This window comes from Vipera berus (assembly GCF_964194415.1).
Source record: "Vipera berus genome assembly, chromosome: 1".
Taxonomy (NCBI): domain Eukaryota; kingdom Metazoa; phylum Chordata; class Lepidosauria; order Squamata; family Viperidae; genus Vipera; species Vipera berus.
In genome coordinates this window covers 109,145,588-109,433,945 of record NC_138202.1, presented here as the reverse complement: position 1 = coordinate 109,433,945, position 288,358 = coordinate 109,145,588, and the positions used below count along the sequence as shown (strand labels likewise).

The 288,358-nt window shown below is 39.0% G+C and overlaps 4 protein-coding genes across 5 annotated transcripts; 3 read left to right on the top strand and 1 right to left on the bottom strand.

Annotated features, from left to right (window-relative positions):
• Window positions 1-58,803: 58,803 nt before the first annotated feature.
• On the top strand, window positions 58,804-71,387 carry LOC308669960 (mucin-5AC-like; the record flags this gene model as incomplete). Its single annotated transcript, XM_081331029.1, has 7 exons — window positions 58,804-58,898; window positions 60,800-60,952; window positions 65,076-65,147; window positions 65,662-65,923; window positions 66,110-66,224; window positions 70,263-70,353; window positions 71,245-71,387. Exons 1-7 carry the CDS (start codon window positions 58,823-58,825, stop codon window positions 71,385-71,387), a joined length of 912 nt encoding a protein of 303 aa, XP_081187155.1. The 5' UTR covers window positions 58,804-58,822.
• Window positions 71,388-71,674: 287 nt separating this feature from the next.
• On the top strand, window positions 71,675-133,749 carry LOC308669900 (mucin-5AC-like). The gene is made up of 42 exons (XM_081330898.1): window positions 71,675-71,786; window positions 73,032-73,157; window positions 74,747-74,864; window positions 76,670-76,808; window positions 77,842-77,952; window positions 78,891-78,960; window positions 79,621-79,758; window positions 79,851-80,015; window positions 81,231-81,325; window positions 82,777-82,903; window positions 84,409-84,661; window positions 85,312-85,364; window positions 86,055-86,155; window positions 86,821-86,972; window positions 87,066-87,204; window positions 87,307-87,420; window positions 87,972-88,157; window positions 90,436-90,675; window positions 92,211-92,367; window positions 93,292-93,417; window positions 93,895-94,045; window positions 95,370-95,416; window positions 95,525-95,737; window positions 96,960-108,314; window positions 111,974-112,179; window positions 115,358-115,529; window positions 115,682-115,932; window positions 117,759-117,942; window positions 119,539-119,743; window positions 121,851-122,029; window positions 122,797-122,866; window positions 124,255-124,349; window positions 125,403-125,434; window positions 125,648-125,828; window positions 127,020-127,124; window positions 128,484-128,524; window positions 129,222-129,335; window positions 129,466-129,564; window positions 130,338-130,466; window positions 130,987-131,038; window positions 132,053-132,167; window positions 133,114-133,749. Exons 1-42 carry the CDS (start codon window positions 71,687-71,689, stop codon window positions 133,379-133,381), a joined length of 16,974 nt encoding a protein of 5,657 aa, XP_081187024.1. The 5' UTR covers window positions 71,675-71,686; the 3' UTR covers window positions 133,382-133,749.
• Window positions 133,750-167,503: 33,754 nt separating this feature from the next.
• LOC308669854 (mucin-5AC-like) lies at window positions 167,504-230,941 on the top strand. The gene is made up of 49 exons (XM_081330767.1): window positions 167,504-167,581; window positions 169,432-169,503; window positions 172,283-172,544; window positions 175,465-175,579; window positions 176,862-176,952; window positions 178,338-178,447; window positions 179,003-179,216; window positions 180,804-180,929; window positions 181,163-181,280; window positions 182,240-182,378; window positions 183,088-183,198; window positions 184,421-184,490; window positions 185,158-185,295; window positions 185,380-185,544; window positions 186,066-186,160; window positions 186,778-186,904; window positions 188,776-189,031; window positions 189,376-189,428; window positions 190,395-190,495; window positions 191,053-191,204; window positions 193,201-193,339; window positions 193,439-193,552; window positions 194,480-194,659; window positions 194,786-195,025; window positions 195,799-195,955; window positions 196,408-196,536; window positions 197,616-197,760; window positions 202,676-202,722; window positions 202,806-202,991; window positions 204,599-208,921; window positions 209,428-209,511; window positions 210,984-211,246; window positions 212,424-212,592; window positions 212,966-213,216; window positions 214,981-215,164; window positions 215,839-216,076; window positions 217,607-217,785; window positions 219,224-219,293; window positions 220,935-221,035; window positions 221,670-221,701; window positions 222,513-222,687; window positions 224,027-224,128; window positions 225,667-225,710; window positions 226,275-226,397; window positions 226,510-226,605; window positions 228,072-228,188; window positions 229,119-229,167; window positions 229,796-229,907; window positions 230,228-230,941. Exons 1-49 carry the CDS (start codon window positions 167,509-167,511, stop codon window positions 230,406-230,408), a joined length of 10,818 nt encoding a protein of 3,605 aa, XP_081186893.1. The 5' UTR covers window positions 167,504-167,508; the 3' UTR covers window positions 230,409-230,941.
• A 16,847-nt stretch (window positions 230,942-247,788) lies between these two features.
• Window positions 247,789-286,574, bottom strand: TOLLIP (toll interacting protein). Of its 2 annotated transcripts, XM_081314784.1 has the most exons (7): window positions 286,451-286,574; window positions 273,463-273,612; window positions 271,098-271,280; window positions 263,793-263,945; window positions 262,424-262,514; window positions 257,817-257,837; window positions 247,789-251,750 (listed from the first exon to the last, which is right to left on the bottom strand). In XM_081314784.1, the coding sequence occupies exons 1-7, from the start codon at window positions 286,481-286,483 to the stop codon at window positions 251,536-251,538; spliced, it is 846 nt and encodes a 281-aa protein (XP_081170910.1). In that variant the 5' UTR covers window positions 286,484-286,574; the 3' UTR covers window positions 247,789-251,535. The 2 variants fall into 2 exon arrangements, with proteins under 2 accessions (XP_081170910.1, XP_081170911.1); XM_081314785.1 differs by lacking the exon at window positions 257,817-257,837 and having other exon boundaries at window positions 247,790-251,750.
• Window positions 286,575-288,358: the final 1,784 nt, after the last annotated feature.

The window sequence follows — 288,358 nt, the reverse complement described above, 5'->3', positions numbered from 1 at the left end:
AAGGAAATATAAATATCAGTATAACTATACATGGGCATTCCATTGAGGTAGAACACTACCTGGGTCACATTTATAGCATTTTTTTTATTTCTTTGCCATAGAATTTATGGTGAGATCCATCAGTAGGTCTATTTTTCCTTTAAGCTCCTATATAATATGTATTATTTTCAGTCATACATGCAACATCTGAGCAAGAAGTCATTTATGTGCTTAACCTATTTCCATTCTCTCCTTCTTGTTCATTTCTGACTTTGCTTAAATAATCTTGTGTACATTCTTAATAAACCACCTGTTTACCTGTGGACATGGAATTATTTTTCATGACGATGATGATAATGATGCTATCCACTCAGTCCTGTTCAACTATTGGCAATTCTATCGGCCATGTCTCTCCATATCTTCCACTCTTCCACTACTTCTCTGAGTTTTTCTGTGCTCTGACTGGTGTCAGCTTTGATGGTATCCAGCCACTGTGTTCTTTGGTGGCTTGGTTTCATTTTTCCGCTAACTCTTCTAAACATAATTGCTTTCTCCAGTAAATTCCCCCACATGACATGGCCAACAGTATGACAAATGTTCAGTATAGCAAATGTCCAGGAAACCACAGACCAACCTGAATAGCAGAATAACAGAGTTGGAAGGGACCCTGGAGGTCTTCTAGTCCAACCCACTGCTCAAGCAGGAGACTCTATACTATCCCAGACAAGTGACTATCCAGTCTCTTCTAAAAAAGCCTCTAGTGATGGAGTACCCACAACTTCTGAAGGCAAGCTGTTCCATTGATTAATTGTTCTCACTGTTAGGAAATATCTCCTTCATTCTAGGTTGCTTCTCTCCTTAATTAGTTTCCATTGTTTCTTGTCTTGTCTTCTAGTGCTTTGGAAAATAGGTTGGTCCCCTCTTCTTTGTGACAGCCCCTCAAATACTGGAACAATATTATCATGTCACCCTTAGTTCTTTTTTTTTACCAGACTGACAAACCTAATCCCTGCAGCCATTCTTCATATGTTTTGGCCTCCAGCTACCTAATCATCTTTGTTGCTCTTTTTTGCACTCTTTCCAGATTCTCTACATCTTTTTTATAATATGGGGACCAAAACTGGATGCAGTATTCTAAGGGTAGCCTTACTAAGGCTTTATAAAGCAATACTAATACTTCACGGGATTTTGATTCTATCCCTCTGTTAATGAAACCTAGGATTGTGTTGGCTTTTTTGGATGCTGCTGCACACTGCTGGCTCATATTTAAGTGATTGTCCATTAGGACTCTAAATATAGGTTGACTAAATAAAGTGAGAGCATAAAGTCTTGTTTTACTGTTTGCTGACTTGGCAAGTCATCATGTTCTACTTGGACTATGGCTTCTTTTTCCCATCTGAAAATTTCACATTAGGACAATGAGATGTTCTGGGATTTCTGTTTTCTTAAGGATTGTTGAGATGACAACAATCAAAAGGCTTTCTATAATCAATGAAGCACATTTTGACTTCCTCTTGTTTTATTTTTCTTTCTCAATTATCCAGTGTGCATCAGCAATAATCTTTTTTCCCCTTGGCCTTTTTAAATTTTCAACATTTGCTGTCTCCCTTTCAATGCATAAATTGAATGATCCTAGCAGTTCAAATTGGGTTGAAACTTAACATTAAGAAAACCAAGATCATGGCATCTGGCCCTCTCAATTCCTGGCAAATAGATGGGGAAGAAATGGAGGTAGTGACAGATTTTATTTTCCTGGGCTCCAAGATCACTGCAGATGGGGACTGTAGCCAAGAAATTAAAAGACACTTGCTCCTTGGGAGGAAAGCCATGGCAAATCTAGACAGCACACTAAAAAGCAGAGACATCACCCTGTCAACAAAAGTGCGTATAGTCAAGGCTATGGTCTTCCCAGTTGCAATGTATGGCTGTGAAAGTTGGACCATAAGAAAGGCTGAGCGCCAAAGAATTGAGGCCTTTGAACTATGGTGCTGGAGAAGACTCCTGCGTGTCCCTTGGACTGCAAGGCGATCAAACCGGTCAGTCCTAGAGGAGATCAATCCTGACTGCTGTTTAGAAGGCCAGATCCTGAAGCTAAAACTCAAATACTTTGGCCACCTAATGAGAAGGAAGGACTCACTGGAGAAGAGCCTAATGCTGGGAAAGATCGAGGGCAATAGAAGAAGGGGACGACAGAGAATGAGGTGGCTGGATGGAGTCACTGAAGCAGTAGGCGTGAGCTTAAATGGACTCCAGAAGATGGTAGAGAACAGGAAGGCCTGGAGGAATGTTGTCCATAGGGTCGTGATGGGTCGGACACGACTTCGCAGCTAACAACAACAAAGCAGTTCAAAAGCATGTAAAAATGCAAGTAGAAAAATAGGAACCACTACAGTGGGAAGGTAACAGCGTTCCGTGCACCTTTGGCGTCTAGTCATGCTGGCCACATGACCACAGAGACGTCCTTGGATAAGCGCTGGCTCTTCGGCTTTGAAATGGAGATGAGCACCAGCCCCTAGAGTTGGAAACGACTAGCACGCATGTGTGGGGGAACCTTTACCTTTACCTTAAGCATTATTTTACTAGCATGAGAAATGCAAAATCCAAAGGCTGAGGGTATTCCAATCCACACATTAGCTCCAGAAATTGTGGCCAATTGTTTTGCAAATTAGACAGGACAAAATTCTTGTGTAGCCCTACTTGTTGAAAAAAAAAGACAAAGTCAATGGCCATTGGTTTCGACATGTTCCTAATGCGTATTGTTGTGCTCCTTTAATCTCTTTTTAAGATGATTTAATTTAATTACATATAATTTATCTAGATCATTTCCTCATAATGCTAATTACTTAACTGGAAATTACATACCATTATAAAAGCAGATGCAGACTGCAGATTGCCACCAGAGGGAGAAAGATGTGACAGAAGGTACTTCCCTGTTGAAAATGGAACTTGACAAGTTTTAAATAAAGTAAATTATCTTGACACCAATCTAGAAGCAGTTAGGCAGGTATAGGCCTGCAAGGCTAAAAGCAGGCTGTTCATTCTGTCTGAAGAGCCAAAATCGAAATTATAGACAGAGTTAATTAAAATACAATAGGGTTACTTCTAACTAGTTTCTTTTATTTACCAGTTTGTAACCAATTTCCACGGGCTCCTAGAAATTTAGGACCACTCATATTAAAGTGTTTCCATGGATCCCTGTATTGGCATTGGTTCTTCTTGATTTCTACAAGGGAGATGGGGAGGTTTTGCTAGTAATAAATATATACTGTATATTTTTCCTAATTGTTTAGATTTGTTGTTGATAGTTGCGAAGTCATGTCTGACCCATTGTGACCCCATGGACAACATTCCTCCAGGCCTTCCTGTCCTGATGGGGGTCTCCCGATACTCCCATGTAACACCTCTACTCCGCAAGCTGCATTGGCTTCCAGTTGCCCTCTGGGTGAGATTCAAGGTGCTGGTGATTACCTATAAAGCCCTAAATGGCATGGGTCCAGATTACTTACAGGAGCACCTGCTGCCGGCGTCAACTTCCCTTTGTCCTGTGCGCTCCCACAGAGAGGGCCTCCTCAGGGTGCTGCCGGTCAGAGAGTGCCAGCTGGCGGCCCCCAGGGGGAGAGCATTCTCTGCGGGCACGCCAGCCCTTTGGAATCAATTACCGGTTGAGCTCCGGATGGCTCCTGACCTTCGCTCTTTACGCCGTGATCTGAAAACTTACCTATTTGAACAAGCCGGCCTGGTCTAATGGGTTTTGGGTATTTTATTTAGTAATTTTTAATTATTTATTGTAATGGGCTAGTTCTATTTAATCTCATTTTTAACTTTTGTATATTGTATTTTTATTGTATTTTTATTGCCCTGTACACTGCCCTGAGTCCTTCGGGAGAAGGGCGGTATAGAAAATAAATAAATAAATAAATAAATAAATAAATAAATAAATAAATAAATAAATAAATAAATAAATAAATAAATAAATAAAATCTTCTGGAGTCCATTTAGGCTCACGCCTACTGCTTCAGTGACTCCATCCAGCCACCTCATTCTCTGTCGTCTCCTTCTTCTCTTGCCCTCAACCTTTCCTAGCATTAAGCAATTCTGCAGTGAGTCCAGTGAGTGAATTGTTTAGATTGCGTAACAAATTTTCCAGGATATTTGCAATTTTATTCCTCTTGTTTAACTTTTTGTTTCATCTGCTAGTCAATGAGTCAAAGAGGTTAGAGACAAGCACACTACACTGTCATTAGTTCTGAGTGTTCTTTCCACAGCTTTCATTGCCCAGAATCAAAATCATGGGAAATGAAGTAACAATTCTAGGTTTCCGTCAGTGTCTTGTATATATATTTTTTTGCTTCTTGTTCTCTTCAAAGTTGTTCAGGAAAACATGGGATGGGGCAGAGGAAAAGATGTTGGCAGTACTGGAGAATGTTAGCAAGTGGTTGTGGATTGAATCGGAATGACTCAAGGATGTCCAAGTGCTAAATCTCAGGTCTCCAAACTTATCATCTTTCAGACTTGTGGAATTCTGGGAGTTGAAGGCCACAAGTCTGAAAGTTGACAAGTTTGGAGATGCCTGGGCTAGACCATTGTATCCAGCACCCTGACACCTTCCTAAGAAGATTTACAGGCAAGTACATTACAGTGCAATGCTTCTAATTGAGAGAACTGATTTTCCAAAAGGTGCTTTTAAAATTGGCCTTTTATGTCTGTAACAGAGTTTCTGTGGGGCTATCGCATGCCTGATACACATGAACAATTTGACCCAGCAATTGTTTTAAAAGTGTTAAAGTTTATTCCAGTCTTCTCCAATCTGGGTATGCCCCAGATCTCTTGGCTTTAAATCAAGAATTTTGTGCGATAGTTGTAATAGTTGAACATTCTCAAAGTTGAGGCTATAAAACTGGATGGAAGGAACTGATTGGAGGAAGATGGAATTAAACTGTAATGACCCAGATTTTTTTTAGCTCATCCACATACAAATGAGGAAGGAAAAGAAAAAGGTCCAACCTGCACTTTAATTCATAAATTAAATTCTAAATAAAAAACTTGTGACTACTTTGGCATTTGTAGCATCACAAACATATTGTCATCCAGACCAAATTGTGATAAACAAGTATCAACACTATTATCCATCTCAATAACAATATCCATCTTCCTTCTATCTGTCCAGTTGTATAGCCATCCTAATCTATCTAGCTGTTGCAGAAGGAACAAAGGGCTACATTCTATACTCAGCACTCTTTGCTGCATCCAAAGAATAAAGTATGGTCTTTCTCTTCACGGATTAGAAACATTTATCCTGCTAAGAACAAAATTATGGGCAAAGCAGGATGAGTAGAAAAAAAATCCCTTTTGATTCAGGATGGAAAGTCCACATGTTTTATCACTAAGGAAAGACTGCTGTACCTAAAGCAAATCTAACCAGAAACTGCTGCATTTTAATCTTGATCACTCAGCACTGGCACAAACTGTTCAGTGCAGGAAAACACAATTGAAATGTCTCATAAACTGTAAGATTATATCAATTTTGCCACATTTTTAATAACATATTTTGCTTAGACATGTCTTTTTTATTATATTATATTATTATTTTTTAATTTTTTCTTCTTTTTTATTTTTTTTATATATCCCCAAATCCCTCCCACCCCAAACCCACCCACTTCCCCCCCACTTCCCAGAGCTAAATACAGGATTATAGTTACAATAATCATATTCTAAATAAAAATTATGCATAATATACAATTAACCAAATTCATAATGTGCTTTAACTCCCCTTTAACATAACTACAAACAAAGTACCAATAACAATATCCCACTAAAATCTACTCATAAGCTAAATGGAACTTTTTAGTCCCATATTTGTTCTGAATATAATTTATCCATCTCCTCCAAACTGAAATATATCTTTCCTGTGAATGATCTTTCAAATAAGCAGAAACCTTCGACATTTCTGCAAGATTCGAAACTTTAAACACCCATTCTTCTATAGTGGGCAAACTATCCTTCTTCCAATATTGTCCCACCAGTAACCGTGCTGCTGTTATCATGTTCAACATCAAGTTAGTTTCTTTAACATCACAATCTACAACAATACACAATAAAAACAATTGCGGAGAAAACTTTATCTTTCTCTTAAAAATCTTTTGAATGTTCCACCAAATTTTAATCCAAAAAGCTTTTATATTTCTACAAGTCCACCAGACATGTCACATGGTTGGCCAAATGGCTGTATTTTCAATGTACTGTAAGATATTTTCCGGTATGGATCTAATAGGATCCTCACATGACAAATCTATTATAATTATTTATTATAGTTGGTCACATGGCCAAGCAGATGTCTAGACTGGGTTTGGCATTTTCATCCACCTATCAAGTCTTTCTCTTTGGTTCTTCTGCTTAGCTTTATTCAGTGGTGGGATTCAGCCAGTTCACACCACGTCAGCAGTACCAGTAGCTAATTTTTTGTTGCCCAGGTCCAGAATGGACTTCCGGAAGCAGCAATCACACAGAGAACCAATGGTTCACACATTTGAATCCCACCACTGGTTTTATTCATTTATAACATAAAATGTGAAAATAAAAAAGCACATAGTAGAGTACAACAGTAGAGAAAAGGAAAAGAAACAAAAGGAAAACAAAAAAAGGTGTGAAGAAGGGGAGGGAAGAAACAAAAGGCATTGACTACTGACTCTCTCTGTTGTGGTAAAATCAGACATTAAAATCAAATTTCAACTTTTTACATTTCTATAGTAGTAGGCACTAGCCATTTCTAATTGGTAAAACCCAAAATCATAATATCACTTTTTTCCACCACAAGCACAAAGTCCAGAAGAGGTTTCCAAGTAGAAACAAAAGTACTTATGTTCTTTTCTTTGATCAGCACAGTCAATTTGGCCATCTGCCAGTTGCCCTCCAGGTGATATTCAAGGTGCTGGTTATGACCTACAAAGCCCTACATGGCATGGGTCCGGATTACCTATGGCAGCACCTGCTGACAGCATCAACTTCCCTCCGCCCAGTGCACTCCCACAGAGTGGGCCTCCTCAGGGTGCCTCCGATCAGAGAATGTTGATTGGTGGCCCCCAGGGGGAGGGCGTTCTCTGTGGGTGCGCCAGACCTGTGGAACCACTTGCCGGTTGAGCTCAGGACGGCCCCCGACCTTCGCTCCTTCCGGCGTGATTTAAAAACCTATCTATTTGAACAATCCAGCCTGGTCTGATGGGTTTGGGGTTGGATTTAGTTTTAACACACTTTTATTATTGTATTATATTGGGCATAATTATTTAATTCTTTTTAACTCTTTTTTAACTTTTGTATTTACATTTTGATATTTATTGCCCTGTACACCGCCCTGAGTGCTTCGGGAGAAGGGCGGTATAGAAATATAATAAATAATAAATAAAATAATAATAAATCTCTGCTAATTCCATCAGCTTTTCTAACCCTTCGTCCATGGTAGGATCAAGGCATCCTTCCACTTTTGTGCGTAGAGCAATCTTGCTGCCATCACCATATATAAAATCAGAGTTCCAAATTATTTTTTCCCAGTTCTCTTTCCATTAGACCCAGAAGGAAAGTTTCTGATTTAATCTTTATGTTCACTTTAGGAATTTTCTGTATTAATATATGAATCTTACTCCAATATTTCTTTGCCTTATCACATGTTCACCATAAATGATAAAAAGTACTTTCTTTACATTTACATTTCCAAGATTCACTTCAAATATCTTTATACATTCTAGATAATGTATATGGTGTTAAATACCAGTGCTGCATCAATTTGTATTGAAATTGTTATAATTTCATGTGAATTTTAAACCTTTTATCCACATATTTTCCCATTGTTCAAGCATCACATTATATCAAAATTCCTTGCCCACTGGATCATACAATGTTTTACATGTTCATTTTCCAGATTGTGTATGTATGTGTGTGTGTCTCTCTGTGTATGTATGTGTATATATGTATATGTGTATATATGTATATATGGCTTCCAATCTTTTTTACAGAAGTTATACCGTACTTTCTGGCGTATAAGACTACTTTTTAACCCATGAAAATCTTCTCAAAAGTCAGGGGTCATCTTATACGCTGGGTGCTGAAAATTTAGGGACAGGGCTGGCTGGAAAACCTGGAGCGGATCTCCCATTTAGTCTGCGCAGGGAAGGCGGGACCAATTGGAGAAGAAGCTGCAGTCTGTGATTTTTTACAGGCTGGGGTCTGGGCGTCTTTCCTTCTAAAGTTGAAGAGCAGCTGTAGTATATCCCAACTTGAAAGGCAGGTGGGGAAGGCAGCAGCCAGAGCAGCGGCTTAGCTCTAAGGACACATTTGACTCAGGAACTGGGTGGGCTGGCTGGAAAACCTGGAGCGGATCTCCCATTTGGTCTTTTTTTAAAAAAATCCCATTTATATCCTGCCCTTCTCCAAAGACTCAGGGTGGTTTACAATTTAAAGCACAAATCAATGTGCTTAGCAATAGACTTCAGTCTGTGTATATGCCTGTTTATTAGGGCTTTCAACCCCCCCCCCCCAAGCAGCATTATTGCAAAGTCAGCTTATTGCCCCCAACAATCTGGGTCCTCATTTTACCTACGTTGGAAGGATGGAAAGCTGAGTCAACCTTGAGCCTGGTGGGATGCGAACCTGCACTAATTGCAGGCAGCTGGTGTTATTTAAGGCTCTGCGCAGGGAAAGCTTTAGAGTGAATTAGGAAAAGTGAAAAAGTGAATTAGGAAAATAGGGAACGGTTGCTGGAATTGGGTATGTGTAGTTTAACAAAGAGAAGGGTGAGGGGTGACATGATAGCAGTGACCCAATATCTCAGGGGCTGCCACAAAGCAGAGGGAGCCAAGCTATTCTCCAAAGCACCTGAAAGCAGGACAAGAAGCAATGGATGGAAACTATTCAAGGAGAGAAGCAACCTAGAACTAAGGAGAAACTTCCTGACAGTTAGAACAATTAACCAGTGGAACAACCTGCCTCCAGAAGTGGTGAATGCTCCAACACTGGAAGTTTTTAAGAAGAGACTGGACAGCCATTTGTCTGAAATGGTATAGGGTTTCCTGCCTTAGCAGGGGGTTGGACTAGATGACCTCCAAGGTCCCCTCCAACTTCTTCTTCTTCTTCTTCTTCTTCTTCTTCTTCTTCTTCTTCTTCTTCTTCTTCTTCTTCTTCTTCTTCTTCTTCTTCTTCTTCTTCTTATTATTATTATTATTATTATTATTATTATTATTATTATTATTATTATTATTATTATTATTATTATTATAGTTTAATCCACTTGCACTGTTTTATGTTTACATGTTTGATGACAAACAGCCTTATGTTTATAAGTGACAGTTTTCCTACTAAGCACCTGCATGTCATAAACATTTGAATTAAAATTACCATATTAAAATCAAATGTGATGTTTTTTAATTTTTATTTGGTGTGCGTTGGAAGAGGGGTAGTCTTATACGGCGAGTATAGCCCAAACCCTATAATTTAACAGGAAATGTAGGGGGTCGTCTTATACGCCCAGTCGTCTTATACGCCGGAAAATACGGTAAATGTATTTATTGTATTTATACTTTAACCTGTTTCTCTATACTTATATTATTGCTTTCCAGTCACTAACAAAAGTAGTTGTACTGAAACATGCACATGATGAATCCAACTGATGTCATTCAGATTCCAACAACAACTTCAAGTTTCTGTGGGGAATGGATAGATAGCAAACTGGTGGGTAAAAGAACATCTATCTATCTATCTATCATCTCTCTCTCTCTCTCTCTCTCTCTCTCTCTCTCTCTCTCTCTCTCTCTCTCTCTCTCTCTCTTTCTCTCTTTCGTTCTTTCATCATCTATCAATCTGTCATCTATCATCTATCAACCAACTATCTTATCTATCTCTATCTCCATATCCATCCATTCATCCATCCATCCATCATATTTAAATAATAAGCTGACATTGAGCAATTTATTATTTAAAAAACCTATACAATAGCAATATGAAAAGAAAGTCAACAATTAATAATATATGATTAAAAAGGAAAGAGCATCAGATCTTACAGATAATCAAGTCATCTGATTAACTCACCATTCCCTTGGGATTCCCAAGCCTGATGACAAAACCAAGACTTGAAGGACACAATCAAGACTTAAAGAAAAGTTAACAAAGATGGGGCCAACTTTACCTCAGGAAGATGATGTTTCTGTCATGACAGAAAAGGCCCAGTAATGGGGTTCTGCCAAATATAATTCCTTAGCAGATGGGACCTGTAAAATACCTCTCCTGTCAGACCTGATGGTTGCAGGTGATACTTCCATGCCAATATTGGTTGTCTGAGTATGTATAAATGTGTATATGAATGTATGGATATATTTGATTTTGAGACCATCTGTCTATTAAAAAGATCACACATAATTAATAATGGCTACATTGACTTGGAGCTAGGTTATTTGATAGACTATCTTTTCCCAGTTACATCTACCTAACCCCCCAGTATCAGTATGTTATTGGTCCCTTCTCTTAAGGAAAGCCAGCTATTGAGACCAAGAAAAAGGGCCTTCTCTATGGTGCCTCCCTCCCTGTGAAACATCATCCATGCAGAGTTAAGGTTGGTCCCCACTTTGATACTCTTTCAAAAGGCCCTAAAGACATGGATTTGCTAGCAGGACCCCAAAATGATACAGAACCCATCAAGTGATCTGTTTGATTGTTGTCACCAGAGGTGTGGGGGTTTATTGTGTTTTGTACATAGGGTTTTACTTCTATAAGCCACCCAGAGTCACCATACTTTGGGCCGCTATACAAGTGTTCTTAACAAATAAAATATAAATTACAATAAATCCGTTTCTTTTCCAACTGAACAAAACACTCCTCTTCTCCTTCCATAGCCCAGTTTTATTATAGCCTTTATTTTTTTAAAAAAAAACCTTCTAGTGACTCCACACCCCCATGTGCTAGCAATTAGATGGACCTTTCCCAAACCTGGAATAAACTTCATTTTCTGGAGTGGGGAGAAGAATTTCAAGTAAGTCATTGAACAACATGAACTGTTGTATGCTTTACAGCTTGCTGTTCTCTCTCTCTCTCTCTCTCTCTCTCTCTCTCTCTCTCTCTCTCTCTCTCTCTCTCTCTCTCTCTCTCTCTCTCTCTCTCTCTCTCTCTCTCTCTCTCTCTCTCTCTCTCTCCCCCAAGAACACGGGTTTTTTTCCACTCCCGAGATTTTCATACAGGGTTTTCCCCTCTTTCTTTGTGTGGCTAAGTGGAAGCATCTCCTCTTGTTTTTCCAGTTCGCTGATAATAAACAGAAGAGGAATGGGAAGAACATTTCTTCAGAGATCTAATCTAAAGGTGAGCATTCTTCACTCTTTAAACAAAACCGCTGATGCTTTGTAGGTCTGAGATCACAGTTCTGATCCATGTAACTGGAATTCTGCTTTGTACTAGAGGACATAGCAGATTTATCATTAAGAATTTTGTGTGGAAGTGAAGTATTCTAGAGCAGACATATCAAACACAAGGCCCGGGGGCCAGATCCGGCCCACGAAGTGGTTACATGTGGCCTGCGAAGCCATCCTGGAAACAGTGAGGGAACGGCCCCCACTGCCTTGGCCCTGGCCCAGAGACCCTCCTTCTGCCAGAGACCCTCAAATCTGTCCCACTCCTGCCCAGGCCCCCATAGGTACCCTTGATGCGAACGATGTAGAGCTGGCCACGCCCACCCAGTAGGCCATATGCACTCTAGCCACACCCACCCAATAGGCCACACCCACCCTGGCCATACCCACCTGGCCCCCTGAGGGCAACTGCAGTGCTGATGGGACCCTCAATGAAATTGAGTTTGACACCCCTGTTCTAGAGGCAAACATAAATAAATATTTTTATTAGCAAGAAAACAAACTGAAGGATCATGGTACAAATCAGCCCAGAGGTACAAATGACCAGGTCCAAATTATCTTACTGTTCAAAGAGAAAATCTTCATCAGGGCCCAGTTCAAGCTGGGAATAAACAAAATGGAGACTGCTTTAGAAAGAAGGTTGTAGTTTATTGAAGAGCAGAACCACAAGACATGAGGCTCTAGAGCAGCTGACCACATGTTGCTGGGAATGATGGGTTTTTATATCTTCTTGGGCTTTTGTGTTTAGAGTTGTTCTTCCTGTTCCTGTGGCATGAACTTTGACCTGAGCTTTTGAGCATGTTCTTTTGGTATTTTGATGGTGGTGGGTTAATCCTATTAAGTCCTAAAAGTCATGTCTTTAGAGTTTGGGTGGGGTATGTAGATTTTAGGGGTCTTTGTCTTTCTAATCTCATCAGCTCCAAGCTTCCTGGCTCCAACCTTTCTGAATAGGATTATCAAATCTGCATTTCTACAGACCTGGCCTCTGTCTAGTTTCTGCCTGAGGCTATTAAGAAAAATGGCCCTGCTTTTCTGCCTTTAAGATCCTTTGGGGAAATATACTATTCTTCCTTTTAATATTCCCAAAATATTTCTTTCTCTGAGGGTTGGGGTACTGTCCTCCTACATTACTTTGGACACATTATGTGAAAATATGGCTTCCTAGCGAAAGGTCTATTGTTAGGAAAGGTGGAAGGAAAGAAAGATGAGAAAAACTGGGAGCAAAGTGGATGGACTCAGTACCAATATTGCTAATCCACATTCATTCAGTCAGCCAATTTATATGAACTCCAGCTAGCCAAGTACCTCTGAATGTCCAACAGGACTTAAAAACATCAAATAGAGGAAAATGGTTACAGATAATAGAAAAATAGATACCAAACCCATATCTCACATAGTTCCAAAAGACTCATAATATCCTAGCCAAGCACCAGGTCTGTTTCATTGATGGGACCCAGAGTATGCCAAAAGATTGGCTTTTATATGACAGGCAAAAATAACTGGAGGCAGCTATTTGCCCAAAGAGTAGATATCCTTTTGGAGTCACACAGAATACTAGGAAATCTCAACATATTTGAATTCTTTCTTGTCAATGGAAGATAGAGAGCATCTTCTCTATTGATGTTTAAGCAGAGATTTTATAGCCAATTATCAGGATGGCGTATTGAAATAGACTTCATTTAAGGGTGCCAGGCAGGTTACTTGTGGCTTGTGAAGTCAAGATAGTCCTGTGATTTTAGCATAGTAATGAATACCTGCGATTGCAGAGATGAGACATTACAAAAATTCTTCTATGGAAATACAGCACTTTGTTTTTCTATTCTATGATTACAACTGATTGCCAAGTATTAATTTGTTCTCATGCCTTTGAGACCTATTATTTTTCCAGAGACAAGAAGATTCATGTAAAAGTGTCATGAGTCAGAAGTCAATCACTTTAGGATGTAACAACATCCAGACAGAGCTGAAGGAATTTGAAGTAGCTCAGCAGGTTTTAAGTTGTGGCTGGTCTCTTGCAGGTTAAATGTCATGATTTATGGTAAAACAAACTGTTTCTCTTTGCAGTTCTAACCAGTTTTCACCCAAGAAGAAAGCACAAACATATATTTTTTTTTCAGAAACATTTGGTGGGGAAATGTTTAGTGAGGAAATCTGGTAGGGAACTTTAAGGGAAACACCTCTGGGGGAAGTGCTTGTGGGGGCTTCTTAGGCCATGACAACCCAGGTTACTTCTACGATTACTTCCCCTCTACACTACAGGTAGTTCTACAACCATTGATTTAGCAACTGTTCAAAAATAAAACTATACTTTAAAAAAGTGATTTACAACTGTTCCTCATACTTATGACTTTGCAGGATCACCATGGTCGCGTGATCAACATTTGGAAAGCTGGCAAACCAGTGTATATTTATGATGGTTGCAATGTGTCAGGGTCATATGATCGTTATTTGCAGCCTTCCTCGTGGGTTTCTGACAAACTAAGTAAATGGGGGAAGACAGATTCGCTTAATGACTGCATGACTCAAATTAACAACTACAATGATTTGCTAAGCAACCATGGTAAAAAGGTCATAAATTTGGGGGCAACTCACTTAATAACTGACTTGCTCAGCAAAGGAAATTCTAATCCCAATTGTGTTCATAAATTGAGGATTACCTGTACCTGCAAACACTTTAGACTTGTAGTGGGCAGGGGTAGATAAGATGAGATTTTAGCAGCCAGAGATGGCAGTAGATTAAAAGTTTGAAAAATAATACCATTTTTCTATTCACACAGGGTATAAATTGTTATGCCTGAAATAGAACTTACTTATGACTACCTTTCATTGGATTCTAAAATATAAATGCAGGCATGCTTACTAGGGTGAGAGATCAGAGTTGTTGTTTTTTTAATATTTGTTTTAGGGTAATCAGGGTGACTGTTCTGGAGTATAGTTTTATTTATTTTAAACTGGGTAGCAACCTTAATGATGCTATACCAGGGATTAAAAATGGTTATTTTTACTGTTAATTTCCTCTTTTCTTAGCAATGGTCTTAATGCTTACTGAGATAGCAGCAGCTGATATCTCCGGACTAGTTTACACAAGCAAAAACATGAAGGTAAGTAAACTGGGATAAAGGCTCCTCAGATTTTTCCTCAGTTAAATGTAAATTTTATTTTGATAGCTCTCTGCCCAGAGTTCCAGATCAGTGTGTGTAACTTTATCTAGTCCTCTTATGTTTGAAAACTCAAACATTTTCCAGGTAACACACTGTACCAGTTATTTCATACATACCACTCCACCATAACACTTAACATCTTAAAGATGCATAACTTTGAAAATCCACATGTACATCCCAGTGTAATATCTTTTAAAATATAAAATGAATAGCTGAAAGCCTTAGGAGAGCCTGGAAAGTGACAAAATGCTGATGATATCATATATGTATAACCTCAGCCTTTTACAACATTGTTGAAATCCTCAGATTGCTGCATCAAATGGGTGCAATCACCATCTATCGAAATACTATTGTTGGCAGCACTGTGGGTGGATCAGTTAGGTTGAAGGGAAGAGAGATGGAACATGCACAGATGTAAGGAACTGGTTTGGATCATAGAAGGAATCCGTTAAAGATGAAGCATAATTGGAAGAGAGGATGGCATTTGAACATTGCACAGTATTGAAGAAGCAAACATTATAGTCTATTGTATTGTTCATGTATTTAGTTTATATCCTTCCTTTTTATTGAAACAATTAAAGTAAGAGGCCAGCAAGCTTCAGTACAACTTTAAAAATAACAGGTAAGATTTGGAGGGTGAAGTTATAAGAAGGACAAAGGAGTTGGTTTAGGATCTGAAGAAGGATGTTCTCAAGATTTCCACCTGGTGAAGATCATGACATTCTCCACTTGATGTGTCCTGCAAATATATTGAGTACAACTTTCACAATTCCTCACCTAGCAGAATTGTCTAAAGGACAGCCAGATAGTTTGAATGACAAACTGAATGACAAATTAATCATTTTGACAACAGTTCTGATGAGACTGATGGGAAAAACATTTTGAGATGAGTAGAACAGAACTAATAAGTAGCTTTGGCTGATTAAGTCAAATATTATGAGAAGTGGAGGCTATGCCCTAACTCAAAGTATGTGCCTTCCATCTAAACAATTGTACCACATCCAAGGAATGCAGTTGCCCCCCCAAAAAATATAGAGCCATTTGAATAGAGTCAGGACAGGCCATGCCAGAACTAAGGCAAAGCTCTTTAAGTGGGGAACAGCCAAGAGTGCACAATGCAACAGTGGTGCATTGGAACAAAATATAACACATATAGTTCAAGAATGTCCATTCAGGAAATTTCAAGACACTTGGGATGATCTCATGGCAACTATACCATGAGCAGTTAGATGGTTAGCTTTCTTAGATATCAAGTTATAACATATATCCAATTGCAATTCTATGGCTCCATATTATGGTGATTTTATTATAGTTCTATCCTGATTTAATATATTATGTCTTAGATTGCATTATCCACAAATATATATCCATACACACACACACACAAATACACACACAAACACACACACACTCTCTCACACACACTACTTTATTTAAATTAAATCTGTATATCAGTGATTGCATGACCTCTTAGATGTCATACACAAAATAAATAAATAAAGTAGCTTTGGCTGTAATAGCCCAAACATGTCAATTAATGTTTAAATCTCACATTTCTCATGCCTTATTTGATTAAACCACAATATGAAAACATTCATATGGATTAAAGGGCCTGCCAGTCAAGATTGAAAGTATATTGAAATACCAATGAGTCATACTTTCCATACAACAAGCAAAAATCATGCTTGCTTGTGAAATTGACTGACCCCATAGTTGACTTGGTTATAGAATTTCAACCTTCTTGTAAATTTAAATGAACATTTCTTCCTGCTTGAAGACTATGTGAATTGACTATTTAAGTTTATTATTGCACCAATCTTGTGATGGACAATATGTTTGGCTGTGATCTGTCCAATTAAAAGAAAAACAAAACACTTTGAAATCAAATTTCCTAACCCTCTAATATGGCATATTATATCAGAAACAAGGGTTTATTTTTCAAAAAATTGTGTGCTACATATACAAAATAATAATAATAATAATAATCCCCAATCTATCTACAACTGTATGAAATCTTATATTTATTGAGGGATGGAAAGAACACAGGATTTCTTACTGGATAAAATAAAGATTGTTCCCCAAGAAACACATTTGAATTAAAGGAAAGCTCTTACAAAAATTAAATTGAGTTGATGTTTATCTATATAGCAACTGACAAAACAGTCCACAACTAGCTCAGACCAGTACCAGAAGTATCCTTCCAACAAATCATAGCTCAGAAAGATATCAAATTGGTCTCAGTTCCCCTAATTTAGCATTCAACTGGACATGAATGACTGGATAGGAAATGAACAAGGTTGCTAAGAGGCTTATAATGATAATTTTATGGATGTATCAATTATGTGGACTGAAAGTCTTTGGCTGAGTTTGAACATCATTTCTTAAATATCTAGTACCTGTAGTTTTCAACTTGAGGCTTTGCATACACAAACATAGCTGGATTAATTCATGATAGTGTATAAAACTAGGAATTTGATTAATGGAGTATCTAAGTTCAACATGTAGCACAAACATCAGCTCATAATGTGAATCTAGTATATAAGTTTCTTTGTTTATTGCTGGCAATATGCAAACTTCAATTGCCTTTTTTCAAACAGGTCTAGGATGAGACTGTGCATGAAGTATGAGCCCACATCCACTTTCACATGCTCCAATGGAGAATGATAATATAGAAGATTCAAAATATATTAACCTGCCATCTTGTGGGCTACATCATGCTGTTGTTATTCTAATTCATGGCTTCATACATCCATGGTTGAGTAAATCTACTTTATTGTTACTGCTGACATCAAGGAAAAAATTCTTCTATTAGTCAGTGAAAATGGAAATGATATGAACTTTCTTAAATGATTCTAGTGGCTGACCAATTTTAAAATACCAGGAAGCAATCTCGATGTCACAGAAGTCATAAGTGACAAAAATGTTCCTGTTGGTCCAATGGTTTCAATCAGATTGAAATCCAATTTAACAATTTCTAAGATGATCTGCAAACATTGAAATAATATCTAGATGAGTCATTTTCTGGTTAGAATTTCCCTTACCTTGAGTTGAGCATTAGGAACAATTTGCTTAAAGAACCTGTTTATGACTGTGTTGCTGAATTTTCGTAACAATGTCGTAGTTGAAAAATAAAAATCAAACCTCATGAACATAATTTCACAACTCTGCGTACTGTGAATTATTTTGGGCATTTCTCCCTTGGTTTCTGGAAGAAGAATGAAAGCTTTATTGTACAAGGAAGAGAAAGGATTATAAAAAGCTATGTGAAATTTTAAAAAGTAAAAGTTTATTTTAGTGTTGAACTCAGTGCATACTGTTTTGCTGGACATGTCCTTAAAATTATCCTTGCGATAGAATGGAAGTGATTTGCCATTGTCTTCTTCTGGTATCTTTTTGGACTTCCTAGTCTATAACCTTGGTATTATAGACAAGTTTTGAATGGAGAGTTTTCCATTCAACTGCTAATCATCTCTGATCCTGATTGGATCTTTCAGATCAACCAGAATTGGCCAGTTGCTGCAACCTCGTTGGGGAATGGCAAATAAAGGAAGTTATACTTCTGGAGATTTCCTATATGTTCCTGAACTAAGGAAGGCCCTAGTGATAAAACTCAAAATGGATTCTTATTTTTCCTTCATCATTGAAAGTTCACTTCACCCAATATACATTATTCAGCCTGTTTATATCCCCTAGATCAGAGGTGGGGAATGTTGGCCCCTTTATAGTCATGGACTTCAGCTCCCAGAATTTCTGAACCAGCATGGTTGGCTCAGGAATTTTGGGAATTGAAGTCCACTAGCCATAAAAGGGCCATCATTCCCCACCCCTGCCCTAGATAAATAAGTTGCTGATGATCCAGCAGCAAATGATCAATAGACTGCATAGCTATCCCAGTTATATTGAGAACAGCGATCTTGGATGCTGTAGGGTCACTTGTATGTCTGTTATTTCCTTTTGAATAATTGATAAAAATAAAATAAAATTTGTTATGATCCAGTCTGGAAGTCACCAAAATTGGCTTGGCCTGGCTTACCCTGACCACTTTCAGTACCTATTTTACCCCACCCTGAATCCAGGGGATGAAATACATTTATTAAGAAATGGAACTACTTGAGACTTCTGCTTGTTTGGATAAGAGTGAGACAGATGGGTAACCTTATATTGATGTTTTATTGATAAGGATTTTCTTGTTTAAAGTACATTCTGCTCCAATCCTTAATCCCTTCATACCATACTGTCAAAGTGACCAGGTTTAGAAAATAAACATTGGTTTAGCAGTCAGATGGAACATCACAGAAATTTCACAAAGTTTCACCAAGTACAATAGATACCCTTTAACTTCTTTTCAATGAACACCCACATCTAGAAGCAAAACAATGCCTTGGGATTAAAATGAAATATAAGATTAAACATAGGGCTTCATATCGTCTTGGTTTCCATTTTTTCCTCCTAAATATAATGAAAATTTCAGCATCATTACAGAAAAAAAGAAAAAAACCTATTACTTGGCTCCCCATTGCTTTGCAACGCATATAAATAATTGCTAGTGTCATCACATTTTTGCCTTTTAAAGGCTTTTGGGAATAACATCACAATTTTGATCTTTTAAAGCCTTCTTTCAAATATTCGCTCCAGTAAGGTAAGGATTCTGCATGTCTGAAATTCCAAATATGTGAAATTGTTAATTTCTAATACTGGGTTTAGTTGTAGGGGGTTAATTGTTATGGTCTTGCATTATCTTAAGTTAATTTCAGTTTGTCTTTTGCAGTCTAACTTAAATTGCTTAAATTTAAATCCTAGCTATTGATTCCAGTAACAAGGGTTCCCTTTGCAAGGGTGGCTGATTGTCAATGTTTGCTCAGAAAATTCCTGTATGCTGAGAGCAAAGAGCTCTTATAAATATTTGAAAAGCAAGGATAAATATCTTCTTCTTTATATCAGAGGGGAAAAAACCCATGATAAACATAAAGACAAGGTCAAAGTCAATATAATCTAGACTGTTGAATAAATGAAATTGAATTTTAAGAACATTAGAAACATGTAGTGGACACATTTGCATCTTTAGAAGCTTGGGTGGAAAAAAATGTTAATTTTATATAGTAGATAGATTATTCTTGCTGATCTGTCTGAAGAAAAAAATCTCTAAGGAGACATTCCAGAAAAACTACATCTGATGTGATTACTCTCTCATGTCCTATGACTACCTGAAAAAGTGAATGATAGTGCAGGTAATCCTCACGTTACGACAGTAACTGAGCATAACAATTAAGATAGTAAGTAATGACAGTCATAACATGGATCATCATGTGATCAGACCCAATTCTACTACCTTTTTTGCAGTGGTCATTAAGCAAATGCTATAATTGTTAAGAAAAACCATTGTTCGCTATTGGGTGATTCTTTGCAGAAACCAAAAGTAAACAATAGCTTCCAGAAAAATCATTGTAAATCATGATCACAGGGTGCTGAAAATGGCCATAAATGTAGACTGGTTGCAAAGTGACCAAAATGCAGTCATATGACTGGGTAGCGGCTGGATGTAGTAACTTCAGAACTGGATCATAAATAGCTTTGGGAGTAGGATCCATGAAATTTCAATCATGGTCAAGAGCCCTAGTGGCGCAGTGGTTAGAATGCAGTACTGCAGGCTAACTCCACCCACAGCCTGGAGTTCAGTCTTCCATCTTTCCAAGGTCAGTAAAATGAGGACCTAGATTATTGGGGACAATATAATGACATTTGTAAACCATTCAAAGAATGCTGTAAAGCATTGTGAAGCACATTTCACAAAGATATATAATATGTTTTAATTTGCATTGGGTGGTGTTTGTTTGTTTGTTGTTTGAGAACATGGATCCCATTTCCTCCCATCCTAGGACGGCACATCTACTTAATTTCATAACTAAAATCAGCAGGATTCCAAACAAAACCTTAATTTTGACAACATCAGCTCTTGATGTTGGAAATTGAGTGATATTAGAGAAGGTCTGATTGGGTTTGATTCTCTTGATTTTCTGAACTGTGTTCTATTATTTAACATTACTATGATTTTTATATATAAATAAATAAATTAGTGGATAAATGTCCAAAATTATGAATTTTCTTTTTTTTGCTTGATCACTAAATGTTTCATTATCTTCTAGATACACCCACCTGAAGAAGATACCTTCTGTTTAAGGAATATACTATATATATGGGAAAACAATGATACAACTTTTTAGCAATCCAAATCCTTCAAACAGGAGCCCCACCCAGTGGTATGAACAAATAGGTATTATGTAATAAGAGATAAAATTAGGACAAGAATGGAACAGAAATATCTATCAGCTTGTAAAAACTATATATCAAATCTTCCAATGTTGGCTTTGGCTTGAAAAAAAAATCTTTATAGAAATCTACATAGAGTAGATTTAATGAGGGGACTGGAGGGCAAAACATATGATGAACAGTTGCAGGAAATACAGGTATCTCTGTACCAAAGAAAAGGATTAAGAGTAACATGATACCAGTTTTATAATATTTGAGGAGCTGTCACAGAGGAGAGAGGGTCAACTTATTTTCCGAATCACCTGAGGTCAGGACAAGAAGTAATGGATGGAGGCTTATCAAAGAGAGATACAACCCAGAATTAGGGGAAAAATTCCTGTCAATGAGAACAATTAATCAGTAGGACGGCTTGCCTCCAGAAGTTGTGAGTGCTATATCACTGGAGGTTTTTAAGAAGAGATTGGACAGCCATTTGTCCGGAATCATATAGAGCCTCTTACTTAAGTAGCAGCTTGGACGAGAAGACCTCCAAGGTCCCTTCCAACTCTGTTGTTCTGTAATTCTGAAATACTAGTTTCTTAAAAAAAAATCTAGGTGTTTTTTTTTAAATCAAAATTTAAAATGCTCCCCATCCAGCAAGAATCCCCCCAAAATAATTTCCTCAATAAAACCAAGTTTGTGATAGGAAGCTCTTACAGTCCTCTTAGCATTCTATCCCTCCTTCTAAGTCTCTTTTTCTAATTTGTATAAACTGTTGGGTCTCTGGAAATAGTGGTGGTAATAGTACATGTCAGTTCACTTCTTCCACATGGGCATCCATAATTTGTTAAAATCAACAATGACAATCCTGGAATTGTCATACTAAGGAGACATTTTCAGGAAAAAAACCCTCTAAACTTTTAACACTAAAAGGGGCTTAGGATAGGTTGATAGTGTTGTTTTCATTTAAAACTTATGGTAATTAATGGCTACTAATATTTTGCAATAATGTAATTAACTCACTCCTTTTGCAGTAAAAACTATTCGGAAAGAACAGCCCTTTCAAAGTCTTCATTGTATCTTACTTTCACTCAAGAAGAAGGAGAAAAATTACTCCCGAGACCTTCTGAAGGCAATTGGGGAAAGAATGAAATTGTTGGGTGCTCCAAATTCAGATTAAAGATTTATTTTTATGCTCAACAACCAGTGAATGGAGAATAATGATCAAAAGAGATAATTTGCAATAAGAATGGAAATATATAAATCAGATAATATAAAAGTAACTAATCTTTAAAGTCAAGCTGATTTAATTCCAGTGATCATGCTGGAATGGAATCCCAATCATACTTTTTTAGAGCAGGGTTCTTTGTCGAAAGTGTAGGGAATTAATGTAGCAAATCAAGATCAAGGAAATAAATATTTTATTCAAAGGAAATACTAAGTTCTTAGTAGGAAAGCCTGCTGTCTCGGAGTGGTCATTTAGCTTGCAATACATTGCAGAAAGTGTTAAAGTCGCCCATAATAGATGCCTTCCTAATTCACTGGAACATAAGAAGGAAGAGGAAATATAGTACAATTAGACATGCACAATTCTATTATTATAGCCAATGTCAACAAAAATAGTTTTAGCCTTCCTTATCTGCCTTTCTAGTGGGGCTAGGTAGCAAATATTTGCTTGCCTTGGATCCAGTGTGGCTTCAAATTTGAGAAATATGAACTTCTCTCATCTTTCCTTAGCATAGAACACAGAATCATAGGGCTGGAATGAACTTCTAGTCCAACCCCCTGCTGAAAGCAGGAGATTTTATATTATCGCAGTCAAATGGTTGTCCTGTCTATTTTTGAAAACCACCAATGATGGAGCACCCACGACTATGGGAGGCAAGCTATTCCATTGATTAACTGTTCTAACTGTCAGAAAAGTTATCCTTACTTAGATTGGATCTCTCTTTAAGAAGCTTCCACCCATGATTTCTTGTCCTGCCTTTTGGTGTTTTGGAAAATAAATCTCTTTTTCTTTGTGACAGCCATCAAGTACTGGAAGACAGTTATCATGTCTCCTCAATCCTAGTCTTCAATAGGCTAGATTTCTAGCTCCCTCAACCGTTCATCATATGATTTAGCCTCCATACCAGTTATCATCTTTGTTGCTCTTCTCTGAACACTTCCTACATCTTTTTTGTATCATGGTGACCACAACTGTACATAGTATTCCAAGTGTGGCCTCACTAGTGCAGCATAAACTGGTATTACCACTTCTTGTGATCTTCATGCCTTACCTCTGTTGTGATGCAGCCCAGGACTGCATTGACATTTTTGGTAGCTGCAGCACATTGCTGGCTCATAATTAAGTTGTGGTTCAATAGGACTCATAGCTCTCCTCTCGTTTGGATCATTTATGAAAATGTTGAAGAGTACTGTGCCTATGACACAATCTTGAGGTACTCCAGTGCATGCTTCCCTTCATTTAAAGGTAGATCCACTGAGGACTACATGCTTGGTGCAGTTTGTCAGCCAATTGCAAATCCTTCTGGTGGGGGTAGTGTCTATCCCACATTGTTTTCACCATACTAAGAAGTAGGCTGTGGTTTACTTTGTCAAATGCCCTACTGAAGTCTAAGTAATGTCCATAGCATTTTACTGGTCCACTAATATAGTTACTTTATTAAAAGTGGCAATAAAGTTTGTCTGTGAAGAGCCGTTTTTAATGAACACATGCTACTTCTAGTAATTACCCTGTTCATTTCTAGGTGCTCACAAATCCTCTGTTTGATTATCTTTTCCATAAATATAAATATATACAGAGAGCAAAATGGTCATGCCCTTGAGTATGATACTTCATTTATCTGGAAAAAATTTTTTTATTAAAAAAGAGACCAATTCTATAAAATCTAGATCTCATTTTTATATTAGTGATGTGGACCCATGTGTATTTTTATATACTTTTGAGATATAAATAAGCAAACAAAGGTTGAAAAATAGAATGGTACTAGTACTATTCTTAGTAAGAATACTAGTGGTACTGAATTATATACTATTATTAATTATGAACATCGCCTTCAAGTGCACTATTTTTCTTTGTTTAGTTTAAAAATCTAATCAAAATATACCAACTAGGATCTTATTAACAAATTGGCAAAATATATGGGAAAGTAATAATTACAGGGGAAGGAAGGAAGGAAGGCTGGGAGGGAAGAAGGATCAAAATCAAAATGAAATCAATACAGATTTGATGTTGCAGGTATTAGAAATACATAATTTGTCTTCTTCTGATATGTCTGCTTTATTGCATGCATTACTTTTCAAGCCAGATATTGCCATAAAACTAAACTGATTGCTTATATGGATTCTAAATGTTCTGTTCCAGCCAATTTTCTTCCCCCTCCTCTTCCTCTTCCTCCTTCATTCATCTTATAGCATATTTACAATTCACTAGGTATGCAGAAAATGTTCATAAACCTGACCATATCACCACTTCTACTAAAATAAAATTATATTATGTGTATATTATTATTTTGTGTATATAAAAATACACATTTGGACAATCTTAGAAATATGATTATTCTTTTCAGTTTGGGGCATGTGGGGTGTGCAAATGTTCATCCTGAAGAGTTGCTACAGATAGTTATTCCTTTATTCTTCTGATCTATCACCACAATGTTAAAACCAAAACATATAGCTGAATTCTTTTGTGCACCAGCTTGTTTGTAGAAATGCATAAATCGGTCTAAATCTATCTCAGGATACTATGTAAAACTAGTATAAATCAATTCCATCAAATTTGTTAAACCAATGTTACTGTTGTCATATATAACTTGCCCTAATGTATGCATTTTGTCTATATCTTTCATAATATAAACAAGTTTATGCTAACTTTTCCTACTATATCATTTTTAGAATTAACACATTGATCCTTTGAATTACATTCCCTTTCACGTTGCAACAGATGCTGTTTGGGCAAAATGTATTCATTCATTCATTTGTTTGTTTGTTTATTTATGTTATTTAAAGCATTTATATAGCCACCTCAACCAACTCTGAGTGGCTCCCAGTCAAAAAATATAAAATATAACCAGTTAAAACATAAAACATTAAAACTAAGAAAAACCTTGGGGCAATCCATGTTTACATGCCATCATCTAATCTTCTCCTAACTACTGGAGGGAAAGCCAGTTCTTCAAAGCTTTATGAAAGGCTAAAAGAGTGGAAGCCTGCTGAACATCAGGAGGCAAAATGTTGCATAGGATAGGGGCTGGCACAGAAAAGAGACACTTACTAGCTTCTATCAAATGATAATATTTGGGGGAAGGACTAGGAACATCGCTACCCTGTATGACCTGGTAGAGCTGGTAAATATTCTAAGGGAAAGATGGTCCCACAGATAGCCTGGCCCTGAGCCATATAGGGCTTTAAAGGATAACCATCAGCTTGAATTGCACCCAGAAACTGGAAGCCAATTTAACTCATGCATCATACGTGTTACGTAGGAAAATCTAGCAGCCCCTATTACTATGCACACTGCTGCATTGTGAACCAGTTGAAATCTCTGGCTGGTTTTCAAGGCAGCCCCATTGCAGCAATCAATATGCCATTTTACTGATAAAACAAACAGCCATATTGGACTTTTCTGTGTAATCCAAACTGACCCAATCTTATTCATCTCTGTTAACAAAGAGATTTACATACTTTTTCACATTACCAGTGTTAGAGATGATGAAGTTATTGACTCTGCAGCATGACAATGCTTCTATATATCTTCCCAAAAACTTCCTTTCATGATGCCTTTCTTATTATTTCAGTGTTTTAGCTAAATAATTGTGAAAATATGGAATGTCAAGTACAGTAAAGAAGAAAAAGAACTCACCCTTTAAAAAAATAAGTAAACAAAGACATGTTCGTCATTTTATTAGAGTTGTTCTACTCAGGTAGCAACATCCAAACAAAACTTTAAGATTAAATAAATAGAAGGATGGGAGGATCCTATTTTCTTATTGTTTGAAAGCTAGCCAAAGAAAGTTTAAGACTGTGACAGAGTGTTAACTTGAGAGGTCCTTGGTGCTCTCTGAACTTGGCTATTTTCTTGCAGATGTTTCATTACCCACACTAAATAACATCATCAGTACTCGAGTGTTAACATATTATCATAGAACAGTCTGTAATAAATTGCAATGCAATATCCAATCCTTGGCTCCTAAAGCTTCAGTTATCGGCACATAACAGGCTAGCTGATATCATCTTAATTTACATCTACCCAGATGAGAAACATAAATTGGGAAATGTGATCTCCTGAAGCAGAAATGTGAAAAATTGCATGCATTTAACAGAAAAGTATCCTGCAGAGACAGCTATTATAAAGATAAATGTAAGAAAAAGTATGATCTGTACATTATATTGCTTTTTTACCTGTGTAATACAATTTGGTCTTTGTATTATTATTATTATTATTATTATTATTATTATTATTATTATTATTATTATTATTATTATTATTATTATTATTATTATTATTTAGAAGGGACAAGGCCTACCAATATACTCATACTTTCAGTGCTATCTGGATGAGCTGATTTCCAGATCTGTGACATTTTTCTGTGTTTTATTAACTCAAACAAGATAAGAATGAAGATTGACATGGTGGGACTGCTGTGATGAAAAGCATGTCTGATTTCTGAGGATTGTGTTATGGTGTCAGCAATGTTTATGAAACAGGACAAGGAGAAAAACATGTACAGCACAGATGTTCTGATGTCTAGAATATGCCAGCTGTAACCAGTATAGATCCAAAATTGAGAAGAAATACTTCATTTATGAATCATAGAGATACATTTGATTTATATACTTTGTCGAACACCCATTCAGCATTCCATGCTTCATTAGTTCAGCAAATATTTCAAATATCTGAAGAGTAATCAGACTTCAATAATAGATTTATCTAGCAGTTAGCTAAATCCACTCAAAGGCCAGGATCCAAAACTTGGGATGTAGGAGACAACGAGGTTCGGTTCAGATGATTTTTTTTCCAGTTTACAGCAAGAAAAATAAGAAGCTGTCCACCTCAGCATGGGGAAGCCTTCTCCAAGTTGATGTCTTTCACATGTTTGTTGGAATGCTATAGCTCCCAGAATTCCCAAACAGCATGAATAATAGTGATTAAGAAACGTGGAAGCTACAATCCCAGCATACGTATTTTGAGGGCACTGAATAATGGAAAAAAGCATTAACCCCCACAATTAAGGGATGGATTGAAAAGATGTTAGAAGTGGCGAAAAGATGGTGAAGCTGACTGCATTAGTTAAGAATAAGAATGTAAATAGTTTTGTGGTTATTTGGAAACTACTTCTAGACTTCCTGTATGAAAGAGAAAAAATGAAATTTTGACTTGGGTTTTGACATGTGAATTATTGTTATAGAAATGGCAAGTTGTTATTATTTGACATAACTAAAAAGTTGATACTATAAACATATAATATATCTTTCTGCACAAAAAAAGTTGAAAGTCACTGCTTTTTGTTTCTTTTTTATTTCTTTCCCCCCCCTTCCCTTACTTTATCTCCTCCATTCCCTTTCCTTTCCCATTTTTCCATTGTCTTTATTTCTATTTCTATTTTATATTAAGAAAAAAAGAGAACAGAGAAGAGCAACCAAGATGATTAGGGGGCGGGAGGCTAAAACATATAGGGAACGGTTGCTGGAATTGGGTATGTGTAGTTTAATGAAGAGAAGGGTGAGGGGTGACATGATAGCAGTGTTCCAATATCTCAGGGGCTGCCACAAAGAAGAGGGAGCCAAGCTATTCTCCAAAGCACCTGAAAGCAGGACAAGAAGCAACGGATGGAAACTATTCAAGGAGAGAAGCAACCTAGAACTAAGGAGAAACTTCCTGACAGTTAGAACAATTAACCAGTGGAACAACCTGCCTCCAGAGGTGGTGAATGCTCCAACACTGGAGGTTTTTAAGAAGAGACTGGACAGCCATTTGTCTGAAATGGTATAAGGTTTCCTGCCTGAGCAGGGGGTTGGACTAGATGACCTCCAAGGTCCCTTCCAACTTTATTATTATTATTATTGTTATTAAAGAAGCCTTTAATACACACACAGAGAGAGAGAGAGAGATCTCTATACTTTCTATCTATATATGACATGATTAATTCATAAAAGCAATCATAGATGTTTTGATTTATGGACTCAAAATCCATGCTAAACCAGGGTCTTTATCAGAGCTTAGTCTGATATCAATTCTCCATCATTCTTTACCAGATAGCAAAATATAGAAGTGGAGATTTTCTTGGATTTTTCTGCCAAATTGATATTAGTGGATTCTACAAACACTGTACCAATATGGCTCCAAGTAAAAAGGAAGGTGGAGTAAATGGAGGCCATATTAATCTCTACACATTTTACAAGTCAATATTAACCACACACACGCACGCACACACACACCTACCTTCTTTGCCCATTGGGTGACACCATCCTTTCCACAATTTTTTTTAATCCCATTTATATCCCGCCCTTCTCCGAAGACTCAGGGCGGCTTACAATTTAAAGCACAAATCAATGTGCTTAGCAATTTAATCACATTCATATTCTTTAATATTTATTTAACTCCACTTTACTCTCAAAAGCAGATTAAACAAACTTGGGATTCAGTTGCATTGATATCCATCTCATAGCTCATATTTTAATTGGAGACAATTTCAATGGACAAATGACTACAGACAATCAAACTCTACATGCCTATTTTCAAGACTACAATTTAGTGGAAGTTGAGGGTTTCCCCTCTCCCTACATGCTTGGCACAACTTATAATTATGAGACACAACTTATAATTTTACAGGTTATTTACCTGTCTAAATTAACCAAACCATTTGATATTCACATTCTAAATAATCTCTAAAAATAAACCATCAAAATTTATTTATTGTCAAGATCTTGAATATGGGTGATTGGCTTGTTTCTCATGACTTACTGGCAGATGCTGTTCAAATGACATAGTGGGCAATTCTCACTAACTCTTTACATTACATTATTAATTAGTCCACCATTTTAAGGCAGAGAAGGCTCCCCTCATGGCAACTGTGGCAGGGTCTGTCCATAACAGATGGAACCAAAACAAACTTCTCTGATATGTAATCTGTTGCATCCTTCTAAATCACGGGTGTCAAACTCGCCATGTCATGTGACATGTCACAATGTATTGCAACTCTTTTTGCATTGCTGGCAATGGGGTGGGTGTGGCTTCAGTATGATGAAACCGGCCCACCGGCTGGCAGTTTGACACCCCTGTTCTAGACTGCTGGAAATTCAAGCAGAGATAGCCACAGCTGGGTTGAACAAATGAGTAATTAATCAATATACTTTTCACAAGAACAGCTTTGTTCCATCCAGAGTAATCACACCACTGATTTTAATGTCAATTTAACAGCTAGTTCAATCAGAACTGTGTGGTAGCAAAGAGTGAATTGTTGGCACATATTTCTTTCTTTTTTTTAAAAAAAATAAATTTTTATTGAATAAACATCTAAAAACAGGTTGAACACAGTGTGACTTTTCTGGCTGTTATTTTACCATACATACTATAGCATATACCATATACCATATATCTCCCTAGTGATTAATCTTTTATACCATTTACATATTGCATTTTATGCTATTTACATATTTATATATTTATGTACATATTTACATCTATTTACAATATAACTTTCATTTCCATTCTTATTTCATATTCTTTCTGATCTCTATCTTACGCTCACTTTGGGGTTGAAGATTTACACTTTCTCTCTTCTAGACGAGCTTTCTTTCTTAAAAGGTGTGGACTTCAATGCATGAGTGGCTGGGGAACTCCAGGAGCTGAAATCCATACCTCTTAAAATGGCTAAGTTTGGGGGGGCAAAAACCCTGATCTTTATGCATATCTAATATGATTCTTAAAATGGAAACATGACAACGAACGTGGAGGTGAGACCTGATTACTAATGCTAATTGTCATCAGACAATATTGATGAAACTTCCTCAATATGTTACTTACTCAGCCATTCAAGCAATTGTTCTTTTTGGGATATTCTAAGCTAGGATAATTGTTAGAGAAAAGATTTTAAATATTGAATATCAAAATTAGATTAGCCATATTACAACTCAGATATCTTATCCCACATAACAATCAACATTCAATATATTTGCTGATCCCCCATCTCCTTATTATTGACTACATTTGTGAATTACATGGCCGATATCCATTACAGAAGTCTGACTAATGACTCGATTTATAACCAGGCAAATATTAATCAGTCTGATGTAATATGCAAGCTTTCCTGCATTCTAACAACAAAATGAGTCACTCAGGTTATTCATACTTAAGGTTTGTTCAATCTACTCAATCATTTCCCCTGCAAAAATATCTTAATAAAATCGGATTAGGTTCCCAAATCTGATAGAAAGAACCCCTATTTATGTGACTTCAGTAAGTAAAAAAATTCTGTACTAATTCATTCTGGGCATGTTATTTTACTTTATGGGGGGAGGGCATTCACACAAGCAATAAGTCACATTCATAATTTGTGGCAGAGAAAGAGGGAAAGCAAGGCAAACTCTTTCATGGCTTAAGTCATTCTCAAAGTGGTTGTGTGACTTACCTATTTCTGAACATTAGTAGCATTTTCTGAATTACCTCATACAAGTTCGGGGAAGAGGATTACAAATAATTATCTAATTATAAAAGTGTCACTTTATTCTTCTCCCCCCCCCTTTTTTGTTATGTTTATTTTAAGTACAACCAATATATGTACTTTTTTCTCATGGTAAAATTACTGTTCTATTTTTAAAAAAACTTTCACTATTATTAGTAAACTATAATGGGTGCTAGAGCTCTGAAGACAGTGTGTTGTATCTTTCAGACCAGAACAAACAGAATTCTATCCCAAAGAAAGCAGACAAAGTCTTACTGAGGGTCATATCATAGACTGGGTCAAATCTTTCTTCTCTTCCTGTTTAGAAGAGTCACAAAACCCTCTGGTAGGAAGTTTAGTGGTAGCTAAACTTTAGATTGTCTGATCCATCCATCAGTTAAATTACATAATAGAGTAACTCAAAAAAAAAAAAAAACACCAACCATCCCAATTTCATGGATTAAATGAATCTCGAGTGGCTGGCTCAGACTTTTTTTTTTGCTTGCTTGACTCCTTCCCATTTAGTAATGTTTCCTCTGCATTCCAGTGTAAACTTATTTTCAAATTGCCTTGCATGAAATGTAGGTTGTTCCACTTTACAGTTACAGGTATAAAAACAGAGCAGCTGGGGAACACATCACATAAGGAGATCTTTATCTTGACCTATTTTGGCCCACAGAAGTTTCTTTCACAGGTTGCACAAGTACAAAGTACAAGTTGATGCCAACTTATAGGAACATTGTCTCAAATGCCCAATATTTCATTAAGAACTGCTTACCTACCAGGGAACACAGTGAACAACTTCAATACCATGTTCTGAGGATAGAGCAAGAACAAAAAGTTGCTAAAATAGGCTGCTGTGAAAATAATCATCTTGGTGCAAGGTCCAAACCTCTATTGAAGTTCACCCTACAGCCATTATATTATGTCACAGACTGCTTAGATCCTGAGAGGTGTTCTGAACATTCCCTCAAGTTGATTGTGTATTCAACACTTCTATTAAGGCTTGCTCTTCCTTACTTCCCGCTTCACAATCTGAATGGATCATTCAAGACCCATTTATTTGCTGAAAGCTTTGTAGTAGGTGGGCTTTCACTAGTTCTTTGGAGAATTAGTGCCAGTTTAGCTAAATTTGAATCATGGCCTCTATAAAACACAATATTTCCAAATTAATAAATAGTGCTGTGCATTGCAGGGGCCTAATACTGAAGGGGGGAAAAGTGCCTGAAAGACTTTTCTATGTTGGCATTAAACTGAAAAATGGTAAGGGGAGTGTGCACCATCTAACTTGTTTAATAGGACTTTAGTAATATTATCTTTCAGGGTAAATCAAGCTAAGGAAATAAGAAGAAGGATAAAAATACATCCTCTATCAAAGAGGCATCAATGGGAATCCCATCAACCAATTTCAGAAGTAATAAATAATCCTCTGCTTCCATCTGATATATTCCCATTTGTTTCTTGATATTTCAGTATCTCCAAAGTTTTAAAATCATAATTTATTATTATTCATGGTGAAAAGGTTTCTGACTTTATACTTGGGACTTCTAACATTTCAAAAGAGCGCTAAACAATTCATAAAGTAAAAAAGATTAGGATGTAAGAATAGTTCATTCTATTGATGTAAGTGATCCTAAGTCTGTAAAAATGCAGAGGTAATTTTTTTTAATAAGAGCGTATAATCACATTTCACAGTATTACAAAAGAGTAATGCAAGGAGTTTATGAAAGGAAAATCTTTGAGTACAATTTACCATTATCATGATAAATTCCTGTCACTGTTTTGCCAATACTGCCTCTCTGCCTCTGCTCAAGGCCAGTTATGTATAGATCATTATTTTTTTAGCCTTTATTAGCTATATTATCTAGCACAACTTTTCTCCCAGTACATTTTTGCCAAGGCATTCTGCTAGAGGTGATGGAACATGCCATAAAGAGAAATACCAAAATAGAAAGTAGACTATAAAGTCTTAATGCATGGGATAGTGTGTGATAGTTACAAGAGGCAATGCAAGCTATAAATCCTTACATTAGGTTTTGAAAAACCCTGATATTCCTCTGTTGAATTAAACATAAAATCCATTTTCAGATAAACAGCCCTCTTAGCCTGTCCGCTGAAAGAAGTTTATCAAGGGGTGTAGTAAATCTATTCCTGCATTCTTGCTAGGAAATTGTTGTGGATGTTAGAGTTTGTCCTGCTTAACTGTAAGGTCTACTTATTTAGATTGTGCTCATCTACTTCTTACAATGAAGCTTATCAATGCATGATCCCACAAGATTCTTTATTTTGTTTTTCACCCAGCTTGTTGTAAATCAGGGGTGTCAAACTGCCACCCCACAGCCCGGACACATCATCCAGAAACCATGCCCACCCCATTGTCGGCGATGGCAAAACCATCCCGATATGTTGCGTGACATCATGTGACATCGCGAGTGAGGACAATTTGGACTGAGAGGAAGTGACTAGTCGAAAATCCCCCAAATGGTTTCCGTGAAAAGGGCGGGAATAGAACCAAGGGAATATAGAAGCTAGTCTTACCACAGGGTAGGGTTCTTTAGTTGGGTAGACTTGCAATAAAGGTCTTTTTAAGTAAGCATAGAAATATAACCCTTATTTTCCAGCCAACAAGCCCTTCAGACTACAGGAATCATTCAGGCTCTAGCCTAGTAAAGTTCTGATACCTGATCATTGCTTAGTGCACTGAAATGAACTCTGGGACAAAAACAGATCCTAGGCCAGCCTGATATGATCTATGCAGACATGTTATGTATGCAGTCAATAACATTCTGTGTACACTTCAACCAAGAATGAGGCTGTGGCATGGAATGCTTTCATTCTTTTTGTTAACCATGGTTCTTATTTGGGTTGGCAACTTTGTTTCCTTCCCAGAGATACTGATAAAAGCCTTTCTCCCAATACAAGTAGCAAAGGTTGAGGGAAGAAGGAGACAGAAGGGAACTCAGATGAGGGCTCTACAGGAGCAAAAAGTTAAATTCTCCACCCATCATTCTTCTTTAATCTTAAAGCACACATACCAATGACCCATATCTATCTTTCAAAGAGAGTGCATAATTACTCAATAATTCTCTTGCCAACATATTCATTTTAAATAGCAAGGCTACAATTTTTAACCAATATATTATCAAATTAATGAAGTAAAAGTTTAAAATGAATTGTAAAGGAGGTCTGTTTAATTACAACCACTCTCTTGTTTCCTTCTTTCTTACTCAGAAAAAAGCCCTGTTCTAACCCTACTGTCCTACCATCCTACTATCACACATGCATTTATTGTTCAATAACAAAAAAGGTATTTTGCTTAAGAGCTACAGTAGTTACACATGTAATATATACATGTTTTTGCGGCCCAGGAGGAGACACGAGGCTGGTTCCAGGCAGTAATAACTGCTTCCTTGAAGGAGGGTATCTTCCCCTCCGCCTTGAAGGCGGTGGTGAGACCCCTCCTCAAGAAGCCTGCCCTGGACCCGGCTGTTTTAAACAACTATCGTCCGGTCTCCAACCTTCATTTTCTGGCGAAGGTTGTTGAGAGTGTGGTGGCGCATCAGCTTCCCCTGTTCCTGGAGGAAACTGATTATATGGATCTGTACCAATCGGGTTTCAGGCCCGGGTACAGCACGGAGACGGCATTGGTCGCGCTGGTGAATGATCTCTGGTGGGCTCGGGGCAGGGGTTATTCCTCTGTCCTAGTCCTATTAGATCTCTCAGCGGCTTTTGATACCATCGACCATGGTATCAAAACTACTGCGGCGTCTCAGGGGGTTGGGAGTGGGAGGCACCGTTTTACGGTGGTTCTCCTCCTATCTCCTGGGCCGCTCACAGTCGGTGTTGACGGGATGGCAGAGATCCACCCTGAGGCCTCTTGTTTGTGGAGTCCCTCAAGGGTTGGTTCTCTCTCCCCTCCTGTTCAACATCTATATGAAGCCACTGGGTGAGATCATTCATGGTTTTGGGGTGGGGTATCATCAGTACGCTGATGATACCCAACTTTTTTTCTCCACCCTGAACCAACCCAGTGATGCCCTCACTGTGATGTCCTGCTGCCTGGAGGCGGTCCGGGTTTGGATGGGGAGAAACAGGCTTCGTCTCAATCCTGCCAAGACTGAGCGGCTGTGCATACCGGCATCTCGGGTTAACCAGACTATTCCATCATTAACGATGGGGGGGTGAGGTGTTACCCCCTGTTGATAGGGCTCGCAACTTGGGTGTCCTCCTGGATTCGCAGCTCAGTTTTGAAGACCATATAGGAGCCGTGACCAGGGGGCTTTTGCCCAGGTTCGCCTGGTGCGCCAGTTGCGACCCTACCTGGACCGAGATGCCCTACGCACAGTCACTCATGCTCTTGTGACCTCCCGTTTAGACTACTGCAACGCTCTCTACATGGGGCTGCCCTTGAGGACCACTCAGAGGCTTCAGCTGGTGCAAAATGCAGCCGCGCGAGTTGTGATGGGGTTTTCCCATTACTCCCATGTAACACCTCTGCTCCGTGAGCTGCATTGGCTTCCGGTTGCCCTCCGGGTGAGATTCAAGATGCTGGTGATGACTTATAAAGCCCTAAATGGCTTGGGTCCAGGATATCTGAGGGAACACCTGCTGCCGGCATCAAGTTCCCTTCGTCCTGTGCGCTCCCACAGGGAGGGCCTTCTCAGGGTGCCGCCGGTAAAAGAATGCCGGCAGATAACACCCAGGGGGAGGGCCTTCTCAGTGGGTGCACCTGCCCTTTGGAACCAGCTGCCCATGGAGCTTAGGACTGCCCCCAACCTTCGATCATTTCACTGAGACCTGAAGACCTGGCTCTTCGAGCTTTCTGGCCCAGGCTGAGTTTTAATTGGGGTTTTAACTGGGTTTTATATGTTTTATATTTTTTCAGGGATTTAGTTTAATCTGTTTAATTGTTCTTAATTTTTGTATTAACATTTTTTATGCCCTGTAAACCGCCCTGAGTCCTACGGGAAAGGGCGGTATACAAATTCAATAAAATAAAATAAATAAAATAAAACCAGAAGACAGTCTGAATAGTTTGATTTATCTGAATTTCTGATTACTTGATTTTTGCCATAGATTAGCTAGGTCCAGCAAGTTAATCTGTGCACATATTCAAAAAAATAAGCTTTAATTCAGATATTGGAGTTGACCCAGAAATTAAGAAGGAGAAACATTCGTTATACTGTATATGACATTGAATATTTTGTTACAATTTCTGTATGTACTTCAAAGCAGATTATCTCAAATCTACTCCAAAATGTATAAAGAAAGGAAGTTTGGGGACCCTGAAACAGGGGGAAAATGTAATGATAAGGGGCAACAAATGTTGCATATAGTGCCCTTGATGTCAGTAGAAATCAATGGAAATCCTCAGATTTATGTCATCTTACAACAGTCAATTTGTCAGATTAAGTGAAATGAAACCAGACATTTGCCAATGCTGAAAGACTTTCCCACCCATTTAGTTTAATGATTCAGAACAAATGCGTGAGCACACAAAGGTGTTCCAAGCCACTTAGATCCACACCATAAAAGCAAATTTACTTTTTCGTATTCACTTCCAGGTATTCCAGATGAGAAAAAGAGAGCTAAGGTGGGTAACCCACATTTATCTTAACCCCACTATTAATCTAAAGTCCAACTTTTGCATAAAATGCCTGATTTTTTCTTTCTTTCATTCCACAGCCTTTATAAAGTGCTGTGCCCGTGCCATTTCTGCAGCAGAAAATGAAATGCTTACAGTCATTTTGGGACTTTATCAATAAAGTTGTCATGTAGATAAAGTTAACATCTTAAACCAACCCTTTGGGTCAATATTAATATGAGATCAACTGAAAGGCTTTTGGCACATTGTACACTTTGTTGGTAATGGCAGAAAGTGAAGAGGAACTAAAGAGCCTCTTGTTGCAAGTGAAGAAGGAGAGTGCAAAAGTTGGGTTGAAACTTAATGTTAAGAAAATCAAGATCATGGCATCCGGCCCTCTCAATTCCTGGCAAATAGATGGGGAAGAAATGGAGATAGTGACATACTTTATTTTCCTGGGCTTCACCGCAGATGGGGACTGTAGCCAAGAATTTAAAAGATGCTTGCTCCTGGGGAGGAAAGCCATGGCAAATCTAGACAGCACACTAAAAAGCAGAGACATCACCCTGCCAACAAAAGTGCATATAGTCAAGGCTATGGTCTTCCCAGTTGCAATGTATGGCTGTGAAACTTGGACCATAAGAAAGGCTGAGCGCCAAAGAATTGAGGCCTTTGAACTGTGGTGCTGGAGAAGACTCCTGCAAGACCCTTCGACTGCAAGGCGTTCAAACAGGTCAGTCCTAAAAGAGATCAACCCTGACTGCTCTTTAGAAGGCCAGATCCTAAAGTTGAAGCTCAAATACTTTGGCCACCTAATGAGAAGGAAGGACTCACTGGAGAAGAGCCTAATGCTGGGAAAGGTTGAGGGCAAGAGAAGAAGGGGACGACAGAGAATGAGGTGGCTGGATGGAGTCACTGAAGCAGTAGGCATGAGCCTAAATGGACTCCAGAAGATGGTAGAGGACAGGAAGGCCTGGAGGAACGATGTCCATGGGGTCACGATGGGTTGGACATGACTTCGCAACTAACAACAACAACACACTGTGTTGGTAGTCAAAAAACTACACTCTCTCACATATTAATTTGGCTTTGAGACAAGGTTTGATATTTTTGAATGTTCATATTCTTTTGGACTATGTAATTATTACATCAAAACTAATTGTTGGACAACATAAATAGATTCTCTTCACTCTTCTTGTCACCAACAGATTAGTCCTTCAACAATGGAAATATCAATTTTTAGGCCCAATTATTCAGTGAATGGAAAATCTGATATTTGCAATTTATGAATGCTTTGCTTACAGGTGTATATTGTGTACATATTGTGCAACAAAAAATATGGTCATCTTTTACCGAAACTGTTATCTTAATGGTTTTCATTTTTCTTCTAATTATTAAAGAAAAGCAAGTCACAGAAGCAAATTCTATAATTTTATATTTTTGTTCCTAACTTACAGTGTTAGTTATAATAGGAAAAAAATGTTGATCCCACACACACACACAATCAACAGATCAGTGAAAGTTGCTTAACTCTTCTTCACTACCTCATGAAGTACTTGGTAAGATTATGGTCGACGGCTTTTGAATAATGCAACAATTGGCCTATTCATTAGCCTGTGAGCCCTGGTGACGCAGTGATTAGAATGCAATACTGCAGGCTACTTCTGCTGACTGCCGGCTGACAGCAGTTTGGCAGTACAAGTCTCACCAGGCTCAAGGTTGACTCAACCTTCCATCCTTCCAAGGTCAGTAAAATGGGGACCCAGATTGTTGATTTGCTGACTCTGTAAACCACTTAGAGAGGACTGTAAAGCACTGTGAAGTGGTATATAAATCTAAGTGCTATTGCTATTCTATAGAGACTCCATTAACATTTATGTATTTGCAGGATCTAATTTATGTATTTGCTAAATAATGTTTAACTTTGAAAAACAAAACAAATAAACAAAACCAATTTTCTATTATTCCAGAATGTAACAGAAGAATCAACAGACTCTATGTCAGGCCTAGCCCAAGAACGACATGACACAATCCAGCCAAAGTTAAATTCTTTATTTGCTTCTTCTCAACCTTTTGTTCACCATAGACCCCTTTTAAATACCTTTTGTGACCACAGACCATGGCCATGGACGCCCAAGACTTTACTCAAGATTTAAGCAACCAGTCATATTACATTACAGTCTGGTTTGGAAGCATTACTGCTTCAGACAGGAAGGCGATGCATAGAGTGGAGAGGATGGCAGAAAAGATTATTAGTAGTTCACTTCCTTCTATTCAGGACATAGCATATAAACGATACTTAAGCAAGGTTCACAGGATTGTCTGGGACACTACACATCTTCTTCATGACCTGTTCTCTTTGTGAACTTCCAGGAGGAGGCTTCGTGGTACTGGAAGCAGAACATTCAGATTCAGTCACAGTTTTGTTCCATGTCTATGGAGATTCATAGTCATCCAGATCATGGTTGTCCCAAAGGTGCTTTTTCACGAGGAACTGGACTTTCTTTTTTCTCCTTGAAACGTCGAAACGTCGCCACAACTTTCTGAAGATGAAAGGAACGCGGGAAGATACCCGAGACTCTAGATCTACATATATATATATATATATATATATATATATATATATATATATATATATATATATATATATATATATATATATATATATGTATGGGTGTAGGCAGTGGTGGGATTCAAATATGTAAACAACCCGTTCTCTATGAGGATGCCGCTTCCAGAAGTCCATTCTGTGCCTGGGCAACAAAAAATTAGCTACTGGTTCTGCTGAAGTGGTATGAACCAGCTGTGTGCTATGTATGTGTAAGGGTAGATCTATACTTTATTTTGAGAGCAGGCAACAGAATTTCATTTTTAATGTGTACCAGTGTGCCCACAGTAAAAAATGACAATAAAAGTTATCTTAGCTACGTCATTTAAATCATATCATTTCTTCAAGCCTTTGCAAACCCCCTGTGATGACATCATGGTCCCACGGGGTCCACGGACCACAGGTTGAGAACCATTGGCTTATGCAATATAGATAGAATTTTGCCAGACGAAACCTACAGTACTTTAACCCAATGGATATATCCTAGGAGATATCCTAAATCCCTTCCTCTTCCCATGATCCATACCTAGACTGTGCTATCTCTTGTCTCTCCCACACTTCCCTCCGACAGGAGAATGGAATCATTCTCCTTCCTGGGTACCTGCTGTGTTATTAAAGTCTATCACATAACCTCCCCCTTTGTAGACTCATTCCATCACATTCTAAAAGTGCCAAACTAGCACATAGCGGTTCAAGTAGTTAATTTTAGATTTTGGGTTAATAATCTCCTAGACTCCCCTATATATGGAATGATACACTACTTTATGTATTTTCAGACTTGTTATACCAGTTGCACTGGCTTGCTTATGAGTTTAAGTGCTCTCCTGATACCTGTAAGCTGAGGAATGTTTAAAGGACATCTCAACAGCTATGGCACAGGCTGGCAGAAAGGGGATATCTTAGATAAAGATGTGGCCATGGATGTATTTATAGTTGTTCTATAAATTCTAAAATGATGCTTTTGATCAATGAAATTACCTTGATTAGTAACACCAGCTGCCTGCAATTAGTGCAGGTTCGCATCCCACCAGGCTCAAGGTTGACTCAGCCTTCCATCCTTCCGAGGTAGGTAAAATGAGGACCCAGATTGAGGGCAATAAACTGACTTTGTAATAATGCCGCTTGGGGGGGGGGGCGAAAGCCCTAATAAGCAGGCATATACATAGAATGAAGGCTATTGCTAAGCACATTGATTTGTGCTTAGATTGTAAGCCACCCTGAGTCTTCGGAGAAGGGCGGGATATAAATGGGATTTTATATATATATAATTTTACAGCACATCTCTTATTAGGATTTCTTGTTGCAGTGGTCAGAGGCAGAGGAAAGCGGGTTGATGATGCTTAAACTCATTTCCTATGGAAATCTGAAATTTCTGAAAGTTTTGTTCTTTGCAAAAGATGTGCCTTTTTCTTATTTTCTTTAAATTTTACTTGAGCAAATTTGAATTTCAAAGTATCTAAAGTCCTCTAAACCAAAGTGCTGTAAAGTCCAGTCAAATGGAAAAATCAAAGTATAGCAAGTGAGTGTCACTATAGTTCAAAGCATCCTTTATACTTAAGGTAGCAACAGGAAGGGGGCTTTAGCAGGCACAAACGTAGGGGACTTTGAGGATTACAACATGAACTAATTTTACTTTGTTATAGGACTACATTAATAGAATCTTGTATGTGTGATAGTACAAACCTCCCACTATCTGTTTTTACCTTCTGATTAGTAAGGGCAATCCTTTCTAAATTTCTTTCTTTACCCATTATACAGTTAAGGACTGCTTCTCTTTTATTTGATCATTTCTTAGGCAGCAACTCTTCTCCACATCTTGTGAGGTCATTCTCACATTTTCAATCAGAACAGAGCTGGAAGGGACCTTGAAGATCTTCTAGTCCAACCCCCTGCTCAAGTAGGAGACCCTATATCATTTCACACATTGTCCAGTCTTTTTTAAAAAAAACCTCCAGTGATGAAGCACCTACAACTTCTGAAGGCAAGCTGTTCCACTGGTTAATTATCCTCACTGTTAGGAAGTTTCTCCTTAATTCTAGATTGCTTCTCTCCTTGATTAGTTTCCACCCATTTTTTTTCTTTTCTTGCCTTTTGGCGCTTTGGAAAATAAATTGCCCCCCCTTCTTTGTGGCAGCCCCTCAAATATGTGAATGCTGCTATCATGTCACCCCTATTTCTTCTTTTATCTAGACCAGGGCTTTTCAACTGGTGATACACGTACCACTGGTGGTATGTCAGCACCGGGTAGGTGGTACACTTATGATGGCTTGAAGAGCACTAGGAAACAAAATGTGTAAAAAAAATATAAAAGTACAGTGTGAGGATGAACTGAAGTGGCAGCAACACAGCACAGGCCTGTGGAGAGACAGCTGGAGCCACAGTGTTGCCGGGGCTCTACTGAGTGCCCAGGATCCAAGCTGGGCTCCAGCTGACTGGTGCTTCCAGAAGCTGTGCTGGGAAAGGAGTCAGTTGCAGCTACACCAAAGACAAAAGGAGGAGGAGGGGGAGACAGGAGAGGATATAAAGTAGACATGCCCACATACATTTGGCCCAGGACCACCTTGGAGACAGCGAGGGGCCAGCCCACCCCAGCCTGCAATCAAAGAAAAAAAACCAAATCCAGTGGGCCAGAAGGCACCCTAGCCACCACACACTTCTGGTTCCTTCTCCTCAGACGATGGGCACAGATGCAGTCACTGCTCTTCACCATAGCTGGGGCAGGACTTGCAAGTACATCTATCCACTTTGTCCTGCAAAGTGGTGCTCACCTGGTGCTCCCACCTGCCACTATTCCGTTACCCTGACTAAAGGCCAAGCGCTCCAGCCTCGCACTGCCAAACAAGGGGTCAGCAGCCAGTGCTGTGATTCAGGGTCAGCCTGTGGGTTTGGCAGTTGGGTCGGACGATTCAGAGGAGGAAGAGGAGGAGGGGTTTGGAGAGCCTGCAGAGGACATTTCTGAGGCATCGCAGAGCTCTCAGCCAGGCCCCTCCCATCTGGTTACTACTCAGACCCAGCTGTGTGAGCCTGACAGCGTGGATGAAGATGACCCACAGCTGGCCCTGTTCAAGGATGCCCGACGCAGGAGGCAGTCAATCAGGAGTAAACAGAGGAAGGCAATGGGGCACCTCGGCAGGAGGCAAAGAGGAGCCACGCCTTGAAACTGTTTAAAAGGGGAATGTGTGGGAAGGCTGGTTGCTGAAGGCAAACATATGAGCAGCTTCTGTTTTAGTGGTTCGTATTTTGTTTTGCTCAGTTTGCTCTGTTTTGGATCTGTTTTGTGTAAATAAATTTGGTGGGCGTACTTCCAGCCTGTTGCCTTTTGTGAAGGGGTTGTCCCTGGCTTTTCTGCAGGGCTGGTAGTAGGCTGGAACAGAACAGCCGAGGCTAAATCTGATTTGCAGCTTGTCGGGGCACTCAAAGGCTGTCCAACTTTACTCTGGAATTTCGGGGTTGGAAAGAAGAGGGGCAGCACCATATTTATAGGTCTGGCAGCATCTGCTGGAAAGCCTCCTGCCTCCTCCCCCTCAGCTACCTCCTTTGGAGCCTTCCTTATCCCAATGGGCCTGCGGGCATGGCAGCATGCGAGAGCACTGGGTGAAATGGGCGGACCTATGCCAGCAGGCCCATCAGGATCAGAAAGGCTCCGAGGGAGGTAGCAGTGGGGGTGGGGGAAAGCAGGAGGCTTCCCAGCAGGTGCCACCATGCCTACAAATGTGGCACTGCCCCTGCACTTTCCAACACCAGAGTAAAGTTGGGCAGCCTTTGAGCACCCCTGACAAGCTCCTTGGCTGGGTGAGGCTCAGCCTTTACTCAGGGCTGCCAGCATGGTGGCAAGCCAGAGCACCAGGGGAGCACCACTTTCCAGGACAAAGTGGGCGGAGGTTTTTGCAAGTCCCCGCCCCAGCTATGGCGAGGAGCAGTGACTGTGTCTGGGCCCAGAGGCTGAGGAGAAGGAACCAGAAGGGCACGTTGGCTGTGCTGCCTTCTGGCCCACAGGATTTGGGTTTTTCTTTTGATTGCAGGTGTATGGCCTGACCCTCACCGAAATGCAAATCCCTCTATGCAGTTCTAAAATCAATGGGCTGCTGCTGGGGAGGAGAATCAAAATAGGGCAAAACAAGCTTAGACTACCATGGTTTATTGATTATAAAATTTTCCTCGGGTTTTCCTATCCCTTCCTGGGCTATTAAAATCACATTGGCAAGGTCTGCACTGAACACCTGGCTGCAAACTATCAACCGGTTTTTAACCTAGCCCCTTGTGCAAACTCAGGCCACATTCTGGAGGTAAGAGGATGTAGTAACAGGAGATAGCTATAAAATTGATTAGTTATTTATTCTTGTCTTTAGCAGCAATAACTACTGTACATTCTATGATGACTATGCTAGCAACCTGCAGGCTATGAACTTTCCTTCCCCCTTGGGGAAAGAATTCAGGAGTGCTAGATTCATTTTTCCTGCTAATTACAGTATACCTTGTTGATTTTTTAAGGAGCTTATGAGAAAAAGATATGTCTCAAAATTAAAGGATGTATGGACTGAGTTGTGAGACAAGAAAGGGAAGTTCATGGACTTATGCACTTCCAGTTGCTGACAGGTGTGCCACTAATATTCTGACTTGACACCTGCATGCTCTCAGGGCCCAAAGGTTATCTTCATTCTTCATAGGGCGGTATTGTGGATTAACTGATTTTTTCTGAATTCTGATTTTAAGGAGAGTATTCTGAGCTACAGAGACCTTTGGTCTTCTTCTTAAAAAGGTAAAGGTTCCCACGCACATGCGTGCTAGTAGTTTCCAACACTAGGGGCCGGTGCTCATCTCCGTTTCAAAGCCGAAGAGCCAGCGTTTGTCCGAGGACGTCTCCATGGTCATGTGGCCGGCATGACTAGACACCAAAGGAACACGGAACGCTGTTACCTTCCCACCGTAGTGGTCCCTATTTTTCTACTTGCATTTTTACGTGCTTTCGAACTGCTAGGTTGGCAGAAGCTGGGACGAGTAACAAGCGCTCACTCTGTTTCGCGGCACTCGGGATTCGACCCGCCAAACTGCCGACCATCTGATCGACAAGCTCAGCGTCCTAACCCACTGAGCCACTGCATCCCTTGATCTTCTTCTTAAACACATAATAATAAAATAATGAGAAATAAAGGCTCAAAGGGAAGGCAGATTAGAAAGAACGAGACCTTTGGGAGTCTTCAATTTCCTTCCTGTTAAGAGTTCCTTAATAAGGCTTGCTCTTCCTTCCTAACATCAATAAAGATGGTTTTTCCAGAAAATTTGTGAAGAGCTGTAATTAGTGATTTCACTATGTTTTCTTTTTGTCTGTGTTTTAATTTATATATAATGTATGTTTAACTGAGGAGGGCTTGAAGAGGTAGAAGTGGCCAATATGAAGGCTGCACCTTGCCCTCCAGATCTCTGCCTCCCCTGCAGATCTCTGGAGAGGAGGAGGGGATGGCAGGGGAATTGTGTGAGGGAAGGCTGCCCCAACAAGCCAGCATCCTTACCACACATGATTGGAAATGGGAATTCCCTTTTGAGAAAGCCCAGCCTCTCTTGTGCAGGGCCCGGGAGCACTTCTCCCCTGTCACCTCCTCTTGCTCTCGAAAGATCTGTCAAGACAGAAGTTGGACTCGGAGGAAACGGCTTCCTGCAAATGTCCTCCACTTCCTGCTTTGCCAGGAGGGGGCAACGGACAGGGAAACACCAAAGATGTCTGGGTTTGGAAAAAGAACCTCTCTCTAGCGTGCTACACAGAGAGAGAGAGAGAGAGAGAGAGAGAGAGAGAGAGAGAGAGAGAGAGAGAGAGAGAGAGAGAGAGAGAGAGAGAGAGAGAGAGAGAGAGAGAGAGAGAGAGAGAGAAACATTCCAAGCTTGGAGACTTGTATTCACATCTGAGCTAGCAAATTGCCAATCATGCCTGGCCTTGGGGAGAAGGCTCTCTCCTTCCTCAGTGGATAAGTCTCCAAACCTGGAATGTGATGTGTGTTCATGTGTGTGCATGTGCACATGTGCTTGGCTTCCTAGCAGTTTGGGGGTGGTGGTGAGGAGTTTGTGGGGCACCAAATTGTCTCCACATTGAGTTAACCAATGTGACTTGTTCTGTTCCAACCTGGCTGTCTTGAGTCAGCTGTGTCCAGTGAATGGCATCGAGCAGGCCACGCCTGCTATTGGTGGTACTCGAATATTGCCATATCCTAAAAGTGGTAGAATCTCTGAAAAGGTTGAAAAGCCCTGCTCTAGACTAGCCAGACCCAAATCTTGCAACCGTTCTTCATTTTTTTTTGTTTCCAGATCTTTAATCATTTTAGTTGCTTTTTGAACTTTTTCCAAAGCCTCAAATTCTTTTTTCTAATGTGGTGACCAAAACTGGATGCAGTATTCCAAGTGTGGTCTTACTAAGGATTTATATAATGGTACTAATATTTCAAGTGTTTTTGATTCTATGCCTCTGTTTACACAATTTCTATCATATCCTGTCTGAACAGGCTAATTCAAAGTGTGGGAGAGATGAGACAGTATCCATCTATCCATCCATCCATTTCCTCCCTCCCTCCTTCCCTCCCTCTCTCCCTCCCTCCAACCATCATGTCTGGATCCATCTGCTGTGGATACACCTAGACTCTTGAGGTTAGAATGGTCCTAGATTCAGTTAAGAACAATTCTATAAATGGTTGTGAACCATTTGGGAACTAATTTTTGGCTGGCAAGCAAGATGAATGCATATATGTTCCTTTCAGTAAATGCAGATCATCTTGCGTGCTAAAATCCTTCTTTCAATTACTCTTAGACAATGGAAGCTGAATGACTCATTACGTATATCTGGAACTCTTACACAATAAATATGTCAGAGTTTTCCAGTAATTTAATCTTAATTATATGTGCTATCAGAAGAAATTGATAAGATGATCTGTGGGGATCTCCTTTAACGTTGCAAAAACACCTGTCCAGCAATACAAACACTTATCAAATAACGTTACTTTTACAATGTTGCATCACTTCTATGTTTTATCAATTGCTTTATTTTAGATTACACTTCCTGCTGATTTAAATGAGCAGCCTGAGAGTTTTGGGGGAAATAAATCAGGGAACAGCATTAAGCAAAAGAAAGATATCTCCAAAGTACCGTGTGTGGGAAAGGAAATCATCACACACCTTTTCCAAATAATGAAAATGATCCTGCCAGAGTTAAATTAAGACAGCTGAGCACATATTCAAGTCTCCAGTGAAATCAGTGTTAAAATTTGACTGTGTTTTGGACTGTGCAACAGGCATTTTGAAAAAAATGAACTGCATGTAATCTGTACTTCCATGCTGTGGTTACTCATGGAGAGACATCCTTATTTACCATAAATGGATGACAAAAGTAAAAGAGGCATTTTCATAGATTGAAGGAGGGAGTGGAAAACAAAAATGTGGCTGATCTCTGTACCTTGTTTGCCCCAGTTTACTTTCTTAGGTGGAGAGAGAGAGACAGGCATGAGACATGCCAATCATTCTGTCGCAAGTATTGCTATTAGCTATATTATTTCATTGCATCATAACATATTTTTCAGGTCATTCGATAATCTGGGTTTTTCCTCTTCTTTTTCATTTCTCAGATTCTCTCTAGTATGAAGATGCCAATCTATTCATATAAGCAGCCACTCAGTCTACAGATTACTGATAATAGGTCAAGCACAGCAAATCTATGAAAAGCTCATGTTGAAAACAGGAAGACCATGAGTTCTAGTCCTGCCTTAAGCACAAAGCCAGCTGGGTGTCTTTGGGCCAGTCATCTTCTCTCAGCCCTACGAAGGAGGCAACGGCAAACCACTTCTGAAAAATCTTGCCAAGAAAACTGCAGGGACTTGTCCAGGTAGTCTCCAAGAATCTGACATGATTGTATGGAAGAAAAAGAAATGTTTCAGGCAGACCATTCTTCAAAGTCAATGTGAACTGCTGCATAGTTTTATGTGGTTTCTTCCACCAGCTGGGAAGCTGGAAAAGGCTCATCCACCCTTCCAGGGATGTGCTGGAACAGTTGGAAAAGGGACATTAAGCACTTTGAAGAGGGATATTCTGTAACTTCTCCTTGACAAAGCAAAATCCTTAAAGGTAATGTTGAAGGAAAAATCTTCATCAGGGTCCAGTCCAAGCCAGGAATAAACAACATGGTGACTCCTTTAGGAAAGAAGGTTGTAGTTTATTGAAGAGGAGAGCCAGAGAGAAAGATGGCTCTGGGGAAAAAAACTGACCACATGTAATAGGGAGTGGGTTTTTATACCTTCTTGGGCTTTGGTTTGGAGTTGTTCCTGTGGCATGAACTTTGACCTGAGTCTGAGTGTGCCTTTCTGGTATTCTGATGGTAGTGGGTTAATCCTATTATGTCCCAAAGGTCATATTCTGCTTCCCTGGGGCTGGGGCTGATGACTGTTGGATTTTTTGGTGTGAGGGATTGTTGATTCTAGGGATCTTTCTTTCTAATCCCATCTTCCTGACTCCAATCTTTCTGACAAGATTATCACATCTGCATTTCTGCAGACCTGGTTTCTGTTTGGGGCAGAGAGACTTGGGGTGGGGGTTGTGTGTTCTGCCTTTAAGATCCTTTGGGGAAATATATTCTGCCTTTTTAATATTTCCCAAAATATTTCTTTCTCTGGATTCTTCCCACAGTAAACTACAACCAGCTTGTTCAAGCCTAAATCAAGTTCCCTGTTCTATAGATACATATGAAATATTATAGTGACAACATATGGTCGCATAGCTTGAATTTCTGTCTGCATTTTGCACTTTATGGAAATGCTAAAATGATTTTAGCAGAATCATTCCTTAAAGACATCGGTTGTGATGTTTCTGAAGTATGCTTTAAAAGGGGATAACTTTATTTATTTATCAAATTTAGAAACTGTCCATCTCTTCACAGAGGATTCTGGGTATTGTACAAGTAAAATATAAAAAACAAACTATATATAAATATTATATATTTATATTCTCTCTCTCTCTCTCTCCTGCTTAAGGGCAGAGTAACTTTAACTGAGATGGGTAAAGTGTGACATGGCAGATTAACCATCATTTCTGAAGCCCCAGTGATAATGGTGACAATCCATCATAGCTCCAATCTAAGTGAAGAGTGTGTTCCTGGACTTGCTAGAAATTTTCTGACATAAAAACCGGCATGGTTTTTTTTTGTTTGTTTGTTTGTTTTTGGCCACCTAAGTGAAAATTTGGAAAGTCATGGTCCCTGGATATCTGGAACACATGTGATGGGAAAGACAATCCCAGATGCCAAAGCTGTTCTACTCACACAACAATGAAATGATAAGTGAAACAGGACCACAAAAACCACCTTGTTGCCCATAATAAAGCAGCAGAGCACAGGAAGTAGAGGATATTTCTCCCATTGTTGTTGTTGTTGTTAGCTGTGAAGTCGTGTCCGACCCATCGCGACCCTATGGACAATGTTCCTCCAGGCTTTCCTGTCCTCTACCATCTTCTGGAGTCCATTTAAGCTCACGCCTACTGCTTCAGTGACTCCATCCAGCCACCTCATTTTCTGTCATCCCCTTCTTCTATTGCCCTCAATCTTTCCCAGCAATTAGGCTCTTCTCCAGTGAGTCCTTCCTTCTCATTAGGTGGCCAAAGTATTTGAGTTTTAGCTTCAGGATCTGGCCTTCTAAAGAGCAGTCAGAGTTGATCTCCTCTAGGACTGACCGGTTTGATCGCCTTGCAGTCCAAGGGACTCGCAGGAGTCTTCTCCAGCACCATAGTTCAAAGGCCTCAATTCTTTGGTGCTCAGCCTTTCTTATGGTCCAACTTTCACTGCCATACATTGCAACTGGGAAGACCATAGCCTTGACTATACGCACTTTTGTTGACAGGGTAATGTTCTCCCATTACCACCACCAAAAAAAGGTCTATACCTTTATGCAATGTTCGCAGAAGAACCCTATGTTCCTCTACTTCACAGCACACAATTGCTGGAATAATTCCCTCTTTTTTTTTTAAGCCTGATAGTAATGTGGAACTTTGTTGTATTTTCCTCTTCACACCTTTTTGTTCTCCGTTTCACCCACCTACTTATCTGATTAAGCCTTTTTACAGATATCAATGGGTTTAGTCAGTTCTTATAACAAATATGATAATGAGTCAGACCAATCATCCACCCTGTACTAAAGACTCGCAAAATGGCAATCTGCTTATAAATCGGGGAAGCCCAGTTATCATTTTGACAAGAATGTCAGGTTGTAGGAAAGAGTATAAATCTTGAGATTTGTACATACACAGCTATATTACGATAAATAAAAGAAGTTCTTTTAGTAAACAAGAAAATCTTTGACATAATCTAGGCATATCCTACTCAAAATTTGGTCAAAAGTGCCAGGTCAAACATGATTTTGCTATAAAACCCTAGAATAACTAATAGAAAAGTGCTATTTAGTATGAGACCAACACTGCACGTGGTTTCTTTTTTCAGATTCAGTCAATATGGTTCCATTTGCCTTTCTTTTCCTAGACTCTTTAGATAGAATGACTTGAAGTTATTCATTCTTAATGAGAAAGGAATGAAAATCTTTTTGCAACATTAGATTACTGCAGATTTCTACTCTGATTTTTTTTAATGCAAGTGTGCCTGAGTGCATTCCATGCTGAAATGAAATCTCACATTATGAGAATATCCCCATATTTAACCTGAACCTCCTCTGTGGAATCAGGTCTGAAATTTTAATTGCAAAGTATATTGAGTAGCATTCAACTTGAGAGGTTGTTGCAAGTACTAGCTCCTATTAGCATATGCGGTACCAGTAGGATGTTTGAGATTCAACTCTATGCTGAAATCATTAAAGTTATACACTAATGTTTATTTGGGATTCCTAAATCATTCTTCCATAAAAGTGCTGATAGAGATCTGGAAGCCCAATCCAACCTACCAGCTTTGAGCATTTTTATCATGGGTCTTCTTTCCAGAATATCCAAAGGCCTATTATGGATCCAAAGCCTCCCTGATCTGCGCCACTCCTATACCCCTTATTTTCTCTTTTTACCTCTTCCAGCAAGGGAACTCTAGCATTAAGGAGATAAGATTAGCTCCCACCTTGACACTCTTTGGCAAGGCCCTGAAGACCTGGTTTTGCCAATGAGTCTCAGGACCCCAGAGTGTGATGGAGCCCATCAAATGGCTTGTTTGATTGTTGTCACCAGAGGGATGGGTGGGTGTTACTGTCTTTTATTGTTTTTGTATTGGACTTTTATCCTTGTAGGCTTACCTGGAGTCACTGAGAATGAGTTGGACAGCTACATACATTTTCTTAAATAAATAAATGAAGGAGCAAAGAGTTGTACACATTTCTGCCATGTTCCTCAAGGGAATGGTGGTGGAATTTGAGATCAGAATTCTTTCTGTCAAGCACAGAGCTCTCTGTCTAATCTCAACATTCCGAGGGCCTCTGGGATATCAGTCCATGGATCATAGGATTCAATCTTTTGTCATCTATAAGAATATCGTTATTCTGGGATGGGTGTTTGCAACCCATTTAATTAAAAAATTATATATATATATATATATATATATATATATATATATATATATATATATATATATATATATATATATATATATAAATAAAGGGAACACTTAAACAACACAATGTACTGTATTTAATAGTAGGATGTCTTATCTTGTGTTCCCTTTATTTTTTTGAGCAGTGTATATATATGTGTGTGTGTGTGTGTGTGTGTGTGTGTGTGTGTGAAATGTTTGTTAAGTATTTAGATTACCTTGCTAGGCCCCAAACATGGGACAAATCTTATTTCCTGTTTCAGCCTAACCCAAGGGCATCAACAGGCAGTAGTCACAGCAGTGACAGCTCATATTTGTGTAAATTTGTTGGATTGCTAACAAATTTAATTCTTTGTTAGCAATCTTTTAATTCTTTGTTAGCAATCCAAAAAAATTACATATGTATATATGTATATATGTATATATGTATATACCTTTACCTTTATATATATATATATATGTTTTCTGAGGTTTTCGCGGGTGTTTGTATGTGGATCTTTGGTCATTCGGGTTTTTCCCCACGTAGAATTGAAGGTGTAGGAGCAACGTTTCGATGGAATCCCATCCGTCATCCTCAGGCTGGTGGCTGGTGGCTTCAGCTTCCTTCTTCTGGGAGAAGCACACAACCATTCAAAAAGCAAATCCGAACCCACAACGATAATGACACACAACCACAAAAAAGAAACCTAACTACAGCTGCAACATCAGCCACTTTAAACCCCTCCAAACTACACAATAAGCAAACTGACACCCACTATAAAAACATGGCACCACCACAAACACGGAGCCGAACAAAAGCTGCACAACTCACCAGTTCAGGTTTAAGGCTGGCAGCTGAGACCAGCCCATCCACTCAAAACACATCCCCACCCAATCAGAACACAGCCCCCATTCAAAACACACTCCCACCCAATCAGAACACAGCTAACCCCCCACCCAATCAGAGCACACCTCCACCCACAGACCACACCCCCTCTGGCAGTTTAAAAAAGAAGAAAAAACAGCCTACCACACACTTCTCCCAGAAGAACGAAGCTGAAGCCACCAGCCTGAGGATGACGGATGAGATTTCATCGAAACGTTGCCCCGATACCTCCAATTCTACGTGGGAAAAAACCCGAATGACCAAAGATCTACATACAAGCACCCGCGAAAACCTCAGAAAAACATATATATATATATGTTATATTTATATTTATATTTATATCAGATGGATAGGTCAGACTGGATTCATTGATACATTCATTATATTTAAATGAAAATTTTAATATAGCATTTCACAAATCATCATACATCCTACTGAAAAAGTTTCCGTTCAATCGTTTTTATACCACTAGTTCTTGCAATTTTCAATGGAACATTACGTTCAGTTTATGAATTAAAAATTGGGCTTGCCAAAATGGTCCAGATGATGAATTAAAATCTGGCTTACTAAAACATATTTTAAAGTTTAATTTGTTTTTCTTCTTTTATTTCAAATAACATATCATCAATACTCCTAATACTACTATATTTAATAGTAATAATTATAGAACAGAACAGAATTGAATAGAATAGAATAGAAGGGACCTTGGAGGTTTTCTAGTCCAGCCCCCTGCTCAAGCAGGAGAACCTATACCAGGGGTAGGCAACCTTGGCTCTTTTATGACTCGTGGACTTCAACTCCCAGAATTCCTGAGCCAGCATGGCTGGCTCAGGAATTCTGGGAGTTGAAGTCCACGAGTCATAAAAGAGCCAAGGTTGCCTACCCCTGACCTATACCATCTCAGACAGGTGATTGGCTTGATTGTGTTTGCTAAGTGCCAAAATATTAAAATTATTATGAATTACATATTTTAGCATATAACCCATTATTAGCTTTGACAAACAAGTACTATCTTCACTACAGATTTTAAAAAAACAAGTGCCTTGAAGAACAAATTTTACAGTTCATTGGATGAATTTTAACCTTGGTGAGTTATGTGATGGTAAATAGAAGGAAGGTAAAAGATTTACCCGTCAGTTCATCCAGGTCAGCTGCTAATACATCTGACTGAGAAAAATGGAAAGTTCTATTATTTCACAATAGCTCTAATATCTAGGAACATAGAAAGGTGTGCAGATGTTAGGTGTAAACATCTGTTAATCTCAGTCACAACCAGCTAAGATATGCTTGGTTAGAGTTGTCCTAGGCTAGGGGTAGGCAACCTCGGCTCTTTTATGACTCATGGACTTCAACTCCCAGAATTCCTGAGTCAGCTATGCTGACTCAGGAATTCTGGGAGTTGAAGTCCATGAGTCATAAAAGAGCTGAAGTTGCGTACCCCTGGCCTAGGCCTATAAATTAAGAAACAGAGAGAAAAATACTTAGAGTTGTGAGGGGGGGGGACAGTTTTGTGCTGGTTTCCTCAGAGGCAGGTCCCAATTGTTTTTGATAGGAAGCAAGAGGTCTGGCCTGTGGCTCCTGCTTTGTGGGCTGCTGCTGGGCTCTGTACTCTCCCAACTGCTTTTTAACATCTACATCAAGCTGCTGGATGAGGTAATCCATCACCAAGGGATGACGTACCATCAGTAGGCAGAGGATACTAGTTTTACATCTCTGTCCTGGGTGAACTGTGTGATGCTGTGGATGTATTTTGTGGTGCTTGGAGGCTATTAGGGACTGTATGGAGAATGACAGGCTTCAACAGCCACACAGTGGCTGTGGATGAGAGGGCTCCTCTTTATCTGGGGGTTTACCATCCTTACACTTCCCCAGATGAGTGCAATGAGTAATCTGTGGATTGCCCTGGACTCACAGTTGCTCAGGTGATAGTCATAGCTAGGAGGACCTTTACTCAATTTTATGTTCTACACCAATTGTTCCCCTTTAGAAGCTGCAGCTGATGCAGAATGCAGTTTCATGAACAGTTTTGGGAACCCTGAGGCTGTTACTCCTCCGTTGTGTAAGCTGCACTGGGTGCCAGTTTCCTTCCAGGTCCAATTCTAGGTGTTTGTTACCAGTTTTAAAGCCCTTTATCACATGGGACTAAGCTGTCTGAGGAACTGTCTTGTACTAATTACATGAAGATTGGCTCTGCCAATTGACATAGGGATCAAAGACTGGTAAGAAACTTTGGGGGCTCCCTCCACCTTTTAAATCCTGCCTTTAATACTGTTTTAATTCTGTATTTTAACCATATCATTTTGTATGGTTTTATGGCTTTTATCTGAAACCATCTAGAGTCACTCAGATACTGTGATCAGTGGTGTATAAATTTGAAAAATAAATACATTTTGTACTTCAATATCCACCTGTGTCAAGGTATTAGTTGTGGGGGGCACGGGGGGGGGAAACTGATAGGAAAAGAAACCTATTAGACACTTGAGGCTCAAAAAATGAAGCTGCTTGACTGTCTAAATAAAACTTGACTGAAATGGCTTTTTGCTGTCTTTTAAGCAAATAAAAAAGTGGGAAAAAAGCCATGGAAAGCTGTGTGGAGCTTCCTTCTTTCAAAATTAGGTAAATAGCCTTCACATTAATATATGGTCAAGGTCAACCTTTCATTCCTGGCCAGCTGCTGCGGTGATGAGATCTCATGAGAAAGAGGTGCAGAGTCATCTTGCATGCCAATATCTGCTAGCTTAATACTGACATTTCACCCCAGTTTAGTCTGATTTTTTTTCTGCTATGATCTGCAACAAGAAAAGAAACCTAGATTACAAGGCCATTTGAGGGATTTGGTTTAATCTCCAAAGCCTGAATGTTCTAAATCTATCATACTGATCATCATAGAGAATGATTATTGAAAAACACTGTTAACATTTCTTGGGATGAGGAAAATTCTAGCCAGATTTTTGCTTTTTCACAATAACAGATATATTATTCTTAAAACAACAATGTTCATTATTTTATCTTGCTTTTTGTAAGCAAAGAAAGCAGAATCTCTTTTTTCCACTCTGTTGTTAGTGATATGCCATTTCCCAAAGAATTGAGAGCTTCCTTAACATGGGACCTGAAGTAGGTATGACTTCCTATAGAAGGGTGTTAACGAACTTGATTAGCATTTATAGTATTTTCATTTTACTTACAAATAGACAGGATCAACAAACTAGAGGCATGAATATTCCAAAAGACAACCAAAGTCTATTGGGCCTAGCTTTCCCAGCTGGGAATGGAAGTAAAAATGTATGCCTCTTCTTTGTTTTTTGTTTTTCTCTTTTTAATACATTCCGTACATATGGTCTCAGAGAGAGCAGTTGGTTAACTACATAGTTCTCTTAACAATATATTAACTGAAGTTTATCTATCAAATGATGCACCTTGTTCTACCTGATCAGCAGGTTTGTCCAACTCCCAGGTTCGTAGCAATAATTATAGTAATATGGCTGACATGTCAGAGGGAAAAATACTTGGTTTTTACTTTAACTTTATCTAAAACAAAAATAAGCAAACGTTTCTCCTGCAAGGGCTGTATTCTTTGAGGAAACTGCTATGGCCACAATGTGCAATAGTTGGATGAGGCCACAAGTAGGTGGAACTGCCTATCTTCTCTCTCAATCTTTGTTTTCAAATTAGGCCAAGAACTACATGAAGTTAAACTGTGAAATATAGTTGGATTTAAGGCTGGAAGTTGCTCTCCCTGTTCTATGTAGAGTGGAGGCAATTTTCAAATTATTTTATGCTTATTAGTAGCCAATCTCCACCACCAATAAAAGGTGTTTCAGTCCAGAAAATTTTACCACTTGATTCTGAGCAAGCTGAGCAATCTTCAATGAATTTATGTGGTCTAATGTAACCCAGCCTTGTATGTGTGCCTATAACTGGCAGATAAATACTTAGTTTTGCTTGTTATAAGATGAGTGACGGATTGAAAACAAGTAACCTGGCTCAGATTTAAATATTGAAGTGGATTCTTTTGTTTTGTTTAGGATAACAAGTCTCTCATAATTCACCCCTTTCTGTAACTGGAAGCATTCTTAACAATATAATTTACAAAGTCATTTGTTACCGAGTTCCCATTTGTTTGAACTGCATTCTTTGGCCTTGCTTAGTTCTAAGCCAACCAATAGGTTTCCTAACTTTCTGAGTAATTATGCCTACAGTACATACTTTTTTATATTATCGATTGTTGTGTGCGAGAAACATTACTTTGCCTGTCACTTTGGAAAGAGAAAGATGGGTGTGGTATAATTCTCATTACACCTTTCTAGTTTAAACAAATCCATGACATGGGATGAAAATTCCTTTTGATCTGAGCTCTTTTGGGGGGACTTCATGGACAAGTCTGCAGAATTTTCTTTGCACTAATACAGATTTTTCCTTCAGATTTTTTTAAACTTCTGCAGCTACATTAAAGCCCTGGGATTCCCTGTTGATTTCCTGTCACAACACTTACTAGATCTGAACCAGCTCAGATTTTCTGGCATCAGCCACACTTAGCCAACAAATTTAAACTACTTCCTGGAATCATGAACAGGCTGGATCTGGGAAATTTGAATCCTATTCTGCAGGAAGAGATATAATGTGACAAAGAATGACCACATGGAAATTAATATTCTTATGTACAAACCAAAATGCTTAGTATGGACCACTAGTATTGTTAATAAAACTCATCTTTTTAAAATGAGTTATTGCAAAAGTGCAGAACTAATTTAACCAAGTGATGTGAGGAAAAGAGTGACAACTCTTTACATAAAGCCTAGAGTAAAAACCTTTACATTTCTGCATATACTGGAACCCTGTTTAGGCACCATGAAACCCGGAGGGTTCAGCCCTCTAGACCAGAGATTCCCAACCTTTTGGGCACCAGGGACAGGTTCCGTGGAGAGAGGTTTTTCCACAGACGTGGATTCGTGTGCTGCCTGCATCCCACGGATGGGGCTTTGCTTGTTTTTGTGGCCTGGTTGCTGGCATGCTCTGGCACAGTACTGGTCCATGGACCGGGGGTTGGAGACCCCTGCTCTACACAAACCCCACCCCATGCAAGTGTTTATGACATCTGAATGGGATAAGTGCATATACATGGATATCTATATCTATAGGCACAGACTCCTCTTTCTTTTCTGTCTTTCCTTCCGATGGGCACCCATAGAGACAATCAACACCAAAGTACCATCAACACATACATAAGTAGCACCCAAAGATTCTTGAAATTAAATTTGTTTTATCGTGATTTTTTAAAAATGGGCAAAATCTCACAAGAGCTCAAATCTTACAAGATTCACAAGGTTTCACACGCAATCTTGCAAGATATTGGGAAGTGGACATTTTTCAATATCTGTGCCATCTTCTGAAATTTTTTTTAAAATCCCATTTATATCCCGCCCTTCTCCGAAGACTCAGGGCGGCTTACAATTTAAAGCACAAATCAATGTGCTTAGCAATAGCCTTCATTCTATGTATATGCCTGTTTATTAGGGCTTTCGCTCCCCCCAAGCGGCATTATTACAAAGTCAGCTTATTGCCCCCAAAAATCTGGGTCCTCATTTTACCTACCTCGGAAGGATGGAAGGCTGAGTCAACCTTGAGCCTGGTGGGATGCGAACTATAGTGTTCCCTATTAATTGAATAGACTACCAGTCCCTGATTTGAATACAGGTACTATATTGTAATATGTCTGGGAACATACTTTTATTAAATTATCATATTGATCTGTACAGAGAAGAGCAACAAAGTTGATTAGGGGATCGGAAGCTAAAACATATGAAGAACTGTTGCAGGAACTGGCTAGTTCTACTTAAAATGAAGAAAAGGACTAGGGGTGACATGATAGCAGTGTTCCAATATCTAAAGAGTTGCACCAAGAAGAGGGGTTCAACTAATTCTCCAAAGCACCTGCTTGATGGAAACTAATCAAGGAGAGAATCAACCTAGAATGAAGGAGAAATTTCCTGAGGGTTAGAACAATTAATCAATAAAACGACTTGCTTCCAGAAGTTGTGGGTGCTCCAACACTGGAGATTTTTAAGAAGAGATTGGACAACCATCTGTCTGAAATGGTGTATGGTTTCCTGCCTGAGCAAGGAGTTGGACTAGAAGACTTCCAATGTCCCTTGTAACTGATTAGATTGATTAGACTTAAATTAATTCAAGTTGCAGAACTGAGAAACTGTTGCTTCCCTATGGGAAAGCCTTCCCTAGCATACTGAACTAAGGTTTTGATTTGCTTACTTACTTAAGGTAAAGGTAAAGTTTCCAACTCTAGGGGCCGGTGCTCATCTCCGTTTCAAAGCCGAAGAGCCAGCGCTTGTCCAAGGATGTCGTGTGGCCGGCACGACTAGACATCAAAGGTGCACGGAACACTGTTACCTTCCCACCGTAGTGGTCCCTATTTCTTTACTTGCATTTTTATGTGCTTTTGAACTGCTAGGTTGGCAGAAGCTGGGACGAGTAACAGGCACTCACTCTATTATGTGGCACTCGGGATTCCACCCGCCAAACTGCTGACCTTCTGATCGACAAGCTCAGCGTCCTAACCCACTGAGCCACCGCGTCCCTACTTACTTACTTATTATTTGCTTTTTGACATTGTGCAGGGTCTTTGTGGTTATTACATAGTTCTCCGGTTTCTTCCCCTCATTGAAAATTCAATCAAACCTTTCATAAATTTTTTCACCCTTACTCCAAACTCTTTTTAAAGGATAGGTAGATAATTAAAACTTCTCCATTAATTTACCATTCAACCAGGATTGTCTGGAAGCTTTTAATGAACAGCTTTAATTGTGTGTCCTTCAATTTTTGTTCTGTAATATTGTTCAAATGACTGCTACTTTCAGCTTGAATATTTATTTAAAAGGTCAGTTAGAACTTATGTATTCAGGATAGAACAACCCCACCCAATCTTTATTTATTATTTAGGAGTTCAAGGTAATACACATAGTGCTCCCTCCTCCCATTCTTCTCTATTAACAAAATTCCTGAGAAGGAAGTTGGGTTAAGCAAAAGTGCATGACCCAAGATCATCTAGTGAGCTCCTATGGCTGAGGGAGGACTTGAACCTGAGCCCCTCATACGTAGCCCAACCTCTTTACCATTACTCCACCATGACTCTCAGGAAGCGGAAGATCCTTGAATAGAGCCTTGGTGGAGCAGCGGGCTAATGCCTCCTTAAGTAACACCAGCTGCCTGCAATTAGTGCAGGTTCACATCCCACCAGGCTCAAGGTTGACTCAGCCTTCCATCCTTCCGAGGTAGGTAAAATGAGGACCCAGATTGTTGGGGGCAATAAGCTGACTTTGTAATAATGCCACTGGGGGGGGGGGTGAAAGCCCTAATAAGCAGGCATATACATAGAATGAAGGCTATTGCTAAGCACATTGATTTGTGCTTTAAATTGTAAGCCACCCTGAGTCTTTGGAGAAGGGCGGGATATAAATGGGATTAAAAAAAAGAATTGCATCTTCTCTTTAACCCTATTTAATGGTGAACAAAAATGGCAAAAGATGTGGTGAACTTTGTCCCTTGTTTCATCTGAGTTCCTTCAATGGTCACAGCAACTCTGAATAAAGTAAAATAGCATCATCCCACAACCTGTGCACCTGCTAAAGATTCTGAAACTCCACCTCTCTGGGACCTTGTGAAACTCTCTGGGAACTCAGCCAGAGTCCACACGCCTGCTATATAAGAGGCATCAAAAGACAAGTGGCTTCTCAGAAGCCCGTCATATGGTACATGCTGCCGAGCTCCCCAGGAAGGATGGGGATAGGCAGTGGGACTCGAATACCACTATGGATACCCGTACTAATGATTATCTTAAGCCATCATCAGAAAGGTAGGCAACTTTAAGAGAAGTTCATTTCCTTTCATATGGAAGGCATTCAGCAAATAAATGCCTGGTTTCTTGAGGGTCTGATGATTTTACACTGTTTTCTTTGCTTTGTCTCATTAAATGTTATCAGGACTTGACAAACATTTGCTTGAGTTCTCCTATCGTTCACCAATATTCCAGCCTTTAATGACCTTCTGAGCTGGGTTTTGATGGATGAAAATGATAAAAAAAAGAAAGAAACAGTGGTTAATGGAGCCGATGCAATATGAACCGTAGAAAATTAATTCTCTCTTTTATGTACATTTTTCTGCAAGGATAAATACAGTTGATCATATGTGAATGTGGAAAGTTACAAACTTGAGAAGGTTAATAAGGCAAATAAAAACACTGCATTGTTCAGGTGGCTTTTAATAGCAAGATTATTAAGCTCTTGAAATCTATTGCAAAGTTCATGCTATTTTGATGAATTAGAAAGCCAACATTGAATTGATTGCACTTAAAATCATCAGCCATTCAAGGAATGTGCACTTTATGCCCTCCTGGGATCATGTACTGTCTTGTAATTTATCAGTACAAATAAGCATTTTGGAGATAAGGAACAGAGCTTTATTTCATGTGATCTACCTCCGTAGATTCTCTGAAAAGATGATGTTCTGGATATTTTCTTAAGCATTTAAATTCATTTCCCAGAGAAACTGGGGATGGAAATTATGAGGGTCAAAACTGTTCAAAAGACAACATGTAAAAAATTGACTGAAACCATAAACCACATATATTTATCTTTAGCAGTGTCTCTATACATTATCTTCTTGGGAAAATACTATCCATTTTTTTCCATCGCCTTCATACTTGAAATAAGTGCAGCTCTCTTTTGAAGCTTTGGGGACTTTGTTTATATCAATAAATATGATTAATAGTACCTCATAACAGACAAGGTTGCTTATGTAGGTTACATAGAATATGCTATACAGATCTGCCTGAATTAAGATTCCATTTCCTTCTTTTGTCCATTTGTACTGGACAAGTAGCAGTAAGAACAAGTGCAGTTATTGTGAAACACATTTACCCAGTTTCTACTCAAGGTACTTGTAATAAGATGTTGGGAAGTTTTCTAAGAGACAAAAAGGAAAATACAAGTTCATATTTTAATATGCTTCTGGTTTCAGCATAAAATTCAAGACTCGTTGTGATAATATGGAATTTGACTGATGTCGAAGAATTTTGATGTGTTGTACTAAGATGGAATGAAGTAGTTTAGAATCTATCAAAATCTAATGTTATTCATTTTGGATGGTAACTGATATTTTTAGACATTTTTAGACATATTTAGATGTTCTACATATTAGCAGTTTATTCCAATGACTATAATTACTATGACCAGGTTCATAAGGAAAAGGAGAAAGAAATAACTTACTTTGAAATATGTTGTATTTAGGAGCAATAAATGCCAAGAGGGATTGCAAAAATATGTAACAAGACACTTGGTAGATTGTTTCCAGATTTATTTATACAGTATAGACTAGAAAAACTGAAACCAATAGGACTTTAGTGAGTTTTGACTGATGGAAATTTCACTGGTTTTAAAGAAGCTGCCACATGTATATTGAAATGCATGTACATCCACAACAGAGTTGCACAGAAAGATTTGTCATACATGAAGAAGAAAGAGGGAGGGAGGGAGGGAGGGAGGGAGGGAGGGAGGGAGAGCGAGCGAGCGAGAGAGAGAGAGAGAGAGAGAGCTACTTTTAGCTGCTTCAAATGCTGATGATGAATAGACAAAATAGAATATCCCAATGAATAAATAAAGCACTAGAAGGACAACAATATTTTGCAGAATTGTTGCTGGTGAATTTTTCATGAAATCCATGACCATTAATTCTTTGCTTTTCTAATTGTTGCTGCAGTGCATGCCCAGTTTAATTATCAGCAATCCCAATATGAGGACGAGCAATCCCAATATGTGGATCAGCAATCCCAGTATGAAGATCAGCAGTCCCAATATGTGGACCAACAACCCTTCTATCCTGACGAGCAGCAAGTGCAGCAGACACATGACTGTAGGTATCTGTAACATTATGTATACAGTAGGGCAGAGTAAAAGGTGAAAAATAAGAATGCATAGCCCCACATTTCTACTGGTCTTTCAGGAAGACCAATAGGTTGGTTTCAGGTTGATTTCTCTGTCTGAGCAGCAAGATGTAGGCAGAGAAAGCATTGGGCTTTCTCTTGGAATAGTCGCATGATTAAAAGAGTAGCATGATTAAAGCATGATTAAATGATTAAGGCCTGGAGACAAAAAACATATGGAGAATGGTTGCAGAAACTGGGTATCACTAGTCTAGAAATGACATGATAGCAGTATTCCACTATCTGAGGAGCCGCCATAAAGAAGACGGCATCAACCTATTCTTCAAAGCACTAGAAGGCAAGACAAGAAATGATGGATGGAAACTAATCAAGGAGAGGAGCAACCTGGAATTATGGAGAAACTTCCTAACAGTGAGAACATTAACCAGTGGAACAACTTGCCTTCAGAGGTTGTGGCAGCTCCATTACTGGAGCAGTGGAGGTTTTTAAGAAAAAAACTGATGTTTTTTCAAACATCAGTTTGAAATGGTATAGGGTCTCCTGCTTGAGTAGGGGGTTGGACTAGAAGACCTCCAAAGTCCCTTCCAGCTCAATTCTGATTAAGCACAGAGGAAAGAGAGGAAAAGTGCTGTCAGACCCTCAGCGAGGCATACCGTTTCAAATCACTCTTCTCTTTACACAATGGACCTATTTTCACAAAGCGTTTCAGAGATAAGGAACTAGTAGAGCCAGTAAGAGCCACTACCCCTTTGCCAAAACAGGCCATTCATAATTACACAGATGGTCATCCAAACTATATCATTGGCACTTGTGCCACCAGGAAGTTATTTTTAAATTAAAATTTCCTAATATATAACATTATCCATCCATCCCTCTCTCCTTTTCTCATTCTGTAATGTGAACTCATTGTTTTGAGCCCAACAACAACAAATGCATTTGCTTCATCACCTATGCATAATACCCCTTCAGATACGAAGATGGTGATCATATCACCTGTTAATCATCTTTCCCTCAGGCCAATGGGAAGTGGAGTGGAACAGGAATGTGGGCATTATCCCAAGGTATAAGTAGACAAGAACCTGCAGACTCTATTAGAGGTGGGCATTGTTTGAGCTCAGCTGGACAGAAGAATCAGAAACACAACCAGCTACTCTCTCCTTATAGTAAGGCTTCGATCTCTTCAAAGTGAGATGATAGAAGTACTAAGTGGCAAGAGGTTTAGCAAAGGCCAATAGAAAGAAGCAGGCAACAGCTTCTTCTGTCATCCTTCTACATACAATACATATAGAACATGTTACACAGTTGAGACATTATTAGACTCAAAGTATCATTGAGAGAAAGCTTACAGACAGCCTTGGGGAGAGAATATTTAGGGATATGCTTGCAAAGCCAGTCAACCAATCCTGTATTCTTACTTCCCTCAACTGGTCCTTCTAATTGCTTTTGTGGTTGGCAGCTGTCCAGCACACTAAAAGCAAAATTAACTTTAATATCACCTACTTCATGCAAATAATTGCACGTCCTACAGCTGTTCTTTCCGTTTAAAATAAAAGTGGAATCTTACAAATGAGCGTTTGGCTAGCTAGGAAAAACAGCAAAAAACATGAAGTATTGTTCATATTCATCAGTTAAGCAGCATACTTACAAACCACACCAGTATTTAATCTAAAACTGTATTTGAATAATGTTGCTGAACAAATATGTTCTGTGTATGTGTGCATATGCAAGCAATACACCCATGATAGTAGGTAATTTACACCCATGATAGCAAGTAATTAAAAATTAATTAGCCTTTTGATCTTAGGTTGTCATTACATCCCTTCCAATTTAGAAAAGGGCAATTTAGCTTCAAGTCTATATTTCTTTGGCTGTAGTAAGAATGGTTTGGATAGAACTGTTACAGAATCATTCAAGTTGAAGAAATTAAAATAAGAATGAGGCATATACCTCCTAAAGTACAACATTTAAAATATGTCTTTACCTGGGGAATGGATGGATTCTTTTTCTTGGTTCAGTTCTTAATATAAACCCTCTAGATTTTTATCATTATCTACAAATCTAAATCTAATTTTCCACTCAGTTTTTTAAAAAAACATCAAGATGGGCTTTAAAGTAGTTTAAGGCATGCATTTCATTCAATTCACTTTCTATACAATGTTGAAGTCAAGTCAACCTGAATCCTCCATTAAATCATTAAACCATTCAACTATAAAAAAGCCATACTGCCACAGTCACCTGGTGCCAAATAGTAAGGACTGATTCTTCACTTATATAGATAATTGGCAAATATGAGTTGCTCTGCAAATGGAAAGGTGGAGAAATCTTGCAGTGATTTTTGTCTTAAACAGATTAGGCTTTGATGAAAGACAAACTTGGGATGGTGACTGCTTATTGGTAAGCAGCCACACTTAACAGCTTCTGAGTGGATTAAGACCACATTGAATGAAAAAATAATAGAAAATACTTGGAGCACTGCTTATGCTTATGGGCTTGACCAGGATTTTCAGTTGTTGCTTTCTTCTGTATTTCTGAGAGAAAAAAAATATTTTGTGTGAAAATAATGCTGACAATGTTAGGCTTAACATTTTTTTGTCAATTTTTCTCTCTCAAAATGACTGGAAACCATTTGGGGCCACAGAGGTCTAGGAACTACAACAAAATTAATGTCAAGATTCTTTGGTTGACTGGCCCTGTATTTGAGGGACCGGACTCCTTTCCTCATGCAAAATTTAATGAGTCACTATTTCAGTAGTGATTTAAATTCTTGGTTCAAGCTTGTCAACAAAGATATTCTTTAAAAAGACATTTTATTAGAATTTTAGAATACTATAAAAGTATTTAAAAAAGAAAAGCCAGAAAGAAAGAAAGAAAAGTGGGGAAAAAAAGAAAACAGAATTTGGACTTCTGCCCTTTTTTCTGTTGTGTAATTGCCATCTTCATCAAGAAATGTTTTTTAAAGATAAACACACAATTGAAATACTAACATATTGTTCCACTACCTATTTATAAAGAAATTCAAGTGCAGAAAAAGGATTCATGCTCTCACATTTTGATATGGATTGCCCAACAGAAAGAAAATGTTTGCCAACATGGCTACTTTTATATAGGACACCAGTTTAAGAATTAAGCTTAATTATATGAAGAAAAGTTCCCATAATTTTAGCACTGATGATGATTTCATATTGTAACATTGCAATTACAATGTGAGATATAACAGAGTTTATACATCGGAATGATGTATTTGAATGATGCATTACTATTTTCTCTATATATTTTTTTGTTTGAAAACTGTTACAAGAGTTATGTGCATGTTTATTCAGGAAAAGATCTCACTAAATTCAGAGTAACTTAAATTATTATCAGGTAAATTCAAAAAGCTTTGAACTGCCAAATTTGTTTGTTTATTGTTTATTTATTTAAAATAAATATATGCCATCCATCTCATTTAGAGACAACTCTGGGTGACTTACAAGCGTTAAAAACTGGTAAACATTAAAATGATAAACAATAAATAACAACAATAAGAACAATAACAAATCTGGAGGAAGGCACCATGAAGTACACAGGGAGAGTTAGAATCTTCTCTTAATCTATAGCCACCTCCAGAGTGGTACATTCCTGTTGGGGCCTCAGGCCAAGTGGCAAAGCCAGGTCTTCAGGCCCTTGTGGAAGGTCAGGAGGGTGGGTACAGAACTCACCTTGGGAGGTATGATATTCTAAAGGACAGGAGCCACAGCAGAAAAGGCTCTTCTCCTAGAAACAGGACTTCAATTTGATGAAAAAAACCTATTGTTATTCCTTCAACATGGACTCTAAGAATTACACTGTATTCTTTGGAATTCCAGTTCAGAATTACTCAGCTAATCAGAGAATGAAAGATTTGCCAAAATAAATATTAAATATTTATAAATATTAGAGTGACCTTGAACTGCAAGATAGGCAACAAATAAATCTGATCATAATAGAAATAAAATCATGTGCTGTATTTAGAGAGATAAATATTACTGGAAAATAAAGTTCATTAGTGAAGTTTAGAAATACTTTGTGGCATTGCAAAAATGTTTGTTTTAGGACAGAATTCTTTTCTTTCAGATTTAACCACATTAGCTCCCTCAAGTCCTGTGAGTGTGATCCCTGCATTGAGAACAACAATGGCGATCAAGAGTAAGTTTATCAAAAATAATGATAAGTTTTAGATTACTTGCTCCATATGAATCACTGAGTTTAGTTCTATTCACATCAGTAACGTGATCTCAGGGTGAAAATACTTTAACATTAATTAGGAACAAAGCAATCAAAAAGGAGGGTGAAAGGGAAGGAAACTCAATGGCAGATGGCAACAAATAATCACACTGAAATGTTGCTGAAATAATCACATGAATGATTGATTCTAGAGAAAAGAGCCATTTGGTTAAGGCATCAGGCTAGAAATCAGAAGACTATGAGTTCTAGTCCTGCCTTACGAACAAAGCCTTGAGCCAGTTGCTTTTTGTCAGCCCTATGAAGAAGGCAATGGCAAACCACTTCCCAAAAACCTTTCCAAGAAAACTGCACGGATTTGTCTAGGAAAAAACATCTTAGAGGAGTAGGTGGGAAAATGAATGGGTGGGTTGGCTGAGTAAATGTTAAAGAGGATGGTTTTGAACAAAAGGTTTTACATATTACTTTGAATCCACAGCTGGAAACTCAGCTCACAATCATAGAATCTGTAGTACTTGGGGAAATTTCCACTTCAAGACCTTTGATGGAGATATCTATCAGTTTCCTGGACTCTGCAATTATGTCTTTGCATCACACTGCAAATCCTCTTATGAAGACTTCAATATACAAATAAGACGCTTGGTTTTTGAGAATATTACTGTTATCAGCCGTGTGGTTTTGAAACTTGACGGAGTAGCTGTTGAACTGACTTCAAGTTCCATTACTGTCAATGGAGAGCCGTAAGTTTCATTATTTAGACAAATGTATTTTTTGTTATTTCAGAGCCATAAATTCCAGTCACATCAGGACAAGGAGAAAGAATGTCATGTCATATATTGTTCTTACTTCAGTTTGACATTTGTAAATGAGATGTTTCTTGTAAGTGAATTTTAGTCACTCTCAGTTGCAACTTGCTTTACTTCCAGGATTCAGCTGCCTTACAGCCACTTGGGAATTCTGATGCAGAGAACCTCAGGTTATCTCAAGGTCCAAGGGAAAATAGGAGTGACCTTGCTGTGGAATCAAGACGATGGCCTTTTGGTAAGAACCCATTCCAAATGTGGCAAGGAATTCCTATTATGACTTTGGAAATGACTTGTGGATCTTTGCTTACATATTGTCTGTCTGTCTGTCTGTCTGTCTGTCTGTCTGTCTGTCTGTCTGTCTGTCCGTCTGTCTATCATCTATCTAGCTATCTAGCTATCTGGCTAGCCAGCTAGAATCTATCATCATTTATATATCTTTTACCTATCTTTCTGTCTATCTGTCTGTCTATCATCATCTGTCTTTCATCTATTTCTATATATACTGTTTATACTGTGTGTGAGAGAGAGCGTATTTCTATGTTATGTATTAGAAAATTATAGACAACAACAACAGCACTTGTGGATGTTATTTTGTAATTAAACATTCTTGACATGATGGATAATAAGGGTAATTTATTAAATTTATATGCTGCCCAACTCCCAATGAGTTTAATGTTGTTCTGGCATGCAAAAACTAATATTTGAATATCATGCTGGTATAAATCCTAATAAAGAGAAGGTGAAATGGATTGGATTTCAGTTTAACCATACTTGCTCTTGATGGTGAAATGGGTGCCATATAAGTGTAATAAATAAATAAATAAATAAATAAATAAATAAATAAATAAATAAATAAATAAATAAATAAATAAATAAATAAATAAATAAACAAACAAACAAACAAACAAACTCCACCTTCAGCCTTCTGAAAGGCTGTAAAAAGCTGGCTCTTCCCCAAAAAATGTGAAGGTGAGGTTGGAGCCCAGTGATTGTTGTCATTGGTATTTTTCCCAGAAAACATTACATTTCAAAAGAATATAACTATAAAAGAACAAAGGAAAAAACAAAGTTAGAAGTTACTTTTTCCTATAGTTTTTTTTCCCCTTTTTGAATGTTATTTTTGGTATTGGGGAGTGTGGCATTAGGGTGTGAGCCTGTTTGTTTCGATATTATTGTTTTTTCTTATAACCATATTGTTTCTCACATCTTCTTATTGTGGTTATTGTGAGCCATCCAGAATTATAATGTACAAATATGTATATAATAATTTGTATAAATAAATAGGATATTAAAAGACAATCTCTGGTTAAAGTGATATGAGTTAGCTATGAAGAATAGAACAATGACAGACCATCTCAAAGAATTGCCTAATTTAGTAGTTGCCCCCACAAACAGTTGTATCTTCCCAAATGTTTCTCATCAAGTATTGATTTTTGCAACTGTTTTTGATACTCTTTGATTTGCATGAATCTAAATCTGTTGTTGTTGTTCATTGTGTCGTGTCCGACCCATCGCGACCCTATGGACAATGTTCCTCCAGACCTTCCTGTCCTCTACCATCTTCTGGAGTCCATTTAAGTTCACGCCTACTGCTTCAGTGACTCCATCCAGCCACCTCATTCTCTGTCGTCCCCTTCTTCTCTTGCCCTCAATCTTTCCCAGCATTAGGCTCTTCTCCAGTGAGTCTAAATTTAGCCCAATCTAAGTCTAGCCCAATATAATATGTATGGATTACTTCCTTATTCAATCTTACTTACATGTCTGTTCTTGAAAATATCTTTATTTGCACAAATTAGAAAATGAAACTACAACCGTGAGGCTAGGACTATCAGATCTGAGTTTCAAATATCTGGATGATCACTAGATGGAAATAAAAATGTAAGAGTTTACTACATCTCACTGCTGTCATCTAGTGATTAGTCAGATTTTGCAGCCCAAAACTAGGACCTTTAAAGATTAACCATTTAAACTAAAGCTGTCTTTTGATGAAGTATAAGGAGAATACTAATTATTGTGGCAGTGTTGCCACAATAATTTGTTGTGGTAGTCTTTACTTTTTATTTCTTTCAGAATTAAAGAATAATCTATTAACTCAAGGGGCTCTGTAACCAATTTACTGGTTTTGCTGTCCCACCCAAACCTTTTCCTAATTTGGAAACAAGCTTATTTTTCTCCTCTATCTTTTTTTTTTAATGGACATAGTGGTTATATGACTAGAACGGAATCTGGAGCACATACAGATGAGCTCGGCAACATTATTAATATTTAAACAAAGAATCAAATGAATTTTTATTCCCAATGTTGAGCCTCAGAATATTTCTCCTCTAGAGAGGAGGAGACACTGGCAAATGCCATTGTTCTTGTAATGATTTAGAAGGTCCCCTTCTTCAAATCACTTAATTCAGAGAAGGACTTTTCCAATCCAGTGGGTACTGTTCTGTGTGTGGTATTTATAGTGCCTGTTGTAAGTGGCTTTTTAGACATTCATTGGGGTGTATTGATGGCTGGCTTTTAAGTCATTAGCTGTCATTTGCTCGTGCTACCCAAGTGCTTGATAGGCCTGTGGTAAATCAACACTTTTGTTGACCGATGAGGGGCCTCCCAGGCTTCAATCACTTTCCTGGGTTGGTTTTCAGAGGGTTTTCAGATGCAGTCACTTAATGACATGCATGGTTGCTTAACGACCACAACAGAGAGATCTTGGATTGCAGCAGTAGAGCAAGATGGTCAGGTGGGTGCCTTATGCAATGACTGCAATGATTTATGACCAAATGTTCGGACTCAGCTGCGGTTGTAAGTTGAGGACTACCTTTAGCCTCATTTCATTTACGTCTTATCTTCTTCTTGTTGGATCTTCAGCACTTGCCTCACTTAATATGGTATCTGACAATATTCAGACATGTTGCTAAATTTAGTTTATGCCTCAGTGAATGAGGCACCGCAAAACTGGGGGCTGTCCTTTCTCTTCTATTCTGGGATGACTTCAAGGAAAAGTTTGGAAAGATTGATTTGATTTTAAATGGATCCAGTAACAATCTAGGGGTCCTCCTGGAGTCAAGATTCCTGCATGAGAGGCAGGTGGCAGTTATTGCAAAGAGGCCTTTGCTCAATTATGTATTATATACCAGTTGCTTCCCTTCCCCAGTCAAGAAGCCCTTAGTTCTGTCACTCATACCCTGGTCATTTCCCATATGGACTACTGCAATGTGTTGTGCATGTGGCTGCAGCTGCTGAAGAATATGGCAGCATGTGCAGTTCTGGGTGTCCCTAAGAGTTGCATATGTAACACCACTGTCATGTGAGCTGCATCGGGTGCCAGTTTGCTTGTGAGTCCAATTCAAGTTGTTGGTTATCGTCTTTAAAGTCCTTCAGAGCATGGGACCAGGTTCCTTGAGGAACCATCTTGTCTCAATTATTTTGACCCAGCCCACATGGTTAGTAGAGGAGATATATTGTGGTACCTGTTGATTAAAGAATTTCGACTGATGGGGACTATGAATATACTTTGGTGTTGGCCCTGCCCTATGGAACATCTTGCCCCCAGACGTGAAGTGGGACCTCACCCTTTTAACCTTTCAGAAGGGCATCAAAACCTGCTTTGTAAATTGGCATGCGGGTTCAAGAGTGACATGTAACCATGGGATCGACTGTGTCTGAGGACTCTCCCTCCATCTTTTTTTTTTTACTTTTTTACCTTTGTTTTAATTTTGTTTTTTAAACTTTGGTTTTAACTATGTCTTTTTATGTGGCTGTATGGATTTTTATTTGTAAACCACCCAGAGTTACTCAGGTGAGAAGGGCAGTGCATAAATTCGATAAAGAAATTGAGGAAGCTTAATGTTAACCAGACTGCAAATGGCTTATGAAGAAGACTTGCTAAAATAAGTCATAGTTAATATTAAATACCATCTATTACTCAAATACCATGATAATTTGTGATTAAGAGACATCAGTAACAAAATATATCTATCTTCAGTTTTGAATGTACCATAGGAAAAGGGATGAATGGTCTGTTTATTTCATCCTACACTGTGACTTAACATGACAGCCAAAAGCAACTATTGGATTCAATGGGAATTCAAAAATAAGAAAGGAAACAGAATTCCACTATCAGACTTTAAACACTAATCCAGATGAACTTTATTTTAATCTCTATATGTGTTCATCTGTAGACCTGTTTACCAATGTTATACATAATCTGTTGTCAGTTCTTAACTTTCATTCTTAAAACTCTAGATCTTCACTACAGTTACATTTTTTGTCTTGTTTTTAGCTGGAACTACATGAAAAGTATGCTAATCAAACTTGTGGTCTTTGTGGGGATTTCAATCAAATCGCAACCTACAATGAATTCATTTCCAACAGTAAGTGGCAAAAAATAGCAGAGTTCTGTTTTTATTGCTTTTGAGGTAACACCTCATTTGTAGAACAGGATTTATTTTGACAAATACCACTGAAAGATTATTGCTTCAGCAGCCTTAAAGTATGTAATTGTATAATGTTATACAAGGATCAAGATTGTTGGAATAGCCACTTCCAAATATGAAATGATCCTAGGTTTGTTTCTTTATTATTTGCTTTTTTCAGAACTCATGTAGAAATACCATGCATCTTTTAAACCTGGATTTCTGTTTTCCATTTTATCCTGGAAAGAGGGCTGCCACGTTTAATGTGGTCAGAGATATGCCTGGAAGGGAAAATAATGGGTCTCTCTTGCAAGGAGTTGCAGCTCAGATTAAGCTGTGTTTCTCAATCTTGATGTGTGAACTCCATGCTGGTGTAGGATTCTGGGAATTGGAGTCCACACGTTTTAAAGTCACGGAGGCTGAGAAACATTGAGCTAAATGCAAGGACTGGTTGCAAAGTTACTTTTTCATCACAATCATAACAGTCACTAAATTTTGCAGGTTTGTAAAGCAAAAGAAAGCTGAAATAAGATCATAGTCACTGTCCAGGTTTCACTTAGCTTAATGATTGAGTCCTAATTGTAGCTACTAAACAAGGACAACCTGTAATGACAACTTGGAAGAGAGTGAATGCAGGGGCATAACTTTCTTTGAAGTAAATTCAAGAGGCCTCATTGGTGGGCGGGCGGGGGGTCTGTGCAGAGGCAGGCTTATAAAAACAAGTCAAGATAGCAATCAAAAGGGTAATAGATTTATTCCACACAGAAGGAATATAGTAAAGTTGCAGGCTGGGTCCAGACAGGTCTTTTTTGTATGCTGTCTTTGAGAGCAATGTTTTGCTTATTGCAGATGTCCAGCTGACTCCTTTGCAGTTTGGAAACATGCAGAAGATGGACGGACCTACAGAACAATGCCAAGATCCTTTCCCTTTACCTAAAGGCCAATGCAGCCAGGAGTTTGTAAGGATTTGTATTTCATTTTATTCTTTATAAGGGAATTTGGGTGCTTTTTGCCCTCTTCTTCTTTCCTCTTTCTTAAAAATTTTGAAGAAAAAAAACAAGCTTGTAAACATTAGCAATGCAGATCAATAATAGTGTAGTAGCTTCCTGTATTTATATACTGTTTTTCATGGTGTCATGTTCACATCTTAGCAGCGTTAATTTCTTCTTTCTAGACCACTCTGTGCCAAAGGATACTGACTGGTAATGCATTTGACACTTGCAATGCATTAGTTGATGTGCGTGACTACATTGATGCTTGCGTACAAGACTTATGCCAATGTGATCAGTTTATGGCGGAAGTCTGCATCTGTAACACCTTTGCTGAGTACTCCAGGCAATGCTCCCATGCTGGTGGACACCCACTTGAATGGAGAACAGAAGATTTCTGTCGTAAGTATTCATTAAAAAAAACTTGCATTCCTATGGAGAACTCTTTGCAATCAGTGTATAGATTCCTAAGTAAGGCAGTTATTGACCTCACAATAGGCCATCAAGATCATTACTATACCTATGAAGAGAAATCCATATCCAATTCAAAGAGATGCAACCTAACAACATTCAAATATTGCTGAAGCAACTTCATCCGATTAGGCTAACCAATGGGATGCTGGGAGTTTGGTGAAGTTTATCAAGAACTCTGCACATCTCCAACCAGAATTTAGCTCAGTTTTGAACTGTTCTTATCAGTAAGAAGCTGGTGCTAATGTTTAATTTACTTTTTTTAATAACCCATTAGATTCAGTTCAGTCTTTAGGCTTTGTTAAAAAAAAACCAAGTCTCTGCCCAGCAGGGCTTTTTTCTCATAGAACGCTCAGAACGGAGTTCCAGCACCTTTTTTGGATGGAACCTTGTAGGGTAGGCAAGGCGGGTTGTATGACATGTGTGAGTTCCGGCACCTTTTTCTTTTACAAAAAAAGCACTGCTGCCCAGTGTTATATATCTAAAGAGCATTATCACATGTTTCCCCTGGCCTGTCTCCATGCCATGTCTTCTTTTTTCCAGATTGATGATAAATTCAGCTTCCCAGAAATTGTTCCCCTTAAGGACTAAATATTTATTTATTTTATTTATTTTATTTTATTACATTTATATACCGCCCTTTCCCGAAGGACTCAGGGCGGTTTACAGGGTGATTAAAAAAGAAAAATACAAAAGTTAAAAACAATTAAAAAAATTATATCCATCCCTGAACAAATAAAACCCCAGTTAAAATTAAAATTAAAATTAAAATTCTCAGCCTGGGCCAGAGAGCTTGAAGAGCCAGGTCTTCAGGTCCCGGCGGAATGAACGGAGGTCAGGGGCAGTCCTAAGCTCCACTGGCAGCTGGTTCCAAAGGGCAGGCGCACCCACTGAGAAGGCCCTATCCCTGGGTGTCGTCCGCCGGCAATCTCTTACCGGTGGCACCCTGAGAAGACCCTCCCTGTGGGAGCGTACTGGACGTAGGGAGCTTGATGCCGGCAGCAGGTGTTCCCTCAGATATCCCGGACCCAAGCCATTTAGGGCTTTATAGGTCATCACCAGCACCTTGAATCTCACCCGGAGGGCAACATTCTGTTTAAGGTATCTTTACCTCCGGAGGGGGGGGAAAAGTATAAATAGGGTTTCTAATGTCTCATTGTTCATTTCTGTTTTCAGCCAAGTCCTGTCCTTTCAACATGCAGCATCAAGAATGTGGATCCCCCTGTTTAGACTCTTGTACCAATTCTGAACAGTCCCAGTTGTGTGAAGAACATTGCATAGATGGCTGTTTCTGTCCTCCTGGTAAGTCAGTATCCATGTTCAATTGTTTATAGACTTGCAGTTGCCTGGCTGAAGCATCTCTTGTTACAGAAGTGACTACATGGAATTTCATTCCAGACAGCATGGAAAGGAAAACAAGTTTGCAATGAAGTTTTTACTCTTCTCTGACGTGTAAAAAACTTAATACTTCAGTGCTCTTGCAGTAACGACTGTTTAAAGGATAAAAATAAATAAAGACTTTATATTGTTTGAATTTTAAGCAGTTATTGATTTGTTTATGCATCTGAAGAGGAAACAACTTTTATGCTGGATGTTTTGTACTTTAATTTTAATTCTGTTTCTTGATCTACAATTGTACTGAGATGTACAAATAAAATAGAATAGATTGCTTTGATTTAACAAATCAAGGAGATTGGTTGAGCGCTAGAATGGAATTAAATTTGCTCAAGAACAACTTTAAGAAGATCAGTTGTAAGAATTACACAGAAATGTTGTTGATGCTATTCAAAATGGCTTTTCTTGCTAGAATTTACTACATGGCACTGTGAAAATCTGGTTCACCCTCATAAAAATATTTTTACCTTGTACTTTTGTCCTGATGCTGGCTTTCATGAACATGGTAGAGATCTGTTTCTTTAACAGATTTTCCATAAACCACATTCATAGCAATTAATATGCTGTTTTATTTATTAAATTTCTGTTCTGCATTTTCACTAAGAAAACAATCCCATGTAACCTGAAAAAGCTATTAAAATCAGACCCACTTGCAACTAGCCATACTTACACATCCCATATCAAGTGTCTGGCAGCTCTTCTGACACTCAGCTCCATGAGCATTAGCTGTGGCATTGTCACAATCAAAGTAGACCGTAGGAGCATCACAAACTGATAGAAAGAAAAAAAAGTGATTCAGTTTGAGATTATATCTCGGTAATTACACATTTTACATTAGGACAAATATTAGATTTTATGGATACAACTAACATGGGACCCCACGTTAGAAGAATCACAATCTCGTTTTGTTTAGGTTTCTTAGTTTTGAATCATATTTCTCAAAGTTGGAAAATGCCTCTTAATAATCATAAAATTAATGTAATTGATGAAATTGTCAATTTGCTTGTGAATTGTACAAATTAAATCCACATGAATATTCATGCTTCAGTGTTAAAAACAGTGGTTGGATTGTGGGCCAAAATTCTAAGAGATACTAGTGATAGGAATGGAAGAAGGGAGTATTTTCATCAGAACTACAGCATCTGTAAATCTGATGCTCTAGAGGAAAAGCTCCCATTGAAAGCTTTATAAAGAGTGGATTTTTATTGGGATCATGGCTTCTTTTTCCACACACCATTGTTTCCAGTGAAAACTGGTTGATTCATGGTTGCTGTAAAATCACAACATGCTTTCAGTGTGATCTGAAGTCCTACTCCAGATGTTGAAATGGTTCATGTGCTTTCATATATTTGAGGAAAATATAACACATTATATTGATGACAAGTGTCATGGAGATTTATTACTGTGAATGATATAATGTACTCCATGCTTCTTAAAAATTCTTAAAAATAGTGAAATGAGTATGAATAACATTCATTGGTTATTTCTTATTTTAGGCACTGTGTTTGATGACATTAACAATTCTGGCTGCATCCCCATTTCGGATTGTTATTGTTCTTACAATGGGGTTTCTTATGCTCCTGGTACTTCTTTTTCCTCCCAGTGCATTTCATGGTGAGAATGATGATTCCCTGTAATTTAATAATGTTTTATTAGTGATCAGAGGGGGAATAAAAAAAATAGGCACGTTATTTGAAAGGTTGACTTGTTAAGAATATACTGGGCATAATTAGTCATGCTAAGAATGTTATAAGACTGTGAAATAATGTTTAACTACACACATAAGGGGATTTCTTTTTTGAGCATGATTTCCTTGTTGCTTTGCATGCTGTTGCTTCTGAACCCACCTACAAATTCTTGGCATATGGATGCACAAAAATCACTCTTGTTTACAAAAGAACAGAGTTAAAAGATATACAAATATTTTTTTAAAAAAAATGTGATTCATTTTTCTTCAAAATTTAAAAGCTTTACAAATTATAGATATCTATAAATCTATAGGTACATTTTGATTGCAAAAAGGTTCAATATGAAATTTAGTTATTTAATTAATTTAGGCATTACTCATCTTCAGCTGAGTCCGGTTGGCTCACATATTGCCATATCAATTCAATCTATACCAAATTGGATGTGATCCAATCACTATATAGAGGCAGAAACAAAATTAATAAGAATGCACCCAAGGGACTCTCTCTATCTTCAATCAAACTTCTTGTTAGAAATGTCATAATTCTATTTGACTTTCATGTCAGCAAGCAAATACCACCCAATATTGAAACCTGAGTGTCTTAAAAAGCCCATCATGTATTGTGTAAAAAGGCAAATAACTGAAAATCAACTCTGCTTTTCTTTTTGGCTGCTCTTCATTTGACATGCATTTAGTTGACTGCATTTGCTGTTAGCGACAATAAAACCTAATATTACCTTCTATGACCTGAGGAACATTTCTGAAGATGTTCATCAGCCAGAAGAGCAGCAAACCTCAGTTGAATGCATTTTTTCCCCGTTCTTACATTAGTTTTCCCCAAATCTGCTTTGCCAAATTGGAGATCCTCCAGAGAGGCTTTGAAGAGGAAAACCACAAGGAGGAGGAACAAGAGGAAATCATGTCATATATAAACATAAAACTGTTCATATGACATTGGCTATAGTTCTGAATGTTTAACCTAGAATATAGCCTAAAAAACTCTGCAAAATGCTGTCATGCTATGGCAGAAGTACACAATGTGTGGGAGTGGATAGTCTCTGTTTTCAGAGAAGACTATCTATACCCACATATTTTAAAGTTTAAAAAACGCTGCCATCTGCCATTGCATTTCACCAATCTTGCTTTCAGATGCCAAGTGCCACCGTGTTCCATTTATCAAATGCTGATAAATTATTATTATTATCAGCAATCAAATACTGAAGAAAAAGCTTCTATAAATTATAGCAAACATCCAGAAAATGTTTTAAAATTTAGAACTGGAGCATATTTGTCACCCAAATCCATGATGTAGAATTTGGATAAGGATTGAGGAAAACAGGTTATTCTAAGTATACAGGCCTAATTTGCATGAGCAATATGCTTCTTAAAGGAGCTTTAATTAGAAAACTCCAAATGCATTAATTTCTTTACTAAATGAAGCAGGACTTTTAAAGTACCCTCTCTTGTATACAAATACTTCCTTCAGGATTATAGGAATTATACTGTTATGTTCATTAATACCATGAGTCTTTTAAAACATTAAGTAACACTGCAGTAAACTCCTCAGTGAACATTCCATGTGGAATGCCACTAAAAATTTGTTAACCAAGGTCATGCTTCACTGAAAACATGAGAATATGTATAGTACAACAACCAATTCTTATTTATTATAAGGATTACTCTACTTTTTATATAGCAATTTGTTGATAATTTCTTCCTTTTTTTACTTCAGTTCTTGCACTGGTGGACACTGGGCTTGCGTCAGCCTTTCATGCCCTGGAGTATGTTCTATTGAAGGTGGCTCCCATGTCTCCACTTTTGATGAGAAATATTATTCCTTTTTTGGGGACTGTAGCTATATGTTCACTAAGGTAATTTGCATGGACTAACCTACCCAAGGCTACCTGATTAGATTGATGGGCCTTGGAGATACTTCCTATTCTTTAACATCAACATTGTAGTTTAAAGTTCCTGTTAAAGGCATGTATACCAATTCTAAAGAAGAGACCCAAACCATAGGTCCTGTCCACATGATTAAGTTGTGATAATACAGTCTCCAACTATGTGGGATTGTCACACTGAAAACAAGGACCCTCCCATGCAGTATTGTAACTGGGAGAGGTTCAGCCTTTCTACCAATCTATGTGTTATCATCATGTCATATATTTTTATTCATATCAATTGAAATAAGACCCCCTTCTTCTTGATTACACTTGAAATTGTTGCTCAGGATAATTGAAACTTCCTCATCAAAAGTTTACAAAACAGATGATTATTTTTCCAATTTTCTGGTGTTTAGGGGATGGGTAGATACATGTCTAATGACTGCACTCTTTTTTTGTTTGTTAAATGGTGGTGTCTTGTTCAAATAAGAGGGGAAAAACCATAAATTGCAACTTTTAAAGTATTTTATTCTTTTAATTGTGGAAAGTAAATCCTGACCTACAAAAATAAGAGTCAAGTGATTTTATTCTTATTATTTTAGCAGTCAGGCAGCATGATGGCTCAGTTGTTAAGACATTGGGCTTATCTGCTGGAAAGGTGACAGCCCATGTACAAGACCCCGAGCTCCATGCAATAGGGTGAGCTCCTGTCCTCACTCCAGCTCCTGTCAACCTCGCAGTTTGAAAACATGCAAATGCGAGTCAACAAATAGGTACCAATTCAGTGGGAAGGTAACAGTGCTCTGTGATGTCATGCTGGCTACATGACTGCGGAACTGTCTTCAGACAGCACTGGCTTGATATGGAAATAAGGACCACCCCCTATAGTCAGCAACAACTAGCAGAGTAAAATCCGCAGGGACTCGTTTAACTTTTTTTTTAATTAAAAGTCTCATTAGTTTCGAAGGGATGCCATACGTTCAGGCAATGCAAACTGTTAATATTCTTTTTTTTCCCCCAGCTCTGTGATAGCAATAACTTCGCTGTTCTGGGAGAAATTCAAAAGTGTGGCCTGACAGAATCTGAGACATGCCTGAAAGGATTAGCTCTAAGTGTTGATGGAGGACAGACAGTAAGTATGAAGAACAAGAATGGATGAGAAGTATGCTAGCTCAATAATTTTAGGAATATTTTTTTCCACCGGACGCAGTGAGAAACAGGTTCAGTTTGCATGCAAAAAGCAGTTCTCAGTTGAGCTCCTGATACTAATGTTAAAGTTATGCTAGAAATGTGCAGTAAAATGTTGACTTTCTAATTACAAACAGCGCATTTCATTTTCTTTACACACTGTTCTGTCCATTGTTTCTTTGTAGGGGGATCCAGGGTCTGGAATGTTTCTTTTCACTTTTCACCATCTATCCTGGCTCAAAATTTTTATTTCCTTCAAACTTTTTGCCTTGCATATTTAATTCCTCCGCTTCACTTTCCTATTCCTTTTTTCCTTTCTTCTACTTTCCTCCCTGTTATTTTTCCTTTCCTCTCATTTTAGTTCTTATTTCCTAATTTAAATAACCTTCCTGCTGGGGCCTGGTTCTTGGCCCTCACTTTCTTTATTTCTTTTTGTACCTATCTTCAAATTTGCCTCACAAAATTCCTCCCTAGCATAGAAATGCTCTGGACCTAAGTCTCTGAAAAATCTCAGAAAAATATTTATCCCATCCCACTTAAAATCTGTTTCAAATACTTCATCAGTTTTATTTGTGATCAATCAGTTATTGTCAGAACCTTCATTCTAATAAATGAAATACAATATAAATTCTATGTATAGATAGCTCGTGTTAAAAAATGTTGTTAATCAAAATAACAAATGTGTATTTCCTTAAAAAAGATAATAAAAAGCAGTACAACTGAAAGAAATGAGTTGGGGGGGATGTTAAAATTTATTGCCGTATGCCCCTTTGAGTCATTGTAGGTGATTTGGACATATTAATTTGCTTAATAACTAAATATTGCAGTAAAGACATTCTTTCTCACTGTGTTTGCTCTAACCTCTCATTTCTCACTACCCAGGTGTTTGTGGTCAAGTCTAATGGAGCTGTGTATGTGAATATGATTCTCACTCAGCTGCCTATCTCAGCATGTATGTTCTTTGCTATTTATATTGTAGGATTTTAGACAACTTAAAGATTGATCTTTTGTTTCAGGAATTTATTTGAAATTCTTCAAAGTGTCTAGTTCAGGGGTGTCAAACTCGCAACGTCACATGATGTGTCGTGACGTATCACAACTTTTTTGCCATTGCTGGCAATGTGGTGGGGGCGGTTTTGCCATGATGCATCCGGCCTGTGGGCCAGCAGTTTGACACCACTGGTCTAGGTGAATGAGTAAAATAATATCTTATCACTTGGCAATGATGGAAGAAAGAACTGAATATTGTTAAAAGTCCAATTTAGAACACGAAAAGATTGGTAGTAATATATTATCAAAAAGGTTCTTCTTGGGATTTTAGATGTAATCTCAGACCTTTCCTTTGAAGTAGGTACTAGTTTATTGATCACAAGTAATTGCTAATCCTGATAATAAGAAATATTAATCCTAAATTATTAGTTTATATTAGTATCAGTAAGTGACTGAGATGCAACGTCTAAGCCTTTATCAGTATCACTTACTGAGATGCAAAGCCCATGTGTATACTATGTGCTACACTAACAACCACAGTTGCAAGACTCATCCCTTGGTGGCAATTGAAATGTATGCTTCCATCTGAAAACTACTTTGTTGTATGGTTTTGTTTCTACAGCCAATGTCACCATCTTCAGCCCTTCCTCATTCTTCACTCTGATAGACACAAAATTTGGATTCCAGGTGATGATACAATTTATCCCTATAATGCAGGTGTTTGTATACATGGATCCAAGCCACAAAGGGCAGACATGTGGTAAGTAAACCAATGAGTCATTCTCACTACACAGAAGAAGGATGTTACAATGATAGTGTCCAAAGGATTAATGTCTTTCCTTTTTGTTTCAGGCCTCTGTGGAAATTTCAATGGTATCCAATTAGATGACTTTAAAGCTATCAGTGGGGTGACAGAGGGAACCCCTGCTGCCTTTGCTAACACCTGGAAAACACAGGCAGATTGCCCCAATGTCAAAAACATATTTGAAAACCCCTGTACTCTCAGTATAGAAAATGGTACGTACATTTGTTTGCTGCTCTTTTCCTAGGCACTCTTCTCTGGCCTATTCCTCTCTTGGTGATGTTGACTTTTCCAGAATTGACAGTAAGCATGGCTGTCCAAGAAATATCTTTAAAAAGAGGTCTTTAAAGAATAAAAAATAGAAACACATGTAGCATTGGGTAAAAAAAAATATAGACATCCAGAAGGATTCTGAAATATTTAACTTTTCTGGGGTTAAAGTTGCTTGGGTCTAGAGCAGGGGTGTCAAACTTGCAATGTCACGTGACGTGTTGTGACGTATTGTGACTTTTTTCCCCATTGCCGGCAATGGGATTGGCGCAGTTTTGCCATGACACATCCGGCCTGCAGGCCGGCAGTTTGACACCCCTGGTCTAGAGTTATCAGGACATAAAGTGTATCTTCACAATGGACAATAATAAGGATTGTAATTATTATTCTACATTCATATCCTGCTTTTCCTCCAAGGAATTGGAACAACACTTATAATTATTTTCCCTCATTTTCCTCACAAAATAATCTTGTAAAGCATATTAGACTGATTTGGAGCTACTGTTGACTTTCCTTCTACAATGTTTTCTCCAAAATAAATAAAAACAGTGACATGTATAGGCACAAGAAAACACATCAGCAAACAATGAAAAATCTATACATAATTTATTTTTATTTTATTTTATTTTATTTTAATCCCATTTATATCCCGCCCTTCTCCGAAGACTCAGGGCGGCTTACAATCTAAGCACAAATCAAATGTGCTTAGCAATAGCCTTCATTCTATCTATATGCCTGCTTATTAGGGCTTTCGCCCCCCCCCCCCAAGCGGCATTGTAGTGGACCCAAAGGCAACAGGACCATTATTACACAGCTGAGAGAATGCATCTCTCTTGCCTGGTTTAAATTAGACTTTTGTGCAGCACAAGACTGTCTTTTGAGATAGCACTAAGCATTTAGAGATAAACTCATGTTCAAAAGCATGCCCAGTGCCAGAATGTGATGACAAAATGGCAAGTGTGTTTGGGCAATCAAAGTCCCACCCCTGTTGGTGCTCATGCTGTGAGTGGAAAGCTTAGTAAAAAGGAATAGGGCTTTGATTACTCTGTTGTCAGTTTGATACAGTTGATGTTTGTTGCAGACATATATGTACAGTATACAGAGGATCTATAGCAAAAAAAGAGTACCAAAATGATAGCCCATTTATTTCTGTTTTACAGAAAAATATGCTTTACACTGGTGTGGATTGCTGACTGACACCAAGGGGCCCTTTCAGAAATGCCACTCAATAGTAAACCCGGCTGTTTACCATAAAGTGAGTAGTTTTTTTTGTCTTCCACTGAAACGCTAAGATAAGCCTAAAGATAATTCATGGGGAGAAATGCATTGCCAAATTCAGAAAAGCCAGATTTTAATTGGTCTTTTGCTGAGCTTTCTATGTGTTTTTTTTCTAGCTACATTTTGTAATTCAACCAATATACATATTTCTCACTTTATATAGCACACCAGGACCTCTATCTACTCAATAGTTTACAGTCAAATGTTAGTATGAAATATATCATTTCCATTCTGGTGCTGGGTCTTAACTGGAGATGTCAAATAATTTTTAAGCTGTTTTAAATATTTTGCATTTCTTGGACTATTATGTGAACCAAAACATTATTATCCTTCAGATTATGTATTTCAGATCTTGCAATATAGTTTATGGTTTAAATTTGCATGTGAACATAGAGATTGAGGAAAGTTGCCTACAAGCTATTTATATATTAAAAAGGTAAAGGTAAAGGTAAAGGTTCCCCTGGACATGCGTGCTAGTCGTTTCCAACTCTAGGGGCCAGTGCTCATCTCTGTTTCAAAGCTGAAGAGCCAGCGCTTGTCCGAGGATGTCTCTGTGGTCATGTGGCCAGCATAACTAGATGCCAAAGGCGCACGGAATGATGTTAGCTTCCCACCGTAGTGGTCCCTATTTTTCTAATTGCATTTTTACGTGCTTTTGAACTGCTAGGTTGGCAGAAGCTGGGATGAGTAACAGGCGCTCACTCTGCTACGCGGCACTCAGGATTCGACCCGCCAAACTGCCAACCTTCTGATCGACAAGCTCAGCATCCTAACCCACTGAGCCACCGCGTCCCTTATTTATATATTAGGAAAACTAAATTAAAATATATACTGTACATTAGAAAATGCACATTCTAAGTTAAGATGTGAACAAAATGCATTTGTTAAGGCAAATTTTATAAAACAGTCTATGTAAAAAAAATTGTGGTAATGTTTAAGAAAAAATGCAGAAAATGCAGAAGGAAACAAATTGTAATGAGTTGGATTTAGACGGAGCCATTCATTTCCAGTGTAAATTCAAAGTTTACATTACTGATTAATAGCACTTGAAGTATATGACTATTCACTTTGCAGGATGCTATAATTCATGGAAATACCTTGCTTCCTGAAAGCTAATAAACTGTTACAGATTTGTACACTGAAAGAACCCAACTGACTAGCATAGGACAGACAACTTAGATAAAAGCAGAAAAAAGGCTTTCAGTGCAACCTCTTCAAAGTTCCTCATGATTTTTGCAAGGCCAGGCTAAAGCAAGATTACAGAAGTGATGGCTCTTCAGATATTATTGCCTACGCCTTCTAGTAGCCCCATAGCAAGAGAGGCTGGCCGATATCTGAAGGATCCAAGGATTGCGCCATGAATATAAAGGGAAATATCTCTGAGGGAAGGTGACGTTTGGTTAAACTGAAGTTCCTCTGTTTTTCTAGAACTGCATGTTTGACACCTGTAACTGTGAAAAGAGTGAGAACTGTATGTGTGCTGCCCTCTCAGCCTATGTCAGAGCCTGTGCTGGTAAAGGAGTATTGCTCAGTGCATGGAGGACTAGTGTCTGTGGTAAGTTTAGAATAACAAACAAAAAAGAGAACCAACCTGGAATTAAGGAGAAATTTCCTGACAGTTAGAACCATTAACCATTAAACAGGCTTCCTTCAAAAGTTATGGATGTTTCATCACTGGAGGTTTTTAAGGAGATATTGGACAGCCATTTGTCTGGTATGGCACAGGATCTCCTACTTGAGCAGGGGGGGTGGACTAGAAGACCTCCAAGGTCCCTTCCAACTCTTATTCTGACTGTCCCTACTTGCTTTTAGCTCAATTAAAATGCTGCTGAAGGGTCCCGGACCATTGGAAACTATCATATTTTTCAGAGAAGAGGAAAAATATATATGCTATCAAAATATATACGTATGCTAGCCTTAAAAAGTAACTCCAAAATTAGCTTGGAATCAGGCACATACTTCAATAAACTTTTTTTGTATTTATTTTAAAATACGTACCATGTGTGCAAAATTCTCATGCCTCATATTGCGGGTAGAGTTGATTTAATTCTAGCCACTTCTGATTACTGAACTGTTGAGAGAAAAATCATCAGGGTCCATTCCAAGCCGGGAATAAACAAAATGGAGACTGTTCCGAAAAGAAGGTTGCAGTTTATTAAAGAGCAAAACTAGACAGCAATGTGACTCTGGGAAAGCTGTTCACATATATCTGGGAGTGGTGGGTTTTTATACTTTCTTGGGATTTTGAGATTGTTTCCTGTTCCTGTTTGAAGCTTTGTATTTTCTGTGTCATGTACTTTGACCTGAGTCTGAGTGTGCTCTTTTGGTATTGGTGGGTTAATCCTATTTTGTTTCCTATCCTTAGAGTTTGGGTGAGGGTATGTAGATTTTAGGGGTCTTTGTCTTCCTAATCTCATCAGCTTCTAGCTTCCTGCTCCAACCTTTCTGAAAAGATTACCACATCTGCATTTCTAAAAGATGGCCTCTGCCTAGTTTCTGCTTGGGGGAAAGGGGCTGGGGCTGGTTTCTATCTTTTTTTTTTAGATCTTCTCCATTATTCCTTTGGGGAAATATATTCTGCCTTTTTTAATATTCCCCAAAATATTTGTTTCTCTGGATTCTTCCCACAGAGCTTTATTGGACTCCTATTGGTTTTCAACAGCTGAATTTTTCTCTCTCCTTCCAAGACTACTAGTGGTTCACATGCCCTCCAGCCTTTTGCCTTCAGTATGCTGCCCTCAGGTTCTTTAGGTTTAATAGGCTGATACCCAGTATTTTAACTGTGCCAGTGGCAAATCAGAAGCCAGTAAAGTTGTTTCAACAATGGGGTTATATGGTAATGGCTACCTTCACCAACCAGGAACTTCTCTTTTATGAGCTTTATTTTAGAAGGTTGCAGAGATTTGGAGAGCTTCCAACCTCTTTCTCAGAAAGAGAGAGAGAGAGAGAGGCAGAGAAAGAAAGAGCCATTGCAACCTACTGTATATATTAATTTATAGTCATAATCGCTACATGAATCCTGCCAGTAAATCAATTCTTTTTCCTTTTTCTCTTCTCAAGCCAAATTCCAAATTTGTCCTGAAACCTGGACTTATCATTACAATATTGAAACATGTCAAGCCACCTGCCGAGCCCTCAGTGAGGTTGATGTCACTTGTAAAATCAAGTTCCCTCCAGTGGATGGATGCACCTGTGAAGAAGGGACATACCTGGATGACAGTGGCAAATGTGTGCCTGCCTCTAAGTGCCCTTGTTACCACAAAGGAATTGCCATTCCATCTGGAGAGGTGGTTCATGAAAATGGCATCATGTGGTGAGAGACCTGAAATAAACGTAGTGGTGGGAAATAGCAGAAAGCCATGAATCAAAATGAAACAAAATTATAGGAGGAAACAGGCTTATTCAACCTTACTTGTGAACTGACAGTTCAGGGCCACAAATGCCCTAGAACAAATAAAACTTCAAATCTGGTGTAGTGCTATTATTTTTACTTGTTTCACTGAATGGAGTTAAAAATGGAATGGACGTACCTATTGATCAATTTTGTAATATCTTATAGTATTTCCATTTTTTTTTTCACATTTCCATCTGTAAATATTTTGGGCATTAAAAGATACTTCTAAATGGCCAAATCTGTCTGGTCTGAAAACCCAAGCCTTTTGAGAGACAGAAGAATGAAAATTTATTATTTTTGGAAATAGGACAGCAAAACTGAAATAGAACTGAATTTAATCGATAAAGGAATCACTTTTTTATTTGGTTTAGCTAGGTCAAAGGTAAAGTGGTAAAAGTGTGGGAAGCTGGCAATAATATACTTGACCAGTGTGGATTTGTGGCCCACCCATTTCTGATAAAAATGCTTCACATATCCTTAGGAAAGGACACTATAATAAATGTAATAAATCAGAACTGTAAGCTTATTACACTTATTGCAATATAATAAGCTGTCTTACTCTCTTACAGTACCTGTGAACAAGGCCAGCTTCAGTGCATTGGGGAAGTGAAACCACAATCAGGTACAACCAGCCTTTTATTTCCTGTTTTATTATGATGGTTTTCCAACCTTGTTCAGATCCAGCAAGGAAAATCTATGCCTAAGGCAAGCACAGTACTTTATGAACAATTTTGCTATTTAATTTGTCATAGTAGCAACCCCATCTGGCAATGAGACCATTAAATGGCAGAATTTGTAGAAACTGAACATCTGATTGGTTAATCTAGAACGAAACATTGAATTAGATCTCCCCACAAGAGGAGAATTCCTTGAACAAAGTTGTTGGCTCAAGATACTCTGGCAACCAAGAAATATGCAACTGATTTTTCCTCTGTAACATGCAGAGTTTTGATATAGGATGTCCTCGACTCTCCATACCAGAATTGGGGGACTGAGGAGGTTGTAAGAGAAGGAGAACAGCCACTGAAGTTTCACAATCCAAACACTGTTTTTAAAACTGAAGCATGAATATTTATGTGGATTTAATTTGTATACACAAGCAAATTGAAAATTTTATCAATTATATTAATTTTATGATTATTAAGAGGCATTTTCCAACTTTGGGAAATAAGATTCAAAACTAAGAAACCTAAACAAAACAAGATTGTGATTCTTCTAACGTGGGGTCCCATGTTAGTTGTATCCATAAAATCTAATATTTGTCATAATATAAAATGTGTAATTACTGAATTACTTTTTTTCTTTCTACCAGTTTGTGATGCTCCTATGGTCTACTTTGACTGTGACAATGCCACAGCTAATGCTCATGGAGCTGAGTGTCAGAAGAGCTGCCAGACACTTGATATGGGATGTGTAAGTATGGCTAGTTGCAAGTGGGTCTGATTTTAATAGCTTTTTCAGGTTATATGGGATTGTTTTCTTAGTGAAAATGCAGAACAGAAATTTAATAAATAAAACAGCATATTAATAACTGAAATTATCATCAACTGAGTTAAATATATGAAGCTGTCTGCCAGCAGGTAATTGACTGTAATGAAAATGGTCTTTCTGTCTCTGAAACTGCCAGCACAACTTGGCACACTATCCTCCTATCACTTTAGGGACTTATTGCCAAATAGAAATCAGTCTGTTGGGTCACAAGAGATGATGGTTAATGAAGTACCTAAAAATCTTCTCAGTTCTTTCTGGAGTAAGGAGAACTAACTCTTATGATACAGTAAACGTGCTTAACAAGCATGGCTTGGTCATGATTCTGCATACTCTGATATTTGATTCTATTAAAGGTTATTAAACTTATGCCAAGTCACTGTCCAGAGGTGCATAAAAATAAAATTCAGGGAGCCCTCTTCATATCAAAATTCCTGGAGGAAAGGGAACTTGAAACACATTTTTAAAAAAGTAGGGAGAACTGGTGCTAATTTGAAATCACTTTTCCTTTGTACGATATCTTAGAAATGTTACTTCTTGTCCTACACTTTTGTCAGCTAACACTTTTTGTTATTCCTCTATTATTGCAGTATAGCGCGCAGTGTGTCTCTGGTTGTGTGTGTCCTGATCAGCTAGTGTCTGATGGTACAGGCAAATGTATACCTGCAGAAGACTGTCCATGCGTTCACAATGAAGCCACATACAAACCAGGAGAAACTATCAAAGATAAATGTAATACTTGGTATGTATAAATTGATGGCTGATATAAAACTGATTGCATCTATATTGCATTAATGTGCACCTATTAACATCTAGTATGTGTTTGGCTACATAGCACATGCAAGAACCGAAAGTGGATATGTTCTAATAAACCTTGTCTGGAAACTTGCTCAGTTTATGGTGACGGTCATTATATCACCTTTGACGGCAAACGATACAGCTTCAATGGAGATTGTGAATACACACTGATCCAGGTATTAAACTCTTTCTCAAGTTTCTACTATCATAAAGTTATATTTTTTTTAGACTTGAGTGTTTGTGTTCATGAAAACTTAATGCCACATTCTTTTCTGCAGAATCAGTGTAGTAAAAATAAGACAAATGTAGAAGCTTTCCGGGTGATCACAGAGAATATCCCCTGTGGTTCTACAGGGACTACCTGCTCAAAAGCCATTAAGGTGTTCACTGGGGTAAGTAACTTAACAGCAGGTAAAAACATTATGACCTGTAGTATGAACAAAACATGCAGTATGAACAAAACAACAAAACATGTAATATGAAATATTTATATAATAAGTGGAAATCTTGAAATAGTATATGGTAACCATAAGGCATTATATTTGTAAAAATATCCACCAGCCAGTGCAGAACTTGCCGACAATGGAAATCTCCAGCTGAAATTATTAGATGTAGTGGCATTGATAGGTGGTTTGTGTGGTGTGGGTGGTTTCTCTCTGTGGGGGGGGGTGTCTTTGATAAATGTTGGTTCCTGGTGACTGCCTGAAAAAAATCCTGCTGTTTTCTTGGCAAAGTTTTTAGGAAGTAGTTTTCCCTTCCCTATTTCTTAGGGATGAGAGAAAGTGATTGGCCCAAGGTCACTCAACTGTCTTCATACATAGGATGGGACTAGAACTCATGATCTCCTGGTTTCTAGTCTGGTGCCTTAATAAATACACCAAACTGGCTGTCCGTTGATAAATATAGATACAAATATTTATGTTGCTTCTATTTTCTCTTTTAGAAGTATGAGTTAGTACTTACAGATGGAAAATTTGAGGTGATAGAGAGACTTCCTGGTGGAGGTGAAATTCCATTCAAGATCCGATACATGGGCAACTACATGGTGATAGAAATTTTTAACGGAGGAGTGATCGTGATATGGGATAAGAAAACCAGTGTGTTCATTAAACTCAGCACAGACTTTAAGGTGAGGTGTGAATGCAAAGAGTTCTATTCATTTCTGAAGAATTGCACTGAAAAATTGTTAGAGAATGAATGATACATTTATAATATTCCCCTACTACAGTCAATGAAGAACAATGTTTAAGAGTTAAACATGCACATTTAAATATTTAATTGGCTTGTTAAATGGATCCTACTATGGTTCTACTTTACAGTCAATTTAGCTTTATTTTGGTTGATAGAACCATTGATAGCAGTGAAAAAAATGCCATGTAAAAATTTTATTTTATTTTATTTATATACCGCCCTTCTCCCGAAGGACTCAGGGCGGTGAACAGGGCAAATATATAAAAAATACAAAAATACAAAAGTTAAAAGTAAATTAAACATATGCCCGACTAAAAACAGTAAATACAAATATTAAAAATGACCATAAAACCCAACCCATCCCCCATCAGACCAGGCCGGCTTGTTCAAATAAGAGTGTCTTCAGATCGCGACGGAAGGAGCGAAGGTCGGGCGCCATCCGGAGCTCAACCGGCAGCCGATTCCATAGCTCCGGGGCGCCCACAGAGAAGGACCTCCCCCTGGGGTCCACCAATCGACATTCTCTGATCGGTGGCACCCTGAGGAGGCCCTCTCTGTGGGAACGCACAGGGCAAGGCAATGTTCTGACATTATATTATGCAGAGCAGTAAACATGGTCATTATGAATGACAATTTTCTGTTGACCTTGTTATAGCTAGCATTATTTTTACCTGACTTTTTGGCATTCTAAGAGCACAGACGATTGGCTATAGCATAAATATTTGCATTTCAGAAATGCTGCAAATATTTTTATTCTGGTGGACTGACCCCATTTAACATTGGTATTTATAGGGAAATTTTAATCATTCCTGAGGAATTTTGTGAATAACCGAAGAGGCGTGCATGTGTGTATCCCTTGAATTGATTATCAACATATAACAAAAGCAATGCTTGGAAATCGCACTGAACTAGGTTCAATGAAATATGAGCAAGCGTAGACCTGTGAACTCGCATACTCACTTCCCTATTTGTCCTGCCAATGTTTCACATTTTTGGCAGCTTCCGGGTGAGTGAACTTCAACTCTCAGAATTCTCCTTAATAGCCATACTACTACGGAATTCTGGGATCTGAAGTCTATAGACCTGAAAATTGCCAAGGTTGGGAAACTGAGTTCCATATGGTTGAAAGCAATGCAAAAGCTTTCATTTCTGTTTCCAGAAGATCAAGGCAGAATACAGAGTACTCACTCCTTGCTTTTTTTTTTCCCAGTGACTATCCCCAGTGATTGGATGAGCAGAAAATAAAATTACCACTCAGTGAGCATCCATGTCTGAATATAGGGATGAACCTGAGCTTCTCTAGATCTGGGCCAGTACTTACAAAGACATCACATTAGTAGACAAACTATGATTGACATTATGATCTGGTTAATTTTGAACCAGCTTTACACAACCTCCCTTCCAAATAGCTTGGGATGAGAACTCCCCAAATCTCGCAGTTATCATGGCCAATAGCTGGAGACATCTATTTAAAGACAGTGTTTGAAAACAAATATTACAGCTCAATGTAACCAAAGGTTTTGCATGAGGAAAGACCCACCCACTCACTCAGTGAAACATAACCTTTTTCAGTTTTGTTAGGGATACTTGTGCTCCATTCAAGGACAACTTTTCAAAGTTGGGCTATTCAGTGTATGGTACGCAAATATATGCACACATAATGTTGTAGAAAATGTAATTTCATATTTTTGGATTTCTTTTTTTTTTATTTTGAGCAATGCCTGATTCCCCTGAAAAGAACTGTATATTTCATGGGATAATTTATCATAGAGTAAAATACATAGCAATGTAATAGCTTGAAGAGCTCAAACAGCTTTTGAGGATATACATTCTCAGAGGGGCAACCTTTGATGCTTTTCAAGAAAAAAAATCAATTCTTGAAATAATTTTTGGAATAAATTGGCGTTAGCGGGAGATGGGCATGTCTATTTCATTGCTATGAAACATAATGCTGTTCCAGTGTAAATAAAAACGTATTGGTTTCATAGATGCCTAATCATTTTTTGAATCCACATTGAGCATTCCTAGACTTGGGTTGATCTTTAACATATACAATTTTGTGTACATGAGTTCAAACTATGTGTGAGAAATCCTTCACAAAAACATACTTAAAGGTCCCCGAGGAACTGCATATTCTTCAGCATTAAAATGGTTAGGTCTCTAAAGGTAGAACCTCTCTCCAGTTTTCAATTTGTTTGTGCTTTTCCCTTCTCCAGGGTCAGGTCTGTGGCCTTTGTGGAAACTATGATGGCAATGACATCAATGATTTTACCACCAGGAGCCAGTCTGTAGTAGGAGATGTCCTGGAGTTTGGTAACAGCTGGAAAGTTTCTCCCACTTGTCCAGATGTCCCAAGCAGCAGGGATCCTTGTTCTGCAAATCCCTATAGGAGTTCCTGGGCACAGAGGCAATGTAGCATCATTAACAGCAAGACATTTGCTCTCTGCCATCCTCAGGTAGGAACAGATCCATTTCAGAAGACTATAGAGGACATTTGAACACACTTTATCCAATACAGGTAATCCTTGACTTACAAGGGTTTGTTTAGTGACCAAAGTTACAACATCACTGAAAATAAGTGACTTATGACCATTTTTCATGCTTACGACCATTACAACATCCCCATAGTCACACCATCAATAGTCAGACACTTGGCAACTGGCATGTATTTCCAACAGTTGCTGTGTCCCAGGATCATGTCATCATTTGTAATCTTCCCAGCTTGCTTCTGACAAGCAAAGTAGATGGGAGAAGCCAGAATCACTTTAATGACTGCATGATTCACTTAACAACTGCAGTGATTCACTTAACAACTATGGCAAGAAAGATCGTAAAATGAGGCAAAAGTCACTTAACAACCACCTTGCTTAGCAACAGAAATGTTGGGCTCAGTTGGGTTCATAAATCAAGGTCTACTGTATGCATGTAATTGCTTAGATCAATATATAATAGCCACAACCCAAGCAACTGTAAGGAGATGCTGTCATTCTGGCTTTCCAAGGATTACAAAAATAAATAAAACCTTGTTCCAGCATTTTGTAATTCTCAGACAAGGATTCCTTTGTAACTGGGGTCCTTTTTCTACCAACTCTCTAATCTCAGGCTCTGCTTATTCTTTAGCAAACCTGACATGGTAGCAGGAGGGGGCATTAAATATGGTTGCTAATAGATCTTGGTGGTATATTATGAAGTGGATATTGTAAATATTGCTTTCACAAACTTTTAGCAGTGCTAAAAGTATGTCTACATTCTTTTTTAATTAATCCTAAATGACATCTCCCCAAAGCATTTGGGAATATTAATAACTGAAACACATTTCTGGATGCTCTCTAATATGAAGCATTAATGGTGGATCTAATCAATACATAATCTTGCTCTAAACCTAGGCTAAATCCCCTGAATATTTTTTTCATAACCTAACCTTTAATCCTTTTATGTCTAAGTAGCATTACATTGCCTTACTGATGGGCAGCTAAAAATATTATCTCCATTTTTGCAATGCATACATTGCCTTGGTCACTGCAACCATTTAAATCGATAATTAAGTCAATAATTTCTACAGGAGGAAATCAAAAACAGATCCCACTATGGTTCAGCTTTGTATCCTTGATAGTAACATATCCAATAATTGTTGCATGTGAACTGTTCCTTAATAGATTTATAGAATACCTTTTTGTTTAATTGCAAATTGCATCCTGGTCTATTGCTAATGACAGATGATTCATAATTGTTTCATGTCTACTAGTTGCATCCCAAAACTACTGCTTTCATAACTACAACAAATTGATTTGTCCATACAGTTGGGCATAATACAACAAATGGTACTGTACAAATGAAAGAAAGAATACTGATCAATACTGTCAATTCTCCAGAAGGATTTGGTTGGAAAGATAAGAATGGCAACTGGGAGAAAATATCTCCCCACCCTTTACCAAATTCATCAACCCAAACTAAGGCACACACTGAATTAGGTCCATTATTTTCCTACCAGGTTGAACCAACTAAATATTATGAAGCGTGTGTATCTGATGCCTGTGCTTGTGACACTGGAGGAGACTGTGAATGCTTCTGTACAGCTGTAGCTGCATATGCACAGGCATGTCAGGAGGCTGGCGTATGCATCTCTTGGAGAACTCCATCCATCTGTCGTGAGTACATTTCACAGGAAGGTTGAAGGTGGGAATAAGGAGTAGAACTTGGTTATAATTTGTTCATTTCTCAGGACCACACCAAACAGGATTTTTTATACCACAAAATCATCATCATTGGACTTAGGCTGAGTCTTTTGAATGCATGCAAATGCTGTAAAAGCTGAATGTATTACCTCTCAGGGCTGATGGTTACATTTAGTGTTTCACATCTTTACTGCAAACTTGTATCTCCATCTCAGAGTCCCTAAATATTTCGAATTACTTTAAGTTAAGGTTGAAATTTGTTGAACCATGGTGCTACTACATGGCTAGAATGGCTATGATCAGATGTGTCCTTAAACTAAGAAAGCCTTGCTAGATTGCTAAGGAAGATATACCTATGTCATATGACTAAGGTGAGATGAGAAGAGTAAATGCAGGAGAACATTTGGAAACAGACTAATAATTCTTGAACAAGTTGTGACTGTTCCAGTGTATAATGGAGTAGAATTTCCCTTGCCCCCACTATCAGATTCAAAGAATATTCAGTCCAAAGTCCTGTTTGCTATCCATGAGACAATGAGTTCAGTGAAAAGTATGAAATCTCACGAGACTTAAGGATTCCCAAAAGATTTAAGCCATTTTAGCTTACAAATTGTATGAATATATATCAGATTCTGTGGATGCCATTCAGCATTATACTACTGACTACCCATCTCACAGAAGTAACTGCTGCTGATTTTAGTTGGAGTTCCTCCAAAACAAGTCCATATGGAACAAAAGGAGATGTCCTCTCATAGTATTAAGTTCAAGGGCACTTATTTTAAGATAACAATCTTTATTTTATGATGTTATCAAGTAAGAAATCATATTAAAGAATATCATAAGGAATATCTCTTGTAAAACAAACACATTTCACTCGATCTCTTTGTTTCTTTCCAGCTTTATTCTGTGATTACTACAATAAACAAGGAGAATGTGAATGGCATTATCAGCCTTGTGGTTCTTCTTGCATGAAGACCTGTAGGAATCCACATAATTGTTCACTTGAATTATATGACTTGGAAGGTACAGTATTTATGCATCCTATCTTTGATTTGCAACAATGAAAAAAAGCTGAAAATTGCATTAATTGTTCTAATTACTATAGTGGGAACTATTCAAGACTTGTTTAAGAAGTGAGGATATAATTTTTCCAGTAACTGTTTATACACAGAGTGTTAAATTTATGAAAAAAATGATTTGTTCAATTGTGAATTATTCAAGTTTAGTACTATGGATGCATGCAGTTTTGCACATGCTAACAAATAAAAGATAATACTTGGTTTGAACTTAAAAAGTTATTTCTCCCCCAAAAAACCCCCACTGTTACCTGATCTGTCTGCATAACATTTATTTTTTAAACCTAATTTTGAAAAATGTTTGGAGCTTTGAAGATTAGATTTTGAAGATTAGATTTTGTTAAAATTCCTCACACGTCTCTATTTTATTGCCTACTTTGCTCATTTTGTCTGGTGCTTACATTAGTTCTGTTTCTTACTGTAGGGTGCTATCCAAACTGTCCAGCCGATAAACCCTACTTTAATGAAGATGAGATGGACTGTGTCACCCTTGATAAGTGTGGCTGCTTTGATGACAAAGAAAACTATTATAAACCAGGAGAAAAAATGCCTTCAGAAAAGAGCTGTCAGTCATGGTAAGACTTGTCTAGGATTACGAAGTTTGTTTGTTTGTTTATCAAATTTATACAGCCACCCATCTCACCGAAGGTGACTCTGGGTGATGCACAACAATGGATAAAGCAAGAAGTTTAACTAGCAAGTACAAATATAAAAAAACATTGTAATACATATTCTAAACCCACAAAATACAACCATAAGTAAAGGGAAGATTTAAAAAAATGGTGTCCTTATCAGTAGAGCCATCTAGACAAATCTCCTGTTTTCTGGCAACCGCAGGCCTGGTCACATGATCAAGTCCTAAGGGCCTCTGAGAATATCAAAAGGGGTGGGGCCAGTCCAATTTGGGAGGGGAAAAATACTCATTAATCAATTGCCACAGTAGAGAAGACACAATAGAGAAGGCATCAAGTGTAGATCCCTAGCTGATGTTATCTGCAGTACCCCTTCTCTGCAAGATCTGATGGGGTGGGCTAATTTAAGTGGAGAGAGGCAGTCCTTCAGATAGGCCATCCCATGCCACAAAGGGCTTTAAAGGTTAGAAGCAGCATCTTGAATTGGAACTGGGAGCAAACTGGCAACCAGCGCAGCTCACAGAACAGAGGTGCAATGGGTGTCATTTTGACAGTAAACATAACAGCTCACACCACTGCATTCTGTACCAATTGAAGCTTTCAGATAACTTAAAGATCTGGCAGAGGCCTTACATAAAATAGCATTATGATTCATAAAACAAGAGCAAGAATTAGCAGGCAACATTGTGAAATACACTTCTGAGGATCAATTTCTTGAAAAAAAAATGTCATACTGTTAATGCACTCTACTCTGTATTCGTCTCATCCCAGGGTAGACTAAGAGTTTGCTCAAATCATTTCAAATTGACATTTATTCGTGTTGATTGTTTTTTTGATACTCAGCTATTTTGTTCCAGTTAGGCCACAGGATCTCCTGTCCCTTTCTCTATCACCAGTCTTGTGAGGAGACACATTTTCTGAAATAATTAATAAAACTTACTTTTATTAAAGGGAAATATTTTATTTAAGGGAAAAATATTTATAAATAAATAATTTTATTATTCCCTTAATTTTATTTCAGGGGAAAATAAGAATTCCCCAAAGAAAATGGTCAGTCTGTTTATAAATTCTGAATTTGCCAGGAAGCATTTTTTTTTCAGAAATTTTGTCAGGACATTTCCATACAATGAATTGGATCTGCTTGTAATAATGTGTTGGTTTCTGCATGATTCTATTCCAATTTTTCATAAGTAAATTTGTTTTAGCCTGTTGTGCTTTTCAGAATGGTGAACAGCCTTTTAACCTGTGCTCATTTGTTTCCTTGCAGCTATTGTTCAATGGACAGTGAAGAGGACTGCAGATATGATGAAAGTGGTAAGCAGACTGTGTCGATTTGATGTGGGTTGTGATTATTTGGATCAGCTATTCTGAGAATTGAAACAACCTTAATAACCAATTGATTATTATTTTTTTGAATGACAGAATGCTACTGTATCTATGAAGGAAAGATAAGCAAACCTGGCGAGATCATCTACAATACAACTGATGGCATTGGAGGGTGCATCACTGCAATTTGCAGTCAAAATGGCACAATTGAGAGGAACATCTTTCCATGTGCCACAACCCCTACCAGTATACCCACTGCTACTGTCTTTGTATTTACTAACACCACTTCACCAGCGAGTACTACTTCAGGTACAAATTCTAATAGATTATCTTTTTCCTTAATAAATGAAATGTAACAAAATTAATGTTGGCCCTATTAGTATAGAAATTTTAATACATTTTTAGTGCATGTATGATATGTTAATGTCCATAACGTGCAAACTCATGATGTCTGCGATAAAAAGATTCAGAAAAATGAGATATTTTCATTTTTTAAAAAACAAATTGATTCATTTAATCTACTTTAGTTGCAAAAACAGTTTGATGAGAATGCTGAGAATTCCTTATAAAGTTCCTGTTAGAGATTTAAGCGGAGACATAGGGGGGAAAAAACTTTATCATATATTGAGTCCCTGAAGTTAGAAATAAAAATATTCAAAATATGCATAAACTTCTAAAATGGCCTTTTCAGCCTGTTATAGATATGAGGTGGAGGAGACTCTATAAACAGCTTACCAGTTTTAGTACTGAGAAAAGTTGTTTTACAGAGAAGAGAGTTTAGGTTGGAGATCTAATTAGGTACCACACATTTCTACATTACAGCAACATAGAAGAATATCATGGAAAATAAACCATTTGCCCTAATGCCATGGTATCATATGAAACATTTTAACTATTAGGACTTCTGAATCCTGTCCATTTTGTCTGAGACTAAGCTGAGAATATTTATTCTGCTGCTGCTGAAGCAATGCAATCCCACTCATGTTTTAAAATTTACTTTTAGATATTAAAATAAAGCTTTAATTGCTCGCTGTGCATATTCATCTATTCAATATATTAAATATGTAAAAGTGCTTCTGCTTAGCAGGTGCTGAGGGTAATGTGAAATTAAAAATACCAAGTAAGCTAACACAAAATCAAGGAATAACTCAGAAATAAGTGGCACTCTCACTTATTTGTTCTCAGGCACCATGCGGAAAATTATTGCTCCTCATTGCCATTAGCAATGAGGGGAGGGGAGCCGATTAGACTTCCTGTAATTGTTTGCCATCACAACTTTGCAGAAGATCACTGTTTCCTCATGGTTTTGTGAGAGCCTAAAAGAAGGATTTTTTCCCAAAGCCACTGAGAGGAAAAAGGAGGAAACTATATGTGTAACCATTGACCCTATTACCACATGTGGTCTCAGGCCTTAAAAAACTGTTCTGAGACATAGTTGTTTATGGTTACCATTTACATGCTCACAATTATTAGAAAATATTCATTGGAACTGGATGAAGCATATTAATTTATCTTTCTAATATCTTTGCAGTGCCCATGACTACCTCCGTCTGTGTTCAGGAACTGTGTCATTGGTCAGCATGGTATGATGGGATGGAGCCTGGTTTAGGAAGCAACGATGGAGATTTTGAAACGTTTGACAATCTAACAGCCAAAGGCTACCAAGTCTGCCAAACTCCAAAAGCTGTTGAATGTAGAGCAGAGAAATTCCCCAATACTCCATTAACTACACTGGACCAGAAGGTAGAATGCAGCAGAACAGTTGGATTAATTTGTCATAATATGGACCAGTATCCAGAGATCTGCTACAATTATCAAATTAAAATCCTATGCTGCAGCTTTGTACCATGTGGCAATTATACTACACCTTCCACACCTGAAACCACCACGGTCCCTCCAGTTCAAACAACTACAGTACCAGCTACTATTTTGACAAGTACCACTGCTTTCACAAATACAACGAAAGTAACTACTAGCATTTTAACAACAACCCCAAAAACCACTTTTTTACCTACTAGCACTACAGTCCCATCTACCACAGAACGTGGATCTCCAACAACTTGCACACCTATTTGCAAATGGACAGAATGGTATGATGTGCATTTTCCTACACTGGATAATGAAGGAGATTTTGAAACATATGAGATTATTAGAGCCACAGGAAAAGATATCTGTGAAAACCCAGAACATATAGAATGCAGAGCTGAGAAATTCCCTAATAAAACTATTGATGAAATTGGCCAAAATGTCCAGTGCAACATATCATTTGGATTTGTTTGCAGAAATAAAGATCAGTCGGGAATGCTGCAAATATGTTATAACTATCAAATTAAAGTATATTGCTGCAACAGTGAATGCTTGACCACTCCTACAGAAACTTCAACAAGGGTCACAACACCTCAAACAACTTCTACTATCATTACTACAACTTTAGTAACAAAGCCAAATATCACAATACCACAAATTACATCTACCTCAGTTCCACAGACAACTACCATTACGTTACATCCTGCCACTACTAAATATACAACCATACTTTCTACTACAAAACTTTCAATGACAACTACAACTATGCAACCAAGTTCCACTGCAGCTCCTCTAACTACAACATTACTTCCAACAAAAAGTACAATGTCAACCACATCTGAACCAACCACAGTAACAATCACATCACTGAAAACAACAAAAATACCTACATCAGTACTAACAACAACACAATTAGTAAATACTACAACGGAAAAACAATTTTTTACACAATACCAAACAACAAAGCTGCCATCTACAGCACCTCAGATAGTGGAAACAACATCCATTCCAAAAACTACCACTTCTACCTCAACTCATCCAGTTTCAACCACTATTCCAGTTGGAACCACGACACGGGAAGTGATAACCACAACTGTACCTGAAACCACCTCAACAGTGATTACCACCACCAGAACTACCCCCAAAGAAACAACTCCCACCACCACCTCTAGCTCCACTCTTCCAGTTTCAACCACCACTCCCATTGGAACCACGACACGGGAAGTGATAACCACAACTGTACCTGAAACCACCTCAACAGTGATTACCACCACCAGAACTACCCCCAAAGAAACAACTCCCACCACCACCACAGTTATCACTCCCACTACACCCATGGTGACCACAACTGCTTTACCCACCACTACCCAGGTACCCACACCAACAACAAGTCTCACTACGACCACCCCACCAATGACCACATGTGCTCCCGTCACCTGCCAGTGGTCAGAATGGTTTGATGTTAACTTTCCCACTTCTGGACCCGAAGGAGGAGACCTTGAAACGTACAGCAACATCCGAGCCGCGGGAGGCAGATTCTGTGAAAAGCCTATAAATATACGATGTCAAGCTGTAAACCACCCAGACCTAAGCATTGAACAGCTTGGTCAAGTCGTTCAGTGTGATGTCAAAGTTGGACTGGTATGCCTCAATAAAAACCAACCTGGGAAATTTCAGCAATGCTTTAATTTTAGGGTAAGTTTGCTTTGTTGTGAAGAAAACCCCGAATGCAGAACAACAACCGTACCACCCACCACCACCCCTAGCTCCACTCTTCCAGTTTCAACCACCACTCCCATTGGAACCACGACACGGGAAGTGATAACCACAACTGTACCTGAAACCACCTCAACAGTGATTACCACCACCAGAACTACCCCCAAAGAAACAACTCCCACCACCACAGTTATCACTCCCACTACGCCCATGGTGACCACAACTACTTTACCCACCACTACCCAGGTACCCACACCAACAACAAGTCTCACTACGACCACCCCACCAACGACCACATGTGCTCCCGTCACCTGCCAGTGGTCAGAATGGTTTGATGTTAACTTTCCCACTTCTGGACCCGAAGGAGGAGACCTTGAAACGTACAGCAACATCCGAGCCGCGGGAGGCAGATTCTGTGAAAAGCCTATAAATATACGATGTCAAGCTGTAAACCACCCAGACCTAAGCATTGAACAGCTCGGTCAAGTCGTTCAGTGTGATGTCAAAGTTGGACTGGTATGCCTCAATAAAAACCAACCTGGGAAATTTCAGCAATGCTTTAATTTTAGGGTAAGTGTGCTTTGTTGTGAAGAAAACCCCGAATGCAAAACAACAACCGTACCACCCACCACCACCTCTAGCTCCACTCTTCCAGTTTCAACCACCACTCCCATTGGAACCACGACACGAGAAGTGATAACCACAACTGTACCTGAAACCACCTCAACAGTGATTACCACCACCAGAACTACCCCCAAAGAAACAAGTCCCAGCACCACCACAGTTATCACTCCCACTATGCCCATGGTGACCACAACTGCTTTACCCACCACTACCCAGGTACCCACACCAACAACAAGTCTCACTACGACCACCCCACCAACGACCACATGTGCTCCCGTCACCTGCCAGTGGTCAGAATGGTTTGATGTTGACTTTCCCACTTCTGGACCCGAAGGAGGAGACCTTGAAACGTACAGCAATATCCGAGCCGCGGGAGGCAGATTCTGTGAAAAGCCTATAAATATACGATGTCAAGCTGTAAACCACCCAGATCTAAGCATTGAACAGCTCGGTCAAGTCGTTCAGTGTGATGTCAAAGTTGGACTGGTATGCCTCAATAAAAACCAACCTGGGAAATTTCAGCAATGCTTTAATTTTAGGATAAGTGTGCTTTGTTGTGAAGAAAACCCCGAATGCAAAACAACAACCGTACCACCCACCACCACCTCTAGCTCCACTGTTCCAGTTTCAACCACCACTCCCATTGGAACCACGACACGAGAAGTGATAACCACAACTGTACCTGAAACCACCTCAACAGTGATTACCACCACCAGAACTACCCCCAAAGAAACAACTCCCACCACCACCACAGTTATCACTCCCACTACGCCCATGGTGACCACAACTGCTTTACCCACCACTACCCAGGTACCCACACCAACAACAAGTCTAACTACGACCACCCCACCAACGACCACATGTGCTCCCGTCACCTGCCAGTGGTCAGAATGGTTTGATGTTAACTTTCCCACTTCTGGACCCAAAGGAGGAGACCTTGAAACGTACAGCAACATCCGAGCCGCGGGAGGCAGATTCTGTGAAAAGCCTATAAATATACGATGTCAAGCTGTAAACCACCCAGACCTAAGCATTGAACAGCTTGGTCAAGTCGTTCAGTGTGATGTCAAAGTTGGACTGGTATGCCTCAATAAAAACCAACCTGGGAAATTTCAGCAATGCTTTAATTTTAGGATAAGTGTGCTTTGTTGTGAAGAAAACCCCGAATGCAAAACAACAACCGTACCACCCACCACCACCTCTAGCTCCACTCTTCCAGTTTCAACCACCACACCCATTGGAACCACGACACGAGAAGTGATAACCACAACTGTACCTGAAACCACCTCAACAGTGATTACCACCACCAGAACTACTCCCAAAGAAACAACTCCCACCACCACCACAGTTATCACTCCAACTATGCCCATGGTGACCACAACTGCTTTACCCACCACTACCCAGGTACCCACACCAACAAGTCTCACTACGACCACCCCACCAACGACCACATGTGCTCCCGTCACCTGCCAGTGGTCAGAATGGTTTGATGTTGACTTTCCCACTTCTGGACCCGAAGGAGGAGACCTTGAAACGTACAGCAATATCCGAGCCGCGGGAGGCAGATTCTGTGAAAAGCCTATAAATATACGATGTCAAGCTGTAAACCACCCAGATCTAAGCATTGAACAGCTCGGTCAAGTCGTTCAGTGTGATGTCAAAGTTGGACTGGTATGCCTCAATAAAAACCAACCTGGGAAATTTCAGCAATGCTTTAATTTTAGGATAAGTGTGCTTTGTTGTGAAGAAAACCCCGAATGCAAAACAACAACCGTACCACCCACCACCACCTCTAGCTCCACTGTTCCAGTTTCAACCACCACTCCCATTGGAACCACGACACGAGAAGTGATAACCACAACTGTACCTGAAACCACCTCAACAGTGATTACCACCACCAGAACTACCCCCAAAGAAACAACTCCCACCACCACCACAGTTATCACTCCCACTACGCCCATGGTGACCACAACTGCTTTACCCACCACTACCCAGGTACCCACACCAACAACAAGTCTAACTACGACCACCCCACCAACGACCACATGTGCTCCCGTCACCTGCCAGTGGTCAGAATGGTTTGATGTTAACTTTCCCACTTCTGGACCCGAAGGAGGAGACCTTGAAACGTACAGCAACATCCGAGCCGCGGGAGGCAGATTCTGTGAAAAGCCTATAAATATACGATGTCAAGCTGTAAACCACCCAGACCTAAGCATTGAACAGCTCGGTCAAGTCGTTCAGTGTGATGTCAAAGTTGGACTGGTATGCCTCAATAAAAACCAACCTGGGAAATTTCAGCAATGCTTTAATTTTAGGGTAAGTGTGCTTTGTTGTGAAGAAAACCCCGAATGCAAAACAACAACCGTACCACCCACCACCACCTCTAGCTCCACTCTTCCAGTTTCAACCACCACTCCCATTGGAACCACGACACGAGAAGTGATAACCACAACTGTACCTGAAACCACCTCAACAGTGATTACCACCACCAGAACTACCCCCAAAGAAACAACTCCCACCACCACCACAGTTATCACTCCCACTACGCCCATGGTGACCACAACTGCTTTACCCACCACTACCCAGGTACCCACACCAACAACAAGTCTCACTACGACCACCCCACCAACGACCACATGTGCTCCCGTCACCTGCCAGTGGTCAGAATGGTTTGATGTTGACTTTCCCACTTCTGGACCCGAAGGAGGAGACCTTGAAACGTACAGCAACATCCGAGCCGCGGGAGGCAGATTCTGTGAAAAGCCTATAAATATACGATGTCAAGCTGTAAACCACCCAGACCTAAGCATTGAACAGCTCGGTCAAGTCGTTCAGTGTGATGTCAAAGTTGGACTGGTATGCCTCAATAAAAACCAACCTGGGAAATTTCAGCAATGCTTTAATTTTAGGGTAAGTGTGCTTTGTTGTGAAGAAAACCCCGAATGCAAAACAACAACCGTACCACCCACCACCACCTCTAGCTCCACTGTTCCAGTTTCAACCACCACTCCCATTGGAACCACGACACGGGAAGTGATAACCACAACTGTACCTGAAACCACCTCAACAGTGATTACCACCACCAGAACTACCCCCAAAGAAACAACTCCCACCACCACCACAGTTATCACTCCCACTACGCCCATGGTGACCACAACTACTTTACCCACCACTACCCAGGTACCCACACCAACAACAAGTCTCACTACGACCACCCCACCAACGACCACATGTGCTCCCGTCACCTGCCAGTGGTCAGAATGGTTTGATGTTGACTTTCCCACTTCTGGACCCGAAGGAGGAGACCTTGAAACGTACAGCAATATCCGAGCCGCGGGAGGCAGATTCTGTGAAAAGCCTATAAATATACGATGTCAAGCTGTAAACCACCCAGACCTAAGCATTGAACAGCTCGGTCAAGTCGTTCAGTGTGATGTCAAAGTTGGACTGGTATGCCTCAATAAAAACCAACCTGGGAAATTTCAGCAATGCTTTAATTTTAGGATAAGTGTGCTTTGTTGTGAAGAAAACCCCGAATGCAAAACAACAACCGTACCACCCACCACCACCACAGTTATAACTCCCACTACGCCCATGGTGACCACAACTGCTTTACCCACCACTACCCAGGTACCCACACCAACAACAAGTCTCACTACGACCACCCCACCAACGACCACATGTGCTCCCGTCACCTGCCAGTGGTCAGAATGGTTTGATGTTGACTTTCCCACTTCTGGACCCGAAGGAGGAGACCTTGAAACGTACAGCAATATCCGAGCCGCGGGAGGCAGATTCTGTGAAAAGCCTATAAATATACGATGTCAAGCTGTAAACCACCCAGACCTAAGCATTGAACAGCTCGGTCAAGTCGTTCAGTGTGATGTCAAAGTTGGACTGGTATGCCTCAATAAAAACCAACCTGGGAAATTTCAGCAATGCTTTAATTTTAGGATAAGTGTGCTTTGTTGTGAAGAAAACCCCGAATGCAAAACAACAACCGTACCACCCACCACCACCTCTAGCTCCACTGTTCCAGTTTCAACCACCACTCCCATTGGAACCACGACACGAGAAGTGATAACCACAACTGTACCTGAAACCACCTCAACAGTGATTACCACCACCAGAACTACCCCCAAAGAAACAACTCCCAGCACCACCACAGTTATCACTCCCACTACGCCCATGGTGACCACAACTGCTTTACCCACCACTACCCAGGTACCCACACCAACAACAAGTCTCACTACGACCACCCCACCAACGACCACATGTGCTCCCGTCACCTGCCAGTGGTCAGAATGGTTTGATGTTGACTTTCCCACTTCTGGACCCGAAGGAGGAGACCTTGAAACGTACAGCAATATCCGAGCCGCGGGAGGCAGATTCTGTGAAAAGCCTATAAATATACGATGTCAAGCTGTAAACCACCCAGACCTAAGCATTGAACAGCTCGGTCAAGTCGTTCAGTGTGATGTCAAAGTTGGACTGGTATGCCTCAATAAAAACCAACCTGGGAAATTTCAGCAATGCTTTAATTTTAGGATAAGTGTGCTTTGTTGTGAAGAAAACCCCGAATGCAAAACAACAACCGTACCACCCACCACCACCACAGTTATAACTCCCACTACGCCCATGGTGACCACAACTGCTTTACCCACCACTACCCAGGTACCCACACCAACAACAAGTCTCACTACGACCACCCCACCAACGACCACATGTGCTCCCGTCACCTGCCAGTGGTCAGAATGGTTTGATGTTGACTTTCCCACTTCTGGACCCGAAGGAGGAGACCTTGAAACGTACAGCAATATCCGAGCCGCGGGAGGCAGATTCTGTGAAAAGCCTATAAATATACGATGTCAAGCTGTAAACCACCCAGACCTAAGCATTGAACAGCTCGGTCAAGTCATTCAGTGTGATGTCAAAGTTGGACTGGTATGCCTCAATAAAAACCAACCTGGGAAATTTCAGCAATGCTTTAATTTTAGGGTAAGTGTGCTTTGTTGTGAAGAAAACCCCGAATGCAAAACAACAACCGTACCACCCACCACCACCTCTAGCTCCACTGTTCCAGTTTCAACCACCACTCCCATTGGAACCACGACACGGGAAGTGATAACCACAACTGTACCTGAAACCACCTCAACAGTGATTACCACCACCAGAACTACCCCCAAAGAAACAACTCCCACCACCACCACAGTTATCACTCCCACTACGCCCATGGTGACCACAACTACTTTACCCACCACTACCCAGGTACCCACACCAACAACAAGTCTCACTACGACCACCCCACCAACGACCACATGTGCTCCCGTCACCTGCCAGTGGTCAGAATGGTTTGATGTTGACTTTCCCACTTCTGGACCCGAAGGAGGAGACCTTGAAACGTACAGCAATATCCGAGCCGCGGGAGGCAGATTCTGTGAAAAGCCTATAAATATACGATGTCAAGCTGTAAACCACCCAGACCTAAGCATTGAACAGCTCGGTCAAGTCGTTCAGTGTGATGTCAAAGTTGGACTGGTATGCCTCAATAAAAACCAACCTGGGAAATTTCAGCAATGCTTTAATTTTAGGATAAGTGTGCTTTGTTGTGAAGAAAACCCCGAATGCAAAACAACAACCGTACCACCCACCACCACCACAGTTATAACTCCCACTACGCCCATGGTGACCACAACTGCTTTACCCACCACTACCCAGGTACCCACACCAACAACAAGTCTCACTACGACCACCCCACCAACGACCACATGTGCTCCCGTCACCTGCCAGTGGTCAGAATGGTTTGATGTTGACTTTCCCACTTCTGGACCCGAAGGAGGAGACCTTGAAACGTACAGCAATATCCGAGCCGCGGGAGGCAGATTCTGTGAAAAGCCTATAAATATACGATGTCAAGCTGTAAACCACCCAGACCTAAGCATTGAACAGCTCGGTCAAGTCGTTCAGTGTGATGTCAAAGTTGGACTGGTATGCCTCAATAAAAACCAACCTGGGAAATTTCAGCAATGCTTTAATTTTAGGATAAGTGTGCTTTGTTGTGAAGAAAACCCCGAATGCAAAACAACAACCGTACCACCCACCACCACCTCTAGCTCCACTGTTCCAGTTTCAACCACCACTCCCATTGGAACCACGACACGAGAAGTGATAACCACAACTGTACCTGAAACCACCTCAACAGTGATTACCACCACCAGAACTACCCCCAAAGAAACAACTCCCAGCACCACCACAGTTATCACTCCCACTACGCCCATGGTGACCACAACTGCTTTACCCACCACTACCCAGGTACCCACACCAACAACAAGTCTCACTACGACCACCCCACCAACGACCACATGTGCTCCCGTCACCTGCCAGTGGTCAGAATGGTTTGATGTTGACTTTCCCACTTCTGGACCCGAAGGAGGAGACCTTGAAACGTACAGCAATATCCGAGCCGCGGGAGGCAGATTCTGTGAAAAGCCTATAAATATACGATGTCAAGCTGTAAACCACCCAGACCTAAGCATTGAACAGCTCGGTCAAGTCGTTCAGTGTGATGTCAAAGTTGGACTGGTATGCCTCAATAAAAACCAACCTGGGAAATTTCAGCAATGCTTTAATTTTAGGATAAGTGTGCTTTGTTGTGAAGAAAACCCCGAATGCAAAACAACAACCGTACCACCCACCACCACCACAGTTATAACTCCCACTACGCCCATGGTGACCACAACTGCTTTACCCACCACTACCCAGGTACCCACACCAACAACAAGTCTCACTACGACCACCCCACCAACGACCACATGTGCTCCCGTCACCTGCCAGTGGTCAGAATGGTTTGATGTTGACTTTCCCACTTCTGGACCCGAAGGAGGAGACCTTGAAACGTACAGCAATATCCGAGCCGCGGGAGGCAGATTCTGTGAAAAGCCTATAAATATACGATGTCAAGCTGTAAACCACCCAGACCTAAGCATTGAACAGCTCGGTCAAGTCATTCAGTGTGATGTCAAAGTTGGACTGGTATGCCTCAATAAAAACCAACCTGGGAAATTTCAGCAATGCTTTAATTTTAGGATAAGTGTGCTTTGTTGTGAAGAAAACCCCGAATGCAAAACAACAACCGTACCACCCACCACCACCTCTAGCTCCACTGTTCCAGTTTCAACCACCACTCCCATTGGAACCACGACACGAGAAGTGATAACCACAACTGTACCTGAAACCACCTCAACAGTGATTACCACCACCAGAACTACCCCCAAAGAAACAACTCCCAGCACCACCACAGTTATCACTCCCACTACGCCCATGGTGACCACAACTGCTTTACCCACCACTACCCAGGTACCCACACCAACAACAAGTCTCACTACGACCACCCCACCAACGACCACATGTGCTCCCGTCACCTGCCAGTGGTCAGAATGGTTTGATGTTGACTTTCCCACTTCTGGACCCGAAGGAGGAGACCTTGAAACGTACAGCAATATCCGAGCCGCGGGAGGCAGATTCTGTGAAAAGCCTATAAATATACGATGTCAAGCTGTAAACCACCCAGATCTAAGCATTGAACAGCTCGGTCAAGTCGTTCAGTGTGATGTCAAAGTTGGACTGGTATGCCTCAATAAAAACCAACCTGGGAAATTTCAGCAATGCTTTAATTTTAGGATAAGTGTGCTTTGTTGTGAAGAAAACCCCGAATGCAAAACAACAACCGTACCACCCACCACCACCTCTAGCTCCACTCTTCCAGTTTCAACCACCACACCCATTGGAACCACGACACGAGAAGTGATAACCACAACTGTACCTGAAACCACCTCAACAGTGATTACCACCACCAGAACTACCCCCAAAGAAACAACTCCCACCACCACCACAGTTATCACTCCCACTACGCCCATGGTGACCACAACTACTTTACCCACCACTACCCAGGTACCCACACCAACAACAAGTCTAACTACGACCACCCCACCAACGACCACATGTGCTCCCGTCACCTGCCAGTGGTCAGAATGGTTTGATGTTAACTTTCCCACTTCTGGACCCGAAGGAGGAGACCTTGAAACGTACAGCAACATCCGAGCCGCGGGAGGCAGATTCTGTGAAAAGCCTATAAATATACGATGTCAAGCTGTAAACCACCCAGACCTAAGCATTGAACAGCTCGGTCAAGTCGTTCAGTGTGATGTCAAAGTTGGACTGGTATGCCTCAATAAAAACCAACCTGGGAAATTTCAGCAATGCTTTAATTTTAGGGTAAGTGTGCTTTGTTGTGAAGAAAACCCCGAATGCAAAACAACAACCGTACCACCCACCACCACCTCTAGCTCCACTCTTCCAGTTTCAACCACCACTCCTATTGGAACCACGACACGGGAAGTGATAACCACAACTGTACCTGAAACCACCTCAACAGTGATTACCACCACCAGAACTACCCCCAAAGAAACAACTCCCAGCACCACCACAGTTATCACTCCCACTACGCCCATGGTGACCTCAACTGCTTTACCCACCACTACAACAACCGTACTGCCCACAACCACCTCTAGCTCCACTTTTCCAGTTTCAACCACCACTCCCATTGGAACCACAACACGGGAAGTAATAACCACAACTGAACCTCCAACCACCTCTAGTAGTACATCTTCAGCCACCACCGTTGGAAGCAGCACAAGTCATTGCTTTTGCCAAATTGGTGGAAATATTTATATGCCTGGTAAGTGTTTATTATAATAACTGTTATGTTTTTGTCTGCTGCATTTCGGAATTTTGTGTATTAATTTGCTTATTCAATTTTATAGCCAGCCATCTTCGTTAATTGCTCTGGGTCGCTTACATTTAAAAAACATTATTACAGCAAATATCCTAAGAACAATTTGATAAAACAATAAAGGTATCAAAATTAATTACACAGAGTAGCTAGTTAAATGTCCTATTATTATTATAGTGGCGAAACTGGGACCTTGACACGTTTAGTACCCCAATACTTAGCACATTTAGGTATTGGAACAATGACTGGTTCTAGGCTCCAGCAAAAGGCTAACATTGTTGGGCCCATTTCAATAGGTGGAGGGAGTATATTCCATAGAACAAGGATCACTGTGGGAAAAGCTCATTTTTCCTTTTTATGGCCTATTTTATCTCTATCATTGATATTTTTTCCATTTAATATGTTTTGAATATTCTCTGAAATTTTTGGTAGATCTGCTTTTTTTAAGTACTGCTTAAGTTTTTTTTTTCTTTTGTGGGTCTTTTTATAGTTCTAATTCTATTTACCTAAATTCTTCCTTCAACTTTAACTTTTGTTGTTTTCTTTCTTTGTTCTTTTTAGGAGTATAGGTTATAGCCAGCCCTCTAAAATATGCTTTAGCTGTATCCGACACATTTTGAAGTGATGTCTCTTCTTTCTTATTTATTTTTGGGGGGGAAAGTCCATTTCCTTTGTCACTAGTTGTATAAATTCTTTTTCTTTCAGTATAGATTTGTTCAGGGAACATCTTAGGGTTTTTTTTCCCTTGGCTCCTCTCCAAGTCGTCTTTATTGGATTATGATCTGCCCAGATATTAGTTTCTATCTCTGTTTCTTGTATCATTGTGCTAAGTTCAGAGGATATCCATATTATATCAGTTCTAGACCATGATTTGTGTCTATTTGAATAAAATCTATATTGCAATTTTTTTGGATTTTTTTCTCTCCATATGTCTTGAATACAAATTTCTTCTGCCATTTTAGAAAAGGCTTTAGGTAATATATTTCTTCCTTTCTCCCATATTTTAGTGCTTTTATAGTCCAAAGTTCCATCTGCTATTTGCATTAAAATCTCCCATTATACAAAAATTTTGATATTCCCATTCTAATATTTTTAATATAATTTTTGATAAAATTCTTCTTATTTATCATTTGGTGCATATATTGCTACCATCAGTATCTGTTTTTGGTCCAGCATTATTTCCACCGTTAATATTCTTCCCTCTTCATCTGCATAAAGTTGTTTGGGGTTCATTGTTTCTTTAATATAGAGAGCTATTCCTCTTTTCTTTTGTTTTGCTAATGCAAAATGGAGTTTGCCAGTTTTCAGTTGTTTTAACAATTTATAATGTTGTCTCTTAATATGTGTTTCTTGGAGGCAAATTATATCTATTTTTAATTTTTGCAGTTGTGTAAAAAACTTTTTCCTTTTTAAGGGGGAGTTCAGTCCATATATATTCACTGAAAGGTTCCCATTTTCCTTCTCCATCAATTATATTTACGTTTTAATGTTCTAGTCGATCTTATCTGTCTCTGTTCTCTTGGTCTGCCCCTTCTTCTGTATTTGTGTTTCTAGTTTCATCTTCTTCTCTTGGTTTGGCTGCTCCTTCTGTTACCATCTCTTCCTGTCTCTTTGTTTCTCTCACTGTACCAGATTCAAAGTCACCCCCTTCCATGAACGCTTTATGGTTGTCATAGAATTCCATTGCTTTAAGTGGCGTGTCCAGTCTGTATATTTTCGTATCCCAATAAATTGAAATCCCTTCTGGGATCAGCCACCTAAAGTTCACTCCTTTTTCAATTAATTTTCTGGTTAAAAATTTATATTCTCTTCAGGACTCTCCTATTTTCCTAGGCATCTGTTTGAAGACTACAATTTCTTTTCCTTTATATTTCAAAGGGTCATTTCTCACTCTTTTCAGTATCTCATCTCTTACAGATCTTTTAAGAAATCTAACGTGTACTTCTCTAGGAACTTTATTTCTTCTTGCGTATATCTGATCTAATTCTCCTTCCATTTCCTGTTTCCTGATTTCTAATGCATCAGCCGGTAATTCCGTTATCAGATCTACAAGATCCTCTTCCTTGTCTTCCATTATCTTTTGAAATCTTAAGAAGTAAGAAGCCTTTTCCATTTCCATGACTGCTATTGAGTCATCTAATTCTCCATTTATTTGCATCAATTTCTGATTTTCATTTTTTAAGTCTTCTAATTTTTGGTCAACCTCTGTTGATTTAATTTTCTATTTTTGAAATCCTTTGTTTTGTGACCATCTGTTTAAAATTTTCAAATTGAGAGTCCATATTATTAATTTTTGGTTCATTTTATCAAGATCATTTTTGTCTCCTCATGGTTTTTCGTTGTAACTACCATATGAATGGCAAGTGCCTCTTGGATTGCTTGTAGTGTCACTTGTGTCTCTTTCTGGAAGTTGTTAGCCTTTTCTTGTTGAAGCATTGTATCAATTGATCTCTGATAGACTGGACTTGGAGAAGCAGAGGAAGGGGCAGAGGGTATTTTTTTAGTTAAATTCGAGACACTCATTTTGTTCCTCACCCACGAATTTTTTAATCATACTTTATAACCCACCGAGTAGTTCAAAATTGATAGTCTCTTTCCAATTTGAAATTAAAAATATGTCATCCAATAAGTTCCAAACCAATAGGAGAGGTAATAAGAATCACTCTGTCTCAAAGCAGCTTGCAAGATTCCAAGTCAAGCTGTATTTATAATCCAAGGAAGTCAGATGACTTCAAAGCAATTTGTACTTTTAATTATAATCCATCCTGTAGAGAAAAGCAACCCAAAGAGATTCTTCTCTTTTTCCAGTCACAATCTCCAGCACTGTAGATTTCACGGACATCAAAGGGTTTAGTCTGTAAGATGCCTCTATCCAAGTTCTGACACTCCAGCCACAATATCTAGATAAGGTTAGCAAGCAAGGCTAAGTGTAGTTCTTAGTTTTGCCACTAGATGTCATTAGATGTCTATTTTGTATTTTTCCAAGCAAACTTTACAAACTTTACAAAGTTATACTTCCATGCTTTCCAATAAAAAAGTGAAAAGAAAGCTCCCCAAAGTATTCTTCTTCTGTCCCACTCAATTATCTCCATAATAGTGTTGTAAGTTACTTTATTTTCCCCCAGAGGTTTAAACCACTGCTTCTATTCAGGAGGGAGGAGTAAAAAAATCCCCCCTCCCCGTCCCTTTAGCTTTGAGGATTTCTTGCTTTCGGGACTTTTTTCCAGAACAGGTTTTTCAATTGTAGAAAGATAAGAAAGATAATCTCACCCAAGCTCTTGCTTGGCCGTAGTCATTTTTCCCAGTGGTCAGCAGCTTCTGGCTGGCAGCATAGGTGCAGTCAGCCTTTCTTCCTGCGGGTCCAGGGGCTTCCTTGGATCAAGCAGGGTGGCTACCGCTTGGGGAAAAAAAAGCTTATTTTTCTGGTCTTCACCATCCAACACTCTTTGGCTGATAGGATGTGCAGCATTCATACCCATTCTGCATTTCTCCTTTTTGATTTGTGTGGAAGACTTTTCTCTATCATTGTGTTTGTTATTTATGCCCCTACTTGATAGCTTTCTCAAATCTTACTGAAATGTTTTATTTTTATTTTATTTTTTCAGGTGAAGTTATTTATAGGCAAACCGACGGCGATGGCTGCCTTTATTTCGCCATTTGTGGTAGAACATGTTCCGTTGAAAGATACAAAGGGCCATGTGTATCAACTACTCCCAAACCCACATCAACTCCCACAATAGTCTCCACCACTCCTACTACTGCTGGTACTACTCCACCATCAGGCTGTCCTGATGCTATTCCACCACGGGAGGTAGGGTGTTGGTTTGCTTTTTTGTAATCTTTTATCATCATGTTTTCAGTATAATGTGTTTTCCAGGGATATGTTGGATGTTTTTACCCAGGGAAGAAGTTAATCTTTTTCCATTCCAAATGTGATTATTGGAGATTGATGTCACACATGGCACTAATCTGATCTGGAATTGCAGAATCCCTCTTTTCCTTCATAAATCTCTAGTCATAAGTATGCTATAAAGGCAAGGCATTATGAGGAATTATGTGAAACAAACATGCACTGATTCAAATTATAATTTCAGAACAGAAAGTAAGTGAAATCTCATTTTTTTAAAAAGTTGCTATTACCTGGAAGAGTGTTTGTTCATTTATCACATTTTAGAACCACCTATCTCCCTCATGGTACACCACTTTGCTGACACTAAGAAATTTTGTACAGCAAAATGTATTGTATTAAAATATAATTGCTTGCAAAATATGAAGACTACATGCAGAATAGCTAATTCAGATAAAGTAAATATACCAAATAGGATACTGACTCAAAATGTGCTAAGCATTTGTCTTTTTTCCTTTTTTCTCTCCAATTCCTTTTCCCTACCACCCTCCACAGAATTACATGTTAAGCTATTCTATAATGTAATGGTATAGTTGAAAGAATGATTATAGACACCCCCACACACTTTGCCAATTAATTAAATCTTTTCTGACTGACATCAGTGACAGGCATGGAATTTAGCTTTTTATCAGGAAGTCATATAGTATAATACCCCTAGGAAATATGTTTTTTTAAACCAGACGAAGTAGAATTAAAGCATATTCTAAAATCCCCGGATAGCTTTTGCAAAATGCCATTCACAATGCACTCATCCAATATATCATATGTAGTGCTACCCCCAAAAGGGCCGCTGCAGACCAGGTTCTCCTGGCCCTCTTGGGCTGGCTGCTGGTCCACAGTGGTCCCTCACTTAGGCACCTCTACTTGGCTGGAACACATGATGAAGTGGTGGTCAGTCTCTCTCAGCAGACAGGTCATGTGATGTGATGGTCAGTCTCTCTTAGCAGACAGGTCACGTGCAGGGAAAGTGTTGAGGTGGCTGGTCAGTTCTTCTTCTTCTTCTTCTTCTTCTTCTTCTTCTTCTTCTTCTTCTTCTTCTTCTTCTTCTTCTTCTTCTTCTTCTTCTTCTTCTTCCTCCTCCTCACAGAAGCCTCCCCTGTCCTATCCCTTTCTTTCCCTCAGGCTTGCCCCACAGAAGCCTCTCATATCCTATTCCCTTCTCCCCTCAGGCTTGCCCCACAGAAGCCTCTCATAGCCTATTCAACTCTTCTTGCCCAACCTAGGCCTCAGCAGACTGAATTCCTACCTGCCTCCCCTGCCTCCTCCCCCAGGCATCTCCCCATACTGTCTCTTCAGCTCACCCTACCCCACTACACATATTTTTAAGAAACTTAAAAGGATAGATGCATAGAATTGGAACAGAACATGTAGAGATAATCTACTTCAATTGCCTGCTTGGTGTCAGATCCATTAGAGTGAATAACAGCTGATCATCTAATCTGTGATTGAAAACTTCTGGAGAAAGTCAAGAGAGCTTCTTCTGCTGGCTGACACTTGTACAGGCAGAAAAGCAGGAAGTTTCTCTTGATGTTTCCTAAATTTACTTCCTTGTAATTTACCCATTGATTTAAAATTGTTTTGCCCTCTAGAGCAATAGGGAATAAATTCACTCCCTTTTCATTATGACATCTCTTCAGATACATAAAGACTCCTGCCGTATGTCACTTCAGTAATATCATTAATATCTATTAAACCTGTCTTACCTCTTAGCCATTTCTCATACAGTTTGATTTCATGTGATTGCAATTTGGGTACTTGGCAACTGTGGACGAGGTTCAATTAAGCTTGTATATTATATATCTTATTTTAAAAACTATTTCAGTGTGATGTTTACAGGCACCAAGCTAGAAACTGGGAGAGTGTGAATTCTAATCCTGCCTTAAACACAAAGCCACCTGGGCTTTGTGACTGGACCAGCTCTCTCTCTCTCTTAGCTCTAGAAAGGAGCCAGGAGCAAAACACTTCAAAAAAAATCCAGCCAAAAAAACTGCAGGGATTAGTCCGGGCAATCATGAGGAGTCAGGACTGACTTGGCACAATACACAGTACTGTATTTTATAGGCAGTAACTTTTAATTAGTATTTATTACTTCATTTAAAAGAAATCCTGGCACTAGCTCCCCTTTTTCTGGGGTGATGGTGGTGGGGTGCAAAGAATTTATGCTTACTTGGGGAGAAAGAGATTTCCAGCTAGAACTGACAACCCCACATTGACAAAGTAGGGTAGAAGGGCATCATATGGGATTTTTATCTATCTATCTATCTATCTATCTATCTATCTATCTATCTATCTATCTATCTATCTATCTATCTATCTATCTATCTCTCTATCTACCTACCTACCTACCTACCTACCTACCTACCTACCTACCTACCTACCTACCTATCTATCTATCTATCTATCTATCTATCTATCTATCTATCTATCTATCTATCTATCTATCTATCTATCTATCTATCTATCTATCCCTCCTATCTATCCCTCATTTTGGAATGGGATCATCTTACAACCAGGTTTCTCCTTCTTTGGGGTTTACTTTGCCCTGTGAGCTTGGTTCCTATTTCATGTTTATCAACCTGATCAGGAGATAGGAATGTTTTAAAAATTCTGAACTTTGGATGCTGAGGTAAAACTTTACAAATGTCAAATTCGAGACATTCCATTTAAGAACAGAAAGGTTATACAACTCAGAGAGTTGCAAATAATGCTTTGAACTGATGCAGAATTGGTGTTTAATGGGAAGTAGGATATTATAAATAAACCTTGTACATCATGTCAAATTATCTATATCTGGCACTTACTTAAACAGAATGTCATCAGATGGGCAAATATTTTTTCCAAGTAGTGTCTCCTTCCTAAAAAGCTTGTTTAAAGAAAGGAAAGTAAGGATCTTGACATCAAGATTTTTTTCTGAATTCAGTTACAAAATATAGAAACCAAAAGTCAAATCTGACTTAAACAGGACAAAAATGATAGCTTCCCTCTTTATTATCCATGAAGCATAATTTAATGTATGAAATATATGAATACATATATAGAGGTTTGTTGGGTCAAACTGTGAACATTTTTTTTCTACTCCCAGGAGGGTGAGACATGGACAGAAAATTGCACAAAAGCAACTTGTTTAGGAAACAACAACATTGTGATAAGTAAAGTGGAGTGTCCACCAGTACAGAATATTGTGTGTGAAAACGGCTACCCACCAGTAAAAGTTCTGTCAAAGGATGGATGTTGTTATCACTATGAATGTGAATGTAAGTTCAAATGTTATTTCTGAATGGTTTTGTGGTAATAATGTGGTTTGATCAGCTTTTGACAGTATATGAGTTATTTTGTTGATATTAATCTCTGGGTACAATATTTTTTAAAGTCCTAATTGTTGTCTGTTTTTCCTCTAATTGATCAGGTATTTGCAGTGGCTGGGGTGATCCTCACTTTGTCACATTTGATGGAGTCTACTACACTTTCTTGGACAATTGCACTTATGTATTGGTGCAGCAAATTATACCAAAATATAATAACTTTAAAATCCTTCTTGATAATTATTATTGTGATACAGAAGATCAACTTTCCTGTCCCCAGTCTATTATTATACACTACAAATCTTCAGTCATTGTGTTAACTCACCAATACTTGAATGGGAAAGAAGCTAACAAGGTAAAATTTGAAAATGAGATCAAGTGCCATTCACATGCAGAACAATAACCTTCACTCATTCCTGGAAATTCTCTAATTCTCTAGAACAAATCTGGGACATGTGTCAGGTATTTCAGGGGGGTGAGAACTTCTCCTGTGCAAATGGAAATCTTCCCACGTAAGGCCACAAGTAGCACCCTGTAAAATGCTTCAAGTACCTTTAGTATTATGCAACCCTAGGCTTGCTTATTCAGAAATAAGCCTTTTGAGTTCAAAATAATTTTTCTGAATAAGGAAGTGCAATGTAGGTAGTTTTTGATTTACAACAGTTCATTTAGTGACCATTCAAAGTTACAACGGTACTGAAAAACATGACTTATGACTGTTTTTCACAGTTACGACTTTTGCAGCTTCCCAATGATCATGTGATCAAAATTCAGATGCTTGGCAGCTGGTTCACATTTATGACCGTTGCAATGTCGCAAGGTCATGTGATCACCTTTTGTGACCTTCTGACAAGTAAAGTCAATGAGGAAGCCAGATTCACTTAGTAACCAGGTTACTTGCTTATCAACTTCAATGATTTACTTAACAATTGAGGCAAGAAAGGTTGTAAAATGGAGCAAAACTCACTTAACAAATGTTTCACTTAACATAAATTTTGGGCCCAATTATGGTCGTAAGTCGAGGACTAGCTGTATTCTCGTGCATTAATGTCTAGAAAATAGAGAGATTTGTTTAAGCTATTAGCCACCAATTAATGAAGTTAAAGATGCAGTATGTTTATCTAGAGATCTGAATGGAGATGCACAGAACCTATATTTTTGGAAAATCGGGTAAAGGTTCTTGGGTGTTTATGGGGAGGGCAAGTCATGACAAGACATGTTATGTTATTATAATGTAACCCAGATCACAGTCCATATCATATTCTTCATTCTTTCAAGGGAGCATCAAGGTAGATAGCTGGTATCTGGCAGAGAGAAGAGGTAGAAAAGCTAACTTATCTGTAGTGGTAATCAGATTGAAATAATTTATAGAACAGTGAAGAACACTGAAGAATTTAGTATGGTTACTTTTATGAATCATGAAAGAAGATATAATAGTAGTAGCAATTAGTAGTAGTAGCAGTAGGAAGAAGAGGAGGAGGAGGACGTGGCACGTGACCATTTCAGAATGTATGTAATGGCCGAGACACACCAAATTGTAAACATGCATAGATGGATTCATCTTAAGTCTATAACAATCTCAAAAGAAAGAACTGATATTTCTTAAACTGAATACCTAATTATTGGTTTTATTAAGAAATTTAGCCATGTAAAGTTAGTTTTGCATAAAAGTGCACAAAGCATTTTTATACATAATATTTATGGTATATTATAAAAAAATAAGAATTATGTACTACTTATTTGATTTGCTTAGAGGTGCAACGATACAAATAATTAAAATCAATCAAACTCTTAAAGCAGGTTCAGGTTCACAGTGATCCCTGGGAAAAAAGAGGATCTGTTTTAGTGAAGCACCTCACCTCATCTGAAGCACCTCTTAGGATAAGTCACAAGCGTAACTAGATCCATATGGCTTTTCCTAGCAGATGTATGTCTTACATCCTTGGAAAGCCACCTCAGTAGAGGGAGCCAGCCTCCATAAGATTTTCTAAGGTTACATGCACATTAAGGTAATTTTATTTTAAAATGCATATTTCTTAATAAATGGAGTAAGCAAATCCCTCCAAAATGTGTAAATAATTATTTTTAACATGCAGGTGCATTACTTTTTTTAAAGTATGGGTAATCAATTTTTTCCTGATACAAAATTGCTCTCTGATGCAAAATTATTCTTCTATGCAGATTTATTTCAATGGGAAAGTCATCAAGGCAAGTTTCCATAAAGATGATATTTATATCTACACAATTGGCATTAATATGGTGGTTGAATTGGCTGAAATTGAAACTATTGTCACCTATAGTGGATTAATCTTCTTAGTAAAGGTTCCATTCAGCTTGTTTAACAACAATACTGAAGGACAATGTGGTAAGAAAAATGTTTTAATTCCATCAAAGCTTTTCTTATTCTGTGAAATATTTGCCAACTCTTATGCATTTAAAGTAGTTGAAACAATACTTTATATATCTGCTCTTAGAAAAATGCTTGTTTCTCTGGTAAACTTTTGACTTTCTTGTCAAAAGTCATTGTTCATTCAACCTGGATATTAGAACTTCTAATTACTGATGTAAATAAAAATGAAAAAATACATTATTTATCTCAAAAGAAATGATATTTTTTCCAGGAGTATTCAGTAAAATAGTCTAGAAGCTTTGGAAGCAGAACTACAGGGTGTCATAGTTAATTAGACAATAGCTGCCTCCTTCTCTAACACATGATACAGAGTGCAAGTTCTCTTCCTATTTTCTTTCAAAAATCTGTTTTTCTCCTGCTTTTATATCAGCTCTTGCAAACAACTGCAGAATACCTTCCATTTGCTGTGAAGTACAGTGTGTTTCAAAGTTACCATCACTTTTTAAGTTGTGGTCTGTTGGCAGAAGAAAGCCCAATGCTATTTATTGAAGAAGGGAAACTCAAGCTGGAGAGTGTTCTAATAGCATTGTGAAACAAGAGTAAGGATCTAAAACAGATTGGATTAATGATATCTGATTTTCCCAAGGGATAGATGGATTAAAAAAAAAATCCCTCTCACCCCTCTGGGTCATATGTGTCTTCCTCAATATTACGTCCTCTACTAGAGGCTGGGGAATTTGAAGGTTCTGCACAGTACTTTAGCTGTTCTTAGAGCTGCACTCTTCAGGACAGAGAGATCTAATGCTGTTCTTGGGATCTATTGGAGCCACTCTCCAAGTTTAAGAGTCACAGCCCCAAGTACGTCTCCTACCACCAGTGGGGACCACTTTGGCCTTTATTTTCCTCATCCTTTTAGTTTCTCCTTCAGGTGCTGATACTTCTCCAGCTTCTCATACTCTTTCCTGACATTGCTGTCACTTTGAACCTCTACATCTACTACCAGTGCTGTCTTTTGATCTACTACCATGATGTCTGATTAATTGGCCAATACCTACTTGTCCATCTGGATCTGAAAATCCCACAGGATCTTAGCCCTGTTTTTCTCCTCAGCCTTCTGTGGAATCTCCCATCTGGAGTTGGAAAGGTCTAGCTTGTACACCATGCAGACCCAGTGTATAGTACCAGCTATTTGTTTGTGCCATTCAGTGTATGCTGTTCCTGCCTGCATCTCAAACCCTGTGCTATAGTTGGACTCTCTGCATAGTCTGTACTTCAGGTCCTGCCTAGTGAGGTAGACCCCTGTATTTATATATCTGGTGCTTAGTACCTGTTCTTGTGCTGCTATGTTCACTACCTCAGTGCTGTCCTTTAGTCCACCCCTCGCCAGCCACTGGCTGGGTTTCCCAATGTCTGCCACTTCAGCTATCTGTTGATGGTACAACCTATGCCGGGCATTTCCTCTGCCTGATCTTTCTTCCACATCTTGTGCTGCCTGTGTCACTAAACTATGTGGCCATTCTGGTACTTTTACTTCTTCCATACTTGCAAGATGTGTTGTCTGCTTAATTGACCTGAGATCACAAATGTTTTATTTTCATGTTATTTTCCCAGGTACTTGCACTAACAATAGCAAAGATGATTGTCGCTTACCAAATGGTGAAATAACAGATTGCCCCCACATGGCTACCCATTGGAAAGTGCCTGATCCTAAAAAAGATCAATGCTTTGGACCAACACCATCTGTACCACCTGACATTGTTACACCTTCACCTGGACCATGTAGCACAGCTCATCTCTGTTCCCTTATTTTGAATGAGTAAGATAGAAATTATTTTATATTTATTTTTGCCATTCGGTGAATCTCGCTATTCCTAAAACTTTTGTTTCATTATCTTTAACCTAGCAAAACAGTACACCACAGAACAGTTTTTGAACCAATGTATCTCAAATGTGGTAAATTACAGAATGCATCCAAATTCCCTCTCCTACCCAACAGTAGCCATTTATCTCCCTCCTGGGAGGGGAAGGGAAGGGAAGGGACATTTCCAATGTTCCCTGCCAGATTCCCACAAGGAAACTCAATGACAAAACCAGTGGGAAGTTGGAAGTTGCCCTGGTTCCCACTCATTTTTTGCCCACTGTTGGTCATTTTGTTTCTCTGTTTAGGTAAGGAAATATTTCTGAAACTATGACCAAATAGGATATAGGTTGTCTAGTATAATCATACTAGTCGATTAAATGAGTTTTTTGTTGTTGTTGTTGCCAAGCAACATGAATTCCATTATCCCTCTTACCTATGCAGGTACATCTTCAAATCTGCTACAAAGTGTTTAAGAATCTTCCAGTAGATTTTGAAGGCTTGTTGGAAGCTCCAGTAGCAGAGACACATCCTGATCCTAAGCATAAACTGTTTTCACTCAAAGAATCCTGTTTATGGATTCTAACCAATATCTTTTGATGAAGAGAAAATTCTCTCTCTCTCCCCGTCCCTCTGTTTCTCTCTCAACTAAATGCATTATCTTATTTTACATATTTGACTATGATACAATAAAAAATTCAACAAAGTTTAAATCTCTGCAATAATAAGTCTTGTTTGATGGGCCATACAATGGAGCAGCCTTTCTCAATTGGGGTTATATGGGAGAAATTCTACAAGACGTTGTGTGTGTATGTGTGTGTGTATGTACATACAAAGCTAGTTTTAGATATCATAATTTTATTAGATATTTTATAATTTTATGCAGAGTGTCCCTGAGACCTGAAAATTATTTCAAGGTCTCATCCTGGGTAGAAGATTTGAGAAAGGCAACCATAGATTTAAAGCTGCTCGTCTATACAAACTGTTTGGTGAACAAGCATGGATAAGATTACACTTCACAAGAGCAGAGTTCTATAATGGGCAGTTTGGGGCACATTCTAAACATTCTCACATTTAAACTTAGCAAGCTTGGCATGGAAATGCAGGCATCACCTATCCATCTATGCCACATATCAAACCCACAAGTAGAAAACTAGAAGAGAGGATTACTCAACCTGATATCTAACCAGAAAAATCTATTTTCTAAAGAGATTGTAAGTTTTTTTTAGATAACTTTAGCTAGAATCCCTCAAATCATTCATCAGGATCCAATTTGGATGCAACTATTAATGGAACTAAGTCCATTGCAAGGATCTAGAAACATGTTCAAAATCCAAAAGGATATGTAAACTGTTTATGACAATATGCTAAGAAAAGACTGTGTTTTTGTTTCCTGTCAGGTTGGGGTAAAGATGGGAGCAAAGAAGGAGGAGGAGGAAGTTATAATAGGGATACACAGGAAGTGGGTTGAACAGCTCTGTTCACCGCCCTGAGTCCTTCGGGAGAAGGGCGGTATACAAATTAAATTATTAAATTATTAAATCTTCCAGTTGGGAAACTCAAACCAGCAACAAAAAAAAACAAGGGGGAGATCCTTTGTTCTCTCTTTACATTGAAGGCCTCCAGTGATAAATAATCTACAAAAAAGATAATCCTTCTCAAATGATGTATCTCCCACAATTATAACACTTCCATGGTTGCTGATTAAAAAGTGTGCTCAAAAATGAGATATGCAACCAAATTATAGTAAAAGATTCTTTAAATGCTCTCCATTCTGTTGGTTTAATGTATGTTTGTAGAATCACTGAAAGTTCACAGAACTCCAGAAAACTATCATTTTACGACAGATAGATTTTGGAAAGATTTTATACCTGGAAAACTTCATAGTCAACGTTTTCCCTTATGGAAGATTCTTTGGCACCAGAAATTCCACATTCTAACTTTTAAAAAATCATTTCATTTTGATTTAGAATGATTTAGAGGAAGCTTCAACTAAATGAATAAATCAATGTGTACTTATTCAGAAACATTTATTTTACACCAAGTATTTCTTGTATGTTTGCAGAATCTTCTCTGAGTGCCATAAGATCATACCCCCAGATCCCTATTTCCGAGGCTGCCTCTTTGATGCTTGTCATAACAAAACTACCTCCATGCAATGTTCAGGATTAGAGATATATGCTTCTCTCTGTGCCTCTAAAGGTGTTTGTATCGATTGGCGAGGGAAGACCAATGATGAATGCCGTAAGTTCTGGGATATCAGGGCATTTTATGGTGTTTACTAATTATATGATAATTCTTGCCTTACTTCCTTATTTTGAGCTTTTAAATATATCTTCAATGAGAATTTGGTGTCACATTCAAAAAAGTTATATCGAGAGAAAAAGAAGTGCTAAAAAGAACTTCTGATTTATTTATCAATTAAATATTTTCTTAATAAACACAAGAATATTCAACCACCATTCTTCCAGATAAACAATGTATTTCATTAAAAACTGTGATATGAAAAGAAGAATGTCCAGCTTTGGGCACATTTATACAAAACGTTTGTGTGTTTGTGTGTGTGTGTGTGTTTGTCTCTGTGTGTGCATGTGTGTTTGTGTGTGAACAAAACCAAATACGGTTATGTGAAAAATAACAGATGCATGTGGCTGGAATCATAGTTTATTTCTGTTTATTTAAACAGTTAATAATTTTTACAATTTTATAATCATATATTTATATTTTTATTAATTATAAACTATAATTAATTAATTACACCACCCACCTCACTTAAATGACTTTATTCTACAGTTTACAGCAGTATAAATGTTCATGCTGTTTATAAATGATTTTATTGTGGTAGTTCCTGGGGTGCTTAATTTTTCTTGTTTTGTTCCGCATGTGTAACTTAAATAATAGATGGAAAGATAATGAGAAAACAAGTTGTACTGAAGCTTTCTTCCAAATGCAAAATGTATGTAAAATACATTTCTATATTATGACAAATGTCTTTTGCTTATCATTTCTAGCATTTAGCTGCCCTCCAGATAAAGTATACGATCCATGTGGCCCTATCAAACCTATCACTTGTGATAACAGGTAAGTAAAACTCAAAACAGCTGTGAAAGTTTATAATTGTCATGATGAAATGAACAACATGCTGAATATCCGTTTCAACTGCATAAGTGAAATAACTTTTTATTACATTGAAAAGGAAGAGTAAAGAATCAGCTCATCAGTGAAAAGTGCAATATAACAACAAAAGGCTAAGAAAGGGGCACTTGAAAGAAAAATACATAATCATGTGAAATAATTTTCTCCATTATTTGGACCTTCCCTTTCACTGCTATATTCAGTTCTGGCATCACATTAGATCTGGAAATTGGAACTGGGCCGAGATGTGGGTAGACATGAGCAATGAAATTTAACAGAGGATTAGAAACAAAAACTTAATGATGAATTACTGAAGGAACACAGCATATTTAACATAGAGGAAAAAGGATTGACTAGGACAGAGGTCCCCAACCCCCAGACCGTGGACCGGCACCAGTCCGCCACATGCCAGCAACCAGTCCATGCAAACAAATGAAGACCCATCCACAGGATTCAGGCAGCATCCAGAACCACAGCCCCTCTAGTCCACAGAAAAAATGTTTCTCCATGGAACCAGTCCCTGGTGCCCAGAAGGTTGGGGACCACTGGACTAGGAGTCATGATATCTCTGTTCAATATCTGATTCAAGCTTTATACAGAAGCAAGTCAAGCTTATTATCTATCATTTCAAAGAATAAGATACAAAACAATGTATTTAAAATACAGAAAGACTCCATGCTAGGAAAAGTGTCTTGATAGTATGAGCACTTTGAACTAATTACCAAAGAAAATAGTAGGTTCAAGTACAGGTCAGAGAGCCTTTTGTTGGGGGTGCTTTAATTTAGAGTTCTGTACAGAGCAGGGAATTTGATTCAAGAGCCTAAGTAGCTTCTTCTCACTTTATGATTTACGATGCTATTATTATAATACATTGTATACCTTTCCTCCCTCTGAAAAAAATCATATGTACCCGCCAAAGTTAGTTCCAAAGAGATGGGGACCACTCTAGACTACTTTATGAGAACATAGAGAATAATAATTCTCCTTTCCACTTTATCAGGAAAAAATGTATGTTTCTATAGATGCAAGAAAAATTCTATGGATTTATTTCAGTCAAGGTTTCATAAATCATAAATTTTGACCTGTGTTAAAAATTAGTCTAGTGCCATGGATTTGAACCTCATGGTCTTTTATCATGTTTAGTTCTCTCACAGGGAAGATAAAATTTGGATGACTAGTGGCACTTACATCAACTTAAGCCATTTCAAAAAAAAGTTATGTTCACCTTATGCATCTCATTCCTCCCTTCATTCTCATTAGTTGCACACACTGTGGATGCTCATAAAGTTGGGGTGCAGCTACTACTCTAATTTGTGCTTCTCTTTTCATGGAAGTGGTCCTCCGCAGATTGGAATAACAGAAGGTTGCTTCTGTAAAAATGGAACCAAACTCTTCAGTACCCATAAAGATATCTGTGTCTCTGATTGTGGTGAGTGTTCTTATTTAAGAGAAGGGGAGGATACCATAACGCAAAGGGACTGCTGGACAGACCTGCCAGTTAGATGTCATCTCAGTGATTGAAAGGAGATGTTGACTTAAATATTAAATGATGGATGGATCAAAACCATACACCCAATAACATGGATATGTGAAACACTTCACTATAGATAAGGAGGCCTTGTCTATATCTACCAACTGCAGTGCACAAAACTGAGTAAAAGATCCTGGGTAACGGAGACCATTTGTATTAATATTCAAGATGTATAAAAATATGGTCTTCTTTGCACAGATATGGTTTTGTTCAGCAGAGGAATTCTTTTTCCCTCCACAAATGCTTTCTAAAAAGTGCGCAACAATCCCTCCATAAGTATCATTTGGCAATGGATCAGCATCCTTATAGAATCAAGAACCTCTATCCTTATTTACCCATGAAATCTACAAGATAGGACCACAACTTTGCTTGTGCTACCCAAAGTTCAGGTCACCTGACATTTCTAACATCTTCCTGTTGATTTTTGATCCAGGAGACAAAAGAAATTGCATTAGATTCCATACGCCTCAACAGTCGGTGGCCCTTTGTTTTCTAAACAGGTTACATTTCTATCCTTCCCATTAAATATAGCAGGAGAAGTACGCTGTAGATCCTATCAATTAAAGAATGTCAGCTTGTGGGACCCAGAGAGTGGGCCTTCTCATGTGCTGCTTATTTCATTTGGAACACTATTCTCCCTGAAATTAAAGTGGATCTGACCCTGCTAGCCTTCCAGAAATCCCTTAAGCCATGGATATGTTTTAGTGTGTTGGGAGAATCCATAATATGCTTATTGCTTTCTTTAGACTGGTTTGGTTTCTCAGCTGCTGCATGTATTGCTGTGTTTTATATAATGTTCTATGTTAATTTTAAATGTTATAAGCCACCCATAGTCATTAGTAAAAAATATAGTAAAATATTATAAATTAAACAATGTCACTTAGGTGTTCTTGGGTGCAAAATATCCATTTATATATATATATATATATATATATATACATTTTTTTCCAGGTTGTGTTGGACCAGATGGGTTACCCAAAGCGGTAAGTATTAAAGCTTTTATTGTTTCATGGGTGAAAATCTTCAGACAATAGGAGCTTCATGGATAATAATTTTTTTCAAGATTTTTTCAGTATTTGGAGAGTTTTAATGAAGCAATAGGAAAAAATTACATCCATTGTCTCAATTTCAGCTAGCAGCAGGAAAACTCACTGTACTAATTGTGCACACCTTTGCTTGTATATCTCTTTTCACAGCCTGGAGAAACTTGGATTAGCAATTGCCAGAAATGTACTTGCGAGGAATATTCTCTTATGGTACAATGTATTGAAGAACCATGTCCTACCAAACCTACTCCTGTGGAATGTTCCTTCGAAGGGTTTGTACCCATCACAATATTAACCCCTGAAGAAAAGTGCTGTCCTCAAAAGCACTGTGGTAGGTATAAGTTTACAATCCAATTCAATACTACAATCCAATATTGTATTGTAAATGCCCAAGCTAATTCCAGTTTTCATTTTGGAAACTCCCATTTATTAGATTACACTGGGTGTTTCACTTTAGCCAATGCTCTGTGTTATAAATCATCTAGTAGCAATAGTACTGAGACTTACATACCACTTCACGGTGCTTTACAGCCCACTCTAAGCAGTTTACGGAGTCAGTATATTGCCCCCAACAATTTGGGTCCTCATTTTACTGACCTTGGAAGGATGGAAGGCTGAGTCAACCTTGAGTCAGTGAGAACTGAATTGCTAGCAGTCAGCAGAATTAGCCTGCAATACTGCTTTCTAATAGTTGTGACACCACAGCTCATAGAGATCTGCCCAATATACAAATTTGCTTTAAAATGAGAAAGGGAGCAATTTTTTTAAATAATAAATAAAAATATAGGTGTACTTTAGAAGAGAATATATTTAGCTCTGGGCTGAACTGTGAGTTCCTTGGTGTTGTTTGAGCTTAGTGGTATTCTTGCAGATGGTTCATTACCAAACTAGGTAACTTTCTCAGTGCACTGATGATATTCACTAGTTTGATACTAAAACATCTGCAAGAAAATCACCAAGCTCAGAGTGCATCAAGACCTTATAGATGTACTTTCTAGCCTCTACAAGATCGAAAGCTAATGCTTATAAGAACCTGCTGTGCTGCTGAGAAACTCTGCCAATTCTGTTTTATGACAATGGAGTTAAGCCATTGCACCAGGAATTATAATTACAATTATAATATTATAGCTTAATATCTAAAAAGGTTAAATCATGGCAACTGGGCCAAAGTTTATCAAAACTGAGACATTTCATTATTCATCCAAATAACTTCTTCAGTCAAAATGAAAATTTGGCTAGGCTGAGAGTCATTGGAATAAACCAACCCTTGCCATACAGACTGCAGGGGGTTTCTTCCCCAAATGAAAAGCAACATGTAAATGAAGACTCAATCATCCAAGCCAAAAGTATCTAAACAGGCTAAATCATGTTAATTGGACCAAAGTTTATTAAAAACTATAGCTTAATCCACTCTTTGATTTGACCAAGATAAAGTATAGATTAAGTAATACTACTAAATATTAAAATACATTGTATTTAAGTCACTCATTGCTCTTCCTCCTTTTTGTTTTTCATTCTGTAGTGTGCAACACTTCTTACTGTCCCAAATCTATTGAAACCTGTCCACTAGGGTATGAATTAAAGAAGGAAAACTTGCCAGGAGGCTGCTGCATTAATACCACTTGTGGTAAGAATTGAACCATCTTTAAAAGCGGTCATTATATTGTTGTAATATTCTCCCCTATCCCATATTCCAATGCCTGCAAAAATGCAGAAAGCATATTCATCCTCTCTCCTGGAAAGCCATTATAAAGGAAATCTCTTTTTGTGGGCTTTTTGTATTTCCTGGTATAAACTGATATTTAATCTACACAGGTGGTTGATCAAGGGGCATCTAAAGTTGCGTAAAGACCCACTTCAACTAATCACCCAAGAAAGCAGAATTTTTGAAACAGGCATGGTTTCAAAAGGATACTTTTATTAGGGGTCAGTGACAGTAGGGAAGTTAAGGTGCAAACGGTATAGTTAAGCAAGCAATATTCCTCTTCCCACCAAAGTCATAACCTCCATTTGAAATTCAGCCAATCCACAGGTAGTTTGATGTGCGGGTAACTGACACAGTTGGCATACATCTCAAGGTCTTCTCCAGCTTTCATTTCTCTGTAACCATCTCCCTGATAAATGAGACACATTCCTTTCTCAAGAATAGAGGCAAGAAAGGGAAAGTAGAAAGCAAAAGTTATCCCAAGCTTCCCCTCCCTTCAGCAGAACGGCAGGCCCCAAAAGTAGAATATCTATGCAAGGGAAAACAGTAGTTTTGGGGTCCTGACAGGAGAGCTCATCCGTAATTCCTTATGTACATCATTTCTGCTATTAGCCTGTTGGCACCATACAGTTTTAAAAGGACTGGTCTTTTCTTCTAACCTTAAATCATGTGAGGACTCTCCTAAATAAATTGACTGACCTTGTTGAAGATGCTATTTGTACAAAATACAAATGGATGAAAAGAGTCTACTCCCAATCTGTAAAAAAAATATATTCTACCGCATCTCTGTTTAATCTCCATTTTTAAATGGTTTATCAACATTAACATTTGCAATTCAGTGTATTATAATTCATGTCATAGAAATAGCTGTTCTTCTAAATGAAACATTCATTTTCATTGTCATTTGATCCTATTGCATAGTTATGTAACAGTAAGAAAAATGCAAATAGGTAAATTCCAGCAGTGGTCTGAAACAGATCATGCAAAATTGCTTAAGCCATACTTGATTGGAATATTCAGTATCGTATTCCAACATACATGGACTTGTATTTGAGATATGCATTGGGTAAGACCAAATGCTGTAGAATTCCCAAAGATTAAATTACTCAAGTATCCTACTCCGTATTGTGTGCTAAATAAAAAAAAAGTTACTGCACAACTCTTAAAAATAAACCTTTAAAGAGCAAAATGTATCATTTCATGTCATTTTCCTTCTCAGTTAAGTTGATCTGTTGAGAGCAAATGCTAAGATTAATTATAATATATCTTTGTGTCCCACAGTGAAAGTACCAGGCTGTGTTGTCAATGGAACGTTCTACAGTGTAAGTAATTTCCATGAAAATGAAGAATAGCACCACTTAAATAACTAATTCAAGTCCAGTGTTAACAGGCCATTTTTGCTTCTCTGCTCTACTAAAGATTTTCAGGGATGACAACGGTAAAATTCTTCCTTTTGAAAATATAGAATCCTGCTCTTATTTGTATTTGTTCTCAACCTTATCATTATTTATTTCATTTTTCTATCCTGTTCAACAATTGTAAGTTTCCTTGTAGGAATACCATGGAATTAAAAACATTATGCAATCCATGGTTAACCATAGATCACAATATATACTAAGATGAAATCATTCATCAGTATTAAAAGTGAGAACAAATGTAGTCATAATACAGCACTCAAAATCACAAGATCACAATAAAAACAAAAGCCAAATAGTGTGGGAACTGTTTTTTTAAAATAATAATAATAATAAAAAGATCGTCACCTGGCACCTTAAAAATCAAAACACAGTATTGAGCATGGCTCTTTCTGAAGAGCATATCACAAGTAGATTGACTGGTACAAATAAAAAATTTTCTTATGGTCAACACAACTTCCTTTATGAGGTGTTGTTTACTGTTATTTGGATATTAGCTCTATTGTAAACATCTCTTTCACTATCAGTAAAGCACACACTGTATTTCCAGGTGTGAAATTAAGTTAAAATTATTTATTACTGTTTCACTTTTCTTCTTCTTCAGCCTGGGGCAGTCGTACCAGGAGGATTATGTGAATCATGCAGATGCTCTGAAAAAGAAGATCTAGAAAACAAAGTAGAGTGTGTGTCTCAAACATGTGACAAAAGATGCCCGCTGGTAAGCCACATTGTTCTTTAAAAAAAAAAAGTCCATGGCTTTGAAACTCTCTGAATCTATCCATTTACTCACTACTTATAAAAAAATGATCTGTGGTTTCATGAATTTTTCCCATTTTTTTGAACTACAGGGTCATGAATACCAGGAAGTATCTGGAAAATGTTGTGGTCAATGTAGGCAGTTTGCTTGTGTTGTGACACTGGATTCCTATCCTGCCTATGTGCTCAAGGTAACTAACAATTTTGCTAACTACATTGTTCATCAAAATCAAGTTTAATCCACTCATATAGCTAATACCAACCCAATTTTGCAATCTTTTTGTGAGAGTTTTTAAGTGAACACCAAGGTCACTAGGTGGACCAATTGTTCGCTATGGGTCATTTTGGCCAAAAACTAGAAATAAATGCCAGCTTTCGGCAAAACCAAATACAGTCACATGGCTGCAGGATGCTGCAAACGGCTATGTATGGAGGCCGGTTGTCAAACGCTTAAAGTGCAATCATATAATTGTGGAGGAAGCCCAGCCATCAAAACTTTGAATGCCAATCATTAGTAACTTTTGAGAATGCCAATCTATTGTAACTTTGAATGGTCACTAAGTGCCCAGTCATAAGTTGAGCTCATGATAGGGTACATCCCTTTTTTAGGATTCCCTGGATGGGCAGCCATAACTCAACCCCAGGGCCCAGGCCAAACTTCTATTGTTGGTGGGCATACGAAGCCAACTGTTAGCATCAAACTACATATGTGCCAATTTAACAAATCACATTCAACAGAGTTGAGGAATGCTAGGATCCATCCAGTTGTTGTATCCCCCAGCTGTTCAAAATTTCCACATCTATTATTTCACATTTTGAGGACTCCTCTTACTGAACTGCATGCCACCCTCCTCCATCCCAATCCCAATTCTGTTCTCTAAGAAATTAAGGAATTTATGATCATGAACTATTCTTATGTTAACTTCTAAAACAAACAAATAACTACCATTGTGGCTATTTTCAGCCAGGAGAAACTTGGTACCCACCAGGAAACAATTGTACTTCATATGAATGTGAACTTATTGAGGACCAATATGTTCTCGTCACTATCAAGAAAGCCTGCCCTCTCTTTGATCTAGAAAAATGCCGGCCTGTAAGTTTCATTGATTCAACAGTCTTTTATTTTATTATATCTGATTCTATGCAGTGAAAATCAATTTTATCAAAAGATTAAGTTGGAATTGGGTTTATTATGGAAGGATTACAATTGAACTATATCAGTTGAATTTAAGCAAAAGCTTCAGCCATAATCTGACATTCTGTTCCTAAAATACATTGTGATCTAAAAAGCTCTATAAAACTCTAAAATTGGCTGGCATTGCCAGTAATACCTGGCTTTACTGCACTAAAGGAGATAATATATTCAAAGCAAAGTGAATACTGAGATAGAGAATTAGTGGGAAAGCTTTTGTTGTTTTTTCATATATAATATTTATAGAAGAGGTAGATGCATCAAGATATATGATATCCCTTTAAGGACTATCACCCAAATATTGTTGTTTTGTTTTTGTTTGTATTCCTCTGGAAGTTCTAACCCTACATGATACCTCTATGGGGAGAAATGATGGTTTTAACATCATAAATTAAAGTCTGAACTATTTCATTTTTTATAGGAGGATGTGGTGTTAACTGAGGATGGGTGTTGCAAGTTGTGCACTTCTACAGGTATGTTATACAAGCTATATTAGCGTAAGTCAAAAAAAATCAGATTCGTATCAGCCATAAAGCCAATTTTTGTGTTGCTATAGATTCTACTATAGCCTTTCAGATGGCATTGGACTCCAATTCTACTCAAGCCCAATTGTTATAGCTGATTGGCAAAGTTGCGAGGATTTGTAGTCACAGAATTCCCTACAGAAACAAACTGTTATGTATCCAGGTGAAGAGAACACATACACACTTACATAGCAGTCACCACCAGGGGGCGTTGAACTGTAACTGTTTTGGCGGGAACCCAGTTTCGGCGGGAAACAGAGGTTCAAACTGATTGGCCAGCTGCTCACCTGGCCAGGTATAAAAGGAGGGCAGGTAACCCCTATTCCCCAGTACAGTCACTTCCACCTAATAAAGATCTGCCATGCTGTACTCATCGTCTCGGCATACTTCCTGCTCTCCAGAACCCACTACATAATACAAACTGATATGGTTATCATCATTTGTCACATCCAAAGCACACATCGATACTATCTTAAATGCACACATTATACTTACAACAGTAATTTAGTGACCATTCAAAATTAAAATAGCACTGAAAAAAGTGACATGACCATTTTTCACACTTACGACTGTTGCAGCATTCCCACAGTGAATTTATCAAAATTCAGACACTTGACAACTGGTTCACACTTATGACTGTTGCTGTGTCCTAGGGTCATGTGATCACTTTTTGTGACCTTTTAACAAGCAAAGTCAATGATGAAGCCAGTTTCACTTAATAACCATGTTACAGCTAACTTAACAACTGCAATGGTTCATTTATTAACTGTGGCAAGAAAGGTTGTCAAATGGGGCAAAGTTCACTTAACAACTGTCTTGCTTAACAACAGAAATTTTGGCCTCAGTTGTGGTCGTAGGTTAAGGACCTTCTGTACATGTACACTTTCTTTTATTTTTTGTTTGTTTGTTTTATATTTTGATCAGCGACTCAAGGTTTGTTTTTACTTTTTCTTCCACTTTCAGTAAAAGAACCCTGTTTACCAACAAATATCACCAAAACAATAAAACACAATGGTTGTGAATCTTCTTCACCTATTAAAGTAACATACTGTGAAGGCCACTGTGGCAGTTCTTCAAAGTAAGTAACCTGTAATTTTATTGCATACTGGTAGCTCATTGTGAAATGACCATTTAGAAAATCTTCACATGCCATGAGATATGAATGCAAAGAGCCTATCTAACATCTGGTTCTTAAGATATCTCTGCAAAGTAGTCCAGATGACATTTTACTTTTATCTTTCCAAAATTTGAAACACAAATTCAGCTAAGACTCAATTCCATTGCTGGTGCATTGCCTATCATAAATTATTCCAAATGAAGACAAAATTCTATTTAAGGCTGTTTTAGATAGATCAGGGTACAGGTCTAGCTCTCATTCCGTGAGGGGGCAAAATTGGCAAATGATCCAAGAACTGGGAGATGTGGTGTCTGGCAGATATCAAAGAAAAGCAAGCAGGTGAGAGGAGAGAGTGGCAACAATGAACAAGGAGGAGGGAAGAAAAACACTATGATGGCCCATCAACACTAATAATCTGAAGAATTCCAAAACTGATTCCATTCCTGAAGGTATTCCATTGATAGAGATACTGTAGGTCAGGGGTCTCCAACAGTGGTGGGATTCAAATATGTGAACAACCAGTTCTCTGTGTGGATGCCACTTCTGGAAGTCCATTCTGGGCCTGGGCAACAAAAAATTAGCTACCAGTTCTCCCGAACTGGTGCGAACCGGCTGAATCCCACCACTAGTCTCTAACCTTGGCAACTTTAAGTCTTGTGGACTTCAACTCCCAGAACTCCTCAGCCAGCCACACTGTGAGAGGAATTCTGGGAGCTTAAATCCACAAGTCATAGAGTTGCCAAAATTGGAGAGCCCTGCTGTAGGTTATATTGTTTTGACTGCCAAAAGCTATGCAGATGGCATTGAAAAGACAAAAATCTGATGAAACCAAATAATGGTTGGTGAGGGGTGGTGGACTTCGTCCTGCAGTAACTTATCTCAACCTCAATTTGCTTTCACCATTCAGGTATTCCTATGAAGCAAACATGATGGATCATGCATGCAACTGTTGTCAAGAGGGAAAGACTACGAAGAAGTATGTGACCTTGATTTGCCCCGATGGTTCCACCGTGGATTATTCTTACCTCCATGTTGATGAGTGTCAGTGTGTCGAGAGTAAATGCATGATTGGGCCCACTCCCACACCACATCAGCAGGAACAGCAGCAACAGCAGCAACAGCAGCAGCAACAGCAGCAGCAGCAGCAGCAGCAGCAGCTGGAACAAAAGCAATAAAAGAAGCAGTAACAATAGAAACTGCAGCAGGAATGAAAGGGACAATCGGGACCAGTCTAAACATTTTCAAAAAGTGACCCAGAATTGAATAAAAAATAAAATGTAAAAGTTATGCTCATGCAACATTCAACCAAATATTTCCTCTGTCTACTCTTCAAGAAAAGATTTTCTCTTCTGCATGCCAAGCATTTTGAAATGTCCTGACCTTTTCTTGGGTGCAGGCTCAACTGAGACTATATGACTAAGTTGAAAAAAAAACAAAAAACTTTGGGGATGGAAGGGAAGAGGGCTTGGTGTCAATAATTGGAATCGGGGGTGAAGAAATAAAAAGGATGTATTGGTTTGGTTTGGGATCTTCTCTTGAGGAGCGACAATTCCTGCATTAAGTGACAGGTAGTACCATTTTAATTAAGACTGGTGGAGTTTTTAACCACTAGCTGACAGAAGCCAGACAAGTTCTAAAAACTTTGAGTTGTGACAAGAACATTGGCTGGTATTTGCTAAAATGACAAGTAGATCTTTCAGTTCCCTGGCATAATTTTTCTCACTGTGCCTCCAAATTTCTTTCTCTATCAACTTCATTTTTGCCTACTCTTTCCAAATATGAGACAGGCTATAATGATGTGAGGTTCTTTGTAGATTTGTTACAATTGCAACAATGGGGGGGGGCATGAATTTTGATTGCTGCTGAAGAAGACTGTTTACATGATACCATCAGCATAGAAGTTGTAGGAGGATCTGGATTATTTTTGTAATTGTTTACAGAATGGACTAATATATGTATATGCACACCAAAAGGTCATTGAAGAATTTTTGTAAACCGAAGTAATAAATAACAATAATATAACTTAGAATTTCTATTCTGAGTTAGTGAATTGTTTTTGAACATTTAATTACTATTTATTTGTCTCCAGAAAATAGATTTTCAGGGATATTTTTTTCTCAATAAGGACTCTACTGTCTGCCACTAATGCCTGGTTGAGGGAAAATTTCATCTTTTGTATTTGTTTTTTGTTTCTCAACAACTAAATGATTAATAAAATTTCAACATTTTGCAGGGGATATGCTTCTTGTATGTGTGTCATATGTGTCATACCAAATCAGTAACTCATTTAACTTCATTAGTAATATAGTTTAAATAGCCAAAGAGCACATTTGTTCACGTAACAATGTTATACATACTGTGGCATTAATAATTCTATTTTGCATGGTTTAATATAGAAATTACCATCATCCCCCAACTTCTATGCTGCCTCATTGGAGTGATGAGAAGGGGGGGGGATCTTCCTGAGAGAGGTAAGCAAAGAACACAGGGTGTGTATTCCAAGAGTACAAGTAATCCTCAACTTACAGTAATTGAACCAGAATTGCAGCTATAAGTCATTACAGTTATTAAATGGGTAACCATGTGATTGCAGGATTCATTAAGTGAATACCATAGTCATTAAGGAAATCTATTTTATTAAATTGGCAAATTTCTTTTGCTGCAAATTGGGAACAAATGCCAAAAACCAACAAAAAACATCAAAAATTGTGGTCATGCAACTGGAAGTTACTGCAAATGGCTGTAAACGGGAGCCAAATGTGAGCCAGTTGCCAAGCATTATCAGGTTGTGGCATGTAGCTGATGAACTTCAAAACTGTGTCATAAGTATCTTTTGGGGGATCTGTTATAATCTCAAGCAGTCGCTAAGCAACCATTCATTAAGCAAGGACCACCTGTATATACTCTCAATGAAGGTCATCGCAGATACTCAGCTAAATCAAGCAGGCACCACCATTGAGCAGTGGTGATATAGGAAGATGCCAGAGGTAGATGATCATTTTAGTGATAATGGCAAAGACTTTGATTCATATTGTGTGGGGAAGCAAAGAGAAATCCCACCAGCATTTTTATCAAGAAAATCACATGGATAGAAATTTTATTTTATTAATCAAATTTATATAGCCACCCATTTCATTGAAGGTGATTGATGACATAGTGCCAGATGATGAGCCTCTCAGCCCCTCATATGCTACCAAGGAAGAACAGAGGATCTTTCACTACTGGTGAAAGCTAGATTAAAGGCTTTGGGACATCTAGTGGCTGAAGTTGCCACACAGGAAAAGAAAATCTGAAGCAGCAACAGATGGAATTACACTAGGAGCATAAAATGTAAGAAGCACAGGAAAGCTCAACACGGTGAAAGATGAAATGAAACAATTACAAATTGACATATTTGGCATCAGCAAATTGAGATGGACTGAGATGGAGCATTTTCATTTAGAAGATCACACTCTTTATTACTCGGCACATGAAAAACAAAGAAGAAACAGTCTTGCTTTTATGGTGAGAAAGGAGACAGTAAGAACAGTACTTAGCTAGAATGCAATCAGTGATGAAATAAAATTGATTCAACTTTGTGGACAATCCTTTAATAGATGGATCAATCAATATAGAAGTGATCAGCTTCTTTTTATTCTGCATCAGTGAAATCAATAGAACATGCAAGCAAGATGTGCTGCTTGTGATTGGAAACTGGAGTCCCAAAATTGGAAACATGAAAAAAGAAAATATAGTTGGATTCTATGGTTTAGGAAACCAAAATGAAGCAGGACACTGACCTATCCATTTCTGTCACTCCAAAGATTTCTTCATAGCTAACTATGTCTTTGAACAACCAAGATTATGCCTTTATGTATGAAGGTCGGCAGTTTGGTGGGTCGAATCCCGAGTACCACATAACAGAGTGAGCACCTGTTACTCGTCCCAGCTTCTGCCAACCTAGCAGTTCGAAAGCACATAAAAATGCAAGTAGAAAAATAGGGACCACTACGGTGGGAAGGTAACAGCGTTCTGTGCGCCTTTGGCGTCTAGTCATGCCGGCCACATGACCATGGAGACGTCCTTGGACAAGCGCTGGCTCTTCGGCTTTGAAACGGAGATGAGCACCGGCCCCTAGAGTCGGAAACGACTAGCACGCATGTGCGGGGGAACCTTTACCTTTACCTTTTATATGTGCATCACTAAATTGAATATATAGATATCAAATTGACTATATTGTTGCTAAAAGGAGGAGGAAGAGCTCAATTATATCATCAAGGACATGGCCAGGAACTGATCAAAAATTGCAAATTCCAGGGTAAGCTAAAGAACATATATTCACCATTTTCAAAGAGAACATTAAGAATTGCTCTGAAATCTTGCACTTCATTGATAGAGAACCAGGGGAATTCTGAAATGAACTCAAAGAAGTTTTTAAGAATTAATGTGAAAAGAGACTGTTGAAAAAGAAAAGAAAAAAGCAAACCTGTCAGAACAAACCATGGAAATTGCCAAGAACAGAAAATAAGTCAAAGCCAGGAAAGACAAAAACCGAGGAATGAAACTTAAGGGATTTCAGTGAGCTATTAAAAGAAACAGGAAGCTGTATTACAGCAACATCTATAAAGACATTGGAGATGGAAACCAACATGGAAAACAAGGAAAGTTTAGTTTAGTTTAGTTTAGTAATATTTCTATACCGCCCTTCTCCCGAAGGACTCAGGGCGGTGAACAGGGCAAGAATAAAATACGAAGTTACAAATATTAAAAGAAGATTAAATAGTTGCCCATTAAAAAACAATTAATACAATACATTTATAAAAACCCCAAAAGTACAGCAATAAAAACCCCACCAATCCCCCATCAGGCCAGGCCGGCTGGTTCGAATAAAAATGTTTTTAGATCGTGGCGAAAGGAGCGAAGATCGGGCGCCATCCGGAGCTCTACCGGCAACTGATTCCATAGTTCCGGAGCGCCCACAGAGAAGGATCTCCCCCTGGGGGCCACCAATCAACATTTTCTGACCGGTGGCACCCTGAGGAGTCCCTCTCTGTGGGAACACACAGGGCGCAGGGAGGTTGATGCCGGCAGCAGGTGTTCCCTGAGGTACTCTGGACCCCTGCCATGTAGGGCTTTAAACACCATTACTAGTACCTTGAATCTTTCAAATGATCTCTGAACTCAGAAAAAGTTCCAGCCTTGCACTGGTATGCTAAAAGATGTCAATGGACAAATAGTAACAAATTCAAAGGAGACCAAAGGAAGATGCAAGGAATATAATGAAGCACTTTACAGTAGAGATATTAACTTCCAAGATACTTTATGTCAGGGGTCGGCAACCTAAAAAAGGAAAAGAGCCACCGGGAACCGGTTCCATCACAAATTAAAAAAACTGGGAGCCGCGTGCGTGTGTCCATGCACGCGCATGCGCAAACAATGTTTTGCGCATGCGCGGACGCACGCGGTTGCCATTTTTTTAAAAAGTGAGATGGAACCGGTTCCCGGTTGCCCGACGGCGACGGCCCGTCTGCAAAGCTGCCGCTTTCGGCAGCTTTGCAGACGGGCCGCGGCAGCTTCCTCAAAGAACGACGCCGCGGCCCGTTCGCGCGGAGGTACGCGCGCACCTCTCCAAAGGTTTGGGGAGGTGCGCGCGCACCTCCGGTCGTTCGGGGAGGTGCGCGCGCACCTCTCCAAACGGGTGGTGCCACTCTCCATTTGGAGAGGTGCGCGCGCACCGGGCGGCTGGGAGCCGCAGAAGACGGCTCAAAGAGCCGCATGCGGCTCCGGAGCCGCGGGTTGCCGACCCGTGCTTTATGTTATGGGGGCGTTGGCCTGAACGGTTTTGGCGGGAAACCCAGTTTTCGGCGGGAAACCTAGGGCCAACCCCATTGGCTGTCCGCTCACCTGGCTAGGTATTTAAGGAGGCCAGGTAACCCTCATTCCTCAGTACGCTACCCCCCCAATAAAGAGCTGAACACATACTCCTGCTGGCGTCTCTTCCTTGCGTCGGACCCACCACATTTCACTTTAGAAAATATTTCTAACTTACAGGGATGTCTAGTACTAAAAAGATGAAATTAAATCCACCTTCTGGCCATTGCCAAGTTAGAATGTTATAGGAACTGATGGAATACCCACTGAAATACAACAAGCAACAGAAGAAGAACCAGTCAAGGTTCTAACCAAGCTATGCTAGCAATTCTAAATAATGGCACAGTGGCCAATTGATTGGAAGAGGTCAATCTACATTCCAATATATATAAAAAGGAGCCTTAACAGAGGGTGTAAATTATTGTACAGTATCCTTCATTGCCATAGTATGGAGAGAATTTTGCAAAACAGACTGCTCCGGGTCAGCGAAGAAGTGCAACAAGACTGCAAAATCTCTCCTTATTCGACCTATATGCTGAATATATATTAGGGGAAGATGGATGGAATTCAATACATTTTAGCCCTAACCTGTTCTTTCAAGTCTTCTAATGATGCACTCATTGTTGCTATAACTGAGTCCATGTGCCTTGCTATTGGTAACCCTTGCGTTCTTTTTCCTTCTGCCTTTTCCAGCACTGGAGCCCTTTCCAGAAGGCCAGGTCTTTGCATTATGTTTCTGAAATAGGATAAATTGAACATGGTCATTTGTGCTCAAGTGAAAACTTTGGGTTGATCTATTTGATGTCCACGGTGTTCTCAGGGGTCTTTTCTGACTCCAAAGTTCAAAGACATCAATACTTTTCCTATTCTGCTTTTTAAAAGTCCAACCTTCACTTCCATAGAGTATCCCAAGGAATACCATGGCTTGCATAATACTGATCTCTTTGGGTATAAATGTTGCCAAGGTCTTCCTGGCTGCTGTACCAAATGCTAGTCCATGGTATATTTCTCGACTGGTTGTTGCTTTTTTGTGGATGTTTGATCCCAAAAAGCAGAAGTTGTCCACCACTTCAATACCTTCATTGCCAATTCTAAGGCTGATTGTTCTACCTCTTGTCATTAGTCTGATCTTCTTTAAATTTAATGCTCTTCCATGGATAGGGTTGGAAAATATCCCACGTACTGTATGTCTTTTCTAACAGTAAACTGGATGGACTAATGGTTTGACTTAGCACAAGACAATTTTCTATGTTACACTGGTAAAAAGTTAAGCTGGGCAGGAAAAAGAAGGTGAAGGATTATTTTTACTAGTTGAGTATTTCTATATGGAACTTGCACCTCTCTTTTACTTTTAAAAACATTACAGTATACAGTTGTACAATGTATGAATTAAACATACAGTATTCTAGCACAAATCCCTATCACAGGACTTGAAAAAGCAGCCCAATCCAAAAAATAAACAAACAAACCCTGTGAAACTCACAAACAAGCTAATTTTTTTTTTTAAAAAAAGTAGAAGATATTTCATTTCTTGAAAGAAGTACTGGCAAACAAACTGAAAGCAGAAATAAATTGAAATGCAGCTTTAAGACATAATTTAAGACAACTTAAACCTGAACATGGACAATTCATTCTTAAAATAATAGACCTTGATATAGTGCTTGGCCAATGCCACTCCTGCATCATAAGGCATGCAGACAAAATACTGAACAGCCTTTTTCTAAAAAGTTTTGATCACATGCTAAACTGACACTAGAGGGCAATGCAGCCATGGTTAATAACCCGACTTCCAACAGAGGCATATTATAAGAAGATATTGCTTGAAAGTGAAACACTTTTATGATGCAATTATATTTAAATGCAGTCCATCCAGGTTTGATAGGAGGTGATGCTTCAGACCTGATACTGAAAAGCCATTTGAAAACAGGAAGATCTGCAAAGTAAAAAAAAAATCAACATATTAATAAAAGCAGTAATTCTGTTTTGCATGATTATGGATTTCCCAATTTAAGATAGCAGTTACATAAAACACATTTTCTCCATATGAAATTATTGAGATACTTAAAAAGATTCAGTACAATATATCATCATGGGATGGGAATTAACATTCTTTGGGGAAGGAAAGCATCACCTGGATGGAACAATGAGATATGTGATATATACAGTCATATTAAGTATATGAGAACAATCTGATTTTCTGGTTTTTCTTTGCTTTACAGAGTGGATGGGCAGGAATTTCAGAATGCTAAACCCATGTTAAGTCTTACATTGAAGTTTTGCATGTTTTCTGCATCAAAACGAAAGAAACTATGCCAACAATTTTCAGTTGTAGATAAATAAATTCAGAGAAACACAAATAGAAGATTCAGGAACCTCATTTCCCATTTCTTTTGGGATAGCATAGTAATAATAGTGAGTTATGAAGATGCATACAAAAAAACCAAGATGTTTGTTTAGGAGTAAAATGACCCATGAGGTAAATCTAACAAATTATAGAAGATCCTATAGTTAAAATACAGGAACCCCACTCCCTTCTAGTACTGATGATGTTACAGAGATGGGTGATAAAATGTCTGCAAGAAAACAATTAAACTCACAGACCATCAAGGACTCCATAGGAAAACTGGAAGTTTATAATCATCAGCCTTAGGTTTATTTTACTTTTCCTGTCTGGTTAGATCAACTATATTTTTAATTTACTTTTTCCCTCTATATTCCATCATGCCTCAGAGGTATCTCTTAAAATAACATCTATGATATCTGTGACTTCTGTCAGGACAGTTGAGCTCAGCTATACTGTGCCACCACACATGCACTCCAGTTTTCTCCTAGAATACACCCATTAGGTAGGTAATTGCAGAAAAACTGATGGTTCCATCATGTAGCCTGATCAATTTCACATAAATAGGAGCATTCTTTGTCATGTAATCTGGTTCACTGTTCCTCGGCCAATCTTTAATTAGGACAAAGATTAATTTGAGAATACTAGATTTTTCAGGAATAAACCATAGAAGAAAAAGGCTATTGCCTATGAATTTTTAATGGAACAGAACAATTTACAATGCTGCAGTTCAAACAAAAATCCTAGACAGCCTTAACTATTACTTAGGGGTGATGAAACACCCTATAGAAACTGACTTTGTAATTATACATGTTTACAACTGCAGCAAACGTGGTCCTAGTTAATAGATTAATTCTATCTTTGGTGGAGTCACAGCAGATAGCAAGACCTAACTGATCTTGGTTGATCTTGAAATGCTGAGTCAAGGTAGATCTAATTAATACTTGGATGGGAAAGCACCAAGGAATATCCAAACTATAAGCTATAATATGGAGGTTTTGAAAACCATTCTGGTTTCTAGAGTGGGCAACTAAATTTATTGAATCATAAGATTGGAGGGGACCTCAGATATCTTTGAACTCAACTTTGCAGATTTGCCTGCCCTCAATAGTATCTGCCAGTCCCACATGTTTTAGTAGTGTAGACATCCTTCAGATCCCTTCCTTGAAACAACATAAACTAGTGGGAACCAGAAGACAGTCTGTGTTCCATTCCAGTGTCTGCCCCCTGAAAGAATCTGTCTTCCCTCATTCTCTCATATGTTTGGGCCCCACCCCACTGGCCTTTTGAAAGACTTCATAAACCTGGTTCTGTCTCTGGGCATTGCAGTCAAGTTAATTGAGGTTCCTGCCTGGGGGAAGAATGATACAAATTTGGATTCCCAATCACCTGTTTTTTATAAAAAACCTGAACTAGTTATTTACTTGTTTGTTGATTGTATGTTAAGGGACACGGTGGCTCAGTGGATTAGGACGCTGAGCTTGTCGATCAGAAGATTGGCAGTTTGGCAGGTCGAATCCCAAGTGCCGCGTAGCAGAGTGAGCGCCTGTTACTCGTCCCAGCTTCTGCCAATCTAGCAGTTCAAAAGCACGTAAAACTGCAAGTAGAAAAATAGGGACCACTGTGGTGGGAAGGTAACAGCGTTCCGTGCACCTTTGGTGTCTAGTCATGCTGGCCACATGACCACGGAGACATCCTCGGACAAACGCTGGCTCTTCGGCTTTGAAACGGAGATGAGCATCAGCCCCTAGAGTTGGAAATGACTAGCACGCATGTGCGGGGGAACCTTTACCTTTACCTTTTACCTGATTGTATGTTATCCAGAAACACATTTTTTGAGCTGGATGACCATATAAATTAAATAAGTAATAAATATATTTCCTGCCCGGAGCACCAATCCTTAGTGCATCCATTTAAATAGCTATCCATCCTTTGTCTGATTGCACCAACAACTCCAGGAGATAGGCTGTTCCACTGTTTAAGAACTCTCATAATTGGAAAAATCCTCCTTAGTTTAAGTTTGGATTTCTCTTTGTATTGCTTTCACCCAGCGTTTCTTATCCTAACATCAGGTACCAAAGAAAATAAATCAGTTATTGAAGTGGACCTGCATTTACTGGATAGAGGGAAGAAGATACCAACATTCATTTTGTTTAACAATCAATAACAAAGTACATAAAATCAAGGGTTTGGTTATTAGTATGTATATATTATGACTAAATGTTTGTAACTAATAGAACTCCTATCCCACCGAAGATCCCACTCTCAGTGATGGAGCACCTTCCTTCAGAAAAGCCTTGGGGTCTAATAAAGCACTTTGTTTGCTTCAGAGAAGAAAAAGTCACTCCTAGCTGCTTCCATTCTTCTTTAGCAAATATAACTTTCTCATGAAATCCTGATCCAGACGATGGAAAGGCCGTTTACAACAAATGCAAGTAAGAATCGGAAGTTATAAAGGGAAAAGGAATTAGGACCAGCTTTTCTACTAATGAGAGCCTTCGAAGCAAAAGTCAGCTCAAGAAACATCTTGACAAAAGAAAAGGTGTTGCCTTCAATCCCAATTATATTATTTTATAATTAGATTTCATTTAATGGTTGAGATCCAGAAAAAAAAGAAAGATATTTGGAACTTAGAAGTCATCTCAATGTTCCTAGGATGTCTTGCAACAACAACATCAACAACAAAAGAATGAATGGAAGTTAAGGAAATTCCTTCTTAGAAGAACAGCATCAACTCAACAAGCAAGAAAATTATTTTAGTGTGCCGGATGAAAGCTACTTGCCTTCTAAAAGTGCATTAGTTTACCTGATATTCCATCTTTATATGCAATCTAGTCTATAATCTAATTAAATAATTACTGATTACTTATCTATGTTTTAATAAATACAGTATATAAACGAAGTTTAATTAAGCAAATATAAAAATTGCTTAAATGCATTGAATATTCCATGAATCATTTGATGAATCACAATACAATAATAATTTTTAAAAATGTTAAACTATTAATATTCTGCTCCACAAATTAACAGGTACTCTTTGTCAATGAATCACTAACAACTATGTTATTTCAGCCCAAACTGATTAATATAAGTTTAAATCTGAGAAATCTTTCCCAATGCTTTTCCCAATCAAGATCTAACATGTCTATTCTCTGGACATGATAGATTTCATTCTTTCATTCTCTACTAATTGCTAGATATTTCCTAAGCGAAATCAAAACAAAACAAAACAAAAAAAGCACATATAATTCTAGATGCATAGTTCCATTTCTGCTGCTTCTCTTTTTTGTTTTTATTTTCTCTTTTGTGCTGTCAAAATTATCACCCTTGGCTATAAACAAATGCCAGACGTTTTCTGTCCATCAACAGCACAAACATATTTAAGAAAGTTTTTGTTCTAGATGGTATTGAAGTCCTATAGTCAGTGACATTTTCTGCTACAAACCACTAGCTTAAACCGAAGAAAGTAATGCAGATCCTGGTGGCTTGCTATTCAGGTAGAAAGACATATAGACTAAAAATGCCTAACTAATTTAATGCAACTAATTCAGCCCCTCCCTGGCCAATTTCCTAAAATGCTTGGTCGCTATGAAATAAGAAAAGAAATCACGGTCTATGAGAGGAGAACATTAATATATTCCTCAGTACTGAAGCAACTTAAATTGTGAGAACCAGTAATCAAAAGCAGTTAGGATAGATTAAGATTCAACCTCATTCAGTTTCTTACATGAAAATCCTCATATGTTCTTTAAAACTAGAAAGGAAACTTCATCCTCCCTTGCGTGATCTAGAAGTCAACAAAAACTCTCAGCTTCTCTTCATTCTTGACGTATCAGATTTTGCGCGCGCACGCACACAAACAAACAGACAAGCCTAGTAAATTCTGGTCTGAACAGGATCTGCTTCCTCCTATCTTCTCATATATTTGAGTTGTGATCGTAGCTTTCTGTAACTTGACATTGACAAGGCAGAATGTGTCAGCAAAAAGCCACAGTACATCCTTCTTAAAATACAAATGTCAACTGAAAAGATTATGACATGAGTTAAGGAAATGTCCTAGAGTTTTGACTTCCTGAATAGAAGAGCAACATTTGAGATGTTGGATTATATGGTCAAACACGGGTGCTTCCATCACCTGCCATATCATGAGAGGATATGTACATATGGTGTCCCAGCTATCAAAGATATTGCTCATGTTTTACTTGATGGTCAATTGTATGCCTCTCTTAGAATTAGATATTTAACATCCCTACTTGAAAGATCCCATTAGAATTTGAATCACAAATTATCCTATTTCTTCCTGGGCCTTAATGTATGCATTATTAGCAGAGCTACTTAGTTTATACTTAACACAATTGAGCTAAGTACCCGTTATAATGAAATGTTCGGGGTTTTCTGTAAAGGTGATGTATTTATCTGAATGCTGATTCTTTGTACATATCGTATTTATGTTTTGTTATTAAATTTTATCTATTTTACCCTGAGATTATATCCTGTGTTTTAATTTTATTTTATATTTTGATATGGTCTTAAGCCTAATCAATTAATAAGCTACTAACACTAGATTTCCTGAAGAGGAGTGGGAATAATGAATCAGGATCAGAATTCCATTCTTGATAAGTAAGTAAACACTTTGCATAGCATCCAAGTCGACCTCATTCATGGCAAAATGTGTTTTGATTTTTATTGCTCTAGATTTTACTCACTTTTATTTATTTGAGCAAAAGTGTTCCAACAGTCTGTTCACCATCTATTGGGTACAGGGTACAGGGAAGCAAAGATGCGGGTGATTCTTTTTCATCCTTCATTTGAAGTGGCTTTGCTATTTCACTGAGCAATGATTCAAAAGTTCAATCGAGGCTGCTCCCCAGCAGAGTTACCCAATCTCTATACTTTTGAATTTCCAGGCATTTCTGAAAAAGGACCACATGCTGTGGCTGATAGTGTTTATTTTCCAGTGTAATAGTAGAAACTGTTTTTCTTATTGGCTTCAGTTTTAGAAATGCACAAGTAAAGAGCCGTGGTGGCGCAGTGGTGGCGCAGTCCTGCAGGCTACTTCTGCTGATTGCTGGCTGCCAGCAGTTCAGCAGTTCGATTCTCACTGCCTCAGGGTTGACTCAGCCTTCCATCCTTCTAAGGTCAGTAAACTGAGGACCCCGATTGTTGGGGGCCATATGCTGACTCTGTAAACCATTTGGAGAGGGCTGTAAGGACTGTGAAGCAGCATATAAGTCTAAGTGCTAGTGCTATACACCCAAAAGGGCATATCAATCCTTTATTACTGTCACAGAGCAGAGTTAAAAATTAAAACATTTAAATAAAATGAAACAGAACAAGACATAATAATATATTACAGTTAATGGTGAGATCATCGATGGGTGGCCGAAGTCTGCCTAAATTTACAGATAACATATCAGAATTGAACGAAACTGTACCAGACTAATCTGATTGTAACAGCTGTACATAAAAGAGATCAGAATTTCCCAAATATTTTGGCAGGTAAGGAGTTACAAAATTGGAAGTAAAATGGAGCACACTCTCTAGATTTACGGTCGTTAAACAAATTAAAGACAATGCAAAATACATCAGCAAACATATATTAGAATAAGACAGAGAAATCATGGGGTACAAGACCCATACATGTACTGATGCCTATATGTAAACTCAAGAAGGAAAGGTCATTTTACTTTCGTACTTTTGTCAGGAAATGTACACTGTCACTGAAGATGATTATTAGGATAGAGTTAGGTAGAGCTTCGCATGCAGTTTCTTGAGACTTATATTCTTCGATTTGCATTTTGAGAAATTTGAAGTCAGCTGGTAGACATTGGGGGGGGTGCCTTAAATTTAGCAGAGGCTTAAGACACTTATTTTCACTCTTGAAACCCCAGGCCTATCATGCCCATTTTAGAAGTGTGGTTTTAAGCCTGCTAGACAAAAGTGGGAGTAGCCCTCTAGGCCAGGGGTAGGCAACCTCGGCTCTTTTATGACTCATGGACTTCAACTGCCAGAATTCCTGAGTCACATAGCTGACTCAGGAATTCTGGGAGTTGAAGTCCATGAGTCATAAAAGAGCCGAGGTTGCCTACCCCTGCTCTAGGCTAACAAAGTGTGCATACTCCTACTTTAGGGCTTTTTTTGTATTTGCATACAAAATGATCAATAGTCTTCTGTGCTCAGCTGTTGGGTAGAAAAGGCAAAGAGTCATTGATGGTGCTTTGCAAGTTTTAGATTTACAAAGATATAAATGTTCACCATTTCATGTCAAATAGTGAAAAATAGTCTTTAAAAGGAGCCTGGCTGAATTTTTGGTATTATTTTAATCAGATTCAAAAAGATTCAGTGATAAAAAAAATGTGTTGCATGGAAGAACTCTATTTGTACATGTTTATATTTGCCTCCCTATTTGCAGTTGTTTATTCACTGCTGACTGATTGATTCTTAAACATTCTCAAACTTTGATCCTTTTCGAGAAAAAATAGCTTTGTTCTGAATTGGCAATTGAAAGTATTACTATAATAAATAGAATCATTTTTAGCCACCAGCAACAATAAAAAAATGTCAGTTCAAAACGGTGCCAGTACACACCTCCAAGACAAATAAAATCTGCACACATTATATTTTCTACTGTCTTCCTAGAATTGTGATACAACGTAAATGCCTCAGAGAAATGGTTACAACTCAAAGAGAACTACATGCTATCCGAGTTACCAGGCTAAATGTTCTATGGCCTTTGTTTTTTATTTCCTTCATGCTACATTTCACAGAAAAGTATAAAAGCTAGCTAGATGTCAGGGAGCACATTACCCATGATTGAATTATTTGTTCTTTGGTAATATCAGCATCTTCAGTTGCAATTCAGGTCAGGGTCCAATAACATGTTATCTTAAAGGCCTGGTTCTTTCACACATAACCAACCTGGAAGGGAAGGGAAACAATATGGATCAGAATCCAGAAGACAGGATAAAAAGCATGAACCCTGTGCACTGTACACTGGGAGCATTGAGTAATGGCTCAGAACAGATAAACAACATGTTCCAGGTTCCCTAATAGCAATTTCCAAGAAATAGGAGGCACCATTTATAAAATCAATGCTCACATTGTCCCAAGCATTTAGCATGGTGACATTAAGACTGAAATCTTATTTATACAAAAGTAAGCTCCGAGGGTACAATGGATGTTACTGCAGAGTAAATATTCTTAGGATTTTATTACATTGTTGATTTTCTCCTCTAAATTTATTGGGTTCTTTCTTTGCTTAGCAATAATATAGGTGGGCAATTTTTTTCAGCTTCATTCTATGTGCAGTTAAGTCCTATTCTGCTTGGATGAGTTTTTCAAGTTGTAGAACAGAATGCAAAATTAGAAAAAAATAGTGAAAGTACACAGAGTGCCAGCTGTCATCCTAACTAGCATTTTGGAATCCTAACACATGTTTGACAGATGCAACCATCTTACTTTCCTTTAGTCATTGGCAGCTGTTGAACAGCACTGTTGTTCCCTAATTAATATTTGAGCTTAACTTACTGTTTTGTAAAGTAAATACATTTCTAGATCTTCTTTCAGTCCCTAGAGAAAATGGGATGATGGAGTTTCAAACCACAAGGAACACACAGAAGGAAGTTACTGGGAAACATAACTAGAACAATGATAAAAAGCAATGCTTTTTCCCCTTAAAAGTCTTATATGTACAGTATATTGTTGCATAAAACTTTGAAGCTTGCTTTGAGTCTTCTTCCATTACCTTGCTCATCTTATACTGAAACTTTAAAATAGTAATCTGCCTAATGGCACATTGGAAGATGGAAGTTGGAAAGCATAAGGTTAGGAAAAAATTGAAAAGAAGGACTAGGGGTGATATGATAGCAGGGTTCCAACATCTAAAGGGCTGTCACAAAAAAGAGGGGGTCAATCAATTCTCCAAAACACCAGAAAGCAAGACAAGAAGCAATGGATGGAAACTAAGCAAGGAGAGAAGCAACCTAGAACTGGGGTCCCCAACCCCCGGGCCATGAACCAGTACTGGGCATGCCATCAACCGGGCCGCACAAACGAGCAAAGCCCCATCTGCGGGATGGAGGCAGCACACAAAACTACACCTCCTCCAGTCCATAGAAAAACCTCTCTCCACGGAACCAGTCCCTGGTGCCCCAAAGGTTGGGGACCACTGGCCTAGAACAAGAGAGAAATTTCCTGACAATTGGAATAATTAATCAGTGGAACACTTTGGCTCCAGAAGTTGTAGGTCCTTCAAGGTCCCTTCCAATTATGTTATTCTGTAAGTTCAACATAAGATTGATTATGACATTATCTGTTAGGATGAGGAGTTGGATACTGAGCCCCCTTGCTCTGGCCAGGTAAAGAAACTTTGCTAACAGAGTCTAGAGCTACCAAATCTGGGTTGCAAAACCCAAACTGTAGGTCAGAGCCTTTATGATCAGAGGGTTTACATACATACTTTCTTAGTCACTTCAAAAAATGGCTTGTTAAGAGCTTTTTGGATGTTAAGAATCTCCTTCAATCCTTAGCAAAAGTTGTTTTATGCAAGTTTAAAGACTTTTAAAAAATAGTTTGTAATAAACAGGAAAGGGTGATTGGGCAGTTGGTTTGGGGAAGTTACAAATGGACTAAGAGGCCAGATTGATTTGAAATAATTTTTTGAAATTGAGTATAAGAAAATTTCCTGTGGGGTTTTAAATATTATATTAAAAATATATCAGGATTTTGAAATTAAGTGTAATAAATCTTCCCATGGGAAAAGGTTGTCAGTTAGAGACAAATATGGTAAGAATGGAGGTTGGACACTAGTGGGAACCCAAAAGAATTAAAGATTACAACTAAAAAAGAAAATGCCCATTAATACAGGCTGAAGCAGAATATTTTAACTTTGGAAGAACTCAGGATTATTGGGGAACCATGGACACAAAAGTTTCTCTTAAGTTTATCTGTTATTATAAAAATGGATTTAAAAGAGATAATAGAAGCAGATAAGACTGAGATGAAATGTTTTGAATGTGAATTTTCAAATGACAAGTTAGAAGAATGATATAGAAAAAGATATTACACTAGATTCACAAATGAGACTGGCTGATATCTTAATAATTAAAAGGAATTCACACATATGAAGAATGAATTGGATATTTTTCTTGTCTTGGACTTAGAAAAGAGACATGTTAAACTTATGAAGGAGCTCCTGAGAAAAGACAAAAAGAAAATAAAAAGAAATCAAATTTTGGACATTATTTTGAGGGATTAAAGATCAAGATTTTAAAAAGCAAATAGAAAACATTTGAAGAGTTTATTTTATTGCAAGGTTCCAGTCCCTTACTTGAACCTGAGATATTATATCAATCTAATCAGATAACCCAAGCGGAGACTTCTTGATCAAGCAGCACTTTATTTGATCAAATCAAGCAAATGGGTGGCCAACAATCTGGAACACTGGCAGAGTTACGTTCAATACTGCCACACCTTAGAAAGTTGGTAGCATTGCTTTATAAATTTTGTTAGTCAATGAAAATCAGACAACAGAGCCATCACATCATAAAGAAGACATCAATCATTCCTGTACACTCCCTTATTCCCTCCTTCAGTACATCCCATCCATGTACATACATTATTCTCATGTCTGCATGAGATTTCCCTGGTGCAAAAGCCAATTACAAAAAGCAAGAAAACAATAGTTAGACTATACAATTTTCCTTTGTTCCAGAACCCTTCATTATCAAGGTTAATATATATAGATGTTGTTGGTTCTGATAGCTTTTAATGGATTGTTCTTTACTAGATGCTATGATGAGCTCTTAAAGATTTGATTGTTTGTTTATTAAATTTGTGTGCGCCCCTCTCATCCAGAGACACCTCTGTGTGGCTTACCAACATCAAAAGTTTATAAAGATGTAAGATATGGGAAGAAGAAATACTTTATTGTATTTTCAGAGAAAGTAATATGCTATGATGTTATACATAAATGAACACAATGTTGGTACATCTGCTTAAGGTTAAAATATATGTGTTATTATTTCTGGTAACTCTTAATAGACTTTTGCTGACTGAGTAATGAGATTTTATAATTTGTTTATGAAGAGGTGATATGGAAAAAAGGTATTTTTTGTTGTCAAATCAGAGGTGATGAGTTACTGAAATTGTACATGATGGAAATGTGATTAAATGTATATCTGGAGAATCAATAAATAAGAACTTTGATAGGAATTTATTTCTTTATATCTCTTTTTTACTACTTTGTCTATTTTTTAATTTTTCCTTTTCATGTTTCCCTTAGTTTGTAATAGTTTTCTTTTAAATCTTTATCTATGTATCTGTAAAATTTAATGCAAAATATTATTTTAAAAAGCAACCTGCTCTTAAAATGATAGCATTTTGCTTTTCCTACTAACTGTAACAGTGTTCTCAAGTTGTTGTAAAGAATCGAAACATTGGATAAAGGAAATTAAATCCCAAAAAGTTGTGACAATAGGGAACAGAACCTTTATGAAGAAAAAATGCCTGACTTGAGTCTAAGATTTTGTATCCAGCTTCCAAAATACAGACATAAACTAGGCTGTAATTTCTCAGAAATTTGGACAAACATGATTAAGAACTTCCTTGCTATTATCAGGGCTTTTTTTTTCTCATAGAACGCTCAGAATGGGGTTCCGGCACCTTTTTTTTTTTGCAAAAAAATAAAAAGCTCCCTCTATTGGCTTTCCTAAGCATATTGCGGGGCTAGGCAATCTTGGCTCTTTTTTATGACTCGTGGACTTCAACTCCCATAAATCCTGAGCCAGCCATGCTGAGGAGAAAGGGAGAGGTTTCCAAGCTGAGCCATGCTGGCTCAGGAATTCTAAGAGTTGAGGTCCTTGAGTCATAAAAGAGCCAAGGTTGCCTACCCTGCACTAGAGGAGGACATTAAAATTATTTACAAGGTTACTTCTTTAGGAACTAAACTTTTAGAATCTAAAACAGCTAATTCAAAAAAGCCAACAGGAAAGAATCTCACATTTTTCATCTGCTTCTGTTTTTTGGAAGGTAAAATTAGATAACAAAGTAATCTATTTCCTATGTTAACATCTCTGCAATGAAATCAATAAAGGTAACAGGAAAGAAATGAGAAACATTTTTCTCAATGTAATATGTCTAATTTAGCTGATGCTAGAAAAAAAATAGTATATTTTGTACATACTCTTGAAAACTATTTTGAATCTAATCATCTATTACAACTAAACCACTTTAAACAATTCTTAAGAATGAAATGTTCTTAATTTGGACTGTTTGGACTGTTGTGTGTTTTGAAAAATAGATAATTTAGAATCTAGTTATGTTGCACTTCAGTCTTTAAATAATTAACCTAGTATATACATAACAATAGGGACGCGGTGGCTCAGTGGGTTAGGACGCTGAGCTTGTCGATCAGAAGATCGGCAGTTTGGCGGGTCAAATCCCAAGTGCCGCGTAGCAGAGTGAGCGCCTGTTACTCATCCCAGCTTCTGCCAACCTAGCAGTTCGAAAGCACGTAAAAATGCAAGTAGAAAAATAGGGACCACGACGGTGGGAAGGTAACAGCGTTCCGTGCACCTTTGGCGTCTAGTAATGCCGGCCACATGACCACGGAGATGTCCTCGGACGAACGCTGGCTCTTTGGCTTTGAAACGGAGATGAGCACCGGCCCCTAGAGTCGGAAACGACTAGCACGCATGTGCGGGGGAACCTTTACCTTTACCTTTTATACATAACAATATATGATGTTTTCCATGGTGAGCTTAACATCAATAACAACATTTATTAAAAAGGCTAAAATAATTTCTGGTGGTATTATCTGTACATTAAAATTTTGGACAAGCATTGGTCATGTATCCTAGCAAAAGATGTTACATATGCGCATAAGCGTAGTCAGTAACATATGCCTTTTTAAAAATATCAAACATGCAAAGAAGCAAAAATAAGCCCAAAATATCTGTATTACATCCAGAAATACCAACTTTGCAACCAATATTTCTCATAACTATGGTACCCTAAGGAGACCTGCATACATGCAAATGCTTCCCTGGGATCAGTAACACAGCAGGGATTGCTTTTTCCTTCCATATACCTAAAACCAGTTTATTGCATTTGGCAATTGTACTAAAAAAAATCTCATTATCAACCAATATAATGCGTTTAATTTGAAATCAAGTGAAACATTGATTTAAATTATTTTATTAAAACAAATTAATGGCAATTCTTTTATAAGAAGTTGCCTCAAACAAAATGAGTTCGTCATGCCTGCTCTAGATAGTTGAATGTTCCAAAATAAATTCTAGACCAGGCCTGTACATGCAGCCTACCAAGCACCCTTGGACAGAGCACAGACTTTTTTTTAAAAAAGGAATAAAATCACCAGCACTGCCCTGAAACTCATGTTGCCTAGTGCCTCCATGGCTTACCATGACCACGAACTCCAACACTGTAGATGCTCTTCTAGTCACCAAATCATTGATTAGCCCACCAGCATTCCTTTGCAGACCACAAAGATTTTTAATTTATCAGTGTGGGCCTTTCCCTTCTACAAGTTGCACAGATCTCTTCTAGATTTTCCTCTTGCCTTTCCGAGTTAACTCCTTGGTCTGTCATTGAGAAAGAATTGACTTTGTAGGGAAGCATATTATCATTTGATGTATATTTAGCATAAGTTCTACCTTTATTTAATGATTATATAATATTCGTATGCAAACCACATGGTGAGGTTTGGGGCAACTTACAATAGAAAAAATATATTTTTAAAATCATAAGATTAAAACAAAAAAGCAGGGCTATTTTTCTCATAGAATGCTCAGAATGGCGTTCCGGCCCCTTTTTTTGCACACACACAAAAAAGCTTTTGCACAAGCAATGCTACTCCCTCTATTGGCTTTTAAAAGCCTATTGGCTTTTGAAAGCCAATAGGAATTGCTGCTGAGCGCGCCAAAAGACCCGGCTGGCAAACGTTGCACCGGCAAGTTGTCTGCAACAAAGGCGAGTAGGCAGGAACTTTGCATCCCTCCCTGCTGCCCAACTACACCATCTCAACTAGGTAAGTAAGAGAGGACAAGGAGTGGGAGGTGGGTTCTGTGGAGTCCATGTGCAGTCCTTCCTTGTGCTCACCCGTGTCAGCCAGGCTGGTGGCCTACCTGGTGCTGGACCTGCGCCACCGTCGCCTAGCCCTGCATGCCTAAGTGGCTGCCCTGCATCACCTGGCCTGCACCACCTCTGCCGCCCACCCCACGCAGCCACACCATATAGAGCGGGCCCTGCTGCTCCCACAGCACCAGCTGTGCCAGCTCCAGCCCTGGGGGGCAGCCCACCACCAACACCCCTTGCACCCGTGACCGCAGCAGCACCCCCCCCAACCCCCCGCCTCCTGTGCCCGCCAAGGTGAGAGTTCTGGCACCTTTTTAAAAAAAAAACACTGGCTATTATACTACTATAATGTCAGCTACAATAAACATTGAATACTTCTGAGAAGGCATGGGAAATGGTACAATATTTATAAACAGTCCTACTTCCAATTCTGCATAATTCTTTTCTTCTGCTGCCTTCTAGCAATGAATGAATTTATGAATGACAGATCTTAGTCTAAGTCTTCTCTGTTGAAGGCAGCTATATGCTTCCATTCTCTGCATTCCAAACAATGATCTCCTGCTCAGTCAAGGTTCCCCCGGCATTAAATAATTAGGTAATAATATATCCTCGAAGGCACGGGTGTCAAAGTTGCCACGTCACATGATGTGTCACGACATATCAAAGCCGAAGAGACCAGCCTGAAGATGACGAGTGGGACCTCATCGAAACATCACCAAGACACACTCAATCTTACACAGGAAAAGACCCGAATACGCCAAGACCTACATAGATAGATAGATAGATAGATAGATAGATAGATAGATAGATAGATAGATAGATAGATAGATAGATAGATAGATAGATAGATAGACCAAGATGTAGATGTAGATGTAGATGTAGATGTAGATGTAGATGTAGATGTAGATGTAGATGTAGATATAGATATAGATATAGATATATAGATACAGATATAGATATAGACATAGATGAGAGATGAGAGATAGAGAGATAATACTTTAATGTTTTATTGTACACTGCCCAGAGTCCCTCCCTGAAGGAGATGGAAAATTCAAAATTGTGATAGATGAGAGAGAGAGAGAGAGAGAGAGAGAGAGAGAGAGAGAGAGAGAGAGAGAGAGAGAGAGAGAGAGAGAGATTCCATTTAGATTAAGCAGTTCCTCAAATAACCATGTTCGACGTCATGAAGGGCTTTAAAGGTGACAACTACCATGTTTCCCTGAAAGTAAGAGCTACTAGCTTGATGTTTGGAGGTGGGCCTAGTATAAGCCCTACCTCAAAAATAAGCCCTAGTTTTGGGGTGAGGCACACACCTAAAAATCAAGCTAGGGTGGGGGTGGAGGGGTGGAGCTGCCCCACATGCCCCGCACCTGCTTACCTTGCAGCCAGGCCTCTTCTAGCTGACCCACTTCTTCTGCAGCGTCCCCAGGCCTGCATTTCACAATCAGGCCTTTCTGGAAGGCCACTGCAGCCGATTGAATCCATTGCTCAGTCAGTCAGTCAGGCCCAAACTGCATTCTGAGCTGCAGAATGAAGCTGCTCCTTTGGCCACAGAAGAAGTGGGCCAGCTGAGCGGGGCTATCGGTGCCGGACGTGAGTGGAAAAGACTCCCCTTCCCTAAAAATAAGAGCCGGTGCCTCTTTGAAGGCAAAAAGAAAAAAGAAAAAAAAGACTGGATCTTATTTTGGGGATAACACGGTAGCATCTTCAAATACCTGGATACCCAGAAACAGACTGGCAGTCAATACAATTTACATTGTATTTGTTTTATGTAGCTAAGTGGCAGTCCCATTAGAGTACATTAATGTAGATCAACTCTGAGAAGGCAAGGACATATGAATGTTTTTAGCTAACTTCTATTTATTGGGGTGAATATTTTAATTATGCAGAACACAGGGATGAACCAGACCAAGTCCATTATCCAGATAAGAACTACTGGCAACTACACAGCATAATTATGGTATGGATGGAATAATTAACAGGAAAAAGGGTCCCATAAGAGACAGGGATAGAGAAGATAAAGATAGAGACAGAGATAGAGATAGAGATATAGAAATAGATGGAAATGGAAATGGGCATGGAGACAGAGATGATAGAGACAGAGACAGTGAAAAGGCTGGTTTAACTGCAGTAATATGACTAGTTAAACTCCAGTAGTATAATTAATAATACTGGCCCCATGCTGTTACTGATGATGGCCCAAAGAGGTGGGTTGCCTCTTCAGTCTAGTCTTCAAGCAGCAATTGAATAGCCATTAGTGAATTGAGACTAGACTAGATTGATTTTAAATCATGGTCTGAAAATGCAAACTTTAAGGGAACAACAAAATGCAAGTTTTGGTTTTGCTAATTGCAAGAGTTTTGAAAATTGGTAATATAGCCATCCCCGGGTACCAGTACTGTTTGTTCCTGTAAGTCTATAATACAATCATTTCCAGTTATGCTAATAGTGAAGTGGTTGTATGCTTTCATATAAAGAAAGGTTAGGATAAGCAAACATTAAATAAAATAAAAGGTAATCTGAGTTCCACCCAAAAACACAACTTGTTCGTGTGAGATCCTGTTGACATTCTACTAAGGTTGGATCAGCTTTGATCAGCCTAGATCAATTTACTGAAACTCCTTGTTTCTATATTTAGACAAAATTAAATTAATTAGTTATATAATATTTTATATTATACTAAGTATAATACTAAGGATAGTAAATGCACAATTATAAAAAATATCTTAATGGGCTGAGCAGTTACAATAGCATAAACTGAGATTTCTAAAATGCAATTCATATGCTATATGTATAGCTCATTTACATGTAGAAAACAGGTTTCATTAATGATTCCACCCCGGACATTCTTCTTCTCCCAACTACTCACATGTTGAGATCAGATATCAAAAGAAGCACAATAGTGGAAGCTATCCTGAAAAGGATTAGGACTGAGATTCCTTGTTATTAGGATCTCCCTCAATTGTCCATGCTCAACATGCAATCTTTGGATGCAAAAGCTTAACCTAACCATACTATGTGGAAAGTAGATGTCAGCAGTACTGGCTCCATTCTTGAATAAATGTTCAGCACATGAATGAATTATAGGATCCAATATGGGTCAGTCACTGGGACCAGAAGTTGGCCTTCATTTGCCTTCATTTGTGAATGAACTATAGAATGGGAATCCAGTTAATTTTAGAATTTAAGAATAATCCAGTTTGGCAATCTGAAAATTCATCCTTGAGATATTAAAATTGAGTTTTCTATGGATCAGCTGGGAGCAAAGCACAGAGGATGATCATATCTTTTGAATACTAACTGGTAGGCTTTGAATGACTCTCTTTTTGGCCACAATGCCATAAAAAGATTGTAAGAATCAACCATATCTAACTCTGTAATTCCTTTCCATTCACTGGTGCTGAAAAACTATACAGGTAATGATCTACTAAATTTCTCTGCCCATAAATTGCAAAATTTTATATGACAATTTTCAATGCCAAACTTTATAATAGCTTTATAAAATTGTACTGTAATGAAGGGTCTTTAGTGCTCTCTGATCTGATGATGTTACCTAGTTTGGGCAATGAAAAATCTCAAGAAAACAACCAAGCTCAGAAAGCACTAAGGACTCCTCATTTTAACTCCGAGCTACAAATATTTTCCTTTACTGTATTGTAAATGTATTTATGTAAGCTCAAGTATATCTTTCACAAAACTTGATTTTTTAGTATCAACAAGAGAACATATTTCATTTTTCAGAAATTAACTATATCCTAATTTTGCACTATTTTGAACTGTGAGAAAATTATGTTTTCCCTAAGTATCTATTTTAAAATTTATTTATTTATTTATTTATTTATTTATTAGTTTTTATAAAATGCACAATGCAATGCATTAGGGTATTTCTCCCCCAAATTACCTGTAAATTGGGGGTTGTCTTACATTTGCAGATAAAAATAGAAGAAATTGTTGAAAACAAAAGAATGATAAGAGATGCATATAGCTTCAAACATACAGAAATGCGTATAGTTGTAATGGAATTTTCTGAGCCTTGGAATGAAAATGGAAGTCCTCAAAACAAGAACAGATGGAAATTACTTTTATATCTCATAAATGGACAACCAACTCTTCCTTCAGTCAAAGAGGAGTTAGAAAGGCATCAAGGAGGACCTGTCTCAACATACACACAAACACACACACAGAGACACACACAAACACACACACACACATGTAAAATGTGTATGTATGCATGCATGTATTTCTAGTTTCCAAGATTCTGTAATTCAATCCTTTTTTCCCCTTGTAATGCACCTAACTAATGAGATTTACTGAGAATCTAGTTTTCTTGATTTCTGTGAAGGCATGATAAGAGTTGCCGAAAAGTATGTTGTCTTTGGTAGTTAGCCTTAAAGTCCAATTCAGCTCCTCTAATTTCACCTCCCCCTTTTTTTTCTTTCCATTTCTTTGATATTTCTACTGAAAAAAAGAGGAGGAAATATTTGTATTAGTATGAAAGAGAACAAGAGAATGATTGGTGTAAGCAGATGGGATTAAAGTTTAAAAGGGGTATCTTGCTTTAGATATATTCATTCCCTAGTTATCAATAACTATCTAGGTCAGGGATCAGCAACCTGAAACAGTGAAAGAGCCACTCGGAACCGGTTCCCTCACAAAAGGAAAAACTGGGAGTCGCAAAAAATGTGTGCACATGCGCGTACATGCGCACATGCGCAGAACAGGGTTTGACTGAAGAGTGGAGCCAAGGCGAGATATGCACCTACCCTGCATATTTGAATTGATTGGTTGAACCTTTTTAGTCCCACTTTTTTTTTTTGGACTGCACATGTCAGAGGACTGGGAGCCGCAGGAGACGGCTGAAAGAGCCACATGCGGCTCCGGAGCCGCGGGTTGCAGACCTGTGATCTAGGTCAAAGCTAAGGAGGCAGCTCACATTTGCTTTTCTTGGTTGCTATCAGAACTCTTGAGCTCACTCTATAGGGGAAAAAACCTATTTCCATAACAGAATTATGCATACCTCTTAGCTTTTCTCCCATTGTTGTAATCTGTTGTGAATCAGTTATAACATCATTTACTAAATAAAAGTTCTATTGTCTGATAAGAGTTTGGCTTCAAGTAAAATCTATGAAACTAAAATTAATGTAATTTAGGCCACTATAGAAATTTCCAATAAAAAACATATAACTAAGAGAAACATCTTTGGAAAAGACTTCAAATAACATCTTACTGAAAAATAACTGGACAGAAATGTTACAAATTGCAAAAACACAGGTACAAGGGTTCCAGTATTTTAGTATTTATTTTATTTACTTATTCATTAAATTTGCATGCTGTCCATCTCATTAATACAGTGACTCCGGGCATCTTACAAAATGATAAATAGTAAAAAAAGTACTACAAGACAATTAAAATTAGAAGAATTAAATGGAAAAGCTAAAAAACTAAGATGATGGGAAGCCTGGGGTACCTGGTCAGCCACTCCCAATGCAGCAGGCCCCTGTCAGTCAGGGCCTCAGGCCAAGCCCCAGAGCCAAATTTCCAGAAGGCCAGGAGCATGAAAACAGACCTCACCTTCAACAGGAGAATATTCCAGAGGTTGGGGCCACAGCAGAAAAGACTTTTCTGGATCCCGCCAGCTGAAATTCTTTGGCAGACAGGATCCTAAGTAGACCCTTTGGGGCAGGCTGGTCCCATCAGGGTGATATGACTCTTCAATGTTCATGTAGTATCCCCTTCCTTGGACAGTGGACCAGAAATGCACAGTGGGGAAAAAATAGAAGCTTTGTCATTTACTTTTGCATATAGGGAACCACTACTGTTATTAAAGAGATAGCTATTTTGCACATTCGTTTTCTCTGATCAGATTTATTAAGGGGGCCTGTTCAATTCATGCTGCCTTACTTGAGCCATGTGATGCAATTCACTGCAATTATTAAGGGGTTATTTTTCACGTTCTGACATAAGCTTGTCTGGATTGTGTGAACTAATCATAGCAGTGCATGATCTAAATTAGATGGCTATGCAAATGCATGGTCCTAGTTCAGAAATCTATGGTGGGATATGTAACTGAGTAAACTTTCCTCTCCTAATTGTATTTATTTATTCTACAAATTTCATTACTGCACATTTACTGCCTCGACTGTTAGTGCAGTCCATGTGAATATAACAACATTTGCAAAAAAAACCACTCAGGAAGCATAACTAATTTATGAAAATAAATGCATGAAAAATCCCTGCTTTCTATCTCTTCCTATTCTGTTTATTGGTCTTCATCCAAATAACAAGTCATTATTTTCATAGCTGATTGAGACAACAAAAACAAATATTATTAGTTCTCATCAGTGTACTAATGACAAGAAGCTTCAGATTCCTAAAAGATTTTGCTCCCCCAAAGAATCATATAAGAACAATATAAGATCATATAAGATTCTACTCTGGATATGTGTCTGAAGCTATATCAATGATTGTAAGAATCAACATGAATTGAATCTTTTATGAGAGGTTTTGGGCCCAACACTTCTTTAAATATATATACACTGTGTATATATTGGTGTACATCCAGTGCGTCAGTTCCCCAACTCCTGAAAACTTTGAATATATGTATATATTCATTCAAAGTTTTCAGAAGTTGGGGAACTGATGCACTGGATGCCTTTTCATGTACACCAATATTTGTGTGTGTGTGTGTGTGTGTGTGTGTGTGTGTGTGTGTGTGTAGATCTTTGGTCATTCGGGTTTTTCCCCACGTAGAATTGGAGGTATCAGGGCAATGTTTTGACGAAATCTCATCCGTCATCCTCAGGCTGGTGACTTCAGCTTCGTTCTTCTGGGAGAAGTGTGTCTTCTCCAGAAGAACGAAGCTGAAGTCACCAGCCTGAGGATGACGGATGAGATTTCATCGAAACATTGCCCTGATACCTCCAATTCTACGTGGGAAAAAACCCGAATTATATATATATATAAAGCCTATAGTCAAGAAATCCAGGTCTTTTACTTTTCCTCATTCTATTTTTCATGTTTTCTGAACCATGAAGATATTGTCTTAAGATTTGTAAATAGTTAACCAGTCATTCAAAGGTACCTACGGTAAACATCCTGTACTGCTTGGCAAGGGTCATATAACACTGTATAATAAGAATGGAAATGTGTTGACCCACTGATTAAGTCTTTAACCATTCTAAGTCCAGCAAGCTTCCAAAATGAACACAACTCAACAATGTCAATAGGAGAAGGCAGGAACAGGGTTACCTTAGGTCAGAGAAGACATATTGGTCCCAAATCATATCACCTTTCTAGTACCCACTGGGCCTTCACTAGGTACATCTATAAAGTGTGTGCATGGGGTACATTTTAAGGAACATGTCTTATCAATAAAATTATTTTATTAACAATGATGAGTTTCCAGGCTGTAAGTTTTGTTCCGACTGTTATGCTGTGACTGTCATTTTCAGAGTGAGCTTCTTTGTGGGGTACCTCTCAGCTGCAAAGAGACTCATCACTGCTCTTTTGATGCCAGCTGTGACAGCCTACACCAGCATAGTAATATTATTATTATTGATAATAATAAAAATGCTAATTTAAAAGAAAAATTAAAGCAAGACAAACAATTTCTAACGAAACATAACTATTGTACAAAAGCAAGAAAATAACTTATGTAAGTTAATTTTCTAGAAGTGACTTAAATCCACAAATTTCCCTTAGAAAAAGCACTAGCCTGGCATATTTAATCAGGGAGCTCCATGTTTTAATTTTCTTCTGTCTCTTACTCCTTATATCCTGATTCTTTCATGGTTGAAGCAGAAAGAAGGGCCTTAACCAGACTTTAGGAAAAGGGCATTATTAGAACTAATATTAGCTATAGATCAACTTAAGTATAATTTAGGTATTTATTCATTACTATGAATTTCTTAAGCAGTTTACTGTTTTTGATATCTTTGGGGGGGGAGGAAGTCACATTTGACTAAAAATGTAGACAACAATTTAGCAAAAACAATAGGTCAAATGGATAGAAAAATCTATGGACAAGAGGATCAATGCCTGCTTGTGTAAATGAAATAAAAGGTCTATTTACACAGAATAGTCAAACAACAGGGCATGCTTCTCAACTGAACTTGAAAGACTGAGATTTACAGCAGATTAAACGATCAGCTGAGATTTCATTCAAAGCTATGCAGCTCGGCCAAATAGATGCACCTTTGGCAAATGGAGAAGTTATTCTGATGTGGCTGATTGTCAGGCAATAAGGAAATTTGGTATGGAGCTGTTCATTGGGAGCCATCAACTACAAGGTTACCAGTGGTCTTGTAAAAAAAAAGAAAGAGAGAGAGAGAGAGAGAGAGAGAGAGAGAGAGAGAGAGAGAGAGAGAGAGAAAGATAATGGTATTTAATGGTGTGTAAAATGGAGACAAGATTAAATGTAATAGCTTAAGGGTTTATGCAACAGAAAACATTATGATCTGGGGAAAAAAGGGCTCAATTTACCATCTCGGGCTGGAGGAGAAATAGGGGAACAAAGGAATTTAATTGAAATCTAGTGATGAAACCTGACTGCTGTTGCAAGTCCTGTTCATTGACAGGGTATTAATGCAATTTACATATTCAGCAGATTCAAATGGAAGATTTTTTTTCCCTTTCAAATTGTCCCTTTGGAGATAATGGGGGTGGTGGCAGAGTGTGATTAAACACTTCTTTAAAAGAAAACAAGCAATTCTCATAAGTGTCAGAGAGGGAAAAAGTGATGATTCCTTTGAGAAACATTAAATTAGCCTCTCTTTTTTTGTTTTAATCCTGATACCCTCATAGGTGTTCCTGTGGAAGAAATTTGTGACCTCTAATCCCATAGGTTTCTCTTACATTGCAATGTGTACAATTTTGATAAATATACACAAGAGTCCTAAGAACTTATTTTGCATCCAGATTTTCTTGTTACATATATTTCTGTGATGTAAGGTTGTCAAATCTAAACTTCCCAACTTTAGGATCTTTTTTTGAAAAGTAACTACTTTTCTTTTTTTAAATGAAATGGATGGTGAACTCTGAACAGAGTTGCTAAAAGTGAGTGGACCTTGTGAATCTGTTTCCAGAGAAATTAATGGGGATTTTTTTTTTGTAACTACAGTTCTGGAAACATTTCTTTTTATGTAATGTCATGTAATTGATTTGCCTTTCAAGACCCTAACATATCACTATATGATTCTGGATAAACCTAGAAGAAAGTATTGATTGAAATCCTGAAGCAATACAATAGTCAACATCTTTAAAATAACCTAGAACTATCTTTCTTAAAGGGACGCGGTGGCTCAGTGGGTTAGGACGCTGAACTTGTCGATCAGAAGGTCGGCAGTTTGGCGGGTCAAATCCCGAGTGCCGCGTAACAGAGTGAGCGCCTGTTACTCGTCCCAGCTTCTGCCAACCTAGCAGTTCGAAAGCACGTAAAAATGCATGTAGAAAAATAGGGATCACTACGGTGGGAAGGTAACAGCGTTCCGTGCGTCTTTGGCGTCTAGTCATGCCGGCCACATGACCACGGAGACATCTTCGGACAAGCGCTGGCTCTTCAGTTTTGAAACAGAGATGAGCACTGGCCCCTAGAGTCAGAAACGACTAGCACGCATGTGCGGGGGAACCTTTACCTTTACCTTATCTTTCTTAACATTGTCAACTTTAAAATGTGTGGACTTCAACTCCCAGAATCCCCTGTTAAAGTCCCCATATATTAAAAGTTGCCAAGGCTGAAACATTGCTTTACCAGAGTCTCCTGGCCACTGCTATCACTGATTTTCCAAGAAGACCCCTAACCTACACATCTGTTAGATCTCCTGCGTGTGCAGGGGTTGGACTAGAACAGGGGTCCCCAACTCCCAGTCCGTGGACCATTACTGGGCTGCAGCATGCCAGCAACTGGTTCGCACAAACAAGCAAAGCCCCATCTGCAGGATGCAGGCAGCACACAAAACCACACACTCTCCGGTCTGTGGAAAAACCTGTCTTCATGGAATCAGTCCCTGGTGCCCAAAAGGTTGGGGACCTCTGGACTAGAAGATTCCAAGGTCCCTTCCAATACTGTTATTCTGTTGTAACTTGAGATAGATTTCCTCAGACAATTTCTGTTTCTGGTATGAAAAGAAGATTTAGGTTTTAAGTCACAAATAATCTAGGATTAGGGTATCTCAAGGAGATATCTTTTCCTAATAAGCCTGATTTAATATTATACTTTTTAATGAAAGTTCAGTGGCTTCCTGTATCAACTGAAACAAACAATATAACCTCCGAATACTTTTAGTACTATATAGTTAAAATTTTCTATACCACTTGGGAGAGCCCCTTTGAATGGTTTCCTTATTCTTTGCCTTCTGTAGCTTATTGTCTGATGAAATGTTGTGGGTAATTCTTTTTTAAAAAAAATACTCTCTTTTGTAGCATTTTAGATGGTGTTAATTTATTATCCAGTGGTGTGTGTGTGTGTGTGTGTGTGTGTGTGTGTGTGTGTGTGAGGGTTTCAATAGACTATCATGACTATCATGTGTTTTATATGTTCAGAAGGTTGCATATCCAAAATGCAATAAAAAGTTTTATTTAATAAAATAGTTTCATACAATTATCCTAATCAACATTCGGTTTTATAACCAAGGGGTTTCAAATTATTTAAGGAACTAATGGAATAGATTTCAGCTTTGCTATATATAAAAAAAAATCATTGTCCTTCTGTGTCTCCATACAGTCCTTCTTAAAGATCTACGACTACAATCATTTATTCTAAGTAAAGTATACACTGTTGATAAAAGCTTTGTGCTCAGTGGGAGAAAAACAGCTCTTCAAGCAACTTTTATTTATTCCCTATGAGATTGTTCTACAAAATCATTTTTAATCATAGGATTAGGAAAGTATGAAGGGGAATTTCGCCATTCATCAGTTCCTTGCAAATAATTAGCATTTCCTCCTTCTTTCTGTCAGCAACATTCTTTTGGATATTTATTGTTTAAATATACATGTTGACAGAACAAAAAATATTCAACCACAGAGGATGAAAACATCGTGGCAGCCGATTATTGTGTTCATTTAATCCTTTTGACAAATATGTGGAGCAGTATGGATATAATTGACCTTTTCCAATTTCTTTATTAATAGGATCTAGAACACACAGGGATTCTTACTGGGATCTGCTAAGATCTCTTCTTGGTTCTACAGTGTTTCCTTCCTTCCACTGTTTGCTTTTATTTTATTTTTGTATCTTCCTTTTTTTTCAGCCAGAAATGTTACCCAAACCAAAATTGGACTTGTAAACATCATAAATTAACTTTAATAACAATATCCTAACTAACAATACTGAAGTCATTGACAAGATGATCAATGACACAATACAATTGCATTTGAATTGGTTGTTGGGAAATTTTACTCCCCTTAAAAAGATTTGTAGAAGATATTATTTCAAAAAATAAAAACATCAAGATTAAGAGGTGCACATGAAATGATGATAAGAATAAACTATCTAGGAAATGTAACAAAAAAAACTATCTCATTCATTCTTTTTTAAATAAAAGGCATATAATTTTTGTTGCACATGTGTTTAGTAGACACTTTCATCATTATCACAATTTATTGAATATCAACAGCAAAAATACACATATAATTACATAAGCTGTCAAGTACCCTGAAGAAAGTGTCCAAAATATATTTTAAGGCATTGATTGTCATACTTCAGGTTTTGCCAATCCTGAGCCTTTCATATGTATGTTGCACCAAGACTCCTATTGTGCAGCCATTATGCTAGATCCTAATTGGGGTTAGTGGAATCCATATTTCTTCCTTCCTATGTAAAGGAGTGTAGATTGAAAAAGACAGCATATAAGCAATATTATATGTTTTACTGGTGTAGGCTTTCATAGCCAATATCTTTGGGTTATGATGAGCTTCTGGTTTAGTGGCTGTGGTCTGTACAACAGATTTCTTGACATTTCTTGAAGGTACCAGCCACAATCGCTGGTGAAAGATCGAGAAATCTGATACATAGATCACAGTCACTAAACCCTGAAGCTCAACACTGCCCAATATTACATGTTGTTTCTAAAAGCAACATGTTAAGAAAAAAATAAGTATTTAAAAGATGGGAAGGGAAGGGCAGGGTAGGTAAGGGAAAACCATTCTAGAAATGAATTTCCAGATAAGGACATAATTTTACAGAGAGTTGAAAATAAATCATTTCAAAACAAGTCAATAAATAATACCAGAACAATAACTCTGCAGATGTTTTAGACGAGTAACTGTGTGCTTGTCTATTTAATCAAATACATTTATTCTCAAACAACTTTGTTCTCAGATTATGGATATTCTTCCTGCTTGTTAGCTTTGCTTTAGTATTAGCATGTAGAATATGTAGCAGAGGTTCTCACATTTACCATATCTCATTATGGTGAATCTCATGATCTTTTTTTTCAGTAAAAATAAATAGCTAAAACTATAAATCAGGGCAATATGGAAAGCTGTTTTTTATTTGCTACTATAGTGCAACAATAAATGTTTGTTAATCAGAAAATTCCACATGTATGCAAAGCTAGTAAGTATAATCACTCTCTTCTTGGTTTCTATGGCATTTCTCTCTGCCAGGCGTTGCACAGTTTATCTCCACTGTCATTTGGATTAATTTGTTTTAAGTACTTAGAATATAAATGAACATTCATGACAACACAGTAGCTTAGGTAGCAACTATGGGTGCCAACAGATAGAAGCAAATCAACCTCTTGAAGAGTATCAAAACAGCGGGGAGCTTAGTTTTTCTATCAGTCATGCTGAAAAACTGTGTGCTCTACATCGTTATTCCACCAATGGATTTATTTTAGACATTGTCTTCTAGTCCAGAGCTTCACATCAAGCCTCAAATTACATTTTTCATTTCAAGACTGAGCATAACCATTTGTCACCTTTATTTGCTATTTGTCTATTCAATTTGTACAGCTGCTCATCTCTGGGCTTAGTGACTCTGGGTGACTTACACAGCTAAAACAATAATCCAATTAAAAAACAAGTTAAAACCGATACACATACATATAATCTGATACGTACATATAAAACATTGATAACCTCAAATAACCATGGTCAGTAGCCAAAGTCCACTCCAAAAAGTCTACTTTTACAAAGCCATTATAAAAACTCCCCACCATTGCCAGACTCTCAAGCATGGTGGCAGAGCTATGTCTGTTTCCTCTCATTTTTCATGACTTGCAGTAGAAACATATTTCACCATTAATTTAGGGCAGTCTACTATACTGTGCACAGAGCAAGTTATGGAACAGGCCTGTTTCCCAACAACTCTCTGATCCTTACTTGTTAGGTTCTCACTATCCAATCAAATATTTTTTTTCACTATCCAATCAAACTTTTTTTTCAGATAGTGATACCAGTCTGAATCTGATGAGCAGAAAGGCTACTGAGCATGGAGTTTCTGTTGTGCTCCTTATTCAGTGCCTCTATCTCTGATGTATTAGGAGAAATCATAAGAGTTGGGTCATTCAAATCTTAAACCTCATTAGTCCTGAGTACTGTACAAGCAAGCATCCCCAGTGCTGAGATATTGGCTCAAGATAATAGAAATCTTACTTCTTTTCTATGTTCCCCATTTAATCAATGCTTAACAACAATACTTAGTAATATCCAGAACTTTAAATAATAGTTTGTTTGTTATCCACAAAATCATGTTCTTACTCAAAAGATCCTTGATCTTATTTTTTTTCCAGGATCTTCAATTTTATTTTTTTTATTTTTTGTCAAAGGATTCATTTCTGGTTTTCCTCACTAGATGGAACTTTGACAAAAAACAATACACCTCACCAAAAGCAAACATTCTTAGTTAACATCAAGGAAATGGAAGAGCATCCTCTATTTACCTCTGACAGCTCCACCTTGTTGGTTGGATGGAAAAATAGCCCAAATCTCACACTATATAAGAGTTTAAGGGTTCAGATGACTTTGTTCTACTGGTCAGAGGCTGGCTGCACACATTGCTACCAAGCTCCATTCAAGATGGGGTTTGGTAGAGGACCCAGGATACCATTATGGGTTGTAATTCTAGTGATCTGCTGTATCCAACAGAAAGGTAAAAACTGTAATTTGTTATGGTATATTTGTAAAAAAAAGCAATTATATAATAAATTGATTTTGAAAAACACAATTCATTTGATTTGAAAATCAAATGGATTTTTCAATTTCAGCAAGTTCCTTTCCCCAACAGTTAATACTATTTGAACTAAATATTTAATGTATCTTCATTGAAGGAAACCTTTTAATTTGATGCAGCCTGAAGTAAAAAAAATGCTTAACGACATATCTATGAAGAAGGCTTTGAAGATTAAATCTAATCTTATAAAAGTATAACTCTCTTCAAAAGTTATTTCATCCTGAATACAAGTTTCTTATCAAAATAATTAACTTGTACTGATGAAGTTTACTCTGTGTCTTGCGTTTAGAATCCTTTCAGAAGAAAGACTTTTTAAGTTATTCCAGCACCTTCTTTAATTTGTAAAGCCTATATAGAATTTGGAAATTTAATATTCAGAAAAAATAACAATATCCCTTTTGAAGTATATTACTTATTTGAAGAGATTGAAATGAGTGAGGCATTTTTGGCCTAAAAAGAAGATCTTGAACTATTTCATTTTTAAATAAAATATTAAACCTTGCAGTTTATAATTAACCTTCAATGAACAATAACAGTTAACAGCTTCCCTTTATCTAGACAATAAACTTGTGCAGTTTGGTAGACATGAGATTATATTCTGTATATGTTGGTTGCTGTTTTTTAAGTAGATTAAGTCTCCTATCAAAATTTGGATATTGTTGAGACAGAAGAAGTTATTCATTCTTCTTAACTATATAAATGGAGAGATGGAATGAGACTCAGTTGTTCAGACACCCATGTCTTTGCATCTGACTTCATTTTTTTCCTGGATTACAAAATCTGGATAGCCACCAGATAGGAACAAAGAGTCAGTTTTCTTTATTTTTTTTGCACTCATATGAAGATATGACATACAGCCTTTTTAATGGCAAATGAATGGTAATCAAATTTTTGATCTGAATTTAGACTAAAATGTTTTCCATTTGGCTGTTTTTCAAAGACCAATATGCTTTCATCTCATTGAAGAACCATTAAGGATACCTGTTCTACTGCATCCCGTGATGCATCTGATAGTTACTGCCCCTCCCCTGAATTGAAACACATATCCTGTTACAACATCAATTTATAAGCCCTTTGAATATATAAAATAGAAATGAAGAAATTATTCATTTCAATCATCTCCACTGATTGTAATTAATCTCTAACTTTAATCCTTGATTCCACCAGTTGCGGTAGAATATCATTTTTTCCCCATTCAGACAAACAAGATTATTATGGATATGACTATTGGTACATTATGCCCATATAAAATATTTCTTCATTTTAATTAGATGTTATACTGTATTAATTGTTGGTGGATCTCAAGAATCTCTGCAATTTTTTAAAATGTCCTATTTTTCTACATTTTATGTGGAACTTTCTCCCGCAAATAGTTTCCACATAACTGTACGGAAAGTCAATAAAATTGGGTCTAGAAAGTCAATATGTCTTGAGGGTACATGATGAAGGAATGGGACAGAGATGAGAAAATGGGAGGTGTGTCTTGACATCCCTTTGTGTGAATATCTGACCGCCTGTATCAAAACCAATGAAATTTATCATTAAATCTTCAATAAAAGAGATGCGTTCAATTTTATCAGGAAAAGAAAAGAGGCATAAACTGAATTTATTCATGGAAGTAAAAAAGAGGGGGAAACAATGAAAAATTCAAGCTCTGCTCATTTGTATCACATAATTTTATTATTGTTCACCCATTGAGGCCCTTGTTTGACTGCTTCTGCTGTGTGTGTGTGCACACAAATAAGCAAATGTTTTTTGTTTGTCTGCAGCTTCAAGTGCAGAAGATGTACCTGAAAGAGTCACCGTCCTCCCACCATTGAAAACAATGCCTGTTATATCATGTAAGTGACTAAAATGAAATCTTCTTGTATTTATGAGATTTAGTCATGGAGCCAACAATATTAATAAAGCATCTGATACAGATAGTCCTTGACTTATGGACACAATTGAATCCAAAATTCATGTTGCTAAGTGAGAAATTTGTTAAGTCAGTCTTGCCCAATTTTACAACCTTTCTTGCCACACTTGTTAAGTGAATCACTGTGGTTGTTAAATTAATAACATGGTTGTTAAATGAATCTGGTTTCCCCATTGAATTTGCTTATCAAAAGATTGCAAAAGGTGATCACATGACCCTTGGATACTCACGTCATAAATGTGAGTCAGTTGCCAAGCATCTCAATTTTGATCATGTGGCCATGGGGTCATAAGTGTGAAAAATGGTCATAAGTCACTTTCTTCCAGTGCCATTGTAACTTCAAACGGTCACTAAAGGAACTGTTGTAAGTCAAGGACTACCTGTACACAGATTGGTGGATAATTCAGCAGATAAGTAACATCAAATATCTCAAAACAGATTTGGAAAGAATTCCATAAATCATCATGTCTGGCAGCTATTCTTTAGAAATTTTAGTAACAGTTTAAATGATTTTATTTGTTCAAGGGTTTTTTTGTTGTTGTTGTTGTATTGCTGCTGATTTTACATTCTGAATTTTACCACATCCATATTATTGCATTTGCTGCTGGGCTTTTTTATTCTGCTTTTTATCTAACTGGATTTGGGCTTGGGGATTATTTTGGTATACTTTCGTGTACTTTAAGACAATAGGCTGAAAACCAGAAGACTTCTTCTAGTTCCGTCTTAGACATGAAGCCAGTTAGATGACCTTAGGCCAGGGGTCAGCAACCTGAAACAGTGAAAGAGCCACTTGGAACCGGTTCCCTCACAAAAGGAAAAACTGGGAGCCGCAAAAAAAAATGTGTGCGCATGCGCGTACATGCGCACATGCGCAGAACAGGGTTTGAAGAGTGGAGGCAAGGCGAGATATGCACCTACCCTGCATATTTGAATTGATTGGTTGAACTTTTTTAGTCCCACTTTTTTTTGGGGGGGACTACACATAGCAGAGGACTGGGAGCCGCAGGAGACGGCTGAAAGAGCCGCATGCGGCTCCGGAGCTGCGGGTCGCAGACCTGTGCCTTAGGCCCACCACTCTCTCTCAGCCCTAAGAATACGGCAAGGGCAAACTGCTTTTCAAACCTTGCCAAGCAAACTGCAGGGGCTTGTCAAAAATGTTACCCAAAAATGAGGGAACAACCCATGTTTTTCTTACTTTAAACAATTTTTTGAAGAAAAAGGTAAACTGTGGTAAACAAAAAATGCTATAAGAAAAGAGACATAGACCATTAGTCAATATTGAATACCCAAACTAGTGATTAAAAACTATAAAGCAATCCCTAAGTACAGTGAATGTACTCGGGAAATTTTTCAAGGAAGATATCACCACTATGTAGACAATTCCCAGCATGCCCAGTATGTTTTTTTTTCTCTACTGTAAGTTTCTTTCACTGGGTCTTGGGAAACTTATCTTTAATGTCCTTAGTCTCTTATTTCTCTATCACTGCTGGATCTGAAACAAAGCATCTGGTTCCCTCCTGTTTGCTCCATACTGTTTTCAAGGATCCTATTTCTCCTATGTCCCATAGAATCAAAATCACATGAAGTATCAGTACCGCTTCATAAATCCTTAGTAAAACCACTTCTGGAATACCGCATCCAGTTTTGGTCACCACATTACAAAAAAAAATGTGGAGACTTTGGAAAAGAGAAGAGCAACTAAGATGATTAAAGACCTGGATGCAAAAACTTATGAAGGATGGTTGCAGGATTTGGGAATGGCTAGTCTGGAGAAGAGAAGGATGAGGGGTGATATGACAGCAGGATTTCAGTATTTGAGGGGCTGCCACAAAGAAGAGGGAGTCAGCTTATTTTCCAAAGCTCCAGAAGGCAAGACAAGAAACAATGGATGGAAACTAATCAAGGAGACAAGCAACCTAGAATTAAGGAGAAACTTAACAATTAAGCAGTGGAACAGCTGGACTTCAGAAGTTGTAGGTGCTTCATCACTGGAGGTTTTTAAGAAAAGACTGGACAGCCACCTGTCTGAAATGGTATAGGGTCTCCTGCTTGAGCAGTGGGTTGGACGAGAAGACCTCCAAGATCCCTTCCAACTCTATTCTGCTCTTATTTCCAATAGTAATCTGCTGAGCTGTATTTACAGACTTTTGCAAGCAGTTTTAAATCTGTCATGATGCAGAGATATCTGTTGCCTGTTGTTGTCTGCTAAAGGCACAAGACTTCTTATACTAATGCTGACCTTGTTTGTTTGCATGTTAGCAAACTCATGTTACTAAGTGTCTAATTATGGTTTACTCCAGTTGATACACAGGAATGAGGCAGTAATTTTAATCTTGTGGATTTGCTTCGTGATTGTTCCACAATTACTCAGCTTCCTCCAGGCTAGTTTTCCTCTAGAAGAGCTTTCTCCACCATGATAGCAGATATGTTGGTCTTCATCACACTTGGAAGGACATTAGAGTAGGGGACCCTGGCCTAGGGAAAATCCAGAACTGTTATTATTCCATTTCTAAGTCAAGAATATTTAAAAAAGGAATCAGCTGAGCAAAAGTGGAGAAGGATCCAAATGTTGCAAAGTTCTTTCCTATCTAAATGTTTGTGCTCTGTGCCTCCCTAGTTATCTATTTATCCACCTCAAAGAACATGTAATAATGGTGGAAGGTATATGTATTAATTCTTTACATCCTCTTGGGGTTTCACAGCCTTCCACTCAGCTCATAATGGACGGGTCTGCAGCACATGGGGTACCTTTCACTTCAAGACATTTGATGGTAACATCTATAATTTTCCTGGGGTCTGCAAGTACCTATTTGCTTCCCATTGCAATACACCATTTAAGGACTTCAACATACAAATTAGACGCCAAAGTGTTGAGAACACCTCTACTATTACAGAAGTCACCATGAGGCTGGATGGAACAGATTTAGAAATAAAAAAGGATCAAATTTTGGTAAATAGCCAACGGTAAGTCCTTAATTCTGCATGCTGAATAATTTTATTTTTTGGAGATTCTCATCTAGAATTCACAACATGTTCTGAACTTGTATTTTTCAAAATTTTCATGTAGAAGTATAGACTACAGACATAGGCATCCACAAGAGAGGGATAAGAGAGGGGAAATCATGCATTGTGACACAAACTCAGCCTTTACATATTTGCATACAACACTAGACCATAAATACAAAATGGCAGAGAATGGATTGTGATAACACAGAAGCACGTTCTGTCACCATTGTGGTTAGTATTGACTGCTGTGACCAAACGTGCCTGAAGATGCAGATGTTTGTAATGTCAAAACTCCTACAAATGAGTGCAAGCTTTGAGGACATCCTAGGTGGCATTATAAGATAAGTTAGATTTTTTTGGATCAGGTTCTGTTACTTCTAACTTTTGGAACATGAGGAAAGAAACAAGCAGAATACCATGATAAGAAGTTATGTACAGTATACATGTGGAAGAAAAGAAGTCCAAATACTTACTCCCATGTAACACCTCTACTCCGCGAGCTGCATTGGCTCCCGGTTGCCCTCCGGGTGAGATTCAAGGTGCTGGTGATGACCTATAGAGCCCTAAATGGCTTGGGTCCGGGTTATCTGAGGGAACACCTGCTGCCGGCATCAAGCTCCCTTCGTCCAGTGCGCTCTCACAGGGAGGGTCTTCTCAGGGTGCCGCCGGTAAAAGATTGCCGGCGGACAACACCCAGGGATAGGGCCTTCTCAGTGGGTGCGCCTGCCCTTTGGAACCAGCTGCCAGTGGAGCTTAGGACCGCCCCCGACCTCCGTTCGTTCCGCCGGGACCTGAAGATCTGGCTCTTCGAGCTCTCTGGCCCAGGCTGAGAATTTTAATTTTAATTTTAATTTTAACTGGGGTTTTATTTGTTCAGGGATGGATATAATTTTTTTAAATCTGTTTTTAACTTTTGTATTTTTTGTTTTAATCACCCTGTAAACCGCCCTGAGTCCTTCGGGAAAGGGCGGTATATAAATATAATAAAATAAATAAATAAATAAAATATCATTAGATTACCTTTTTTTCTGTTGTGGGTTTAAATATAGGAAGGGTTGCACTGAGGCAATCCTTAGGTGAGTTGATAGCTCTGTCACCAAAGAATCTGAAGAGGCTATATAATGGTTAGAAAAAATTATCCACCTGAAACTGCTCTTCTAGCCAATAGGAGAGGGCAAGAACAAATTACTGTAGTTTGGGATTTGGAAAGGAATAGGAAGTCTCATTTAGATTTTATATATTTGCTATCTCTTTAAATTCACCTTCACCAATATAGATCTCTGTTCATTGGTCGTGCTCATTGAAACTGATGGTTGGAACATTCAAAGAACCTTACACTGGGAGTAGCTTGCCTATAGGCATATCTGTATTTATAATTTAAGATGCTTGTGTCCAGGAAGATGTGTCCAGTGTTTAATTGTCATGCAGGCTTGGCTTTAAGCCAATTTATCCAGACTGAGACACCTGGGCAACAGGTTGCAGGGTATTCATGCTAGACTGCAAACTCTATGACCTTCCACTGGACAGTCCCCACCACCACCTTTCTTTTCTGAGAAAGATGTATGTACAGTACTGTGTGTGTGTGTGTGTGTGTGTGTGTGTGTGTGTATACAAAGTTGAATTTAAATATACAAAGAAGAAGTATGAAAATATGTAGGTATAAGAAGCAATTCTTTTACAGAATAATCCTTTCTTACTGCCTTATGGATTTTAGAGCTATCCGTATAATGAATATTGTAATAGTGTAATTTTTAATACACAGATAGACCTCAACTTAAGACCACAGTTGATCCAAAAATTTCCATTGCTAAGCAAGGTAGTTGTTAAGTGAAGTTTTGCCCCTTTTTACGACCTTTCTTGCCACAGTTGTTAAGTGAATCACTGCAGTCCTTAAGTGAGTCATGTAATCATTAAAGCAAATCTGGCTTCCCCATTGACTTTGCTTGTCAGAAGATCGCAAAAGGGGTCACATGACCTTGGGACACAACAACAGTCATAAATATGAGCCAGTTACCAAGCATCCGAATTTTGATACTGCAATGATTGTAAGCAGGGCTTTTTTTTCTCATAGAACGCTCAGAACGGAGTTCCGGCACCTTTTTTGGATGGAACCTTGTAGGTTAGGCAAGTCAGGTTGTATGACATGTGTGAATTCCGGCACCTTTTTCTTTTACAAAAAAAGCACTGATTGTAAGTGTGAAAAATGGTCACTGCTGTAACTTTGGTCACTAAATGAATGGCTGTAAGTCCAGGACTAGCTGAACTCGCTTTATAAAGAGAGAGCTGGGATTTGAATGAGGCCAGAAAGTTTTTTAATTAATATTTTTCTTCCTTGAATTTGTTAGATTTCTCCATGAGTTTATTATTATTATTAAGTCTGTCAGTGCATTGTTTGTTTTTCTAATCATTCATAATTGAGTATTATCAATTAGCACTCACATTAACTATAGTTCTAAAGATATTACAAGTCACAATAAGTAGTGATTCAGTTGAAGGGGCATTCCTGCCTCTGCCAAAATAGCCAGTGATCTGTTGCATTTAGCTTTCAACTCAAGTACACTATTGGAAATAGTCAGGAGCACTCAATGTAATATGGAAAAGTATGCTTAGAAAGTAGAAAGTGGAGAAGAAATTACACCCATTTTAGGACTAGTGGATGTCTAAAGACAATGGTGGCTGTTTAAGCTACTATTTGCCTATGTTCTGCCCATATTTTTTATATTAACAATAATACAAAACATCATCAAGACTTCAATACCTCTCTTCAAAAAAAAAAAATGAAACCAATAAATACTGCCTCCCTACAATTCCATAAAAATGAGGCAAGTAGATATTGTGACATAAATGACACTCTGTATTTCTAATGCATTCTTATCAGGGTTCGCTTACCTTACAATGGACCTGGATTTGAAATAGAGAATTTTCTCAGCTATATTAAAGTGAACAGTAAGATGGGCTTAACCCTAATGTGGAATAAAGACGACAGTGTAATGGTAAGTATATGATGATGTAAAGAACTGATAAATGTGAGCTGTAACAAAATACGGATGGATGGAATGGTCTTTTTTGAGATGCCAGCTTCTTTCAAGATACACTCTGTTCCATTCTGGGTTTTTTTTCTTTTTGTCTCCAGCACACTTCCTGAATTCTGTGATTTCTGATCATTCTCACTTTTAGAGCTCACTTCCAACATAAAGAGACAATTGAAGTTAAGCTATCTTTGTGCTTGATTCGGAGGTCCTGATAATGCTAAAAGCCACAGCCAAGTGGGCAATAATCACATTGCCTGTTGAAAACGGCACTAGTTGCTTATTGGGCCAAGGCTTTGCTTATGGACACATAAATAAGGCCACACATGACTTGCAACCAGATCATCCCTCTAAATACAGATATGATCACTAAAATTCAAAAGTCAGGTTTACTTGCAAGGGGACCATCTCAGAAGTGGCAGTTACATACTGAAATGTTCTCCCTTGGTGCTTGAGGGAGCCTCATTTCATCATCCAAAATGGATAATAATGAAAAGAGATGGCTAAGCTGGAATCATAACTCTACATCTAAGTTCAAGTTTAATATAAGAAGCAAAGAGATGGCTCAAATTAAGCATTAATCAATTAGCAAATCAGGGTAATATAACAATTAAATAGGGGACTTTATTGTAATTGGGGAGTCTCAGGTTTAATCTCCACTGAAACATGGCTGAGGTAATAATTCTCTCTCTGGTCAATCTATCTTACAAATTGTTGTTATGAGATAAGCCTAAGGAATGATCCTCTGTATAACAGCTTGAGTTCTCAGAGAAAAAGTAGAATATAATAAATGCAATAAAATAAGACATTGAGTAGAAATGCAAATACCAAAGTAATATTTGTTCCTCCTTTAAACTTCTCAGACTAGCTATAAAGACAAGGAATGTTCTTTTTAACATTAATGTCCTTAAATATCTTATTTAAAAATCCTTTGTCACAGAAGTAAGCTACCAAGTATGTTTCCACACTTGACATTTGATTTTTGTTTTTAAAGACGAAAGCACATTTGGAGTATATAGTTAGTTGCCAAGCATCCAAATTTTGATCATGTGACTATGGGGATACTACAACGGTCATTGTGTGTGTCTGAGTCTTCGGAGAAGGGCGGGATATAAATGGAATTAAAATAAAAATGGTCATAATCACTTTTTTCAGTGCCATTGTAACTTTGAATGGTCACTAAATGAATTGTTCTAAGTCAAGGACTACCTGTACATGTTATCAACTTTCTCATATGTAATTTCAGCTGGAACTTGATGAAAAATATGCCAATCACACCTGTGGACTTTGTGGAGATTTTAACGGCATTCCAAAGTACAAAGAATTTTATTTCGAGAGTAAGTATTAAAAAAAGGGCTTAATGAATTTAATTGTTACAGTTTATGGCTCTTTATTCAATGAGTGCTACAGAAACATACTCTAATTTTTCATAATCCTGACTTTTCAATATGTTGGAATAGCAGAAAAAACTGGGGTTTTTTTCTGAATATTTTGATCTTTGTAATTTTGCATCATACCTGTCATTCTTCAGTTTTATCATCTTTAGACGTTGGGTGAATATGAGGTTCTATATTCACCAAAACAAAGTTTTCAAACTTTAAGTGTTCTCAAACTTAGTACTTTAGTCACTTTGTTCTCTGACTTAAAAATATCAAATCATTTGTGATTTTAAAATGAATATGTAGATATTTTATTACACGGGTGTCAAACTCAATTTCATTGAGGGCCGCATCAGCATTGCGGTTGCCCTCAAGGGGCTGGGTGGGTGTGGCCTGGGTGGGCGTGGCCTACTGGGTGGGCGTGGCTAGAGTGTGAATGGCCTACTGGGTGGGCGTGGCCAGCTCTACATCGTTGGCATCAAGGGTGCCTATGGGGGCCTGGGCAGGAGTGGGACCGATCTGAGGGTCTCTGGCAGAAGGAGGGTCTCTGGGCCAGGGCCAAGGCAGTGGGGGCTGTTCCCTCACTGTTTCCAGGATGGCTTCGCGGGCCGCATGAAACCACTTCAGGGGCCGGATCTGGCCCCCGGGCCTTGTGTTTGATATGTCTGTTTTATTATATTACGTTTGTAAGAAGAGAATGTTTGACATTTGAAACTAAAACAAAATGGTTTTTTCCTCTTTAACACGATATCAGGGTCATAAATTGTACTGAAAAGTTAAACAACAACAATAATAAAAACCTTTCCTGTAGAATCCAGTGGCAAAGTACTTTCATAGTGTTATCAAGAATAGGGGTCCCCAACCTATGGTCCGAGGCCTGGTCAGCGGGCCAAAAAATGGCTGGCCGGTGCGTGCACATTGGCTTTCATAGCTAATTTGACATGGCTTTCCTGAAAGGGAATCTTAGCCAGAGGTACTATTTTTTTAAAAAATCCCATTTATATCCCGCCCTTCTCCGAAGACTCAGGGCGGCTTACAATCTAAGCACAAATCAAATGTGCTTAGCAATAGCCTTCATTCTATGTATATGCCTGCTTATTAGGGCTTTCGCCCCCCCCCCCCACAAGCAGCATTATTACAAAGTCAGCTTATTGCCCCCAACAATCTGGGTCCTCATTTTACCTACGTCAGAAGGATGGAAGGGTGAGTCAACCTTGAGCCTGGTGGGATGCGAACCTGCACTAATTGCAGGCAGCTGGTGTTACTTAAGGAGGCATTAGCCCACTGCTCCACCAAGGCTACTATTAGCATGCAAATCTCTATTATGACTTTATTTTTCGAAGATGCCCCCATAACAGACTTCCAGTTTGGGAACCAATGGAAGGAGAATGATCCAACAGAAGATTGTGAGGATCCTATACCTCCTTCTCAGAAGAACTGCACTGATGAATATGTGAGAATTTTCTTTCTTGTCTGATTTGCATAAGGATTCTAGAATCTGGAGTTTAAAATGTATTAGTTGCCATTTCACTGAAAATAATGGATTCTCACTCAATCCACTCCACAGCTATATTATAATATTTTGTGTGATAGAAGGTAGTGAGGAAGTGAAATTTCAGGAAGGAGAGGATGCATTCCAGAGGAATAAGAAGCAAACTCAGTTCAGATGTTATGTATGAGGATAGTGAAGGCAGCCCCACCTTAATAGTTCACAGACTATATTGTAGATCCAGATAGCAGACTGCTCAGTCTGGCAAGATTTTTCTTCTGTGTGAAACAATAAAGAACTCAGCTTGGAAGAATTACCACATATTAATCTTGGTTTGGGGTCTGACATCTTAGGTTGGAATCTAACTTTGGAGAAAGGGCTTATGTTACTGTGTAAAATATAGTGATTGAATCTATGATATAAGCATGAAAAATGAGGGGCTTCTTTTTAAAGGGAAGGGCCCCATTTTAGAAGGAAATCGTTTCATAAAATCTTTGGCCTTTTGTTTTTTACAACCAGGATATTTGTCGGAAAATACTGACTGGTTCTGCATTTTCTGAATGTAATGATATTGTGGGAGTGAAAAGCTACATTGATGCCTGTGTACATGACCTGTGTCTCTGTGATGAAGTTGAAAAATCCTCCTGTCTCTGTGACACTTTCTCTGAATATTCTCGACAATGTGCTCACGCCGGTGGCCGACCTCAAAAGTGGAGAAGCCCAGAACTATGTCGTAAGTGTAAATTTCTGCCAAACAGTGACAAAAGTGATTTGAGTGTAATCTCTCCCCCTAGACTTCAGCAGGATTTTTGATTCAGATTCACTTTTTGGTTGAAAATATGGAAATTAAAATGTGCTGCCAAAACAAGAAACTATAAAATTGGAAGCTTGAAAATATATGAGTGCAACAGAAAACAATAAATAAATATTACATTATAAATAAAATATTACATTTCACAGATCTCTGTACTGGTTATAGATTTATGAACAGCTTGAAGGATCAGAGAAGCTGCAAGTCTTACCTTCTCAGACAATACGCAGCTCAAAAGAATTGGGAAAGTCACAAAAACTACAATTTTAATCATTCTTCAAAAACACTAAAACAAATTAGCACTATTCTTTAAGCAATGACATGAAGAAAGCAACTGGATGAACAACTGGATATGTGCCTGTGTGTGACAAGCTCTGTTTTTCTGCTCACCTATTCAGCTAAGATGAGAAACAGCTGAACTGGTTTATAAATCACTGAGGAATCATGTTCTTGCTTATATTGTTTCTGCTTTCAAGAAGTCTTGAGCAATGAAACACCAAAAGAAAAGGAGAAAAAATCTCAGAATTGATATCTTCTCTCTCTCTCTCTCTCTCTCTCTCTCTCTCTCTCTCTCTCTCTCTCTCTCTCTCTCTCTCTCTCTGTGTGTGTGTGTGTGTGTGTGTGCATCAAAAAATAATAATGGATGTATATAAGTTATAAAATATTTGGCTAGATTGGCAAGCATTCATAGATTAGAAATAAAGGACATGAAAACAAGAAACAGTATGTGCTGTGTAGCCACTTTAATTTAAAAATGATTCCTGGAAAGATAATGGATTTCGTTCAAAGCAATTAATTATAAATGGCGGTTGCTACTTGGGATTGCATCCTGTATTAGTGCAAGGTGTACTTGGGGGACACCTCTGGAGATTATCCAAATGCTGATAGTTTAAAATGTAGTGGCCCACTTGTTGCCTGGCACATGTCCCCAGGAAGCATTATACCTGTGCTGTGACCCCTGCATTGGCTTCAAGCAGGCTTCCAAGTGCAATTTCAAATGCTAGTATTGCTGTATTAAGACTTATATTCTTGGTACCTAGATACTCTTAGTACTGCATTCTTCAACCTGGATTGATTGTACCAAGAGAAACTATATTGGTTCTCCTCATAAAGTAAGGGGAACTAAAGCACTGTGGTGCTACTTTTCCATGGTAGTATGCAATCTCAAACAGTCTTCTGGCAGAGATCAGGCCAAATCCCTGTTTTCAAATGATGCTGAAAAACAAGCTCTTCCACAGAGCTTTTTTATTATGAGGGACTGCTATATGGATTTGTGTTGTTTGTTGGTTTTAATTTTGATTTTCATTGGGATCTTATGATGATGTTGATTATTAAGATGCAATTGTCCTGCTATCTTTGTTAATTGCTGAGAGTTCTTTAAACTTATGGCATGTTGCAAGTCTAATGAATGACATGATACATATTACTTATGATGATTCCATGTCAGGCTTCTTTTATGCACTATATGCTGTATGGAGAACTGACCTGGTCTTACTGTTCTTATTTCAGCAATAACATGCTCTTTGGGTATGCAGTATCAAGAATGTGGCTCACCTTGTGCAAATACTTGTACTAATTCTGAAAGATCTCATGTCTGTGAAGATCACTGCATAGATGGCTGCTTTTGTCCACCTGGTAAGCTGCCATCTTCAGCTTAAATCATTATGTTACCGAGAGGGCAGTGGAATGAAAGGATATAGTGCTATGTATACTGTACTAGTGTGCCATAAACACAGTAATAAAATAGTATTGTCTATATATACTCTCTTCAATACTTTCTGAAGAAAATTTGATATAGAAGAATTTCAATGAAATGAAACTCTTCTGGCACATATTGAAGATCCATTATAATTTATTTTTCCCCATAGGAACTGTTTTTGATGACATCAATGGCAAAAACTGTATCCCCTTTGATCAATGTTCCTGCATTTACAATGGAGAATCCTATGCTCCAGGGATGACATATTCAGCTCCGTGCCGTTCCTGGTAATTAATATCTTTTGCTACATTCAATTAATGTTTTGTGCAGGAATCTAGCTTTCATCTGTGATGTCAATATTTTTGATTTGTACTTCCTGATTTTAGGCTCTGATCTAAAGTCTATACTTCCATTTATCCTCTCAGATTGCATATATTACATTTGGCTATTAATCTATTCTTTAGAGTCATTCAAAAGGAAGATTCTGACATATTTTTAAAACTATCTGGGTAACTAAAGAACAGCAGTCAACTAAAGAACATACTGTTAATCTAAGACTCTTTAAGAGAAAGAAGAAAATAGAATGCTACCTTTTGCAGGTCATCTAATCCAGTACTGTTCACTATGACTGACAAAAGCTTTACAAGATAAGAGATAAGGGCTTTTGCATACTTGCAGCTATGACCTCTTCCAAACGTACAATGGAAGACAACACATCTTTTTTATTGGCTGATAAACATTCAGAAATCTCAAAAGGTATTGCAAAATATTGTTCAATCATGGTTGCAGTAAGGATACGTTGGGCATAATTAAGCACTGCCATAACTTTCCATGCTGGAAGATAATAAGCTATAAATTTTTCTCTTTAATATTTTAGTGCACAGTTTCATATTGATGTTTAATACTACATTTGGTCTGGCAGCATAAATAAATAAATCTACATGTAAACACTTCCTGCATTCTATTAGTTTCCAGGAAATAAGGCTATGATCATGTAGTAGATCACGCCTACCCTAGATGATGATGATGCAGGCAGGTTGTTCCCCTGATTAATTGTTCTGTCAGAAAATTTCTCCCTAGTTCTTTTGAATTACAAGATAATATTGATTGACTCAATCATACAAAGTGTCTATATTTATGCATTCAAAGTGGAGGATTAATTGATACTATAGCAAAATAATACAAGTTAAGTAAAGTACTTTTTCTTCAAAGTTAAATCCCTAACTTTAGATTCTCTTTCCTCCAGTGTCTGCAGTGGTGGTGAGTGGAACTGCGCAGAGCTTCCTTGTCCTGGTATTTGCTCAATAGAAGGAGGATCACATATCTCCACCTATGATGAAGTGTGGTATAATTTCCATGGAAAGTGTAATTATATTTTAACCAAGGCAAGTCATCTTTCATATTAGCAGAAATGTCTTCGTCCCATACATAGGTATATACTTAAACTTGAGCTTCTATTTCTGGAATTATAAAATTCCAGATGTTCCTGATGTTAATCCATTGCTATAAATATCATATCAATGGTTTATCCAGTTTCTATTTCTAGATTTTATTTATATCTTGCATTTTCTCTATAAAATGGTAGAGTTTTTTTGTTTTTTTTACATTTGTACGTTAAAAAGAGGAACTCAGGTGATGGAGAAGAACTTCACCAAGCTATTGTTTTCTTTCCAGGAAATGTAAATGATAACCATTTTAATCTGATTAAATCAATTACTATATTAGTGTGGTCTAAAAAGCAGATAGAACTCTGTATGCTTGCTCAATAAAGTGGTTTGATAATGAAAACAAAATTAAGGTGGCTAGGAAGAGACTGACCAATTTGGAAAATGCCCTAAATTAATCTGGCTCTTCACTTCTCCATTCTAATAAGATTGGTTCGATGTTTAACATTATGGAAAAGAAAATAAATGAGAATTTCCTGTTTTTCCAACCAAACTGGACTCATATTATTCTCTCTCTTTGCAAAGTCAATCAAATTACTTTTCATGACTAACATTACTTCTCTAGAAGTTATCCCAAAATATTTTTAAAGTAGCATCCTTGAAATCTGTCTGTTGTGTCAATATCTTTTTCCTGATCTCTCTCCTCCAGATTTGCGATGAAGAAACCTTTACTGTTCTTGGAGATCTTGGGCCATGTGGCTTCACAGAGTCTGAGAGCTGCTTAAAAATGGTGGCTCTTACCATCAATAGAGGAGAAACTGTAAGAACCGCAATGAGTCCAAATGGCCTAGGTGCCATTCAGTTCAGAATCTGCATGCAAACATTGGGCTTGCCTAGCAGCCTAAAAATACCTTTTTCTGACAAAATAATGACATGTCTAATAAGCAGAATTCACTTCTTTTTCTATATTTAAGCAACAATTTTATTGCTAGAAGTAAAATGGAAGAGCTGTAGAGCTTTGGCATACAGCAGTTTAATTTCCTTTTCCTCTTAACATAACAGTTCAGTTAAATTCCTATCAGCAAATAAGCCAAATTAAATTAAATAATTTATTTAAGTATGAATTGACGAGAGGTCAAAATTTTATTTAGCACTAGTAATGTGACTCTCCCTTCTTACCTTTCCTTCTGCTGCCTTTCCCTCCCGTTCCCATATAATTCATTTATATTTACAAACATATTCACATTTATATGCATATGAATGAAATTAATACATAGCTGTTAATGTACTCGTGAGGAAAAACAACATAAAACACTGTGAGGAATTGGAAAGGGGAAAATCGACTTTCAATCATTTCTGCAGCTCTCTGAAAACTTACCTAGAGAGTTGAAAGATACATCAGAAGAGCATAGAAAATATCACAGTAGACAACCAAAAGAATTGTTCATGTGAAGATGAATTTGCATCTGATAGGATGGATGGTAGCTGTTTTATAAATCCTGCCCTATATGCCTTTCCAGAAGCCATAGGCTGTATCTTCTCTCTATTGTAATGAAAGGATAAGAAAGTTAGATATTCAAAGATAGTGCTTTGAATCACACACACAGAGAGAGAGAGAGAGAGAGAGAGAGAGAAAGAGAGAGAGAGAGAGAAAGAGAGAGAGAAAGAGAGAAAGAGAAAGAGACACCCACAAACATGGTTAAAATAGCTCAGAGAGGCTTATTTCTTTAGATGTTCATCTCCAGATTAGTTTGTTGTTACAGAGTTTTGACATCTTCTACCCTTTCCATGTCTGAGTGCCTATCCACACAAAGGGTGGGTTTTTCATTAAAAGTAAATGATAGATAGATAGATAGATAGATAGATAGATAGATAGATAGATAGATAGATAGATAGATAGATAGATAGATAGATAGATGATGGATAGATAGATAGATAGATAGATAGATAGATAGATAGATAGATAGATTTCATATTTCTATTTATCAGTTTCTAAAATCATGAATCTATTGATTATTTTTTATTTATTTTTTACTCATCAGTTTGCTGCAATCAACCGCAAAGGCAAAGTAATTGTTAATGGAATGTCTGCTCAGCTGCCTATCTCAGTAGGTATGTAGTTCATTAGAAATGTCTGATTGTACAGAAGGAAGAGTTGTAAATCTTAAATGCACTCAGCATATAAAATTTGATTTGATATCTGATTGACAACTGAGTTGACAATCTGGAAAAGGAATTTATTTTGGAAAGTAAAGCTCACTATCCCTGCTTCAATCTTAGTTTCTGAAAATATACAGCTTTTAAAAGACTTTAGAAACCACAGCTGCACAGATTAGTACAATCAATTGATTAAGGGACCTGCCTCAATAAGCTTTTTTTTAACTTTATTTCATTGGATTCCCAGTTTGTTTCCAATTACAGTTTAAATTCTTGATAATATTTTGCCGAGCTTTTGATGGAGTGTTATTTGTCAGGTCAATGAATATCTGCTGAAGAATTCACATTATTTTTCTGTTAGTGTCACAACAAATTCCTCAGAGATTGGTTAAGCAACAGTATAGGCAATCTGACCTACATCTTTAACAATTTCAGTCCACCAATAAACTATTGAAAAAATGGTAAAAGTAATTCTACTGGCTTTTTTTTAATCAAGCCCTGAACCATATTCCCAATTCACCAATATGGTGGTAGCAACTGACTACCCAAAATTTAGCTCCTCTTCTCCTGGAGAACTGCAAATGCTGATTTATTCAGAATGGCGTTTATTCTTTCCTCGTAGCTAATGTAACGATCTTCCAGCCTTCAAATTCCTTCATCGTTCTGGAAACAAATTTTGGCCTTCAGATGGTGGTCCAGATTATTCCCTTGCTACAGTTAAACATTTATCTGGATCCATCTTTCCAAGAGAGAATGTGTGGTAAGGAATATTTCAAAATTATATGCCTTTCCTAGTTTCAAAGAGTTATTTTGCCATCTTTCAAATTATAAATTTCTTTTAAAGGTCTCTGTGGCAACTTTAACCATAACCAGAGAGATGACTTCAAAACACTAAATGGATTGATAGAAGGAACAGCAATTGCATTTGCTAATACCTGGAAAACTCAAGCTGCCTGTGACAACATTAAACAGGATTTTAATGACCCTTGCACCCAGAGCATTGAAAATGGTGGGCAGAATTATTCCAAAATAGCTGTTCTTTAAAACAGTCCATCTCAATTTCTTCTACATAGTTATTAAGGAAAAACTCAATAGAAATCTTACAAGTGAGGGGGGAGGACTAAAAGCAATGCATTAATAGTGAGAGTGAAAAATCAGAAAATGTGCAAATTAAGATCTTGTAAGCAGAGTTTGAGAAAGAATTAGTTGTATGCAGGGCTTTTTTTTCTCATAGAACGCTCAGAACGGAGTTCCGACACCTTTTTTTGGATGGAACCTTGTAGGATAGGCAAGGCGGGTTGTATGACATGTGTGAGTTCCGGCACCTTTTTCTTATACAAAAAAGCACTGGTTGTATGAGATAAATGAACTCACGCTTATATTACTCTTTTCCAGATGTAAGTATAGTTGTCTGTATTGTCAGGCTATTAATGTAAACATTGAAACTAGACATATAATCTGTGATGAAACTTGCCACGTATCTCTATAGAAGTGGTCCAAAGGATATGGATGTATTGCTTCTCTTTTTAGAAAAATATGCCCGTTATTGGTGTGGACTCCTGACTGATCCTGAAGGACCTTTTGCTAAATGCCACCTCATAGTGAATCCAAAGGCTTATCATACGGTACTATGATCACCTATTTTAATTAAGAACATTGACAAGGAAAGACCTTAACAATGGTGGGAAGTAAGGGTTAGACGCAATCATCCTTTAGGGGAGGAGTGAGCAGATGTTATTGATGGCCAGAATCTGGTGGGCTGATATTGCAGAAAGTTCTGTAAACATTTTTCCCTCCAGTGGGTCTTCCTAAAGAAAAACAGACTGAATTTTATCCACAGGGCCGGATGTTCAATATCATGTTGTTACATTGCCAAAATGACGTGAAAGCACATGCAATCATTCTACTAACAAAGCCTGACATATCCAGATCAATGGGTGGAATATACCTCAGGAGTTTGACAGACTAAAAGGATTGCTGCTGAAATCTGATTGGATGTAAAATTTCAATTTGGTGGCAGGATAGCAATAGCACTTAGACTTATATGCCACTCCATAGTGCTTTACGGCACTCTCTGAGTAGTTTACAGAGTCAACATGTTGCCTTCCAATAATCTGGATTCTCATTTTACTGACTTTGGAAGGATGGAAGGCTGAGTCAACCTCGTAACAAGAAATGACGTGGATTAATTTGATTAAAAATTAACTGATTATTTGATTTAAAATATGCTTCCCTTTTCTAGAACTGTATGTTTGATACCTGCGCTTGTGAGATAAGTGAAAATTGCATGTGTGCTGCCCTCTCTTCCTATGTCAGAGCATGCAGAGCCAAAGGGATTGAACTTGCAGGATGGAGAACCAGCGCTTGCTGTAAGTAATCTGATAAAACAATTCAGCAAGGAATTATAAACTATGATAAAAACAATTTTAGTGGTGCTGCAAAGGAATGGACTTTTGAATGTAATTTTAGTGCTAATCTCCAGCTCTTTTGCTGGCATTTTATGAAATGATAAATTTCTGATGGACCTTTATATCTACCTTACATCCATCCCAGATCGTCTGGGATGTGATCTATACAAAGATGACTTTTAAAAGCATCTAGAAATTACTATTAATTTGCAGCAGCCAAACTACAAGGCTGCATCGTTGGAAAACATATGTAAGATGATTTTCTATTTTCCTTGGTTGTCTGTTGCTCAGCTTTAAAGTCATCTCCCTCTGGATTAACTTATCTGGAACCTGGATATATGAAGAATTATGTATGTATTTGGAGTAGTAGACAAAACTGTGCTTGATAGACTTTTTAAAAAGGGATTTTTTTATATTGTGGCACTAAACTATGAAAGGTTTTCTGATAATTGGTGCTCTGAAATCTATTCAACCCTGAGTATACAATCAGCTCTTTAACAAAATATGCAATACACATACCAGCTCCATCTGGAACATACACAAGTGTAATTCTCATAAGGTGGGTTTATATACCTGTTTTCACCTTAATGGATAACACATTGATTAAGGAAAAGAACAAAAACGTTCTTTACAGTGTACATTGAAAAAAAAATTATAGGGATAGTCAAGAGCAGGGGGAAATTGTGTTGTAATCAAAGTGGAAAATTCTGGCTTTATCAGTTTCAGTGTCTTGGTCCTCAGTCAGATCTTCTGCTTAAATTCAGCCAAGCTAAAATTGTGTATTGCTAGAAGAGAAAGACCAGACCAGGACAAATCATCATTAATTTTCTTCTTAGAGAAGAGTTTGGCATTGTATGGTGAGAGGATTCAAGTTACAAACTCAGAATATACAGAATAGTGTCACTCTCGTGAATGCTTTCATTTGGTTCCAATTTTTTTTCAACCCTCCCAACGAGGTAAGGTTGCTGCTTTCCCTTTAGATTACTAATTTCCAGATATTTTCAAGAAAGCTGCAATGTTGTTACCACTGTGGGGTCTTTGGTCCCTCTGGCTTGGTTGTTTTTGTGTATACATTTTATTATCCAATTAGGTAACATCATCAGGGCCAGAAGGGAGTGAAGTGTGCAAATAGCTATGGCTTAAAGATCTTTTTGGTGCATTTCATACAGTATAGATTGTTTCAGGCTTTTCTCGTAACTTTTCATTATTATCTATTTAAATCTGCAGTACGTTTATATATATATATATATATATATATATATATATATATATATATATATATATATATGTGTGTGTGTGTGTGTGTGTGTGTGTGTGTGTGTGTGTGTGTGTGTGTAAATTACTAACAAAGAATTTAGGGAGGCTGATATGCATTTCTGACTCATTAGTCTTCATCAGTCAGTCATACCCTTCTGAAATAAAGATTTGCCCCATGTTTGGGGCCTAGCAAGGTAATCTAAGAGTTAACATATCACACACACACACACACACACACACACACACACACACACACACACACACACATATATATATATATATATATATATATATATATATATATATATATATATATATATATATATATATAGTCTTGAACTATAAATAAATTCTAAACACACTCAATGTTGTTCTAAATGGGGTGTGCTTAGTTCCTTTCTTTTGCTTTTAGCACAGATGTGACTCTGTATATGTTATTATTCACCTTCTCTGTGTTGTATTCTTGTTTTCTTCTTTTAGCTTTATCAGTTTTATCAGCAAATTTGGGAAACTTGGGATCACCAGGGAGTCAATGTACAATATAAGTAACGATTATTTCTTTTTCTTCCTTCAAGCCAAATACACTACTTCATGCCCCAGTTCCCTGACTTATAGCTATGAAATTAGCTCGTGTGAACCTACTTGCCGATCACTGAGTGAACCTGATATTACATGCCACATCAAGTTTGTCCCAGTTGATGGCTGTACATGTGAACATGGAACTTACGTGGATGATTCTGGAATATGTGTGCCCGCTAACAAATGCCCCTGTTATTACAAAGGAACACCCATTCTTCCTGGTGAAGTTTACCATGAGTTTGGCGTTGCATGGTAAGAAGATACAAGTTACAAACTAAGCTGGACTATCAGAATAATATAAAATAGTGTCAGTCTAGAATGTTTTCATTTGATCCCAAGTATTTTTGCTATAAAGATACAATGGCACTGCTTAAAAGCATAAAGAGCAAAGTGTGGAAGAACTAAGATTTATTACACATACAAGTCTATTTGTGAATGTTAAATACTTAATGTTATTCCCAGAATATATTAGGTACTCTGCCTTTGAAGTGTTTTTAGAGTAAAATAATAATTTGCAGCTTCTGAGCTCAAAAAAGAAGTTTTATGAATTCCCAGATAATCTGGACACAATAATCATTCCCGTTTCTTTTACTCAGCACTTGTAATCAAGGAAAATTAAACTGCTACGGTGATGGAGAATCCAAGCAAAGTAAGAAATACACGTTATCCTCATGGTCATTTCTTCGTACATCTCCCCATTTAAATTGAATCAGATTAGTTAAAATAGCAGAATGTTACAAAGATAATCCAGAAACAAACCAGCAATTTAATATTGTCTGTGGTCCTGAGCATGATAATTGGAAGTAAGTTCCATTGCACAAAATGGACCTTACGCCTAAGTAAATAGACACAGGTTAAACTGCAAATTAATATTTTAGTGAGAAACATTTATCTTGTAGATGGATTGGCAAAGAATGTAATTATTACCTGGTCCTAGTTTGTGTCTAATGCCTAAACTGTATTAGCGATTACCACATATTTAAAAATTACTGTATTTAAACAGTAAGAAAATAGAAAAAAAAATCTTTTTTTCATCAAAAAAGTTGGGTATGGAAAAAAAATATAATGTTTGAGACATGAAAAGATGTATAATTCAGAGGCTGATAGTGTCCTTTTTAGAAATATTTCTTGGCTGTAAATTGCATGCAAAACTAATTGCTGGTTTTCTTGCACATTTTTGGAGACATTAGAGGCAGAATAGATTCATTTTGGGATATATTTTTATAATGACCTGAATTGGACCCCTCCTTCCTTCCTTCCTTCCTTCCTTCCTTCCTTCCTTCCTTCCTTCCTTCCTTCCTTCCTTCCTTCCTTCCTTCCTTCCTTCCCTCCTTCCTTCCTTCCTTCCTTCCTTCCTTCTTTCCTTCCTTAATAACTCAATTAAAGACTCAATAACTGAAAGTTGGTAAGACTTCAATGCAAATGAATAAATTTAGTTCCAAAGACCTTTGCACATCGTTTGCCCAATTCTTTTGACCCATGATATCTATATTTATTTATTTTTATTTTTATTCCATTTATATCCCGCCCTTCTCAGAAGACTCAGGGAGGCTTACAAGCTTAGCAGTATCTATCTTTTTGTGTGATATACCAACTTTTTCTCTCTTCTGGATAGATTGTACCGCTCCAATGGTTTACTTTAACTGCAGAGATGCCCCCGCTGACAGCAAAGGGGCCGGATGTCAGAAGAGCTGTCAGACTCTTGATACACATTGTGTAAGTATTCAGGTCCTATCTGAGACTGTATTATAGATCAGAAAACAGTTCCCTATACCTTGAAGGCATGAATTAATCTTAGACAAGTCTCTCTTCCCCAGTCTCACCTTGCCCAGTTCCTTCTAGATCTTATTGTTCCATCTTCTTCAGTTTCTTGGAACCAGTGGTGGGATTCAAATATGTGAACAACCAGTTCTCTGTGTGGATGCCACTTCCAGAAGTCCATTCTGGGCCTGAGCAACAACAAAAAATAGCTACCGGTACTAGTACAAACTGGTGCAAATTGGCTGAATTCCACCACTGCTTGGAACACAGAGCTCATTCATTCAGAAACCTACCATCATCCCCTCAAATACACATATACAGGTAGAAGAACTTCTGGGTATGTACTGGAGTTATTAATTCAGGTGGTCATTCCCTATTGGTAATTCCAGCTGAATTAACACCACTATTGTGTTTAAATTGAGCCACCCTTATTTAACCTGGACTGGAAAAGCAAAATATTTGACTGCTTATTTGCTCTTTCCTGAGTCATATTTTCTTCTTGATGCTTACAGTACAGCCCACAGTGTGTCTCTGGTTGCGTATGTCCAGACGGACTAGTATCAGATGGGAAAGGCAGCTGTATTCCTGTAGAAGAATGCCCATGTATTCACAATGAGGCTACATATCAGCCTGGAGAAAAGATCAAAGTTGATTGTAACACTTGGTAAGCATTTGCTAGTGAACAGTGCTTCTTCTCAGATATATATTCCTAAGGTAAAATGGCCATATTGTCCTTTGGGGGGAAAACCCCAACAACATGCCAGATTGAAAGCAGACTGGCAAGAGTTGTGGTACATACTTCACCTAAGTACCTAATACTAAAATATAAATGTGTCATGAGCCAATTTATGTATGTGCTTATTAGTTCTAAATGAATTTTCTATTTTCAAATCATTTTCTTTCTTGATTATTTTGCATAACAATCACATCAGATAAGTACAAATTCAGTGACAAAAAAAAGAACCACATCTCCCACAAAAGTTAAATCTGCATCTGCCATATGGTTAGACTGGCCTATCCTGCTTGCTTTCCAAAGACATGGCTGTGTCAATATGCCAGGGATCCAGCTATGACTTGGAGCCCACTAGCTGTCTATACTGATGGATCCATAACTTGCAGAATAACAGTGCTGCAAGGGACTTTGGAGGTCTTCTAGTCCAACCTCCTATACTGGTTTTTTTTCTGTTTTCTGTTTTAGTTTTAGTTTTGTTTTAGATTTGATTTTTAATGGGATTTTTAATTTAATTTTAAAGGGGATTACTGAAATCAGGTTTTAAACTTTTTTTAAAAAAAATCCCTGTATTTGCTATTGGTTACAACTTTTTGTTGTTTGTAATCTAGTTGTAAGGGCCAGGAAAAGTGGAGCTATGATTATTCATAGCTGGAGTTGCCAAAATACTTATGATGTTAAACTTAGTTAGGGGATACCTAGATACAAATCCACCTTCAGCTATGAAAGCTCACAAGGTCACTTTGCTGCAGGCATTCCATTTCAATCTAACTTGTTTCACAAGGTTATTGTGCACTGTATACTGCTTTGAAAAGGCAGGCTAAGGAAGGAAGGAAGGAAGGAAGGAAGGAAGGAAGGAAGGAAGGAAGGAAGGAAGGAAGGAAGGAAGGAAGGAAGGAAGGAAGGGAGGGAGGGAGGGAGGGAGGGAGGGAGGGAGGGAGGGAGGGATTCAATATTTCCCGTTTGCACCAGCCCTCATTGAAAAGTACATGGAAATATGCCTTTGGATGTGAAAATATTTTTAATGGATATATATCTTATCTTCTTTATAAGCATATGTGCAAATCAGTTTTTTTGGGGGGAAAATACCATTCTTGGTATGCCACTTCTTGGGAGGTCTCCAGGATTCCCAACTATTGAGGCAAGAGTTGAAATAGATTTCAGGAGGATATTGAGTTAGAGAAGAATGAGTGTAACTTCATAATCAGTCACTCAGCCACCTTTATTATGGAACACGGACCTTTAAAACAGAATGGGACAATTCCCTGTGGCCACTTCGCCATGGCTATCTCACCACGGGACAATTCACTGCAGGAAAATTTAACAAATACAAACGTTAAATTAATTTCAACAGAACCATGGCTGATAATAATAAAATAAAGTCAATCCAGAAATATAAGAGTTACAATAATTTTAACAAAAATGTGGTCACCAATAATAAAAGTGACTGAATGAAATTAGTAATGCAGCCTTGAATTGTCCCAAGGTGAGTTGTCCCGCAAGAAGCTGGACATGATGAGTTGTCCTAGACTCCCTTCATAAATAACAAGGAAAACATATTCAAAACAAATCTGAAAATGTACTTCCATTCTTTTTCTATAGTACAGAATAGCAACTTTTAAATATAATTCAATTTTCTTTAATACTTGACATTAAAATGCAATACCTTGCACTTTACTTTTATAGTTTCTTAATTTTTTAATGAAATTATGCCATTTGTAGTACTGTTCCAATTTCTTTTCTTTCCTATCCAATATCCTTGCCTCTTCCCACTTACAATAGTCTATGATTAGTTTGTGAGATAATTATTTAGCTGAACTCTACACAACTAAAACATGCTGCAATACATGAACACTATACATAAAGTTGCTTTTATGGGTGCAAATAGGAGAATTATTCTTGAAATACTTTTTCCCTTTTCTTATTTTAGTATATGTAAGAACAGGATGTGGAAATGTACCATGGAGACATGCCTATCAACGTGTGCTGTTTATGGAGATGGACATTATATCACCTTTGATGACAAGCGTTATATTTTCAATGGGCAATGTGAATATACACTCTTGCAGGTATCAAGTATTGCTTTCTTGTTTTCACCGGAGAAACTGTCTGGATCTAACAAAGAAGGCAATATTTTTTTTTCCTAATTCTATCCCCTTCCTTCTTAGGATTATTGTGGCCAGAACAGTTCCACCCAGGGGTCATTCCGAATCATCAGTGAAAATATTCCTTGTGGCACCACTGGCACCACTTGTTCTAAATCTATTAAAGTGTTCTTCAAAGTGAGTAACATTGCTGCAGCATTGATGGTTCTACCATTAACTCCCTGGTCTCCAAAAAAAATCTTCCAAAATAACTTTTTTTTTTTAATTTAAAGATGGAGGCATAGTCTATTCCTTCATGCAACTACTTTGGTTGAGCACATAGAGTATTACATTTGGGGTATTGATATGGCCATTCCCTCTGTTTCATGCCAAATTGTATTGGAAATGTAGGCAAATAAAGAGAGAAGTGTAAACTGGTTTAATTCTTGTGCAAAATTAAAAACAATATGTTAAACATCCTACTGAACATGTACAATACCTAGAGCTTTCTAGAAATGCCCTTTGCTTTCCAACAGTTTTAAAGACACTGAAGATAAGTTAGAAAACTAGTTAGTGCAAATAGGAATACATTTAAGGCACTAGATTAATAGATAGAAGGAATCGCCTTCAGGAACAAGAGGAAGAGCTGCTACAAGACAATGCTCAGATAAAAGAAAACTGTGTCCTGGATAGGACCATAACTTGAGAAAGTGACTCATACAAGACCGACCTTGTTTCCCTGAAGGATGGGAAAAAGTGGATTCAAACTTACACTATTTTGTTTCTGCAACCTTACAATAAAAATAAGTTTAGCCTGCATGAGTTGGCTTTCCTAGTCTGGTCTAGCTCAAACAACTGACACTACTATGCAGTATACAGTATTGCTGTACCAATCACCACAGAAACAATTTCTGTAAATCCCATGCTGTTCATCCCTATTCTATATATTGTTTGTATTAACTGGATGATGAGTCATGCAGATGATATTTATTTAAGGAAATATTCAGCTTTTGTCTACCATATTGGCTAATAAAATTACTCTTGTACAATATTTTTTGATAAATAAATCAAACGGTGACTTTGGAAAACTGTCATTGTTTCCTACTATTTGCTCAATTCTTCCAGAACTATGAACTGATACTTACCGAAGAGCAGTATAAAGTGGTAAAAAGAGAGAGTGGAGGTCAGATACCATATAGAATTCACCAAATGGGCATCTACCTGATGATTGAAATTCAGAAAGGACTAATTGTCTTATGGGACAAGAGAACAAGCGTATTTATCAAACTCAGTGCAGAATTCAAGGTGAGGTCCTGTTGGAAATGAACTTTAGAGTTGGTGGTATGTGAATTAATTAAACTGAAAAAATCAAGCATTAAGTGGGCTGCACATTCTCTAGAATTCAATTAATTTGTATGCTTCTCTCTTCAGGGTGAAGTCTGTGGATTGTGTGGGAACTATGATGGAAATGGAATTAATGACTTTACAACTCGGAGTCGGTCTGTAGTAGGTGATGTGTTGGAGTTTGGAAACAGTTGGAAGGTATCACCCACATGTCCCGATGCCAAATGTGTCAAGGATCCTTGCTCCAAGAATCCTTATAGGAAAGCTTGGTCACAGAAGAAGTGCAGCATCATCAATAGCGAAATCTTTGCCGCCTGCCACTCTCAGGTACACCAAACCCTCAGGGCACATTTTTCACAGGAAAAAAATCATTATTTCAGGTGACAATCATGCCTGCCTGTCTGTCAGCCTGCCTACCTTCCTGCCTGCCTACCTACCTACTTACTGGTTAGCCTGAATTACAATCTTTCATTTAATGATGTTTTGAAGTTATGATTGCCTCAGAAAAAAATTACTTACTTGTTCTGAAAGCTACAACTTGTTGCACCACCCCAGAGGTCCAGTTATCACAATTTGGGCACTTGGCAAGTTGTTCACTTTTATAATGGTTGCAGCATTTTGCAGTCATCTTCCCAACCAGCTTCCATGAAGCAAAGTCAATTGGGGGAGCCAGATTCACTTAATGACCACATGATTCATTTAACAGCCACATCATTTGCTTAAAAAAAACTGGAAAAGATAATAAAATTGGGTCGGATCATGTGATGACTCAGTTAATGACCACATCACTTAGCAAACGAATTTTAGTCACCTTTAGTCAATGTTTTGCACAATGTTTTGAGGACCCAGATTGTTGGGGGCAATAAGCTGACTTTGTAATAATGCCGCTTGGGGGGGGGGGCGAAAGCCCTAATAAGCAGGCATATACATAGAATGAAGGCTATTGCTAAGCACATTTGATTTGTGCTTAGATTGTAAGCCGCCCTGAGTCTTCGGAGAAGGGCGGGATATAAATGGGATTAAAATAATAAAAAAAAATGTTTGGAAGAATTGTCACTAGGAGATCAAAAAGATGTAGCGTCTGTTTCATTTCTTCCTAGGTGGAACCGACTAAATACTATGAAGCCTGTGTGACCGATTCCTGTGCTTGTGATACTGGGGGAGACTGTGAATGTTTCTGTACAGCTGTAGCTGCATATGCTAAAGTATGTAGTGATCATGGAGTATGTGTATCATGGAGGACGCCATCAATTTGTCGTGAGTATCACATATAATTGCATGGACAGTGACAATCCAAAGCTGGAAAGTGAAGTATCTACTTGAAGACCATATCATCCCCGAGTGTACGACAATGTTCTTATACCATGCCATATCAAAAATGCAATGAAGGAAACATCTAGATATTTGTGCTCTTATTGATATTTATTACATCAACAACTGACAAACCTGATGCTGGCTCAGGAATTCTGGGAGTTGAAGCCCACAAGTCATAAAGGGGCCATCATTCCCCACCTCTGTGCTAGATAGACAATTATTTCAAGGGTTTGAATCAAGTTAGTGCACCATCTCATCTCATAGCTGAGTGGTTATCTTACAATCATTAAAAATGCAAATGTTGAAATCTAATTATTTTTATAATGACATAATTGGTAGCATTTGTTCAGGATTGATATATTCGATTCTTAATGGTTGTCATTTGGTTCCCTTAGCCATGTTTTGTGACTATTACAACAATGAAGGTGAATGTGAATGGCACTACAAACCTTGTGGAGCCCCTTGCATGAAGACCTGTAGGAATCCAAGTGGGAGGTGTGCTTATCATTTACCTGGCTTGGAAGGTGAGAAGATGTTTCTTATCATATGTATGCCAATTAGTGCTATATAATATGCTGTTTAATAGCTGGCTAATATCTTATATGAGTACAATGATTATTTATAGCATAGTAGGTCAAAGTTATCACTCTGTGAAGAACGTCACCTTGTTTAATATCTATTACATTTCTGTCTTTGGCTTCAAATAATTTGTGGTTGATCTTTCTAAGACACTCCCAAGGCATGGAATTAAAAATCAACCATCAGATTTAGTGATTCATCTACTTTAATATTTGTGAGTTTGAACTGGATGGGTGTACAGAGCTGAATAGAGTGTTCACCTTTTCTTTCTGCATCTTTATTTTCAATATCGATTTTCTTCTACCCCAAGTTGCAGATTGAGAGGATTGATAACAAGGCAAGACACCGCTATTTCATCCATCTTTTTAATTCTCAGTAATGATCAGGAATACTGGGGAATGTTGAAGAGGAGAATTTCAGAAGGGGAATTGCCCCCCCCCCCCAAAAAAAAGCAAAAGGAGACCTCCATATATCATTTGGAAGAATTTGATCATTAAACTAATCAAAGCTATAAAATACATATACCAGAGAAATCAATGAGGGGGAGGACAAATTCTAAACTGGAACTGTTGTGGAGAGCCAAAACAATAGGGCTATGAAGGTGTGTGCACACGCACACACGAACATGCAAATTGGGGAAAAAAACAATAGCAATAGTCTTCAAAGTAAAAGCAATGCAGTTACCGGTATATTGCATGCATGGCATACACTTATTTACATTTGATTTCTAATTTCCAATTGACCTCATGCAGGCCAGACAGAGACAGCTAAAAGGCCAGATGTGGACCAGGGACCATAAAATGCCCAGGTCTATATTAAGCAATATTATTCAGTTTACCTTTTACAACAGTCTAGCAATTTTAAGGTAATAGAACTTATTAAAAGGCTAATTTGTGGAATCTTGGTTTTAGAATTGATCCAAAGCAGCTTAAACGCTGCTGATTGTAAATCATTAGCTTTGTCTGAATTCAATATCATCCAAGTAATTGTGGGGGGCTTTCCCTTATCCTTTTCCTCCTCTTAGGCTGCTATCCACATTGCCCAGGAGATAAGCCTTATTTCAGCGAGGATGAGATGAAATGTGTTAGCATTTGTGGCTGTTATGATAATAAGGGTAACTATCATCGGTTAGGAGAAACCTTTACTACTGGAGAGATATGTCAGTCATGGTGAGTAATAATACAAGCCTTGGTACAATAGGTATATTCAGAATACATGTTGCAATGACTCCAAAATAACCCTGTTCATTTTCATATACTTACAATGATGTATTAATTCCTTGTATGATTGATTGACTATGTGCTATCAAGGCATTGTTGATCCTTAGTGACCACACAGATAGATTTTTTTTCAATGATAATGCATCCCTAACCTGGACTTTCAAATCTTCCAATGCTGTACCCATTGCTATTGTAACTGAATCCATCCAACTTGCTGCTGGTTATTTTCTTTTTAGAGAAATCTAATTGGTAGAAACAAAAGCTTCAGTTTAATTTTAGACACACAATAAAGCAAGAAATGTGTGTATGTGTGTGTTATTATATATCAGTGATGGCGAACCTTTTAGAGACCGAGTGCCCAAACTGCAATGCCAAACGCACTTATGTATTGGGTGCCAGGCCCATTGGGTGGGTGTGGCCAATTGGGTGGGCAAGGCTACAGTAGTTATGGCAGACTGGATGGGCGTGCCCAGGCTGGGCATGGCCACCTTGATGCTGCTTGTGGGGAGGGATGCCTGTGGGAGCCAGGCAGGGTTGGGGGAGATCCAGGGGGTCTCTGGTGGGTGGGACAGTGGGCAGGAGGCTCATCCTGTGGGGTGAAGTGAGGCGAGGCAGGGAGTAGTGCAGGGGTGCCATTAGGGCAAGGCAAGGAGAAGCAGGGGCCAGGGCGGCTGCTTCCTGATACCATCGGCCCCCGCACATAGTAAGCACATAGGGGCCAACTGTGTCCATCAGCAGCCACAGTCTGCTGTCCCCTCGGTTTTGGCGTGACATGGCTGTTTGCTGCCTCATGCCTCACACCCAATGTAGCTGCCATGAGGCCACGGAACAAGCCAGATGGAGGTAAGGAACCAGTATACGGGTTTCTTCCTGACACCCAACTTGTTCCGTGGCCTCATGGCAGTGGCATTGGGCAGAAAGTGCAAACAGCCAGTATCAGCACAATCTGGTTGTTTGCCTCCGGCCACAGCCACTTGCCGCCTTGTGCATCGCACCCACCTCCATCGCAAATCTTTCCAGAAACTCACTGCAAAGGATGCCCAGCACGAAGGATGCCAGCACCAATCCCAGGAGCCAGAGGGGCACTTCATGGCAGTGGCACTGGGCAGGTGGCGGCAAACAGCCAGTTTCGGTGTGACATGGCTGTTTGCCTCTGGCCATGGCCATTTGCCACCTCGTGCATTGCACCCAATGCCCCTGCCATGAGGCCCTGGAACAAGCCAGGTGGAGGTAAGGAACCAGTATACCGGTTTCTTACTACCACCCGGCTTGTTCTGCAGCCTTCTGGCAGTGGCATTGGGCAGGAGGTGGCAAATGGCTGGTTTTGGTGCAATGTGGCTGTTTACCTCTAGCTGTGGCAATTTGCTGCCTCGCGCGTCGCACCCAATGCTGCTGCAATGAGGCTGCAGAACAAGCCGGGGGGAGGTAAGGAACCAGTATACAGGTTTCTTCTTTCCACCCAACTTGTTCCGCAGCCTCATGGCAGCAGCATTAGGCAGGAGGCAGCAAACGGCCAGTTTCAGCATGACCCAGCTGTTTGCCACCTCGCGTATTGCACCCAATGCTGCTGCAATGTGCCTTGGTCAAAAACAGCCATGGAACAAGTGGGATAGGTTTCCCCCTCACCCGTCCATTCAGCTACAGCTTTGGTGGCTCTGTAGGCAGAGCTGTGAAGTTATCTTCTCTGTTAGAGAAGAGAACTTCGCAGCTCTGCCTACAGAACTACCAAAGCAGCAGGTGGAGCACCAGAGGCTCGGGGAGGGAGGGCACTGAAGTGGGTGGTCAGGCCATTGGCAAGAGCAACACATCTGAGTGGAAAGCAGCCTCAGAACAAGTGGGGCAGGTAAGGAAAGAAATCCTTGCTCCTCCCAGAAATTGCCTTTCTTTCCTTACCTGACTTTCAACCCCGTGCTGTTACTCCTTTACAATCCGCTGCCACTGCTGTGTGCAAAGAAATAAAGTTTTTTTGGGGGGGAATGATCAATCAATCAATTCCAACTTTGCAATCTGTCACGAGAATCTGGAATAGATTGATTGACCTTTTTCCCCCCCAAAAAAACTTTCTTTGTTTCCTTGCATGCAGCGGCGGCGGTGGATTGTGAAGGAGCTGGTAAGGTTGTTGTTGTTAGCTGCGAAGTCGTGTCTGACTCATCGCGACCCTGTGGACAACGTTCCTCCAGGCCTTCCTGTCCTCTACCATCTTCTGGTAAGGAAAGAAAGGCAATTTCTGGGCAGAGCAAGGATTTCTTTCCTTACCTGCCCCACTTGTTTTGAGGCCACTTTCCACTCAAACACGTTGCTCTTGCCAATGGTCCAATCTCCCACTTCAGCACCCTCCCTGAGCCTCTGGTGCTCCAACTGCTGCTTTGGTTGGCCTTCCGGCCCCCACCTCAACATCCTGCCCACTGCCACCCAGCACGGTTGCCCCAGGGCTGCAGGGGCTGGCCTGGCATGGGAAGGGCATGCGCCCCACCCTCCTGCCACCATGCAGGGTAAGGTTTCTGTGCCCGCCCCTGCCCAGATGACCTCGCCTCCCCCAAGCATTGTTTCATTAACCTGCCTTTCAGCTGCATTCCATTTCTCTGTTCGCTTCTCAGCCTTCACCGCGTGTTTCTGGGACTATAAGTAAAAAAAAAAGTTCCATCAGACTTTCTAACTTCTTGAGATCTCGCGAGAAGTTAGAAAGTCTGATGAAACTTTTTTTTTTATCGATAGACCCAGAAACACGCAGTGAAGGCTGAGAAGCAAGCGGAGAAACGGAATGCAGCTGAAAGGCAGGTTAGTTTAAAAAATGTTTGGGGAGGCGGGGGCGGGCACGGCAACCTTACCCTGCATGGGTATTGATGTAGGTTGCTCATGGACAGGACTGAAGGCCTAGGACTGGGGCAACAGCGTGCATGCCCAGAGGGCTCTGCGTGCCACCTGTGACACATGTGCCATAGATTTGCCACCACGGTTATATATAATAATATATATAATAATGTTATATATGTTATTATATATATAAGAATTAGTGTTCTAATTCAACATTAGAGGGGTAAATAAGATCCCACTTATTTAATTCTACCATGTATAAGTTAGAATAAACAAACTCAGAAACAAGGAGCCTGAAACTTTCAACTTAAGTCTAAATAACTAAAAGGATTATCCATGGAGTATGATCAAAATAGTCAAGATGGCAACCACAATGGTGCAAGTGAAGCTCTGCTCATTTTGTATATGCAATATACCTAAAACATACCTTAAAAGATAAGATGGCAGCCAATGTAGTGTGTTGAAAGTTTCATCATATTACAATGCTACCACCTTGACTTTTTTGACCATGTCATGTAGACACATGTGGCTAGTACAATTGCAATGCACAGGTGTCACCTGCTTGTCTTGCTGAGAAGCAAACATCCCTTATTCCATGATGAAGCCCATTGAGGGGAAATGACATCTAGATGTTGCAGTTTGGGTCTATTGGATGGTGTGAGTCTTATCATTTGCAGTGGATGGTTTTGTTTATCTTAATGGTGTCTTTAGTAACTATAATAAAACTGTTTTCTCAAGGCCTGTGGCTTTGAATCTCTACCATCTTTTTGTTCCTTCCAGTGGTCTGGTCAAAGTCTGACACAGCATATTCTTTACTGACAAGAAAGGTTCATGAATTCTTTATATCCATATGTACAATTTTATTAGCCAATATGGTAGACAAAAGCTTATTATTTCCTTAAATAAATATCAAGATATCATCTGCATGACTGATCATCCAGTTAATAAAAACAATATATAGAATAGGAATGAACAGCATGGGAGTTTACATAAATTGTCTCTATGGGGATAGGTACAGCAATGGGGTGTATAGTAGTGTCAGCTCTTCAGGGTAAACCACACTAGGAAATCAATTCACATAGATTAAATCTACTTTTATTAGAAGGATACAAGAAACAAAATACTGTAAGCCTGAATCTGCTTTTTTCCTCCCTCCCTCCCTTCATATTCATGAAAATAAGGAGGGTCTTACATGAGTCACTTTCTCAAGTTACAGTCGTATCCAGAACTCAGGTTTCTTTTATCTGAGCATTATCTTTTAGCATGTCTTCCCCCTGTTTCTTAAAATAATTCCTTCTATATATTAATCTAATGTGTACACACACACACACACACACACACACACACACACACGTACACATACCCACAGAAAGAGGGGGGGAGAGGAAGGAAGAAATCATACACACTCTACAATATATTAATATATATACCATACGTATGCTTAATAATATTTCCTAAAGTAATTTACATAAATTTCAATTCTTCCAAAAATAAATTGTAGTGATTGATGCTTGTTCTTTAAGCTAATAGCTGCATAAAAGTTAAAAGTTTCCCTGACCACTCATCTCTGACTTTAGGACATAGCACTCATCTCTGTTTCTTGGCCAAGGGAGCTAGCATTGTCCATAGACATTTTCTGTGGTCATGTGGCCAGCATGGCTGTATGCCAAAGGCTCACAGAAAGCTGTTACCTTCCCACTGAAGTGGTACCTATTAATCTACTTGCATTTGCATACTTTCAAACTGCTAAGGTGGGCAGGAGCTGGGAGAAGTAATTGGAGCTCACCCCTTCCCATAGCACTCAGGTCTCAAACCTGGGTGCTTTTTAGAGAACCAAAATGCTAAAGTTATTATTATACCCTTTCTTTCAGTTGCTAGAGAACTGTATTTCAGCATAACACTTTCTATATGATATTCATTGTAAACCAGAGGTATTTAAAAGAATGTTCCTATTTGAGGCATATGCAAGCAAAGCTATTCAGTGGAATTTAGTAGGAAATAAATTGGAACATGTTTTTAATGAATCATATGTCATTGTTGTTTCTTACAGTAAATGTACCAGCGAAGGCATTATTAGCTGCGAATATGATATTAAAGGTAACTTGAAAAGATTTATTAATAGTGCTATAATAGTTTGATACAACTTTGTCTAGCCACACATTCTTATTTTCTAAATGCAGCTTGCTACTGCTACTACGAAGGAAAGAGGTATAACTACAAGCAAGTCATTTACAATACCACAGATGGCTTGGGTTCGTGTATGACTGCAATTTGTGGCGTCAATGGAACAATCAATAGAGAAGTCTACCAATGCGCTGGAACTACCACAAAACCACCATTTGAATTCACAACATCAAGTGGAACAGGTATTTCACTCCATAGTCTGGATTTAACACCAGCTTTTTTGACATTGATCCCTTTCCAATATACTTGCCCAATACATCTAGAAGACATGAGAAACTGGCAAAGACTATAAATGAACTGAAATGGGAATCAGCCCCACTAGATCTACATGAATAACTTCAAAGTGAATACAATCATTAGTTATTTGCAAAACCCTAAAGGCCCCAAATAAACTACACTGCAAGTATCTTGAGAGTAGGAGGAATCTTCTTCCTCCAATGATGGAATACTGAATTTTGCAGAAATTAATCGACTTCTTTCTGTATAGTATGTTCCGACCTCTGGAAACAGAAAGTATCAGGCTGAATGTAAAAAAGAATAGAAATTTGCAGAGAAGACCAAAACCTGTTGAGATTATACCCTTCCATGCAGAGGGAGAAAGAGGTGAACGGTGCTTATATCCTCAATAACACATGTCCCATCCGTGAAGTACAAGAAATCGTGACACTGATCTCATAGTCTGCAGCAGGTAGCCTTCCTGCTGTAGTTCATTTATTATCTATCTGCAAACAAACAATTATTGGTTAATGTCACAATGTGACATTATAGACAGGCTGGGTCAATTCTCACCAGAGACATATTAAATTTGATATTTTGAATGCATTGACTGAAAAAGATTTTCGAATCTTAACAAAATTGATATATTAATTTCTTTCTGTTTATTCATTTTTTAAAAATAAAAGATGTAAAAAAATAGCACCAGCTATATTTTTTAAAAAAGGAGAAAAAAAAGGAGAAAAAAAATCCAACAATTGTATACAAAGTTTCTACAGTCTGCTATTTGAATCAGGACAGGACAAGAATAAATGAAAAGAGGAATTTGCATCCACTTCCAATTTCATCAATAATAATAATAATAATAATAATAATAATAATAATAATAATAATAATAATAATAATAATAATAATATATTTCCCAAAGCAAAGGAAAATATGATTATGAGAACTACAGTACAAGAGTTGCTTGGCTTTATTACATGCCTCTATATCTAAAATAAAAAAAGATATACAGGTAAACTTATGACTTACAAATGTATGCTGCTAAGTGAGAAATTGGTTAAGTGAGTTTTGCCCCATTTTAGAACTTTTATCACCACATTTGTTAAGTGAATCACTGCAGTTCTTAAATGAGTAAAATGATTGTTAAGTGATTCTGGTTTCCTCACTGATTTGCTTGTCAAAAGTTTGCAAAAGGCGATCACATGACTCTGGGACACTGCAACCGTCATAAATGTGAGTCAGTTGTCAAGCATTCAAATGTAAATCACGTGACCATGGGGATGCTGCACCAATATTAAGTTTGAAAAATGGTCATAAGTCTCTTTTTTCAGTACTATCATACTGAAAACAGTCACCAAATGAACTGTTATAAGTCGAGGACTACCTGTACATAAACATATTTGATATTTTCTTTCCTTAAAGTTACAAGCATAACAAAGAGTACTGCTTTTTTTTTAAAAAAAGTATCTACAATTAGATAATAAATTATGCAATAGGCAAAAGAAGTCTGCTCCTCAAAAGGAGAGGCTTTCGATAAACATTATTGAAACAATTATGTTTTGTGTTACAGAATCAACTCCAACAAGAACAACAATGTGTGTGCATAAAGTTTGTAGATGGATGGGTTGGTATGACCTTAGCTATCCATCATATGAAATTACCAATGGAGAGTATGAAACACCAGAAAACATAAGAGCCAAAGGACATAATCTTTGCAAACATCCAGATAAAGTGGAATGCAGAGCAAAAGAACATCCCGATGAAACATTGCATTCTCTCAATCAAAATGTAACATGCACACCAACTGATGGTTTGATCTGCAATAACAAGGATCAGAATCCACCAATGTGCTACAATTTTGAGGTCAGATTCTTCTGCTGCAATTTTGAACCATGTGGTCCATTGACATCAACATCTGCTACTAAGACTACTGCAGGAACAACACCAGCTACTGTTATTGTGACCACTCGTCCTACATCCCAACCTTCTACACTAAGTTCAATTCAGCCCATATCCACATCTTGCCAACCTAAATGCCAATGGACCCAATGGTTTGATGACCACAATCCAAACACGAGCCCTGATGGTGATTTTGAGCGCTTGGAAGACATACGAGCACGTGGACTGGTTTGTGACCATCCCAAAGACATTAAATGCCAGGCAAAGGACTATGCACACACTAGGAATCCTGCCCCTGAGCAGAATTTCCAGTGCAATGTAGAGGTTGGACTAGTGTGTGAACATGAAAAACAGAAAAAGAAACCATATAAATGTGTCAACTACGAGGTGCAATTCCTGTGTTGTGATTATAGCCATTGCCAAACAGTCACAACAGCAGTAACTGCCAAACCTACATCAGCCAAAATGCCTTACACTTCCACAACATCCAGTGCATCCACCCTACCACAGACAATATTGACCACCAGGCAAAGCACACCCCTGGTAAGTACAAGTACACCAGTAACAACAGGAAAACAAACAACCACAACCCTTCCTACTCCACCATCAACACGACTAGTCACATCTGGAATTATCTCCACTGCATCGACTGTCACCAAAAGGACCACCTCGTTGTCCACAAATGCAGAAGTAACTACAAGAAAGCAGATAACCACAACTCTTTCTACTCCATTGTCAACTTTTCTGTCCACAACAACAATGCCTATTACTACTACCACTGCAGAGACAATGCCATCTACCCAAACAAAAAGATCACCTCCTTACATACCTCAGTCTAGCACTCCACTTGTTATTGTGACCACTCGTCCTACATCCCAGCCTTCTACACTAAGTTCAATTCAGCCCACATCCACATCTTGCCAACCAAAATGCCAATGGACCCAATGGTTTGATGACCACAATCCAAACACGAGCCCTGATGGTGATTTTGAGCGCTTGGAAGACATACGAGCACATGGACTGGTTTGTGACCATCCCAAAGACATTAAATGCCAGGCAAAGGACTATGCGCACACTAAGAATCCTGCCCCTGAACAGAATTTCCAGTGCAATGTAGAGGTTGGACTAGTGTGCGAACATGAAAAACAGAAAAAGAAACCATATAAATGTGTCAACTACGAGGTGCAATTCCTGTGTTGTGATTATAGCCATTGCCAAACAGTCACAACAGCAGTAACTGCCAAACCTACATCAGCCAAAATGCCTTACACTTCCACAACATCCAGTGCATCCACCCTACCACAGACAATATTGACCACCAGGCAAAGCACACCCCTGGTAAGTACAAGTACACCAGTAACAACAGGAAAACAAACAACCACAACCCTTCCTACTCCACCATCAACACGACTAGTCACATCTGGAATTATCTCCACTGCATCGACTGTCACCAAAAGGACCACCTCGTTGTCCACAAATGCAGAAGTAACTACAAGAAAGCAGATAACCACAACTCTTTCTACTCCATTGTCAACTTTTCTGTCCACAACAACAATGCCTATTACTACTACCACTGCAGAGACAATGCCATCTACCCAAACAAAAAGATCACCTCCTTACATACCTCAGTCTAGCACTCCACTTGTTATTGTGACCACTCGTCCTACATCCCAGCCTTCTACACTAAGTTCAATTCAGCCCACATCCACATCTTGCCAACCAAAATGCCAATGGACCCAATGGTTTGATGACCACAATCCAAACACGAGCCCTGATGGTGATTTTGAGCGCTTGGAAGACATACGAGCACATGGACTGGTTTGTGACCATCCCAAAGACATTAAATGCCAGGCAAAGGACTATGCGCACACTAAGAATCCTGCCCCTGAACAGAATTTCCAGTGCAATGTAGAGGTTGGACTAGTGTGCGAACATGAAAAACAGAAAAAGAAACCATATAAATGTGTCAACTATGAGGTGCAATTCCTGTGTTGTGATTATAGCCATTGCCAAACAGTCACAACAGCAGTAACTGCCAAACCTACATCAGCCAAAATGCCTTACACTTCCACAACATCCAGTGCATCCACCCTACCACACACAATATTGACCACCAGGCAAAGCACACCCCTGGTAAGCACAAGTACAGCAGTAACAACAGGAAAGCAAGCAACCACAACCCTTCCCTATCCACCATCAACACGACTAGTCACCTCTGGAATTATCTCCACTGCATCGACCACCAGTCCAAGCACACCCCTAGTATCCACAAGTACAGCAGTAACAACAGGAAAGCAAACAACCACAACCCTTCCCACTCCACCATCAACACGACTAGTCACCTCTGGAATTATCTCCACTGCATCGACCACCAGTCCAAGCACACCCCTGATAAGCACAAGTACAGCAGTAACAACAGGAAAGCAAACAACCACAACCCTTCCCTATCCACCATCAACACGACTAGTCACCTCTGGAATTATCTCCACTGCATCGACCACCAGTCCAAGCACACCCCTAGTATCCACAAGTACAGCAGTAACAACAGGAAAGCAAACAACCACTACCCTTCCCACTCCACCATCAACACCACTAGTCACCTCTGGAATTATCTCCACTGCATCGACCACCAGTCCAAGCACACCCCTAGTAGCCACAAGTACAGCAGTAACAACAGGAAAGCAAACAACTACTACCATTTCTACTCCATTGTCAACACTTGTCTCGACTACTGCCAGAATAACAACAAGAAAGCAAACAACCACTAACCTTCCCACTCCACCATCAACACAACTAGTCACCTCTGGAATTATCTCCACTGCATCGACCACCAGTCCAAGCACACCCCTAGTAGCCACAAGTACAGCAGTAACAACAGGAAAGCAAACAACTACCATTTCTACTCCATTGTCAACACTTGTCTCGACTACTGCCAGAATAACAACAGGAAAGCAAACAACCACTGCCCTTCCTTCTCCACCATCAACACGACTAGTCACCTCTGGAATTATCTCCACTGCATCGACCATCAGTCCAAGCACACCTATAGTATCCACAAGTACAGCAGTAACAACAGGAAAGCAAACAACCACAACCCTTCCTACTCCACCATCAACACGACCAATCACCTCTGGAATTATCTCCACTGCATCGACCACCAGTCCAAGCACACCCCTAGTATCCACAAGTACAGCAGTAACAACAGGAAAGCAAACAACCACAACCCTTCCTACTCCACCATCAACACGACCAGTCACCTCTGGAATTATCTCCACTGCATCGACCACCAGTCCAAGCACACCCCTAGTAGCCACAAGTACAGCAGTAACAACAGGAAAGCAAACAACTACTACCATTTCTACTCCATTGTCAACACTTGTCTCGACTACTGCCAGAATAACAACAGGAAAGCAAACAACCACTACCCTTCCCTCTCCACCATCAACACGACTAGTCACCTCTGGAATTATCTCCACTGCATCGACCACCAGTCCAAGCACACCTCTAGTATCCACAAGTACAGCAGTAACAACAGGAAAGCAAACAACCACAACCCTTCCTACTCCACCATCAACACGACCAATCACCTCTGGAATTATCTCCACTGCATCGACCACCAGTCCAAGCACACCTCTAGTATCCACAAGTACAGCAGTAACAACAGGAAAGCAAACAACCACAACCCTTCCTACTCCACCATCAACACAACCAGTCACCTCTGGAATTATCTCCACTGCATCGACCACCAGTCCAAGCACACCCCTAGTAGCCACAAGTACAGCAGTAACAACAGGAAAGCAAACAACTACTACCATTTCTACTCCATTGTCAACACTTGTCTCGACTACTGCCAGAATAACAACAGGAAAGCAAACAACCACTACCCTTCCCTCTCCACCATCAACACGACCAGTCACCTCTGGAATTATCTCCACTGCATCGACCATCAGTCCAAGCACACCCCTGGTATCCACAAGTATAGCAGTAACAACTGGTAAGCAAACAACTACAACTCTTTTTATTCCACTGTCAACAGTAACCAAAAAGCAGTGTATCATGTAATCTCTATTATTATTTTACATGTTCTCAGCAAGATATTTCAATACACATTTATCAAAATGCTTTCCTGTGGTAGCAAGTTATCTATTTTAATTGGAAATTTCATTCTCCCCCATGTTTTAAGGAAACAACTTCTTCATTCTGGTTCGTTTAATTCATACTACTATATGTGGCCTCCACCTGGATGTTTTCTGACAGTATTTCAGTAAATATAGTTCTGAGATAGTCAGTGGTGAATCATTCTCCTAAGCATAATGCTGTGGTCCTGAATTTAGTTGCAGAATTTTTGAGTTAACTGTGATTTTTGTAGGGGTAGGGAGTTTTTTCTTGCCATAATTTATGAAGAACAGTATTAAAGTTTGGCAGTACAATTCCAGTTGGTATCAATCTCATATCATTTGGTTATTTCTATGTTATATTTTGTGTCTTTCTCAATATCAGGCTCCACACTAGCAACTACTTTAAGCAGAGTAACTCCATGTTTCTGCCATGTATCCGGAACTCCTGATTCTTTATTTTCTCCTGGTGAGTTTCATTCAAAAATTCCTTTGACTGTACATGTAATTGGAGCTCATCCTTCCACATAAGTACTCTATAGTTTCTGACTATTTAATCTGGGGGTGCTAGTGAAAATGTTTTCATTTATTGAGGCATTTAACTTTTTTTTCCATGATGAATCTGAAAGCATCAGTTCCTAGTCTGAATGTTTTATTTAAGGAAATTGATCCTTAGAAACTTACCATACTTCAGTCATTCCTTTTACTGGGAGAGCAACATATACTTTGCCACTCTGCTCCCAAGCACTTGAATTATGAGTCCAGTGCCTTTCCGGGTTCCTTGGGTTTGAGATGGACAAGAGTTTAAATTCTGTTTTCAGACATTTTTCTTATTCTACCAGTTTGTATAATTTTTGTGAACATTTTTCTTCACATGTGCATTTTGATGTGTATTTTTCCTAGAGACTGCATTGTTTTATATCCTGATGAGGAAACTACCTTTTGTCTTAATAATTAATATTATTAATAATATTAAGTATTAATAATTTTGCTTAATATTTTAAAACTATAGATTTTGGCTTTCAAATAATAATAATAATAATAATAATAATAATAATAATAATAATAATAATAATAATAATAATAATAATAATAATAATAATTATTATTATTATTATTATTATTATTATTATTATTATTATTATTATTATTATTATTATTATTATTATTATTATTATTATTATTTTATTTATATACCGCCCTTCTCCCGAAGGACTCAGGGCAGTGAACAGGGCAGATATATAAAAAATACAAAAATACAAAAGTTAAAAGAAAATTAAACATATGCCCAACTAAAAACAGTAAATACATATATTAAAAATGACAATAAAAACCCAACCCATCCCCCATCAGGCCAGGCCGGCTTGTTCAAATAAGAGTGTCTTCAGATCGCGACGGAAGGAGCGAAGGTCGGGCGCCATCCGGAGCTCAACCGGCAACCGATTCCATAGCTCCGGGGCGCCCACAGAGAAGGACCTCCGCCTGGGGGCCACCAATATAGTCTCTTATTCTCCTTTAGTTTCACGAAATTTTGCAATGGGATGGAATAAATTATTATTGGGGATAGACAACGAAAGTAATGGTTATTGATTTCCCCCCCCTCTCTCTCTCTCTCTCTCTCTCTCCTTCCTTCCCCCCCCCCCGGGAACTGACACTTGCTCATTATAAATCACAAAGGCCATAATACCATCCACAGTTTTTTTCGGTGTAACACACCATAAAATCAATGAGCTTATGTTCAAAGAACACATCCTGAATCACATTTGATGATAACTTCTCTGATGCTTATGCAGATTTACTTCTGCATAAACTTGATTAGAATGACATGTTGCAATCAAAAATATAATGTTTGAATTACACATGCATTTAACATTTAATTATGTGTTTTGGTTTATAGCATTTGTGCATGCTGCTTTTTAATTTATTGATTCTTTTAAACAGGGGAAATAATATATAATAGAACTGATAGTTCTGGATGCCGTTTTATTGCAATCTGTGATGAAAACTGTGAAATTAAGAGGTATCCAGTATTGTGCCCTACAACAACTCCTCACCCATCAATTATAACCTCAGGACCATTACCTATTCCTTCTACAACTTCTACTCCAGCAACTGAACTACACACTTACTCAACTCCAAGAACCGAGAAAGCTATTTCCCCAACTCCTGTACCAGATTGCCCTGATGCGGATCCACCTAGAAAGGTAATGTGATTTTTTTTTCATGCACTCCTGATACAATTGTCCATTAATTGGGATAAAGCATTATATTTACATGACTTGCATAGGCAATTTAAACTAACAGAGCACAAATCTCTAAAAGTTTGCCTTCAGTAAAACAAACATTGGAGGTTTAAATCTGGGGTGATCGTTGCCAAACGCCTTCCTTGTAGCTCCCAAAGCCCTCTCTGACCACATCTACTGTTTGCCTGGAAGACAAAATGTAAATTGTCATATAAGCTGTAAAAACAGTTTGAACACAAGAAAGGACCTCCTGCAAGTCTCTTTGCAAAGAAAAACAACAAATGTTGGCCATAGGATGTGGAGGCCCATGTTCAAATTCCCAGCTGTAATTTTTTTTTCCTTATTTTGAGCGTGGATCCATAAAACGAAGTCTTGTGTTCTCCAGATTCCTGTTGGTCTCGCTTTCTGAAAGGGTGATCTGCTTTAGAACCACTATTCCCATTGATCTGTTTTAGCATTTGCAGCAAGCAGCATTCCATCCAGTGACAGACACTGACAGAGATGTCAGCATTCCAAAGAGTGCACTGCCAACAACTATATCATCCAGAAAGAGAAAGAAGGATGAGGTTATTGGCACAGCACTCAATGCTCTTCTCTATTGTGTTACAGTCCTTGGGTGGACACAACTATCAACAGTGGCTCTTCCTTTACACTCAGGCCTTTATTTTAGCCCCGTCTTCATTAACATAGCTCTTGAGGGTCTTTCATAGTCCTTGAAACAGAAGGTTGAATAGAGATCTGTATATGCAGAGGATATCTTCTTTTACTCAACTCATAGTGTCTTCCTGGACACATTCGTGCAATTTTCCCGGCAACAATATGGAAATAACTTGCCATTGCATTTTTGTAGTGATTTTTTTTCTATTCTTTTTCCAGTCTAGTTTAAAGACCTAGGATTTCTTAGTAGTTACTCATACAGGTACTAAGCAATCTTATGAGGCCAAACAAAATCAACTAACTGCTCCCTGTTGGCACTCTTTGTTTCCCAAATGGTATTATTGCTCCACATTGGAAAGATCCCCATTTGTCCCCAAATAAGATTGTTCCACATTGATTCCTAATTGACCTTAACTCTTTCTTTCATTGTTTTTAATGAGGTCAATAATTTTAGAGTAATTTTCTCTTGTTTGCCCCCCAGTTTAATGAAACATGGATGTTTAATAATTGCACTAAAGCTACATGTGAAGGGAACAACCGAATTGTTGTGGTGCCAATCCCTCAAGCTGAGAAGATAGTCTGTGCCAGTGGACTCGAACCAAAGAAAACAGTAGATAAAGATGGTTGCATAGAACGCTATGAGTGTGAATGTAAGCAAAATAGATTACAATATAATATTCATATTTACAAAGGAGTAAGCTCTGCCAGGTTTAACGCCACCTCCTTTATGCAACTATTTGTAGCATTCCAGCTCTGATTTCTGGAAGAAAAAATATGCATATTTTAATTTTATGTAATATGCATGTAATATACTGTACATGCATTTATATATATCACCTATAACATTATCCAAGTTATGACATTCACTCTTTTTAATGATTACAAGAATGCTCTATAGTCCTTCAAATATCATGGTTACTAATTCTTTCAGTGGTGAATTAAGTATCCTTTGTTAAGATTTCTAAAGATTACACATCTAAATGTGCACCTTTGTAATTTTTTAAAAAATACGTTTTCTTATAGGTATCTGTAAGGGCTGGGACCATTACAACTTTATGACTTTTGACGGCACTTCTTATACTTTCCATGGCAATTGCACTTATATCTTGGTGAAAGAGATTGTGAATAAATATGGAAACCTCCGTATTTTGCTTGACAATGCCTTCTGCGATGTAGCTGTTAATCAATCCTGTTCCAGATCCCTAATTATATATTACAACTCTATGGAAGTCCGACTAACTAGTGTAATGCAAGAAGGAGTGAGAGTTAACAAGGTAATGTGACATAGGTTTTAAAAATAATATTGTTTCAAGCAAATAGAGAAAGCAATAGTTACGGTAGGACAATATTGCAAAATACTTCTTGAATCATATAGTTATCATGAGAAAAATATTTGTGTTTTTTTTTTAAAAAAAATGTTGTACTATCTTTAGGACAGACCAACTACTCTGACTTTAATCTTGAACGATTGTTTATTTATGGTGTGATGTTTCCCCTCATAGATAAATGTCATAAAGTTTAGATAAATATCTTCCTAGAAACAATGCCATTAGGCCAGACCTTGGGAGAATTAGAAGTTTCTGCATGACTCACAAAGCCACATTGTGATGGAAGGGTTGGAACAGAAAGTGTTGTAATAGCTAAGTCCAGGCTACAACTAAGCACCTTTTTAAACTGAAGCCATTTCCCATGTAAAAGGAAATCTACCAAATCACTATACTGCCCTTTGGAAAATATGTTTGATAGGGATAGAAGAGCATTCATACCTCCAGCCCTTCACATTCTAGTTGCCCATTGATTATGTGCCTTCAGAAGCTGCAAGCCTGAACAGTTCAGCTAGCTGCATTTATACTCAGGGAATTATTTTTTTATTGCCAATTATGTATTGTTGCAGCTTCAAGCAGCTGGACATCATTGTATCATACAAGTGGAGAAACACACATATGGGGAAAATGTATATATACACATACATATACATGTGGGTGTGTAGTGTTTTGTTTTTTGTTTTGTTTTTTTGTGATAGAACACACCGGAACAGAGTTCCGGCACCTTTTTTCGACGGATTTTTCAAGTTTTAAAAGTAACTTTTGAACATTTGATATTTGGTCCACGTGGACTTGAATCGCCCTGTCGAGCATAGCAGGTCGGCGGCAAAATCATTAAAATGGTGCATGTGGGCTGCTTGTGTGTCGAGTCCGATGCATGCATACTTCATCTGCTGTAGTTGTGATGGCACTGCTCGGCTTGTGGCACTGCTCGGCTTGTGACTGGTTGTGTGGTTGCGCGCCGAGTGCTTAGTGCAGGCGGTGGCGGTTATGTTTTTTACACAATTCACATGTGTGGGTGCGTGTACAGTGATTGACTATGAGCGAAAGGTAAATAATTTCTTTTTTAAAAAAAATTGTTGGTGAATTTAAAATCTTTTTTTATTTTTTAGTTTAAAAGTGTGACCCCAAATTTTAAAATGAAAAAAAAAAACTAATTACTTCTCAACCACCAGTCCTAAGAACTGAATATATAATTTTTTTAATAAAAGATTAACAAGATGTGAGTTCCGGCACCTTTTTTCTTACAAATAGCACTGGACACACATATAAGGTAAAGGTAAAGGTTTCCCCGCACATGCATGCTAGTCGTTTCCAACTCTAGGGGCCGGTGCTCATCTCCGTTTCAAAGCCGAAGAACCAGTGCTTGTCCAAGGACATCACTGTGGTCAGCTTATTATTGTTGTTCAAGTCCTAACCAAGGACCTAAGAGCTGTTAAGGTAACATCTCAGTATATGCACAGTTCCGAATGAAGTGGTTTTTTGCAGTCGAAATATTATTATTGCTATTGTTTGAATGTTAGCTTGAACAGTACTTTGGGGAAAAGGCAGGTTACAACAGACAAATTATTTTTAAAAAAAATTCTAAAAGGGCAGCAGAACATAAGTATTACAGAAGCGACTGAACTAAAATGCATTAAAATGGCGTAAGGTAAATTGCTCAGATTTACATTGCAGTTTGCTCTTCAATCTACTTTATCCTGCTGTTTCTAGATCTTTTTCGGCAATGACTCTGTCCCAGAGGGCTTTGTCAAAGATGGCATTGTGGCTACTAGTAATGGTGTTACTATGACGATTGAAATCCCTGCCATCAGTGGTTTTGTTTCCTTCAATGGTTTCACCTTCTTTATTATGCTTCCTCATGAACTCTTTCAACACAACACAGAGGGACAGTGTGGTAAGTCATAAGATTAAACAAAATATTTCAGCACTTTCTCTCCAACGCAGTATCTTCAAAAGAAATGAATTAATATGTGAACATGCCCATTATTGCGGAAATCAATAACAAAATAAAAAGGGTCAGAATATTTGTCTTTCAGACTCCTTGTATTTCCATTTATAAAAGAATTCAAAGTTACTGCTACCTAGATCTAGCTAGCTTGATTCAGTTTCAGAAATAAATATGTCTTCAAGGTGAACTTGGCTTTTCATTCATGCAGACTGGTTAAAAAGTCTTATGGAAATGGCTTCTCACAAGTTTTTCCTGGGTATTTCTCACTTTTCCAGTAACAAATAGCATTGGAATTCCTAGGTGTTCTGCCATCTAGTTTCTAATCAAATCTGATCCAGTTTAGGTGTCGGACAAACCGTGAAGGCTAGATGCTGACACTTGATATAAAGCAGATCCACACACAAACACACAGACACAAAGACTCAGAGCCATCATTTACATTGGATAGGTGTGTGTGTGTGTGTGTGTGTGTGTGTATGTGTGTGTGTGATATCATTGTTTCTTATTATTGAAACAGGAAATCCATTCCACCATCCAAATGTTATTCCAAGTGGGCATGCTGAATATTCATAAAACTTGCATTTTTAGCCTGCTTGTGATTCACATCTTTTTATTCCTAGGGAGTTGTTCAAATGACCAGTCAGATGATTGTCGCAAGCCCAATGGACAGAAAGCTGACTCCTGCTCAGAAATGGCTATCTACTGGCAAGTGCCCGATATCAATAAGCCCTACTGTCAGGTGGAGCCAACACAACCTCCTACAAGCAGCACAACGGTGCCAACTACACGAGTGGAGTCTACACCAACACCAACACCCTGTAGTTTTCCATCACCTTTGTGCCAGCTGATTATAAGCGAGTAAGTGAAACTCAGCTTTTGGAAACCTGGCCTCTTTTGTCTCCGGCATAAAAAATAATACAAGACCTTCCCAGAAAACATCTGAGTCTCATCAGATGTAAAGTTACTTGGAATAGCAGTGGCAGGATCTGAAAATTCATCATCAGAAAGATTGTGAGGTGGACACACAAGCACACATCTATACTCATTTATATGCAGACATATTTACTAGCGTGTGCAACAGAATTGCTTGAGAGTCAGGTTCCCTGCTTCACTATAATTCTGCCACAATGAAGACTAACCCCAACCCTAACCCTGCCCCCCATGTAGTGGGGCTATATTGCTATTATCCTTCTCTTTTTCTCATCTTTCTCATCTTTCTTACTGTCTTCTATTGCAGTGATGGCGAACCTTTTAGACATTGAGTGCCCAAAAAACTGCCCAACCAATCACCTTGCCTTTGATCTACCCCCCACCCCACCTCACCCACCCCCGCTCTACCCTCTCGCCCCACCTGCCTACAGGGTCACCTACCACCTCCATGGCCCGCCACAACAGATCACCTAGGTGGCCCTGCAGCGCCATGGCAGCCATGCCCTCTGCCTGCACCTCGCAGCATCATCTGTGTGCGACAGAGTGTGAGGGCAGAATCTTGTCCCTGCTGCCTGGCTGCCATGTCCTTGGCTGCGCTACTCTCCTCCGGGGGGAGGCTGCTGGTGAAGAGGGGGCCTTGGGGGGAGGTGAGGCTGGGGCGACGGCACACGTGCCCACAGAGAAGGTTCTGCGTGCCACCTCTGGATGTTTGCCATAGGTTCGGCGCCACTGTCCTATTGGTATCTTATGATTTTTCACTTGTTGTTTGTATCTTGTGGTTTATGATTGCATCTATGACTTACCACTTTGTTGTTTGTATGTACACTGAGAGCTTATGGACCAGAGACAAATTCCTTGTGTGTCCAATCACACTTGGCCAGTAAAGAATATTCCAACTTGTCCTCTGTCAGTCCATCAAATAAGTGTCTAGAAGCTAATCCTATTCCCCAGTTCTATTCACTCACCAAGCTTCTCTCTTCCCTTCCCTTTGCTTCTCAGCAGCCTGTCACTTACCTGGCATAATGATAGGACAGGGAGCTTCACCAGCAGACTAGCAGCTCTTGGCAAACTGGCCATTATATGATTAAGCTAGGAAGCAGCAGTTCTAACAGCAATCCAGATGGGAGGGTCTGCAACCAGTGTGCAGACCAGCCCTTGGACCGTGAATGATCTTCCCAACTATACGTATACCTTGTATGGTGATGTTATGATATTTCACAGAATTAGGTATTGCCCTGTATTATTTACCAGATACTCAAATGATCTTCAGATTTCTTATATATCATATAGAATAGCAGTCTAGGAATGTGACCTAGCAATGCAGAACCAGAGTTTTTACATGCTTCAGTATCATGTATTTGCCACAAGGCTTATTCTTTCAGTTGTTCTTTTCACCATGAAGAAGAAAAAAAGCTTGTTTAATTGATATGATTTTAATTTCATCCCCTGGTTTTAAAGTATTTTTGCAGATTGCCATAAACTTCTGTCTCCAAGAAATTTCTATGACTACTGCCTCATTGAAACATGTCAGGCTTCCAATGATTCCTTGAGCTGCATCTACGTCGACATGTATGCCTCTCTTTGTACGGCGAATGGGGCTTGTGCCGACTGGAGGAGCAAGACCCATGGGAAATGCCGTAAGTAGAGGATGAAACATCTGTGTTTATGTCAAAAGACCACTAGACAGCCATGCAAACTGAACAGCAACACGACATGGGCAAACATTATTTGCATCCTGTATCCTAATTTTTTTCAGACTTCATTATTGTTTTTGAAGATTGAAAGGCAGAATGCAAGGTGGCAGAAAATATGTAAAGTACTGGGAAGAAGGGGGGGATTCCAATCCTTGGAAATCGCACTTAGAACATAAACTTTAGCTAATTCTTCACTGTATTCCAGTCTTCAGAAATATCTGCTGATTCATATCGGTCTTTCTAGAATATGATTTTTTTAAAAAAACTGTATTTATATCCCATATTATTTTTACAAATAATTCGTGTTTGTGAACATATCCAACAAACCCTCCTCCTCCTATTTTCCCCACAACAACAATTCTGTGAGGTGAGTTGGGCTGAGAGAGAGAGCGACTGGACCAAGATCACTCAGTTGGCTTTCACAGTTAAGGCAGGACTAGAACTCACAGTCTCCCACTTTTTGTATTGGTGACTTAACCACTAGATCAACAGTGGAAAGCTTCAAGCAATAGCAAACATCCTCAGTTCTGCACATTATATTGTACAGTATAAATCAACTTTGCCAGTAAGCATGTGTGAATCATATTCCACAGATTATGGCCTTTTCTAGAGCCTTATTGTAACTGTAGGCTCCTCTCTTTGTCTGATTAGATCTATATACTATGTTGGCTAACCATCAAAAGAGAAAATACCTCCTGCACAGGACTTATTTTTTAATTAGTGGAAAGTTTAAAAAGAAAATACTGGAAGAAACTATTTATAAATTCACTACATTGTTATCACTCTTATTTCTGACCTTTGTTTCACAGCAATAATTCAACGAAAAACAGATTTTGGTAGGGCGGAGGTCCTAAAAACTGCAAAGGTTCTGAAAATATCCTAACTCTTTCAAGATCTATTTTAAACAGCTCAGAAACAAATCCAAAAATGTTGTTTCTGTTACAAACAACATTATTTTTTTTATTATTATTTTGCAATTAGAAATAATTAATTAACAGTTGCAAGTTCATTAGGACATAAATGTTTTCCAAAAGGAAGAAGTTGCCCCTTCTCCCCATGAACTTATAAATACTTAAGGTTCAGTCCTTAAAATTTAATAGAAAGCACTCTCGGTGGAGTAATGTGCAGATTTGACTATTTTCTTCAAGGGAAAAAGAGAGGAAGAAAGATAAATAACAAGAAATAAAAGTTAAAAGGTCTCTTTCCTCTCCTTGATTCTCCAAACAGTTTGAAGTCACTTGCAGCTGTTTTATTGGTTTTGTTCTCCTACAAAATCTCTGGAGAAAGAGCTTGTGTCTCTATAGCGCCATATAGTTTTTTTTCCCCTATCAGAATATAAACTTTTGCCTGTTCATAATGTGTTTTATTGTCTCATTTACAGCCTATAATTGCCCAAAAGACAAGGTGTATGCTCCTTGTGCTCCTATTCATCCAGAAACCTGTGAAAATAGGTAAGCCGCCAGCCGCCCTGAGTCTTCGGAGAAGGGCGGGATATAAATGGAATTAAAATAAATAAATAAATAAATAAATGGTACACAGTACTAATTCCTTTAACAGGTGTATTTTTTTATTTCTTTCAATAGGAAATGGGACTTGATGGAATATTATGAATTTGTACCCATGTGTGACATAATGACAGTTTATCTATTACCGTAATTAGGGGGAAAAGTTATTTTAAACATTCTTATCTATGTAATGATATATGAGCAAAATTAAAGGTTACATGAACTAACATGGCACGTAGCTCATGCAATGAGATTACGTCTTGCTCTGCTTTTGCAGATCCGTCACTGTACTATGTAACTATATTCTGGAATTGTATTTTTAGTTATTTTTATTATTTATTAATTTATTTAATTTGGGGGGGTTACCCAATTCTAATGTAGCCCTGATTTTTTTTTTCATATTTCTGCTTGAGTCTGAATAAAACCTCTGCTTTTTAAAGACTTGCCTGGAATCTAATATTTGGATACCTTAAAGCAGTTGCATCTTTTGTGCGGGCTCACCAGAAATCCTGAAAAACGTTGGACTCTTTTAAGGAATTCCAGAAAAGTCTTAGGGTTGTGTGAGATGCACACTTTATTTGTTAGAGGCACTCTAGTATTCTAGAAATGAAGCCCTTTGATAAGAAATCTCCATGTGCTTTACTTGAGAACAAGGTTCAGACTCAGCCTGCCTTAACTTTCATATTTGAGAGAGGAGGTTTTAAATGCTAAAAATGGATTTTCTGAAGTATCTAATTTTGAGTAATTATTGCATTAGGAGTAAGCAACAAGAATGACCATTTCTGAGTGACCTGTCTACATTTAGACCTCCTGTCATTAAAGCAGAAAAATTAAGTCAACCCAAAATACATAGAGAATATGCAGGGCCTTGAAGTTTGAAGTTGCCCAAAGATCCCTGCATCAAAAGATTAGATCCTAGTGGAGGTGATTTTTTTTCAGAAGACACATACAGGTAGTCCTCAACTTACAATAGTTCATTTAGTGCCCATTTAAAGTTATAACGGCACTGAAAAAAGTGACTTTTGACCATTTTTCACACTTGCAATCATTGCAGTATCCCCACGATCACATTATGCAAATGGCAACTGGCTTGTTTATCATGGTTGTGTTTATCATGGTTGCAGTGTCCCGGGGTCATGTGATCACTTTTTGTGACCTTCTGACAAGCAAAATCAATTGGGGAAGCCAGATTCAGTTAACCACCATATTATCAACTGAACAACTACAGTGATTCACGTAAAACAACTCTGACAACTAAGACTCCACCCAGAAATGGCATCCTGAACCAATCAAGCATTTCCCTGCTTTGGCTGGACAAGTGGCTGCTTTGACTACTAGAAGCTGGGAAAGGGATGACATAGAATTACCCCTCAAAGTGCCAATTTTCTTTTATGCCTCAAGAACTCTTTTCAAAAACATGATTTTTGTGGGAATTCATGATGTGCTCTTGAAACATTTAATTACAAAATGAAAGACACCATATTAATCTGTCTGGCAACAATTTTATCACTGAAAAGATAGTAGGAATGTTTATATATAAATACTAAAAACATTTCAGCAATATACAATTTTCTCCATTTCTTGCAGATTAACGCATGAGAAGAACGACCATGTTGCTGAACGATGCATTTGCCCAGAGGGTACAATCATTTTCAATTCTCACACTGGCCTCTGTGTTCCAGAATGTGGTAAGTTTCTCTTTTCATTATGAATTTATTTATTTATTTATTTATTTATTTATTTATTTATTTATTTATTTATTTAATTAATTAATTAAATTTCTATACCGCCCTATTCCCGAAGGACTCAGGGCGGTTTACAGGGCAGCATAAAATACAATATAAAAATAATATAGAATTGAAATACATTAAATTAATTAAGCCCAATTAAAACAACATTTAAAAAGCTAAATAGTGAAGCATACAGCACTCCTTACTGAAGCATATAGCATAGAATCATCCTTATATATGGCAGTTGGGAAGAACAATCGTATGGTTTGGGAGGGAAAGATGGCCTTTACAAATTTGCTTTTTCAAGAAAATTAAGTACACCAGCTCTTGTGGCCACAGTTTTTTTGTAACTGGTTTTAATCCAATAAAAGAGAGCGTTTGTAGCTCAGGGTTGAAATGAAGGTGCTTGGTGCTCTCTGAGTTCTTGCAGATGTTTCATTACCAAACTAGATAACATCGTCGTTGCAATGTTCAGAATTCCAAGCTAGTTGTGGTCTTAATGCATCTTGATACTTCCATGTTGAAGGAGACTGTATTATATTATCTGATTATATTATCTGTGTGAATTTTTAACCTTTTTTTTTGGTAATAGGTTGTGTGGGACCAGATGGATTACCAAAACTGGTAAGTAGTTCACACAGAATGTTATGTCATCATGAACCCAGAGTACATCACTAGCAAAGGGCATCATGTCACTTTTGATTGAAGATGGAAGACCATTTCACTTAAAAGCATAAAATGGAAAGATTTGTCTGTGGAGGAAGAGGCAGAATCAAAACACATGCCCTAAAGTTGTTCTTGGAAGAGCAAGATTAAACTAAATGAAAATAAAGAAAGATTCAGACTACACTTGGAAAGCATCTTGTAAAAAATACTAAACAAAATATCAATTTTAGGGAACCAGTTTGGTGTAGCGGTTAAGGTTCTGGCCTAGAAACAGAAGACTGTGAATTCTAGTCCCATCCTAAGCATGCAAAACCAAAAAGGTGATTTTGGACTAGTCACTTTCTCTCAGTCCAACTCCCCTTGTTGTTATTTTGGGGAAAATATGAGGAGGAAGGAGTATTGGTATGTTCGCCATCTTTATTTTTATATGAAAAAAGCAGGATTTAAAAAAAACACCAGTTAGCCTCCAGTCCTAACTAAAATTCTCAACTTCATGCCCACTAGTATTAGGTTTATATTTATCAGATGGAACTCTTGAAAAGATGCATACCTAATTTATAATAGTTTCCTTTGGTTTGTAATTTTAAGGCCCTTCTTGGCCATTCAGTAAAACCAACATGAAGAAAATCTCTGCCAAATGTTAAGGCACAATTCAGCAGGCCTATCTGACACAATGAAAAGTTTAAAGCCAAGTAATTGCTCCTTCTTAAGTCCACTGATGGTCCAAGCGATAAGCCTCCTTGTTAATCTGATTTTTTCTTTACAACAGCCTGGTACCAAATGGAAGAGCAACTGTCAAGAGTGTCTATGTGATCCTTTGTCTATAAGCGTACAGTGCAAGCCACAGAGCTGCCCAAAAACAACCCAGAGTTGTGAGGAGGAAGGATACATGCCCGTCTCTGTGCAAAATCCAAAAGATTCATGCTGCCCCGAAATAAAATGCGGTATGCATTATTTGTTTACTTATCTCTAATACCAAAGGGGTTGTGCTCTCTCTGACACACACCTGTATCCATATACAGCTTTAATATATTACAGGCGCCACAAACACCACCACAATTTCTGTTGCCCTCTGACACCAGGGGCTATGATTGCTTGGAATGACAAAGGCTATAGCCCAATGAACTTTCAGACCCCAAAGTCTGAGAAAATAATCTAAAGAAATGACATCAGGATGCTGCACAGCCAAGGTCTAAAAAGGAAAAAGAAATAAAAAAATGATCAGTGAAAACATCTGGCTTGCTTGAAGGTGGAATTCATGCACAAACGCATGCACATGCGGGGAGAGAGAGAGAGAGAGAGAGAATACATGGAATGATGTTGGGAGGCAGGGCAGCCAAGGGAAGGATCAGTTAAAAGGCAGCTTAACCTGAAGCAAGAACATGAAGAAGAGACTCACCTAGTTTTGGAGGCCATAAAGGGAATAAGAGAGAGAAATAGTTTCAGACTTGCAAGATTCTGTTCTTGTAATTTTACCATAAAGTAAAATTAGCTCTTCTTATGTTTTCTGGCTGGCTGGCACACACTGCCCCCTTCACCAGCACTTTTGAGACTAAACAGGTTTATCTGGTTGTGGCTGATGAGTCTTCCCCATAGCAAGCACTCTTTGTCTTTGAAAAAAGAGAAGGGGAGCATTGTTATTATTTATTTATTTTTAATTCCATTTATATCCCGCCCTTCTCCGAAGACTCAGGGCGGCTTACAAGCTTAGCAGTAGCCTTCATTCTATGTATATGCCTGCTTATTAGGGCTTTCACGCCTAGAAAACACAGGTATTTCAACTTTATACCACCACTTATCTTTATAGTATTGTGATCAGTAATGATACAAAGCTATTCTGATTCCTGCAAACAGAAACAAGAAAAATAATAATTGAGTCTTAAAATATTAATATTAAACTTGTTTCCATTAGAGAAAAAGTTAACCACCTGTCACTTTTTTTAGAGAGAAAAGGTTGAGAGAGAGCATCTAACAGGGATAGTAAATGAACACTCGAAAGAGAACTGAATTACCAGTATCTAGGAGAGATAGCAATCTTTGGAGGTTCGTACAGCTGTATTCTTCACATGCTAGCACCATATGCTTCAGATAGAGATTTTAGACAGAAAGCTAGAAATCTGAGATTTCTAGGATCAAGGTTACATGCACTCAATACACCAGGATCTCCTTGTTTTGATATGTCATTAGAATTATAGATGAGATGGACAACTTCACAAGAAGACAGGCAAGTCCAATTGCTTGGGGCTTCATTCCATTCTTTCTTCTTGTTGATTTATTCCACAGTATGCAACACCAGTCTGTGCTCCCAGGAAAAGAAGACTTGTAAACCTGGATATCACGTAGCCTCAATCTCTTACGATGAGTGCTGTGGCAGCATTAAATGTGGTAGGTTCAAACTTGCTGAGATATAGTATAAGATAAATAGATTATATATTCTAAGGGAATAACAGCCATCACCAGAGGAATTGTAGATGAGGCGAAACAGTATGAATGTAGGATGGATATATTCCTAATTTTGGTTTCTATTTGTATTTTATCTCATAACTAATTTAAAAATGGGAAATTCGGGTAGCTATAGAAGTCATTATCTAAGCATAAGAGAAGCTGTTTTCTGCTGTAGATTTGAAGTTGTATTGAGATAGCACCCCCTACTTTAATATTTTACCTAATTTAATTATTAATAACAAGTCTGATAAAAACTGTGAAATCCCCAATCAAACCTTCATTCTGCAGTAAAGCTCAGTGAGAGTGATATTTCATATTCACATATTCACTGAGTTTGGTGGATCAGAGATACAACCAGAATTCCATCATGAGAGGTTTAGACTCGTCCCTATATCTGTGCCTTATCTATCCTAGAAGGTTGCTGGCTGCCATAAGCTTCTTGGAGGAAAGCAACATAAAAGTCACAAATAAAATGAAATAAAAGTAACTTTGTGTATAAAGTATTCAGCTCTCTTCTTACAATTAGTTATTACTGGCTATTTAAATAGTATTAAATAAGGTAAAGGTAAAGGTTCCCCCGCACATGCGTGCTAGTTGTTTCCGACTCTAGGGGCCAGTGCTCATCTCCGTTTCAAAGCCGAAGAGCCAGCACTTGTCCCAGGACGTCTCTGTGGTCATGTGGCCGGCATGACTAGACGCCAAAGGCGCACGGAACGCTGTTAACTTCCCACCGTAGTCAACTTAGAAAGTTCAGACTGCCTCAGGAGCTATTGATAGAGTTTTACAGAGGAATTATTGAGTCTGTCGTTTGTACTTCTATAACTGTCTGGTTTGGTTCAGCAACCAAGCAGGACAGGTACAGACTTCAATGGATACTTAGGGCTACAGAAAAAACAATTGCAACCAGTCTGCCTTCCATTGAGGAGCTGTATAATGCACGAGCCAGAAAGAGGGCTGAGAAAATATCTACAGAGCCCTCATATCCTGGACATAAACTGTTTCAACTTCTTCCCTCAAGACGACGCTATAGGGCATTGTGTGCCAAAACAACTAGACACAGGGACAGTTTTTTCCCCTTGTGTCATCACTCTGTTGAACACCTAATCCTCACAGTATTGTCCAATGTCTATTTACCCATGTTGTATGTCTGTATTATTATTATTATTATTATTATTATTATTATTATTATTATTATTATTATTATTATTATTATTATTATTATTATCCTTCTCATCTTCTCTACTACCCCCTCTTATTGGTATCATTATTATGATTATTATTACTGTATGGCTTGGCATGTACACTGAGAGCTTCTCCACTGAAAACAAATTCCTTGGGTCACACGTGGCCAAATAAAATATTGTAATTCTAATTCTACTATTCTATTCTAATTCTATTAAATTCTTATCATTTTTTATGTTTAAATCTGAATTTCATTTTCCATTATACTTTAAATAATTGGTTCTTTCTGTTTTCAGAAATAAGAGAAGGTATCTGTTTGGTTAATGGATCAGTTTATGAGGTAAAGAAATTAGTATTTATTATTTATGTATGTGAATAAACCTGTTTTCTACATGTTCAATTATAAATCAAAAGTTTAGCATGAAAATCCATACTGTACTCTGGATCTCACCATCTCTGCCAGGAAAAGGGTTAATTGACTTGAGTTCTAGAGAATGGACACAAGGAATGATATCTGTGCGGGGGACTCCAAATATTAAGATGGTATTTACAATGGTACAGGCAAAGCCTTTTAAGTCTATAAAGGAGAATATCTGTAGTTCAGGGTTGAAATGAGGGGTCCTCATTTCTGAGCTTGGTTGTTTTCTTGCAGATGTTAATATACAGTATATGTAACAATAACAATTAAAAGTAAAAAAAAACACCAAAAAGAGACCAGGACCCTAGCTTCAGAGCTGCTCACCAACTGACATTCTTATATAGATTCCTACTTAATATGCACCATCTTTCCTTATCGCTTACATGTTTAATGAAAGAAATATATAGGCTTAGTTACAGTAAACACAAATGCTGCCTTTTCATCTATGAGAATTATATATAATTATATTCCATATTTTTTCCCCAGCCTGGGATGACTGTTCCTGGTAAATCCTGTGAAACATGCATCTGTAGTTCTGTTAAGAACCCTGCTACCAAGAGAAATGTTGTGGACTGTAAGCCAGTTACCTGCAACATGGATTGTCCCATGGTAAGAACAAGTCTTTCCTGCCTAAATGTAGCTTAAAAGGGTTTTTAACGGAGGCTCTCTCTCTCCCATAGATTGGTAGCCACCATTATTAACTCTTAATGTCTCCTAACAGGGGCATGAGTATCAAGTAAAACCTGGTGAATGTTGTGGAAACTGCATCCCAGTGGCTTGCGTCGTCACCATTAATGGTACTGCTGAGATACTGGAGGTAATATCTTCTCATTCGTATTGTAAACAAGTGAAATAATAGGATATTCCTGTACTTTTGCTAACTAATCTGAACTTCTTTCCAAACTTGTAACCCTGTATTTTAATGCCTACTTTCTTCATAGCAATGGCAGATGAGAAATACTGTAAGCTATTAAAATATGAATAGGACTCAGCATGCTTCCCTCCTAATATTTTGGACTGTACTTCATCATCTCCAATCTACAACACTGGTAGCAACTGGTAGGATAGGAAAGCTGGACTGAACTAAATATAGGTAGTCCTCAACGTAGGACCACAACTGGGAACGGAACTTCCATTGCTAAGAGATGTGGGCATTAGGCAAAACATCATGTGACTGCACCACTTAGCAGTTCCAATAGTCCCGGTTACAATCATCAGGCCAGGCCGGTGCTATTGATACCATAGGCAAGGACTTCACATTTCTCCTGCTCTGCAGTGCTTGCCTTCACTTCCTCTGCCTCCATCTGCCTTACCTCCTCTTCGTTTCTGCTCTTTTGGGTGCCCTGCACTGCGCCTGCTGCTTCCCAGTGTCACAGCCAACCTTTGCTGTCTTTTTTCCTCCTGCTGGTGGCTTTGGATCCAAGCACTGGACAAGGGTGCAGTTCTGAGACGCGTGCGGAGCCTCATCTGCCAAAGGGAATTTGCCAGGCCCAATCAGGGCGGAGGAAGCATGATGCAAGCAGTGATTCAAATATGTGAACAACCGGTTCTCTGTGTGGATGCCACTTCCGGAAGTCCACTCTGGGCCTGGGCAACAAAAAATTAGCTACCGGTTCTGCCAAAGTGGGTGCGAACTGGCTGAATCCCACCACTGGATGCAAGGCAAAGAGCAAGTGGTGGCACCCTGAGAGAAAGTGCAGGGCTATGTGGAAGGTGCTCTTTGGGGTGGTGGCAGAACTGGAGAAAGAGGAGGGAGGTGCAGTGCGCACTCTGCAGCTCATTGCAATAGCACCTAGACTTATATACCGCTTCATAGTGCTTTACAGCCCTTTCTAAGTGGTTTACAGACTGAGCAAATTGCCCCCAGCAACTTGGGTCCTCATTTTACCTATCTCGGAAGGATGGAAGGCTGAATCAACCTTGAGCCGGTGAGGATCGAACGCCTGGTAGTGAGCTGAATTAGTCTGCAATACACCACCATGACTGCTTATGCTGCTAGTACTGCTAGAAAATCAGCCACTCACTGTCACATGTGCTGCCAGTGCTAGAATATCTAAACAGCCAAGCTCCTCCATCTGAGGCCATGCTGGGTGGGGAATTCTAGAAGTTGAAGTTCATACATTTCAAAGTTCCTGAGGTTGAGAAACACTGATCTAGACATATTAAGAACTTTGCTTTATATTTTCTATTACAGTTTATAATGTAGTTTACAAATAAAATAACAGTCCTCTCTCATACTCTCTCTCTCTGTCTCTCTCTCCCAATTTATATAAAAAAAAACAGCCTGGGCAGACAAAAGCGGGTCATTGTAAACAGTACAGATGTGAGCCAAGGAACAATATACTAGTTTTGGTTGAGGCTGAAGAAAAATGCCCTTCCTTTGATCCAGACTGTAGTCCTGTAAGTTTTATATCACTTTTTATTTATTCTATTTTCATTTACGGTCTACATTTGTCGAATGTAATGAAACGTGGTTTCTAAAAACTATACCAAAGATCCATATCAAATAGTCATGATCACCATCTGTCATTCAAGGTTGGGGTTAATGTTATTTATTATTAATATTCTAATGATTCTTATTCATATGCACTGAATAACTAGCAGTTGCCTCCTACAGCATAAAGTTGTTTATTTGTTCAGCATGAAGAAATGGTGATGGCTAAAGCTACAGTAGGAGTGTGCCCCACATTTCATTATCCTCCCTAAATATATTCAGTATGAAAATATTCATATATTCAGTATATAAATGTTTTATATATAAAAAAATATTTATATTTGGATGAGCAGCATTATCACTCTTTCCACATTTAGAAACTCAGTGATAACAGCTTGTATTTCTTTAGGTACCAATCCTATCCACATTATAATCTGGATTATTTTCTGGAATCCCTATTATTTTCTGGCAGAATTGTAAAGGTTGGATGAATTGAACTGAAACTGTTGGGTTTTTCTCATTCTTATGACTAGTGAGATCTGGTGTTTATTAGATGTTTTTACAGAATGTGATGTTCCTCAATGAAAAAAATCATAGAATGCTTCTGTTAGTAAAGTGCATCTATTGTTTCTTTATAAAGATTGAGAAATGATGCAATTTCCCCACTTCATAAGCAGACAATAAGCAATAACTCATAATTAATTCATAACTTGCTGGCTTTGATTCTCCTCTTTGGGTACATTAAATAATGATAGATTGAAGCATTTTGTTAATGGAGTTTAAAATGAAGTTTTAAGACTAAAGGTACATTTAAAATCCAGTACTGTATACTTCTACTGTATATCCAGATATAATAATGATTAAAATAATAAGACAAACTTTCTTTCTTGTCAAAGGATCAAATTGAATTGACTCCAAATGGCTGTTGCAAGATATGCAAAGGGAGTAAGTAAAGAAAAATTTAAAAAATCCTTAATTCATAGGGTCTTTATTAAGTAAATTTAATGAGCATTACCCCTACCTCTTCATTTAAATTTATGAATCGAAATGTTGAAAAGGGCATGCCTAGGACTGAATCTTCTGTTATATAGTTTGATAGAGATAAATTGTCTCCTGAGATCCGTAAACATTTTTTTCTTCAATTTTATTTTTTGCCCATATCTTACATGTCATGGACTCTTCTCCACCAGGTCAGCAAAACCTATCTGTTTATTATGCACATCTTGTACACTTCCCTTAAGTAATATTCCAATTGTATCTATTATTGAATTCCTGAGAGTGAAAAATGAAGGCTTTGTGGGCTTGTGTAACATTCATCATTATTTATAGGGAGTTAAGCAGATGGCAACATCTGGCATATCTTACCTTAAAAAGCTAAGTGGAGTCATAGATGGCTAATAAACGAATGGGCAGCTACTGGGGAATTCCAAAGTTGTAGGAGAGATTGAGAAGATCAAAAAAATAACTTGGAAGAAAACAAATGGTAGATTATTTCCTTAGTCAGCAACCACAGTGGTGAATGTGAAGACTAAATGAAAAAAATAATATTTCCTTTTTCCCTTTCATTTTTAAGCACCAAACTGCAAGCCATACAAGAATCAAACTCTAATTCGTGAAAATGAGTGTGTATCTTCTGAAACTGTTGAACTGACCTACTGTGAAGGAACTTGTCCAAGCTCTTCAGTGTAAGTGATAAGGAGGCCTATCCTACTCTTACCTATTCATTCCTCTGCCGGATAATGTGATATTCATAAAATATCAGCTTAGATATACTTGGACAGCTTGGAGACAAGAGCCCCTTCCAATTTGCCAGTTGATTCTATTGGATTGTTTTGATGATTGGGTGGCTATGTGCATTTTTAACCACTCCGACAAACTATTTGTTGGAGTTTTAAAACTCTATAGTAACCCCAAAAGACTTATTTGAGATGGACAGTGTAAAAATACATGTAATAAGTTACATTTTGCAAAAAGTATCTAACTTTTTTCTCCCCTATCTGGACAGATATTCTCAAATGGAAAAGGCATTTCACCATAACTGTGCATGTTGCCAAGAGCAAAAGAGCCATAGAAAAGAAGTAACCTTAACATGTCCAAATGGCACGACCATCATTTATGACTATTTATATGTGGATGAGTGTAAGTGTGCAACAGATGTATGCCCCACCGAAGCCCCACCCAGCTAGAAGAAGGATAAGAATTTTCATTTTTTTTTGTTCAAGAAAAATCCAACAATCACTCTGCAGAAATCAGTTGTCATCCAGTGCTATTTTGGATCTCTTCCTGTGTCTTTGACTCCGATGTTTTTCTGTTGGCCAGGTGCTTAATCAAATTAATGTCATCTTTTGTGTAAAAAAAAATTACATTCATCCTGGCGAATTGTTTTCAAAATGAGAGCATTCTTATTGGAAGTTTTATCTCATTGGAAAACCTTCCAAGTATTCCTAACATAATGATAGTAACGTATAACATTTTAATGTAGAAAACTAAATTCTTATACAGTATGTCCATGCTTTTCTTGCTTTGCTGATTTTTTGGGGGGGAAGGCAGGGGTTACAAGTCTTTAAATGGAGGCACAAACTTCTGTATAGCACCAATGCACATGCTAAACTTGCTTTCCTCTTCTGCTTTTTTGAGATTAATAAACGATACTTAAATAAGTTCAGCTTGTATAACTGCTGTTTTCATTCATCCAACTGCTGTCATCCATTAAAGTCAAACTTTCACATTGCAATAATTAACTGTTTCATTATATGGAAAGATTACGGCAGCCCTCCTCAACTAATAAACTCCTCCAGAAGGGATTATATAGTTTATTTAATTATGATCAATAACCTGCAAAGTATAAACACAAAACAAAGAACCCAATGCAACATGAATAGTGTAAAGGTCATATAAAATGTAAACATTAAGATTTTAAAAACTGAGAAAGAGAAAAAATGAATCTAATGCAATCAACAAGATAAAACCTAAGATAAATAGAAAGACAATTACATAAAAATACAATAATATCAAAGAGTCAATAAAGATGTCTTAATGTCATCATGACAAAATAGGGAAATGTTATGCCTGCAAATATAAACTTAACTTCATGGGTGATTATTGTATTTCAGGTTCCTTCTTATCACAAACACAGAGTCCATCAGTCAATGGGAATCATATAGTACCAATAGAATAGTTGTAGCTGAGGGGTGAACTATGGGATCTCTGATGTTCTCTGAGCTGTGGGGCACCAAAGGTAGCACTTAAAACTTTAATCATATATTGCTCCACAGTACTTTACAGCACTCTCTGAGCTGTTTACAAATGTCAGCACATTGCCCCCAATAATCTGGGTCCTCATTTTAATGACTTCAGAAGGATGGAAGGCTGAGTCAACCTTGAGCTGGTCAAGATCAAAATCCTGGCACTGGGCAGAGTTAGCCTGCAATACTTCATTCTAACCACTGTGCCACTGCACAAGGAATACTAGTACTGCCAAGAATGAGGCACTAAAATGAGACAAAGAAACAAAATTAAATACTTTGCAGGTACAGGTAGTCCTTGACTTATAACCACAACTGAGCCCGACATTTATGTTGCTAAGTGAGACATTTGTCAAGTGAGTTTTGCCCCATATTGTGACCTTTCTTCCCACAATTGTTAAGTGAATCACTGCAATTGTTAAGTTACAAACACAGTTGTTAAGTGAATCTGGCTTCCCCATTGACTTTGCTTGTCAGAAGTTCGCAAAAGGGGAATCATATGACCCCAGGACACTGCAACTGTCATAAATATGAGTCAGTTGCCATGCGTCTAAATTTTGATCACATGACCATGGGGAAGATGCAACAGTCATAAGTGTGAAAAACAGTCTTAAGTCACTTTTTCAAGTGCTATTGTAACTTTTATTTGGTCACTAAATGAACTGTTATAAGTCGAGGATTACCTGTATAAACATTTTCCAGGTTGCAACCACTACTGAAGGATGGCTATAGCATCCAAATATATTTACTGTGTAGCGTCAAAGATTATTTGATAGATTTCAGCTTTATTTCTCTTTAAATCTAGGGGTAGCAGAGAGTAGATGGAAAGGCCACAATAATCAATTATTTGAATGAATAATCAGCTAAGGTTTTCTTTCTTTCTACCTTGATGAAAAGCCATGAAAAACCATTAATGAGACCAGGGGGACTTTGGAAAACAGGAATTTAAGCCAACAAGATAGTTGGCTGGTGTGAACTTTTTCTCCCAGTGGAATCATGTCAGTTTTCATGTTGATTAAAGCATTTGAAACACAGATGAGAGCAGAAGAGCCTTGTAACAACCTATCTTGAACAATTTCAAGGATTTGGAATCATTGTAGGAACATAACTCTGCATGATACAGCATTTGGGGTATAGATATGGCAAATTAAATCTGTTTTAAAAGTTTGAGAGTGGCAGATAGACATCTGCTCCTTTATAAATGAAAACAAAAAAAGGATTACTTTGACACTATTATTAGCTTTGGCAGAAATACATTTGTTCGTGCCAAGCTCCAGAGGCCTGAAAAAGTATGCCAACGTATTTAAAAGCTGGACCTTGTTCAAATTTTGATATTTCCAATTTGCCTTTGATGTTTGTGATAACGTGGTCTTCTGAAGAAAACCACAATGTTGATCTTAGAGTGATTGATTGTAATCCCTTTCTTCTTACAGAGTTCTGCTAAAGCCAGCCAACTTTTTTTGAGGCCCACTGAAAAAATGACTACATCAGCAGGAAATAGATGCCCAACACCAAGTTTAATGAGTGGGGTCCCTTTTTGGTTAAAGTAAATACCACTGAATTCGCACACATATTAAACAATAGGAGAGCTAGAAAAAGAATTCAATTTTATTGCTTGAGGGATTGGAAGCAAAGTAGGCCTTCCCCCACTCCAAGGATTACACCAAACCTTAAAATTCCTGATAAACTGTTTGGAAATCCATAGATAGATTCTTTTTGCCCTCTAAAACCTAAAATCTTTTATTTTATTTTTATTTATTTTATTTTATTAGATTTATATACCGCCCCTCTCCAAGGACTTGGGGCGGTGTACAGGGCAATTAAAACGCTAACAACACGCAAGATATAAAAATTAAAATAAGATTAAATCAAATTCCTTCCATCTAATACTCTTCTATTCTCTAATGCAGACATGTCAAATGCAAGGCCCGCTGGCCAGAACTGGTCCACGATGGGCCCAGTTTTGGCCCATAGGGCCACCCTGGAGACAGTGAGGGACCATCCCCCACTGCCCTGGCCCCGGCCCACCCCAGCCAGCACAGGAGGCGGTGAGCACACAGGGGCAGGAGGTGCCTTGCAGCAGCCACAAACCACTAGCCCTTTGGCTGCCCATTGGCCGGAGCACCCTGGGATCCCACAACCTGCACAGCACAGGTGGGTCTGAGTGCCGCAGCCAGCAGTCGGCCCACCAAGCAGCAGGTGGAGGCAGAGGTGCAGGGGGGAGGCACATGATCCAGCCCACTGGACATGTCACGCAGCTGACTGTTCTCCCGCTCTGCCCAGCTGTGGTGGGCGCAGGCAAGCAAAGATGGATGGTCTGAGTGCCCTGGCTGCTGAGCCAGCCCTCCAAGCAGCAGCCAGAAGCAGAGGCAGAAGCGCAGGGGAAGGCACCCGATCCGGCCCACCAGACACATGGGCAGTCACCCACCTGCTCTGCCCAGCTACAGTGGGTTCAGGCAAGCAAAGACCAACAGTGGGTCCAAGTGCTGTGGCTTCCAGGCTGGCCCTCCAAGCAGCGGGGAGAGGCAAAGGCGGGGGAAGCATGGGCAAGCAAAGATGAACATCACTGCCACGCCACAGCCCCTACCAACTCGACCTATGCCATCCAACTTTATCCTCCAGCCCTGCCGCACACACAGGATGAGCCTCCCACCTGCTGCCACACCTCTGATGGTCCCAGCAAATGGGAAGGGTGGGGAGCCCACCCCATCCCCAGGAGGCAGCTGAGACTCCCCTCCCTGCTCTGCCCGAGCCCAGCCCAAGAGTTGCCCAACGTGCAGCTGGGCATCCCCTGGGAAGCAGTTCCAGGTAACGCGGCCCAAGATGGATGATGAGTCTCCTCCTGTGGAACAGGTCCTGGAGCCCACCCCAGTCCACCCCAGCCCCTCTGCTGGAGACCTCTCGATCCCTGGCATAGCCCCTACCCAGCCTGCCACAGCCCCCCCCCCCCAACACAAGCAAGATAGAGCTAACCACACCACCTGGCCATGCCCACCCAGTCAGCCATGCCCACCCAGCCACGTCCATCCGGCCCCCTGAGGCAACCAAAATGTTGAAATTAAGTTTATTGTTGCTACTGTGTCTCTATCTTGTTAAAAGTAGCGACATCTATTTTATTAGAACTTACTATATGGCATCTGCCTCCTTCCAATGTGGCCATAATTAATAGATTTGGTTGTATTTTCAAGCAAATCATATAATTGTTATCCAGTTTTGACCACATGGTAAGATCATATATTCGGTTCACAATATAGACGAAGCAGTGAACAAAGCTTCAGATTTGAAACTGAATGACCAATATAATAAAGCTGTTTTCCAAACTGCTGTTCATATCAAACTTGGTGATTGGCACACACTTCTTCCTGAAAACATTCTGAAACAGCCACAAACAAAATTGAAATCACTCATTATCCAATGTGTATGGGAACATTTTTGCATCTGTCTGTCCCCTGCAATCCCTTTCACAATTACAAAATGCCCATGATTTTGTAAAGGCCATAACACAAAAGCTGCTGTGTTCTGAATCCATGCTGAAAGGCTTTTTTCCCCATAGAAACACAAGCACAATGCAACACTTGCAATCCAGATGTTTGCTCACAACTCATTCATTTGTTATACTGCATTAATTAAGCTCCCCTGATTTTTCCAGCTGGTCTAATGATTGTGTGTGGTGAGACGTGGCCACAGTATTACAAGCCTTCAATTTAAGAATTCTTCCATCTTAAACTGACCTAGTCAGTTCCTTTGTTCCTTCAACAGAAAGTATGTAGAGTTAGGTTTGCTTGCTGAGCTAACTGATAAATATGTACGGTTCTTCCTTGCCTCAAAAAGCCATCCTCCGTATCATATAGTGCTATGTCCTGAAGTCTATAAGAAGAAAATTGTTTGCATTTTTTTTGCCATCATAATTTATTCAGCCAACCTGACTACAATCTAAGCACAATATAACTGGTACTTTGTTTTTACTTCAGTAAAGCACAGCATAGAGAGAACAGGTAGCTAGCACATTTTGACTGATTTTGAACACATTTCTACATTTTCAGACTCTTTTCGGCAAACAGTTCTAAAAGCCATTAACAAAAATATTTCAGGCATAACTCAAGCTGCCTCCCAGAGGCTTGGGTTTTGGGTAAAAGGTTTTATGAGAATAATTTAGATACCAAGGATGCTAAATTTCGTGTCAGCAGAAAATCTGATCATCTGTGGATGAACGGTATAAATGAAATATTGTAGATATGATAAATAGGGTAACCTAAGTGCCAAGGTTACTAAATCTCCTTCAAGGTCTAAGTTCTGTTCAACAGCCAATCATTCACTCTGCAAAATGCACTGTAGTCCTTATTTTCTTTCAGTTTTAAATTGCAAACATTTTGCTTAAAGTCTTAAATAGACAGCTTAAATCATGCTTCTCAAACTGCTGCTGTGCTAATGGCATCAACTTTCATAACCCCCAAAGATGCCTCTTTAAAAAGCCTGCCTTAGGCATGAGGTTTGGCAAATTTCAACAATGCCAAAATTCATACATTTGAAAGGAATTAGTACAACTCCAGCTTATTGACATATTTCATTTCTTGAGTTTAAACATGTTGAAGGAAAAATCTTCATCAGGGTCCAGTCCAAGCCGGGAATAAATAAAATGGAGGCTGCTTAAGGAAGAAGGTTCAGTTTACTGAGTTGCCAGAAACTTCAGTGACACGGCATGTTCCTGGGGTAGCTGACAAAATGGAATTGGGATAGGTGGGGTTTTATACCATCTTTGGGCTTTGTATTTAAGATTCCTCCTGTTCCTGTGGCTTTGTATTTCCTGTTCCTGTGCAATGAACTTTGACCTGAGCCTGAGTGTGCCCTTTTGGTATTCTAATGGTGGTGGGTTAATCCTATTATGTCCTAAAGGTCATCTTCCTGTCCTTGGGAGTCTTTGTTTTTCTAATCCCATCAGCTCAAACCTTCTCTGGGGTTGTGGCTGAAGTCATTCTGCTTATGAATAGGTGGCCCAGTCTTTCTGAATAGGATTATCAAATCTGCATTTCTACAGAGCTACTCTGCTCAGATTCTGCCTGGGGCGAATTGGGCAGAAAAGCCTTTTAAGAATTTTTCCTCCATTATTCCTTTGGGGAAATATAATATTCTGGCTTTTTTAATATCCCCCAAAATTTCCTTCTCTAGGAGGGTGAGTGGGTGCTGACTTCCAACACACAATATTCGTGTGGCATATGAATGCCACTTACAACTGCTTACTGTAATTGGTCATTTACTTAAAGTAAATTTTACTGATTTAGAACAGTGTCTTAAACAATGAAAAAAGAAACAAGAATATTACCAGTAGAGTGTAGGCAGATGGCTTTACCAAAACTGTAGAAGGGTTTAAAAGTCTATTTCCTGTTTTTAAGGTTAATTGGAACAGAATTCAAAAGCATATTCAAACTAACTCAGGCATGTCAAATTACCGGCCCATGGGCCGGATGCATCATCCTGAAACCATGCCCACCCCATTGCCGGCATTGGGGGGAAAGTCAGGATATGTCACATGACATCGCAAGTTTGACATACCTGGTCTAACTCATTAATGACTGTTAGTTTCGGGGGGGGGGACCTAGAAGTTCTATACCTGCCAATAGAGAAGACTGCTTCTCTGATTGAAAGTTCTTCTGCAAGTCATTTCTCCCTAAAATGTAGAACTGCTTATTTGGAACAAGATCCATCTTTGGGAGCATAGAGGTGGGGAAGAAAGGCAATTGCCATTTCTCACTCCATTCCAATTTCTGTTGAATGTAGGAGCTGAAATTGGTTGTTTAAAGTAAATAGCTCATCCACCCTTCCTAAAGTAGAGCCTCTACAGGAGGAAGCTCTTCAATTTTCAGTTGTTTGCAAAGCTCATCCGTCCAATTGCTGTTCAGAGCTGCTCCATCTTCTTCCCTGTCAGGCTGTTTAATCTAGCCAGCACAGAATATAATTCTGCTGCCTGTTCGCAATAGAGAAGCGGCTGGAGCAAATAAAAGAAAATGGAAACACAGAGTTTGTGTCATCAAACCGAGTGATTGCCCACTGATCAAATTAGAAAAAAATGGCAAATGAAAAAAAAAACCACAGAGAACAGGAGGGATCATGTCCAAGACGGTTTTGTTGCCATCTTGGAAAAAATAAGCAAATAAGCCAAATAAAGCCCAGTTTTAAAGCCATTCCATCACTTTTTCCAAGATCCTTGAAACAAGATTAATATGGGTATTTCCTTGACTTGCAACCACAGTTGGCCCCAGAATTTCTGAACCTAAGCAAAACAGTTGTTAAAGTGAGCTTTATGGGGTGGGGGTGGGGGGGTGTTGCTATAATTGTTAAGTGAATCATTGTGATTGTTAGGTGAAACATGCAGTCATTAAGTAAATCTTGCTTTCCCCATAAACTTTGCTTGTCAGAAGCCAACTGGGAAGGTTATAAATTCTAATCACATAGCCCCAGGACACTGCCGCCATCCTAAATGTCTTCCAATGGTGAGATGGGCATCATGTACATTTAATAATCTAAATAGAGACATGACAGTTGCAAGGTGCTTGAATTTCAATCATGTGACCATGGGAAGGTTGCAACAGTCATAGGTGTGTGTAAGCCACTTTTTCAGTGCAGTTATAATTTCAAATGGTCAGTAAACAAATGGTTGTAAGTTAAGGACTACCTGTACCAGGGTTTTCAAATGCAAATCTGTAGTTATCCTAGACTCCCAAAGACCTTTTTGCCTTCTATATTGAAAGTTATAAAGTTCTGCATTCCTGTCTCTAGTGATAAACCTCTGCCTCCTCCATTTACAATTGTAAAGTTCTGCATTCCTGTCTCTAGTGATAAACCTCTGCCTCCTCCATTTACAATTGTATACAACAAATACCTCTGCCTCCTCCATTTACAATTGTATATAACAAGACTTGTCTCCTGTAATTGCCCTTGCCTCAAGATATGGCTTCCTGTCTCCTGTAATTGTCCTTGCCTCAAGTTATGCCTTCCTGTGATAACCCTTGTCTTCTCTGTTAGCATTTGTATACGATAAGTTATGCTTTATTGTTTCCTGTGATGACCTTTGCCCTCTTCATTAGCAGTTGTATGCAATGAGCTATGTTTTCCTATGACCTTCCATATGTTACTTCCTCATGTGTGTACTTCCCCCTCCCTGGTGAAACTGCTCAATAAAAGAGTGCTGTGCAAAGCTGTTCGGGGGGCAACACCATCCACCCCGGGCACTCTGTGCTCTCTCACCTTGAACAAACTTGTGTTGGTGCCTCAGTTTGTCCTAGGATTCTGTTCCTGCACTATCGCAGTTCCCAAGTGTGACCGTCGGAACGTCCAGCACACTGGGTCGGTGGCAAAGGGCAAAATCCTTCCATATTCAAGGTGTTCACCCTTGCGAGGGTCCCTCTAAATTCTCACCCCTGTTACGGGGCTCTAAGAGTTGAGGCCGGAACCCTGATCGGTCGCTCGACGCGACAACTGGGGGCTCGTCCGGGATCGCGGCTTCAACTCCACAGTACGACTCCTGCCCAGGGGTGTACTGCCTGCACTCCTGTTACCACGCACCTCGGAGAAGGCTTCTAATCATGAGTAATGGGCTCCCCACTTTCCAAAGTTTCGTCAGGTCGTAGGGACGAACTTTTTAAATATAGTGCAGAATGCTAATTTTGTTCAAAAATACAATGGCACCATGGTCCATCCTGTAGGAAAGAGACTTTTAACAAAACTTTTACAATATATTAACAAAAATTGTCCGGCTTATCCGGAATCAGGCACTTTGTCTGTTATAACCTGGGAAAAGCTAGGTAAATATCTTCACAATCATCCCAGGGCGCCTGCTGACATTTTGTCCGCATGGCAAGCAGTGATGGCAGCATTAAAACTTTTGCCATCTCCTTTAGATCTGACATCTTCTACCTCTAAACCTCTTGATCACTCTTCTGATCTTCCGCCTTCATCTGAAGCCCCCCCACCCTATCCTTCCGCACCATCTACAACATCTTCTGACAAACCTTCCTTACATTCTTCATCGTCATCTGAATTTCTAGCCTCCTCTTCTCCAACCTTATTGCCAGGAGGCCAATTAACAAATCTTCTTACTTCATCTGTTTTTGGTTAAAGGGCCCTATAGAAACCATGTTCGGTTGGAATCACCTCATGATTTTTCTCACCTCTTGTAGGACAAGCCAAATATCTAAATAGATGTTGTTTTAATAGTATCTGTGTATATATGTCTGTCTGTGTTGTTCTGTGTTATTTCCAAGACTTGGAAGAGGGTCAAAATCCTCTCTGATAACACCAAACAAAAAGGCCTTATTTAACAATGTATGGTTTGTCTGGAGAAAGTATGAAATGAAATTTTTGTATGTGAAATTGTTTATGCAAGCAGTCAGAATGGAAGTGAATGAGTTAATTTGCTGATAAGTAAATGTGAGTGTGTTAGCCCTCAAACCCACCTACCACCCCCCACCCCGTCCCAGGCTGTGAAAGGAACAGTAAACTGCAGATTTTATTGTTGTAAAAGCCATGGATGATGTGTGAGAGAAAATGCATGTATAGGAGAGCAAACTATTTTTTTTTTTTGGTGGTGAGATTTTTGTAAAGTTTCTTTTACCCCCCACCAACCCCGCTGTGTTACTTTAAGAGTGAGAAAGGGAGAGACAGCCAGAAGAGGGGGGGTGGCTGGTCCTTTTAACCATTTTTTTTTCTCTGCTTAGAATTCCAGTCTGAAAAAGGGGGGTGGATGTGAAACTTGATGCCCACTCTTGCAGTTTCAGCTTGCAATTTTTTTTACTCGAAAGAGGAGAGATTAATTGTTGGACAAGTTTTTGGAAATTTTTGATTTTTAGTTAAACATCACCCAAAAGCTCACTTTAACAACTGTTTTGCTTAGGTTCAGAAATTCTGGGGCCAACTGTGGTTGCAAGTCAAGGAAATACCCATATTAAATATGATTATGGAATCTTCAATACTTTTGGAGAAGAGAAATGTAAAGGATTGATTAATAGCTAAGGGAAACAGTTGGCTCATGCAAAAGTTGATAGAAGCTGTGGAAACAGAAAAGACAGAAGTTAGGCCAGAGTGGCAGAAGGGCAGTGAATGAATGGATAATAGAAGGGAGAAACAGAAAAGTGGTTTTTAAGTTGGTTTGCACAGATTTGTGAATTGCATGCATTAATATTGTTGGAAACAAGGGGATTGCCACTAATGGGATCATCCTAAACGTGTGAATTGCATGCCTTAACACAAGCCTTAGAATGCTGAAGGAACAAGAATGTACTATAGAAATATGGATAGGGAGAAACATGGGAAGTAGAAGAAAGTGAGAGGTGGATGTTGCATGATGGGAGTCGGATGTTGCTATTGTTTAATGTGCTAACCAATTGAAAATTTTGGAGTGGATTCATTTATCCCATATGCCCAAAGTTTCTGTTTTAACCAGAGAAGCACAATTGGCTCAATTGATTTTTAAAATTCGTCACCAGATTTGTTACAACTTTTTTTAACCTTGCAAAATTTGCTTTTTGAACGCCAACATCCTATTTTTGTTGCTCACATTCGTAGTCATCAGCCTTTTCCAGGTTTTTTGCAAGAGGGAAACAATGTTGCAGATCAGGCTGCCTCTGGACCTTCAGCCTGTTCTTTGCAACCCCTCACCCCCTGGGAAAGTCATTCATATTTTCATCAAAATTCCAAAGCTTTGCAGAAGCAGTTTGGCATCACCACTGCAGAAGTAATTGCAATTTGCCAGCAGTGCCCAACCTGCAGCAAACAAGCAACTGCAATCCCTATGGGTGTTAATCCAAGGGGATTGGAGCCTTGCCAAATTTGGCAAATGGATGTCACACAACATGCACCATTTGCCCCATGTAAGTATTTGCATGTTTCAATTGACACCTTCTCAGGATTCATCATGGCCACCCCCCAAAGGGGTGAAGCCACTAAACATGTAATTAATCATTGTATTCGGACCTTTGCAGTGCTGGGATGTCCAAAAGAACTCAAAACAGATAATGGCCCTGCTTATAGCAGTCAAGCCATGGCAGAATTTTGTCATCATTGGCAAATCACACACAAATTTGGAATTCCATATAATAGCCAAGGCCAAGCCTTGGTGGAAAGGGCTAACCAAACCTTGAAACATGCTTTAGATCGTTATAAAAATCAGAACGGGGGAAAACGAAACCCCAACCTCCCAGCAGTGCAAGAAACTCTTAATCTTTGCCTCTACACTCTAAAACTTTTCCAACTTGACTGGCTATCCCTTTACCACAGCTGCAGAGCAGCATTTTTCATCTCCAGTTGCAGATCAGCCTAAACCCAAAGTGTGGTATCGCCAACTTCCAGACCTAACTTGGAAAGGCCCTGCAGACCTTCTCACTTGGGGAAGAGGCTACGCAGCTGTTCAACTGCCAGACAAAGTGCTGTGGATCCCTGGTCGTTATGTTCGTCCGTATCATGCCTCCACAAACACAACTGCAGAACCCATTAAAGATGACAGCATGGTTTGTGACTTTTTTCAGCTTTAACACCACTGACTGATGCCACTAAAACACAATTCCATCTGAAAGCTTACCCCAGACGTCAAAGTTTTGCCGCCTACTCAGCCTGCAGCATTTCATTGTGCCTCCACTTCACCAGCCTCAAGATATGGCTTCCTGTCTCCTGTAATTGTCCTTGCCTCAAGTTATGCCTTCCTGTGATAACCCTTGTCTTCTCTGTTAGCATTTGTATACGATAAGTTATGCTTTATTGTTTCCTGTGATGACCTTTGCCCTCTTCATTAGCAGTTGTATGCAATGAGCTATGTTTTCCTATGACCTTCCATATGTTACTTCCTCATGTGTGTACTTCCCCCTCCCTGGTGAAACTGCTCAATAAAAGAGTGCTGTGCAAAGCTGTTCGGGGGGCAACACCATCCACCCCGGGCACTCTGTGCTCTCTCACCTTGAACAAACTTGTGTTGGTGCCTCAGTTTGTCCTAGGATTCTGTTCCTGCACTATCGCAGTTCCCAAGTGTGACCGTCGGAACGTCCAGCACACTGGGTCGGTGGCAAAGGGCAAAATCCTTCCATATTCAAGGTGTTCACCCTTGCGAGGGTCCCTCTAAATTCTCACCCCTGTTACGGGGCTCTAAGAGTTGAGGCCGGAACCCTGATTGGTCGCTCGACGCGACACAAATCATTACTAAGTGCTGCACAATGACTAGTTCATTAACTCTGAAGTCCTTTGATAAGAATCCCAGCCTGGCTTGTTGCATGCCAATCTTTCTGCCTTTCTGGCCCCAGTAGTGGTCCCAAAGAGGGCCAGTTAGGGACAGGTCATGGAGAAAGTCTATCTAGGCAGCTGCTAAGAGTGGACACCATCTCAATGGCATCTAATCATCATAGTTATCACTGGCTACAGGAAATGTTTGGAAGGTCTTTCTGCCATAAGAGGTGTTTCATAGTAGTGACTGGATAGACATGAAAGCTTCTGCACCTGGCAATGTTCAGTTTTCTTATTTTGAATCTATAGATAACCAGGGGGAGAGCATTCTCTGTGGGCGCGCCTGCCCTCTGGAATCAGCTCCCTGTTGAGCTCCGGATGGCTCCCGACCTTCGCTCTTTTCGCCGCGACCTGAAGACTTGGCTATTTGAACTTGCCGGCCTGGACTAAGGGATTGGGATTTTAGATTTTAAATTTTAAATTTTAGAACGTGTTTTATTGTTTAGGGCTACTTGGTTTAATTTATTTTAATTTTTGTATATTATGTGTTGTATATAGTGTTTTAATTGCCCTGTACACCACCCCGAGTCCTTCGGGAGAGGGGCGGTATATAAATCCAAATCCAAATAATAACCACACAAAAATGGAAAGTGTTCCAATTTTCAGAAAGATGTATTTCACTTTGTGCCATGCCATGGTTTGTGTCAGGTTTTGTTCACCCAGGGATCCATTGAAACACACAATTTGACTAGGAGCCCTGAAACTTTTGCACAGAACTGTGAATGCTGTTCATCCTCTGTGAAAAGTTGCACTTGCATAGTTTTCATTCTTGATATTTTTAGAATCTAAAGTGGTCTTTGAAATATCCTCTTCTCCAAGTCCTTACTCATCACTGTGCTTCTGCCTTTTCTCCATTGAAGAAAACATTTACTGTAAAATTAGTAATTATGACTAACAGATGGTCTCTTATCTTGGCCCAGGGAAGGTAACAAAGCCATTTGCATTTTATTGCAATTAATCAGCGCTGACATGCTTCCTACTGGATACACTTCAGGCTTGATTAGAGCAAAACATACTGCTTGGAGAGATGAGCATCGATGGAAAAAGAATTTCGTATCTCCACCCGGAGCTTCTAATCACCATGGAAGCTCTCAAGGGTTCTTAGCGTTATAATGTGGCATGGAAGATTTCATTGATATTTCACCCATTCAGCTAAGTTGTTGAATTACCAGCTGTAATTAGTGCCATCAAATACATATATTCCTATAGAAATACCAACAATTGGAGCTATTTAACCCCAGTGCAATCTCATTCATGATTTCCTTTACAGCTGCTTATGTTGATTTTTTTTAAAAAAAAATATAGTATTTTGAATGTGAACTATTCACAACTGGATATTTGAGAGGCTAATTTCCCCCTAAAATGTGCTGCTTTCTATATTATATTTTTAATGCACAATTATTAGTAGCACTTTTACTGGATAGCATTGTGGATTAGCTTTAAAAGTATTCTTGTTATCATTTCATATCCTTCAAAACTTCTAAATTAAACAGCATTAAAATGAAAATGAACAAGACTCCAGCAACCTCATGAAAATTGTCATTCTAGATTGCTTTAAAAAGGCAGGCTACAATCAAACCAGCACAGGCATAGGAAGAGTCTTCATGCTGACTGCAGGGCATCACCTGCTTAAAGTGGTGTCATCCTTACATACAAAATTCTTATCTAGTTGTGATGCAATCAGTAGTTTCTGCTAAGTTTGAGCTGCAGAACCCGACACCCATCAAGGTCCCGAATGGCATAACATACTGCAACTATTAGACTTTATGTGATATAAACAGCTAATGCCTTCACACATGTAAAATGTGCAGGTAGTCCTCGACTTACAACACTTCATTTAGTGACCAAAGTTAAAATAGCATTGGAAAAAGTGACTTACATGACCATTTTTCAGAGTTATGACCTTCGCAGCATCCCCATGATCACGTGATCACAATTCAGACACTTGGCAACTGGTTTATATTTATGACCGTTGTTGTGTCCCAAGGTCATGTGATCACCTTTTGCAACCTTCTGGCAAGCAACGTCAACGGGGAAGCCAGATTCACTTAACCACCGGGTTATTAATTTATCAGCTGCAGGGATTCACTTAACAACTATGACAAGGAAGGTCGTAAAATGGGGCAAAACTCACTTGACAAGTGTCTCACTTAACAATAGAAATTTTGGGCTGTTATGGTTAAGTCAAGGACTACCTGTCAAAAGGATTGCTCCAGCCACATGAAACTGCCACCAGCAGACCAATGGATTTATTAAGGTGGACGTTCAAAACCAGCTTTGAAATAAAAATTGACATCTGATCATAGCAATGTCTTCTTAATGTAAAAACCATATGAAGGTGTTTGTTTGTTTTTGTATCTGGTTATTAGTGGAATGGAGATAAGAGCATAACATGGGGACTTCACTCCCGTCCATTCGCTTGGGATCCCAGATTAGCTTCTTTTGTTGTATTGAAGAAATTTGTGTATCGCCATGAGTCACAAACAGAACGACACTTTATTGACTTCATTTGCTGAGGCAGCACTGGATGACTATCAGATGCATCTTTCGTTTATGTCATATTTCTACCATCCTGAGATTTATCAAGTCATTGCATCAGGCACATGGACTGGCATGATAAAGGTATTACACACGATACATGTTTCCCAAGGGAGCATTATGCAGTTAAACAATGTTTGGTTATGAGTTCCACCTTGCTTGTGACATATTGCATCACCAAAATGTTGTTGACGACTATTTTGATCACTTGGTCTTGAAAGAATGGTTCAAAAGACTGGATCAGAGTTCCTTGACGTGAACTGATTTGAGAGGATTTCCTCAGTCGTCGAGATACCCATTTAACTATGTACACAGGAAAAGATGGCTGCAATTTAATCCTTCAGTTAGATCTTTATGATTTACCCACCTTGACAAAGAATCTTGCGACAAGATTATTTTCCTGAGATTGCAATCAAATAAATGCTGGAGGGGGGTATTTTTCTTTTTCCTTTCTGCATCTGACCAATGACCAAACCAGTTACATGCTCAACAAATAGCAAATTGTATGGTAGTCAAGGTAGACTGGGGGGCGGGGGGCGGGAACAGCTGAGGCCATAGCATTTGGATCATCCTGGAAACTGTGCCAGGATTAAACTAAATTGAAATTGTTGGCCCTGCTGCCAAGAGTGCTTTCTTCCAAAGTAATGCCTGCAAATGGGACTGTAAGTTCCAATGGACTGCCTTTATAAAACATTGACAATGTAGACTTATCTTGATCTTTATGGCACCTTCAGGAATCAGAGGGAGTGGCCATCAGTAGCATGCTTAAGTCATATATTTGCAGAACAGTGTTTTCACATGCTTATAAACCTGTAGGAAGCATATAACTCATTAAATATCTAAAAATATCTCCTCTGCCTTTTCCTACTTCTTTTTTATCCCCTTACAAAAAGAACAAAAATGAGTAGAAAAATAATAAAATGACCCCCTTCTCAATGACCCTTCTCCAACCACAGTCTCTGATGCTGCTGCAATGACTGAAAATGAGATGAAGAGATTGTGCAACCACCCCTTATAGCAGGGGTGTCAAACTCAATTTCATTGAGGGCCACATCAGCATTGCGGTTGCCCTCAGGGGGCCGGGTGGGTATGGCCAGGGTGGGCGTGGCCTACTGGGTGGGCATGGCTAGAGTGCATATGGCCTACTGGGTGGGCATGGCCAGCTCTACATTGTTCGCATCAAGGGTGCCTATGGGGGCCTGGGCAGGAGTGGGACAGATCTGGGGGTCTCTGGCAGAAGGAGGGTCTCTGGGCCAGGGCCAAGGCAGTGGGGGCCGTTCCCTCACTGTTTCCAGGATGGCTTCGCGGGCCACATGAAACCACTTCGCAGGCCGGATCCGGCCCCCGGGCCTTGTGTTTGACATGTCTGCCTTATAGGATGTGCACAAATGGCTTGCTTCTTGCAAAATTTTACAAAGCATTAAGACAACTCCCAAATGAAGTTCTATGCCTGGGTATCTCTGTGGTGGAGAAAGTGTTGTCAAACACTCAAGTGTACCAGGAGTCTAAAGCAATACAATTTAACATAAGCAAGGGAATGGAATGGAATGGAATGGAATGGGAGAGGAGAGGAGAGGAGAGGAGAGGAGAGGAGAGGAGAGGAGAGGAGAGGAGAGGAGAGGAGAGGAGAGGAGAGGAGAGGAGAGGAGAGGAGAGGAGAGGAGAGGAGAATTAGAATATTCTTTATTGGCCAAGTGTGATTGGACACACAAGGAATTTGTCTCTAGTGCATAAGCTCTCTGTACATACAAGCAACAAAATGATAAATCATAAGATACAAGCAACAAAGCGATAGTCATAAGATACCAATAGGAGCAGGTAATAGGAAAGATGAGAAGGATAATAGTAATATAGCCCTATTACATGGTTAAATATCCTTAGGCATAAATTAGTGCTGTGGGAATTATGCGTTTAGCAGGGTGATGGCATGGGAGGAAAACTGTCTTTCTGTCTAGTTGTTTTGGCACACAATGACCTACTGCAGCTCTACAAGGGAAGGTTGCACAATCCCCTCATCTCCTTTTCAGTTACTGCAGCAACAGCAAAGACCTTCTCTGTGCTTGGTTGGAGAGGATTAAGAAAGAGGCCATTTTATCATATTTCTATTCATTTCTGTTCTTTTTGTAAGGGGATAAAAAGTGTGTAACAAAGATATACAACTGAGTAATCTTAGTTGGCAACATTTTTTAAAAAAATGTTAAAATTTGCTGAAGTAAAAAGATTTTCAGTAAAGTTTGCACTTGCTTTTACAGCTATACTGAAACAGCTACTATTCCTGCCAGACTGCTTGCAAAGAACTGCAACATGAATTAACACAGAATCAACTCAAATCTAGATTTCTTCGACTCGAGGGCACCACTCCACTCAGTGAAGGTTACTGATTTTAAAAGGATTTGTTCCATCTTTTGTGAATATCTTGGAGATACACTTGGAGATATACCATTACACACAAACAAATGAATAGTCAAGGAAGCTTTAGGACTTTAGATATTCTGTATTTGACTACTAACTGCTAACGCTTTGTGAAGACTGTCTACATCTTACTGAATACAGATAGCCTCAGCAACTGTCATGGTTTGAAGCAACATGCCTCCCATAAAAGACCCATGGCCATAAATGATCTGATATACATTTATTAAATTAGATAGAATGGGAAATGATGTAATGCAAACAGCTGAATATCAATAAGAGTATTAAAGAACTGTTTTCAGAATTACAGCAAAACACCCTCAGTACAGTATTACAGGTCAGCCAACACAGGCAATAATATCTAGAAAGGGAAACGCTTAGAATCATCAGGACATAGTCAGACAGAATTGGATAAAAGGTGGCAAGCATCTAGCTAGGCAAAATGTTCCTGAATTTCACTAGTCTTGGATTCTTGGTGGGTTTAAAGCTACTGTCAACAAACTGCTGTCACAAAGAACATAATGAAAAACGCAAGGAAATGTTTTGTGCTGCCTAGCATTTATTTTATGTGGCAGATAACTGGTGCATTTCAGTTCTACACCTCAGAAATCTGTATCCCAACTTTACTCATGATGGACTGTACATTTCACTGAAATCCATGAGAAGCATTTCCATCTTTGTTTATAGAATCAAAGTACATCCAGGAACGATCACAAAAACATGGATGTAATTGTTAACAATGCTTGCATCCTACCCTTTTGAGCATGGGTGTCAAACTTGCCGCGCCACATGACTTTTTTTTTTTGCATTGCCAGAGCTGGGGTGAGCGCGGCCTCCATATCATGCAATGGGCCCACAGGCCAGCAGTTTGACACCCCTGCTTTTGACAGCGGACTACTCTATCACTGGAAAGCTTTTCATCCAGCAGAGCTTTCCAACTGGCTTAATGGCAAAATGAGAGCCAGGGTCTTTGCCAGTTTCCTTTCCCTCAGCCTCCAGATCCTTTACCCCTTCCAAATAAGTACCCTGGGGAAAAAACAATAGGAATTCTTCTAAAACACCCTTCTAAAAATATACTTCTCAGTGGAAAAATGCTGATCAGATTTCTGTGAACAGCTCTATTAGCAGGAAAGCCAAACAAACCGTTAGATCTATCTGAAAGTGGATTTATTTAACTTCAAAAAGAGCAAGAATACAATTCATTGACCTGCTCTTTAAAACCTTCTTCATTGTCCATCTCTGAGTAAACTTAAGCATTTAGAAGTAGATCTAAACTTTCTTTCAATTTTGCAGTAGATTTATGAAGACTCTTCAGAAACCTCTCTGGATGTGCACCGTGCACACATAAAAAAGCAGCCAAGGCTCGGAGGCTCAATAAATATCCAGAAGTCAAGGTCAATGTGGCAACTATCTGTGCAGAAATGCATCTCAAAACACAAACACAAGACTTTAAAAGGTACGTGAAGTAGCTGTGCCAAAGCTTCAGCTGAAGCTACTTCATAGCTTGCCACCTCCTGATCCAAAAAAGACACTTCATTCACAAGTGAAGCATCACTGAAAAATCTGCACAGCCGTATTATACAGCTCACGTTATTCCACTAGGATAGTACTATGGTGTATTCCAGACTTCTGGCTCATTGCTTCAAATTAATGAACTATCTTAAGGGTCTTAGCTAAACAAATTCACAAGAATTCACCAATGTATTACTGATATATGACTGACATTAACTGTAACATTAATCTGAACGTACTACAAAGTATGGAGAAAGGAACACAGTTGATTTTCAGATGGACACATACCTCTTCTGGAGCTTCTGAAAAGCACTTATTTCATGTAAAAAGCAACAGAAGGGGAAAGGAATGATTTAGCATTGACAAATACTAATCTATTAAACTTATGGGAGTAAAATAGCTACAGTTTAAACAAAGCAATAAATGGATCTGATACTGTATTTAAAATTATTTTCTCAATATATTTTAACAATTAAAAAAATAAATATTTTAACTATAGCTAGCTCTGCCAGGAGTTTTCATGATGATACAATAAAGCAATTCTAATAGACCTTTTCTATTAGAGAGTAAAAAAAAAGCATGAAATAATGAGGTTCTTCTTCTTTCAAAGCAATAAATTTGATGATCACCTTGATGCCTTATTGTCTTCAAACACTTTAGGAAATACAAAGTATGTCTGGCAATTATAGACAGCATTTAAAAATGCTTAAAACGATAAAAAAAACCTCAAATAGCATGTAAAGTGTGTCTATTAAAGTGCATTGTTTCACTTTTCCCAACTTTAAACAAATATAAACTTTGTTACCTCCAACAGATCTACAACTTTAATAGAAAATTATTATGTACAGCTTCTGTATATTGGGATTGTACTCTAAATGTGGCAGGTCTTCATTTGTGGCAATGAATTGCTTTCATATGCTTCGCCTTCAATAGAATTAAAGATTAATTGGGACCTTAGGAAATTACAATAGTGAATATTTGAAATGCTTTTCAAAGCATTATTGTTTATAACAACTGACCACAAGGAAGTATATTACATTGGTAATGCTGAATTTCTATGGTATAACGTTCCACTGCTTTGATTTTACAAGTTTCTCACAAATATAGGAGCAAACAAGCATGAAAAAACACATCGGGAAGATTTCTGTCCCCTTCTGGCATACAAGTAGTCCTCAGGTTACGATAGCAATTGTGACATTAATCAATATGGTCATAAAATGCGACACATGTGACTGCGTCACTTAGCAACAGCCATTCAAGCTGGTGAGCAAGGACCTCACATGACCACAATGTGGAAAGAGGCACTGAAATGGCATCCCAAGCAAGCAGGCAAGGGGCAAAAGCTGTGGGCGGGGTGGTGGTGTGGGTGGGCACTACAGAGCGCAGGTAGGCAGGTGCTGTGGGTTAGGTTCTACGGAATGCAGGTGGGCAAGTGCCATGGGAGATGGAGTATAAGATCTTCATGCTCCTCGGGAGAAAAAGTGGTGGCAGCAGAAGCGACTTACAATATAGTAACTTGTGATCTCCTGCCAGTTTCTCCAGACTTTGCTTCTGGGAAGCTGGTGACTGCAGAATGCTGCGATGGCCACAATTACAAGGACCCACTACAAGTCTCCCTCATTCAACACTTGTCAAATTTTGAATGGTTGCTGAATAAGTTCGCAGCCCAAGAACTACCTGTATGTTTCTGTGTCTTACAAAAGGGGTGTTTGTCATTTCAGAAGCACAGCAGCACTTCGTTCAACAAATAAAAAGAAAAAATCATAAATACATTGCATTGGTGCCCAATTAGCAGGTTGAAAAGTGATCTCTCATTAGTGAAACTGTGAAAGTTGCAACAAAGCTAGTATTCCATAGAAATTGCCTTAATGTTCAAATATCACTAAACAAGCCAAAGGGAACTACATAATCTTCTTTTTTGTCTCACAGAAAGGGATTGCTTAAGAGAGAGTTTGCTCTTTAATAGCAATTTATAGAACATCAGTCTCCCTCATCCCTCAGCTGATACTCCCCCCACTCCCTGATTTTCAATGTATAAGGAATAACAAGTGGAAGAGAAACTTGGTTGGTTTTGGAATGCAAACTAAAAAAGTGGGAAGGGGAATGGGCAGAGGTATTTCAACACTACCTTTCAACAGAAATGTGGACAGGGTAGAAGTGATAACTATAAAATGGCTGAGATTTCTGTAAGGTTATCTGTAAAAACCAATATTCCAATGACCATGACAAAAATGGATCACAGCCTCTCAGATAGGTTGCTGGCTTGGGATTTTTTTTTCTAACTAAATTCCTGGCTTGGCAAATCAAAATTAAAGGTAACAACGATGAAGGGTTGTATGAGAATGATCTAAGCCTCTTCTGCAATTTGAAGCAAGGAATTGATAGCGGCATCCTTGTTCCCTCTCTGAGCTTCTAGTACTGAACGGATTACTTCTTTGTCCATGTTGGGGAACATGTCCTGGATAGATTTTAGATCCTCTTCATTACATACATGTTGGGGGTTGGTTGCAGGTGGTGGAACTGCCACAGGTAGCATGCCTGGGTTACAAACAGCAGGCATCCCTGGAAAAAGACAAAGAATGGAGACTGATTGGAAAATACAAAATTCTAATGAATTTAAATGTACTGCAGTGTGTAACATCTTCCCTTTAAAGAATTGTTAATTCCAGACATATAGATAAAAAGCATTTAAAAGCAGGTACAATAAAACACCAGATGCAATTCTAGATCATTAAGGTTATATGAAAGATGTAGGTGAACATTAAATTGGAGGCGATAAGAGTTACAGAATATAATAGTCAATGAAAGCTGTTCTCCTAGTACAGGGGTAGGCAACCTTGGCTCTTTTATGACTCGTGGACTTCAACTCCCAGAATTCCTGAGCCAGCTATGCTGAGGGGAAAGACAGAGGTTTCCAAGCTGAGCCATGCTGGCTCAGGAATTCTGGGAGTTGAAGTCCACGAGTCATAAAAGAGCCAAGGTTGCCTACCCCTGTCCTAGTACATCATGAAACAAATAACTTCCCATCAGTCATAACAATTAACCAAAATCAAATTGGTTTAACTCCTAGTAACTTTATAATAATATATCTTCTTGCTGATACCCAAATCATCATTCTGTTTGTTGATCATCGGTTATCTGAAACTTCATTGATTTACATAGTACATAAATATTTACAAGATACCTTCTAAAAATGAAGTTAGTATTATAGAATGTTTATTCAAATTATGTTAAACAAAATAATGACTTTTACTACAAACCCTGATTTTGTGAATATTATTGACTAATAGTTTTAATAATTAAATTTAGTTTTCTTAACTAATGATTTAAATGATGATCCCTAACCCTAAGCCTTTGCAAGTCAGGCAATTGTAGGAGATTGGGCTCCCCCTCTGCTTTTAACTAACTAGAATCCATTCTTACATGGAATCCTGGGACATTTAAAAGGGTGGAAATTTCTATGAATTTAAAAATTAGCTGTTTGTGCTACAAACCTAAAATAACTATTTAGCTCTGTGATATGGTCACATTTATATATGTGAAAACACCTCTGAAACTAAAATATTTTTCCTAAAGTCTATGAAGAGTTGGCTCCGTGTTATTTGTAATCAATGCAAGCAAGATGAACAATATAGCAAATTATACACTAGAATAGAGTACTGAATTTTAACAGAGTAAGAAAAGAAGGAGTCCATTCAGACAGCTCAAGTGACCATACTATATACCTTGTCAGACAAGGTTTACGCTCTTCTGTTTTAAACAGTATGGTTCTTTAAGATGGTTGATCATTTAAGATGGTTGCCAACTTTTCAAGAAAATTAGCCAGGACTTCCCTGAGCCCCTGTATCCTGCACTGATACTTCCTGCATATCAGTCCTGCTTTGCAGTAATGAAAAGATTTTTTAAAAAGTACTATTTCCAATTATCTTCAGAGTGAATCAAAGAAAATGGCAAAGGAAACAAAAGTCTGACAAGGATAGGGGAAAAATGGAAAATATATAATTTAAAGAGACTGATACACAATAATCCTTGGAAATATAATGAATAAACCAAACTTGGCTATTAAGAAAAACCCTTAGCACAGCTGGTTTCTCACTACTGAAAAATGTCAATAGAAACAGGATATTAATTATTTCAACTTATGAGTTGAAGTTGAAATTATTATTTTGATTTAGGCACCTCCTGATAACGGTGAGTGGCTCCCAATATTAAAAAAAAGAAGTTAAAATAAATTGGTTTTTTAAACAAGCAAAGTAGTACAGAATAATCAATAAATTGGAAACTGAATTCCCCATAGTCCACTATTTTCCATTTAAAAAGTGCTCTTCAAAGTTTATAAAATTAATTTGGCTTCAAGTGCATCAGCGTGGTTATAGTGAGAAGCATACAGATATAAGCAATGGTACTTACATGAAATGAAAAAGTAAAAAAAATGGCAATGGATTTGATGATACATGATATTTTTACAAGGCAACACTCAGTACAAAAAATTAATCAATTCATATAGTGCAGAAAAAATTATAGACCTTAAAGACAATATTCTAATACAGTCAAGTGCCTTCATATCCTGATTATCTTGTTTCACCACTTTTTATCCCATAGTGGAAATACAATATTTGTGAAATATTTTCAAATGTATCAAAGAGGGAGAGAACCTTCCAAGTTTCATTATTAGCTTTTGTATCTGATTCAAATGCTGTATCATTTTATTTTCTTGGGGAAGAGGTCCCCTGCCCAAACTCAAATTTATGATGAATATTAAACATATATTATAATCAGAAAAGGAGATAGTTGTAGTACTTTGCAATTTCTTTTACATTTCTTCTTCAGCCTGACTGTTCCCAAATCCTGAAGACTAAGCATTTTATTAATCAAGGGCATTTCGCCAAGACACTTGACTGAACATTTTATATTGTAGTAAGGATGTCACAATACTGACTTTTGAATGATGAATTTAATACTGTGTTGCAAGAGACAGTGGAAATGCAGCTCATTTTTATTCCTTCCTATTTTTATAATAGGGTAAACGAAACTTATAAAACATGCGAGCTGCAAAAACTAGATGGTTACCAGAACTTTTCGAGGGGGGGGGGGGTTGCAGAGGAATCTAACAACATCCAGATTCCTAAAATAGTGTCCAGGAGTAAACAGGCTTAAATGTAAAGTAAAATAAAGCAAATAATCATATTATTGTTTAAAATATTTTTTCCCAATTGGACAATATTTATTTAAATTTAAAGGCTGCCCAACTCCACACAACTGACAAAGTCAAAATGGAAAAATCATTCAATTCTGAATGTCTGCAAAGACCAACGTAACATCCACAGATCCAAAACCCACATCAAATAAAAGTGTCTAGGGTTCATCAGCTACTCTGTCCCCAGGCCTGAGAGCAGAACCAAATTTTGAAGAATTTTCAGAATACTATCACAATGAGAACCAAGTGGACCTTTGTGGGATACTATTCGAGAGGACGGGTGGCTTAGCAGACAAGATACACTTCCTAGATCCTGATAGATGGCATTGTTAAGTTGAAGGACCTGGAGTATGTCCACTTTGTCCATTCTTATTCAGTGGGCAGAAACCTTTAAAGATAACCGGACCATATACCATGAGGAGCTTTGCAGGTGAAAACCAGTACTGAGAGTTACACCTATAAGACAAGTGACAAGTAGTAGAGCTCACATAACACATGGTACTGGAACACGAGCATTTTGTAATATGCCCATCACTGCCCATGCACCATCTAGCAATGGCTTCACATTTGCAAATATCTCTAGATGACATGAAAAAGTAACACTAAACTAATCTCTCTGTATCTCTCTCTCTCTCTCTACAAACACAAACACACACACACACTAAAACAAACCTTGAAGTTGAAGAGTACAGCTCAACAGAAAACAACTTAATGGAACTGTTTGTTAAGGTGATAATACAGAACCTAACAAAACAGAAACGTACTTCAAGTTAAGTCTACCTCCAAGTATTAGAAGGCTCTCTGGGTAACACAATATTACTTCACCACATTCAAAAATCCCGAACAAGTGCTTCCTATATACCAGGCGTCCCCAAACCCCAGGCCTCACAAGCAGCGGATGAGCGGTGCACAAGCGGTGCACACACATCACCTCCCCCCCACCTACTGCCACTGCCGGTCCGAGGAGCTGGAAAGGTTAGGGACCGCCGCTACATACAACACAAACTTATTTATACTTCAATTCTCACTTTGCTATAGCTATCAACTTTGGAAGAACAGGACCAACCCTATTCATAAAATGTGCACTAAAATGCAAGGTCACTTTTTGGGGAGTAAAGAGTATCGGGGAAAAAAGACAATGCACATTATTTCCAAATATTTTAAAATGTTTAATAAAATATATAACAACTGACCAAATTTCTTCCTCTGAAAGTATGACAAGGAAAATTCAATAACTAACTTCCAGAATATTTGCCCTGTAAAACAGATGTGCAAAAAAATTCTAGACGCATTTCCCCCCCCTAAAGTTTAGCAACTGTTCTAAATGCTAGGCTTTTTCCAGGCTCCAAATAAAACAGATCCACCTTTAACATTGCTTACTTGCAATGATTCAAGAGTCCAGAGTCCTTTAATTAGGTTGGTTTTTAATGTATATTGTCCAGCTTTGCCAGTCAAGTAGCAAAGACAGTTCCATCCTCACCGCCAGAGAAGGAAGAGGAAAGGCCAGGCAAAAACAACAGTGACGTAATCATCTGCTGAAACACAGACAATGGAAGGTCCTAATCACCCAATACCCTGTTTCCCCCAAAATAAGACCTAAACAGAAAATAAGCCCTAGCGTGACTTTTCAGGATGCCTGTAATATAAGTTCTACCCCCAAAATAAGCTCTAGTCAAGATTGTCAGCCCGACAGACACATTTAGTACCGTATTTCTCCGAAAATAAGACCTAACCGGAAATTAAGTCCTAATGCGTCTTTTGGAGCAAAAATTAATATAAGACCTGGTCTCATTTTCGGGGAAACACCGGTAGCCTTGATCAGACTGTATGGGGTATCTACATTCAGAGGCAATTCCAAATGGCTGATATCAAATCTAAGAACTAGTGAAAATTCTGAAATATCTGCTTGTTTGGTTGATAGAGATAATGTACTGCTTTTTATAAAAACATCGTGTGCTGGGGACACATTAAAATTCATAGTTTCTGCTCTGGGTGTTGTTTTGGGGATTCTATTTTATTCTGTGCATCTTTGCTGCTGTTCATAGACTATATTGAAATGAAGTCATGCTACATGTTGGAGGTTTGTTCAGCTTTGCAGCTGTTTGTATAAAAAGCCTTTAAAAAGTGTTTCCATTCTTATCTATGACTAGTTTTTTTTAAAAATATGTTTTAGAAAATTCACATCTTGGCCATTTTTCTGTAGATTTGGTGACAGGATAACAAGCAGCTCTGTCTATCAACCTAGCTTGGTGGTCTTAAAATCATAAGTAAAGGAGTTAAGAGGCTTTTTTCAAATTCTTATTGTTCCCTATAATTAAATACTGGAAATGCTTCAAGCGCCTCAATATATTCCATGTTTTGTTTTGCTGAAACACAGCCAAGTTCGTTGGAATGTTCTAACTCAAGGCTTATTTTTCTCAAATTTGAAACAGAACATTTATTTTCTTGTTTCATCCTCCCTATATTGCTATCTGACAGCCACTTTTTTCCTCTAAGAAAAAAATAATTCTTCTTCATATCTTTAATCCTTCACTCTTCCTAATTTCAGTGAAATTTGGCCAAACTAATGAAATAATATGTGTGTGTGTGTGTGTGTGTGCGTCTGTCTGTCTCTCTCTCTCTCATATACATATATATATATATATATATATATATATATATATATATATATATATATATATATATATATATATACACATATATATATATATATACACACACACACACACACACACACACACACACACACACACACATATATATATATATATATATATATATATATATATATATATACATAGCCTGTGAAAGAATATTACTCTTATTGCAGCTATAAGGCTCATACTTCCAGTGAAGATACAGAAGGTACTACATCTTCTGATCTGACAATAATGATTAAGTAGGTTTATTTAAATGAATTAGATATATTCATTTAAATAATAAAGTATATATATTGAAGATGAACACATTGAAATTAAATTAAGATTTGTAGTTGTTAGATAATTTTTCTTGAGTAATCCACTAGTTTATTTCCATATAGCTATGTTTCTATTACCTACTGAAAATGGAACAGGTTAACTCAGCGGCTCCCAACCTTTTGTATATCCCGCACCCCTAGAACGCTTCTGATATATTCTCACACCCCTTACAAAAGTTTGAAATAAAGGCCAGAAATTATGCACATACAGAATAATTTTGAAAGTCCAAGTTTTCACACCCCCTAGAATATGGTCTCGCATCCCCAGGGGGTACAAGCACCACCGGTTGGGAACCCCTGGGTTAACTAATGAGATTACGTATTGTGACATCCTCCTGCAACATTCTGCATTCCAACATAATGCATACCATACAAATAAAAATCAACTTATACAATATCATGCAGAATTCTTGTCTGATGGAAACGGAATGCAAAAAGAATTAAGACAACTTACCCAGAGCAAAATATTCAAGCCCTAAGGACGGATGAAAGTGAGGGAAAAGAATAAGACATGGAAAACAGATATTACTCCGTGTTATATGAGATATACCCTTGTAGGAAGAAAGGTGGAAAAAAACAACAATTGCCCTTTAGATGTTAGCACGCTGGATGAGGAATTCTGGGAGTTGAAGTCCACAAGTCATAAAAGGGCCAAGTTTGAAGACCCCTGTCCTAGAGGTTTCATGTAGATGTAAAAAACTAAGACGGAGTCTTAAAGTACACCCCAAAGCATGGGCCTAGGATTAGACTGCTTACCACCTGGAGCTGATCCCAGAGAAGGAGAACTACAATGACATCCCACTCCCAACTCTCTCAGCTTGTCCATAAAAATACCAAGACTGATGATACTGAAAGCTTGTAAATATCAAGGGAAGCCAGGATGGATCCACTACTTCCAATATATGCCATCCAATCAACAAGTATGACCAATGCTGTCTCACTATTATGATTTGGCCTGAAGCCAGATTAAAAGAGATCTAGATGATTCACTTCCTCTAAGATCCTCTGAAGTTGCAAGACAATCACTTTCTTGATAACCTTCCTTAAAAAGAGAAAGTTGGAAACTGGAGGACAATCATCCAGTTCTGTTGAATGCAGGGATAGTTTTTTTTCATGGAAGAAGCTTAAAGAATAGTTTTAGTTCATTCTAGTCTGTTCTCTTCATTTTCTTGATTCCTCCCTTCCAACTTTCTTTTTCTAACTCAAAAATGTTTTATCAATAAGTTTCTATTTTCAAGAACTACAGAAGACTTATCCACTAAAAAAACTTGAAGAAATAAGCCAAATATATTGATATGATTATATAAAGCTCATTGAAGCATTTATCTGAACATGGGTAGGCTAATGCCGAGTGGTGAACAAAAGCATGGATGTGATTCCTATCTGTATTTATCTACAAATCTTCATGTATCCTGCATGAAATTCTAAAACACATTCAGCTGTTGGATACATTACTACAGATGTAAATTGGCTGCTATTTGTATATTGAAGGGAACATTTCATTTATCTGACAAAGTGAGCACATATCCTAATAGCTTATGCCACAAGAAATTTGCTTTTTTGCACTACAAGATTTGCTAATTTTTCATTCAGGTGACTAACATACATTATTCCATTTATTAATTCAATTTCTCTAATACGCTCTTACAAGACTCAGAACAGTATATAAATAATAAAACACAGTATCTCTTCATCATCATAAATCACATACAATCTGTTAATTCTTCCAGGTTTTTCTCCATTTGCCTCAGATGGCTCTACCCAATTACCAACCCTATCTAAAACTTGCATAATAATCTTGCGGGTCTCTGAAATAATATGCCACCCTTTCTTCCCTAAAAACATCTAGGGCAGGGGTGTCAAACTCAATTTCATTGAGGGCCGCATCAGCATTGCAGTTGCCCTCAGAGGGCCGGGTGGGTATGGCCAGGGTGGGCGTGGCCTACTGGGTGGGCGTGGCTAGAGTGCATATGGCCTACTGGGTGGGCATGGCCAGCTCTACATCGTTCGCATCAAGGGTGCCTATGGGGGCCTGGGCAGGAGTGGGACAGTTCTGAGGGTCTCTGGCAGAAGGAGGGTCTCAGGGCCAGGGCCAAGGCAGTGGGGGCCGTTCCCTCACTGTTTCCAGGATGGCTTCACGGGCCACATGTAACCACTTCGCGGGCCGGATCTGGCCCCCGGGCCTTGTGTTTGACATGTCTGATCTAGGGTATCTTAAATAGGGCTGCCAAGCAAGAATCCCCAGCTAAAATCAGTCTAGAGAAGTATGTGTTCTTCACCACTTTTTCTAACACTTGGCAGGGTAGAACCTGTGCTTGTACCAGCACTTAGTCAAATTCAGTTTTGATCTTGGGTCATTGACACTCTATATCATTTCATACTCTTAATCTTCTGAAATCCCTTAAATAAATCAATAAAATAATTTGGAATCAGTAAAAAAAGAGGACCTCAAAAGAGCAATTCTGTTCAATGCCTTGGTCATTTCTTTTTTTCAACTAGCAGTGTCACAGAATTGCCTACTAACTCACTAGGAAAATCCTAATGCCACTCGGAAAATCTGCAGGATCCAATAAGTGCCTGGAGTGGACCATCCTACCTGATCCTCATTTTATTCAATGGAAAGTTAAAACATAACATCACTCTGTAGAATGCATTTTCAAATGAATCCGTGCTTGTAAAAAAACAGAAAAATCCAGTTCAAAGGAAAAGAAAAGTCATGTGAGAAGTACAACATATGGGTAGTCGGCATTTAACGACTGTCTCATTTAGTGACTATTTGCAATTAGGACAGTGATGGAAAAAGTAATCTTAGGGCCAATCTTATGACCTTTGAAGGGCTATAGGGCAAAGGACAGCTGAAGCAATATCATTAGCAGTTACAATTTCACTTAGCGACTGCTTCACTTAATGGCCATATTGCCAGTCTCAACTCTGTCTGCTAAACAAGGAGTACCTATTTTCCATGCACGAACAATTGCACTATGGAACAATTGGATTTCAAGTAGTTCATGCGTAAAGTGAAACACATTTGTTTTGGTCCATAGGATGGAGGAAGGGAGTTGTTTATTCCAGGCAACAGTGGGTTTGGTGGTGTGGGGGGACAAGAATGGGGGGAAAAAAACAAGCCCACTGGAACCAGCATCTAATGGGGAGGGGGAGGGAAAAAGAGAGAAGGGAAGCTGCTGAGAAGACTGAGAGGGTAGACAGACCAGTGAGATATGCTAACTGGGGCATTAGCTAAACAGCAGCAGTGGGGGGAAAAACAGCTGTGTTAGTATGAAAATACATAATTCTCATTTTTTTAACATTAAACATCCCAAATTAACAGAGGCAATATGTAGGAAAAGGGACGGCAGAATTTGGGTGCAGAATGAAAAGGGGGATCAGTCTAGAATCCCTACATAGCCATCAAGAGAATTAGGTCCAACCTCCCTTGAGTGCGGTTGACCCTTATTTAATTCTAAGCAGGTGCCAACCATTAGTTGAGAAGATTCCTGTGCACAGGTTTTTAGCAATAAATCATTTTAATTCAACCTTCATGTGTGGACATGGCCTTTCACATGTGACACAACACCTCTTCATCTCTATACACCTAATCAAACGTTAGTAGAACATATTGCATATTTGTGAAACATGCAATAAAATTTCATTTTTTTTAAAAAAAGTATTCATTCTCAGAAGAACCTACTGATGCTCATATATAGTAACACTAGAAAAAGCAACTCTTGGGGGAAAACATCTCCTTGGGAGAAAGCCGCAAGATTACCTATAATAACGTTCCTGACACAGAAAGTCAGCACTGTAGAATAAAGTAAATAGGCAACGTGATAGTTTCATCAACAGACAGACATCCATTACAACAACTTAATGTAGCAGCAGAAATATTAAAAAGTAGTTTTATTATTACAAGACACTGAAATGCTATAGAGCCTGTGGACCCATGCGAATATAGAAGAACAAGACAGAAAAATGCAGCGCACTCTGCCTACCATAACTGTGCTATTTGGAACATATTATTATTAACTTATTATTAAAAACCAAACCTCAGGCCTTTTATATGCCTGTCCTCCATGGGGAAAAAATGGAATTCTGAACTGTAGGCTGTCGCTATAACATGCGGTAGTTAGTGATATCACAATTACGTTTTTACACAGCCATAATCATAACTTAAACTTATTTTATCTGGTCCAAAGCTCTGCAATACATTTAAGAGGAGGGGCCAGTACTGAACTTCTTCTTCTGGTCTCCAGACTTAGAATATTTGGCAGGAGCTTTCAAACAACTGTACTGAACTGCTGTGGCTTCTTTTTATATCCAAAGAACATACCGAGCAATGGGTTGGGATGGAGGGGAAGCTGGTGAAGAGTTTCATCTCCTTAACACAGGGGTATCAAACTGCTGGCCCGCAGGCCAGATGAGTCATGGCAAAACTGTGTCCCACCCCATTGCCAGCAATGGGAAAAAAAGTCGTGACACGTCACGTGACATTGCGAGTTTGACACCCCTGCTCTAACATATATTGGCCTTGTTTGGGACAAACCAAGCAAATCACTTAATCACTAATCAACTTGATGATACCTAACCCTCTGCTTAGCATTATGTGTGAATACACCCTATAGTTTGTGGAAATGAAGTTATTTTGCTTCCAATATTTGTAATTAAAACAAATAATAGTTTGATCAAGTTGAGATAATTTAGCAAGCTGCAGCTAATTTAAACTGGAATTGAAAGTTTCTGTCTCCTCTTTCTAGCTGCACTAGCAGGATACAATGGCTCAAAGATAGCCCAAAAATCATTGACGCTCATTCTCATAGTATGACATTCATAGTTTAGAATTACACCAAAAATAAAGTAATATATATAAATATTATGTTGGCCTCACTGAAACTTTGTAGACCACTTGAACAACAAATATGCTTATTAGCATCAAATTGTTTCCTCATTCAATATTTCAGTTACTTAAGGGAACACAACTTCTCTCATCTTCTTTTTATGTTTAAACTTTTTCATAAAATTGTTTTTTTTAAAAGTGTGTATTAAAAATGGAAAAATGTATGATACCTGTAATAGGTACATATCCAACTCCTTGCTGATATACCGTTGGCATCAGGACCACTGGCTGGGGCTGCATCATCATAGCAGCTGGTAAAGACTGGATATCAAACAATAAGAGGAAAAAGGGTATTTTAAAACATATGCTAGAAAAAAAGGCAGGCAGCAAGAAAAGTTGTTGCGTAAACTCTTCAATTGAATCAGTTATTTACATTACAATTAATAACAATCTGAATCAATAAATTCTGTGACAAGAATTTAGTGGCACAAGAAAATTCAGGGAAATGCTTCTGAGCCTATATTTTAAAGGAAAGTATTATAATTTTTACACAGAGTTCAAATTAGTCTAATCAGTTTTGGCAAACTTAAAAACAGCTTTAAGTATTATTTAGGTATTATTCTACTTCAGAAAATAAAAAGAAACATTACTAAATTTCTAAAATAATTTCTGAAGAGCTGCTTGATTGGCTGAAATTCTGGTAGTCCTGCTATTTTGTGAACCGCTATAGAAGAGTTTACAGAAAACAATATGCAATCTCTGAAAGGTAAAATTTATTTCTTGGTATCTGGCCTTTATAATTCTTACAAAAAAACCAAACATACCCTACACACCTTTCTCCTCTTATTTTTCACAACAATTCTGTGAGGTGAGTTGGGCTGAGTGTGTGTGACTGGCCCAAGGTCAATCAGTTGGCTTTCACGGCTAAAGCGAAACTAGAAATCATGGTCTCTTGCTTGCTAGTCTGGTGTCTTAACCACTAGACCCAACTAGCTCTAATAACAGCTTCCACAATAAAAATACATATTTTTATTTAGTTAGCCATTTTATAAATTTGAAGTTTTAAACAAGGTACCATGGACAAATAAAGCTTCTATGTTCAAGAATACAAACAATACAGAAAACTACATAACTTTACTATCCCCTATCAACATCCACCCCATATTATTCATGAAGGCTTTTAAGTAAATTCAAATTTTAGAAATTACTCTAAGAAGAGTACAATAATAGGACTTAAAAACTACTTAAGTTATGTAAATGAAGTAATGTGCAACATTTGTGCATGTGCAAATGAGAGCCATCTTTATTAAAAATTCTAAAATTTTACTCATTTCCTAAATTTTCCATGATTTCTTTTGAAGAAAAACTGCCGCCATTCCACTGGTATTTCTTAATATAGGGATACTCTATAGATTTAAGAAAATGAAAGTATGGTGATTCAGTGAAAATTTGGAATGGAAACCGTATCACAATCATATCTGAATAAGTCATCACTAGCTAGTAATAGTTTCTTCTTCCCTTGTTTTCAATTTAACGTTATTTTATTATCCATCTATTCAACTGCTAGCTAAAACAGCTAGCTTAAGTTGTCTAGCTTACCGTGTAGGACATGACCAGGTTAATCATTCCTTCTTTGTCATCTCCCTGCCTTCCGCTCAGGCTATACCATTCATCTTCTACTTTTCCTTGTTTCAGTGACTCAGGAATAGTAATATGGGTCCAAGCAATGCGATCATCTATTGAAAAAGCTCTCTGAAAAATAGAAGAAAAACTAAATAGATGAAGAAGTATATTCCAAAAGATGGTTTTCCTAAATGCTAGATCAGATGAGATTACATAAAATTGAAATCCCTTTTTTTCAAAAGCAGATTAATTTCTTCCCAGGTAAGAAATTACATCAATTAATAGGGGGAAATATTATTATATACACTAGCAGATAAAGCCCATAATTTTAGGTGCCAAAATACACCCCAAAAATTGAGTTCAGCTTACCTGCTCATGGACCTATCCATATGGTAATACTTTTAAAGTAGTCATATATCTCGTATGTACCTGCATATAAGTCTACCTGCTGCTAAGGGCCTTTAATTTTTAATCAAAATGCTATGAAATTATCTGTAGGTGGCTCGTCTTTTGTGATATTTTTTGTGGCATTGTGGTTACAAATTTGAAGATCAGCTTACCTGCAGACAGAATTAAACCCAGACCACATGAATTACATTGGTTGAATTCCTGCTTTAATGTGCCCAGCTATGTGTACTTTCCAGATAACTTCAACCATTAGCATGATTATATGAAAAATATTCCATTGCTGAACACATGGAAAAAGGTTAGATGTATTTGAGAAGTATGGTGACTAAAATTGGTTGCAGTATTCCAGGTGTGGTCTTACTAGGGTTTTATAGAATGCGTTAGGGTATGAATTCTCAAGTTGTGTTCCTAAACCTGGGGTAACTGAAAGATGTGCGGACTTCAACTCCCAGAATTTTCCAGCCAGCAAAGCTAAGAAACATTGTTCTAGCTAGTGTTGGTGCAGTAAAGGCTACCTGATTTCCTGACAAACAATAGATAAATAGATAAAAAATCTCTACTTTTGCTCATATATTTGCAGGTAAACATACAAATAAGACTTTTGTTATTTATAAAGCCCCATTGCTTTCACATCTTTTTCATATCTTGATTGAATTTGTAAATATGGCCACCATGATAGGTCAATACCTTGTTGTTGTAATTCTTGTCTAGATTTCAATCTTCCTTCATTGTCCAGTAAGTCTTTATATGTTACAAGTTTATCATAGTTACCGTATTTTTCGGACCATAAGACGCACTTTTTTTCCCCAAAAGTGGGGGTGGAAAACGAGGGTGCGTCTTATGGTCCGAAGGTGATCCGTATGGCCAGCCCCAACCTCCGCAAGTGGAAAGTAAGGGAGATTGCCAGGAGCACGAATCGGCACGTGCTGAGAAATGCCGATCTCACGCTCCTGCACTCTCCCTTGCTCGGTTTCAGCTTCCCTTGCTACAAGAGAAAGCAGGCTAAAACCGAAAGAGGCAGATTGCCAGGAATGCGAATCGGCTGATCTCGTGCTGCTGCAATCTGCCTCGTTTCAGCCTGCTTTCTCTTTTAGCAAGGGAAGCTGAAACCGAGCGAGGGAGTTTGCAGGAGCGCGAGATCGGCCGATTCACATTTCTGGCAATCTCCCTCATTCCGTTTCACACACGGACCATTTCCTATTGCACAAAGACCAGCAAGGTGAGTGGCTCAGATTTTCAGTGGGAAAACGAGTGAAAGCAAACAGAGGGCCAGCTGCATTTCTGAGAAGAGATCCCGTTTAACATCTGGTAAACAATCTGGAACTGCAATTCAGAGAGAAGGAAGTCTGCACATCACAAGGAGCCACAAGGTTGTTTTAAGTGACAAGCAAAACAAATGAGCCTCAGTAAGTTGGGCCTGACTGGTAAAAAGTTCCCAAACTGTCCCTAATCTAGTTAGCTAAGTTTCATGTTATTTTCTCTGCTGGGAAGAGTATGGAAGGAAGCCGTCAACCAAGTGAACTTTAAAAAGGGATCCATGGTTTTGTTTTGTTTCTTTAATTCCAGACAAAGTGAAAATTCTCAGGTTACATCTGCAATGGTGACAAACCACAAGCCATGCTTGCTTATAAATGTGTTAGTGGCCCAGCCATAGTTTTTGTCTGTGTAACCGAGTCTCTACAAGACCCCCGCTGCAATCCTCTCTCGTAATTTCGCTGGGATGCAAAATAAAGAGTTGCTGGTACCCCATCTTGCGGGATTAGTGAAGGATAATTCAAACAATAACCCATGTAAAGTATTTCGAGTAACGCTCAGCATTGCCTGAAGTCCAATCCATTTAATGGCGACTAGAAGGAAGGAAGGAAGGGACAATGGGAGAGGGAGGGAGAGAAAGAGAGGGAGAGAGAAAGAGAGGGACAGAGAGAGAAGGAGAAAGAATTTTTTTTCTTGTTTTCCTGCTCTAAAAACTGGGTGCGTCTTATGGTCCGGTGCGTCTTATGGTCCGAAAAATACGGTAACTAAGTTTGGGTAAGCAAAGGCTTCCATTGTTGAAAGCCATTCAGGTATCTTAGTATAATTTTTTTCTTTTATTTTTTTTTCCATTCTAAGAGAAGTGCATTTCTTATAGCATGGTTCTGAAAGTATCTATGCACTTTATTCTTTCCATACCATAGGAAGGCATGCCAGCCAATCTGCAGGTCATCCCCCTCTAGGTACAGTAATCTTTTGTCTCTAAGTGTTATCCATTCTTTAATCCACATTAATATAGCTGCTTGGTAATATAACTTCCAGTCTGGAAGTCCAAGTCCTCCCCTTTCTCTAATGTCCTGTAGCAATTTCACTTTAATTCGTGCTTTCTTCCCTTGCCAAACAAATTTCAATATTGCTTTTGTTATTTATTTTTAATCTCTATGGAAGACAAGCATATTTTAAATGAAGTTGCTGAGAATTTTAGTCTCTATGGATAAGATCAGCAGCAATCTTCACTTAGTCCTTCAGGAGAAGTAAGAGGAAATTTGAGCCACTTCCAATCTCTAAATTGCTATTTAGTTTTCTATAGCCAGATAAATATACCGTATATACTTGAGTATAAGCCGAATTTTTCAGCCCACTTTTTGGGCTGAAAAATTCCACTTCGGCTTATACTCCAGTCAACAAAAAAAACTTACCGAGGACTTGTGCGCGGCCGAGGCTTTGGTGCTTCCGGGATCGCGCGCACCTCTCCCAAGCCACCGCCGTCCGAGACCTGCCGAAGTTTGGGGAGGTGCGCGCGCACCTCCCCAAACCTCCCCAAACTTCGGCAGGTCTGCGCGGAGGAACGGAGACCTGGGGAGGTTTGGGGAGGCGCCCAAACCTCCCCAAACGTCGGCAGGTCTGCGCGGAGGAACGGAGACCTGGGGAGGTTTGGGGAGGCGCCCAAACCTCCCCAAACGTCGGCAGGAGGAACGGAGACCTGCCGACGTTTGGGGAGGTTTGGGGAGGCGCCCAAACCTCCCCAAACGTCGGCAGGAGGAACGGAGACCTGGGGAGGTTTGGGGAGGCGCCCAAACCTCCCCAAACGTCGGCAGGTCTGCGCGGAGGAACGGAGACCTGGGGAGGTTTGGGGAGGTGCCCAAACCTCCCCAAACGTCGGCAGGAGGAACGGAGACCTGGGGAGGTTTGGGGAGGCGCCCAAACCTCCCCAAACGTCGGCAGGAGGAACGGAGACCTGCCGACGTTTGGGGAGGTTTGGGGAGGCGCCCAAACCTCCCCAAACGTCGGCAGGTCTGCGCGGAGGAACGGAGACCTGGGGAGGTTTGGGGAGGTGCCCAAACCTCCCCAAACGTCGGCAGGAGGAACGGAGACCTGGGGAGGTTTGGGGAGGCGCCCAAACCTCCCCAAATGTCGGCAGGTCTGCGCGGAGGAACGGAGACCTGGGGAGGTTTGGGGAGGCGCCCAAACCTCCCCAAACGTCGGCAGGTCTGCGCGGAGGAACGGAGACCTGGGGAGGTTTGGGGAGGCGCCCAAACCTCCCCAAACGTCGGCAGGTCTGCGCGGAGGAACGGAGACCTGGGGAGGTTTGGGGAGGCGCCCAAACCTCCCCAAACGTCGGCAGGAGGAACGGAGACCTGCCGACGTTTGGGGAGGTTTGGGGAGGCGCCCAAACCTCCCCAAACGTCGGCAGGTCTGCGCGGAGGAACGGAGACCTGCCGACGTTTGGGGAGGTTTGGGGAGGCGCCCAAACCTCCCCAAACGTCGGCAGGTCTGCGCGGAGGAACGGAGACCTGCCGACGTTTGGGGAGGTTTGGGGAGGTGCGCGCGCACCTCCCCAAACTTCGGCAGGTCTCCGGACGGCGGCGGCTTGGGAGAGGTGCGCGCGATCCTGGAAGCACCGAAGCCTCGGCCGCGCGCAAGTCCTCGGTAAGCTCCGGGCGGTCACTTGCTTCGCGTCTCCTGAGGGAAGGGGGGGCGACTGGAGCGGGCGTGTTTCCTCGCCTGCTGGGCGCCGTGATTTGCCCGGGGAACGCGCGGGCCCCGAATGGCAGCGTGGAGCGAGGAAGCGGACAGCCAGGGCTTCACCGAGAGCCGCGGCCACACAGGGTATTCCTGTGTATTCAGGCTTGCAAAATGGCGGATCGAGCCTCTGCTGGCGGCAGAGGCTTGCAGAGCGCGGATCCAGCCTCCGCCGGTGGCGGAGGCTTGCAGAACGGCAGATCGGCTTATACTCGAGTCAACAACTTTTCCCAGTTTTTGGGGGTGGAATTGGGGGTCTCGGCTTATACTCGAGTCAGCTTATACTCAAGTATATACGGTACATTAATTTTCATGGTATTAATGTTGATTTTTTCAAAGGGAACTGACATAGAAGACAATGACTGACAGAGGAAAAATAGTCAATCTTATAAAACAGAATACTTTTTTTACTATAATAAGTCACCTAGTTTCACAAGTCGTCCTACTATTGCACATTTTTTTCTTCCCTTCAATTGTGTCTGATTCTTGGAGACTCCCAGGAAAAGTCCCTGCCATTTTCTTGGCAAAGTTTTTCAGAAGTGGTTTGCTTACACTTCTGTAGAGTCACTGGCCCAAGGTCACCCAGCTGGCTTTGTGCCTAAGGTAGAAATATGGTCTCTTGGTTTCTAGCTTGATGTCTTAACTACCACACAAAACTGATTCTCTAGGACAGGGGTGTCAAACTACTGGCCCATCCGGCAATGGGGGAAAAGTTCTGATACATTGCGCGATGTCACGTGACGTCACAAGTTTGACATGTCTGCTCTAGGACATGTTTTGACATCTTATTTTCCTTCAGATAAAACAAAGCAGAGTGATGTATATTTTACAGTACAGATTTGACTGAAGAAAAAGTAAAATGGAAGTTATCAAAAACCACACAGAATAGGGTTTTTTTTTAATTTGTGTAGTAATATTAGATATATCTGCAGAAAATTGTTTTTCTAAGTCAGTTACTCAAATAACAATACAATTATCATTGCTCATATTTTAATTCCTGCTGCTTTGGAATTTATTTATTTATTTTTGGGACTTATAAGCCGCCCTATCTCCCGAAGGACTCAGGGCGGCTAACAACAATAAAACACAATAATACAAATGTTAAAAAAGATTAAACTAACAAGCCCCAATGATAAAATGATAAAATATTAAAAATATTCTACTTAAAAATCCCTATCGTCAGTCCAGGTCAGCCTGATGGAAGAGAAATGTTTTAAGGCCACAACGAAAGGACTGGAGATCCGGGGCCATCCGGAGCTCAAGGGGAAGTTGATTCCACAGGGCCGGCGCTCCCACAGAGAAGGCCCTCCCCCTGGGGGTCACCAGCCAACATTGTCTAGCCGACGGCACCCTAAGGAGGCCCTCTCTGTATGAGCGCACCAGGCGATGGGAGGTCGTTCCTGGCAGCAGACGGTCCTGCAAATATCCCGGGCCTAAGCCATATAGGGCTTTATAGGTAAGAACCAGCACCTTAAATCTCACCCAGAGATTTATAGGCTTTGGAACTCCAACTGTATGCAATTACATAGGTAAAGGTAAAGGTTCCCCTGCACATGCGTGCTAGTCGTTTCCAACTCTAGGGGCCAGTGCTCATCTCCGTTTCAAAGCCGAAGAACCAGTGCTTGTCCAAGGACATCACTGTGGTCAGCTTATTAATTGTTGTTCAAGTCCTAACCAAGGACCTAAGAGCTGTTAAGGTAGCATCTTAGTATATGCACAGTTCCGAGGATGCGCTTGTCCGAGGATGTCTCCGTGGTCATGTGGCTGGCATGACTAGATGCCAAAGGTGCACGGAACACTGTTACCTTCCCACCGTAGTGGTCCCTATTTTTCTACTTGCATTTTTACGTTCTTTCGAACTGCTAGGTTGGCAGAAGCTGGGACGAGTAACAGGCGCTCACTCTGTTACGCGGCACTCGGGATTTGACCTGCCAAACTGCCAACCTTCTGATCGACAAGCTCAGCGTCCTAACCCACTTATACCATCACAAGTATGGTTAAGTTTTTATAGAAGCTTCCTTCTGAATTGAGGAGCATATGAAATCATTACAAACTTAGAAATGTAAATGAGAAAATATAGGAATATAGTTGTATAGATAATAGGAAGCTGCATTTACTATAGCTATTCTCTGCTTGGCAAAGATACAAGACCAAACCTCTTGGAAAGGAAAAAGGGAGAGATAAAAGGAATAAGTTTTATAGTAAGTTGTACCATAACAATATCTACTTCAGTTATCATGATAGGATAATAGAAAGAATTGTATTTATCAGACTTGGACTAATCCTATACCAAACAGTAGGACCTGAACACATGGTAAGAGAAATACATTAAAACAACATTTGTAGGGTAAGATCCCAAGAAAATTATAATAGTAATTTCTCTACGTTTTCCCCAAATCATCAACTACATTCTGCTTTGTGGTATTCTGCTGATACACCTGCAGTGTATATACATGGGAGCTTCTATTAACTGGTGTCCAATTATGGAAGCAACACAAGTGGGAGGGCTGCATGTATGGATATGAAAAGCAGCATAGTTGAGAGAAACTGGTGATAGAGAGGCTACAGACAACTTATCCGTCCAGGCCATGTTAAAAGCAATACAAATTCATTCGTTCATTCATTAATCAACCATAAGCTTTTATCCTTCTTCAACAAATAGAATGTACTTCTGGAAACCTGCTGATCAAAATCCTGCATTTCAAATCAGCTGAACCAACACCGATTTACTTCAAAAAATATGACTATTTCACAAATGACTTGAAAAATATCAGAAATTACTTTGATAAAAGTGTGTACATATGTACTCTGATCCAATCTGGAATGGCAAGGCAATGTGAAAGTAGTTAAAATACCACCACCACCCTTTTCAATCTTTACCTCATCAAATATCTCAAGATAGAAAGAATCTACCCCAGGAGGGACAGTGCACTGAATAACTTTGTTCCATCGAGGATTTTTGGCTCCATTATGAGCAGTGGGAGTTTCATAGACAGCATAACCAAGTCGTATTCTGCAGTATGGGTCCATGCGCGTCATGCCATAGTTTTTTGCCAATTTTGCCTACAAGGAAAACAAAAACCCACACCGATAAGAGGAATGAATTTTTAAGGTATTCTATTATACAAATTCCCAGGCTGAAACATCTACATAAGTCCAAGTCACTGTATAATGATTCTCTCAACTATGTAAAATCTCAATTACATAAATATTGCAATATTGATCAGAAAAATAAAAAAGTTATTTTCTACAAAGCTTAAATAAAATCAAGGCCATCCTTCCACAATGCTCTGGATTGCATACAATGTCTTCAAAGGGGAATGTTTACGTATGGTATATGGGAATTGCCAAATGTCAAAATTCAGAGCAATATAAGCAAACATTACAGAGAAATTACCAGATTGAACAAAATGGCCAGCAGAAAATTATACTCCTTATATACCTTATTCCAAAATACTTGTCTTGTCAGAAAAGTTCAACACCAAATGATAAAACTTTCTCCTAGAAAATATTCACTATTTTTTTCTTAAAATTAGGTTGAAATATCGTAAATCACCGGTAGAGCTAATTTACTATTCATCCTTAAAAAAACCAACTGAATTTAAAATAATCCTTCCAAAAACATAGAAAAGAGGCATCTGGTTAATGTAGAAGCAAGCCCTGAAGGACTTTATAGGTAAAAATCAGTAAGTTGAATTGGAATTAGAAATGAAGTGGGAGCTAGTAAAGAAAGCTGCAGTATGTTTGTATCACTCAGTTCGTTTTGCCATCGTAGTATTTTGTATTACGGTAACTGAATTTTGCAAACCTTCAAGGAAAACTTCATGTATATACTGCTATAATCTAAACAAAATTTATCAGACTATTGAACAAGGCTACCTCCATCCAAACAGAGGTACAACTAAGCTGGGGAACGATGGTTTATGTCACAAAGACCTTGTATCTCTACTATCAAATATAGATTCAGGAATTCCACCCACCCACCCACCCCCATCTCAAGTTACAGCCTTGATCTTTTAAGGGGTAAGCTTAAAACTGTATGCCATTTACATAAATAGATGAAGTATTCTCTCATCTAGATTGAAATTCAGTTTTTTTTTTGCCTTGATTATTGCAGCCAGGCATTTAGTCAGCACTTTTACTGCTTCTCCTCAATCTGATATAAAGTACAAATGGAACTGACTGCCATTAGCCTAGAGATGGTATTTATTCTTAATCTCTCAATATTCTTATCCAGCTGTTCATGTAGGCCACAGGTGTCAAAAGTCGTCACATGACGTGTCATGACGTATTGTGACTTCTTTTGCATTGCCGGAGCTGGGGTGGGTGCGGCCTCCGTATGATGCAACTGGCCCATGGGCCAGTAGTTTGACACCCGATGTAGTCAGTCAACATGAGGGACAAAATGAGACCTTGCAAAAGCCCATGAAATAAATACGATGGGGTCAAACAGAAATCTCTCATCACCATCTTTTGGACATGCCTATCTAAGTAGGGGAAGAACCACTTCAAGTCTGGTCTATCAACACTTACGTGGACAACTCCTGTAGAAGGATGTCATGGCTACTAAAAGATCAAAAGAATCAATAGGGTTGTACCCCATAGGTTTCAGTAAAGATCATCCAACAGCAGGTAAGGGAATTTAGCGTCTAAATACAAATCGAAAGAGCCCTACAAAAATCTTCTTCATCCAAGAATGTCTGAATCTAAGCAGTTTATTTTATTTATTTATTTGTTTTTATAAACCGCCCTTCTCCCGAGGGACTCGGGGCGGTGTACAGAGTAAGGTAGGCAAACAGTTACCAAGTGTTTAGGTACTTTGCCGAGGAAATTGATTTTGACAACTGGACTGTATTTAGATCTTCTGGGTCCAATTTTCCCCCCCCAGAAATAGTCTCTGTTAATGAAACTGAGACCAGTCCTTTGTATAGGAAGGAATCTGTAATCTCCTGGACCACCTTTAGATACTTTATGTACCTGATGTTAGATTATTAAAAACCTAATAAAAACCACATATTAACTAAATGCATATGCTCATAACAGAGACTGATTAATGATTTTAGAGATAGTTTGTACTACTGCAACATTATACAATTCTAAAAATAATTTATGCTTACTACTGCATATATTTTGTTTTTCCTGTAAGAACACTACATAATGATTATTAGTCAAGAGCCAGTGATGCTCTTTTAATTTTATCGGTTGGCATAGAAGTGTATATTTTAAAGTGTACTTTTTAAAATACCTGCACTACGGTGATACTCAGTCTCCCAACAGTACCCATTGCTCCTCCATATTGTAATTGTTGAGCTGCTTGAGCATCTAATTGGATTTGTTGTTGCTGCTGTGTTGGGGTAATACGAAGGAAATCTTGAGGAAGTTCACCGATATATACCTATAGAGGAAAACACATATACCAATTAGCTAATACTCTCTGCACTCTCATCCATTCAACTGCCTTTTTAAAATGTACCTATTTTCAATATTCCATTCTTTTCTGATTCTAGCCATTCTTTGTATTTCACATATAGTATATGGGTCAGACCCTTAACATGATTCCTACAAGGCTGTATGATTCCACTTCATTTTATTTTAGAATAATTTAACATAAAAGTAAACATACTGCACAACGCAGAAGGCTAACTGCCATCTTAATCAATACATGTAGTCTTTGTTTAGCAATTGCTTCAATAGAGGCCAACTCACAATTATGACTGCGAGGAAAAAGTAACTTGCAACCAATGCATATATTTACAACATTTGCATTCTCTCTCTCTTAACACGTGTTTGCCATCACAGTATTGCATTGCCCTACTGCTGACCTGCTTTCCCCTCTTCACCTCAAAGAGTGGAAAGACTGCTTAAACAAGCCATCTCTTCTTGAGCTGCTTTTTTCTGCAGCACAGCTCATCCCTAAAAAGTACTAACTGCAAGTTAACAAGCTCAGCTCTATGATCTTAGTTGATTGGAGTCCTCTGACTGGCAGCTCAAAAGTGCTAGGCAGACTGCGTGTACATAAATTTCTTTTGCGTATTTCCAACCAGGTACCTGCTCATCCTCTTGTAATCCCTTCCTCTCCAATGAATGCAAATACAAACATTAATTTCCTTCTTGCTACTTATCCCACCACCAGGGTGAGCATTCCAAATAGTGGAAGAGAGTGGGCAAAAAGAGCTATGTTTTTGCCCTTCTACCCGACTTCCTCACGAGTCAAGTTCTGGAAACCTTCTGTGCCACTTGGCTCATCCAGCTGTTTGACATTGGTTCCTTCTGATACTATAAGTATATTCAGGGACAATTTTTTAATAAATCATTTTCAAGATTTAGTATCATCCTGGTGTCTCTCTGGGTTCTCGTTCTTTGGTATCCATCCTGCAATTTTAAACTAAGCATTGACACACAGGTTAATGGCAAAACAAATATAACCTGCTCTTATTTTCATTTGCTTATCCCATACCAAAATGTCCTCAAAGACAAAGGAGAAAGAACTTCAGTTCAGGTGAAGTAAGAAGCAAGAAGCAAAGGAAAGATGAAGTAAAGTAATTTATTTGATTTTTTAAATAACAGAAAACAAGAACAAAACACAGATACATACATTGCCAAAAAATATATATTAACGGGTAGTTTTAAAAAGTGAAAAATTCAACAGAAAAATACAAAGTATAAAATATAAAGTAAATGTTGTGCCAACAGTAAGCAGTTAGAATGTAAATATCCAAGTGTATGTGTGTGTGCGTATTTTTCTAATATATGTATATAGCTATTGTGCTTTTTTTAACTTACTGTATTTTGTATAAATGAGTTCATTATACTTGTCCATACAAAGTTTACATCTGTAGGCAATCTGCTCATAGTGGCAAGTGTAATCAGTTCAGGACTTAATGAGGCCATATATTCACCTTTCCAATGCTTTAATATTAGCCTTTTAGCCATAGTAATGGCATAAAGAATCCATTTACACCCTCTAATTGTCAAATTCCATTTTAATACATATGTAACTCAAAAGAATATTATCCTTAGAAAATGTGAGTTTAGCTCCCTTCCTGGCATTATATTTAAGTGTCACTACAAAATTTGGAGCTAGGTCTCAGAATACTCCATAGGCTACAAGCTGCATACATATGTGCTAAAATATTTTTTGGGGGCAAACTATTGTATCCATTTCTATATTCAGTTTATTAAGTCTTTATGATTCTTACTATATCTATCATTTTCATGTGCTAATACTCATTCCCAGCACAGCCCTTATTATCATTACCCACATTCCTCATACTCTTTCACAAAGCCTCAATGAAGAAGAGGAAATATTCCAATACTCTCTTAGATTATAGTATGCATTTACCTATGATTACTAAAAGAAAAACATCTATTGTCATCTGAGGTTAGTATCTAGACTTTAGAGGTATTATATCTGAGAGTACAAATACTGAAATTATTTTCACAGCTGCTACTATAAATTAAAAATAGTTTAGGTCTTTCTTTCATGACAGATCTTTCCTTTTCTTTTGAACTAGAATTGGGCAACTACACTGCATTATCCGTAATGAATATGATGTTATAATATATCATGTCATCTTTGATTATCAATGAAGCCACAAACCTCAACAGCTGTTCATTTAAAAAAAACAGATAAAATACATCTTTAAATTATCTTCAAGTCAGATCGGTATGTTATTTAGAGTGATTATATAGAGTTGCAAAGCTTGATTATTTATTCACTTGCCAAAACAATGTTCTAAATGCTAATGGTGAAGAAAAACATGAAAAGGAAGTTATGAATGCTATTGAAAATGGTCGGTTGTAGTAAGTATGGGTGTTTTAACTGAGAAAATGTTAAAATATGGATGTGGTGATTATGGAACAACTGGGCAAGTAACATTCCTCTAGAAAAAAAGTGCACCTTTGACTGACATGTGGAAGAATGCAATTATTTTCTTGTTCCTCCATATAGGTTGTCCTTGTCTTGTGCCTGGCCGCTTAGACCAGGGGTCCCCAATCCCTGGGCAATGGCCCACTACTGGGCTTTGAGCTATTCAGAACTGGGCTGGGGAAACAGTGGGCAAGCATGTGCCCACTTGTGCAAGTGGCAGGCGAGCACGAGCTCCATTTACATGAGCGCCAGCCACACGTGTCCACCGCTCATGCAAATGGAGCTGTGCACGCTTGCCAGCCATTCATGTGAAACCATCCCCTCTCCCCCACCACCCACCAGTTCACAAAGCCAGAAAGGTTGAGCAACTCTGCCAATGACAATAACCAAAAATTAGAAAAAAACAGCGAAGGCTACACCAAGCAAGAGGCTGTATAGATTTTTGTTATTCAATAATCAGTGAGAAAAGTATGAATATAAGGAAGAAAATATATATCTTTTTTTATTTAGCAAAAACAACTAATTAAGTAAATACTGAATTTACAGAATGACTTATTCAAAGGTAGGATTGAAGGTTATTGTGGGAAGTGATAAGAGCATTCTACTATAGAAGTAACATCTATGTGAGAATGGAATCCTTAACAAGTGGTTCAATATTAAGCCTGGGGTAAGACAAGGTTAAGTGATGCCCCTCAGCTGATTAACACGTTCATGGATAAATATTCATGTAAGGAATGCTCCTGGTAGTATTAGAACTATGGTGGTTAAGGATGTTGATGTATGTGTTCTACTGCATGACAATTATGTTGTTAGCTAAATGTCATGTCTTTTTACAGCTGCCAAAACAGAAAGCAGTTCTTTTCCAAGCACAATTCTTAGAGTTCACTTTACAAAACACATCAAGATGAAAAGAGTATGGGCATAAGAATTTCAGCAAGTGTACTATTTTCAGTTTAGGCCCAACGTATCCCCATCTACATTAGGCAAAGACTTCCCTATTCTCTTTTCCAGTTTTTTCTATAAACCAATGAGGAGGCCAGTGTCTCTATCAATAACAGACAAGTTTGTAGTTGGTTGTTCACATAAGTCTGTTTGAATCTTCTGGGAACCAACTGAGACACTGAGAATGATGTGCAGTGATTGTTAGGTAGATTTAATTGCACGAGAGGAGCAGCTGCGTAAAAGTATAAAAACCAAAAGTAGTTCTGTTTCATAAATAAAATGGAACGAGCGTCTGCAACTTAACTACAGTACTGGCAAAAAAGTGCAAAAGACATTATTTATGTGCCTCAGAAGAACATTCAAATGGGGAAAATGGATTGGGGAAAAATAAGCTGCACAAATGTTAGGGAAAAGATAATTTATTTATTTATTTATTTTATTCCATTTATATACCGCCCTTTCCCTGAGGACTCAGGGCGGTTTACAGGGAGTTAAAAAACCAGCAATACAAAAGTTAAAACCCATCTAAAAAAGATTAAACTAACCCTGTGCATTTAAAACCCCGATTAAAATAAATTACTCCTCAGCCTGGGCCCGAGAGCTCAAAGAGCCAGGTCTTCAGGCCCCGGCGGAATGACCGGAGGTCGGGGGCAGTCCTCAGCTCCACTGGCAGCTGGTTCCAGAGGGCAGGCGCCCCCACTGAGAAGGCCCTATCCCTGGGTGTCACCCGCCGGCAATCTCTTACCGGTGGGACCCTGAGCAGACCCTCCCTGTGGGAGCGCACTGGGCGAAGGGCATTTGATGCCGGCAGCAGGTGTTCCCTCAAATACCCCGGACCAAGGCCATGTAGGGCTTTATAGGTGATAACCAGCACCTTGAATTTCACCCGGAGGGCAACCGGAAGCCAATGCAGCTCGCGGAGTAGAGGTGTTACATGGGAGTATCGGGAGACCCCCATTACAACTCGCGCGGCCGCATTCTGCACCAGTTGAAGCCTCCGAGTGGTCTTCAAGGGCAGCCCCATGTAGAGAGCGTTACAGTAGTCCAAACGGGAGGTCACGAGCGCATGAGTAACTGTGCGTAGGGCGTCTCGGTCCAGATAGGGACGCACCTGGCGCACCAGGCGAACCTGTGCAAAAGCCCCCCTGGTCACGGCTCCTATGTGGTCTTCAAAATTGAGTCGTGAATCCAGGAGGACGCCCAAGTTGCGAGCCCTATCAACGGTGGGTAACACCTCACCCCCCATCGTTAGAGGTGGAATAGTCTGGTTAGCCCGAGATGCCGATATGCACAGCCACTCAGTCTTGGCGGGATTGAGACGAAGCCTGTTTCTCCCCATCCAGACCTGAACCGCCTCCAGGCACCGGGACATCACGGCAAGGGCATCACTGGGTTGGTTCGGGGTGGAAAGAAAAAGTTGGGTATCATCAGCGTACTGATGATACCCCACCCCGAAACCATGAATGATCTCGCCCAGCGGCTTCATATAGATGTTGAACAGGAGAGGCGAGAGAACCGACCCCTGAGGGACTCCACAAATGAGAGACCTCGGAGCGGATCTCTGCCCTCCCGTCAACACCGACTGCGAGCGGCCCTGGAGGTAGGAGAACCACCGTAAAACGGTGCCTCCCACTCCCAACCCCCTGAGACGCCGCAGCAGGATACCATGGTCGATGGTATCGAAAGCCGCTGAGAGATCTAATAGGACCAGGACAGAGGAGCAACCCGTCCCTTGCCCTCCAGAGATCATTCACCAGCGCGACCAATGCCGTCTCCGTGCTGTGTCCGGGTCTGAAACCCGATTGGTAAGGGTCCAGATAATCAGTTTCCTCCAGGAACAGAGGAAGCTGATGCGCCACCACACTCTCAACAACCTTCGCCAAAAAGCGAAGGTTGGAGACTGGACAATAGTTATTTAAAACAGCCGGGTCCAAAGCAGGCTTCTTGAGGAGGGGTCTCACCACCGCCTCCTTCAAGGCGGCAGGGAAGACACCCTCCTTCAAAGAAGCAGTTATTACTGCATGGAACCAGCCTCGTGTTCCCTCCCGAGCCACATAAGCTAGCCAGGAGGGACACGGATCCAACAAACAGGTGGTGGTGCTCAGTCTCCCCATGATCCTGTCCACATCATCAGGGGAAACAGGGTCGAACTCAATCCAGATAATGTGCTCAAGACCGCCCGATTCCTCCACATCAGACTCTGCCCAGTCAGAGTCCAGACCGGTCCGGATCTGAGCGATTTTGTCCGCCAGATGATGACTAAACTCCTCGGCTCGTCCCCGCAAGGGATCCTCCCTCACCTCCTGGTTAAGGAGGGAGCGAGTCACCCTAAACAGGGCGGCTGGGCGATTATCTGCGGACGTGATAAGGGCGGCAAAGTAGTTAGACTTCGCCGTCCTTATCGCCGCAAGATAAGACCTTATAAAGGTTCTTAGCTGCAATCGGTCGGATTCGGATCGGCTGGACCTCCAACCGCTCTCTAGACCTCGTCTCCGACGCTTCATCTCCCGGAGCTCCACAGAGAACCATGGGGCCCAACGGGATCTGCGCCGGGTCAGAGGTCGCATGGGTACAACGCAGTCAAGTGCCCTGGCGGCAGCCATTTCCCAGGCCTCCACCAGAGCATCGACTGGGCTGTGGGTAAGGGTGATAGGTATAGGCCCAAGCGCCCTCTGGAACCGATCCGGGTCCATTAGGCGCCTGGGGCGGAACCACCTGGTCGGTTCCGCCGCCCAGCGGCGGGGGGTGGCATAACGGAAAACCAGCCTCAGGAGGTAGTGGTCTGACCATGACAGAGGGGTGATGGACGGAGAGCCCCCTCCCAGATCATCCAACCATTGTCCAGATAGGAACACCAGGTCGAGAGTATGATCCCCCACATGAGTCGGGCCCTCAATAACTTGGGTCAGGCCCATGGCCGTCCTGGAGGCCATGAACTTCCGAGCTAACTCCGACGACCCTCCCAGTGACGGCAGGTTGAAGTCACCCAGGACTATAAGCCTGGGGAATTCCGCCGCCAACCCTGAGAGAGTGTCGAGCAGCTCAGGCAGGGCTGTTGCCACACAGCCGGGCGCCAGGTATGTAAGCAACAAGCCCAACTGAGCCCGAGGACCACATCTCAAGAGGAGGGATTCACTCCCGGCCATCTGGACAATGGTGGCCTCCCGGGGACACAAAGTCTCCCGAATAACCACTGCCACCCCGCCACCCCTGCCCTGAGCCCATGGCTGGTGGAGCACCCGGAAACCTGGAGGGCATAACTCGGTGAGAGGCACCCCTCCCTCCGAACCCAACCAAGTTTCCGTGATGCACGCTAGATCCGCACATTCCTCCTCGATCAGATCATGGTTGAGGGGAGCTTTGTTAACTACGGATCTAGCGTTAAAATAGACCAACCTGAGCTCAGGGACCTGATCACCCTCATCCCCGGGTAAGAGGGTGCTAACCGGAGGGTCGGAGCGCGCCACCGCTCGAAGATAGCGGGGGCGCGATCCTGGGTGTTGATATGGCCCTCCGCGCAAGCACCTGCTGCCATTCCCTATCGCCGTGGGGATTTGAAGCCCCACCCCCACATTCCCAGAACCAGCAGCCACCTCCCCCGACCCCGTCCCGTCAGGACCCCTAACAGGTCCAGACTGAGTGCCGGTTAAAGATTCCCTCCCTACCCCCCTATCCCTCCCCCTCCCTAACCTTTTAAAATAACCGGCTAAAAATTTTATCAGGGGCCTCTTAGCACGTCTCAACTCGAGGCCCCTATCAAAGCCCAGCCACCTCTCGGAGCCCCAGCGCTTGGGCTCGTCATTAAGGGGAGTATGGAAACAGGCGGAAGGTCGCGCCCAGGAGGCAGAAACCCCCCTAAGGGCATACAGGTCCGCTTCGGAGTAACGAAGGTAAACCATACAGCGCTAGGATAGTCTCATAGGGCAGATGTTATAATGCCGCTTATGGGGTGTGTGAAAGCCCTAATAAGCAGGCATATACATAGAATGAAGGCTACTGCTAAGCTTGTAAGCCACCCTGAGTCTTCGGAGAAGGGCGGGATATAAATGGAATTAAAATAAAAATAAAATAAAATAAATAAATATGTCCAAAGGGTCGCTCAATGATGTTATATAGATGGAAAAAGAAGTCCAGTAGGCATATCTCTTAGTCCACAGGGCCATCTCAGCTCTCACCTGAGATGGCAATCCAAGGGACAGCCTCAGTCGTCCTCTCACTCCGGCTGAGGAGTCCAATCTGGAGTAGAGAAAAGGGGGGGGTCCTGAGCCAAGCCCACCCCAGCTGGTCTCTCACACCAGTGGGGTGGTCGCTGACCAGTCCAAAACCGTCCTCCCACCACGGTCAAGTCCCAGCCAAACTGGACTGTCAATAGGGGGGGTCTTAATTCCCATCAGGCATGGAGCTAGCCATAATGCCTGCCTGTCAGCAGAGAAAGCAAAGAGCAGGCAGGCCAGGCCTCTGTCGATCCTCGCGTCGCCAGCCAACGCCGCCACTCTGGAGGGGGAGGGCAAAAGCATTCTCTCCCCAACGCCCATCCGCCAGTCCAAACGATCTTCCAGCGGCGGAGAGAGGCATTCCCAGCAGCTGTCTCAAGTCTGGGCATTCGCCAGCACGTTCGCCGAGGCCGATGACCAGGCCAACAGTCCGCTGCCGCCATCCGGGAGGAGAAGAAGGCTCCGCGCCGCCGAAAACGGCGCCTGCCAGCTGATGGTCGTAGGTAAATCTCCAACCGGTGGGATCGTCGCCGCTGCCCCTCCGAACAAGCAGAGGGTATCCACGGCGAGCAGGCAGAGGAGGAAAGGCAGGCAAAGGCAGGCAAAGACGTCCAGAGCTTTCACGGCGTTGCAACAGTGCTCGGCAGGTCGGCAGGCCGGCGATTTTCAAACGCCGCTAATTCGGAGGGGGGGGCTCAGCGCCGTGGAGAACAGCGCCCAGCAGCTGTTTTTAGATCCCCCAACCCCCGGAGTCGCCCCATCGTACCGTGTGCCTCCCTGAGCTGGCCCATTTGGAGCCCTCGTAGAGCGCCCGAGGCTCAGATTGCGGCCGCCGCCATCTTGGGCAAAAAAAAAATGAACAGTATGTAGACCATGTTGAAGAATGAATATCAAACTGAGAAAAAAATTGTGCATATCAGTATGCTTAGTTCTACTGCAGTGAGAGCTGGATGTGTCATGCAAAATGTAAAAGCTGTATGTAGAAATGTATGTGGTAAAATAAGAAGAGAGGGGTGTCAATGGATGGCCAATTGCTGCCTAGAGTTTCTTAGGTAGAGGGGCAGTCGTATACGCTGGATTAATTTAAAATATATAATGAAAAATTGAATAGGTTAAAAAATGGGATAGATCACACAAATGAGGCCAATGCATACATTGTGTGGATGTGTAGAAGCCAGAAGAGAACGATATGGAGAAGTTTAATGAATTGTCTTCATATAAACTAGGTTTAATAGCTATTTCTTATCTCATGCCTTTATTTGGTCCACTATTTCTTAGAAAATGTAAATCACAAGCTGATGAATGAACCATACAGATACAAAAGTTTTCTATCTGCACTGTTAGGACTTCTTATATATCTTCAAACAAAGAAACAAAAGCATAACTTTTATATATTTTAAATATTCATATATGTTTTCCCAATCAAATGAAGATGTTTATATTTGCCTAACTACTCTCTCTCTCTCTGTGTCTGTGTGTGTGTGTGTGTGTATGCGCACGCATGTGCACGTGCACCCATGCGTCTTTGAGTCACTGTTGCCTCCTGGCAATTGTCTAGACTTGCTCCTATAGTTTTCTTGGCAAGAATTCCAGAAATGGTTCATCATTGTCTTCTTCCTACGCCTAAGAGAGAGTGACTAGCCGAATTCCAAAACCTAAAACCCAGAAGCAGAAGTATAGATACAGGAAATAAAAATGTGAGTCAATATGCCATTCTGCACTATTCATTTATTGCATACCTCTACATCTAATTATTTGAGAAGCCTAAGATAGTACCGAAAGGCAGAGCTCCCCAACCTTTCTGGCTTTGTGAACCGGTTGTGGGGGGGAGAGGAAGAGGGGATGGTTCCCTGCAAATGGCTAACAAGTGCTCACACAAATGGGGATGGGAGTGTGGACACACATTGCTTGCCTGCTGTTCTGTGGCCCAATTGCAAACAGCTTACAGCTCACTAGTGGGCCGAGGCCCAGAGGTTGGGGACCTCTGACATAAGGAATGCAGGATAACACAATACATTTTCTTCTTGAATATATTAAATAGAAATAAAAATGCAGTCAGACATGAGCATCCATCAATGACCAGAAGGCATAAAGTTGAAGGTCAATTTTGTATCAACATTTTATTAAAATACAAGAGACCAAATTCATTTATCCTACTTTCTCCCAAATAAGAAACATATTTGTTTACAGTACTGATATCTGGAGTCCTGGTATCTGATACAGGGCTAGGCTGTTTGAAGTTTGTGAGCTTACCTGTGGACTATGATGCGCTAAATTTAATCCATTTTGGTTCTCTTGAAACCAAAATGAAGTCAAAGGTTGAAATAACTACCAGAAAATTGGCTTTCATTATTAGTTTAAATGGGACCATACTTACTGATCAATGTGCTCTCACCAAGCTGTTGATCCCCTTTCTTATACAAAAGGGGATACCTGCTTGGCAACAGTGTACTGGAAAAAACAAATGCAAATTTTGGCTGCATCAACAAATCTCAAGGAATATTACAATCACAAGAAGTATTGTCCAGACCCTTTCTTAGGTCTTGGGTCCAGTTTTATCTACTACGTTTTAGAAAGGATTCACAAAAACTGGAACAATTTAAAGAACAACCAGTAGGATCAGAGGACCAGAAACTAAGTCTTATGAGAAGAGAGAGCGAGCAAACTCAGCATGTTTAGCCTTGAAAAAAGATAACTGAAGGAGCATATTATAGTATTCCAGCCATCTCAAAGAGATGTGTCACTTTGAAAAAGATCAAAAAGCTTATTCCCTTACCCAGCTGGAGACAAAATAATGATTGTAAATTACAGGAAGGTATATTTCAGTTAAATGTGAAAAAATAAAAATCTAATAGTAAGAGCAGTCTGACAGTGGCACCAATTAACCAGAACCATGGTGGCTTCCTCTTCATTGAATGTGTTTCAGCAGAAACTGAACTGACATCTTTCTAATCATATATTAATATGTAAAGTTTATTTCATAAAAATAGAGGTTAGGATCTCAAAACACTCGCATTCCTTGATTATTATTATTTTTTTAAAAAAGGTTTGAAGTATTTTAAACTTTGAAAACTTAGGGGATCAACAGTTTGGTGAGAGCACATTAAAAAAAAGCAAATACAAGCAGAAGAAATATTATGCTATTTACATTTGTCTCTATTAAAATTAATTCTGCCATTAACTCATTCTCCATGAGCAATATCATCTTCACTTTTATTTCTGTCCTCTAGAATTGTGTTTCTCAACCTTAATAAATTTAAGACATGTAGACTTCAACTCCCAGCATACTGGCTGAGAAATCCTGGGAGTCAAGTCCACACATCCTAGTTATCAAGGATAAAAAATACTGCTCTAGAGCAGTTGTTCCCAACCTTTCCTATACCCCGCATCCCTAGAACATTTCTGATATATTCTCGCATCCCTTACAACAATGGCAATGAATTATGCATATACACCAGACATGTCAAACTCGCGTCATGTGACATCATGCGACATATAGGGACTGTTTTGAGTTTGCCAGCAATGGGGTGGGTGTGGCTTCTGGATGACGCATCCGGACTGCGGGCCGGCAGTTTGGCACCCCTGATATACACTATAATTTTGAAAACCCAAGTTTTCGCACCCCCTGGAATATCGTTTCGCACCCCTGGTTGGGAACCCCAGCATGGATCATTTACAAATCTATTAAGTATTGTCACCATTTTTTCAACCCAAGTAAAATCCTTCACTGGAGTCTGATGAAAACATGTTTGAATATCATTTATGATATTCAATGGATGCACCTACCTACTATGGATACACCTACTATGTATATCACTACAAAGTCATATCGCTAAACATCTAATGGGCAATTTTATCAAGCATTTTGTTCAAAATAAATAACATTCCCACAATCTATCTTTTAAAAATATATATAATTTCCCATTTGTTAACAAATCCATGCTGACTTCTAATAATCACTGCCAGTTCAGTTAAATGGGTTGCTTTATCTATTGTACAATCTTCCAATACATCCTTTCAAAGAAATATTCAGTAGGTAGAGCAATTCAGTCTCAGAATAAAGGGTACACATAATCATTAGTGAAGAGTGAAGAGATAAAATTATACGTCCAATTCTTAAGATTAAAAAAAAAACCTTCCCACTCCCAAATGCTTGAAAAGGTAAAACTGTCCGGAAGATCTATTGTCTTAGATGAAACAGACATGCTTCTGACTAAGCAGAAATAATTGAAACAAGGTACTTTTATTAGCAAAGTCAAAAAATAAGAAAGCCGTATCTCGTAATAATAATAATAAAAATGTCATTATACCTAAACTCTATAAAGACCCTTAGCAAGTGAAGGAAATAGAAACGCAACAATATTATCCTTCTTTAAGTCAAGGATTTCCCCCCCCCCCCTCTTTTAGAATATTTTCTCTTTTAGAAAATTCTAGGTTCATGATGGCACGATCGTTTACTACTGAGGGGGAAAAAAATAACCATCTAAACCTGAAAAACCCGAAAGTTAGACCGACCATCATCAGGCTGGTCAAATTTGAGGAGCTTTTTAATGTTACTCAAGCTCTACGAGTTTTTCCCCGCCCTCCGGGCCAGCTGAATTTGCTCTAGCCCAGGGGTAGGCAACCTCGGCTCTTTTATGACTCGTGGACTTCAACTCCCAGAATTCCTGAGTCAGCTATGCTGACTCAGGAATTCTGGGAGTTGAAGTCCACGAGTCATAAAAGAGCCGAGGTTGCCTACCCCTGCTCTAGCCCAAGGGTAGGCAACCTTGGCTCTTTGATGACTCGTGGACTTCAACTCCCAGAATTCCTGAGCCAGCATGGCTCAGCTTGGAAACCTCTCTTTCCCCCCTCAGCATAGCTGGCTCAGGAATTCTGGGAGTTGAAGTCCACGAGTCATCAAAGAGCCAAGGTTGCCTACCCCTGCTCTCTAGCCCGTCTGACCTCTGACTCCAACTACCGTTCACAAGACCATCGTATGGCCCTGAAGCTGCCGCTCCCCACCCCAAACCGCCCTTTATGTGAACACCAGGCTGTCAGCCCCGCGCCATGAGCTACGCCAATGTGCCCGGAAAGAGAAGAGGACGGAAGAGGCCACTGCGCCTGGACACCCTTAGGACCCTCCGTATCGTCCCGTCCCCTTCCGAGGATTAAAAATGGGCGAGGAAGTGGGAAAGTCCCCCGGTCTTCAAGCAAACCCGACTCACCGGGCCCCGCTGTGTACTAACAGTGGTCGCCATGGCGCCACCCGCAGACTCCCTTCTTCTCGCGCTGATCGGCCGAGGCTGCTCCGACAGGAAAACTCGGCTGATTTCCACCCCCCCCCCTCCGTTTCTCTCTCGCCACGCCCCCAAATCCACCGCTATTTAGCACTGCGCTTGCGCCCGAGGCTCCCTTTGGTAGCCGCCGGCGCCGCCGAGCGAACCGCTATGTGGCCAGGCGCATGCGTCAAAAAAAGAGGAAATTCCGGTCTTAGAACGTCATTTTTCCTCGGTCATTTTCCACCGGCCTTCGGGGCTGGTGACGTCGAGACCCCACCCCCTCCCGATGTTTTTTTTTTTCGGAGGGAGCGCGGTACTAGGCGAGGATTCCCACTGAGGGGCGGGAGGAGGTACGGAGGGCCTCGCTCGGGATCGGCCGAACGTTATGTACGCAACACTGCCGTAGAGATAGTTCAGGTTATTTGAACGTTTCGGCTACTCGGACTTCCCTTTTCGCCGTTAGGAGGTCACTAGGGCAAGGCGCTTCCTCAGAATCAGACCTCGCGAGTGGTCCCGTTACCTTGACGCCAGGAGTTATCCGATTGGTTGGCAGAACCGGGTGGGCGGGGCAAGGTGTTTTAACGCTGACCGAAAAGTTGACGCGAACGCGATGCTTTTTGTTGGGGTGTGTTTTTTTTTGGTCATTGGCAGGGGTAGGCAACCTCGGCTCTTTTATGACTCATGGACTTCAACAGGCAGAGTGCAGTTCTTGTGTCTGGGTCAGTAGACAGGCTTGCAGTCTAAAATAATGGGAAGGATATATAAATATATCCTTAAATAAATAAATAAATCCCTTTCGACTACTGCAAGGGTCTTCAAACTTGGCCCTTTTATGACTTGTGGACTTCCAATTCCCAGAATTCCTCAGCCAGTGCCTGCTAAGCTTGTAAGCCGCCCTGAGTCTTCGGAGAAGGGCGGGATATAAATGGAATTAAAATTAAAAAAAAAAAATAAAAGGACCAAGTTTGAAGACCCCTGAATTTTCTGTATTTGTGCATTTTGACATTTATGTCACTGTTCACCGCCCTGAGTCCTTAGGGAGAAGGGCGGTATACAAATCAAATAAATAAATAAACTACTGTATCATATCTGAGTTGGCTTTTTATCAATAGAAAGCCATGAATCAGAATATCAGCTGTGGTTACCAAATCAGAATATCAGCTGTGGGTTACTAAGTCAGTCTGTTGGCTGACTGCTTAGTGCCAAACATGTTCATTCTCACGAACTATATGATGAACACTTAAGGCAAAAGAGAAAAAAAATGTAAACAGAACCAAAGGTGGCAAAGGCAGCTGGGAGTGGGTGGTTCTGAGGCATCTGTATGTCTGTGCCCTGCTTTGCATTAAGCCTAAATACTAGAATGAAAATGGGTGTAGAACTAACTCGGAACATTGATATGAATGAAATGACAGCTGCTTCAAAATCAGTTTTAGTATAGTATGTTTAGGTGTGTGTCATGTATGTGTTTCACTTTGAGAGCAGGCAACTAAATTGCATTTTTGATGTGTGCCGTTGTGCCCACAGTAAAAAAAATGACAATAAAGGTTATCTTTTATTTACCTTCTGAAGTATTCACCTCTTCTGCAACTTTTCAGCAAAACAAAGGTGTTGTAATCTGACTGATGTATTGGGAAACCTAGTCTGATGATTTCAAACTTATTTAAATAATATAACTTTCATGTTGCCAAGATTGGCAATCATTTAATTAAAATTCATATTTCACATCCCATCAACCTGAAAGAGAATAGGGCAATTAGAGGTTTTGACATTTGTAATGGATAATTTATGTGACATATAATAAAAACACACAAGTTGCAGGTACCTGTGTTGTGCTGCCTGAGTAAATTGATTACG

What these genes read in the sequence shown, in the direction of transcription:
- LOC308669900 (XM_081330898.1), top strand. Translation starts at nt 71,687, where the DNA reads ATGGCGGAAGTCTGCATCTGTAACACCTTTGCTGAGTACTCCAGGCAA. An exon ending in GGAAGTGAAACCACAATCAG is followed by an intron (nt 85,365 to 86,054) that starts GTACAACCAGCC and finishes TCTTTCTACCAG; the next exon opens with TTTGTGATGCTCCTATGGTC. An exon ending in TTATCACTATGAATGTGAAT is followed by an intron (nt 115,530 to 115,681) that starts GTAAGTTCAAAT and finishes CTAATTGATCAG; the next exon opens with GTATTTGCAGTGGCTGGGGT.
- LOC308669854 (XM_081330767.1), top strand. Translation starts at nt 167,509, where the DNA reads ATGGGGTTTGGTAGAGGACCCAGGATACCATTATGGGTTGTAATTCTA. An exon ending in TCAGCTCCGTGCCGTTCCTG is followed by an intron (nt 181,281 to 182,239) that starts GTAATTAATATC and finishes TCTTTCCTCCAG; the next exon opens with TGTCTGCAGTGGTGGTGAGT. An exon ending in AAGTATAGCAGTAACAACTG is followed by an intron (nt 208,922 to 209,427) that starts GTAAGCAAACAA and finishes TCTCAATATCAG; the next exon opens with GCTCCACACTAGCAACTACT.
- TOLLIP (XM_081314784.1), bottom strand. Translation starts at nt 286,483, where the DNA reads ATGGCGACCACTGTTAGTACACAGCGGGGCCCG. An exon ending in ATCTTGAGATATTTGATGAG is followed by an intron (nt 263,946 to 271,097) that starts GTAAAGATTGAA and finishes TCTATTTTTCAG; the next exon opens with AGAGCTTTTTCAATAGATGA. An exon ending in TGGATATGTACCTATTACAG is followed by an intron (nt 257,838 to 262,423) that starts GTATCATACATT and finishes ATCCGTCCTTAG; the next exon opens with GGCTTGAATATTTTGCTCTG.